Source organism: Xenopus laevis, chromosome 8L, assembly GCF_017654675.1.
Source record: "Xenopus laevis strain J_2021 chromosome 8L, Xenopus_laevis_v10.1, whole genome shotgun sequence".
Classification (NCBI taxonomy): domain Eukaryota; kingdom Metazoa; phylum Chordata; class Amphibia; order Anura; family Pipidae; genus Xenopus; species Xenopus laevis.
In genome coordinates, this window is record NC_054385.1 from 58,090,348 (window position 1) to 58,378,705 (window position 288,358).

The 288,358-nt window shown below is 36.6% G+C and overlaps 2 protein-coding genes across 2 annotated transcripts; one reads left to right on the plus strand and one right to left on the minus strand.

Annotated features, from left to right (window-relative positions):
• The first annotated feature begins 900 nt into the window (after nucleotides 1-900).
• Nucleotides 901-188,175, plus strand: htr2c.L (5-hydroxytryptamine (serotonin) receptor 2C, G protein-coupled L homeolog). The gene is made up of 5 exons (XM_018229986.2): nucleotides 901-1,440; nucleotides 79,360-79,534; nucleotides 140,377-141,016; nucleotides 183,880-184,080; nucleotides 185,575-188,175. The coding sequence occupies exons 3-5, from the start codon at nucleotides 140,623-140,625 to the stop codon at nucleotides 186,408-186,410; spliced, it is 1,431 nt and encodes a 476-aa protein (XP_018085475.1). The 5' UTR covers nucleotides 901-1,440; nucleotides 79,360-79,534; nucleotides 140,377-140,622; the 3' UTR covers nucleotides 186,411-188,175.
• A 40,855-nt stretch (nucleotides 188,176-229,030) lies between these two features.
• Nucleotides 229,031-263,456, minus strand: il13ra2.L (interleukin 13 receptor subunit alpha 2 L homeolog). Its single transcript, NM_001098708.1, is given in 10 exon segments — nucleotides 229,031-229,351; nucleotides 231,364-231,460; nucleotides 233,078-233,225; nucleotides 239,103-239,248; nucleotides 240,899-241,083; nucleotides 241,441-241,561; nucleotides 246,608-246,761; nucleotides 248,654-248,796; nucleotides 253,248-253,408; nucleotides 263,442-263,456. Coding segments are annotated over 9 exon segments (1,194 nt in total). The 5' UTR covers nucleotides 253,372-253,408; nucleotides 263,442-263,456; the 3' UTR covers nucleotides 229,031-229,275.
• Between the last annotated feature and the right edge of the window lie 24,902 nt (nucleotides 263,457-288,358).

The window sequence follows — 288,358 nt, forward strand, 5'->3', positions numbered from 1 at the left end:
CCTTTATATAAGCTTTTAAATCCTGCCTAACAAAAAGACATACCCCTCCTCCTTTTCTATTGCCTATGTCCCTCTGAAACAAAGTATAGCCACTGATATTAACTGCCCAGTCATGCGACTCATTCAGCCATGTTTCGGCCACACCAATCACATCACATCCCTCCCACAGCTCCACCTTTCCCATTTTACCAGTCAGACTCCTTGCATTTGCAAACATACATTTAATACTGGTGCCATATCGAACAAATGATGTGGTAAATTCTTCATAAATGTTTACCCTTCTCTCTAAATTTCAAGTCCAAGAATTAAATCAATACAAAAGAGATGCTCATATAAGAAGACAATTAGCATAAAGAGTAGGTGAATGCTAACTAATGATGCAGACAAATAATAAACACTTTTATTATCTCTTTCAAATAAGTAAAACGTTTACAAGATGAAGGCAGGTATGCTTTAATCTGCAATCATTTTATCTATAAAACAGGGTTTTATGTGGGTTTATTTATTGTATATTCATATGCCTTGCTGTTTTACTATGAACAAAGATTTGTAAAATCAACAGCGGAATAATCATCAAGTACATCTCATTGAAGACCTATCAGAGTACACAAACATGGCGTTTTACAGCTTGGCGTTCTACTAGATATATGAAAAGTTGTGACTAGACCCACTATAGATATATATTCCCATACATTCCTCATAAATCTGTGAAAAAAAGGACATTGTATTTGTATATGTGTTATGCTCTATAATTCTTGAAAAAGGAAGCACAGAGGGCAAAGATTTCACTCTATTTCTTGGCTGTCAGAGCTACTTTTGGAACATTCCCAAACAATTAGATCTGCTTTCATACTAGCCTAGGGATAGAAGCCTGTGATACAGGGGAAAACTGGCATTAATATGTATTAACATTGGCTGAAAAGAGTACAACTGGACACCTCTTCCCCTGGTTGCAACTCTGCACAGTGTTTAGTTTATGGCTGAGAAATGTACCTGTCTAATAACTGCTACGCTGTGCAGCACTTAGTGAGAAATATTCTGCAGAGACACAAGCACATCTATAGAAATTCAGCAGCTGTTATCAGGAGCTGAGAGTTTAGTCAGTGAGTATGAAAGCTGAAGCCCCCTGCAGTTTTTCAGCATGGAAAACAGGTCTGGATTTCCTCTCTTTCCTCTTTTTTTGTTTTACTCCATATTCAGCTCTCTAAAGCACTGAGAATGGTGAAGTCTAGGTGATGAGATGTGGTCAGAACACTGTCTTTCTATGCAGGATCCAGTATAGCTGCCTGGACTGTCCTCTGAGGGATTACATTCTGCACTGTACAGAAATCAGAAGGAAGAAAGGCACTGAATGACTCAAAGCATAGCAAACTGTCTCCCAAACAAGGACTAAGGAGAGGGTGCTATGAGTGGACAGCTCTCTGAATGTCTGCAGTAAAGGTATGTGACAATTGCCTCAAATTGATTTTAGTTTTATTATTAACACATACTATTTGATGCAACCAGTGTGCATAAAAGACTTGCATCTCCATGCGTGGTTTTTATATATGTATTCTAGGCAGGGTAACACTGAATTTGTTTGCAATTCAAGACATCACAAATCATGCAGGTGTCTCTGAGTCTCTTTTGTCTTTGGTGTAGGAAAGTTGCAGAGGGATATTTGAACAGTTTGTAAGCACAATAGAAATGTACTTTCTGGCACTATATTGCTTTCCATCCTTCATGTTACTCCCTCTATTATGTACTAATTATAGCGCTTATTTTTATAATGTGATCACTCATTCACTTTTTTTCCCTTTGCCTCTTCTTCATTCATAGCACCAGCTGTGCTGGGAAATGGTGTAGGCTGGATCATGTAAATCTAACAGACACAGCCGCACAACCCAGTTTGAGCAAATTTGGGATCATTAAATCAGAACATATTATTCTATTTGCAGCTAGTGCCATAGGTGTATTGATAAACTGAGATTATTAGCACTCTTCTCAAGAATCACATAAAATAAATAAATCATTTTTGAGGAGATTTAGGGAAAATAAAAGAACTCTTCTGATGGCATATGCTGATGAAGTATGTGTTTGTTCAAATTGATTGTCCTTGGGTATTAATGGAAGGTGACACTACTGCGTGCTTGATGGGACCACAGTAGGTACCAATATAACCGGCGGTAGCTTATTCAGATGCATGGAAGCAAGTACAGTACTGTCATTAAAGACATGATTAACATCCTGTAGCAAGTAATTATTACCCTTAAGTAAAACAGTATGAAAGATGGCAAACCTGAAGATAAATGTTCTTTGTGTAAAGCATTTTGACAATACTACAGGAAGATTACATTAAATTAACAGGTGATATACTCTATGATTTATGTGGATTTAGAGCAGTGTATTAAAGGAGCACAACTCTGCAAGAAATGTCCTTGTGTTATTACACTTCAGGGAAGCGGTTAGCTGAGGGTCCCATGTTAACAAGTTTCTCATATAACAATGGAAAAATGGCAGAGGATTGTGATTTAGGAATGTTTATCCTGCATCAATGTACAGATCAACCAGCATGCCACTGAGATACATAGTAAACACAGTCATTAGCTTTAATACATATAGGCAAAATCAATGTGTAACAAATAAATACATAAAAATTAATTTGCTTTTATTTTCTGCAGGTAGGGTTGCCACCTGGCTGGTAAAAATGATGGTTGATCCCAATGTTATTAATAGGGAAAAAAAGATAAACTTATAGGAATGCCGGTATTTTTTCCAGAAAAGGTGGCAACCCTATCTGCAGGTCATAATTTAATAGCTGCACAAGTCTTGTTCTGAACCAAAAACTAGTAAGCAACTACTGCTACACATGTACTATACAAATGGAACAAAAAAATCAACAACCTAGCTAAAATCCCAATACAAAGGTGTCTATTAAATGGATCATACATTGAATTAGAGTTCAGTTGATCACTCCACGAGTGATCCCTCTGCATTGGCAAATAATAATTCTCCAAGTGATCTATGCGATGTACCTTTGTGCAAATGCAAGCTTCACACAGTAGAGTCAGCAGAGGGAGTAAGAAGCTTATTGCAGAAGCTGTGCTGCAGTTATTAGCATGGAATGCAGCACTCACGGAATGATGATTTCACCTTTGTCTTAAGAACCGACAGTTTATACAGGAATATCGGCTTTCTGACTTACAGATTTGTCTGCTCTTTGAATCACAAGTGCAACATGAGCTCAGTAAGACACCATTTGCGTAACCCAATAAATATATGGTGTTCTTTATTTTATTTTTAACATACACCCAGAATCTGGTGCTTCTGTCAAAGTACGAATCTACAAATGTCCTTGTAATAGAATTTATAGGAACAGGATGTTTGTTCTAATGTTCTCTTATCCCAAGTCTTCTTTATAGCTTAATGACTTACAGTAGCAGCCCATACTGCATAGATGTCAATATTTAAATTATATTAGAGGGGATTAAGCCCATGCTCCTGCAACAACAAAAACAGCTGCATGGGAAGCCTTTGTGTACTTTGTATGTACAATATATAGGTTGTTATGCACTGGAGATCAATTGCTTTTACTTAGCTAGCAGTAAGTTACAGGTGTTTGTGACCCAACTGTTAGTATTTGCAACAGCCAATATCATTTCTATGCAATCTACCATCTGCCCATTAAACCCATATTGTCACTTTACACAGCAACATATTTTTTGTGGCCACTATTATTTTATATTCTTCACATGTACTCGGTATTTAACACTAAAAAAACGGACATTGAACAATGGGAAAACATATGAACTATGAAATCTTTTCATCTGCCCCATTGCACCATTGCAATAGTTCATTTCAATTAATGCATTTCAATTATGTGACATTTTTCAACCCCGTTGTTTGACAAAAAGGTCATACATTATATAAAAAAAACCAGGGCATATTTCTAGAAGCAGAACCATTTCTTTTATGAAGACTGGCAAAGGTATAAAGCTGGCATACGTGTGTGGAAAACCTATGTAGCAGCCAATCTTCTGTGGTTAATAAAATTGTGTTTAAAAAAAAATTGTATAGCTGTTGTATTTTCCCCAACTAAGCTGGATTCTATGTTTTTATGCTCGCAACTTTTCGTCATCATTGATTTCAACTGACTTCACAAAGTCTAGGGAGGTGTGTCAATTCCAGCATCCACATCTAAATACAACAAAGTTCTATCAATAACCACAGCCCATTATTTTATATTGTGTCAATATCTGCTGCCCCACACTGAACCACCAAATGCAGGTGAGATGAAACCAGTAGCATTCTATCCAAGGTTACATAATAAAGTTGGGTTGAAAAATGACCAAAGCCCATCAAGTATAACCCCTCCAAATGAAAACCAGCTTCCATACACACACCAACGCCTCCATCCACTCACATAAACTGCACATACCAATTTCTATACAGGTATAGGATCCCTTATCCAGAAACTCCAAATTTTGGAATGGCTGTCTCCCATAGACTCCATTTTATCCAATTAATCGAATTTTCAAACATTATTTCCTTTTTCACTGTAATAATAAAACAGTAGCTTGTACTTGATCCCAACTATTGATCATAATTCTTGGAAGCAAAACCAGCCTATTGGGTTTTTTAATGTTTAAATTAATTTCTAGTAGACTTAAGGCATGACCCAAATTACGGAAAGATCCCTTATCCGGAAAACCCCTTGATCCTGTGCATTCTGGATAACCGGTCCCATACCTGTACTAATCTTACACTTTATTTTAACAATAGCCTAAGATAGTAAGCTTGTCCAAGAAAACATTGGTTCACTGTGTGCCGTGGCTTCAGGCACAATAGAAAATAATGGCCTCTGTTAACTCATGCTTTCCCATATAATGGTCAGAGCTTTTTTCAAGTTGATCCTTGTCACTATTTTACCACCTTCTATCTGTTTGACCACTTCTCCCAGGGATCCCTTGCTTTGGCTTGGCTGTGTACATGTGAAGTATAGTAATATGGTGGCTTTTACATATAAAAAAACCCAGGCTACTTCACATTTTTCCAAAGAGGCCAGGAGAACAAACTTGACTATTTTATGGCGAGGTTCCTCCCATACATTTACCCTTAAATATAGTACAACTGATGAAATGTATGCTATTGAATCAAGAGTGATAATACTGTACATCTGTCCGGCTGAACGATTTATGTGTTTATTTACTATAAACCCTTAGACCATTTCACACTGCTTATAAAGTTAAACATGCTCAATATAATTTACATTCATAGGGTTGTATTGCACATTTCTTATAAGTTTGCTCTGCGCTAGACAATTATAGTCGTCATTACTCTCAAACAAACAGTAATGAGCCACTACTAACTTGTTTACAATTCGACCATATATACAGTTGGAGGTAATACTTTTTTGAATCAATAGAATGTATTGATGAAGACACCAGTTTTGATTTCTATGCTTTTATTTATATGTAGGTAAAATTCTGAAAACACATTTTTTTTTTTAAGGGTATTTTTCAGTCAAAACTTGAATTTTCGGGTAATAAAATAACCTACATTTTTTCGAGATTTATCATACCTTGAAGCTGGACAAAGCTTGAATCCGAAAACACACCATCTAAAAAAGTCAATGGCAGAAGTCCCTCAGACCATTTGATGATGTTAATATCCTTCATGATGCTGGAGTTTTTTTGGTAGGTTTAGCTCAAAAACTCTATCAATTCGAGCGAGTTCGAGTTTTTTTTTTCCGCCAAAAACTCTATCAATTAGAGTATTCGAGTTTTTCACCCCAACTACACTGATTCAAGTTTTTTACATTAGAGCTTTTTCTAAAATTAACAAAGCTCTAAAATTCGACCTTTGATAAATAACCCCTTAAGAAATTCATGTTCCTAACAATGTTTGACATTTGCCCGTTGTTGTTTCCACGACTAAATTCACTTTCTCTAAGACCACGGATGTCATGACATTTATTAAAAGATCCAAATAAAAAAGTACAAATGGAAAATAACACAGATTGATCCAAAAATAAAATACTAATACCTTTAAATCCCCAACACTATCACCTTTTACCTGGTGAAGTTTTGCATTAGTGTTTTTCATAGTATCTACATTTAATAGTTCTCAAAGTTTTAAAACTTTAAAAAAAAAATAGGAATACCTATTCAAAATCTAAATTTGATTGTTACTAAATGATCCCCATAGAGTCTATTTTAAGCAAATAATTTTATTTTTTTTAAATTATTTCCTTTTTTTCCTGTAATCATATAACATTACCTTGGACTTGATGGTAACTATGGGGCTGAATTATTAAGATGCAACTTTTCTGGGTCAGGCTTTTTTAAGCCAAGAATCCGAATACAAAAATATTCAGCTAAAACCTGTCAAAACCTGTCAAATATGTAAAAATCAATGGCAGATGTCCCTTTTACAACTGGAAGATCTTTCTCCGATTCAAGGTTTTAGAGGTTTTCTGATATTTTTAACGCTGGCTTTTATGTAACAATATGAATAATTTGCAGTTTTCTCTGCTTTTTTGCAACTTTTTGTGCTTTTTCAGTTAATATTTTTTATTTAATGTCATTACATATGTGTTTTTAGAGAACATGAGTTTAGTTGTGGTTTCAAAAACCTCTAAAACCACTTAAATTCTACCTTTAATAAATAGGCCAGCTTTATTTGCATCTTCATATTGTATATAAAACTTTTAGGTTTTTTTTTTTTGCTTATTCATCTACAAAGAACTAACTAAAGAAATTAAATGGATACACGAACATAGCATTTTTGCAAGTGTTCAATCTCTACACCTTTGTTCAGCACTGGAGGTCTTCTGTTGGGTTACAGGTAATAAATAAAAGTCTCGAAGTGATATTTCACTATAATACACAAAATCCATGAATATCCTGTAAATTATATACTTATAAACAGTGACTAGTGATGTCATCGGTTATAAACGGTGAGTAGTGATGTCATGTTTGTCACATGACTCACTAAAACCAGTGTATTATAATTAAAGTACCCCTTGTTGAAAAATATTAGGATATTAGAAGAAACTTTGGAGTTCCATGACCTGTATATGGTCATGGAACTCCTCGGTGACTTATAATATCCTTATATTTTACAATAGGGGGTACTTTATTTGCTATATTATCTCACAGCACATCAAGATAATATGAAACAACAATTTCTGTTTTTTTCTTTTCCTCTTACAGCACCTAAATGTCCTGGTTATGTATTCCTGTTTTATATTATCATAGTAGAATGGTTACTGCCTTTTATGCACTCACAATTTGTACAGATTATCTCCTGGCACCTGGGCTAACTTCTGAACAACTGGTGTAGGAAAGAGGTTCTGGTACTCATCATGTACCACCACCATTTGGCATTGCAGCCCTTGCAGTCTGCGCATGTAAGCACAGTTTAAACTGACTTGATCTTTTTTTTTTCTTTAAGAATTTGATTCATAATAAAAAGAAATGGATATTATGGGATTTCCAATCATACGGAATATATCAACCAAATGTACCAGTGACAGATGAAAGGAAAGCCCTGGAGCTTTATGCACAGGGGCTGCATGACAAGGGAACTGAATGACCAGCAGCCACATTACACTGGTTTATATTTAGAAATTGGCAGAAGCAAATGCAGCTGTGATTGGGTGAAAAGCAATGAGTTAAGGCAGGGGAAAGCTGGGCTGGGGGCGGAGAAAGAGTTGGATGTGATGCCAATGGAAGAAGCCATCAATTTTCTTATCCTCTGAGCAGGTAGAAGCATCCCACACACACTCCCCCTTTTTTTTTTGCATATTTTATGAAAATGTTGAGTTTTTCTTTGTTTATATATTATCTATTAATAACTGCACCATTATATTATGGTTTCTGTTTCTTTGTGCAGTATAAATATTAGTTTGCATTGTATTCATTCATGTTCAATGAATGTCAAATGCTTGATCCAGGGAATGTTTCCAATAGCCACTAGAGTCAGGAGTTTTTTCCCCTCTTGAGGCATAATTGTCAGTGGCTCCAGGATGGGTTTTTTGCTTTCCTCTGGATCAAAACAGTGGATATTTGATAATATATTTCAAGTTTTATTTGTCACAGCAGCAGTAGGACGTCGCCAGAGTACTGCACAGGAAGTTTTAGAAGAGGGAGAAAGGAGGTTCTCTCCTGTGACTGCATGGTGGGTTGATTGATACTGTCGCTACTACTGATTGTGCTAGGTGACAGCCTGCTTGGATTTCCTATCATCGAGACAATGCAGATTCAGGTCCAGCAGCAGTGCTCCTGAACTTCTCTCATGGAGTGCTCCTGCTGATCATTTAGGGACTGTATAACTTTTATACTTTTATTTACTGTGTTACTGCAGCATGTTTGTAGTTTAAAGCTTGTTTGTGACACCTATGACTTTTTTGTTATACAGCATGTACACACAGTAGAGGATAACATAGTCATTAAAAGGGATAAGGGTCATGCAAGATAATCCAGATAATCGTCTGAGGCCCAATGTAACCACAAACTGTGGATACATCCACCACAAGATGCATTAACCTATACATATTTGTCTCTCTATTAACTAGAAAATAAAATGCATATTACAAGTGATCGTGGATCATGAAAGATCTATGTATGTTACCCTTCTAGTTTATCTTAAAATAACTTATTTTCAGTTGAAAATAAAACTAAAAATCACACCAAATTTTTAACAGTGTAATGTGTGAAAACAAGAAAAGAGTAAAAAATAGAACTGTTTTGAGCAAAGACCCACTATAAGAATATGTGCTTGCATAGATGAAATGCAGCAATTCAAATTATTCAGTGCTCCATCTGTTTACCTGCATTTCAGCACATTGGTTGCTCTTTTTAACAACTCCATGTATTTTATCGAACTTAATCAATAAAGATGACATATTGCAGGATTATAGTTTTGTAAAGCTCACCTCATATTGACCACAATATCTGTTTTTTTTTTTTTAAATTTGAAGATTAATTGAGCCTTATAAGTCTATTTTTGTTTGATATTTTCTTTAGATTAGGTCTACTTTATATAACACCCTCAATTTTATGAGGGTGTAGCATGACTTTACACACATGTCAAAAGTAGACTGTATTCCTAATGTTTACCTGCACTACAATGGCACACCAGAAGCAAAATATTTTAATAAGTCAATGCAGTTTTTCTATTATGAAAATGTTTTGTGGTCATTTATTTTTGGCAACAATGATACCATTTTATATACAAAATATGTAACACATAAAATCTTGTCCAGACAGTGACCTGCTCAGGCCCTGAAATCTTTTTAGTGAGCAGAAAGTGAGCTTGCTCTAAGCAAGCAGCTGCAGCAAACTTCTGACCGATGGTTAATTAATTGACAAATAGTGATGATAGCTAAGGGAATATATTTGTAGGAATAATGTTTAAATCACATAATATTGATGCACCTGAGGAAGTGGTTTTCCCCTGAAAGCTTATGTGGGAATTCCGGGGAAATAAAATGTTTTAAAAGCAAAGCCTGAGTATGGTGTGCTTCATATCCTGTTATTCAAGATAAATCACATTATAAAACTTCCGAAACATAAGATACATTATGGTAAACGAAATGCTGTCTATAGTCCAGTATTTATACTATACTGTTTTTGTGCAGTGGCAATCATTTTACTATTAAATACATCGAGTGGTTACAAGAGAAGAGTGGGCCAAAACTTTTTTTAGGGGATGGTTGCCAGAGGAACAATTGACAAATGAATTGATGTTGCCATTGATAGGTAAACATTCCTTAAGATGCTTGAAATGATGTCAAAATCAGCCGGAGGCAGAGATTCATTAAGTACTCACAAAGTTCAGTAGTCCCTGCTACCATTATCTCTCTGACTTATGGAAATAACGTGAAAAACAAAAAGATATATATATATAATCCGTATAAATTCAAAGACCCATGAATCGTAAAATACCAAATAAAAAAGTAATTTGTTCATTTGTTCATCTGTGAAAGTTGGCAAATATTGGGCCTGATTCAACTTGATGAGAACTCTTCTTGTGTATTGGCTATACCTTTTTGAGAGCTTCATCGTTTTTGAATTTAATATTGGATATATGTATTCTTATTTTAATGCATGGGTTAATAAGACTGGTGGAGCAATATTTACTTTGTTCATTGAAGTCCTTTCATCTACCTATCCTCTTATATAGTGAAGTCCTTCTTAAATTTGCTTTGTGACATTTTCTAGGTTTTGTGACATTTCTAGATTTGAATACAGATGTCCTGGTTAACGAAATATTTTGAGATGAAGAGATAGATTTTTGTTTACTGCCATAATAAAATTTATGATTTCAGTAGCAGGACTTCTCTTACAACAGCATTGCTCTGGAGGCTAGTTCAGTGCATTTACTACTCTACTATATGATAAAAAAAATGTGTCTTTATAGGTTGTAGTATCAGGGTTTATATTAACATCAGGTTGTCTGTACATTACTGTTTCTATTATTCCACAATGATTCTTTTCTTATACATGTATAAAAGTAATGATACGATGGTCGCAACTATGGTTAAGATGCTGAAGGCCTGGGTTCAATCCCATCCAGAGCACCTGCAAGGAGTTTGTATTATCTCCCTGTGCTTGTGTGGGTTTCCTCCAGGTTCTCCACTTTCCCTACAGTCCACAAGCTAAAAACATAATGCCTTCTAGTTAATTTGACCCGTATATACTTCTGGCAGGAAAATTAGATTGTAATCTCTGGTGCGGCAGGGTCTCTGGGGAGTGCTGCAAATTTAATCAAGGTCTATGTATATGTCAAACTGACTACTATTCTATGCTATTTTAATGTCATATTACAGATATATATTGCTTTGCATTAACAAAAGTGATCAGTAACCAATTACGATCACCCCCTAGTAGTGAAAATGTTTAAGATTGAGTTTATAACACATCAGCTTGGGATTCCAATAGGCTGTCCTAATAAACCAATACTGCCAAATTGAGTATGAAATAGAAAGTGCCTTGAAACACAAAGAAATAACCACCAATAGCGCAGCACATTATTGGCTGTATACAGCATAAGGAAGAATGGCCCATGTTCCTCATGGACAGATAAACATGAATGGATCATTAAATATCAGAAAATGTCAATATAGAAGAATCTGGACATGGAACCACTAAATAATTCTGAAGAAAATTGAGTTCTGTGTACTGGTGTCCGATTCTGATCCTTTGACAGTTCACTAAACTGCTGCTGCTTTGACCTACTGAGCCACTGGAGGCTTTTAGAGCTGGTGCTGACCAATTACTCTTGTATCCCTCCCATTGCTTTCTTTCCTCCATCTATAATGGTAAAGCCATGCACTCTTTGTCTTTCAGTTCAGTTGTTTGGTCATTAAAGTTTCCTAGCTTGATCCATACTGCTGTTTTTGAACGCCATAGATTTTCTTCCTTGTTCTCTTCTTGGTTCCTGTGCTCCAGTCCCCTTCTTGACCTATTTCTTTGTTTTGTTTTTGCTATTTTTTTCCTGTATATTAAACCTTTACATTGACCTTATCATGGCTTCCATCTTGATCTACCCCTTTAAGGGTATACTCCAGGTTATCCAGCACATAGGCTCATACCTGTCAGTTACATGTTTGTGACTGAACTTGTTAGAATGACCAAACCTATAAGTTGCCTGCTGGAAACACCTCCATGTTAGATAAAGTGGATGAACTACAATTTTCTATGGCATTTATCTTTCGAGAAGTATAACAATGATAAAGGCAAGTTTTCTAAATTCCCTCTCACATGTAAAAACATTGCTATTGCTCTGCTTTGAGGATCAGAATTATTTATTCTCTTAGAGGGTGATGCTTCATAGTGGACAGAAGGGTGCATTGTTCAAAAGGCCCACTTTTTAGAGGACCAGCTGTGCCTGTCTATGCTGTTACTCCCATCGCTCTGGCTCCAAACCCTGGTGATGCTACTGCTCTGGCTTTGTACCTTATGCTGTTTGACTATGTGATGATTCACCTTCTCATAGCCTTGATATACTCATTTACGGATATAATCCAGGTTATCCATCACACTACCTGCCAGTCACGTGGCCTAAATTGACAAATTGGCCTTTGCATTTGTCATATTTAAATTATTCCACCACTGTGCTATAAGCAAATGAGACAAGCCACACTTTTTAGGACTTGCATAAGGTCTGGATTCTTAGTGGTCACTGACTGGAAGTCAATTATATGAACTAATATTTGGGGTACAGAAAGTGAAAAAAGAGCAATGACAGGTTAGTTTTATTACTTTACATTTTGTAAGAATCAAGGAGAATCAAGGAAAATGAGGAGGAATGTATTGTGCAAACAGTTCCCTTGTTGGTGGACATGCACATCAAAGACCCCACAAAGTTTAAATGTTTTTTGTTTTGTTTTTTAACGCTGGTTTACATTATAACATATACTGTACATTGTCCCATGTTTATTTCAGTAGGTTTCAACAGCCAGTTTGGGATGGGCTATATCTTATTTGTTTAACAATTGTACAATAATATTGAATCAGTAAGAAATAAAAAATGAAATCCCCTAGGAAGTTAGACATTAAACCTGTGTTTTCAGTAGACTGCTATATTATTAGATGCCTCAATCCAAAATCTGTCAAGTTGTTTTTACAGGATGAACTACGACAAAGTTAACCTGAAAAGCATTAAATGTCGTTAATTCAACTACCTCCCATTTATGCTTTCAAAAAAGGCTGTGCTTGCAAGATTGAACAGCGCAGTAACACAAAGTTACATTTCATGCTAAAAACAAATTCCTGTTCCTTTTTAGGAACAAGTTTTTCCTACTCAGATTAATGTGTATTTTAGATCTGTACTAGCAGATTGCAGCATAGGAACTACAACAAGGATAGAAAAAATATTTCAGAGAAGTTAGATAATGATACTAGTTTGTGTTCTTTTGCTTAATATGTTAGAATGCTTTAAGAGGGAACAACTGTTGGAGACGCATGCTACCCTGCTTTGAAGGTTATCTGTAATTCATAAAGGATTGCTCTGCAAAGTAATAAAGCAGTCGCCCTCGCTGCAGCGAAGTTACAAAACACCATATAACTGGCTGAGCATACACAACATAGGTGCTCACCCAGTTTTGTCAGAGACATGGCTTTAATAATAACAATAATACAAAAACATTTTCATAGCTGTGCAATTTAGCAAACAATTGTTATTAGATATTTTGGTATCACAGAAGAATAGATTCAAAAATATGAATATCGAATTGAAGAGCTACAGTAGCAAATAGCTCTCTCATTCTACTTTGCAAAGAATATTCCATTGCATAATTTCTGCTATTAATATTGAACGACTGGTAGGTTTCTTAGATGGATGAAAGGAGTAAGTGCAAGTACACGCTGGGCACTAAATCGGGTTTCGTCAATTAACAGCTTTTCGTATATGAAAAGGAATAAATCCTCTTCCTGAAGATGTACTTTTTCATTACATTTTCTGCACATAACCTGCGCTCTGCAGCCCATTGTCCCCCTGTCATGATGTGGCATTATTTTCAGCTAATGCTATTATCTAGTTAAATGAAGGCAGTAGAAATATTTCGAAGAACCTTGAATTATCAGGAACATTTGGCAAATTTCAACAAGTAGATCAAAGCCAGATGCACTCACATAATTTCTCCATCATGTAACAGATTGTATTTTTTTATTTTCTCTCCCTCTGTGGCCCAGCAAAGTTCTGCAAGAGAATGTTATTAGAAGATTCGGAAATATATAATATTTGCAAATTAATCACATGAAGACCGTAAACATGAAGAGCAGGGTCATTTCTATTATATCGAGGAAATTAGTACATTTCAGAGATTAAAAATAAAGTTGGAGCTTTTTCAGCTTCTGGTATGCTGCATTGTATATTATGCTACATTTAAGAATCTGGCGAGGTCTAGGTTCTATGTCATTTCACTGAGAGCAAACTTTTTTTTACCTGGTAGAGTTTTATAATGAAATTTTTAGTTTCTCCAAGAGTCGGATAAAAAAGAGGGAAAATACACAGCCGGCATCAAAATTGACTTTGCCTGGCATTCCCTATAACAAGATTGACAGTTCTGACATTTTTGTATCAAGATTAACTCTGCGATTCCCTGCCTCAGGACTGACCTTCCTTCATCACGGTGTCAAGATTCACTCCAACTGACAAATGTGCATCAAGATTCACTCATCTAACATGTCCCCATGTCAAGATTGACACAACAGAGGTATTTTGTTGCCATCTGCCACGTCAGTTGGAGGGAGTAGGAAGCCTCAAGGAAGTTGAACTCATCACTATTAACTAACATATTACAGAACCCCCCCCATTCTGGAATTTCCTCACCATCACCACAGGCTGGCAGATTATCCTCAAGGACAATTAGGTTGAATATTTGTTTCATAGATTCATATCCTGAAGACAATACAGACATAGTTTATGTATAAGTTAAACTATTGCATTGGTGCTTCTAATGCGCTAAGTGCTAATGAACCATCACTCCAAATACAGCTACGTTTTACCTCTGCTTAGCACCCTATCTGTCTTTATAATGCTCAACTGTGCGTTTTCGGTATCCATTTGCTTTCAATGGTGCTTTTGAAACGTATTTGCTGGTTAGTAGAGAATCTGAGTGTTGGGATATATTTAGGTACTTTGTGCAACCATATGGAGTACTGTTTTCACATTTCATTTATGTTTATAGATCCTGATTAATTCATTTTTGCACTTATATATTTGTCTCTTTTTAAGATTTTTAATTTTCTATTTAATGACTACAGTATCACATTACTTACAGTAGCTGTTGGACCACAGTATTCATACTTTGGTATGAAGAGATTTTATAGGTATAATTTGCACCCTTGTCCCCATATAGATAAAGTATAATCTATAAATAAATTAGGTGTATTTATTGCAATTCCAATTAAATACATGAGGCTAAATAAAAATAAGTTTTAAGGTAGGCCTTCAGAGGGGGCGTTGGAGGGTTTGTACTGAAGATTTCTTACATGGACTACTGGGGATAATTTATATCCTCAATGTATACATTAGGGTTCCTTTACTAATGAATTGTCCTAGGCAGTGACCCCACTCAAACAGCTACAGACTGCCTACTAAATAGCCCAATTATCTTGTGTTTTAGCCCACTGAATAGGACCAGCATGTTACACTAATACGTTAACACTATAAATGTCTAAGAATACATTTTAGCTCAGCAATTGCGTGTGTTGCCTTTAGCTAATTACATGGTGTAGATTTATTTTACTTCTTCCCTACAGTCTAGCAAAAGTTACACAACATGAGAATAAGGGCAAAAACTGTAGGCATCTCTTTTAGATAGACAGTCAGATAGATATAATAGATTTTAAACCAATAAGCAATAGTTATTTTCTGTAAATATCTTATTTCGTGGTTGGCTTCAAATTCTCATTACCATAATAATAACGTTAATGATCTCTGATTAGTAAGGCATTTACTGAATGTAGTGTTGCATACTGAGCTTTGTTTGGGGAAACACTTGGCATATTTAATCAACTTTCTTCATCACTTTCTAGTGAATTGTCACTTATGTTTCTAAGATTGCATGAATTGATTTGAAAATGAATAATTTATGTTCATTCTTTCTAATCCTAGAGACCATGATAATAATCTAAAGTAGCAATTAGTCTCTGGATTCTTTTCTCATTTTGAGACTGTTAAACTATAATAATGCAGCAAACCGGCTTCCTTGATGTCAAGTTTCCCAAGGTCAATTAGAATAGAGTGTCACCTTAAGAAAAATGGGTAAATCCATTATTGTGATTTAAGACTTCACCGCACTTGCTCTTTATAATTTATTAGTGAAGATATACTTTAAGTGCTACTGTATAACTATCCAACCACGTTGTAAATGTAGCTGCATAAAATTACAATTTGATCGGGTTAAATAGAGCTGTCTTAGTTTTGAACTTATTGTACTTATTTCACTGGTTATGATGATCTGAATTTTGCAGTAGATAGACTGCACTATTGACTCTCATAAAGCATCTGTTTTATTAGGCATTATTATACTATTCTTTCTACAACTAGAGATGTGTGCAAATTGAAATATATCTAGAACAGAAAATGGACATGTACATTATACATTTCAACTAATTTTGGACTGGTACGTTACTACTTAATGCAACATTTTTATTGCAAAATGTATAGAAATCATATTAAAGTTGATTTTTGCTACTTTGGTCAAAGATAAAGGTGAACACTCAGCTTTGGTTGGAACATATTTTCATTAGCAATAACAATAGTGCATCCTCCCTCAGTTTTGCTATATAATCAAGAGTAAAGGTGGCCATATATGGATAGATCCGCTCGTTTGGCGATGTCGCCAAACGAGCGGATCTCCCTCCGATATGCCCACCTTGAGGTGGGCAATATCGGGCAGATCCGATCGTGGGCCCTAGGGCCCAACGATCGGATCCTAGCATTCAGTAAACGGGCGGTCGGATCGCGGGACCGCATCAACGAACAGATGCGGCCGCGATCCGACGGGATTTTCTGTCCTATCCGATCGAGATCTGGCCGACTTCCGGCCAGATCTCGATCGGGGAAGCCCGTCGGGGCCCCCATACACGGGCCAATAAGCTGCCGACACAGTCTGTCGGCAGCTTTTATCGGCCCGTGTATGGCCACCTTAACACAAGTAGCTTGTTTCAAAGGGGTATTTGGAGTGGCAAAGACACCACCACAATTGTTAAAATCGGTTCACTGATATAAATGTAATGTTATATAATAGTACAAGAGCAATACTAAGAGATTCAATCTGGAAATTACTGTACGACATGTAACAGTGTTTGACTGACACAAAGATAATGATAAGCAATGATAATACCCTGAGGAGAAGAAGACATGATTTTTATCTACACTGTTGGAGTAAATTTAGAAATCAACCATCACAAAACTAGAGTTAAGGCCCCTACTGCTTAGAAAACAAACCCATTATCACTAATGTAAAATGAAATAGGGCCAGATTTAATTCAGAAAAATGTTTATCGCATGAAAAGTCATTGACAAGATTAAATTTGAGATGCAATTCATTTCAGAAAAAATGTCTCCCAGTTTATCATCTGAAAACTCTATAGAAGTCTATTGGAAAAAAACTGGAACTGGAGAAAAGTTTTTTTTTTTCTCCTCCAACTGAATCTCGTCCATGAGTTTTCATGTGATAAACTTTTTCTCAGTTAATTGAATCTGACCCATTACGTAATAACTAATGGCTTTACCTCATGCATTCTAGCCAACCTCTTCAAACTGTTTATATCAATCCTGCAGCAACGGCAGCACTATGGTAGTGCATGACCCCCTTCAATTTCATTGTAATTATAGTTCCTCGCAGTCTTTATAAAATGTTTAGATTTTGTTTCCTGAAATCATAGTTTTATACAAAATAATGGCTGTTTCAGTATATGCCAATTGTGCAACAGCTGCTTTTCCAGAATATCAAATCTTCTTATGTCTTTATTACATTTCCTGTTCTCTGTGCTTTTATCACTTTTTCTTCTTGGAAATGAGGCTTTGACTGGCATTTACTAAAGCCATAAATAGGGTATTAAGTTGTGACCTGGTTTTTACTAGAATCATTCCAGTTACTAGTGGAATGGCTTTAACTTTTAAATGTCCTACTTTATCACTGTATCCTTGTGAACTGTGATCTAAGTAGCTATAGCCGCGATTAACAACTTGAAAAAAAAAAAGATTTATGGCCTGTTTGCTTAAATGTCATATTCAAATATATTCAATAATAGCTGTACAAGATACATAAAGTAAGCAATACTATTAGCAATGGCATCAGTATCATGACGGTATCGCTGGAAGTAGGTTTTATCTTTAATGTATTGTAGGTACATATTTACTGCATCAATACATCACAATTGATAGGTTTATTTATTTTGAGGTGTACTCCAGGAGCTGCAGCTTTTTTCCATAAAATAGCACAATGTCAAAGTTGGTACATTTATTGGCTTAATAGAAACATAGAGGAAGATACATCTACCAGCATGTTATGCATGTAGCTGGATGTTTAGTATCACTTAATTCAGCGTATAGATTCTCAGCCTGCTATTTATTGAAGCTAAGTTCAAAAGCACTGCAGCACTGAATGAGCCAAATACAAGTGTTTGTACAGGTATGGGATTGTTTATCCAGAAACCTATTATCTAGAAAGTTCCAAGTTAAGGAAAGACCATCTTGCTTAGACTCCTTTCTCTCTGTAGTAATAAAACAGTACCTTGCACTCCCACCTAAGATATAATTCATTTGTTTTGGAGGCAAAACAATGCTATTGGGTTTGTTTAATGTTTAAACTTTTTTTGTAAATTTAAGGAATGGGGAGCACCAATCTTTCTTTCCTGCAGCTATGGAATATAACTATTGAAAAAGCAATTTTCTCTCCTATGTATGGTATGAATAGAGCTATACAGAGCTATAAAGCATGTTGTAAAATTTAACCAAATCTAACAGGGTGTACTGGAAATATGCGTGTGTTGCTAACTGGAGAGGATAAGAGATGAACAATCTTTTAGCATTTATTGAGTAATGACTTCCGCTAATGAAATTCAAGAATTGTCATTCTGCATATCTGGCTATAAATGACAAATCTGTTGTGTTTATTAATAATTGTAAATGAAATTGGAAAGAAAAGTTGTGGAGTAAACCGAGAATTGCTAGTTCCAATGATTGATTCACTGCAAAAAAACAAAAAACAAAACAAAAGACAGAAATGCTAAAATCTACAAATCATTTCCTTTCTATGAAATTCCTAATTTTCATGTAATCACTTAAGAATTGTTTAATTAAATTTCTTCAAATTCTTAACATACTTTTCAGCCTTCAGTAATATGTTAAAATAATAATAAAAAAACTCCTAAACTAATTATGTGCATTAGTTTGAGTAGGGTTAGTCTGCTGTCCCCCTAAAGTTTTGCCCCCAACCAAGTCCAGGCATTTGTGGATTTTTCACAAATCCAGCCTTTTCAAATATAGATCTAGTCCATCTTCATGCTTGATCTCAACATCTTATCAGTGGGCACAATGCCACACTTTTTGCAGGATTCAATGAAATCCTTGCTTCTCAGTCAGACCTTAATTAAATTCAAAGTTTTTTTCTGGATACCTAAAGGAGACAATGTTCTCAAGATGAAAATGTTTAGGTATATTGCATTTCAAAAATAAGATTCATGTTATGTTTGCCACTTGATTTACCTTTTGCTAAAGATTTGCTATTAAACCAAATCTAAAAATTGTGGATTCACTGCATTATTAGTATTCAAGGAAAAGAAAAATGCAGACTTACTATAGGTTACTGAACTGTGTTACTTTGGTTCCTAAAATAATTATTCCGTGGCACACTGAACTAAGACCCCTCTCCCCATATCTACCAGCATTGTGGGGATCAGAAATAAAATTGTAAATTGCACCTCCGCTTTAACTCTGACTGTCAGGGACAGGGTTCATACTGAAGCAAAACCTAGTGGAATAGGCTTTGTCCATGCCCAGCGGACCATTATAACGTATGATGTAACCAATAAACAATAATCTGGAAGGAAAATGCATAAAAGATGCTAATGGTAATAAAGCTTTATAGTAGTAAACTATTTTCACCCTACTGCAAGGCAATTTACTTGATGCTTGGGAACATGGTAAACCATAGGTTTAGCCCTTTTTAGCCAAGCAATTTATGGATAATAAAAAAATCTGTATTATTTAAAAAAGCTATATCATTTGAAAAAAGTATGTTACAGTACATCAAAATCATTACTTAGAATAAGTGGTCATTTTGGAATTTGGGAGGGGACATCATCCCAAAATGACTTAATCTAGAAACAAAATGGATATTTCACCTGCAAACTAACATGCTTTTTCAAATTATATAGATTTTTACAGGGTTTCCCTGAAATGACCTGGTATAATATAAATTGTTTCTTTTTAACTGATTTATAATTACGCACTTACAAACTTTAAAATACTACCTAACTATACTAAGATACTTCCGTGTCAGTGATTACCCAAGTTCCCTGGGTACTTTTGTAATAATCTATCTGGGGTACTTTTTAACTCTTTAATTTTCTGTACTTATTTTCTGTACTTATTTTCTGTACTTATTTCCCAACTCATTTTGTGTTAATTTTTACTTTTGGGTTGTGTATAAGTTAGTTTAATGTGTTCCTTGTTTGTGTTCATGTGTAATGTTATACCACAATTTTATAGGGAGTTGGTGTCAAATGATTTTCACTATAGACTCATCCATGTGCTCTTGTGATTGGTTACAGCTCCTATAAAGGTGTTATACAGGGGAGTGCTAAGTATGCTATGAGTAAGTGTCCCAGCAGGCACAAATGCATTAGGCTTGGTACTTCTTGTCTTAATAAATGTTTTTGCAGTTTTAACTATTTTTCATTGATTAGATTTTTTTGGGAAGCCCACATTTTGCGTTGGGCATACAGTTTACAAGCTAGGTAGATCCCTCTGTTACAAGAAAACCAGACTAATAGTAACTTTAAATATAATTCTCAATGAAATAATGAAAATATCAGAGGGGAAAAGTAGTAACATACACTGTATTCTGTAAATGCATAGAGATTGTCAGGTAAAATGATAGCTATAGTTAATTGCATGTGCTAAAAACTATCACTGAGACCTGGTTGGGATGAAACGTGACTGGGCTGACAATTTAAATGACTACATCCTTTTTAGGAGGAACAGAAGGATTAAAAAGGGTGGAGTTTGTCTATATGTAAAACCTGAATTAAAGCCGTGCACTAAAAAAAGCTACAATGATTATTATCATTTGTGTATGCTACAAACCACCTCAAATATATGACGAGATTGAGGCCCAACTACTATTACAAATGGAGGCTGCTTCACAACTAGGTCAAGTAATTATTATGGATGACTTCAATTATGTAGACATTGACTGGGGTAATGGGGTTGCCAAGTCAGAAAAAAACTGTTTGTAAATACAGTATGAACTCATCTCTTGCATTTGGTGAGTGAGCATTTATGGAATAGTAATCAAAACATGATCTCCTTTGAGATTATGTTGCAGACACAACTCTAAACTTTAGTTGTGCAAATGTTGCCAGTACTGTATAAGGTCATCTCTGTAACATAGTTACTTGGAAAGGCTTTTCACGAGGTTAAACACAGATGAAAAATGGAATGTCTTTAAAATGCTGCTTTAATAAAGTCAGTATATTTCCATTGTAATCAAGGAACGTGGTTGCAAAACCTTTGTGGTTTGACAGAATTGTTGAGGTTAGTAAGAAAATATCTGCTTTTAAGGCTTTCAAGTTAGTTGGGACAGCTGAAAAGTTTGTCGGGTATAATGAGGCCAATAGATCATTCAAAAAAGCTAAAAATCCATATGGAAAAGGGTATTGCAGCAAGGAGTAAAGTGAACCCAAAATTATTTTTTAAATATGTAAATAGTAAAAAAATTAAGCAGGATGGGATGGGACCATTGTTGTCGGGGGGGGGGGGGGATCAGTACCGAACTGTTATTTTTAATCTGTCTACACAAATGAGAAACCAAGTAATGAAGGTTTCCTTTTAAACAATCCCAATTCTATTAATTCAAAAAATGATGCATGGTTCACGCAAGGGGAAATTCAAAAGACTAGAACATGTAAAGATAAACAAAGGTCCAAGACCAGATGGTATTCATCCCAGGGTACTAAACTAGCTTAGCTCTATGATTGCCAAACCATTTTACTTAATTTCTTGTATTCATTGAGTCTGGAATGGTGTGAAAAACTGGTGAATTGCTAATTCTCAGCCTCAAAACTAAAGGCCGGTAAGTCTCACATCATTCATAGGAAAGCTTTTTGAAGGAGTATTAAGGGATAAAATTCTTGACTTCATTGTAAATCATAATATTATGAGTTTATGCCAGCATGTTATATGCATAACCGATTTTGCCAAACAAACTGAATTGCCTTTTATGAGGAGGTGAGCAGGAACAACTCTGCAATGGCAGTGGATGTAATCTACTTGGACTTTGCTAAAGCATTTCATACAGTATCACAGAAGGTTACTGGTTAAATTAAGGAATGTTGGCCTGGAACATAATATTTGTAACTGGACAGAGAACTGTCTTAAAGATAGATCACAAAGATTGGTGGTAAATGGAACATTTTCTGATTGGACCAGTGTTGTCAGTGGTGTACCGCAGGTGTCTGTACTAGGTCCCTTGCGTTTCAACTTGTTTATTAATAACCTGGAGGTGGGCATTAAAAGTACAGTTTCTATTTTTGCTGATGATACTAAATTGTGTAGAACTATAGGTTCCATGCAGGATGCTGCCACTTTGCACAGTTATTGAAAAACTGGGTAGCAAACTGGAAAATGAGGTTCAATGTTGATAAATGCAAGGTTATGCACTTTGGCAGGAATAATATAAATGCAATTTATACACTAAATTCCAGTGTGTTGGGGGTTTCCTTAATTGAGAAGGATCTAGGGTTTCTTTTTTTCTTGTAGATAAGTTGTCTAATTCCAGGCAAAATCATTATGTGGCTACTAAAGCAAATAAAGTTCTGTCTTGCATACAAAAAGGCATTACCTCAAGGGATGAAAATATCATTTTGTCACTTTGTAGGTTCTTGGTAATGCGTATGCAGTGCAGTTCTGGGCTCCGGTCCTTAATAAGGATATAATGAGCTGGAGGGACTGCAGAGACATGCAACTGAACTGGTTATGGGGATGGAAGATTTAAACCATGAGGGTAGATTGTCACGGTTGGGGTTGTTTTCTCTGGAGAAAAGATGCTTGCCAGTGGACATGATTACTCTTTATAAGTACATTAGAGGGCATTACAGCAGGAGATCTATTTTCCGTAAAATGGATCATCAGACCAGAGGCTATCCTTTTAGACAAAGAACTTTCATTTGAAGTAGCTTAGCGGTTCTTCAAAGTGAGGACAGTGAGATTGTGGAATGCACTGCCAGATGATGTTGTGAGGGCTGATTCTGTTAACTATTTTCAGATATTTTTAGGTATGTGCACTGGGTTTCATTTGGAGGGGTTGAACTTGATGGACTTTGGTCTTTTTTCAACATTACTGCAAAAGTTAAAATACAGTTCATTTCCATATTCTATCAACTTTGTGTATTGTTTTAATAGCATAATATTAAAATTGTTTTCAAGTAAAAAAAAAAAAAGGCTTATGAACAAAAATGGAAGCAATTTAATTTGGATAAGAACCCATGTGTCTGATTTATACTTCTATTTTTTTCTTCCTGAATAATGCAAATTATATTGAAATGTATTTTAAAAAGTAAAGTGGAACTTGAGTTTTATTATTATCATAGTGTCAATTCATTTTAATCTTTTCATTCAGTCTCTCTTAGCAATCATGCTCAAAGTCTACCTTAATCTGTTTCACTGTGAATCTATGGCAGAAGGCTAACCAGGGTAATTGCAAAGCTTTTTTTCATCTTTATAGAAGCCAAAGCTTTAAAGTTGATCACAGTTGATGTTTTATGAAGTTGAGAAACAAAGGGGCATCTTGTGAGGTTTAAGGAAAGGTTTCAAACTGATTTACCTTTCATTTTAAATCAATGCTGAGATTGCACAAGCTGCTGATGTATTGCAGGCAGTAGTGTAGGAACAGAATGGATAAATACATACAACCTCTGAGTTAATTTTAAACCATCAGACACAGCATCCATGTTTTGGGTTTAATTTGTCATTTTTCAATGTATGAAAATTTTTCTACAGCCTTTCTGATCTTTGTCTTCTTGTAAGTGTCTGATATTAGAAAACTTGTTTCCCAGGATGTTTTCTTTACTTTTATGTGAACAGCAAAAACCATAGTGCTCAATATACTATATAGTATATTTATTTATAATACATTGTTATACAAACCTCCAATAAGATAGAAAAAGGTATAATTGTCACCATTGATGCATATAATGTCAGTCCTTCACCTTATAGTTTCCCTCCATTCATCCACCAAGTAATATAATGAAAATCTAAAGGAAAATACAGTATAATACTGCTTTGATAAATGTTAAAATCACTGGAAAACAACTGATCTTGTACTCACAAGGATAGCCCAATTGTAAAGCACGTAGTATCCAAAGAACAGTAAAAGTCTGGACTTCTCTGGGACCAGGAAGGCTTCTCCAGTTGACACTCTAATCCGTAAATAAATCACACCGCTCCAAAATCCGACATGTTTTGCAATCACTGGCTCATGCTACCTTTCAGAATAAAATTCAAATTAATGACCCTGACATTAAAGGCACTTCATAGCTCCTCCCCTCCCTACATCTCTGAGCTCATCTCTATATACTCCACCAACTGTTTACTATGCTCCTCTACTGACCTGCTACTCAACTCTTCTCTCATTACCTCCTCACATGCTCGCATTCAAGACTTTGCAAGGACTACACTCCTCCTCTTGAATTCTCTCAAATGGTCTGTCTGACTTTCTTCCAACCTTTATGCTTTCAAGAAATCTCTTAAAATGCACTTTTTTAGAGAAGGCTACCCTCACTCTGCTTAACTACCAAATTCAATACCCCATGAGGGACCACATCGCCCACCCACTTAATTCTGATCTTGCCCACTCCCATACCTTGTGTATTATTCCCTTCCCTTTAGATTGTAAGCCAGTTTGCACAGGGTCTTCCTCACCGTTTGTACCGGTATTGGTTGTGATGTATGTAAATTCATATGTTCTCTGTATATAATTCATGTGATTTAGCTGTGTAAACATGTTTACTTTACAGTGCTGAAAAATATGTTGGCGCTCCATAAATACATGTTAATAAATACATACTGTCCCATAGTGTTACATGAAGACTGCAATGATTAACCTATGTCATTAACACAGTAAGTGGTTATGTAATAAAAGGCACTAAGTTTGCCCAGGTGCAGTAACCCATAGCAACCAATCAGCAGGTAGAAATTATCGGTTACTTGTTTAAAAGCAAACATCTTTTTGGTTGCCATGAGTTACTGCTACTGGGCAGTAATACAATTCTAGTGCCTTATATTATTTATAATAAATATGGTGGTTAAATATTTTATTTTAAAGTAAAAGCACTTATATCCTTTGAGTACATAAAAACTTGAAAGTTGTTTTAATACATTTCTCTGAATTTACTTAATTTTTTCTCCTGTCCCTTGAAAAAGTAAAACGAGGTTATATCGTATTTAATTTACATGATTGAAAAGATTGCATTTTCTGGCAGGATGTTCTACTTAATGAAGTTTTCATTAGCAAATTTAAAGCTTTAATCTTGTGATGGGTTGGGAATATGATTTTTCATATCTGCATCTGCAGATTCGTAAAAGCACATGCATGCAAAGGGAGCAGATTAGACTTGTCACACTTGGGGGCAGGTTTATTTAATTCATTTTGAATTTATTAAGTGCAAAATCAACTTCAGAAAAAGAATTTCAAAACTTCACAACTGTTACTGTAAAAAAAATTTTTTGAATATCAAGATGCGCAAAAATGCAGGCGTCAAATCGGATGTGACAGAAAATAAAGTGAGCAATACAAATGTTGGATCTTGTCGCAGTGTTCATCCGAACCTACACGACAGCATGCAGTTGCATTGTGTCGGATGAAAACTGCAACACCACCCGACATTGCTATTGCTTAACTTATTCTCCGTCGCATCGGATTTGCTGCCTGTGATTTGGCGCAGCGCGTTGGAATATTGATATACACACCAATAAACAGAGCAAAATATCAGGCAACCGATTTGTTCATTGCTAAATAAGCACATTCCTTTGCATGTTCATTTGCTTATTTCCAAAGTTATTATTTCCAAACACTATTAATATTTGAGCTCACCAACTGCAGCACTATACCAATAGTAAAGTGGCTTATTCTTATAGAAAGCCAGCCACTCTTTATTAGCTTAAAAGCTTATTTGGTTACTTGTCTATTTTTATGCTTACTGTGATCATTATTTCCTGTATATATTTGGGGGATAAAATGTAATAATGTAAGTCCTCTTTGTTGTATATTTTTTTATTATAGTATTATTAAAATATTTGTAATTAACCATTATGAAGTTTATGAGAGTTCTAGTGAGGTGCAGATACCCTTGAAAGTTGATAATTAAAGATCAAATCTAGCCAATGGGTGGCCCTACCCCCACCAACCATCCACTCCACTCCCCCCCCCTTTTTTATTTTCCTTCCAACAATATGATTTGTGTTATTGTTAAATGCAAAAATAAAGGCTATAAAAAAAAAAGATCAAAGTGCAATATTTCTAAAGAAAAAATATATTTCAATAATATTTATAATTCCAATGCATAACAGCGTTTTACTGGCCACAAATGCATTCATGATTATATTTTTTTCATTAATAAATATACCTGATTGTGATTTTCTTATTAGACAATTATTTAGTAGCTCCAGTCATATATAAAATTTCAGTTATGGGATAAATTGTTACACAAACGTTGATCTAAATTCTGAAAATTGCCAGTGTCCTGCAGCAATAAGGTTGAAGAGTTTGTGTTAGATTCTCTTGGGAATAATTTCCCCTTTAACATCTTGGTAATAAAAGATTTAACATTTATAATAAATCATTAAATCAAGAATAAAAAAAAACTTTTTAATTTTCCTGATTTATTTCTTCAAAGTAGAATATAGTGGGAGCAATATTGGTTTGAGGCATAAAAGCCGAAGCAATTACTGGAAGCCCCAAGCAATCCAATGGTCCCTAGATTATCAATTATTATTAAAAAACACTCTTAATAGTTTTCATTACCATTTTATGAACTTGGTTAATGAATAACACCCTCACTACTTTATATCCCTCAATTGAACAAGGGCTAACATAATGCTTCGAAAATATTAGAGATAATATAGAGCATCTCACTAAGTATAGTAAATTATTATGATATTTCTAAAACTGAAAACTAAGTAAGTAAATTTTTATGATATGTCCAAAACTGAAAACATTGCCTAGGATGTGCAGATTTGTAAGCTAACTATAAGTGCTGATTGTAATATAGTATAACCTATGTTTTTCCCCAGGGTGAAATAAGGAATGCTACACAAGCAGACTTCAGCAATTCCCATTTATAATCCTTTCACAAAATTGTCCTCAGTATATTACATAAATAGCCTTACATTGTAATCAATGAATTGGCCTGCTGTTTTCATGTAAATGCTAAAGTGCAACAAAGGCTTGCTAATGTTAAGCTATCTCTTTTCAAGACATCAGGTGCATTTAGAGCACCCACATGGGATTGCTAATAAAGCAAATACTATTATTAAACTTGTTTCATCCAAATCAATAACATTAAAAAGGTTAACGTTAAATGGTTAAGTGGGGAAAATTTATTATAGCCCCAGCTTCCATAAGATGCTATTGCTAAGTATGAAAAATATGAAATGTGTGATAATAGTAAAAGGCCTTTTTTTTGTAAGAATTCCACACCAAGTAAACCTCTTTAGCAATTATTGTTTCTTGTCCTGGTTTAACATTAATATCAAGTTTCTGGTGAAACAAACAAAAAAGGTAAAAAGTAAATACAATCAAATGTTGATTTTATATATTATAGCTTTTTCTGCATTTTACACCATTTTTTGCCACTCCACCAAAATAAGAAAATTCATATTTCTCCTTTATAAATCTTATTTTCAGTGAATTTGTTTTAAATACTAACTAGATGCATATCTTGCCCTAGGGCCTTCTGCAAGTGGGGAATTCCAGTGAGTATTCACTGTTTCCCTGATTTTACAGTTTTTGATTTTAAACAATTTTTTCTGCTCCCCTGAAAAAAAAACAAAATTGGGGTTCTACCCATTTAATAATGATCCAAGCTACAAGGTTTGAAAATAATCTTACTTTGTTTTCTAGAAATTGCCAATTGCTCTATAATGCTACAGACTTCTGATTTCCACTTCCTTCACGGGTGAATTTTGGTATTATATGTGCACTGCATCAGCTAAATTATTTTTAAGGGGTTTGCAGATTTGGAACTTTCTTAGGGGATAAAGTAATCTATACATGGTAACATTGCTGACAATACTAGTTGGGCACAGTTGCTGGTTTGTACCTGTGAAAATGGAACCTATGGTAGGAACCTTAAATCTCAATCAAGAGAAAAGAATGTCTTTGTATTGTGAATACTGAAATGTTTTAGTTGATGTTAGAATGAGATAGGCAACTAATCTGTGAGCCACGGATAGCAGCCAGCCAGGCTTGGAGGAGGGGTGGCCATGACCCTGCACAGCCTCTCGGTGTTTCCTGGGGTTTTATTGTTACTGCCCAGCAAAAAGGGGGAGTTATCAATGTGGGGGGGGTATAGTTATGAGACCACATTTTAGCTGAGGTGAAGAACAGTAGGCCACCATTTTAGGTAACCAGTGGAGTAAGTGACGTCCCACCGCCCTCCCTGAATTTTGAGGGGTATTGGGGCGGCGGAGACTAAGTGCACTAGCACTTCGGTGGCCGAGAAGCAGGTGGGGAGGCATCTTCACAGCTACAGTATTGGTGGGGCCCTTGTCAGTCTGCCAGGGGTTGAGAGTGGGTGCCACAAGAAGAGGTTTTTTGGCTAATGGTTTAACCCCTAAGGTGGGTTGCCTGAGTTGGGGGATTAGTGGCAACCTAGTACAGGAAACGGGTTGGCCCCTTGGGAGTAAGCGCTCAATAGCAGCGGCTATGGGAGTTACCGAGTCAAGGGATGGCAGTTCTTCTCTGAGCCAGGAGTTTGTGGCTAGAGGACATCAGGGGCCAGCGTCATGAAGTACAGGCTGACGGGGCTCTATATTGATACATGTATATTTAAATAACTTGAAGAATGAATTTACACTGTTCTAAAATGTTACATGGTTATAGATGAAAGTTGATGTTGTGCTGTTGATATATATTGTGTTACATTATTGGTAAGCAATAAAGCTGTGGCCAGTAACATTCGAAAAATTGGTGTTAAGCATCCCTTTTTTGGGGGGAAACACGGGGTTTTGATGGCGGCAACAATTTTTGTCATATTCGCGAATTTATTCGCCGACTGCGAAACGGGTAAATTTGCCAAATTCACACCTGGCGAATAAATTCACCCATCACTACTCATATATGCTCCTTACATCTTGTGACTACCTGCAGGGAGTACCACTTCACTCATCCAGTCTCCACTAGTGAATCGCATGCAATTGTACGCAATGAGGCTAGCAAACCCTGCAATTCTGGGGTAAAAAAAACACTGCACTGGGCGGTGAAAAAATGGCAAATTGTGTCTAAAAAGTTTAATATGTCCTGCATTTGGAAATTAGCCCTACTGTGAATGCCGTAACCTTTAAACTAAAAAATCCATATTTTTTAGCCATTATAAAGCTTGCTAATTCAGTTTTTTTCATTAAACTTCCTTCCCCCTCCTCCATAAACAAAACGGTTTTGTCAACTCTTTATCTCCCATTGAACAAACAAGCCCCTCCCTTTCCTAAGCTTCAGCATTTGAGCATGTTATTTTCAGGGGCTTCTTAGGGAATTAGGCAGTTACTTAAATTAGCTCTTCATCTGCTCTTTGGGACTATGAAGTGCCAGGAAGTGATAACGTGAAACTGGTTACTTTTTCTTGTATAAAGCCTAAAATAACAAAAACTGTACATATTTTTTAATTAAAACAATAGGCAAAATGTTGAACACAAGCCCTAATCATTAAGCTCATGTTGAAAAGGAGTGTATATTGTCCTTTAATTTAGCATTTATCATCCTTGGCTTGACTTTCTGACTGAATTGTAGATGTACTATGTGCATCGTACAGGCATGATTAACCATTAGAACCAACTTTGTAACCTGTAAGTCAATATATATTTCTTTGTTACCCTCCACTTTTTTTTTTTTCATGTCGCCTTTGCACAGTGATGAATGGTGTGTCATATCCATTACATTTATCAACCCCAGTCTATTTGTATTAAAATTGCATATCAATAAGAACAAAGAGGCAGAAAAATAAAATGTCAAATATTAAGTTCATATAAGTGGACTTCAGCCAACAAATCTTATAATTTATATGAAATCTTTATTCACGCAAAATCTTTGACTTTTGTTTAAATTTAGAGGTGGATGTAGTTTACAGTATTTCTTCTTCAGATGACATACAGATATGGGCAATGATTTTCCATTCATATCAAGTGTTTTGTTTATAGTTCCTCCCATAAATGCTTAATAGATTTCCACAATTCATGATCATTCTGAATTAAAAAGAGGTCACCCTCAATAAAGTAGAATTTATCAATTACAATCAAATATATTCACCGAAAAGCAATTCATAAACATTTAAAAAATGTTTTGCATAAGAGGCACTCCATAATTAAAATGCCTTCACAGAAAATATTGCTTTTTTTTTTTTTTTTACTGAAATAGGTTTATGGCAATTTTACATTATCAATGTGGAAAACCAATTGTTTTAATGCAAAAATTGATCTTTGCCTGTAATGCTGTCCTTTTTCTATTTTTCAGTGTATATAATGTTTTCCAGTGTTTCTTAATGTTCATTCTATTGAGCACTGAAACACATCAGACTTAGAAGCACAGAGAATTCCCAAACCTTCTTTGTTTACTTCCACAACTTGCTGAACTCCCCAGACTGAAAATAACAAGGACATGCTATACAAAAGCCTTTATGAGAAGTAAAACAAATGTTTTCTGTGCAACATACAGTTTAAGTAGGCAAAAGCAGCTTCTGGATTCTTAGGGATGCTCTTATTACATTATATATAGCCTTTTCAAATGTACAATTTAGCTATGACAAAGATTTCATTTTTTTACATAAATTGTTTTAGCTACATAAAAAAAAAAAAAAAATTCTGCTGCTGCCTGTATGATTGTATAGAAAAAAGAAAATGTGTATCTACGTGCAGTATAAAAAGTGTATGTATATTTCATGTGGTTCAGCTTATCAGCAATACATCGTACATAATGTTTCAGGGAGGCATGTAACCCAATCCATTTCTCAGATGACACCTAAGGAAGGGACTGGGTTACACACCTCTCCAAAACACACACTTTTAATACTGCATGTAGATACAAATGTGCTATTTTCCATGGTTTGTTTACTGTTATGAAGGTGCCAGAACCATCCACTTGTGCTCCAACTCTGTTTTTGGTATGACCTATATCATCCTATGTAGTATATACTGTATATGATTTATACATAAAGGCAAATAAATTATATAAATGACTGTTCATTTATAGGCAATTCCAAATGATTGGGTACACATTTTTGGCAAAGGGAAATAAGAATGATCATTCTACATTAAGGGGCAGATTTACTAAGGGTCGAAGTGAATTTTCAAAGTTAAAAACTTAGAATTTCTAACTATTTTTTTGGGTACTTTGACCATCGAATAGGCCTAAATTCGACTTTGACTTCGATTCGAAGTTAAAAAGTTTGACTTCGAAAATCGAAGTACTGTCTCTTTAAAAAAGTTTGACTTTGACACTTCGCCATCTTAAACCTGCCGAATTGCTATGTTAGCCTACGGGGACCTCCTAGAACCCATTGCCAACATTTGGCTAAGTCTTCAGAAGTCGAAGGAAAATCGTTTGATAGATCGATGAAATCATTCGATTCGAAGGATTTAATCGTACGATTGAACGATTTTAGTTCGACCGAAAAAATGGCCGAATTCGATTAAAAAAAAACTTCGACTTCGACATTCGAAGTAATCCAATTCGTTTTTTCCACTTCTAAATTCGACCCTTAATAAATCTGCCCCTAATTATTTGCTTTCATTGTGCTAAACTTAACCTCTAAATCCCTTTTTGCTTAAATGTCACACTAGTTTATTTCTCATGGAGTTGGCGAATCAAATCGACAATCTGTGTTTGGTTCTTCATAGATAACCTATATATCGCACATCTTTATCATCAATGGCAATGGATTACCATTTTGTAGAAAGGATTTACACAATTCTCAAATGCATGGAGTCACAATTAATTTCTGCATTTCCCCGGCCGCAAATATTGACGCATGTCAAAATTGGAGCTCATACTAATTATTCGGACGCCCATAGACTTTAATGCATTTGGGCAAAGAGTCGCGTGTATAAAAATTGTTGCTCGTGTCAAACATTGTTGTGCATCAAAATTATTTTGACTCTTATTGACTTAAATTTTGCAAATCTTTCAGCGAAACGGGACAGATTCACCCATCACTATTTAGCAGATGTACTTTGTGAGCTTGGCAACATTTTTCTGACCTCAAACCATACAATATCCAGTTCTCTATAAAAAATACTTTACCAGCATAAAGCTACAAAATTATAAATGTTGCTTGATACATGTAAGACTTAGATATTTTCTATCCATGATCTCCAAGTTATAAAGATTTTACTGCTCCGTGGTCAATCTTAAACATACCAAATCTTCCATTTGGTTGGTTTCCCATTTCACCATTCCACAATTCCACTATTGTTGATGATTCCTTAGATTTCCACTTTCTGGAAAATGTAATACATTAATATAAAGTAAAAATGAAAAGCCATCATTTTACATATACAATAACCATAAAAATAGTTTAGATTATTTTACCTTTAAATCCACATGCTTAATACAAAGGCCTTAGTATAATCTAATGATAACATATATATGTATAAATATTTTGAAACTACTTTTATTAATAATATACATCTAAAAACTGACTTCTGGTTTGTGCCTTGAATGAGTCTGTGATACAATTAACATGGCGGACATTTTAATGTGCTGTGAGAACAATAACCCCTTTTATGCCTGTAAATGCATAAAAACTGTTGGCAGATAAGTGTATACTTCTATTCTACAAAAGGAGGTCTTGAATTCTTTGTAGGCCAAAGAAAGGCCATTTTTTTCCATTATACATAAACATGAAATGAAAATCATGCAATGCATAAATAGTTGCTATGATCACTAAAGCCTTTTCAAATAAACACGCCTTGCAGCAGTAATAAACATAACCTTTTTTGTTATGTATACAACTAGCATTATTATAAAGTATGCATACAATGGCTTGACTATAGTTCTTCACAACCAGTTGCAAAGGCTTTCATGTTAAGCTTATTTATGGCTTCAATTTTGATGACATTTGTTTGTCATCTGAAAACAAACAATTTCATTAGAAAAATTTTCTTGTTCATTTTAAAATAACTCTACTTATACTACTAGTAGATATACATTTTGAATAATATATTTTAGCTTTATATAAGTTTTTTTTAAAATAAATCAATGTATAAGTATTTAAAGAATGTATAGTAGATGTATACACACTAAGCCGTAGTTTTCATTATTCTAATTGCACATTGAATTAAAGTTATCTGCTGAGTGTTATCCATGGGCTAATGCGCTGAAAAAAAGCATATTTTTATCCATAAAAACAGCATGAATGAATACATTAAATACTTTGCATACTTAGATAGCCTCTTGTCAAAATTTGTGGAAATTGTAAGCATTAGAGATTAGGTAAACAATTAAGCAATGCAAAAAATGATCTGGCCATTAAAAAAATGTGTATGTATATGTGTGTGGCATAAAAAAGTATTTGCTTAAAACCTAAACAATATAAGAATTGGAATAAAGGAAGACAGGGTTGGAGTGTTTTATATGGCATACAATAAAAGCTAGTGGCTGATCATACAGCTTAGAAAGTATTTTCAGTGATGAAAATGTGGGATATCATGACACATTCTGGATACCTAGTTCTGGAAATCTGTATCTACAACCAGTGACAGAGAAAATCCTCTTTGTTACATGCTGTTCTCTTGCCATTAAATCCCAACCTGTAAGTAGATAAGATAATTACAGGAAATATAAAAGTTAAGTATTTTATGTAATACTTTGCAATTTAGAATTTATAGAAAAAGTTAAGAGACTGTATAGGTCACTAAAATGCAAATTGAAAACAATGTTTCTTAAATAACAACAGATGCAGATAATTAATTAGCTAGGTAAAAAAAGAGAGAATGCTGGTCTAATGTACAGGGAAAATGTAAATGTCTAGAGACTTAATTATTTTGAGCTATTCTACTTCAGTTCAATTCACAATAACAAAGATGGTGTTGTCAAAAGTAACAAAGTAGTGCGGACTGAAGTTATAAATATTACAAATGTGAATTTAAAATAATACTGTTAAGACCTACTTAACATTATTGGTGGAGACAAGGTATATATACAAATATGCATTGAAATACAGGTAGAGATATTGGCCCAAATGTTGACAGTCTCTAGTTTAAGTCATGTTGCAAAGTGTAGATATAATTTAAAGCATTTAACTTTTTGATATACACTGTGCAATAGATTTAATAGGCTGGCTTAATTAAGTAATTGATTGGGCAACTGAGTAGTAGTTTAAGCATAAAGTACCTACAGATAGGGCAAACATCAAATTTCTGATTTTCTTTTTCTAACTGCTACTAGCTAAACAAGCAGATCACTTATTGGTAGCTATGTGTTGCTGTTCTGCTGCAAATAGGTCCAGGGTTGTTAAATTAGCCCCATTTAGCTTCATACCCCCTGCAAAGCAGACATCAGTGCTGAATACAGAAAATCATACGCTTACAGTTTAGTGGGTACAAGCCCATTTACTTAAACAATTTAATACTTGCATAAAGAAAAATAAAAAAAAGGAAAATCCACCCACACTGACATAAAATTTATATTTATGAATTTATATCTGTGCTTCATAAAGCCCTGTGGTTTAAACAGTGCCCCTTCTCCCGGAATTCCTGTGTATAATTTTAAATGCCCAAATGTTCCTGACCACCTCCAAAATCTAATTTTACTTTTAAATAAAGAGTTCAGACATTATTTAACTTTTTGTAATTGTGATTACCAGGGTTGGTACAAAGGGCATTTTGTTTGCCATGATTGTAATTAGAGACTTCTGAAGTTGGGAGGTACACCCCAACTGCCCTTTAATGGTGCTCTTATTTCTTATAATAATGCATGTATTTATTTAAAATGTAATTTAATCTCAGATTTAATTTAATTTCATCTTTCTCTTCTACACAAAAAGCTATAGCTGGGGGAAAATGCAACAAATCTTATATAACCATAGGTAAATACTTCGGACCACCCATTGGAAATGTTATGGCATTGATATAGTATGGAGGCATAAAGTTTTTGTGATCATAACTGTAACAAAATCCTTGCATTTTAGGAAAAGTTAACACAATTTTGTAGGAAACCCTTGTAAACTCAAACATTTTACTGATTCCAGCTGTGATAAATTGTACGGAACTGGTGTTTCCACTATTACTGCTTAGTACCCAAACACAGCCATCTGCATTTTAAACTGGTAATGATGATAAAATGGTAATTAATGATAGCCACCATCTTTAAATAGGAAATCATTATGTGTATTATATGCGGGTTTGAAAATTATTAGATTTTTCTCTTGAATATATCAAAAGTAATAATTTTAATGGAAACTACATCTGAAATTTTCATTCATTAAGAAAATAGCTTGCCTTATGTTAAATCATTTGATTTGTAATCTGTAAAATACCAACTTTTAACACTAATCAAGTCCTTGAGTTATAGATTCAGGTGAGACAATGAATATTTATTAAGGCTCTTCTTATAATGTATTTCGTAACAGTTGTCTTGTTCTTTCCATGCTCCCATGACTTTTTGATATATAATGTTTAACTGAAACTGGCAACATGTCTCACCACTGAACAGTTTAACCTTGAGTATATGAGGAGGTGAAACACCATAAATTTTAGCGCACAAGGATTTGTATAATTCTAATCTGCGTCTTATATATATTGTAGTGATCCCCTTATGGTTGGGTTATGTTTTTTTACACTTCTGTGACTACAAATCAGTTTCCTTTTCTTTAATAACCAAGATGGAATGGTCCAAGATATCTGACCAGGCTTCAAAATATGTCCCTTATTAAAATGACAGCAAAAATACGTTAAATATATGCTTTATTTATTTATCTGATTATATCAGCTATGATTGCAGCTTTGCAAGAGAAAGTGAAACTGGATGCAAGATGAATCACAAAGAATTTACAGATGGGAAAAAAAAACTTCAGGGTATATTGCATCCAATTGTATGGTTTTTATAAAGCCAAACAATTTAACCAAAAGAAAGTGGGCACCGTGCAAAATAGACTTTATATACAGTATGTGTAGAGCAAGACATTGTTGCCTTGAACATTAACGTGTATGTACTGTATGTGTGTATGCATAATGTAAAAAAAATAGCTAATGCAAATGCGGTGAATTCAATGAGAAAACAAAATGACATTGCAAAAGTTCTATGTTGAAGAAACTATGTCTGTGTATGTGAATCTTATGCTAATAAGTGCATTTGCTTCAAACACAAACAAAAAAAAATCACAAATATAGCTTTTAATATTTTTTTATTAATGTGTCATATATGTAGTGGAGTAAAGGTTTTGCCAACCTTAATTTTAGGTGATTCTCCAGGAGTATTTTGGCCAGCTATGAGTTGGGCCGAATTTACATTTGTCAGGGGAAGATGTTTCCCATTCCTAGGTTAGTGTCAGGGTTCCCTAATTTATAAAAGGGGAAGGTACCACATGTTCTTTCTCTTTGGTCTCCACATGTTGGAGGACATGGTGTGCTGAAGGGCATAAGTCTCAGTAGGCAATAGCTCAGTCTAGAAGTAAGAGACAGGATCAAGGTAGCTAGTAGAGAAGGTTTCAATGAGGAGGCCAAGAAGGGTTAGTACCCTGTGGTAACAAGGCCAGATTGTGCGAGTGAAGAGAGCATTTGCAGCCCTAAAAAGCTTAATAACCACATATAGGGGGTTATTTATCAAAGATTGAGTTAATTCTTGCCCAAAACATTTGAGTTTTCGAGGATATTATTCAGTCAAAACTCTATTTTTTTGTTTAAAAAAACTGTTTCGAGATATATGATACCGCAATGCTGGAAATAGTTCAAGTCTGAAAATGCACCAACTAAAACCTGTCAAGGTCATGTAGAAGTCAATGGCAGAGGTCCCTTGAACCATTTGAAGATGTTTATTCACCATTATGCCTACATATATATATATAAATTAGAACATAGTTTGCCTATATGGTTATTAAATGTATTAATTCAATTTCTGTATACAGTGGCTAGTGTTAGCAACATGTAAATGCCATACTGTGTATAACTCAGATTCTGAGTAATCATTTAGATATTTTTTTCTAGAATTCCACTGTATTTGAAAGCAAACCCCAGCACTCTGCAGTTTTGTCATCGGAATATAATGAGTCATGTAGCCATTCACACTGGCGCAGTTAAATTGTTTTGCTAGAATGCATGGCTATGTCTAAGCAGAAAATAACTGTGATATTACTCATTCATATCCTGAAGATATTTCAATTTACTATCATTTCATTTTATTGTGTCATAAAAAATTCTAATAGCTTTTGCTTTGTAAAATATTAAAGCAGCTGATGTTGGTTGCATTTACTATAAGCATTATTATTTTGGCTGGCTCAAACTAGCATGTTAGCGGCAACCGTGGATTGGCCACAATGTTAGTTTAACAGATGGCAATGACCGAAGTCTAGACAACAGAGTTGCTGTGAATACCAGGAATCAATAAAGTCCATCTCTCTTTGTATCAATTGGAACATTTAACTGACTGTGGAGAATCATTGGAAACATCCCTTTAAAAGCTATGCCAATGCATTTTAAGTAGATCTCAATGTGTTATGCATTTATTAACCCAACTGATATACCACAGTTGTAATGTAAAGCCCCACAGGCTCTAGTGTATGCATCCTACAATGCAGAAAAGATACAGTATCACTTGCACAACAATTTTAAATACATTATCCACTATGTTAACCCAACATTTACCTTTTTGGACTTCAATACATAAATAAAGCATGATGTCATTGTGGTTGTATTAGCGTACAAATCAAAGAGCCTTAATTGAAGCACTTCCATCAAGTAGGGATGCACTGAACCCAATTCAGTATTCGGCTGAATCCACAAATCCTCCTATAAGTATATGGCCAAATACTGAACCCTCTGCATGCTTAAAGTATTTCTCTTTATTTAGAGTTCAGATTCAGCTGTTGGGTTTGGCTGAATCTGAATCCTACTAAAAAAGGCTAAGCTGAATACAGGATTCTGTGCATCCCTACCATCAAGTTCTTCCCTCCAAATGACCCCCAGTGCATATATACATATATTATGCTTGCCCAACAAGTCATCGAAGTCTGGACAGCAGAAAAGCATCATGCAAGGCAAATTTCCTGCATTCATGATGCTTTTGTTGTGTCCAAAATGTTGATGGCCTTCTGATTGTCTGAGTTGGGCCATTGTTGGACACCAGAAGATCAGTTCTGCGAGTATCATAAAGAAGATCAGTGCAAAGGATATAAAAATTGAATTAAAACAGCTCAAAAATGTTAATAGAAGTGTAACGCTAATCTGGGCTATCCAAACCACAGATAGTTAAGTGTCCAGCTAGTGATAGGAGCATGGGTTACATTGCGACTCACACATCAGGGCCTTCGCTAAGTGGAACTTTCCCATAAGGGTGTAGTGGAACTAAAAAACTCGGGCTACTGTACATAAAAATAGGAATGATTGGACACCAGGAGGTTGTTAGGGTGAAACAAAAAGGATGATTTATTGTACAAAAACAAAGTCCCCTGGTTTAGTCACATAGATTTGAAGTATTAGTAGATGCATTTTTCAGTCAAACAAGTAAGAGATGACACAGCTGAGGACTCCATTAGGCATTGTAGTCAAGCAGTATGACAATCCCCGGCAGAAATACCTTGCAGTGGTCTGGATCCCACCCAGCGGAGTGGTCAGGGAGAAGCAGTCTAAGCCTGATCCCTATCCACTGTGGTCCCTTCACTTAAAGGCAATCAAGAAGCCTTTGGGAAAGCTGCTCCCTGCTATAGATCCTCATTGGAGCTTTAGCTGCTTTCTATATACACCCTCTGCCTTACTGTCCTAGAGAGTCTATTATAGATCTAACCTGTTGTAGCTAAGCTCATTCACGGGGTTCCTTGGTCCCGGACTTAATGTAAAGGTACAGGTCTGCCAGATGGGAGCAGCATGAACAGTCTGTGTGAGGGGTGTGTGGAGTCCAGTGCAATGCAGGAGGCCTTTCTTGCACAGCACTTGTGGAAGATGTCCTGCAGTGATGGAAGAGCCGATCCAGTGATATTGCCAGCTGACAGTCCGCTGTAGATTTTTCCAGCACTACTGTACCAGACAAAATGAAAACGACAAATGACGCAAAAACTATTTCACATCATATTCTGTGAAGCTGGGACAGAAATATTTAATTGTTAAAATACTTAGTCTACTACTTGGAATTATAGTTAGCTGAACCCTATGCCAACTACTCTGAAAAATGCAGATTTTGTTCTATTAATATGCCAGTATTTAGAATATCAATATACAGGAGCTACTATTGCAGAGGATATTGTAATGAAACAGTTATATTTATCAGAAGGCATCTCTAGACACAAAATAACTGCTTAGCATTATCTGCTGCTTAATACCTGAATGGAGTGGTTCAAAATGTTAATAGGAAAGTTAAATTTAGATAGAACATCACTATAAAAACAGGTCACATTTGAGGTTACATATTACATCTATAAATTTAAAAAAAATGTAATACTATGCCAGTTTTTCTGTAAATAGATTTTTAACCCCCATATGTTATAAAAGGCATCAAGTTTGTCCAGTAGCAGAAACACTTAGCAACCAATAAGATCTTTGCTTATAAACAGGTCACCAGTAAATTCTACCAGCTGATTGGTTGCTATGGGCTACTGAACCTGGGCAAACGTAGTGCCTTTATTATATAACAGGCACGAGGCAGCTTACAGGGTACTATGCAACTTCTATACAATACAATATGTAATACTATACTACTACTGCTGGACAATGTGGTGTGATGCTGGAGGGCCTGGAACAAAGGAAGAATTCAGTAGTAGAAGTGCAAGAATAGTTTTTGCACAGTCCAGGAGCTGAAGGCAGGATCAGTGTAGTTAGTACACTGCAATGTCAATGCTGCCAGTATAGGGACTCAATCAGTTAGGTTCAGGGATAGAGGCATCCTTGGAGTGCAAGACCACTGTGAGATTTGTCTAGTACTGGGGATTGTTCACCAAGTTGGTAATACTACGTCTGGGTGGCACTATGGTGTTTGTGTAAGTAACAACTAAAATGTTTGAAACATTTACTGTTTAAATAATGTATCAGAATCCACCATTTCTAAATTGTATCATCTGCCTTACAAAGAGTTAATTTGTTTTTAAACAACTACTGGTGCCCAATAAATTTGAAGAATCTGTTTTATGGAAGAGATACTGGGGATCATGTATAAACTCTGGGCAAATTTGCACCTGGGCAGTAACCCATGATGATTGCTTTCAGGGTTCAACCTGCAGCTGGCTAAAAAAAAGCTAATTACTGATTGGTTGCTAATGGTTACTGCCCAGGTGCAATTTGCCCAGTGTTTATAATTGAGCCCCTGTGTGATTAACCCTTCCTCCAAGAGTTCAGTGTGGACCCACCTTTGAGAGAATAGTTCCTATGCCTAACGGTTGCAGGGAGTTGCTACTTCCGTAAAGCCAGTCTGTGTAACTCAGGTATAAGTACCAGGTGTCCATAAGTAATCAGTTTCCTAAAACCTATTATTCACTAAATGCCAGTGTCACCTGCTAAATGCAAAACTCAATGCCACGTTTGGTATCCCTATGAAATGACATCAGGCTTTGTCAAGGAGAATTTCTTGCTATTTTCTTCTTATAACACCCAGTTACTGGAAAGAGTTCTAATTCATTCAATCCCCTACAATAAAAGCGTAGAATTCTTCCATACAACCTGTTTATGCATTTTACTAGAAAACTCTTTCTTTGATGCAGACAAAAGGCATGTCAGATTATAATAGTTACTCTGGATTCTTCAACATTCTCTATTCTTTTATATTTGTATTTCGCCTTATTTTTTAAGAAGTTGTCATTTTTAACACAGTTCTTCTATTTGCCATCACATTATTCAATTCATGTTATATTTAGATAGCTGAGAAAAATGAAAACTGAACGAGTAGAAGTGATCAGCACATTTTACGCTATCCGACTTGCTGAACCACTAATCTAACCTCATAATGATTTCTTTCTCTGTTCCGAGCATGCCGTGCTGCCCATTGTTTGTTTATAATTATTGCAGCTTTTAAATTTGACAGTAAAATAATTGGTTCAGCCCAGGGTTTTATGCATGCACCTTGTGTAAGCTACAGTCTCATCTCCATCTATAAACACTGTGTCTTCATTTGAAAAGGCAGCCCAAGTACGAACTATGGAGAGACTTTGTGTTTCTACTCACAAAACATTATTAACACAATAATGTATGTTTTCTGTATGTTTTAAGTCTCTGAGATGTCTGTATAGGCATCCTGGGAGGCTCTTGGGATGGGATGCATTATCCGGAAACCCGTCATCCAGAAAGCTCCAAATTAGGGGAAGGTTAGCTGCCATAGGGGTAGATTTATCAAAGAGTGATGTTAGCGGTCACCACAGTCCTCTAGAGTGAAATTCCGCCACTCGCCTTTAATTTCTATGACATTTTTAAAAGAGTATGTATCAATTGGTGAACGCTAAAATACATCCTTTGATAAATATGACTTTCAAAATGGAGAGTGGCAGAATTTCACTCTAGAGGACTGTGGCGATCTCTAACTTAACTCCTTCATAAATTTACCCCATGTATGGAGGGGTCAGTGTGTGTCTGAATGGATGCTGGGTTTAGGACTTTAAAAAGCAGGGCATTAACTGAATTTGGCTTAAAGCATGGTTTCTTTCACATAATTGCTTTGAAACAGACTGCTAAATATTAGTGTTGCTCCTTGCTTCTCAACTCGGTTTAATTGTATTAACCTGGAATCCCCTTATTTATTTCATTCTATTAAGAACAGTTTTTATCAGCTAGATTTTAGAGCTGTTTTTAGGATTTCATATTCAAATAATGTTTTTTCAAGCTTTTTGCCTGAAAAACCCCAAAAGTTAGATTTTTGGACTAAACCCAGCACAAACCACTATAACTTGAGATTGGCGCCTCTTCCCACAGGACCTCAACAGATCTGAGATGGTGGATTTTTGGATTTGGGCTTTTTGCAGAATCGGGATATAATACATTTGAGATTTTTTTCATGAAGATTTTGAGTTTTTGGCAAAAAAAAAGTTTGATCAGATAAATTCTAGGTTTAGTAAATAACCTAAAACTAGCTTTTTAGCATGGGGTAATGGATATTGTAAATTCTGATACACTGGGAAAACTGCTCTATTTAAGATGCTTTCCTATATTTTTAATTACAAATAATTTAGCAATAGTTCATGCTTGCTTCAGATACTGTATATCCTGCCATGGGGGTTGTTTTTAACACTGAGTGCACTATGTATAACAGTATAAGTTGAGTGTGTATATAGTATTTATATACAGATTGATTATTTATCTGGATTCCACTGGCTCAAACAACATGCTAATTAATTAGTGTTTATTTCAAAGCTGGAAAATACCCACTTTATACATTTTAGAATACTCTAGAATTGAGTATGTGTGTCCTGGTATCAGTTGAAGGGAAAGAAGTCCTTTTTTGAAATGAGCTCATTTAGTTGGGCTTATATAAAAATATGCATAAGCACTATCTGAACAAAAATAAATTAAAATGCATTTTAGCTAAGGGAAAAGGGAAAGTAAATCGATAGGAACCATTTCCCAAGCAGTCCCCTTCATCACCTCCCTTGCCCTGTTCCATCGTGAAGTGATAGGACATGAAAGTCTCCTTGCTTTCCAGAGAATCAGTGCACCACCCACTATAAAAAGCAGAGGGACTTTAAGGGGTCTATTTATCATGCTGTGTAAAAAGTGGAGTGAAACTTTACCGGTGATGTTACTCATAGCAACCAGAGAGAGAGAGATATTTTTTTATATATATTTTACACAGAACACTTTCTTTCAAATGCAAGGACAAGAATCTGCAAGTGTTAAAAAGAGTAGGTTATGTCAGTTATATAAAACTTAATATTGCACATTTATTTATTAAAGGTCAAGTTGATTTTTACCTGAAAAATTTGAATTTTTGAGGGTATTTTTCAGTCAAAACTCAAATTTCAGGTTAAAAAAACACCTTGTTTTGATAAAGAACGTTGCGCTCAAAACATGTTGTGCCAATAAAAAAAATTAAGCAGCTAGACTGCCTATTCCTGCTTCTTTACCTCTGCAATTATCAGTATATTGTCCTTTGCTCCTATTAGGGTTTACTATGCAAATGTTAGGGGTTGACAGGCCATAGGTGGAGAGCCAGTTCACAAACTTGGATCTCTACCAATGTCCTGTGTGTCTTTAGGGCCTCTACTTTAGTCCACTTTTTTGTAGAAAAGCAAACAAACTGCTTGTTTTCCTGTATTTTTTGTGTCTTTGCTCCTTTTGTTGGAGGTAGTTTGCTGAGTACTATTTTCCTTGTCAGGCAAGGATCAACTGACCACTTACATAGTGTGTCTGATAATCAAACAAATAATTTGAAATCATAAAATACCATTTCAAGAATTAGGATCAGAAGATAATTATAAAAGTAAAATTATTGTTATGCTTTCAAGTGATGTAAATATAATGTTGTACATTTACATTATTCTTCATCCGTACAAAACATATGCCATCTTATATAGTTACGTCAATGTCCTTTATAAATCCTATGACAAGAAGCTTTCAGGCAATTTAATTACATTGAGCTATTAAGGAGATCAGTGAATAAAATCAGTGTTACTGCTAAAAACTGGCCTAAAACAATTTTCATTACGTGATACAGACCAGCTGTAAGGGATGAACTTGCTGAAACCAAGACCATTGCCCTAGATTTCTGTGGCAAAAATAAATATTTACTTAAATCAATCATTCAGTTGTATGATATTTAGTGTATGCAATATAGTTATAAACAAATAGGAGGATTGCATGTAAGTAAAAATAAATAAAAACAATTGGTTACAGAAATTGTAAATAAAAAAGATTTTCTTTGTTAGTTTACTTCATTTCTGTATTATTTTAAAAAGCAGTCGCAAATAGTTTGTTGTGATTTTTCTTAAATAAAGTCTTGCTTGAGAACAAAGATATTTTTTGGGATCCCTTAGTCATTTTGGTAACAGCTAAAAGTTATCATTTTGGTTATTTTTTTAAAAATTAATTTGATAGGGTCAGCAGTGTAGCCTCTCTCATTTATGGGAAATTGGTCCAAATAAGCTTTGCATGTGCATTGTAGGCATATTTTCCATCATAGTTTCCTATACTTTAAAATGTGTGACAGTAATATCTGTTTACATTCTTTCATTTTTGAATGACGTAAACTTAACCTGGGGAATGCACTGAACAACTGTTCTCCCAGAGAAAATAGGTGGTGATTAGTGATGAGCAAAAAAATTCACCAAGGTCAGCCGTGAATTTACGACTTTCACCATCTGCTAAGATTTGTGCTTCAAAAAAATCCTGTTAAAAAGAGACTCCCATAAAAAAATTTACGGACGTCAAAAAAATGTGGATTGCGATCTTTTTCTCTAATTTTTTTTATGGTTTTGCGAAGAGAAACATGACAAATTTGCTCATCGCTAGTGATGATGCAACATAGCCAACCCAGAGTTCGAACTGCAGTGAACGTATGGGTTTGTGATAGGCTTGAGTTCATTTGCAAAAAGCTGCTTTAACTTATAAATAAATGTAACGAGTTTCTACATTAGGAGTACCAATATAGAAAGTTAATTGTTCCTTTAGTTACCTTTTAATGTGTCATGTATTGTACACACTCATGATGACAGTGAAAGAATCTTATTTTCTATTTCTAGTTAAAATGTTTTTTTCTTCATTTCAGATAATAGCTCTCATGCTGATGTAACTTCAATTTTGTCTATTTGATACATATACTGATATAAGGGCTATTATCTGAAATGCTGGGAAACTGTTCTATGGAGCATGGCTTAAGGCTACTAAGAAATATAATCTATATCTAAATAAAGAAATAGGATTACTTTGCCATCAGCATGGATTTATGCTAGCTTAGTTCATATCAACTACAAGGTACTGTCGTATTACAGATAAATCAGCTAATAAAGGTTATTGACTCATCACTGTATTTGTTTACCGCTTATTGTATTTCCCATTGCTATTGTGACGAATTTCAAAATATTCTAGATAATGGATTTCTAGATATCTCTGTAAATTCAAGGTACACATTTAGCTGCTAAATTAGTTTTTGCCAATAAGATACCGGTGCTAAGATCATTATAAGCCAAAAACAATCACACGATTTACAGGTAAATGATTGAGCAACACACTCAAACATTATGAAGGCTATAAACATCTTCCAATGGTTCAAGGGACCTTGCCATTGACTCCTACATTACCTCTTCAGGTTTTGAATGGTGTATTTTCAGATTTGAGCTGTTTCCAGGGTTCGGGGTATAATAAATCTTTTAACCCGAAAAATAGATTTTTGACAAATCCTTGAGAACTCAAATTTTCGTGGAAAACCTAACTCTAAATGTTGAAGAAACTTAGCAGAAACATTTAAGTGCACTTTGTCTTTCCTTTTAGCTGGATGACTTTCTGGATATTTGACCTTCCAGGCTGAATGGTTCCAATCACTATGTAGAGATGCAAGTCTATATGCTGGTCAGGGTATCTGAATGTGTCAGTAAATATTGGTGCAATTACATTAATGTGCATGCTGCAATTCAAATATATATCCACCAGTTCAGTAGGAGATGACTACATGTATTCATTGTTTAAACATTTAGGGGCACATTTACTTAGGGTCGAATATCAAGGGTTAATTAACCCTCGATATTCGACTGTCGAAGTTAAATCCTTCGAATATCAAAGTCGAAGGGTTTACCGCAATTCGTTTGATCGATTAACGATTAAATTCTTCGAATCGAACGATTCGAAGGATTTTAATCCATCGATCGAACGAAATTCCTTCGATCAAAAAAAGCTTAGAAAGCCTATAGGTGGTGAAGTAGGGGGTCGAAGTTTTTTTTAAAGAGACAGTACTTCGACTATCGAAGGGTCGAATGGTCGAATAGTCGAATGATTTTTAGTTCGAATCGTTCCATTCAAAGTCGAAGTTTGAAGTAGCCAATTCGATGGTTGAAATAGCCAAAAAAAATTAAAAATTCAAAGTATTTTTTATTCTATTCCTTCACACGAGCTAAGCAAATGTGCCCCTTAATCTGTGAATGATATTATTAGATTTTAACTTTATTGTATAGGGATATCCTTTTCCTAATCCAGTAAAAAGTCTACCAAATAACACAATGGGGCACATTTAAAGTAAATTCAAATTTGAATTTTCAAGTTTCAAAATTGACACATTCAAATTTTAATCCCCCTATCCGAATGTAAATTTGAATATGAGATTTATCAAACCTCAACCATGGAAACAGTCCTAATTTGATTATTCACCACCTAAAACCTGCTGAGTTCCTGTACAAGTCAATGGCTGAGGTCCGTTCAACCATTTAGAGATGTTAATATCCTTCCTGACATTCAAGGTTTTTTTGGAGAAAAACTGGATTCATACGAATCAAATTAGAATAGAATATAATAAAAATTTTTAGGTCGGAACCATTTGATCGAATATTAGATATTCCCATATTAAACTCCTAGTTGAATTGTGAGTATATTCAAATTCAAAAAAATTCACATGAATTTGAAATTCAATCTTTGATAAATGTGCTTCAATATGACCTTTAGCAATAATCTTAAATTAATTTGAAATTGATGTTTAGCCATGTTTAGCAATGTTTATTCTTAAAATTGTTGTATTTTTAAAGCTATAGTTCAATAATTTTCTCACTAATTCCGGATTTTTATATGACTCTACATTGTCCTCATTGTACATGCTGTGTGTATCTATTTCTCTTACACAGCGCATGCAATGTGGATATATTGGATGTCAAAAGCAACTTCATTGTTTGAAGCCCTGCGTTATTTTTTTTATTTTAACAATGTGCTTTATTTCCTAAACTGTCTGGATATGTGCAGCATGGTGGGGTCAACATGAATGCAACAGATAAAATGAATGATGAATGAAGATTATGGGAAATGTATATTTTAATAATAAAGGCTTTTTAGCAATTAACTAGATCCTGTTGGTCCTTTCGAACCTTTAGATGGGAAAAAAACCTCTTTGTTTCTGTATTATGAAAACACCAGCTAATGTGCAGTCTTTGGCTTCAATTATAGAGTTCCGTTTCAAACAGTTCTCTGACAATCAGTGTTAATTTGAATTGTGATGTGTAGCCATTTCTAGTTACTGTTGGGTCCCTTGTGGGCTTGTGCATTAACCTAACCTTTGTATTGTCCATTCAAGGTGTAAAAAGAGATTTCATAGCATGTGGATATATACATATATATTCATATACTTTTCTATTTTTATAGCGCCTACTTATTTACAGAGATTGTTCTTTTTTTATTTAATAATTTATTGTGCTTATTACAATTTTTTTGCAGTTTTGCATTCCTAGTAATACTCTCCCTTCATAAGAAAAGCACTAGAACCAGCTAAATAAATGAAACATGATTTTCTGTATCTGAATGTGAGACCTATTATTTAATAAAGCTTAACACAGAGGGACAATAATATTGACAGACCCAACCATGAGACCTGATGTTTGGATTTATTTGGAGCAGCTGCAGACAGAGCTTTGTTGGGCCTAATTCAGATCTCTTAACAGTCTGTTAGAGATACAGTAGATTACTTCCTAGTTGTAATGGGGGCACTGGAAGGTTTAGAAGCCAAGACTGCTCATTGACTACATGTAACTGCACCAATTCATATAAAGACATATCCACCAGAAATGCATATGTAATGAATAACTTTGCCCATCACTATTCATTTTCAAAGAGGCTGTAAAAGTTTTTTTTTTTACTTAATTTACTTTTTAATTATGGAAGAACATAACGACTATTGATAAATAATGCTCTAAATCTTAATATAAAATATAGTCAACATCCTGTTTATTTTGCCTTACTTTACTTGAATTGTAGGAAAAATGTGATCTCCACTCTTGATAAATAACCCCCCAAGTCTTGAATAATCATGGATAAAAAAGTCACAATTGTTATTTTGATTCAATTAGATTAATGGTGCATTCACTGGCTCAATGGCAGGGGTAGAGATAACCATGTAGGTAAGGATAATGGTAAAAATCCAAATGTATTAGTTCATTTAAAAACACATATGAAAAATCAATAGTGGATGAAGCGAAGCAGGGGAGTGCATGGCTATACGCGTTTCATGACTATAGCGTTCACTTCGTCAGAAGCCATAAGCGCCCCCTGCTGACAACATATTTATACACACATTAAAAACATCAGGTAATTCCAGCAATATAATTAAAAAACATGATAGTCACAATAACATGAATCTATTCATAAGATACATATAAATCTGATTTGCATATTAATTAGTTTTATCAATAGTTTTAATTTGATATTAATTCAATATTTTAATTTAATTTAATCTAATTTAATTCAATTTCATATAATTTATTTCAAACCATTGTTTTTTTGGCCTCTGTTTACTCAAGTTGTAAGCAAAATCATGATATTGACTACTGATAAGTAATGACTTTAATGTTATACTTGGGAGTAGAGTTTGAAGGAAAGTCAAATGTTTTCATGTTATGTCAAATATATGAGCCTGAATATCTTGGGAAAAGGATAAATTGGTGCAGGATTAACCATGGGATGATACCTGTCAAAGTACATATCCACTACATAAGGGCTGAGAGAAAATTTAAATAGTTTAATAATATTCCAGTTTAATAAAAAAAGTAATTCCAATGAAACCTAATTAATTTTAATTTAAAGTTACAGCAGTAAAATAAAAAATAATGTTGGTTAAGCTTTTGCAATTGCTCTTGATATTTTATCACACAGGAGATTACTATACTGGGAACAGTGAATTTGATATAGAAGTGGGTACAGCAAGCTTTGTGGTTCTGTCATTGTTCAACTGAATGAAAAAATCTAATAGTTATCATTATCATTTTATAATTTGTAGTGCTTTAAAATAGTATTTTCATTGTGTGTGTGATAGTAGACTGCAAATGGAGCAGTGCTATTTGGAGACAGTATCCTCATGAAGTGTGCCTTAACACAGCAAATTATATTGTGTAGTAGTGTTGACAGGCTTGTTATACAGATGACCTACCGGCAGATCTAGCTTGACTCTCCAATAAACACATCTCTATTTCTCCATTTAATTACTTTCTAAACAGCTGACCTTTTTAAAGACTGCATAGACTAAATCAAGGAACTCTAAAAAGATAACATTCACTAAAAGTATATAAGCAGGACAATTATGCTTTTTTACTTAGGTGTAATAATGCTTAAGGTTTTAACAGCACTGGGGAATATAGACATATAGTACATGATCAAAATACTCCATTTAAAAATGCAGTTGTAAAGACTAGACAGCTATATGTGATCACCACTTAACTCCCAAACTGCTGGACAATATTTCCTAACACTCTCAGAAATTCCAAACTGATCATTCCAAGGTGGACTTTATTTTTTAATTACAGAGGGATAATGTACTGGCATAGGCTTCACCTTTCCTGGAGCAATGTTATCCTATCTTGGACATTTTCTAGAAGTAATGCCTGTGGTATTTGATGATCAATATTTAAGTGTAAAAGCAGAGGCAGGCTCATTGAACTAAAGCCAGGGGAGACACACCGGCATTGTGTATACTTTAGAATTTCAATATCCAGTATCAGAAGTTCTGTTTTAGGAGAGTGTTGTCAAAGGCATTAAAGTTTAATTGGATCAACCTAAAAGGGTTGGAGACCTTTTTAAATGTTGTATTCAGATCTACTGCTGATTATTGCCTTTGAAGCTGGTTCAATTTTGCTTTTGACCAAATTCTGCTACCTAGCCCCAAAAACTATACAAATAGATAATGTTTGGAATCCCTCTTGAGGAATAGTTCCAATGCAGAAAAAAGGAACTTAGACAGTGTATACAGGATTTGGGTTATTATGCTGCCTTTTGTCCTCTTAGGTACAGTGGTAAAAACTTAAACCACATTTGATGGCTCAATTTGATTTTAAAAGGTGTAGGCATGGGGCAGGGTGCAAAATACCAAAGTATGGTTCTTTGTGCATTGTTGGCACTTTCTCCAAACTACCTTTTCCTTCAATAGTGAAAGGTGCAATGTTTTACACACGAGTTAGAGGAAAGGATAGCATATATTTAATGTAGACTTTTTTTTTATCTAAATGACCGTTAAGATGTGGTAATCACTGCCACAAGAGATTATACTGACTGACTCAGTCAATACCCTGAATAAATATTGGGACATCTCTTTAGACTTGAGAATGCAGGGATGTAATAAATCCAAGCAGTAAATGTTGAAGCCGGAGCAAGCTGATTTTTTTTCTTTCTTTGGGGGTTTTGCCTTCAGAATATATTATGATGCTATAAGAAGGGAATATTTGATTGACATATCTGCATACCTTTATTCAACCTTAATATATATAATTTTTTGTAAATAGCTTACTATTAATACACATAAAAACACAAAGATAATAAAGCAAACATTGTTTCACTCTCTATTTTTTCAATTAGGAGACCCTTTAAAATACCAAAAATTGCAATGTTTAATCAAGTCTCTTGCTTTTAAAAAAAGACAGTTTAGTGATGACAGACAGCTTGTCACTAGAACGATTAGGGTTGAACAAAGCTGCAATAAAGCACAATCTTCATTATGGTAATTATGATTCATTATGGAATGTGAAGTACACTGGCATATCAATGTGTTAAAAATAATAAAGGACAATATGAATGATGCACTTCAAAGACAAAGAATGCTTGCTATTTTCTGGAAAAAGTATGTGGCTAGAAAAAAATACTTAGATTTTTTTTTAAGAATAAAATAATTTGGCTTGCTGTTCTGACAAGGTAGCAATAAGTTAGAAAGTGAAAGATTTCAGTTTTAATCTTGCCCAGTTTAATGCAATAAATATTTCTTATTTCAAACTATAGGCAAGAAAGCTTTATTCACTGAACACATTTTAAACAAGGAGGTATACTGCCCCTTTAATGTGTGATTGTTACATAATTTTTAGAACTCCAACAGTACAACAGAACTAGTAAACTGACTGAACTAGTTTTCAGGTGGGTGTGGTCAAAATGAATTGGTAAAGACAGTTGTGCACTATGCACATAAAATTGATCTTATTGAGACAATGAATCTCTGAACTGTGAGTATATGTCTATGAGTGATAACTAGACTTGAAATGGATGCATTGTCTTGGTGACTTGTTTGTAATGGGATATACTGTTTTTGTTCCATGCACATTTTTTTTCATGTGGATATAACCTATCTACCTATATAAATTGTGTGCTATAATGTTGTACCGTGATATTTGTGAAATAATGTAAAGAATGGTATAAAGCAAACATGCTGAAATGTTAATAAAACTGATGAGTCTATAACAATTAAATTCATAATATAATCTGTGCTTGGGGCAAGAAGGCTTTCTTGACCAAATGTATGTGTCTCCTGGTACTTAGATGATAAGCAGCCATTTATTAATCTTACCTGGTTTGGACTGATCTTGATGTTTGCATTAATTTTCATATTGCTGCTCAATAGAGGAATTGGTGTATAATTACTGCATACAATTTTTTCATAGTCGATACATATGAAAATAACATTTAGACACAGGCCATTCTTTTGAGCTTGAGTTGTATTTTAAAGATTGCATTTTCTTATTTATTGGTGGATAAATAAGTTTGGGCTTTATGATTTTTCATTTTAGCAAAAGCAATAGCTTCCAATTGCTTATTTAAAACTGTATATAATTTATTTATTGAAAACATCTAAGTTTGTCCATTAATTCTAAGTTTTTTTTAATCTGGTTCATAACTGATTTTGTTGTTTGTGATTTTTTTTTTAACAACATGTAAGGTTATGCTTATGAAGCAACCACTCAAGTTGGTCTAATAGGTTCACCAAATTGTGTTGCTTCATAGTCTTGTAATTCATTAAAAAATACTAAATAGTAAAAGTAATTTAATTTGTTTCTACGATTGTTTCATTAAAAGAGGTTTGGAGTCTCTGATGTGGTTAAATGTGCTCCATGCAATCTTTATTAAATAGGGTTTCTCCCAAATGAGCTGATAATGGCACTGGGAATTTCTTTGCATTGTTTTTGACATAAAGGGAGATTTTTGTATTATAGAATAAAGGGGGACTCTAAATAATCAGTCCTAAAATGTGTAAAGTAAACATGTGCGCAGTTTCTAATTTTCTTCTCCAATGGTCAAATAATCTTTAACCAATTGTTACCTAATTAATTTCTATTGGTGTTTTGAGAATATGACTTTGATTTTTATGATCAACTTGATAACTAATGTCTCCTGCAGTAACCAAATTTCCTGACTTAATTTAGCAAGAGTAATACTGAGTTTAATAAAGAAAAATGTATTGGAATTTGGAGTCTAAATATTGATATGTGTTTTAATGCATTTATACCAAACTAATCCGGAATGTTAATTGTTCTTAACTAGTAAGTGGGTAATGAATAATGTCTCTAATATATCTGAATGCATCTCTAGGAACCAAACCAAATCTAGCCCTCAGGCATGTTACAGTCTCATTTTATAGACTCAAGCAGATTTCTGAAACCGACAAGAAAATAATTATTAATAGTATGCAAGCGTATATGTTATATATAGAATATAATTATAATGTATGTTGTAATTATCACAATGCAATAATGAAAAAGCTTGCGAGGACAGAATTGGATGGGTGTGGATCGGGAAGCAGAGTTGATTGATTGTTTCTCTAGCTGATTCATTTTACACTAGAAGAGTGTTCTAGGGTAGGGTTACCAGACGGCTTAAAAATTCAGGACAGGTCTAATAAATGCATGCTGCGTGAATGCACTTAAATGAAATTGCAACTAGTGCAAACCCTTTAGTTGTATTTTATACCCCCGCCGCTGAATTTGGTAATTCCCTACACCAAGCTAAGCTGTTTCAAAGGTATTTATATACGTCACATGCCACTGGGGGGGGGGGGGTTATTTAAATGTGTATCCAGGTTTAGATACACAACTTGCTCCTGTGGTGGCTACCACTTGAAACACACACACAGACACACACTATATATATATATATATCAGACAGGCGTCAAAAACCGGAACAACATGAACAAGGTGAACAAGGCTTATGCAGGAACTGAATACACAGAAGCCAGCTTGGGCAAGAAGGGGAATGGAAGCTTTACGTAGTGCCTGACAAGTCTGGGACCAAATGTTCTTAAGTCCTTTACCAATGACTGTGCAGCAGGAACATCCACTTTAATGAGAGTAGACAGAGGGGCTGGAGGATTTTCACCATAAACACAAAAGGAGAACAGTCAAAAGAATCATGCTTAAGATTGTTGTGAGCAAACTCTGCCCAAGGAAGAAGTTCTGACCAATTGTCCTGATTAAAAGAAATAAAGCAACATAAAAACTGTTTAAGAGACTGACTGGTTCTCTCTGTGATTCCATAGCTTTTGAGGATGATACACAGAGGAAAAATTTAGTTGAACAGTTTGCAGAAAGCTCGCCAAAATTTTGAGACAAACTGAACACCACGGTCTGACACAATAGAGTCATAGAGGGAACAACGTGTAGCTAGAAAATCTCCTTAATAAAAATTCTGGCTAAAACAAATGCAGAGGACAATTTTTTAAAGGAACAAAACGAGCCATCTTAGAAAACCTGTCTACCTCAACGAGAATGGTTGTCATATCTGAAGACTTGGGTAGGTCCACGAGGAAATCCATAGCAATATCAATCCAGGGCTGATTGGAAACAGGAAGAGGTTAAAGAGAAACATAGGGAAGAGCCCAAGGAACTTTCTGCTGGGCACAAATACTGCAAGAAAAACAAACTGGGTAACATTGTGCTTCAAAGATTGCCATCAATAATATCTTGAGACAAGATCAATAGTCTTGTTTACACCAGGATGTCCTGCTATCTTGGAAGAATAGGTCCGCTGCAGAACCTGGGAGACAGTAGAATCTGGAACAAAAGCCTTTCCTGGAGGACATTCAGGAGGAATGGTGGAGACAGGAGCAATACTTTAATCAGGAGGGATAATAGGACTAGGTGGATAATCAATCCACTCTTCAGCAGAAAAAGATCTTGATAAGGCATCAGCTTTAGTGTTCTTGGAGCCAGATCTATAAGAGATTATAAAATTAAACCTTGAAAAGAAGAGGGCCACCGGGCTTGATGGGGGTTAAGTCTTTTGGCAGAAGAGATGTATTCAAGATTCTTATGCCTGTGAGAATGGTAACTGGCTCAGAAGAGCCCTCCAAAAGATGACGCCACTCCTCCAATACTAACTTGACTGCTAAAAGTTCTCTGTCATCAACGTCATAATTCTTCGCAGTGGATGGAAACTTTCGGGAGAAAAAAGGACAAGGGTGAAGTGATCCTTAAAAATTATTAAGATAAGTCAGCTCCGACTCCCACGTCTGAAGAGTCCCTCTAGGATAAAGGGGCGCATAGGATCTGGATGAATGGGGGCAGGAGCAGAGCTGAAGGAATGTTTCAATTTCTTGAAGGCTAGCTGAGCTTCTGAAGACCAAAAAATCTTTACACACTTCCTTGTGAGAGTGGTAATGGGAGTGACTATGGGAAAAATTCTTGATGAATCTACGATAAAATTAAGAAAATCCCAGGAAACGCTGAATGGTCTTTAGATAAGAAGTTGGAGGCCAGTCCAAGGCAGCCGAAACTTTAGCTGGATCCCTCTCGAAGCCTGAAGCAGAGAGAATGTACCCCAAAAAGGCAGTTTTGGACTTGTGAAATTCATACATCTCAATCTTGGCAAAAAGACTAGTTTCTCTTAGATGAAGAAGAATTTGTTGAACATGGCAAATATGAACATTTTCAGGAGGAGAAAAATTGAAAATATCAAAGTAAATGGCAACAAAGAAATGGAGCAGGTCCTGGAAGATATCATTGATAAAGTCTTGAAATACTGCTGGCACATTGCAGAGGCCAAACGACATTACTAAGTACTCATAGTGACCGCCGCAAGTATTGAAAACAGTCTTCCACTCCTCCTCTTGTCTAATGCGACTGAGGTTATACGCTCCACGTAAATGCAAGGTCTTAAAGTGCTATCCTTCTTTTGGATGAAGAAAAAGCCAGCAGTGAAATTAGACTTTCGAATAAAGCCTCTGTCAGAGTTGTTGGGTCTCAGGCAAAGACAAAGGAAATGTTCTTCCTCTAGGAGGGACCATACCAGGCAACAAATCAATACGACAATCATAGGACTTGTGAGGAGGAAGAAGTTTGGCACCTTTCTTTTCAAAGAAATTAACAAAGTCCTTGTAACATTCTGGCAAAGACTCAAGACTAGTTGACCCAGATGAAATAGGAACCACATGACTTTGATCAGTAGAACAGTTTGAGGAGTCGAAAGGATACCATGCAGTGAGTTCTCTGGAAACCCAATTAATGGCTGGATTATGGAGTTGCAGCTAGGGTAACCCCAAGATGACAGGAGCGGAGGGGCATGAAATAACCAGGAAAGAGATCTCGTCGATATGCCAGTCACTGATCAGTAGAGCGAGAAGGGGAGTGGGAGTGATAAGGCCAGGAGCAATGGCTCTACCATCCACGGCTTGAGCAGCAAGAGGGAACTGTAAAGGAAGCAAAGGTAAGCCAAACGCTTTAGCAAAAGTCTGATCTATGAAGTTCCCTGCTGCTCCCGAGTCCACACAAGCTTGACAACAGAAACATTTGACTTGATAAGTGAGGATAATTGGTACAAAGAGTCTGGAGTAAGTTTTTACTTGGGGAGAAGAAACTTGCCCAAGAGAGACTCCCCTCTCAGTCCTAGGCACTGAGAATTGGACTTATTGGGACAAGCCTGGACGGAGTGGCCCCTCAGACCGCAAAATCAACACAAACCGGTGGTTCTTCTGTGGGTCTTTCCTCTGGATACAATTCATTAGCCCCCAATTGCATGGGTTCCTCCCCAACAGAAGGTAATGGAGAAGAGGGTGATGAAGACGCTGCAGTAAAGACCGGTTAAGGAACCATTCTTCAAGGCCGAGGCTTCTGAGACTGCCTTTTCCTAAGTTAGGTTCGATTCATTTCACCAGGGAAACCAAGTGCTCAAAATTAGAGGGAGATCTCTGGCAGCTTATTCATCTTTTAAGGGTTCATTGAGGCCTTTCCAGAAGACAGCAACCAGAGTCTCATTGTTCCATGACACTTCAGCTGCCAGTGTTCGAAAATCTATAGTATATTCAGCCGCAGAAAGAGAACCCTGAGTGATACCATAAGAGGCGGCTGGAAGCATTCTCCTTACACGCAGAAGCATCTAAAATTCCACAGAATGCAGACAAAAAGTGGAGAGGCCCACTTCAGGGTCTTCCCATACAGCAAGGTAATGACATAAGTTACCTTAGCTTTTTCATTAGGAAATTGAGAAAGTTCAAAAGGTGTCGATATCTTGGGTAACTGGCAGAAGCCTCTCCTAAAGACTGTGGATTGATAGGAGGAGGCAAGGACAGGGGAACATGTGGCACAGGAGTTTGCTGGAGAGTCTCTGAGAGATGCATCTGTTGAGCCTCAGGAGTCTCCAAATGCTTTACAAGAGCTTCCAGAATTGATTCCAGGGATGTTGTTGGCCCAGTGGAGTGATCCATCTGGGCCCAAGCTAACTGTAATGCTAGTTAACAAGGAATCTCAGGGAGACCGCTAGTAAGTACCTTTCGGTGAACTAGGTCACCCATGATGAACCTGGTCTTCACCGACGCCCTTTTGGGGCCCCAGACTTTCTGCTGCAGAATCAACAGGGAACCTGAATAAGTCTAGGATACTCCCAGTACAGACAAGGAGAAAGCCGAGAGAAAGTCAAGGTCAAAGTTCGGGACAGGCAGCATGGATTGGAGTTGGTAACCACACAGGAGTCAAAACCAGAATAGTGAACACAAATAAGGCTCAGGCAGGATCAGAGTCAGAAGGCAGGCATGAGTCAAAAACTGGAACAACAACACGAACAAGGCATAGGCAGGAACTGAATACAAAGAAGCCAGCTTGGGCAAGGAGGGAAGGGTGAAGGAGCTATTTAAAGGGCAATGGACCAATGGGAAAAGAGTAAACCAATAAGCAGAGAAGATGCACAATTAGCACCAAAACAGATGCAGGCGAAGTCACTATATGTGGCAGGCGCGCATGCTCCGAACATGAATGCACTGGGTACATATTCGGCAGGCTTCTAGACACCGAGCGTGAATGCCCCGGGGCAGGTTACAGGTTTACTTACAGTACATCTGTACCTAGTCATAGTTGTGGTACTTTTGGAACTTATTTACATGCAGTTTTTTATACAGTATACTTATTAACCTCAGCTTGGCCTCTGTGCCATAAACATGGTCTGAATCATGAGTTTATGAGTTACAAATTGGATATATGCAAACACAATAAGGAAATGCCTGACCTAGAGCACCTAAGATCTGTAAAGGTCTAAACAGGAAAAATTTACCAAAGTCACTTTTTTGGTAATAATATGAAATCTGACGCACTGCTTTGTTTTTTCTGTTTATCATACATCTGTTGCTTTCCTTTTTCTCATTACATTGCACTGCACATATGCTTGTTAGACAGAGTATAACCTTTCTTGATGAATAAAAAAAGGTTTTTTCCTAGACTGAAATGTTATTTGTTCAAAAGTTTCCATTTTGTTAGATCAATAAATCATTCTACAGTAATTCCTGCGAGAGAGAGAGAGAGAGAGAGAGAGAGAGAGAGAGAGAGAGAGAGAGAGAGAATATTTCAATTAATAAACTAAAGCCCATAAAAATTACACAAACAGAATAAATTCAGGTTACCAATTAGGGTCTGTGTCAGACAACCAAACAGTTAGAAGGTCAAATGTTTAAAGAAGTCATGTGTCATTTCAGCATTTAAAGGGGATGTAGTCATCACATTAAGTTAAGGGATTCTGATAGAATCCCTAATAATTAGGAAGTTTCCAATATACATGCATTATTTTTTTTCTTACCGCTGTAAAGATAAATGATCTGGTTCTGCTCTAACAGGGAGCCTCAGCGAGCCCTACTTGAGTTACTCAAGAAACTTAAGCAGTCCCAGGCTGCCCTGTTCTCTCTGTGCAACTGGAGCCCAGCACACAGGAACTATGCTGTAGGAGACCTATCAGATTACAGCGGAATCGAAACACTGGCGGACTGAGGCCTCCTGTTAAAGCTGAATACACTGGATCGCTTATTCTTACAGCCTGTAAGGGAGGGAAGTGTTCCCCATTGGCCCAAGGGTAACTTACCAGGTCCTTTTACCTAGTGCAAAAAATGAGATTGAACATCTGTTTCTGTACGCCACCATAGCAGGATGTGGATCTGCCAGAGGGCCTGACCTGAATATAGGCCTCACTCTGGACTAGTGAGTAAGAGCAGTTCTGTGCCCCACTGAGGAGAAATAGTTTTAGTATTCAGCAATTCTATGTGGTAAAACTCAGAGCAGTGTCTGTTCACTTAGAGCACCATTGCATATTCTATAATTTTGGGGCTACATGTCTGTGTGATTAACCACTGATGCCTATTGTAGCATTATTGCTGAATCTATTGTCTCAGTGATTAAGGAACTGTTTTTTCATTAAGAGCCAATTATGCCCTTAATATTCACTGCCACAGCATCTAACTTGCACTTTTACTACATCACTCATATTCCAGACACTTCCAGTGAGGACATAAATGAAAGAGAAGATCCCAATATAAAAGTGTTTTACCGTTCACCAGCCATGGTACAGAAGGGATTAGATTTGATCTATGCACCTTCTATGTATTCCACAAGTTTCAAAATAATTTATTTAAAAAAAAAAATGTAAAAAAAAAAGTGGCATTATATAATTAAACATTCATATACAAAGATAGAAATGAGAAAGCCAGAAATATATTTACCATTGTTTTTTTTCCTATGCTAGGCACTAGAGTCTCTATATGGGGAAGGATAAAGAAATGAACTGGGAAAGATTTTGTTCAAGACTTATTAGAGTACAGATCCTTTGGCTTAAGTCTATAAGAAACTCATTCTAATGGAATGCTTTGTTAAAAACATTCCAGACAGAATGAATTGTATTTCTAATTAAATATGTCTTTCTTGGGACACATAGCAGACATGAAAACTCAACACGTCAATATCAGTTATATCTTGTTTGTCAATAGCTACAACATTGATACTAATAAATCACATTTAGATATCTTAAGTTTTAAAAGGTGTGCCCAAGCATACAACTGTTAAAAGAAAATAAATAAGATAGATATATTTCTGTTCAAACTGCCAGTTCATTCTGCTTTTTTTCCCTATTTTGTTTTTCTTTTTTGTTTCTCTTGACTGTCTCTTCAAAATTTAGGCTATTCTGTAGATTTAAAGGGTAGATATTGCAACGCATACTGATGCCTGATAGAGGTCATACTGTTTTATTTGTAATAATAAAACCTGACATGAAGCCGAGATGAAATGTAAAAAACAATTTATTGATTCCATGAAGAACTTAAAAGCTGTTAGATCAAAGTTATCCTCATCTGTTTCTATATCTTTTCCCTCTGACAAGTGTGATTCCTGCCCACAAACAAACTACTAAATGAATCCAGAAATGTTATTATTATCATGGTACAGGTACATACCTTCATATATTTTGAGAGAAATAAAAATGTGAAAGTGGTTGTGCTGGAAGTTGGAAAGGAAAGGCATATGAAAGGTCCAGCAAGAGTAACAAATAAAACCTCATCTGTGATCTTTATCTACTGTACGTCTAGTATATTCAAGTGGGCAGTATTCCACCAAAGGAACAATATCCATCATATTTCAGATGTAGAAAATCAAGCATTACATTTACCAGAGGGTTATATTAGTTATTTTCGGTCCACTTTCCCTTGAAATAGTGAACTCTTTGTATTCCTCCCACTCTTCCTTTCTAATTGATTTAGTGACGTAAAAAATGCTTGTTTCCTAGTAAAAAGATTGGAATGTTCTTTGGCATAGGAGTTAAGAGTGCAAGAAGAAATTCAATTTACTTCCAAAGAGATAGAACAACACAGGCAGTTCTGTTCAGGAATAAATCAAAGCATTTTTCAGTGCTTTGGTTAAACAATACAAACCTTACTTTTTAAATATAGATATATTTTTTAGATATAATATGGCATGGATGGTGTTTATGTTAGTCATCCTGCTGTTTAGAACCTGTGATATACTAGCCATGTCAAAAACAGATAATGCTGAACTCTTAAAGAAAAAAACATAATCTGGTACAGTTTCAGCCTAGTCCGGACCTGAACTTGGTTCCAACTAATCCCCTATATTTGCACTGGCCCCTTTCCAGGTGATTGCATGGTTGTTGAGTAAGTGTTTAGCTCATGCTTGGTGCTCTCTATTGACTGCTCGTGTATGCACCAGTTTCTCTTGGATTTCATTATTGTCTTGATACCGTCATCCTATGATCTTCCTGCTCTTCTGATCTTGGCTCGGCTTGTGACCTGACAATACTCCTGCTGATAAATTTGGATTCCAGTTACCAGTTCCGCATTTCTAACACAGAAAACTGCTGGTGTGGCTACTTTGTTTCTATCTTCAGTTCTCCGATGCTTACTAATTTGCTGCCTACAATTCCCAGTAGCCCCAAAGAATCTCACCACTTGCTGCCTACATTTTACATTAGTCTTGAGAATCTCAGTACTTGCAGCCAACAGTTCCCAGCAGCCCTGAGGTTGTAACTACTTGCCTATTTGTACCTTGCCTACTTTCTGCAGCTATTTTTCAGAAAGCCACAAAGTACGATTGATTATTACTATTGAAATTTAAGTCTTGAAACCTTTCAGCTTACCTATTACTGATGCATCAGTTTTTTGGCACTGTACCTGTAAAAGAGTAAGTGATTAATACTAATTAATTTTCTAGTTCAGCTTGCTGGTATTTCTTAATGAGTCTCTTGTGTAGGTTAGCCTGCATTTTCCATGCTGCCAGGATATGTGAAGATAAAGATTATTGTTCTTACCTTGGAACAGAATCTTACTGGTATGACTTTCCAGCATAATGTGCAGAACTCGTTTTACCCATGCATTAGGATTCAGATTTCTTCCTGCAACATACTTATTATTTACATTCTGTATATACCTTAAAGAGATACTAACACCAGAAATTGAACCTTTTTTTTTTACATCTACCACGATATTGGCTTTGCATGCTTCTTATAATTTTGCCATAAATTATTTGCCCAATGCTTTTACATTACCTATCTGACTCCCTGTGATCGCCTATGAGGTCCAAATTTTAGACCCGTGTCGGAAAAGTCGATGGCGTCAAAACCATTGCGCGTCAACATTATTCGGGCGTCCATTGACTTAACACCAGCGTCAGAATTGACGCAGGCGTCAAAATTGACACGGGTGTCAAAATTCTAACTTTGCAAATTTTCGCTGTTTCGCAAATTTTGCAGGAAATTCGTAAATGTTTCTGCGAAACGGGACAGATTCCTCCATCACTGGACAATCAGGTTGGCAAAACAGTCAGGTTTAGGAACTTCAACTAGCAATTACTTACAAAAACAAACATTTCAGCAAAAAACAATTAGCATGACCTATAGGTAACTTTTAATGTACTTTCATATTTTAAAAAGTAGTTTTTTAGTGTCAGTGTCACTTTAAAATCTCCACCAGAATTGTCATTACTGCAAAATTTGAGCCTGACAAGTCATTTACAGTAAAAGCTCGTTTGCAAAAAAAAAATAGAATGACCAAAAGACAAATATTGTTGTGTGAGTAGAAACCGAAACACAAGATCCTTTGGGACACACTAGCTGCCATAACCAGGCAGAAAAATATTAGAGGGAAATGCTTTTAAAGTAGTAAAGTAAAAGAATATACTGTCCTTTTTCAAGTCCATTTTCTCTTTTATTATGAAGACACTAGCTGAGCAGGTGTGATGAGATCCAGTCACAATGAATGTACATTCCCTGTGGCAATAACACCTTGGAGGCTGCAGGTTACCAGCCTGTGGACAAGATTTGTACTTCAAATAATAACAGAAATTATTTCAAACCATTCTTTGAAACCCAAGGCATCCACAATTTTATGTGCTTCTCATTGTGATGCAAACCCATTTCTGCCTTGAGTGTCTGTGTGTAAGGTTAGGTACTTGTCTAGAATCAAACTGAAATCAATGATATCATAAGAAAGCAATTACCTGCTATAAGATATGTGTCATGTGATTGCTCTGAATATGGTATGTAGTTGTCCTCTCTCTCACTGTAGAGGGCACCAGTAAGAGTCTAGAATTCTAGAATTGAATACTCACTCATTTTTGCAGCATATTTTGTAGAGTATTTATGCTTATTTTGATCAGTGGAACTATGAAATGTATCTGAGACCAGTAAATCTAACAGTAATCTTCCCAGACTGGCAGCTTTCCAGAGAAATACTTGCATCAACGTTTTGTACATAGGCATTATTTTGTGTTTTCATGGATTATCAGCCCAATGTGCACCTCTAACCTAAAAGAGTTGATATTTCATACTATTATGTAGCTATATCAGATGTTCTGTATCTATAACAATTAATACAAAGTTAAACCAATTAATATAAAGAGATGAGTTGATATTTTGTTCTCTTGGTGCATTCTTTCATAGTTGTAAGAGGAAGTATGTTATATGTATATGCATATAAGTGGTTGAATGTAATAAATAAGAACAATTGAAACATGCTTGGCACATAAAGATTTAATGGTGGATGACTATATTACAGGAATTGGTAAAATTAGTATAGGAAGACTTAATGAGGTAGCATAACAGGATGTACACTATTTGTACCTTATGAGAAAGTGATGAGCAGAAAATGAGTAAAGGCCTTTTGTTCCTTAGAAGAATCTGTAGCTCCAAGTGTCGTTTTGGTATTATGAATGCCAAAGATCACTGGCTTTTAAAGTAAGGGCTAGAGATGTCGCGAACTGTTCGCCGGCGAACTTGTTCGCGCGAACATCGGGTGTTCGCGCTCGCCGGAAGTTCGCGAACGTCGCGCGACGTTCGCCATTTTGGGTTCGCCATTGTTGGCGCTTTTTTTTGCCCTCTCACCCCAGACCAGCAGGTACATGGCAGCCAATCAGGAAGCTCTCCCCTGGACCACTCCCCTTCCCTATAAAAACCGAAGCCCTGCAGCGTTTTTTCACTCTGCCTGTGTGTGCTGAAGAGATAGTGTAGGGAGAGAGCTGCTGCCTGTTAGTGATTTCAGGGACAGTTGAAAGTTTGCTGGCTAGTAATCGTTTTGATACTGCTCTGTTATTGGAGGGACAGAAGTCTGCAGGGGTTTGAGGGACATTTTAGCTTAGGTAGCTTTGCTGGCTAGTAATCTACCTTCTACTGCAGTGCTCTGTATGTAGCTGCAGTGGGCAGCTGTCCTGCTTCTGATCTCATCTGCTGACTGCTGCAATAACAGTAGTCCTTGTAAGGACTGCTTTTATTTATTTTTTTGTTGTTTTACTACTACTACTACTACTACTACTATAAGAGCCCAGTGCTATTAGTCTAGCAGTGTTGGGGAGTGGGACTGGTGTGCTAATCTGCTGCTCCTAGTAGTTCAGCAGCACCAACTTTAATTTTTTTTTTTTAATATTCATTTTTTTTTTATTTTACTTTTTTTATTTTACTACCGCTGTAGTAGTGTATAAGTTGACCTTTTAGGCATTATTTGCCCTGTAGGCATTATTTGCACACTGTTTTCTTCAACCCGCCATCGAGCTGTGTGACCTTGTTCACATTCTGTCTAAATATCCATAATATTACCGTCTCCAGAAAAAACACCGGAGTCACTTTTTTCAAGCAGCCATAATATATTTTACGTAATCCGTATCCACCGCTGTAGTAGTGTATACGTTGGCCTTGTAGGCATTGTTTGCCCAGTTTTTTTGGCCACAGCCACTGAAGCACAGAGGCCAGAAAAAATATGCCATATAAATGCTGAAAATAGTCATTTTTTGCCATACGTTGACTCAACGTATATGGCAAAAAATGACTATTTTCAGCATTTATGTGGCATATTTTTTCTGGCAACTGTGCTTCAGTGGCTGCAACCAAAAAAACTGGGCAAACAATGTCTACAAGGTCAACGTATGGCGAAAAATTACTATTTTCAGCATTTATATGGCATATTTTTTCTGGCAACTGTGCTTCAGTGGCTGCGTCCAAAAAAACTGGGCAAACAATGTCTACAAGGTCAACGTATGGCGAAAAATGACTATTTTCAGCATTTATATGGCATATTTTTTCTGGCAACTGTGCTTCAGTGGCTGCGTCCAAAAAAACTGGGCAAACAATGCCTACAAGGTCAACGTATGGCAGTTGTTTAAAGAGAACAGTAGATTACTAGCCAGCAAAGCTACCTAAGCTAAAATGTCCCTCAAATCCCTGCAGACTTCTGTCCCTCCAATACAGAGCAGTATCAAGCAGATTACTAGCCAGCAAACTTACTATCATCTGTCCCTGAAATCACTAACAGCTCTCCCCCTACACTATCTCTTCCAAGCACACACAGGCAGATTTTTCAGATACATTTTTGCCCTTGATCCCCCTCTGGCATGCCACTGTCCAGGTCGTTGCACCCTTTAAACAACTTTAAAATCATTTTTCTGGCCAGAAATGTCTTTTCTAGATGTTAAAGTTCGCCTTCCCATTGAAGTCTATGGGGTTCGCGAACCGCTCGCATTTTTGCGCAAGTTCGCGAATATGTTCGCGAACTTTTTTTCCGACGTTCGCTACATCCCTAGTAAGGGCACAATTCCTGCCAATAAAATAGTTAAAGTGTAGGGCATTGTTTTAAAGTACATATGCAAACTTAAGTGTTTGTGATATATAGATACACTTTGGGTGTCTTCCAAGTGTAAAACATTCTGGCTAAATTTAAAACTGAATGTTGTACAATTCCCTTTTTGCACAGTATTTATGTATGACTAGTTCTTAACCTGGATGTCTTCTAAAGTGTGGTGTTTATAGGTTAATGGGAAAGCTGAACAGCATGCAATCCTCATATATATAAACAGCACCAAGTGGTTTTAAATATTTATGTGTATAATAGAATTGTAAATGTTTTATGCGTATGTATATTTTATTGAACTGCATTAATTATATGTATAAAGATTTTTTGAAAAAGTCCTACATTGCCTGAAAACTGTTCGCTGAGACCTGTTGCTTATCAGATGTGGAATTAATGTTTTAGATAAATTGATTCAATTAAAGGACTAGGAAACCAATCAACACAAGTTTCAAGTCTATAATATGATATAAGTATTTATATATATATATATATATATATATATATATATATATCTCTATATATATCTCTATATATATCTCTATATATATATATATACATATATATATATATATATATATATATATATATATATATATATATATATAAATATTTTTATTAGTGCATGGTGCGTCGCCATGCACCATGCACTAATAAAAATATTTTGATATACACTTGAAGGGTCAATGCCGTGAGTGCTTTCACTGGACTGCTATTGATGAATTTGGTTAGCACCCGGCCATTAACTACAGGAATGGTGAGTGCCGATATATATATATATATATATATATATATGGTGGATATATACCTCAATGGTGGATATTTATTCTATCACAGATTGGATAGATTGGCCCAGCACCGTCTTTGTATGTTTTTTTGATTTTTGTTTTGTTACATATTTAATCTGACTATCCCGGTCCACAATGGAGGACTTTGCGGAGCGAGCAGGTTTACTATCTGACTATGCTGAAACATGGCATGTGTCTGAAGCCGATGCAGACCGCGTCCTATGGGCAGGCACACAGTCGGAACTTCCCACTAGTACCAATATCAAAGATGTCGGAAAAGAACTCACGAGGTTGAAACAACGCTGGTTCGACCTAGATCTACATGGCTTGTTTCTTTCCGACTACTATAGAGCCAAAAAAATCCCGCGAGGTTTCCAGATCCGAAACATGCCGACTATCGGTAGATGGAACCCCGACTTCTGTAAAAAATGGACAGGAGTCCTCAACCGGTGCTCGCTAGATTATTGAAGAGGTGTCGGGAGAACTCACCAAGGCACGTAAGTCCCTTTTGTCTTTTGAACATGAACATCAGACTTTATTAATGTCGGATTCCTCTAGAGACATTTTGGCTGTTACAAACGCACAAGTCGATGCTTATAAAACTGACATCTTGCGTTTTAAAAGGGACAAGTTAAACAAAGTCAAAGAAGATTATGCTACCCACAGGGTTTATCGCTGGCTTAGTGGGGATAAATCACAAATGTTTAAATACACATCCCGACGCTTTAAGGATCGCCGTATGTGGCCACGCTCTCTTCAGACGGTGGATTCCAGTTCGGGGGATTCGGAACCCGCTGAAAATCCCGTGCCAATGGGCAGTAACATACGAGGAAATGAGGAAGTGACCAGTCCGGAACAGGCTTCTCAAGGTTTTTTAGACCAAGCAACAGTACAAACACGTCCACCAATTCCCCCATCCATAAACCGAGGAAAAGGTACCCCACGAGGAGGGGTAAGAAGAGGGAGATCAGGCCAGCAGCAATGACATCGGTGTTTAATCTGTCATCACATACCTTTACAGATGCAGAATTATCTCTTTTGCAGAAAGGCTTATCCTATGTGCCTACTACGAAATTTGATAGATTTAAATGGGACATAGACTTTTTTAGATTCATAAGGAAACTTAATTTGCAGGAACATTTTGGAGACTCTAAACTGACTGATACCAAAGCTATTGATACACTGAAACTGAAAAGTACTTTTTGTCCGCCCACACAGAATGTGGCAATCAAACTTTTCAAACAGGGGATGGATCATGAAGTTGATCAATTATGTGTTGGGCAAAGTAAATCTTATAATAATTTAACTAGGGCTGAATCTCTGGCGATTAATACAAGATACATCTATAGTAATTCGCCCCGCGGATAAAGGCGGAGGTATTGTGGTTCTTAACTATAGTGATTATAGAGAGGAACTTTTAAAGCAGCTCTCTGATGATTGGATTTATAAACGCCTAGATTCAGATCCTGTTAAATTGTTTAAGAATATCATTGATAAATTCCTTTTCACTGCCCTTGACAATGGTTGGATTACTCAGTCACTATATGATTTTTTTAAACAGGATTTTCCAATTTGTCCAATTTTGTATGCCCTCCCTAAGGTACATAAAAGTTTGGTGTCGCCTCCGGGGAGGCCCATAGTGTCTGCGAGAAATGGGTTATTACACCCATTAGGCACCTACATTGATCAGGTGTTACAGCCAATTGTCCAATTGACACAATCTTACCTAAGGGATACGCCACATTTTCTTGCATATATCAATACTCTGACTCTTCCAAACGATGAGCCCTTGTTACTGGCCACTATTGATGTGGTTAGTTTGTATACAAGCATACCACATCAAGAGGGTCTGATTGCTGTTGAGAAATCATTAATGGAAGTTGACAATTATATGGGCCCACCAATAAATTTTATCATTGAATTGCTAACCATTTGCCTCAATTACAATTATTTTCGATTTGAAGAAAAAAAAAAATTTTTAAACAGATTTCAGGCATCGCGATGGGGGCCCCAATGGCCCCCGCGTATGCAAATTTATTCATGCATCAATTTGAGGGGGTCCATATTTTGTCTAAATTCCATCAGAGTATTGTTATGTACAAACGTTTTATCGATGATGTCGTGTTGATCTGGAGAGGTAGCGTAGAGAGTTTTAATAATATGGTAAGTGAACTTAATCTATGCTCAGACACTATCAAATTTACTTCCAAATGTGGCAGTGAACTGGAATTTTTGGATTTATTTTTGTCTTTACAGGGGTCCCGTTTGGAATACACGCTGTTTCGCAAAAAAACTGATCGCAACACTTTGCTACATGCGTCAAGTTGCCATGCTCCAGCTCTTAAACGTTCCCTCCCACTATTACAATATTGCAGAGTACTAAGAAACAACTCAGATCCCTCTAATTGTGAGACACAGTTGTCGCAAATGACAGAACGGTTCCAAGAGCGGGGTTATAATAAAAAAGATCTTGACAGAGCCCTTTGTCTAGCTAGACAGAGAACATTGCCAATAGACACTAGGCAATGTGATAAAAATACTCTGATATTATCTACTCAATTCAATGGCCTGTCACCTTCGATTTGTCAAGCAATGCGTTCAAATTGGAAGATTATTAAAGCGGACCCTAAACTAGCTAAAATTAGCCCTGAGCCCCCGATGTTTGGTTATCGTAGGGGGAAAAATTTGAGAGATTTGCTAGTCTTGGGAGATCCAATACAATGTTATTCCACACAAAGCTCTGAACCTACATGGCTTCCTTCTAACAAATTGGTTTGTTTCAAGTGCCCTACGTGTCTGTCTTGCCGATATATGACTCCTGGTAAAAGTTTTGTTCATCCACGGACGGGACGGCGGTACTCGATCCGACACCATATCACATGTACTACTACACATGTGATTTATCTAATAGCTTGCCCTTGTGGATTGTCATATGTCGGCAAGACAGACATGGCACTAAGACTCCGTATGGACGGCCACAGATCGGCCATTAACACGGCGTTTAGGGACAAAAAAACTTCTAAACCTGTAGCCAAACATTATCTTGAGATGGGGCATGGTTTGCCCACCTTCAAGTATATGGCGATCGATCATGTCCCCATGCCACGTAGGGGAGGTGACCGCTCACGGATGTTGCTACAGCGTGAATGTTTTTGGATTAAAACCTTAGATACATTGGCCCCACGAGGGTTAAATGAATACTGCTCATTTAATTGCTTTCTTGAAAAACGCTAGTCTTTGCAACTTTGTAACATTTGTCTTCCAAGATAAGGTATATTATGTATATTATTTTTGTGTGAATTATTACTTTGTTTCTTTTTTGACTTTGTGTATAAGCGTATTTAGTATTTTAATTGTTGCCATTTATGCTGCTCCAATCGTGATTTGCTATGTCAGCAATTGGGCGGGAGTAAGTACGTTTTAAATTTTGTAACTGAAACATAGCCATTTATATGGAAAGGCATCTTGAGAAAGGTTCTAAACCCTGAACCGAAACGTTGATGCAATGCACGTTTAATGATTTTTCCAAAATAAAATCTTGATATAAGCAATGGTGTGTGTGTAACCCTTGGACCTTTGGATTTTACGATCTGTACACAGCACCCGAGTTTGGATTTCTAACGACGAGCGCAGACCTCAATGGTGGATGGATATATATATATATATATATATATATATATATATATATATATATATATATATATATATATATATATATATATATATGTATATATATATGTATATATATGCACTGTACAGCGCTGCAGCTTCTTAACAGCATTTTACAAATAAAGTTATACATACATACATTGTATAATTTTAATATATATTATAAGTATTCCAACTGCTGTACTGAATCGCTGCCTTATTTTTTCACTTTATATTTAGCATGCATTTGCATCTATTTATTTTATAATATATAATGCTCTGACGCAGGTAACATCTTTTCTTTCCTGATGTCACTAAGATGGCCGCTATCGACCCACATACATGGCTTTATAATAGGCGCTACTGTGCAAACACTATGGGGCAGATTTATCAAGGGTCGAAGTGAATTCGAGGGAATTTTCGAAGTAAAAAATTCGAAATTCAAAGTAATTTTTTGGATACTTCGACCATCGAATAGGCTACTACAACTTCGACTTCGAATTTGATTCGAAGTAAAAATACTTTGACTATTCGACCATTCGATAATCGAAGTACTGTCTCTTTAAAAAACTTCTACTTCAAAACTATGCCAAATTAAACCTGCAAAAGTGCTATGTTAGCCTATGGGGAACTTCTAGAGCATTTTTCTAAGTTTTTTATAGTCAAAGTATAATTGTTCCATCGATGGATGAAATCCTTTGAATCGTTCATATCGAAAGATTTCATCGTTCGATCTAACGATTTTACTTCGACCACAAAGAGCCAAATTCAATGTAAAAAAACTTTGACTTCGATATTCGAAGTCGAAGCATTCCAATGGTCGAATTTCGAAGCTTTTTCTACTTCGAAATTCGACCCTTGATAAATCTGCCCCTGTGTTTTATTCTTGATGAGGGGGACTTGCATTATGGAAACCCAGGAGTGCGCTGCCTTTATTCCACTGTGGACTTGCATTATGGCCATTTTTTTAGACTCACTCTGGTTTTTTTCTAAACTTAGGGGTTTAATCAGCTAAACAATTTCAGACAGAAGGGATTGTACAGTACTGCAAAAAACAGTAAAGGAATGCCTGTTCAATGAGTTAATATTTCCAATAATCTAACGATTATAACCAATTTCACTAGGCACAGTTTATATAGTGAATTTTTTGGTAAAGGGTTGAATTCTCCTTTAAGTGTGTGTGTTTTCATCATTTTATTAACCTTGAGTAAAAATATGGTATATATATTGTATAAATACAAGCTACATCTCTACACTCAACTGGTCCAGGCAAAACTTTTTAGTGATACACTGTTGTGGTGAACTTCCTCAGGGGAAAAAATCACTTGCACCCAGGCAAGTTGTGTATCTGTGGAAGAGCAATTCTGTGCTGGTGTGTGCGTCTATACACAGGCTATAGACAATAACCACCCTCCCTTTTTTGTATTTGTTTTCAACACATACATACATACTGTACATCTGTGTAGCCTTGGACCTTTGTGTGGTCACATAACTCTTCTTCTGATGCCATGTAAGTTTATCAAAACGAACCTACTGTATATTATTAAATACAATTCTTACCAAATCTTTACCATTCCCGAAGCTGCCCATTTATGCACAGATAAAGTATACTGAAAGGAGGACTAAACCCTAACAATGAATATGGCTAAAAATGTCATATTTTATATATTGAACTTATTGCACCAGCCTAAAGTTTCAGCTTGTCAATAGCAGCAATGATCCAGGACTTCAAACTTGTCACAGGGGGTCAACATGAGCTCTGCGCAGCTGTTGAGAAGCTAAGCTTATGGGTCGTAGCAAATTATCAAGCAATAAATTAGGTTGGCCTGTTATATAAATTGTAATAGTTTAATAAACATGTCAGACTCACCCCTACTCCTTTAGTTTGGTATCACAGACAGATCAAGAGGATTCAGCGTGCCTACATTTGTACAGAGCTCCTCAAACTGCAGTTATCCAAAACAAAAATGAGAAAAAATGTAAGGCACACTTCCTCATGAACTAAATGAAAAACATTGTTTATTGGTACATTATTGCCACAGCAGCCACCTGTTTTTTAATGTAACAATAAACAGCGGTTTTAAGTTACTTCATGCGGAAGTGTGCCCTATATTTTTTTATTTTTTGTCTTGGCCTTTAATGTAAGTTGATGCTACAAGGCTGATTATTAAATTCTGATGCCAGTTGCACTGCTTTCTCTGCTGCCATGTAGTAAGTATATGTATAAATTACGAATCAGCCTTGTTTAGTGACATTTATTTTCGATGTGTAATGTATATTTTGAGTCAGTCCCAACCTCAGTAAGTGACAGCAGCACAGAGCATGTTCAGTGAATCAGCAGAAAAGATGATGGGGAGCTACTGGGAACATCTTCACAGGAACAGATCTTCACTGCTAAAGGGTTGTGGTTGCCTTGGCTGGTATAGAAGCTCAAAACATAATGTAAAACATTTCTAGTCTACAGTGTACTTTAGCTTAAGCTTTTGTTCTCCTTTATCTATATATATTTAATAACTGTAAATACTCAATAAAGTAATGCATTTTGTGAGTGGTGCTATTTCCAACCTGAAAAGGATTTTTTAAGGTACATTTACAATGAGAATTTATTTCTGGAACATAAAATGTTAGCAATTACGCATTCAGTTTCCACTATTGACTCGAGTTACAGTAATTACCAAGTAGGACTGTCTAAATAAGGGATTTTTCTCTTCAGCATGAAATGTATTTGACCATAAAAAATACACTGTTTTCATGAATAGAGATGAACAAACTTGCTAAATATTCATTTCACCAAAGAACTTTTTGCATGTTAATTTGGCAAAAAAAAATATTTAAATGATTCTTCTAAATTCTTTTTATAATCGATATATTAGTGCGCAGCATTGTATAAGCTTAATTTTGCTCAACAGCATAAGATGAAAAAGATATATTCAGATTATTTACTAGAGACCCGACTATGGCTAGTCTGGTAAAACGAAATAAATGTGAAATAGATGGGTTGGTATCTGCATCACAGCTTCTCATCATCTTTATCCGCATCCTGTAGCATTCACAATGTGTCTTCATCACAGACATCTAAATCATTCCAGGGATTCTCACTGAAAGGAGGCTAAATGTGTCTTGTCATTTCTGTGGTTATGACTTGCAAGAATACTAAGCACTGGATCAACATAGAAGCTGCACAAATTATCCCAATAATCTACTCCAAATTATAGGTGCTAATAAAAAAACAAGAAGTTCCTAAAACCACTAAAACTATCTTGCCAACCATGCGAACATATATTGAACTATTAAAACTCAGTACCTACCATCCATTGCTACTCTTCCATCTCTTAAGGCATTCAACTGATATTATTACTAGCACGGAATAATATACCAAAGGAGGTTTCTCATTATACCATCTGTATCACGAATTGGCACCCAATATCCAGAACCAATGCTAGGCTCCCTGGTCTCGGCTCTTGTTTCCGCCTTTAGCAGCCGCCTTTCACCTCGGGAGGAGACCTCGGCTAATTGGATGCCGCCAGGTCTTAATAAGGGTTCTGGACAAGCAGAGGGGCATGATCGTTAGCAAAGTCTTTTGGGCAAAAGGTCATAATACAAGGAATGCACGAAGATGTAGTCAAACAGGCCAGGTCGGTGCAGGCAGAATGCAAACGGAGTCAGACAGGCAAAAGGTCAAAACCAGGAGATCAATCAGAATAGTCAGGAAGGCACAGGTCAGGTTACAGAAGACATAATAGTCGGTTACCAGGCAGGGGTCAGGATCACAGAAGTCAGAATAATTATTCAGGCAGGGGTCAAACAGGAATCCGATACAAGCAAAATACAAGCTAGCACCCAGGAACTCACAAGAGATTAACCTATAACGGGCAATGAATAGGACACCAAGTCCCCTTTAAATAGTTTTAAATTTGACGCCATTGCGCACTGACATCATTACGCCAGCGACAACGCACCTATAAATACAGGAGATGCGCGCCACGCATGCACTATGGAACTGGCACCGAAGAGGATGGGGGACAGCATGGCGGGCGTCCCCGTCAATGTTGCGACGGGTGTCCCCGCCGGCCCACTAGGGTGAGTTGTTACAATCTGTTTAATATCTCCAGGGGGCAACCCAAAAGTGAAATGTCTAATTATTTGGGGACATTCTTTTAACACTCAATATACTTTTCTTTAATGAAAAAAGCTAGTGATGGGTGAATAAATTTGCCTGGTGTGAATTCATGGCGAATTTCCGCATTTCGCCGCTGGTCAATAAATTCACAAAACTCAGACCAAAAATTGCCTGTGTCAGCAAATTTCGGCCGCGAGTTACTTTCACTAATTTTTATGCAAATTTTGCAAGAAATTCGCCAATATTTCAGCTTAGCCAAATAGGAGAAATTCACCATCACTGAAAAAAAGCCTGTAAATACTAAAAATCAAAACCACTTTAAAGCAGCAAGAGCAATCCTATTGGGGTGATATGTGACATCAGACAGGCTACACATAGGGGCCAATTTAAGAATGCTCGAGCATTTGGATTCTTCATTTGAATACCTTGGATCCCTGACTGATTTTTTCCCCAACAAAAAAAGAAACCAAAAAGCTTTTTTTCCCCACTTAGGGAAAAAAAAAGATCAGCAGAAAACTAAGGTATTCGAATGAAGAAACCACGTGACAGTTTAGTCCCAAAGGCTTAACTCATACATAATCATAATACATAGCAGGCTATTTAAAGGGCAGAAACTTCTATGTATGTAAATATCTGTTACGGGAGGAGGCAAACTTTCTAAACATATTGCTTTCTCTCTCAACACTTCAGTCTCCTTCTCTGTTACTACCTCTTGCCTTTCTATGTCTCTCCCTCCAATCTTTGGCCATCTTCACCTTATTTATACCAGAGATATGCTTTAAACTAACACTAATTTAAAAAGTTAACATTGCATGTAAAAAAATCTTCTATGGAAATTCATTTCAGGCACACAATGCCCATGATAATGGTTGTAAAGATAAGCAGATTTCTATCAGTAAAAATATTTCCCATTAGTGTTCTAACATGTTGGTCTTCTTGTTTACTGTAGACTTTTGAAAGAGGTTACCTTGGACGGGTTCCAAGGGAATAAGAACTGGCAAAATAGATAAATACTGTACATGCAAAATTTCAAACATCACTTTTCCTTTAAATACACCAGGCTATTTTTCAAAAAGAATCACCTTGGTTGTTAATTACATTAGACAGAGAGTGAATAGAGTATTAACTACAGATTAGAAAGATACAATCATAACTAGCACACTAAAATATGGAATTGGATGTCATTATACAGAACATTAACATTAATTTAAATCAAAATATGTAAACCAGTTGGGTAGAAAATCAATAGATCATATAATTTTTTTCATATTAATTGTCCCCCTCTTATACAATCATTTTAATTTTTGATCAGTTGCCCAAAAGCATGACAAACTCATTTCATGAGTGACAACAGTTCCTATTTCTAAATGCTTTCATGGTTGCATCAATATGCATCTTATTAGGAACTATAATTATCATTTTTGACATCCCTGGGAATGAGTGAAAGAAAAATCGATTCATAATTGCAGAAAACTGCTTAGTTCAGGCTTAGTACAGAATTCAAACTAAAGTACATTATTTCTCTGGCAAAAAGTGGTGCAGATCAACTATAAATATTAACACGTTAACAAGTTTCTTTTACCCTTTCTAAATAGTTTACAGTTATTTCAAAGAAAACGTCTGTTTGTAGGGCATGCAGCCAATATGTTTCTATAAATATTAGGAAAGGCATTAAGTACTGTGTGAATACAGTAGAATACTTTATGAACAGAATATTCAGCCTTTCCATTACATATTTGCCATTATATTTAGAAATGGTAGCCTAGGGTGAAGAAGCAAACAAGTGTGATACTTCTTGTCACTTCTGTGGGTTTTTGATCATCATCACACATATAATAATACACTATGGTCAAATCAAAACCAAATAGCCCTGCCATTAAGGGGGTGTCTTGGGACTGTGGTAAGAGTCTGGATACTATATAAAACTTACACAAATTCAGTAATGTCAAACAAAGTACATGCAGATATTGCCATGGCCATGAAACACAATACCACAGCACTTTGAAGGTAGTCACATAAATGAGTCAGCAGCTTATTGGCCCACGTATGGTGCCAGGCTATGGGCCTGAATGATCAACATCTGCCCAAAAGTCAGATATTAATTGGGCAGGTTTGATTTTCTCATTGGATCAAGGACTGCATCTGCACATTCATATGGTCCATGCCTGCATAGTGGCAATTATAATCTGCTTGTTGGCCTTATGGACAAACAATCAGATAAGTCCAAGATTGCCCATCTCATACATTCTAACATCCACCAAATGATATCGGATCTTATAATATATGGCCATCTTATGTATGCTCAGCAATAATAACAAGTGTTTCCTTGTTCCTGACCATAAAATCGAAATGCCGTCTTTTAGTGGGTACTACAAGCAATGGGAAGGCACTAAGAATCTGGACCCGAGTTGCTGAAGTATTTTACTTAGTCTTCACATAAGAATATGTGCTGTATTCCACTTTTATTTCATTACATAACATAATTTCTGCTTATTTTCCCTCATGAAAATAAATGTATTCAAATGTAATTACAACTTCTTTGTTTATATAAGGAATAATACAACCAAACTGTTAGATATGATATAACAACATTATTCTGAAAATATTGAAAAGCTTGAGACTGCATGCTACGTAATGTATATACATGTATCATGCATCATTAACCCTCTATAAATGACAACATGATAGTTACAAATCAGTGAGATTTGACTTATATCAGGGTTAACAACGCAAATGCTCAAATTGATCATGTTTTTGGGCAAAACCCTCTGAAAAAAACTCGACATAATGAAGGCTATTAACATCTTCAAATGGTTCGAGGGACCTCTGCCATTGACTCCTACATGACCACTACAGGTTTTAGATGGTGTATTTTCAGATTCAAGCTATCTCCATAGCTCATTAATCTATCTCACCGTTCAATATCAGCTGCTCCCATATGCATGCCCCTTCACTGGCTCCCAATCTCCTCTAAAATCAAATTCAAATTACTAACACTCACATTCAAGGCCCTTAATAACGAAGCCCCTCCCTATATTTCATCTCTGATCTCGAAATACACTCCTTCACGCAATCTGCGTTCTGCTTCTGATCTTCGCCTTGCTTCTCCTCTCATCGCTTCTGCTCATTCTCGTCTGCAAGACTTCTCTCGGGCTTCTGCTTTTTTGGAACTCTGCCTTGAGCTGTCAGGCTTTCTCCTTCTTTCCAAACTTTCAAGCACTCCTTAAAGACCCACCTGTTTAAAGAAGCGTATTCACTGTACCTTAATTAATCAATCATTGTTGTATCAAAAATCACAAATTGTTTCTAAAATCCTAATGTCTCAATTGTACCCTAATCTTTACTTTGCAAACTCTAATTTGTAGGGCCCTCTAATCTTATTGTACTCTGTAACCCTTGTTTGTTATCCACCATTTATTCCCTGTTTGTTATAACTAAGGTAAAGCACTGCATATCTTGTCAGCGCTATATAAATAAATGATTTCCAGGGTCAGAGTATAATAAATCTCAAAAAACTTGAGTTTAAGTCGAAAAATTGATTTTTGACCAAAAAAAACCCACAAAAAAACTAAAAGCTTCATGGTAAACACCACATTTGATCCTTAACAAATATGCCCTTAAATGTCCTCTTACAATAGGACAAAAAGAACCTCTTACAATAGGAGGCATAGATCCTGCAATATACATTGAATTGTCGTACATAATCAGAAAATTAGTTATCTCACACTCGAGTTGCTGTTTATGTGTACCTTTGGCTAACGGTGCATTCAGAACTAGTGACTTCTCTGATAGCACTGACTGATTAAAGTGAGTTAGTGGTAGCCCCAATAAGTAAATAATGGCCCAATTAAAACCAGAATATGATGAGCATTATAGCAACTCAAGAACCAAGGACTCAACCCCCTCAACCCAAATTACTCAGTATGACATTTACAATTTTGTAACCTTAAAATAAGAGCATAATGTATTGGTGAGATCGCAGATGTTTCCGATGCTCGAGAAATATGTATCTGTTTAATACATCATGTGCCCAGTGGACTTAATTATGCAAAACGTAAAAAAAAAAGATTTCAACCCCATACTGAGCTGTCAGAATAGTTTATGGATACATATGGAGCAATGAAAATTCTACAATGTAATTTGGACCTAGAACTATTTACATTTCACAACCAAATCATCTATACAGGACATTTTATTATACCGTACATTAATGATTTGAACTTTGAAATAAAATATAATTAGTGCATTATATATAATACATACCCTTTTCTAAAGAAATGTGCATACTTTTGTTTAATACTATGTAAGCTATAAAAATAAAAGATGAGTATTGAAGTATATAGCTGATATAAATTGAAAAATATGGTTGAGCATTCTAATCAGTTTTTACCTAACTGCTAAACTAGTTGTGCATCAGTAGGCATCTTAGCAGATAATTTGTCCCATCAGATTGGTTTATCTGAAATGAATACTCAGACTGCCAATGCCTCTTTTCTGATTATGTTTGGGGTGCTAATGGATTTGGAAGTGATGGGGAACACTACCCTACTCCCTCTCACCTCTGATCAGAAGTCACACACTGAAGAAATAAGTAATATATATTTTTCTATCTAGACTGCTTTGATCCAGTATTAGATATGAATACCAGCTCATCCGCTGAGGGTGGCTGTTTTTTTGATGCATGTTTTTTTGAAAGTGCACAATACCCTGCTATTACACATAAGCCCTACATGTACAGTATTCAAGAGCAAATTAATTCTTATAAAAATTGGCTGGGAAAATCCTTAGACATGACAGATGCTTGAAAAAAAAGACTCTAATCAGGGATTATACAATAAATTTAATTTGGGGAAAAACATATTTAACAATACCTGAAACTGATGTTTTTCTTACAAGCTGAGCTTGGAAATACAAATTTATTTTCCATTTTGAACCTAAATAACCATCTGATTATATAAGTCAAGAATTTGTACCATAGGGCTTTAGGTTTCAGAGAGTGAATTGGTTCAAACATAGGTGTTTTGGCTTATGCGGTAACAATGATTTTAAGAACCAAAGTGCTAAAATCACTAGAATTCCCATTTACAATATTTCTGTTAGTAGCAAATATTACATTTTTGTTTCAACTTTATCGAACTGGTATTTTTACATGCAGCAAAGTGTCCATAAGAATCTGTGTAAATTAAAATCATGTTTCAAATATTAGAGATGTCTAAGAAAATTAGGCTGTAAAACCTAAAAATATGTTATATCAGAAAACAAGCCTATATCAAACACAGGGTGAAGATATATTATGTATTTAGGAGTTATATAATAATATATTATTTAAAGCTGCAACATATTTTAATGGTTTTACCAATTTCAAGGAATTTTAAATTGGAATTGTAGCTAGTCAGTTTTGTTTGATATATTATTCATCTAGGTATAATGCTGTCAGAAATGAACATAACACCAAAATCTGACTAATAATTTAAATGAGTTTGCTGTAGCATGCATAAATTAAAAAATCTAAAACATTTATACAGAAAATGCTTGTATGTAATTGATACTTGCTCTTTAAATTGAATAGAAACACACTTGTTATTAATATTATTATTATTTATATAGAGTCTTTGTTTCCTGCAGAAGAGTAAAGGGATACAAATACAAGGCATAAACAGAAAAACATTTCACCAATATAGATGCACAGAAGGGGGGCTGCTCATGAAAGCTTACAATCTAAGCCTATGTGATGTTGTGTCAGCATGCTGCTTAAAACAGAATAAATATGTGCTCCATACAGCTCGTTTTAATTTCTCATGCAGGACTCCTAACCAGTTTTGACTATATGGCTGCTCTGTGTGATCCAAACAATTTACATGAAACACTCTAGTCCTGTATTAATGGGGTTATTTATTATTTATTTTATTTCTTTATTTTTTACACTTTGTTTTCCATGTTTTAATATCTAGGATCCAAGGTGCAAACCAAATCCATATAGAAGAATAACAAAAACATTCATGCTTTAAAGGATATCAGATGGATTGCTGTTTATGAACATGTTTCCTAATGGAATATACAGGAAAAACCCCATGCTGGCGGCCCCAAGAAAAAACTTCCCAACAACATCCGCTGGTATTCAGTAAGGTACTTCTTTCTAAAGGAAAACATACCTAACCCTTGGGAATCAAATATTTATCTGTGTTTTACATCTGAAAAACAGTTTACCTACTTTGTAATTTTTTTTAAGTATCAGTTAATTATGAATGAAATCTACCCAATTTATTTCATGTAGTGTATAAAATATATAGAATGTGAAGCAGACAATACTAAGCCATTTCACTGTGGAATGAAACTGAGCATAGCAAATGATAGAAACGCTAGGCTTTTTTTTTTTTAAAGGGATGAGTTTTATCAATGTTTAATGTTACTACAATTTGTTTTTTTTCACTAAAAATTCACAAATTCCAATTAGCGTTCCAATGTGAATTTTAGGGAACACAAAAACTCAAAATACTTATAAAAATGTGGCATCTAAAAGCTGATGAATTCATGTAGAAGTTAATGGGAGTTCTCCTCTGCAAAATGTAAGGGATTTTTTTATTTTCTAATTTTGTTAAGAGCTGGTAGATCAACTGAAAATGATGAGTAGAATACACTTTTTTTTGCTGTGGTTCAGTTTTTTTCACATTTTTATTCAATAGGTTTTTTTATATTCAAGTTTGTTGATAAATAACAAATCTCCCTGCTTTCTGAATAGAGCTCCTGAGTTAAGGATAGGTGCAACATGGTTTTAGTCACACTGTTTGCTGGAGGACTTGATTTTGAATGCACTACAGACTTGTGTGGTGCTAACATCTCATTGTTTTGTAATCATTTTTTTTAAAAGCAAACCATGAGCTGGCAATCTTTCTCCTTTTTTGTTCATAAATATGCACACATACAATTTGGTAAGCTGGTACGTTTGGTAGGTTTTTGGGTTTATTTGAATTTGAAAAAAATCTTTAAAAACTCAAATGTAGGGTGAACTGATCCCCAAAATTTCCCCCACCACTCATAAAAGTAGCCACTGCTCTAAACCCTTCCTTCTGAAAAGGTTTCAGACTGCAGTCTGGCTAAAACATTCACAAGAAAAACTTTACCATGAGGTTTGGATATAGCACAGGTTGAGGCAAATTAAAAAGTTGGTGAGGTCGTTAGTTAATCTTCACTCATGATGGGCGAATTTGCAATGTTTCGCTTTCACGAATACACGAATTTCCAGCGAAATTCGCAAAACGGCAAGAAATTTGCAAAACGGAGCTGGCATCTCGGTTTTGACGCCGGTGTCCGTTTTTTGAATTTTCACGCCTGTTTCGCGATTCACGAAACGTGCAAATTCGCCACAAATTCGCATCTGGCGAATAAACTCGCTCATCACTACTCCTGATATGTCTGCACTAATGTTGCGTATGGAAAACTGACACCTAATGCATTCCACCCATGTAATTAGTCGAAGTCATTATCTACCATGGGAAATTGTGGTTGGTGACTGTGAACTATTCTGTTGTGGATATCTGCATATTAGTTTAAAATCACTGGAAAACTTGGTAAACTGTTAACTGATTACAATGTCAACATCACTCTGATTGACTTTATTTACTTTCTGAGCTTAGACCATGACACAGCAATGTTTCAGGACTAATGTCTACGAAGACCTGAAATGTTTCTGAAACATTTTCTTGTCATGGCCTGTGCTTGATAATTATGTGAATAAATGTTCTTTTAACCATAAAGGTTGCTGTCAGTTTGGTGAAAGGTGGACTGATTTGGTGTTCCAGAAGTAGATTGCTGCTATGGGATGTACACCCAAGAAGTACTGTAAGTGATTATGTATGAGTGTCGGCTACTATCTGTAATTGGTAAACCATGAATTGCATAATAGTGAATCAGACTTCTGAATTCAGATTAATCATCTATAAATAATGTTCTTTAATTTTGTACTGATGTCAAAGGCCTTCTAAAATAGACTGATTAGCCAAACGAATACCCCTATCATGTCATTATTGTTATTCTTTACTCAGTGCAATTTTTTGAATGTCAAATATGTTACAAATTCATCTTTCTTTTCTTTTTGAATTTCTGCTTATTTTTTTTTTTTTTTTTTGGAAACAGCCGACATAACTCTAAGGGGCAAATTCACTAAGATTCGTAGTTGCACCAGGCGTAACTTCGCTGCACTTTGCCGCACTTCGCCAGGCGTAGTTTCGCTAGCGCTCCGCAAATTCACTAAAATCCGAAGTTGCGCTCAGGTGTAGCATGAAGTTGCGTTAGCATTGATTCGCTAAGCAAAGCGAAGTTACGCTAGCGATGGTTAATTTGCATACGGCGCCAAATTCAAATTTCAATGGAGGAATACATACAATCACTACAAATGCCTGGGAAACCTTCAAAACATTAAATAAATTTTTTTTTTTGCCCTACACATGTGCCCACTGTATAGTTAAGTTGCATGAGTTAGGAAATGTATGGGGGAAGGAGGGGAGCCCCAAAAAATTTTTCGATCTTTTTCAGCCTATCACCCATAATATAGAAAAAACGCCAGCGTTTTTTTGGACTTAGAAAAAATTTGAACTTTTTTTGAAGCAATCCCTATCTACTCTATTGCCCTTCGCCTGGTCTGAGGTGGGGGAAGGAAGTCTAGCGTAAAAGGTAGCGTTCAGTACAATGCGCGCGTTAGTGAATTTGCGTAGTTACGTCCGTTGCGCAAATTCGGCAGGCGTAAGGGTGCGAAGTAACACTAGCGAATTTACGCCAGCGTTCGTTAGTGAATTTGCGAAGTAACGAAAATGACCAACGCCAGCGAATTGACGCTAGCGTTATGCGCTTCGGCGCATAGTGAATTTGCCCCTAAACCTCTCTCTCCTAGTGGATGTGTCAGCCGTAGTTCCACCCTATGTTTTTTCAAGAAACCAAATATTATATGGAACTGAAACACCTGATCAAAAAATAAGGAAAATGGGAAGTGAGAACAGTGACAGTGTTTCAGGTGGTGGGATCAATAAAGTTAGGAGCATTGATTGGTCCCTATCTGGTTTTGCCTGTTCCCCAGTACCACATCCCTTCATAGTCCGTACTTCTTGACTCTAATTGCCTTTCAGCCCTGATACCTGGTCGTTTTCTTATTAACTGGACAGATCTTTTATCTATTCTGCTACACTATTTATCTGTAGGGTGTTTAGGTTTAGCTAGTTACTTGGTGTGCAGCATATAAAATATAAACACATTTGTTATGCACTAATATTCTTTTAGCTCTAGAGAACCACTGCAAACACAAGACAGCAGCCTTCAACAAATACCATATCAAATAAAGTGAGACAATCTGTGCTTTACCCAGAAGCATTAAGGGAAAAAGTACAAAACAAACTTGTGATGAGAAAGTACTTAACTCCCACACAAAACACAGCAGTTTTATGGAACAAAATTAGCCTAAAACCAGAAATGTGAGCTGCTATGAATGAATATGAAAAAATTGTAGAGGGAGTGTACTGAAAGCTGTATATTTCACCCAAACAGCAGAAATCTATTTATCATTTTGCTAAAGTTTATTTCTCTAGAAGTATTTTCATAGTGTATGCAGTTGTTGTACATAGCCACATGAGATGATGATATGCATTGCAAAATACGAATAAAAAAAATTAGGATCGTAAAAATTACACAGAACTCTGAGCTAGAAAATATGAATACCTTGAAAAACTCAAGAAATTAAATTTTTTTGACAAATCGTAGAGATATAAAAATACAAAAACCTTGAAAAGTCTGAATTGATTTAGAGCAGTCCAAAAAGATCAGTGCAGCACCCATTGTCTTCTGAAGGACCTTGACATCTTTTACCTGGCAAAGTCTTGTATTAGTTTTTGTGGGTTTTATACCTAATAAATCTCTAATTTTTAAAGCTTTTTCAAAAAATTTTGAAAACCACATTTTTTTGAGATTTGTGGATATATTTTTTTAAATTAGTTAGATGTTACTAAATGACCCCCAAATAATTATTAGAAACCAGGAAAGGGGTTTGCACATCCCATGATCCAACTTTAGTTTGTTCAGAGTACAATACTAGTACTAAGATGATATGAGAAAATGAATAGAATACACAACTAAATCATATCATTGGGAAATATGGATTAAATAGGAAAATGTGGTTGCTATATAAGGGGATAAAGTAAACAGTGGGGGGGAGGGGGAAACAAAAAGAAGGAATTAACTATTGGAAAAAAGAGTGAAATTATGCCAAGGCTTAAAATACGCCCCCCGGAGAAATGCATCAGACAAAGGAACAGCAATTCACCATTGTGCCCTATGAACATAAACTCTCCATTAAATTAATAAATCATATTTGCTAGAAAACCAGGTTTCTTGTGATATAGAAAGTCATTTGTTATGTAATTGAATTTATATGTAAATGAAACTATAAAATGAATTGATCAATTCATTAATTATATATTTGAATTAATATGGTCATTATGAATTCATCTGAAAAATGGTTGAATACTCCTAAAGCTGATTGCTGCTATCTGGTATATCATTTCTTTCTTATAAACTTCTTGGGAACTGTAATTACATTTTTATTGTTTCTTTAACTTCACAATCAATTAATATTGATCATTTTGTGCATCCTATGTCCACAGCCACAAATTAAACTCTGCTACACTCTTTTTTCCCTCATACTTTGTCGATAACCATAATTAAAAAGAAATCACATTCTTCTTAGTAGACGATACCATCATCCATTATTTAACACTGATTTAGTTCTATCATTTTAATTAAATTTAGATTCAATTTAAATTAGGAAAATACTAAATCATAAATAATAGAAGATTTTTGTATACACTGAGTTATATTTGCTCCTTTATATAGTAATGATTATAATTATGCCAATATTATATATATATATATATATATATATATATATATATATATATATATATATATATATATATATACACCAAATTAGAAAAAGTCTCACTCACAGGGTTTATGAAAATAAAAAAATTATTCCAAATAGAATACGAACGTTTCAGCTGTAACCCCAGCTCCAAGTTACACAGTGCAATAACTATAACCCTTAAATACATAGGGGGTTATTTATCAAAGTCTGAATTTATCTCAATATTTTCTGCTACAAACTACGATCAAATCCGATCGGGTTTTTTTTATGCTTATTTATTATAACATTTTCCTGAAAATTTGCTTTGCGGGAAAAAAAATCAGGTTTTCACTGACTTTTTCATCCGATTTTCAAAATATTTTGTAATTTTCACCCGAAAACTAGGAAAATTTCAGGGTATTGCCCGAAACCCAACGCACAATGGGACTTCTCCCATTGAAACCTTGACAGGCCTGTAGTCAACCCCAAGTGCCCCAATAACTGTTATACTTATATCAAAATTAGAATCATGTGCACTTACCAGTGTATCCATCATCATATGGTGTTCACTCCCATGTCCTGTGTGGGGTAACTCTCAGGTATCGATGCAACCTCAATTTGCAGTAAAAATATATGTTGTACCTAACATGAGAACACGGATGCAGTCTCGAGTGCCTTCATCTTACTGCTACAGAAGGGCCTAGATTATCCCACAGTTCACCTTACCACACTAAATCACAGAAATTACGTCTCTACTTCTGCCCCATGGATACTCCTACAGCAGACCATCCGGAGGAGTTTATGATGTAAAATACATTGTGTACTGCTGAGCCGCATCAGTGCCGGGGCCCCCACCATATGTGACAAATTACATTCTATGTGATATTGTACATGTGTATACACTATATGAAACACCCATGAGTAAATATATTTCTATATGTCATATATTTTACTAATCCACAGTGAGGATCACAGCTATTAAAACTATATGTACAGTGGCATTTACTGATCCAAAGTGAGAATCACCAACCATTTAATCTACATATTGTGCCCTTTACTACTCCACCGTGAAAATCACCAAATCCCTTGGCCTTATTGTTGCATAACACAGTTCTGTTACACATGTATTGCACAGTTCAATTTTACATATCTCAAAACCTCTAAAACTTCATATTTATTCTCTATTAAAAATGTGAATAGATAGACCTAGTATGTGACTATTCATAAAACAACACTTTATCTCACTCCATACAACCATTATCATTTTCCAAAATCAACTTGACCTTATAATGCTAACTGGAATCAATAAATATAAAAAAAGCAACCAATTCAAAGGATGCTACAAAAATGCATTAAGCAATGATCCTAGATTAAAGGTCTACAATAAGATAGGCATAGTTCATTCCCCATCAGTTCATTAAGGTAGATAAAAAGGTGCATAAGAGACCAACTCATTCAGTCCAAGAGAACTTATAGTATTTAATCTATGTATCCAACGAAGTTCTAATTTCAACCATGTTGATTCCCGGTCACCACTTCTTCTTGGTGGAGGTACATAATCGATGATCATGATTCGCATACTCACTGGTGAATGTTTCTGGAGCAAAAAGTGGGAGGCCACCGGAGTATCAGCTTTACCAGTTTCCAATGCCAGCCGAATTCAGCTTCTGTGGTTAGCCATACGTTCAAGAAAAGTCGTGATTGTCTTCCCGACATAAAACAAACTATACACAAGGCATTTGATATAATAAATCAAAAATTCTGATGTACAAGTCAACCTGTGTTTAATCTGAATACATTTTCCAGTATGAGGATGATTAAATATCGGACCAGCGATAAGATGACTTGAAGAAGACAGCCATGTTGTTGGTGTGATCGTTTGATAACAATGTACTGGGTCCATTTTAACCAATAAGTCCTTGTAATGGGCCCGAAGGCGCAGCAGTAAAGTTGAGGACCAAAGAGGAGACCAAACCAGGTTCGAAGTACAAAAAGGGTTTATCCAGAAGAATCGTCAAGGTACAGGCAAAATATCAGTTCAGGCGGCAATCAAACGAAGACAAGAAACAGGCAAAGGTCGGTACATGGATAATCAGAATATATATATAACACACCCAGGAACACAAGTCAATGGAACCTATAATTGGGCAAAGAAGAAAAGGGGAATGGGGTTTAAATAGTCCAAGGCTTGGCGCCAAAATGTTGACGTGCTGTCGTCAGACGCAGACGCCAGCGTCCTCACGCTGACGTCTTGACGCCGGCGCCCGATTCTGACGCCGGCGTCCGTTCCGTCGCCGGCGACCAATCCCAGGGCGAGAAGATGCTGATGTCACAGGAAAGCGCCCAGCAGGAGCCATGCGGTGGAGCAGAGGGTCGCCATCTTGGAAGCCATCTTGAGAAAATGTAACAGTTTCCATTACAGTACCACCTTCCTTAGGGGGGGCCTCAGGACCACCGGGACCAGGACAAGAGGGAAACTGCTTGTGGAACCTGCGGACAAGGATGGGAGCATGAACGTCAGATTTCCTCACCCAGGAGCATTCCTCAGGACCGAAACCCTTCCACTCAATGAGGTATTGGAGAGCACCCCTGGAAAAGCGAGAGTCTAAGATTCTGCTAACTTCGAATTCCAAAAGATCATCGACGACAACAGGAGCTGTGGAAGAAGAAGAGGGAGAGGAGACTGCAGGCTTAAGGAGAGACACATGAAACACATTAGGGATCCTCATCTCAGACGGAAGAAGAAGACGGACCGCCACAGGATTGATGACCTCGATGATGGGGAAGGGACCGATGAACTTGGGACCAAGTTTAGGAGTGGGAATCCTGAGACGAATATTTCGAGTGGACAACCAAACCTTGTCACCAAGAGAGTAAGTAGGAGAAGCAATCCGCTTTTTGTCGGCAAATTTCTTCTGGGAAGAAGCACTCTTTTCCAAATTAGCAGCCGTAGCATGCCAGATGGCCATCATATGGGCAGCCTGATCATTGGCGGCAGGAACGTTGGTGAGTAGGAGGTCTTGAGGAAATGCCAAAGGATTTAAACCAAAAACACAAAAAAAAGGAGATTTCTGGGAAGAGGAATGCATGGAATTGTTGTGGGCAAACTCCGCCCATGGAAGAAGGTCCGACCAGTCATCCTGACACAAGGACACATGACAACGCAGGAACTGCTCCAATGCTTGGTTGACACGTTCGGCGGCCCAATTATACTGTAATGGGCCCGAAGGCGCAGCAGTAAAGTTGAGGACCAAAGAGGAGACCAAACCAGGTTCGAAGTACAAAAAGGGTTTATCCAGAAGAATCGTCAAGGTACAGGCAAAATATCAGTTCAGGCGGCAATCAAACGAAGACAAGAAACAGGCAAAGGTCGGTACACGGATAATCAGAATATATATATAACACACCCAGGAACACAAGTCAATGGAACCTATAATTGGGCAAAGAAGAAAAGGGGAATTGGGTTTAAATAGTCCAAGGCTTGGCGCCAAAATGTTGACGCCAGCGTCCTCACGCTGACGTCTTGACGCCGGCGCCCGATTCTGACGCCGGCGTCCGTTCCGTCGCCGGCGACCAATCCCAGGGCGAGAAGATGCTGATGTCACAGGACAGCGCCCAGCAGGAGCCATGCGGTGGAGCAGAGGGTCGCCATCTTGGAAGCCATCTTGAGAAAATGTAACAGTTTCCATTACAGTCCTGGAAGTTATGCCCTCACTTATATGCGATAGTCGCAGTTGTGAGAGTCAAAAGAAAGAGTATTGTGATATTGTGCACCCGGGATTTCTTTTATAAATGTGCCATTAAATGTTTGGCATGTTTGAGGGGACAATTTGTAGTAGTGTCCAGTAAATGTAATTTTCATTGCCAAAACATCAACTGTGCAAGTGAATTTTATTTAATTTGGAAATATGAGTTATGTATGACAAAGTCATCTGAATAATATTTAGTCTAAAACAACAACATAAGATTTCAATTAGAATATCCATTCTGCATAATGACTTTACAAAAGTGATAGATTTCTGTTTGTGTGTTGATTTATAATGCTTACAGGGTATAGATAATGTATTTTGACATAATACAGCACCCAACTTCACAGTTCTAATATGTTTTCTGTTTGAAGTGCACTAGTTTACAATCATGAAAAAACAAATTTTCCAAGGAAAGCGCGCAATATTTCACATTCTTTGTACATGTCTAGAAAGGATAAATATCTAATTTCTATTTATTTTAACTGGATAAAACATACTGCACCACCAATATTAAATAAATTAATGCTTTGTATAGCACATGTTAGAATTTTATTGATTATAAACAGAAAAATACATCGCTAACAAAATTTAAAGGTCAGGTATATAATTCTGGCAATTTATATATTTTTTCACATCCAAAATAAAGTACTTTGTTTAAAGAGATTTTACTATTGTAGGACAAAATTGTGCATATTATGTCCAAGCACAGATGTGGGTAGGTTAAGCATTTACTGAGGTGGGGAATAGTGATGAGCAAATTTTTGTGCCAGTCATGGATTATTCTCAGTGCTTAGTTTCAGGTCCTTCAGTTATTTAAGGACATCTTTGATCCAGTTCTTGATTGGTGGGAAGGTTCCCTTATCTTGCTGGGATGCATTATTCCATCAATATAAATTCACCATAATATACTGCATGTTCCCCTCCATAAGATATCACATTCAGGCTCATTGTGTAATTTTCATAATTTGTTTTTATTATAATATTTTTTACATGCAACCTTATCTGGGACAATGGTAAGCATTATTGTTGCTTTCCAGAAACTGCACAAATCCGCAACCTGCATGACCAAGTAAGAAAACCGCTTTTTCAAAATTATTTAGCGTTTCAATATATTTTTCTGCATGTCTCCTGGACAGAAATGGAAAATGTTTTTTGTAACACATAACTTGGAGAATTCTGCTAGATGTTTTATTTCTTGAATTTGAATGAAATAATAATAATGAATTTGCCGATCCATGACACTACCAAGTTCCCTCTCTATTGACTTTAAATAAACTTGAAATAACTGGCTAAATATCGCTTGATGCAATTTTAAAATAAATATACATTACTGTTACGGTATTGGTCTATCCAGATTTATTTAATGAACACACAAGTCTTTTGTGTTTCTAATGACTTGAGTGAACTATTTTCCCCAGATACTCTAATTAAGACTAAATGTGATATGAGAAAATATTTTCTACTAGTAGCTGAGAAATAAAATCTAATTATCCTGTAAAAGGACAGTTGCATTATAGTGATACTTTAATGCATCAAAAAACATTTCTGATGAAAAGGGGACAGCTATGTAAATTAGCCAGGGCTTCCAATTAAGGGCCAATAACAACAAATGCAATGTAGAAACACTGCAACTATCTAATCACACACCACACAGATAAAGTTATAAGAAAATGTTTTTGTTTTTTCACTAAAACCCTGTGAGTGTCGCAATCCTTGTAGCTATTAATTTTGTCTACGGAGTGCACCATTCCTTTGGTTATATATATAAAGCTCCTTACCTGGCCTGGCCACCCTTTGGTTATTATGGTAATAAAGTTTAAAATTCAAACTGGTTGCTATACTGTACCTCTCCAAGGCAAACATATCTTTCCTTAAATAATGCCCCAGTTAACAGCTCATATATCAACAACTTTAGGCCATGGGGCTGAGCAAAATAAGATACCCCAGTATATGTACATAACCTGACCATCGTTTCTGACATGCTGCCTCAATGAATATTTTGCTTGTGGTTTTCTGAATTTTCTTTCTGGGACCAACTGCTGTTAACATCTTATCACCCCAACCAGGTGTTTCCCTTCAAACCTGTAGGTGCAGAAACATTTTTTTTTTTAAATATAAAGATTAGATCCTTAACATTTATACCTCAATATACTACTATATTTGTGCAACATACACACAGTAGTTTCAGTGGTACATACTGGGATGGTAATAAGAAAAGACAAGAAACTGAAAAAAAACACTACTCAAACATATATTACTGGTGGATAAGAGCACATGATGGTATAATAACCTAAAAATGATTGATAAAAAATGTATAGAATTCAAAGCTTCTGATATGTCATTAAAGTGAAACTAAACCAAGTTTTTATACAAAATTGAATGATTTGCATGTAAGATGCCTTACAATGGTGGGTGTTAACATACTGTATTCAAGTGAAAGTGCTGCTTTAAAAAGATTTCACTGGGGAAAAGTTTATTCCTGAATGTGTTCCTTTGTGCTTGCTCATTGTAGTGTAAATGTTACAACATTCCTTTAAATTGTCAGATCCTGTACAGTATTTTTCTGGGATCATATCTGCCAGCAACACATTCTATAAAAAAAAAGAAATATGAAATGAGGAAAAAAAATAAAAAGTGAGTAAAATTAATTGGAATCAAGTGGGGGGATATCTCATAAACATACTTTCTGAATAAATAATACAGTATTAGGAAAAATAATACAGCATAAAAAAATCAGGCAAAGAGTACTAAAAAAAATTAAAATAATTGTCACCTCACAAAAATTGCAGCTATAAACAGAAGCAGTATAATTGGGCAGCACCCTCATAAGCATAGGCTAAATTAATACTGTACTTAGTGTCCCAGTGACACAAAACGTGTGACACAAAACGTGTTAGACGAGAGATGCTTATATAAATAAAATTTTCAAGTTTTTACTCATTTTTGGTCTGATCTATGTGTGACAACATTTTTGTTTATTTACGGATTGTCCGCTCCCTTGGCCTGAGGGCCTGGGGCAGGATTACCTGGGCCACCTATGTAATTTGGTGAGCTACTTCATTGGTGACGCTTTTATGCTTAAATATGTATTTAATTTTTCTTGGTACCCAATGATATGTGGGAGATAAGATTTTTCAAAGTTTAGCTTTAAGGTGATGTTCAGAAATTTCATCAAAATTACCAATTTTAGGAAAGCTTGGCGGTTTGATAATATGGAGTAGAAAGACGTGTACCCATTTCGGATTTGGGGGGAATAACTTCCTTGAGTGAAATTACATTTGTGTAGTTTTACCCCACATAAAATGTGATAAATGTGTTTATTTTGCAGTAGCTGGAATGACAGAAATGGTCATAAGGGGTGTCTTCATTTTGGGGTTCCTAAAAAAAAAAACGTAGGTTATCCAGAAAAAAAACTATTTATTGTTTGCCTGGGTAAACTGAAAGTCCCACCCAGGGAAGGGTTACTTGAGGTAGTGTGGCAAAAGGAAAAACTTTTTCACTGGTCTAAAAAAACACCTTAAATCCCCAAGAAAAAGTAAAAGAATAAATTAAAGGTGTATTTTAAAACCAAGTTATTTAGAATGTATACAATTTACTTCATTCAATTTAAAATCTGGCTGGCAAGGAACACAATAAAGAACAGTAAAAATACATAAAAAGTACTTCAGGTAGGGGGTCACTAGTTTAACAAACTTAGTAATACAAATTTTACTCCTAGGTTATAATAGGTGGTTTCCCCAATTTCATAATAGCAGTTACGTGAGGTGAAAAAGCTGTGAGTTATAGTTCTTCATCCAGAAAAGGCCCCAAAACTGAAAGAGCACAAAATGTTCAAAAACTCTCTGGCAATAAAAGTTTGCAAGTGACCAAATCGGCTTGCAGTAAAAGGGTTTATGGTCTGCAATAAATCACACAAAGTAAAATTTTAAATGATGTGTCTTATTTTTTTTTTCTCACAGTACACTAAAATCCATAATTTTGCATTTCCCTAGACAGAAGTTACTTATCCTCAACACCAGTAGATTTATAGTGTTTGATATAAAAATGAAATCTCACATCATCTCCAAAACAAAGCATTGATAATATTTAATTATGTGAAAAGCATTATCTTGTCATAAAAACCATATAATATGGCAGATTTCAAATGCACTAAATAATAAGTACATGCTTATTCTATTAAAGTCTTGCATTTGAATATCCATTATTTTTATTATTATAAAAAGAAAGTTTGTTGTTTTGAATCCCTTTCATGCATTTAATCGCCATTTTCTTTTGTTTCTTATGTATCATTTAATATGATAAGATATGTTTTCGTTAAACCCCATAAGATCATAGACTTGCACATGCAGAGAGCATTCATTTTCTCTGAGGTATACTTTATCAGTAGAACAAAACATTTGTGGCTCTTGATCATTTACAAAGTTGCTGTAAAGTTTAATATTTTAACTTGAGGTGAGTGAGAAGACATTTTTCTCACGTCAAAATATGAAAATATAATGAAGAATGGTATGTTTAGTGCTCACAAAGACCTATGCCATTATACAGTACTTTACTTTCCAATGAAACTAGAAGTACAAAATAGTAGAAAAATAATCCGAAAACCCCCAAGTCTTAATAGTTAAAAAAAAAAAAAACTTCTATAGGACCTTGACTGCTTTTACTTGCCAACGTTTTGTATTAGTATTTATACATAAAATATCTTGAATGTTTACAGTTTTAGAGAAATGAAAAAAAAATAATTATTTGTGAAAAAAAGTAGAAATCCAAATTTTAGTAAACCAGCCCCTTTGTGGTCATGATTGAGAATTGTATTTATCAAAGGGTGAAAGTTAAGAGTTCACCATTTGATAAATGCGATTCTAAAAATTCCATAGAAATGAATTGAAGGTGGGTGATTTTTTTTCAATGGTGAGCACTGATCTCACATTTTGATATATCTGCCCCAAAATCAGGCATAGGTGACCTTCAATAATGTAGGTGTCACAAGACAAGAAATATTTGACATCTAGATACAGGTACTTTATGATACATTTATATTAACATGCAGATTTCAGGTGTTACTGTGTGATGATTTTCCAGATAACTAAAACAGCCCAGTAAATTAAACAGCAGGTGCAATTATGCGCACTACCTTGATAGTCATCTATTACATAACGCAAGACTTTTAGGATCCCAGCATGATCCAGTATATCTATCTATATAGAGTATATATCTATATATGTGATGTAAGCCCCATGGAGTAAAATTTGAACAAACATACCCTTAAAATAACCTCAACCCTGTCAATTCATCACTTTCCCATGTTACATTTAATTTACATTGCACCTGGGCAATAACCCATAGTAACCAATCATTTATTAGATGTTTTAAGCCAGCTGCAGGTAGAATTATGAAGGTAGACATTAGATTGATTACCTTGGGTTACTGCTCAGTTGCAGATTTTCCCTCTGTTGATAAATGAGCCCCGGTCTTTTTGACAGTAAATAAAGGAAAAGAAAATTCTCAAGGTGACTAAATAGGAAGATGTACAAAGGGACTCTCCAAACTGCTTCTTTTATAAATATCCACTCTTACGTTGCTGTACTGATACAATAAGGCCCGTGTTTCCATTTTTTCTTTGAGGACCATGACCTGAAACAATTTGAATTCTTTTAATCGCAACCTTGATCCACTGCAGAGAATGTGCTATTAGTGAAAGAACTATCCAGTCTCTACCCTCAATCCACAAGCCTGTATGATTGCTCTGTCAGAGAAAGCTAATGAAAAAGTGTGAGGATGGAATGCATCACATCGCTCACCTTCTCGGCTTTCAGGGTTTGAAACAATAGGTTTGTAAAACATTTGATTTTCTCAGTATGCTATACCCTTTTCAGACAGATGGACTTACTTGTACTTACTTTGTACATTTTCCCTTTCAAGAATGTATACTGAGGCCTTCTCTTAAAAGGTCACATGAAACAGGGATTTTTACAGTACTTTCACTGTTCTTTTGAAAAAATATTCAATATCCAATAGAAAGATATAAAAGAAATATCTTTAGTAAAACAGTAAAGATTTCTTTCCCCCGCTCTAGGATAAAAGGAATATCAAGGTTATAATGTATAAATGTGGAATATTTTTATTTAATTTAAACAGATACGATAAAGAGCTGTGAGCATCCACCCCCCATGCACACACATAGAAATCAGCTACTGTTACAGTACCTGGTGGTCTAGTGGGGATGCCCACAAACGCGCATGGTCCTTAAGTATGGTGTTGTGGCACCATGACAACATTGAGAAAGGTAAAATACATATATTTAAAGGTGCCATGACCTGTTTTCACTGTCCAACGTAGGTCTGCTTACCTTAAGTTGTTCCTGTGTTTCTGACTTCTGCTTGTTACTGACCATGTTTTCGGATCCTGAATTTGTACCTCTTGGCTTTAGTTCTCGGATTAAGGTGTCTGTGCGAGACAGCTACAGTCTGTTATTATGTCTTACGCTGCCAATGTTGTATCATCTGCTACTTGGATGTTGTATAGAACCCATACAAGCTTCAAGACATTTATGGTTATGTCTGTCACTTCTCGTACACTTTATATTCACACTTACTTACTCTGTTCTATCAACCATTGCGCAACAAATCAAAGTGATTTATCAAGTACTTAAATGTGCACTACATACAACTTGCTGCAGGTTTTGGTGCAGCAATTGGAGAGAACAAGGTGAGTGATTGTTGCTGTTGTGGTATTTCTCACCAGGGCCAGAACTAGGGGTAGGCAGAAGAAGCCTAGGGCACAGTGTTGTGGGGGTGTCAGGCACGTACCTCTTCACCTACCCCTGGTCCGCGTCTTGTCTGGTATGGCTCAGCACTGTTTCTCACCATGAGAAGCCACCTAAGCTAGCAGTAATCTCATCCCTTTGAGCAGTGGGCTCTTACATAAAGCTTTGGCAGGTCTTGGCAAGATGAAAAAAAAATAGTGATAAGCAAATCTGTCCTGCTTTACCAAAAAAAAAAAAAAAAACATGCAAAACAGAACAATATGCTTAACTGAGAGATTTTGTGAAGAGCGTTGGAGTCAATGGGCAGTTTTTGCACAGATGCATTGGGGTCAATGTGCTTTTTTATTTGCACAAATACAATGCAATCAATAGGCTTTTTGTTTTGCACAAATGCATTGGAGACAATGGGCATTTTAATTCAGGCACCAAAATGGCATTGGAGTGAATGCACAATTTTTCGCAGCAAAAATTTTCACAACAAAATTGCCAGGATTTTACAAAAGTAGATTAGCAAAACCATGCCTGGCAAAAAAATGTGTGCATTGTTATTAAAAAAAACTGAAAGACTGACACAGTTTAAAGCTGAATGATTATAATGTGGTTCTATTAATTTTAGGATATTTAGAAAATACATGCACTGGGAGATGAAATCCTTATCTGTTATCGATCTTTTTCTCTCATTAAAGATTGGTTAGCAGATAACAAAGTGATGTTCATTGCAATTCAAATCTTACTGAGGGTGAATAATTCAATAGGATACACTTCTCGAAAAAGTATGTTCCCTAAGGCAGATCATATTGTACATCACTTCTATGTTCAGTTTCACTTACACAAAGGCTAATACAATGCAAATGTCACTATAACATGTACAATGTGCTGCTGAAGCAATACAAATTAATTAATAAGCATGAAATTAATCGCACTTACAGTACATGAAAACTAGAACATTACCTGCTGTTAGAGCGCCAGCTAAAAACCAGGTATAGAGCTCAATTAAACATGCCAATCATTGTCAAACTCATTAAGATGGGTCTCAATCTGGTTTAAATTGGGAAAAACAAGTGTAAAATCTTGATGGATGTAGCTGATCTTTATTCTGCATAATCTTTTCTTTAGTCTTTAGTTCTTTCTCCAGTCTTATCACCTCATTCAATCACTTCAATATAATGAAGAGCATCTGTGACATTGAATTAGAGTTAATAAAAAAGTAAGTGTGAAATTAGATTTCTAACAACACATTCACCTCTCTTTCTTTTTTTTGCTTCTGAAGCCATGATGACAATACTCTCCCAATTCCTTTACTGTTGCTCGAATAGGACATGTATACACAGTAGTGATGGGCAAATAAATTTACCTAGCGTAAAGTCATTGCGAATTTCCACGTTTCACCACCGGTGATAAATTCGCCACACTCCTGCCAAAATTCGCCAGCGTTAAAAAATTTTGGACGCCCTATTGACTTTAATGTGGCGTCAAAATTTTGGCGGGAGTCAATTTTTGAGTTTCACTAATTTTTGCCAAACTTTTTGCCATTTCATGAATTTCACAGGAAATTCGTGAATTTTTTAGGTGAAGCAAGAAATTTGCTCATCACTAATACACAGCCTCACCTATTTCAATAGCATGAAAACAGTGACTAGCAAAAGTATTCAGACCCTTTAGCAAGTGCTTCATTTTACTTAAATCCTGTACAGGTATAAAACCTTGTAAACAGAATGCTCAGGACCTTGGGTTTTCTGGATAAGGGGTCTTTCTGTAATTTTTCTTAAAGTGATACAGACACAAAAAAAATTATTTTCAAATTATTAATCATTTTTCACTGATAGTTCTGCTTTGAAGGAATTGTCGCTTTAAGTTCCTAAACCTGACTGTTTTGCCAACCTGACTGTCCCTTCTTAATCTGTCAATTAGAGTTTCTAATGCTGACGGACTAGTGTTGCACAAATATGGCAGCCCCCTCATACAGGAACAGGGTAGTAAGAAAGGTAATTTAAAAACATCAGGCAAATACTTGTATGGCAAAATTATAAATAGCATTCAAAGACAATGTTATGATGGATATAAAAGGTTATTTTCTGATGTCTATCTCTTTAGTACTACTATAATGGAGTCTATGGGAGATGGCTTTTCTGTAATTCAGAGTTTTCTGAATAACTGGTTTTCAGATAAAGAATCCTATACCTGTGCTGTACTTTGGTTCTCTGCAACACTGAAACTCAAAACGGTTACATTGTTCTATGTTATTAACTGTAATATTCAATTTGCATAAGTATTCTCACACTTTAATAACTCTAAGTACTTAGAATAATGCCTAAGAATTGTCATTGTTAAAGCTTATAAAATGCTCTACCACTATCTAAAATTTTTATAAGGTAAATAAACATTTAATTTCTCCCATGAAAAAAACGGATTTACTAAGGTTGCTGGGTGAATGCTCACTCAGGTCTGGAAACTGAATATAAAAAACACAAGGCACAATGCTACATTCACATGTCTATATACCTACATGATTGCATGAATCTACTCGTATCGCTTAAAGTTTTTCACCTATATGAAGTCGGTTTACTTCTAAGTTTCCACATTTTACAATTTATAGAGGAGAATATATCTTTTACTTTAGAAAGCCTTGGGAATTCTACATCATTGTTTTCTTATGTGATACACCTTTGATGTTTTCTCTTTTCATCTTATCGCAAAAATAATCTTAAAGCAGCTTGCACTGGTACAAACAAAAACTGACAAACTTCTTGTTGGCTTGGTAGTAAAAAGCAACATCAAAGACAGAAAGAGTTGCATGGTGACATTTGGGAATTCATCAAGACTGCACCTGTTGCAGCAGGTTCTATAATACAGCGAAGAAGACTGTTGCTGCCCCAGTTACCAGCATCTCAAAGGAGTAATTTACACATTTTCAAGATGCAACTGCTAGAGCACTAAGGGGTGCAAAATAGTTTCCATTGTCATTCAGGTATTCAGCACTTGCGCCTGGCATTGCTGCATTTTATAACTTATGTTAGATTAAACTCTGAATGCAGGCATTGCTTAATTTATTACGAAAGTACAGATCTTTGTGGTCTATTTAGGCGTGAAGAGTGCTCACTGAGGGAAAGGGAACATGGTGCACAAAACATGGCTGTTTGAGCCAATTTTTGCACTTTTTATCCTGCACTCTCAATTGCAAATTACTCCTGATTTATAGTAAGCCCCCCTTGATTACACAACACAAAGTACCATATTTTTTTTGTATCCACTTTCTCTTTGTCCTGCATTATGCTGTATGTATTTGACAATTTCTGGAGTTTTTGTATTTTAATGATGGAAAAAAGCCATCTATTATGTGTGTAATTTACTTCTAAGGCCCTGAACAAAATACATTTTATGTTTTGTTATAGATAATGTCAAAATAAGTGTCCTCCTGTAAGGAAGTGCTTAATGATGCCAAGCATGAAAAAAAGCCATCTATTATGTGTGTAATTTACTGCTAAGGCCATGAACAAAATACATTTTATGCATACAACCAAATTGTTTTTGGTTGATAAAGCTTGATAAAGGGCCATTGTTTGGCTTGAAACGTTGTAACTATCTATATCATAAAGCCGAAAAGTAGCAAATAACAGAAATCCTTGATGGTGATGTCTGCTACAGTTTGTTTGGATTTAAGGTTTTGGAGGTATGCTGACCCTTTTCCTTGATCTATACTTAACACAAAAGACTGCAGCCTTAAGTGAATTATTTTGCAATATCCATGAGAAATACTGTAGATAGCTTATATTGAAGTAGTAACATGTGCTGGTACCAACATAAAATGTTCTTTAGACTTCAGATAATTTCAGTAGTACCAACAATAAAAATACAGATGCTATGATGGAACACAGGATAACACAACAATTGGTATGACAGTGACTTTTAACATCACTATCAGGGATGCTGGAGGAGATCTGAATGACTTAAATGAATTTCAGCCAATCAGAAGAACCAGCTTTCAAGCTCCTGGTAGGCTAAATACCTATTTATTTGAATAGGTGGAGTTGCATCCTGTAGAGAAAACTATGACAAACTTTTGTCAGATTAAATTTTTTGTCCTCTTGGGGAGAATGAATAAAATAACTTTCTTTTACAGGTGACTATTACTGCTGCTATATAACTGAGGTTGCTACACCCTCAAATTATACTGCATACATTTGCTTAATATAGGGGACTACAGAATGTTCCATAAAAGTCTGACTTCAAGATAATTTTCTCCAAGATATTACGTGTGCCACAAGTAACATTAAGAAGACAGCGGGATCTTATGGGAGATTAATGCATTGCTGAGAGACTGGTGCAGGGAGGAGGGTTTTGAGTTTTTGAAGAAATGGGCTGATTTCTCAATCGGCTACAGGCTCTTTGCTAGGGATGGACTGCACCTCAATGATGATGGCGCAGCTGTGTTGGGGGAGAAGATGGCTAGAGGGTAAAATGTGAGAGCTGGAGGTGCTGGTGCTAAAGGGAAAATGTGATGTGATTGGTGTGACCAAAACATGGCTGAATAAGTTGCATGACTGCCAATTCATGTCAGTGGCTATACTTTAATTGAGAGGGACAGAGGCAACAGAAAAGGAGGAGGGGCTATGTCTGTTTGTTAGCCAGGATTTAAAAGCTAATATAAAGGAGGAGGTGATGTTAGAAAATTAGGGTGTGAAAGTCTTATGGGCGAAGCAAATTAATTGTAGGAGTATGCTATAGACCCCCTAATGTAAGTGAGGAGGAGGAGGCTAAGCTCCTGATGCAAATAGAAAAGGCTGCCAGTTTGGGCACAGTAATGATAATTGGGGATTTTAATTAGCCAGATATTGTCTGGAAAGGATCAGCACAGCTCCCATTCACTTCTGTAGGACCTCAACAACTTTTACCTAGTAAAGTTTTATATTAGTGTATTTTCTTGGTTTTTACACTAAATAAATCTCAAATTTTTGGAGCTTTTTAAAAGAGAAAACCACAAATTATTAGAGATTTTTGGGGAAAAAAATAAAAATTTGATCATTAGTAAATGGGCCCCTGAATGGATGATTTTAAAGAAGTTATTTACTGTAAAAACCAGTTGCCAACCCATTGTGTGGAGCTTCTCACATACTACTTTTTTGTTATTACATTTTTCCAAATTCTTGGTCCACCCTTTTTCTAAGGGTTTTTGACGTCATTAAAAGCCTTGTGGTTCTAGATACAGAGAGGCAAATTCACTAAGCGCCGAAAATGCGATAGCGACGCCTTTGCCGCACTTAGCCAGGCGAAGTTTTGCCAGGGCGTGCTAATTCACTAAAATCAGAAGTTGCGTTTAGGGAGGCGAAAGGTAGCGAAGTTGTGCTAGCGTTAATTCATCAAGCAAAGCAAAGTGGCGCTTTTTTGCATACAGAGCCAAGTTAAAGTATAATGGAAGTATATGTAGCAGCAAATACATTACACTACACAAGCCTGGGAAAGCTACATAAGATAAAATAGAGTTTTTATTTTGCCCTATACATGTGCCCACTGTATAGTTTATGTGCCATATGTTAGGAAATGTAGGGGGGAAGGAAGGTACCCCAAAAAAAGTTTCAGCCTATCACCCTTAAAAAAGTAAGACGTCACCGTTAGTAAATCGGCGAAGTAACAAAATGACGTCGCACTGGCAAATTTTCGCTAGCATTAGCCACTTTGCCATTTAGTAAATTTGCCCCTGAATATCTCTTCAATTCTGAGAGGTCAATTTTCCGTCTTAATATTGTTCTAGACTCAATATGTGGTTTGGTGAATCTAGGAAATCCCAGTCACCAATGATAATTGCCTGGAGGGCAAGAGTTAATATGACAGGTCTTGCTATGTTGAGTTAAAGGAGAACGAAACCCTAACAATGAATAGGTCTAAAAATGCCATATTTAATATACTTCACTTATTGCACCAGTCTAAAGTTTCAGCTTCTCAATAGCAGCAATGATCATACAGAAGACCAAAACATAACGTACAACATTTCTAGCCTACTTCTTTAGTTATGCTTTAGTTCTTCGTTAAAGGGTGTTACTTGCCCTAGGAACACAGACAAATATAGATTACACCATTATAGATACAAATTAAACATATGTTAAAATTTAAAATATGTATGCCTAGTGGCAATTTTTGAATTCTAACCCCTGTAATTAGGCTGGCAAGTAGGGACTGAGGGACATATTCAGCTTACCTTCTCTTTCTTCCTAATACAGATATGATTCACTAGAATAAGCAAGAGGGTGCTCTTAGGTAGGGATTCAGTCACAATCTTTTATTTACTTAGAAACCTTTTTCTTACAGAAAACAAAGGTATTGATTGAAAACAAGTAACTTCAAATGAAGGGCTGATGCTAAAGTCTGGAGGTGCTTTAAAGTGTTTAGAGCTTGTGGCAAAAAAAAAAAAAAAAAATGAATACACTTTTAAAGCTTCCAAGACTTTGGGAGACAAAAACCCCAAAAAAGAATTGTATGTATGCGACTGCATTTTAGTCATCTTAGCAGAACTGGCAGTTTTTTTGTATATTTGAACTGATTACACTGTGATTTTATTAAAGCTTGTTCTGAAGTTTGATTTACTGACTTCCTTTCTCTAGTTTATATAAATGTCTCTTAATTCTGACTGGCTCCTAAATCTGGTTGCTTCCTTTCCCTAACAGCCTGCAGTGAAGCAAATTATTCTCTCATTGCTTGGGGATGCTAACGTATCTAATGGCATTAGTACTGCCCAGGACTGAGTACATAAAACTGCAGAAATGGCTAATAGGCATGATTCAGTGAAGCAGTTAAAGCTAATCTTCTCAGAGAAAAGGCTTCTTGATCATTTCTGTGGTGAATGATGTTACTTGTGGCTTCTGAATCCTTCCTCAGTGGGTTAAAATAATAGTGTCCCAGGTGATTGGGAATATGTAATATTCCATGTATCGGTTTTAATGGGATATTAAACAAGCATATGGTTGAAACACATCATCAGACTGTATTGTGCTTCTCACTTGCCTTATGCAAACGTTCCCACAATTATCTTTGATTCCACCTGGTATCTATGGGATATCTTTTAAGTTAATGATATCAGTCCACAGAGTTCTGCCAACACGTGTAATTGAAATTCAGTTCTTAAGGTATTAACCCAGAGGTCCTGCTTAGATTAAATGGCTCAAGATAACCTGAATCCTGCAATAATCCACAATTATAAAACCAGTTAGTTACAAATGCAGTTGCTTTTGTAATGCAGAAAATATGCAGTGTCTAGTAGAGCTAAGTCTAAAGCTGGCCATAGACGTTAGGATTTCTAAAAGATCTTTTAGTTATCGTAAGACCAAACTTATCTTGAAATGATGGTTTAAATATACAATTTGTACATCAACTAAAAAGACCATTTCAAGCAATGTTGTCTATTTGAAGCTAGGGGCCTAAAAAATGTTTTTCCCTTCCCACCCCTAATTTTCATATGTAAATTAGGATTCAGATTTGGTTGGGTATTTGGCCAAATCTTTTGCGAAGGATTCAGGGTTTCGGCCGAATCCAAAATAGTGGACTCGGTGCATCCCTAAAATTTTCTAACCTGGCCAATAAATTTTCATCATTAGATGCACAATCGTTCGATTCCCACTAACCTCACGATAATTTGACGGATTTGTCAGATCACACAAGAATTGGTCGTTTGGGAGAGAAAAATCTTACTGTCTATGGCCAGCTAAAAGCAACTGGGCTCTCGGAGAAAGTTTTGTTTCTTTAGACTTATCTTTACAAGATGCTGTGTATCGTGACCTGGATGAACAAAAATCTTCATAGATAAATATAAACAATATTACTGATGGACTATTTAGCATGACAATAGTATACATCAATGGTACATCTTAAATCCAATCTATAGGATTCAGGGCTGATTAACAGCAAATTGTAATGAAACCTAGTAATTTACCATTTTCCACCTTGGGAATAAAAAAATCTGCTCCTCTGTAATGAAATATTTCAAGAGCATCTATATAAAAACATGTCTGCATAGACTAAAATCAGCATCATTGTCTATATGCATAATCTAAGGTAAATTTCTGCTCCTGTATTTTAAACCCATAAGTAAAATATGATAACGGCCTATGTGCACTGCATACAAACAGCAAAGAGCTTAGCAACAATCCCAAGCAGTCCTGCCACAGAACATTTGCAGACTTCGATGCCAAAGGTCATGAACATAACAATACAGACAGGAGAGCAGGATACTGTGGTGGTGCTCAGCAGAAAGCTAAAATGTGAAAGATTTGGCAGGATTTTAAATCTGATCATTTATTCACAGTTAAAGGAAAATGGACAGAGGTAAAGAAAAAATAGTTTTTCAAAAAAGAGCAGTTTTACAGCTTACAATTCTCCCTTACAGGCCACTGGAAATAAAGGTTTATACAAGCCAAATGTTTGGAGGTTTGTACATCTGTATGGAAATGTTGGGTTTTAATATAAGGTATTAACTAAGAGTTTCTCTTTCATCATCTTATTAGTGGGATCATCTTATTAGTGCACTTTGTTATGTTAGTTACAACATACAGAACAATTCCCATTTTGGCTAAAACAGCAGGATTAGATTGTGAGTTAGACAACAATGCCTTCCTTCATGCTCAATCATTCCCAGACCTGCAGATCCTGACCAGCAGGGAGTTGCAGGGGCTCATAGATCCCAGCCAGCAAGGAGGGCAGTGGCCCTGGGTAGATGGGGCCCAACTGTTTTTTTTGGTCACCTAGCAGCCTTCCTGCATTTTTAGCAGAAGCAGATCATCTTATACCAGTTTAAAAAATGGATTTGGTAAGGTCTCTCCAACCCCCACTTATGAGCTGTATGTTAGACTCTTACCTCTGGTATTTGTCTAATGTAAAGTTAATGTAATTAGATGCCCTTTCATCGTATCTGTCCATTAATTCCTTGGGGTAGATTTATCAAAGAGTTAAGTCAGAGATCTCCACAATCTGCAGAGGGAAATACCGCCTCTCTTCATTAATTTCTATGGGATTTTTATACTGTATTTGTATTTATCAAATGGTGAACTTTCACTAACACCGTTTAGTAAATACGCCTTTAAAAATCCCATAGAAATGAATGGAGAGAGGAAGTATTTCACTTTCACTATGGTAGGTTTATAGTTTCTATTACTAGAGATAAGCAATATATAATCACTATAATTATCAATTGGATGCAAGTCAAATTCTGAGTCAAGCATGGTTTTAGCTATGTTCCAATAAAGAGAGAAGTTTTATGACACCATGGTGCTCTGGTGAGCGTGCATTTATCTGGACATTCAAATTCTTAGACCAACAAATTGCAGACATCTGGTGCTGATATGTAATTTACGATAAACAGATTAACGTGCCTTTAATGTTAACCTTGTTGTATAACCTTTAACATTGTGTGTGTGTGTATTCACCAATAATCCTAAATTTGGATCATAACTGTTCCTGAGCCACCGCAACCAGAATCCCAAACCACTTCCTTGCAGTAGGAGTTCAACAACAGATCTAGATTCCACAGGCTAGATATTTCATTAAAAATACACTGTGACATGCCACTGGCCTGCACATGCACTTTTATGGGGGAATTAGTGTTTGGTAGGCAGGTAGCGTCGGATTTGGAGCTTACAGACAGGGACACCAAGGCTTCAGACAAAAACACAGGTTTATTAAGCACTGGGCATTCCCAACAAAAGGCAACAGAAACGTGTTCAGGGTACAGTTAAACAACTTCAATGTAGAACATGCGAGGTGCAACAACTTCAAAACAAAACATTCAGGGTTCTCCCCCCCCCGGTTCTTACCATCAAGGGAAACTCTCACCGTCTAGAACTTCAGAGCATTTGGACTTCTCATTCAGCCCTGCTGGCTTCCACTCCTGGGACTCAGATTCACTAGCCTATGCCAGTCCCTTCTCTCCTCCAGGGATTAGGCTCACCAGCCTCTGCCACACACTTGCTGGCAGCAAGACCCCCTCTGCCAGGCACTGTCTCTCCCAGCAGCACCACACTTCCCCCACTCTAGGAGGTGTCTCGAGAGCCCTGAGGTTAGGTAACACAGCCCTTTTACCTTTCCTAGGCAGCACCTCTCTCATCTTCCACTTAATTACATTGCTGAGAGGGAATATTAACCCTACCTGAGCTGAGTATTCCTTTGCCACGCATATAATGCAGTTCAAATGCACTCTTTTCAATGCATTTTCCTCTAAGACAGTGGAGTTTCCCAAACACCCTGTCACAATCACAACACATTCAGTATTAGGTTATTCATCAGTTATTCCAGCCATGTAACCACTGTTTTTAAAGAGGGAACTGGCAAGTACATAAATGGCACCAACTGCTAACATTTTCGGATGTCTAGGTATGTCCAGGCTGATATTTTTTCCAACATGGTTTGTTAGAGTACATGTCTAGATTACTTATAATGCCACACTCAAAGTTCCAGTTAATCTGATGCTATGCTTTACATTGTAGATGACACTATACCATTTCAGTAAATAAAAATAAGAGTACATGAATGCTGTTTTGTGCAAAATGACATTATAAAATAATAGCTGCCTTACATACTTAGTGTGCTTATCTTTCATTTATTTTTGTGTATTCAGTGAAAGCAAGTTTAGGCAGCTAACAAGAACTGCCAAGACAAGGATTGTGTTATTGTAACTGACACATTTTATCATTAAAAATGGAAGATCTGAAAATGTTTTACCCCGCTGAATGTCATGTTGATTTATATAATCTTTGCGTCACATTTCAGATTGATGAAATTGCTCTACTGGTTCTGGAAAGATAACCAGGCACCGTCATTTTTCTTGCAGAGAGCACAGACTGTTATATAAAATGCTTTGTTAAGCCAGTGACACTCGCCTCCAAGATATGCAGTGCAATATATGATAATGACATAGCAAAAGTGAAACCAGAAGAATGCAACTAAAACATTTTTGGATTTTTTTTTTACAGTGAATGCTGTTAAACCTCGGCTTGTTTTTGATGCAGGTAATGATATTTCAAGAAGTGAAATATTTTTTTCCCACTGGCTTTCATTTTACGATGCCAAAGACAGTATGATAAGAAAATGTAGGCACATATTTTCAGATAAATAGCGGTCAGTATTTGTCGGATTAATGGTTGGTAAAAGTTTTGTCACAGAATTCTTTATTTTTCTCATTTATAATTTAATAGGATTGATTTAAGTAGCATGGCAATTCAATAACCCAAGTTGATTTTGTTTGAAAAATATCAATTAGTATTGATAGCTATCATTGTCCAAGGCTTCAGAATTGATTAAAATGATCTAAAATTAAGTAACATAGTAAGATAGTAAGTTAGGTTGAAAAAAGACACATGTCCATTAAGTTCAACCTTTTAACTCTATTTTAACCTGCCTAACCGCTAGTTAAAGGCAAAAACCCCCATCTGAAGCCTCTCCACTTTGTCTCAGAGAGGGAAAAATGTCCTTCCTGACTCCAAAATGGCAATTGGACTAGTCTCTGGATCACTTGTACTATGCGCTATCTTCCATAACCCTATATTCCCTCCTTTGCTAAAAAGCCACCCAACCAGACTAAAGAAAATAGTTTTCTAAAAGAAAAAGTATAAAAAGGGTTTTAAAATGCAAAATCAATATGTTAACCTGAAGTGCAAGACAGGAAAAATCCGTATTGACTGACGCTTAATTGTTTAATCAAACACATCAACTTCTCTGGTAGCAGTGCCTAGGAAAAGCCATCTTATTAACATTTGCTATAATAAGAAGCATTAGAGGCTCTTAAAGAAGATCATCATATATATATATATATATATATATATATATATATATATATATATATATATATAGATATATATATCTATATATATATATATATATATATATAGATAGATACTGTATATGTATATATATATATATATATATATATATATATATATATATATATATATATATATATATATATATATATATATATATATATATATATATATATATATATATACACAAAAAGTCCAACATGTATATTGCATGAAAAATAGTAATTAATAGTAATTAAGCTGTACTGGGTGCATTATCTCAAAATGTGGTGAGTCACTCCACTAAAAATATGTATATTCTCCAACGCAAAAGCGCCGTACCGGCGTAAATTCCCCCACCATGGACATTTCAACAATGGACACCATTTTGTAAATGGCCGAAATATGTACAACATTATTGTTTCAATACACACAGATAGAAGAATAGACAAAATACATACATAGATAATATTGGCAAGATTGTGAACATCTTTGAAGGAATAGAAATAGTTTACACAAAATGCTTGAAAAAATGCATGAAAAAACAAATGCCATAGATAATATTGGCAAGATTTTTAACATCTTTGAAGGAATAGAAATAGTTTACACAAAATGCATGAAAAAATAAATGCCATGAGTATCTCAGAGGGATTAAACTAATTGATGAATAAATGAAGGTCAAAATCCTTATTCAAGCCCAATGGGCTAAGGGTTTTTATCCATTGAACTTCTGTCTTTTTCAATAAGAGTACCCTGTCACTTCCCCAACAAGGCTGGGGCACTTGCTGAATAACCCTAAATTTTAGATCCTCCGCCGTGTGTTCCTTTTCTATACAATGTTTAGAGACTGGCAGAACACTGTTTTGACCGTGGATCTATGTTGTGAAAATCTATCCCTTACTTTTTGAGTGGTTTCGCCCACATATACAAGATTACAAGGGCAGACTAACATATACACTGCAAAACTAGTGTCACAGCTATAATGACTGATAATTTGCCTCTCATGTTATCTAGATCCTGTTCCAATGGGGCTGGCTCAATTGTAATCCAATATACCCTAGTAAATTGACTAGTGGGGATGGATTTCTTCACCGCTGCTGGATGAAAACTTTTGTACGATAACTGATTACGATCTGTTAGTTTAGTGAATATTTTAGTTGCAAAGCTATCTTGCGTCCGTATCACTGTGACATCTAAAAAAGCAATTTCCTGGAGACTAGCATTCATGTTAAATTTTATATTGTCATGGGCTTCATTAATTGCATCCCGGAAGGCATGCAAGGAAGCCAAGTCGTCATAGGAGGAACACGTCAATGATGTACCACCACCAAGCCAAACAATGGCTGGCAAACAGTTGGTATAGATGTGTCCCTCCTCAAACCCAACTCATAAATGAGTTGGCATATGCCGGGGCCACGTTGGATCCCATGGCTTTCCCCTGGAGTTGCAAGTATAATTGTTCCCGAAATCTGAAATCATTTCTATGTAAAATAAGCTTAATATTTCCAGGAAAAAGGAAATCTCTTTGGGGCTATATAGGTTACTTTGTTGAATAAAAAATTTCCATAGCATGTAAACCTTGGGTGTGGGGTATGGACGTGTATAAGCTTGCAACATCTAGTGTGGCAAGCCACACTTGTCCATCAACCACACCCAATGTTTTAAGTTTGAGTAAGAAATCAGAAGTATCCCTTACATAGGATTTTGTTGTTTAAATCAAGGGGCTAAGAATTTTGTCTAACATTTCAGCAGCTTTGCTGGTTAATGACCCAATACCAGCTACGATTGGCCTGCCCGGTGGATTAATGGGATCTTTGTGAATCTTAGGTAGGACATATATGAGGGGGGTGATGGGATATTCAACCCACATATATGTACTAGTAGATTCTGTAATAGCACCTTTTTCGTGGGCTTGTTTTAACATCAAATGAAATTCACCCTTAAACTCCCAGTAGGATCTTTCTGTAAGCGTATATACACGTCTGTCAGCCAATTGTCGCTCAATCTCTCCTATGTATTTTGCCGTGTCCATTAACACAATCGCACCCCCCTTGTCGGAGGGCTTGATTGTGATATTGGACATTGCATGTAAATCACCCAAGGCATCACATTCTAGTTTAGTGAGATTATACTGTTCCTTATGTGAGTCATTAGTGATACAGCTTTCAATTTCTGATTTAACCTTATGTATGTATGTCTCAACCGCCAGATAGGTAGTAGGTGGAATATACCGTCCTTTGGTTTTAAGACCACTATTGTTAACATCAAATCCCGCTTTGTGAATAGAGGTAGGGAACACCTCATGGGCACTGGAAAAATGGACCTTAAGTCTTAAAGTCCTGAAAAAATGATATAGATCAACCTGTAACTTAAAATCATACAATTTTGCAGTAGGACAAAAATTATGTCCTTTAGATAACACTTTTAATTGTAAGGTAGAAAGTTGCACGGATGAAAGATTGAAGACTATTTGTCAATCAGCGTGGTGGTTGCTTTCGATTCTGGGGTTTTATTTTGCTGTGTCCCCTCTCTTCACCTTCTGAGACCTCTCCTTGTTTTGGTCCCTGTGCACCTTCTTCCACGTCTAAAAAAGCTGGAGAAGATGAAGTTGTGTTGTCACTTATTATGTTTGTTTCAGGTACACGGTCACGTGATTGATACGAATTCCATCTGTATCGTTCCCTGATTTGTGTCATGGAGGACCACTTATATACAGAACCCCGCACGTAATCCATCGCATCACGGTCAAATTTCTGCTTCTTAGTGACAGTGATTTCACCCTTGAAGCGTTCAAGGGTATGTTCCATTTTATCCAGTATTTGTTGATATTCTTCAACAGACAGCGTGGTTTTTAGAGTATTCTGAACAGAATTTGAACAAAAGCCTATGATGTCATTTAGAAAGGGTTGTAATATAGGTACCCAAAGGTGGGTATGTTTCGATGTAGGAGATGTGCACAATGCCGGGTTGTTCTAACTGGAGCTACCTTTACTAATCCAACAACGAACAGGGAATATAAAATTTGGGGTCATTATAGCTGTGACACTAGTTTTGCAGTGTATATGTTAGTCTGCCCTCAAACCACTCAAAAAGTAATGCATAGATTTTCACAACATAGATCCATGGTCAATACTTGTAACAGTGTTCTGCCAGTCTCTAAACATTGTATAGAAAAGGGACACACAGCGGAGGATCTAAAATTTAGGGTTATTCAGCAAGTGCCCCAGCCTCATAGGGGAGGTGACAGGGTACTCTTTTTGAAAAAGACAGAAGTTCAATGGATACATAGGTTAAAAACTCTTAGCCCATTGGGCTTGAATAAGGATTTTGACCTTCATTTATTCATCAATTAGTTTCATCCCTCTGAGATACTCAGCATTTATTTTTTCATGTATTTTGTGTAAACTATTTCTATTCATTCAAAGATGTTAAAAATCTTGCCAATATTATCTATGTATGTATTTTGGCTATTCTTTTATCTGTGTGTATTGAAACAATAATGTTGTACATATTTTGCCCATTTACAAAATGGTGTCCGTCCATTATTGAAATGTCCATGGTGGGGGAATTTACGCCGGCGTGACCTCTTTGGGTGATGGTCCTGGGAAGCAGGTGTTCAGAGTGAGGCCTATTTATACATTCACTTGCCCACCTTAGCTCAGTTCAGCTGGGTGGTCAGCATAGCAGGTGGCCCATTTGCTCCAGTGGAGTAGGCAAACAATCCTGGGAAGTATTGATCGTTTAGATTGTTGTTTATGCAACAGTTAGAAAATTGGCAGTTTGATTACTATTGCTATAAAGCTGTGAGCTTTCACATCTATCCTGGAGTGTCATGTGTACTTTCTTTGCGTGGACAGGGTAATGGTAAGTTGCAGCTGTTCAGTAGGGAGTTTGATGACCACATGCTTTAATACTGCCCTGGTCAAGTGATTTTCATTCTTACTACTGTTAATGTTGTTAAGTACTGTTAGTGAACATTGTGATTATTATAATTTCTAGCAGAAAATTTATGTGGTACTCTGCATGAAAAGGCTACAGCAAAACTTTATAAATATACAGCTATTTACACCAACCTTTACATTGTCAAAGTATTAACCCATTTTTTAGTTTATTAAGGCCATTGCATTTGAATGAATTGTAACATTGATAAAAATTGTATAGGCAAAAGGTAGTACTGGGAAGTCATCTCATATGCAAAAATATTAAAAGCTCTTCTGCAATCCAAGGGCAAACAAGCAATTCATTTTTATTTCAAAGAGCATTTTTTATTTCATAATGTTGTTGCAAGACATTATGGTAAAGTAATGCATATTAGTCAGTTTAAGCATGTCACTTACTGAATATATGAGCTGCTGAATGTTTTATTAATAAACCTTTAGAGAAAGCTTTACAATGAGTTTGTATATTTCCATTAGGAGTAGCTGGGATAACTGTCAGTATCCAAATTCAGTATTCACCTCTTTTACATGTGACCCAATAAATTGACATTATGTTAAAAATGTCCCTTGCTGAAGGCTTCAGTTTCCAATCAATGCCTCTATATGCTTCAGGTAGCATAATTAGGAGGAGAAAAGAATTTTGTTCTCTTGATGGGTAGGACCATAATGGGAAGACAGTTGGAAAATAGTTCCAAACTGTACTGATGATTGTTGAACTGCAATATATTTGAATACGACACAAAATAAAATAAGCCTCTAAAAGAACTAAAAATAAAGGATATGTTTGTATTCACATACCCAAGGTAATGAATGTATCAAAAATGAAGGGATAAAAATAAATATCCAGTGTCACTATCTACTCTCCTAGGAATAGATAATGTGGGTTATGATCCACAAGGGATAGTCTCCATCAGAATCTTAGTCCTAAAAAGGTGCCGGAATATTTATAAATTGAAAGAGAAGCAAAATTGCTGTCACACATGGTACATGAATGTGATTTTTATTTAACATCGATACTTACATGATTGACAAAAACCTCTTCTGACAGAGGACTGCTAACCAAACAGCACAGATAGCAACAAGAGCAGTAGGGAAAAGGACTGAGTAACAGTGGGGGCACCCAATGCATTTTGGATCTTACATTATATAGGACTGAGTTATAATAAGCACTAATTCAGTAGGATAAATTTACCAACTCACCTATACACTGGCTACCTGGAGCCAACAAAGCCACAGCCAGTTTATTGGATCTACCATTAACAGTACATATATATGGAGAGTAGTGGAACGTTTGGTCCATGTTTAGTAACTCACCAGAAATTACTAATTAATGCTACCTGCTCATGTGTTTATTTAAACTAAGGCAAATATTTTATTAATCAATTCTCCATGCACTGTATTTCCCTGAGTAATTCAGTTTAACATATTAACATAACAATTAAGGGGGCATCGCTGACTGCCAAACATGGCAGATGCATGAGAACAGAGAACTGCAGCACAATGCTTGGTGTACCAGCTTAAGTGGTCATACAACATGGGCAAACATGGGAGAAACAAAGAATCTGGAGTGGATGGCAGACCTGTAAAAACTGGAGACTCACAATGTAATTTAAAGCAGTTCTTCGCTCTGTTGGAGGGCGAGCAGGCCCAACACAGCTTGAAAATGGTGCTGCGATGAGCTAAAAGTCCCACAGATGACTCTGATAGGAGTAGGAGAAATAATTTATGTAAAAGAAGCCTACCCTACTGCTTGATGAAAGCAATCTCCCTGACACAGTCAGGCAAATACTGGAAAATTCACCCACATACCCTACTGATATCGAAAAAGCACACAAAGCCATTAAACCTAGACGAGCTCCCAATGACAAGCTGAGAGACATTATTTAACTAATTCGATATGGGGCAAAAGAAATAGATTCTTCTTAAATCAAGGAAATTAAGATCTATCCTGTTTATGAATACAGACGACCTCTTTTAATTTCTTTTAAATTATAAAGGACTACTATTCCGATGGATAATTACTTTGACAAAAATGTATTGCGTCCTCTGGGTTTGTCAAGTGTGTGGGATTGAGGAATCTGACCTAACGCTATAGAAAAAATGTACACAAACCGCACACATCACGAAACTTCCAATTAGGGGATACTGGAATAAGGTATCTACCTCTGAAAGCAAAAGAAAGACAAATAAGGCAACACAGGATAAAATTCATAAACCAGAAGTATGATCACACACTTTTTTTCTTAACTTTTTCTCTTTTTCCCTACAAACTCTCAGGCTAAAATAATACAATACGACCACATCACTTTGTTTACTTTATTTAAAACTATTTGCTCCATAATAAGCACTTGGTTTATTAAAAATTCTTTGTATACAGCACTATATATGTGAAGGAGAGCCACTGCCAGCAGGCACACCTCCCCTCCAGGGGTCCACCAATCTCAAGCCTCTTCCTCAGGAAGGCCTAACTTGAAGTTAAACATTTCTATTGTTTTTTGCAAATAGAAATATAAAGCTGTTTAATGTTTTACTAACAAAAATGCACAAGTAGTAAACCTTAATTACAAATGGGTTCAGTGGAAAGCTAACACACTACAAAATTATTTGTACCTAAATATCCATGTACGGTAGGAATGTCATGTCATTGGACAACAATGGGTTAAATATACCTGAAAAAAAAAATAGACTGATTAGAAAAATGAATAGAAATATAAATTAGATATTGATGCTACAAGAAACACTTCTAAATGGAACAGATGAGTCACTCAAAAGATTTACAGACTACTCCCAACTACTTTAGCCAATGGAGTAGCCAGAGGTATACATAGAATTATGGATTTTCAACAGACAGGTGTATTTAAAGATGACGAAGTAGGATATAATTTTGTAAAGGGCATTCTATAACGTGTACTATAGGAAACACATACTTACCAAATCAAAACCAAGATAAAAGCTTTACCAAAATTATAAACAAATTTGCAGAAGGCCTAATAATTAGGTAGGTGACCTTAATATGAGCCTCAGCCCTCTGCTATACTTTTCCAAAGGAATTGCTCTTTTTTCTTTTTTCCTGTTAATGTGAAAAATGTCCTTCATAGAGCAAGACTGCTAGATCTATGGAGATAAAACGTTTAAAATACCTTCTATAAGTTATAGATTTAGGAAAATTCTCCAATAACTGCCATCCTGTTGGTGTAGAACTCCAGTTGGTTTAAAAAAATTGGACTCATGGATAATGATCTCTGCTGGAGATGTGAATGACACCAAGGCTCACTAAAACATATAAAGTACTGAATGAATGTAGTTCCAGGCATGTTAACCAAATCTATGTTCAACCATTATTTAATGTGTTATTAACTACATATCTCAGTTTAAATAATAACAGTAGAAATGTATGTACAGATGTTCAACGTGCATGCTGTAAGAAAACTGTTAAGTAGCTGAAATATTCACAAGCATTTTTTAATCTGTTCAATAAATTTGGAATACACAAAAAACCAACAATTAATAGCCATGGTAAAAATGTTCTTTTCTGGAATTAACTCTGGGAGAAAATATAGAGGTGTCACATATTACTAATGTATTCAGCAACAGAAGATGTTTAGATTTTCCTATTAGATTAAGGTAAGTGAAGGTTTAGTTAACTAAGACAAAGTAAATTTGAATTTCAGACAAAACCCAATATCTTTTCAAGGTAAAGATAAGCAAAATAGTCACAATCAATTATTTGTAAAGCAAAACAATTTGTCTGCTCAAGGAGATATCTCTGAAGGGCATTAGCTGAGGCATTGTTCCTTATGACATACAAAAAATATAACAATGATATAATAATGATAGTCAATAAATATTCCACAGGTAGTCATTATAAATAACATATTTGGTTTATATAAAATGAGCACCATATGTTATGTCGTATTCTACCTACTTATTATCTTACGTAATTTCTAAAATGAAGGAGAAGGCAAGGTAAAGCTATGAATATCTTTCTCATATTCTGACTGGAACTGTGAAAGAGGATGTTTCATTTCAGAAAAGTTCTACTATGACAAAATAAACAAATGAAGCAAAAGGAGCAGTTATACAATTTTCTCGATCAAGCCATTCTTCTAATAGGGCAGGGTACTGATACAGAGTTCTGCAGCATGATGTCAGGAGTACTCAAATTAGCATGGCTTCAAGAGTTACCACATATGCAATGTCTCTCTTTCACTCCTCTCTTATAGTATTAATGGTACTGGCAACTGACAGTATAAATATTTTCAGATTTACAATTTTCCTTCCCAAAGCAATAGTTCATAACAGAAGTGACTGTACATATCTTAGATAGTGAAAGTCTGCAGTGATGTTATGACAATAGTCAGTTGGTTAATAAACCAGTGCTTTCATGTTTACATTACACGTTCCTATAATGCATTATGGGAATTAATTACAAAAGTTCATTACAGTAAAATTACAAATTGCGAGGTCATTACAGTCTCACAGGAGGAAATGTAAAGCAGGGCTACTTTGTATTCATTATGAGTCCTAAAACATTGCTGTAACATATTCTAATTTGTTTGATGATTAATTCTGTACTTACATGTTTTCCAGTTCTATTCTCAAGGGCAATCTGGAAAGCTATCCTGTAAAACAACTGTGTATGCCTAATACAATGGCAGTGAAGCCTAAAACCAGGGTGACATTGTGAATATTATTAGAAAACATCTTTATAATGTAATGAAATGTAATTGTTTTACAAACAATTCATCACTTAAATGATAAGACAAGAAAATTAAATACCTCATAATCATAAATAGAGACTGTTTCATAATTTGCATCTACTACAATGCTTGCGGCATTCCACTCAAAATCCCCCCCAAATTTCTACCGTCCTTGTGTTTGCAAGCTATGCTAACTTGATCTGGGTTTATCTGGATACTAGCAAGTCATGCAAAAAAAAAAAAAGCCATACTTGGGGTAGATTTCTCAAAATGTGAGTTTAGAGCTTATTAAATATCTCATCCACATTCTAATCATTCCTATGGGATTTGTAGAATTGTATTTATCAATGGGTAATAAATACAGTCAAAAAAGCCCATAAGAATGAATAGAAGGTGGGTGAGTTTATTTATAAAACTCTAAACTCACATTTTGAGAAATCTGCCCCTTAAGCTCAGCTCAGGTGGGAACTCTCAGACTAAATATACAGGAATAGAATTTATCATCCCGAATGCTTTAGAGCTGTATTTTCTAGATATGGTATATTATTTACTACACTAAGGGGGTTTATCAAAGGTCGATTTGCATTCTCCTGAAAAATTCAAGTTTTCCAAGGGTTCTTTTTCAGTCAAAAACTCTAATTCAAAAAACACGAATTATTCTGTTTACTGTAAAAAAGACTTGAATTTTTCTAGATTTAAGTATACCCCAAAGTTGGAAATAGCTTGAATACAAAAATACTCCAGCTAAATCCTGTCGAGGTCATGTAGAAGTCAATGGCAGAGGTCCCTTGAACCATTTGAAGATGTTAATAGCCTTCATGATGTTTGGGTTTTTTGGTGAGTTTTGCTTCAAAACTTGTTTAATTCAAGCAGTTTGAATTTTTTCCAGTGGAAAATTCAATTAATTTGAGTTTTCTGGTTGTTCACTCCGAATTCACTGATTCTAGTTATTTCTTAAATCAGAAAACATTCAAGTTTGAGTTTGTTCGAGGTATAAAAAAAACTCACAAACCTCTAAAACTTGACATTTGATAAATAATCCCCTTAATAGTTTAGCAGCCTGGTACAGAACTAAACCACCATAGACAGAATGATGCAGTTAAATAGGGTATATATTTATGTAAAATACACCTCAAAAAGGACAAGCCTTATGCATTCCATGCCTAAAAGGGCACTTAATTAAGGCCAAAGAATGTGTCCATTTGTCCATTAAGTAACACTAAAAAAATTTAAATTCTGATTAGTTAGTTTTTATATTTCCTGATTTTTTTATTATGTGCTTTAAAATGGAAATTACAGTAAAGTGACAGGGGTTCGGAGATCTTAAGCAAGTAACTTATTTAAAGTAAGTAGAGATGAAAAACAAAGATACCAGTTACTGATGTAGGCTGTGTTATACAAGTTAGGGTACCTCTTCTGCTACTCAAGCTATTTATGTCATGCAAAATATACCCTTAACTTTCATTAACTATGTAACTGAGCAGTGGTAGATGCTAAACCTGACATACTTTATAGTGCTTACTCTTTATATGTTTTTATATTTTGTTACCAAATATTAATTCAATCAACAGAGAATATACTAATTCAGGTGTCACTAGATCCGCAGACTGGATTTTGTATTATATTTTATTTTCTTGACGTTATTTTCTTTATCACTTTATATTAAATGTGTTTTCTGAATTATCTGGACTTAAATGTAGTGAGAGACTGTACAGGGCTATTCATCTTTCAGTATCTCCAGTTACAAAACAGTCTTTGAAGACATATTTAACAGCATGTGCATAATAGATTGGTAGTCTCACTAGTTTATCTCTGCCTCCAGACTTGCCATGCTTTATCAAAGCTTATAAAACTTCTAAATTGTCCTGAAGGAGCTGACAGAAAAATATTCACCTCTCCTTGGTTTTTATTCTTGTTGAAATTAAATGAACTTTCAGCAGCATATGTGACTCGAATGTATAACATAAGCTGTAACAGATATACACATGTCTGTATAGTACAGGTATGAGACTGTATCCAGAATGCTTGGGTTCTGCGGTTTTCTGGATAAGGGATATTTCCATTATTTGGATCTCCATACAGTACCTTATGTTAATAAGGATTAATTACCTTAGTTGGGATAAAGTACAACGTACTATTTTATTTTTACAGAGAAAAAGGAAATCATTTGTAAAAATGCTAATTACTGTAATTGAATAAAATGGAGTCTATCGTAGATGGCTTTCCCGTAATTCAGATCTTTCTGGATAATGGATGTCATACCTATATATGATAAACAATAAATCCAAATCCAAAAAATGAATGTACCCATTCTATCACATTCTCAACATTATAATACATAAACGTATCTAACATTCTGTATGCATGCTTCATACAATGGCTTCAATAAACATTCAAGTTACTATACCAAATCAGTACCCAGTTTTTAACAGTATACTGCCTGTAGATTATAAAATCTATCTAACTTGCACTCAAAGAGCTGCCAGTGCCAGAAATTCTTCTGGGTTCTATGGGGATTGGGCATTGCTAGGGAATGGAATCTCATATATAGGAAAATGCCAGCATAACTGACACTGAAATACTAAAGTAGTGTTGATCATGGATATATTTATGTAAATGTATTTCCTGGCTATAAGGGTTCTTCAATAAAAGAGATATTTTAACCAAAAAATACATTTATTAACAAAAGCTATTCCTACACATATCTACAGATAAAACAAATATGTAAAATAACAAATACCAAACAATACTAAAACTACATAGACTATATAAACAATATTTACAAAGATAATGACAAATATGGATATTACATCTAACAGTGGCGTAACTAATCGCCGACGGGCCCTGGTACAGGGTGGGCACCCGGGCCCCCCTGTTGGGCCCTCCCCCCCTATAAATCGAGTGCTGCTGGTGTACACACTGTAAAATCTCACCCTGCCAAGCCACCCGTGATCACTGTTATTGTGGCTCCGGCGGGTCAGGGGTGAGTGGGCACCCACCCACCCTTGATAGTTACACCACTGACATCTAAATCCATTGCTTCTCTGATACTCATCCTTTCATTAGGTCTGGCATTCTGACTAAAACTTAACCCATTCTATTAAACCAGAGACTGACCATAGGTACATATGTTGAGTTCTGATGATGGTCAGTGACAATTAAGTTCATTTTAGGGAGTATGTCATGGATACCTGAGGCCAGCGTCTGAACTGTCGCCAGCGTCGATTCAGTCTCCGGCTTCAAAAACCTTTGACCTTTTCGCCGGAGAATTTTCTCAGCATATTTGCAAATTTATTCGCCGGCGACAAAACGTGGAAAATCGCTGCAAATTCTAGCCTGGCGAATACATTCTCCCATCACTACAGTATATCTATTCAGTCCATAACAATAATACTTACATGTTTTATTGTACTTGTTCTGTTAGGCTAGAAACAAAGATTTGATCATCTGGCCCCAGACCTATTGTTCAGATTAAGCCAGCTGCATGGCTGAATGATGAAAAAAATAATTACACAAAGGAAAGAAATGAAGAAAAAACATTTAATATGGGTAAAAATTACTTTTTGGTATGTTGTAAACATTAGTGAAAAGCTCTACTATAACTCTACTCTTCCTTTCTAGAGGCATATTTATAAAAGTGACATCCAGAATTAAAGCCTTAAATACCAAGATACTGTAAAATAGGTCAGCAATTTATATTTTCTAGTCACATATTGAAAAATAACTCCAAGCTTCCCTTTTTCAAACAATCCTATATGTAACAACTCTAGTTTGCCTAAGGCAGAATATTTTACACCACTCTTACTTGGCTTAACATATTCCATTGGAATCAATGGGACAAATGAATAAATGTGGGTCAAAAGTGCAAAAAGTAATACACTTTTTACATTTTACATGAGGTTTTTAATGATGCAGTTTGTTTAACTCAGGTTTTTATGCTCAATTTCACCATTGCAGAAAATATTTACAGAACTTACTTTTTGTATGTGGCCAGTGTAAAAGTGAGAGTATAGTGTAAATTGTATTTGTATCACTGATGTAATTTAATGCAGACAGATGTTTTCGTATAACCCTTAGCATCCTCTTTGCCTGAAATGATCAATTACTTTAATTTTCTGTTGTCACCTCCTGCCTATGAAAGCTCAAATATATGTGCATTAATGCACTGTAAGGTCATAGACTTGAAGGCAGCAAATGGACGTGTCCTTTATTGGTCACTTACAACCAGATTTACTGAATAGAATTTGGACATCACTTCAATGCATTTATCCAGATAAAAATATGATTATAGAGCAATATAATGGGTCAGACCACAGCAGTGACATATGTCAAGCCTGCAGACACTGTAAATCAGCAGAGTATCCCTTTCTATGAACAATTTTTATAGCCTGATCTTGACTTTTCTGTACACATTTTCCTTGATAAAGTCTTTGCCATAGAGTTCAATGGTTACACATCTTATACCATTGGGAAATGTTTTCAAGTTGACCTCTGTAGCATCTCTAACATAAGCTTTTGAAAACCACCTGTGACGTTAGGTATCCTAAACCCAGAACAGACCTCCAAGGTCTCGGTCATGGCTCACTGTTCTGCCTTTAACAAACAACCGCCTTTCACTTCAGGAGGAGCCCTCCTCTACTCGGATGCCTCCTGGTCTTAATGTGAGAGGACCTAGGAGAGTTCTGGGCGAGCAAGGAAACCGTACGTGCAAACCGGAATTTAGAATAGGAGCGTGGTCAGGGACAGGTCAATACCAATTCAAGTGCAGTACAAAGTCAAGAGGCAGAGGCGTAGTCAAGGTCACAGGCCGTTTTGGTACACAATAAGCAGTAATAAACAGGATCCGAGAGAATGGTCAAAATTCAGGCAAAAGTCAGGGCAGGAAGCAAACAGGACAAGATAAGGGACAGGCAAGGTCAAACACGAATGAACACACAGAAAATCACACCCAGGAACTAGCAAAGTAGACCTACGTTGGGCAATGAGAATTTCAACGTGAGCTTTTTAAATATTTGAATTTTGCACCAATGCATGATGACATCATGCACATTGGCGTTAGAAAACTAGGAAGCGGCGCCCGCCAAATAAAGAATGATTCGCGTGCCGACTAAGGCAGGACATATGCATCCTCAGTGCCCGGAAACCAGAAGGTGTCTTCGCCTTGGGTGCAGAGGACCTCCCACAATCCACCCCCACTGGACCACCACTGGTGTTCCTTACACCACCTCTGCCTCACCAAGTATAGATTCTATTCTTGCTTTAGTAAATACTATACTATTATTTTGATGTGCCAATTGATAAATACAGGGGGAGATGTGTAAGCAATTGAACAGGGGATCTAGGGCAATTCCATATAGTACAATTTGCTTCCAGTTTATCAGTACATTCTCAGGAAAATAACACCTGTCTGTTTTGTCAAATTGTTAACACTTTTCTGACTGTCACAAATGTTTAAAAAAAATGGAAAAGTAACCCCTTCAATTCATAGTACAAAGTTTATGATATTTGTCCTAAATAGTTTGATCTTTTTATCCCTGCTATTAATATACATTTTCTATGAGTACTATGCAGGTTACAGGGTCATATATTCTAGATAATATAGTGGTACATACCTAGAGCCACAACTGATCCTGTCAAGTTTCTGGAGGTTTTGGGAGCACAGTCTATGTACCTAAAAAGTCAGTCATTCTGGAATCTGGTTGTTCAGTTGATATACAGTGCTTAAATTGAACCAAGGTATCAGGTCAACCATGTTCTAACAACACCTGGGAAACCTCAAGCATAATTAGTCTGGACTAGTGATGGGCGAATTTGCGCCGTTTCGCTGCGCCGGAAAATTTGCGAATTTCGCGCGAAATTCGCGAAACGGCGAAAAAATTTGCGAAATCGCGCTGGCGTCTCGTTTTTGGCGCCGGCGCCTGTTTTTTCTGAAAAAATTTTTTAACGCCAGCGAATTTATTCGCTGGCGGCGAATCGCGCAAATTCGCCGCGAATTTGCGCCTGGCGAATAAATTCGCCCATCACTAGTCTGGACATCAGCAAAAAGATGAACAGACCCTTGAAGACAAATTTATTTCTTTTGCAGTGTATTTGCCAAAACTCACTTTAAAATATTTTTATAGAAAATTTAAAATTTCAATCAATGTTATTTTCTAACAAGAATGAGATTTGTGTATTCATTTGGTTACATTTATCCTTTTGTTTTATTTTGTTTCAAGCTTGGAATAATTTATTCCTCTGATTATTTGTAAGAATTTATCCCTATCAACTTTGATATATTCATACTTTTGCCCATTCTGTGTACTCTGTTGGCCAAGCCAGACAATACAGACATTTACATTGCTAAATAGCATTTCTAATTTTTTCTATAAGCAGAATATATTGTGTGTAGCAGACTGTACTAAATGCATTAATCAATTAAACTACATATAAATTAATAGCAATGTGTGTACATATGTGTCTGAAAGGATGTGTACATACAGCTTGAGGATGCAGTTGTTATACAAAATTAACATCAAGTTTCACTTACTGTATATCAAATGAGAGAATACAAAATTGTTTTTAATATTTTAATAAAAGCTATTTTCCCAATTACCATTGAATAAATGTATTCATTTATATTAACAGTTTCTGTATTTGCCTTCACAGTATGCTATAGACTCTATATTCATTTTACATCAATGGCATTGGTATTTAGGTCCAGGTGGATTAGTCACTCAGAGCAAAGGCTTTATACTGCTCTGGTATTGAGTCCACAACATTTAGAAGCAAAGCAGCAGTAGGGGTTTGCTGATGAGCACAAGACTCGACTTGTGTCTCTTGGAGAACTATAGAGGCACAATAAAATTGAAGGCTTCGTAGTAGTGATGAGCGGATCTGCCCATTTCGCTTTGCCGAAATATTCACGAAACTGCAAAAAAATTTGCAAAACAACGAAAATTTCACAAAACGCATTGAAGTCAATGGGCGTTTTACAGGTGTTCATTTTTATGCGAGCAACAATTTTTGCATTTTTTCCAAATGCATTAAGGTCAATGGGTATTTTTTTCTTATGGTGACTTTGTAGTCCAAATGCATTTGTCAATGGGTGTTTTTTCTTATGGGTATTTTTTCTCAACAAATTTTTTCCACAGTTTCGAGAAAAAAATTTGCGGAATTTCGATGTGAATTCATGGCTGGTGAATAACTTTGCTCATCACTACTTAGTAGTGCACTGCCTTTTCAAACAAACTTTGCATAATTCTATAACAACCACAAGACACTCATAGGTGATAGCACTTGTGCAGGTGCTATACTGTGCTTGCATTGCCACCCAATAACATAGGGGAGAGTGCACACACAATATGGCAGTCTGTACTATATCTTTGCTCCCACCCTTGTGTAGCAGTTAACAGTTATATGGGGAATGTAATAAAAGTGGCAAAGAGAAAAACAATTTGCATGAATAAAAGAATAAAATTTAGCATTTTGCAATTTTGTATTCTTCCTTAAACTGTTATTGCATTGAGAATTTTAATTGTGCATTGTGAATTTTAATTTCCCACTTTTAGTAAGTGCTTGAAGGTGTCGTAATCTTTTGGAGCAAGCATAACAACTTTATCAGTAAGAAGTTTTATTACATTCACTGCACACTCATGTAAACTGTAAAATTCACAACCCTTCTTCCCTAGTGATGGGCGAATTTGCGCCGTTTCGCTTCGCCGAAAAATTCGCGAATTTCGGGCGAAATTCGCGAAACGGCGAAAATTTCGCGAAACGGCGCCGGCGTCTCGTTTTTGACGCCGGCGCCCGTTTTTGACGCCGGCGCCCGTTTTTGACGCCGGCGCCCGTTTTTCCGACGCCGGCGCCCATTTTTGGCGCCGGCGCCCGTTTTTGGCGCCGGCGTCCGTTTTTTCGAAAAAACATTTTTTGACGCCGGCGAATTTTTGCCGCGAATTTTCGCGGCCGTTTCGCGAATTTATTCGCTCGCGGCGAAACGCGCGAATTCGCCGCGAATCCGCGCCTGGCGAATAAATTCGCCCATCACTGTTCTTCCCCTGTCGGAGGTGGTCACTAAACCGTTTCTGGGTTCGCAAAAGCGATATTATATTTGTGCAAAGGGAGATTTTTTCACACTAATTTGCTTTAATGGACTTAGTTTAGAATATATGTCTAGAATATAATTAAAAAAAATAAAGATATGTGAACAAAAGCACCACTCAGTCATGCTTAGGAAGTCAGAGGTGAACAAAATGTACCAGAATTTTCATAATTTGTCTACTTTTATTATCTTAACAAGTGTTGTCAGTAGGGCAGAATCTCATATTCATAAAATTAACAGACAAAATGTAAAACTTAAAATCTCAAAAATACACAAGAATGGCAAATAAAGCTAAAGCCTTTTCTACTGTATGCCCTATGTACACAAAGAGAAGAAGTACGTACTAGACAATATTCTTATATTTCTTATTCTATTATATAGTATGTTACTTATATTTAGCAGGATAAGCTAGAGTTGTCGTCCAGGGCAGGTGCAGTTCGGGTGAAACTGGAGCTTTCAAGCTTTATAACATCCATTAATGTCTCTCAGGGATTTGCTTAAATTTTGTTGAAATGTTAAACTGCATAAAGTCAGAAATGAAAACTCCACACACAAGTAAATCAAGGCTCTGCAAACACATTTTTTCAACCTTAAGGTCCCCCAGGTTTAGTTCATCTTGACATTTATGAAGTTAGAGTCAGATTGCAAAGCACACAATAAAGGCCTAGCCTGAAGGCCAAAAAACACCTTTACCCGCACATAATGTGAAAATATTATATACTATTCATAGAAATAACACACTATGGTCAACAGTTCAATTCAATACATGATATCACACTTTACTATCATTATGTACAGACCAACTGGTAATTTAAGTGCTTTCATTTTATACAATTAAAACATGTATGGGGAAAATAACAACCAAAGCAATTAGCAATGCATTAGGGATGCTTAGAATCCCTGATTTCTTTTGGATTCAGCTGAATCCAATTTTTTTTTAAGTGCAACTGCACTGTGGACACAGGCCACTGTGGAAACCATGGAGCTACTGCCTGGTTTGAAGGTAGCAGTAAAATTTACATAGATTTAGATCATTGTAGCCATACTGCACACTGAAAGGCAGATTTATCAATTGAAAATTTGAATTTTCAAATTCAAACTTCGAGTTTATTTTAGTGTAATTCAACTAGGGAATAGTCCAAATTCGATTTGAGTTTAAAAAAAATTGAAAATTCGAATTCCGAAATTTATCATGTACTGTCCATTTAAGAATTCAAATTCGACTATTCGCCATCTAAAACCTGCCGAAGTTGTGTTTTAGCCTATGGGGAACCTCCTACAATCAATTTAGAGTCATTTGGTGGACTTTTGAAAAATAAAATTTTTTGGAGAAAAAACTGGAATCGAAATTGATCTAATATAATTCGAGTTTGCAGGTCAATCCTTTTCACCAAAATTTAAATTTTTTAAATGTTTTAATAAATTTGGACATTTTATTTGATTTTCAAATTTATGGGAGTTTTTAGAAACTCCCATAAACTAGAAATTCGACCCGTGTTTTTGGTCTAAAATTGGCCACAATGTAATACATTTGTTGAGAAATGCTATTGCAGTGACTGCAAAAACAGATTTTGAAGAGCAGTTGTTTTCTGGTTGGCAGACTGTAGCTATGCTTGTTATGTCTAAACTAATTGTTTTCTTTTATAAACATTTATAGAATTGCTTAAAATTTTTTAATCAACACAGAAATGGATTTGCAAGCCTTAAACTAAAATATGGGAAGTGCATAAAAACAGAAACTATTACATGTTAACAATAGCTAAATATAAAATTGTTGTGTAAATTGTGCAACCAGTGTTAAAAACATATTGAAATATTTTATGATGTTGTGATTGGATGATTTAATAGTTTGTAATATTTGAACAACAGCATTTACTACTGGATTTCTGTTACTTCTTAAAGAAAACAATAAAGAAAAGCGATACAAAAATCCACCTTATAAACCTGAGCAGCTGTAATATAACTCCTAGTAGAATGTTGTTGAAGAGCTCTGCTATTATGCTATGCTTACTCTAACTCAATTCAGAGCACATATTTTACTGCAATGTAATCAAAGTATCACTTCCTGGATAAATTGCTCTACAAATCCCAATGGAAGCTGTTCTCTTCAGATAGTGTGCCAAGTTTATGATTAACCTAATGCAGTTTTACCCTGCATGGCACCTAAAAAATTGCTATGCCACATCTCTAACTCATTGGATGCTACAGCTTTAGCAATAATTATCTAAGAAAATTGCCTATAATATACAACCTTAAAACTTTAAAGGTGATGCCAGCTAGAAAAATGAAATTTCCTATCATACTTACCGTAAATTTCTTTTCCTGGCCACTTATCATGTCAGCAATACTATGGGTATTCGCCCCGCCCCCATATCCCAGTTAGCATTGTCCCTCCCCCAAAGAAAACGATAAAGGACCCAACCCCTCCTCACTTACTTGTCTCATAATTTAGTCAACAGAGGGTGGGTTTGCTGACATGATAAGTGGCCAGGAAAAGAAATTTACGGTAAGTATGATAGGAAATTTCATTTTTCCTGGCCACTTCATGTCAGCAATACTATGGGTTATACCCAAGCAATGACAACCAAACCAGAGGGAGGGCATAAACAGCTTTTAATTAACAGAAAAAGACCGCAGAACTGCGGAAGCAAAATTATGTTGAGAAGGTTTCTTAACATTCAAACGATAGAATTTAAAGAAGGTTCGAGCAGATGACCAAACTGCTGTCTCACAAATTGCCGATTCTGAAACCTCCGCTTCTGCTGCCCAGGAGGTAGCCACAGCCCTAGTTGAATGAGCTTTTAGCCCTGCTGGTGCCTGCTTGCCTTGAAGATTGTAAGATTTTTGTATCAAGATCACAATCCATCTAGCAATTGTAGACTTCGCTGGTTGTTCCCCTTTTCGAGGACCTGCCGGTATCACAAACAGACTTCCAGACTTTCTCAAAGACTGAGTCATAGCCAAATAATGTTTCAGCATCCTCACCGGATCTAGCTTCTGGAGCTTTGAGGAAAGGTTGGGCTCCTCCGGTATGATAGGGATTATTATGTCCTGTGCAAGGTGAAATGTGGAAACCACCTTGGGTAGAAATGAGTCTGGAGGCTTTAAAATTACTTTATCCGGCCAAAAGGAAATGTTTTGCTCTTCTACAGACAGAGCATGTAGGAGACTGACTCTCGCTGCAGAAACTATTGCCACCAAGAATAAAGTCTTTAGGGTCACCAACCATAAGGACGCCTCTTGCAAAGGCTCGAATGGATGTTCACAAAGGGCTTTTAGCACCATTGGTAGATCCCAAGCAGGAGATAAAGTCCTTTTTGGAGGACAAATCTTTAATGTGGCTGAGAAGAAACGCTTTACTAACGGATCTTCTGCCCATCTTATCCCAGTCATAGCTGAAAGTGCTGCTACATGAACTTTTAGAGTTCTGTATTGCAAACCTTTGCTCAATCCTTCCTGCAGGAATTCTAAAACCTGAGGTAAAGGTGGTGGAAAACAGGAATTAGCCTTCTCCAATTGCCATAGGAGAAATCTTTCCCAAATCTTATAATATGTGGTAGACGTATTACTTTTTCTTGCCCTAAGCAATGTAGCCACCACTGCTTCAGAGAGCCCCAAGGCTACAAGCCTTTTGCGCTCAATCTCCATGCCATCAATGAGAGCGAGTGTGGGTCTGGATGTGCCACTGGTCCCTGGGTCAGTAGATTCTCCCTCACAGGAATCGGCCACGGGTCTGCTACTGCCAGTCTTCTGAGCAGAGGAAACCATGGGCGACGAGGCCAATAAGGGGCCACGAGGATGAGCTCCGCTTCCTCCTGAATCACCTTCAGTAGGACTTGAAGGAGGAGAGGGATTGGTGGGAACACATAGGCTAGACGGAACGACCAGGGCTGAAGGAGTGCATCTGTCCCCTGAGCTCGAGGGCTGAAATATCTTGCATAGAATATCGGCAGTTGAGCATTGTCCGGAGAGGCCATGAGGTCCACTTCCGGAAGACCCCACTTCTCTACTAGCCGGTGGAAAATGTCTGGATGCAGCTTCCACTCGTGTTTTGACAAAGACATACGACTGAGAAAGTCCGCTTTCTGATTGAGAATCCCTGGAACATGAACTGCTGTCAGATTCTCCAGATTCTGCTCCGCCCAGCTCAGGATTGGACATACTGCTTTCCATAGTAGCAAACTTTTTGTTCCTCCTTGTTTCCTTATATAGGACACTGCTGAGGAATTGTCTCCCTTGACCTTTACCGCCATTCCTTTTATATCTGGAGCAAAGGCCTGCAGTGCTTGAAACACTGCTCTTAGCTCTAACACATTTGCGTGCACTTTCAATGGAGACTTCCAGATTCCTTGAGCCACACTGCTCTCCAGGAGAGCTCCCCAACCTTGGGAGGAGGCATCTGTTGTTATTATCCTCCAATTTATTGGAGCAAGGGGAAAACCCCTGGACAAATTTGAAGGGTTCATCCACCATTGAAGGCTGACCTTGAGTTCGGGAGAAAGAGGAATTAACTGATTCCAATTGATTTCCCATCGATTCCAATGGGTCAGGAAATAACGTTGTGCCTCCCTCATATGGAATCTGGCCCATTTGGTCATTGGAATGGAGGCTGCCATCAAGCCTAGGAGAGACATAAATCGTCTCGCTGAGACCTCCCCTTGGAGACAGAAATCTTCCATCTCTTTCACCATGCGCTCTATCTTCTGTTGTGGCAATTGAACCACATTGTCTGCTGTGTTGAATAGAGCCCCCAGGTAAATTAGGGATTGAGATGGCTGCAACTGACTTTTTTCCCAGTTGATTAGCCACCCGTGAGATTGAAGAAAAGAAATTGCAATCTCTCTGTGTAACAAAAGGACTTCTGGAGACCTTGCGGATAGGAGGATATCGTCCAAGTAATGCCAGACCGTCAGACCCTGTTTCCTTAGCTCTGCGACCAGGGTGATGAGTACCTTGGAAAACGTTCTTGGAGATGTTGAGAGACCAAAGGGAAGGGCCCGAAACTGAAAATGCCTGTGTCCAACCGCAAAGCGTAGAAAACGCTGATGCTGATCTGCTATCGGAAGATGAAGGTATGCATCTTTCAAATCGATCGACAAGAGCCAGTCTCCTGCCTGGACTGCCGCAATAATGGTGTTTATCGACTCCATTTTGAATTTTTGAAGATGCACCAAGGAATTCAGTTTCTTCAAATCCAGCACAGGCCTCCACCCTCCCGAAGCCTTCTTCACTAGAAAAAGTAGGGAATAAATGCCTTTTTCCCTTTCCTCCTGAGGCACTGGCACCACCACCTCCTGGTCCAACAAGATTTGGACATACTCTTCGAGGGCTTTTTTCTTTTCTTGACCTCGAGGCATAGGGGAAACCAAAAAAAAATTCAGAGTTGGAACCGACAAAAATTCTATGCGGTAACCTCTTTTCAATAAGTCCAGTACCCACTGGTCTGAAATTGACTGCTTCCAGACCTCGTAAAACCTTGAAAGTCTTGCCCCTACTCGAGCATCCATTACTCCATGATCGTCAGGAGGATTTTTTAGAAGTTGGGGACAGTTTGATTCTGTTCCCCCTGATAACTGCGGAGTGACCCCCTCTCCAAGACGACTGTCTTGAACTGCCTCTGCCAAAGTATCTATAGTTACTGGCATAACCTCTAGCTCTTCCTGAGCCTCGAGAAAAAAAAACCTTTAAAGGGTTGAGCCTTCAATTTTTTCCTTTCTTGCGGCAGGAAAGTACTCTTCCCACCTGTCGCTTTTTCTATGACCTCTTGTAATTTAGGACCAAAAAGATTTTCCCCAACATAAGGTAGGTTACAGAGACTTAGCTTAGAAGCCGCATCTGCACCCCAAGATCTGAGCCACAATGCTCTTCTTGCCGACACTGACACAGCCATCGACCTGGAAGCCAACCGCGTCAAATCCACTGCTGCTTCCGACATAAATGCCACTGCCATCTTTAATTCTGATAATCCAGCACTAATGTCAGCTGTATCCGTACCTTCAGCAATCGCTTTATCCAAACTGTCGATCCACAAGGAGACTGCCTTTGCCACTGAAACCAGAGCTACTGCCGGCTTACATGAGGCTCCTGCCACTTGATATGCCTTACGAAGCTCCGTCTCCACTCTTTTATCCATGGGATCTCTTAGTACTGACGAATCATCAATTGGCAAAATTGTCTACTTTGCCAAATGAATCACAGGTGAATCCACTGCTGGGGCTGTATCCCAGTTCTTGGTATCCTGTTCTTTAAATGGATATAATTTTGCAAATCTCGTAGTCATAGACGCAAAAGAGACCTTTTTAGCTGCTTTTCCCCATTCTGCCGAGATTAATTCTGCCACTTCCGGAAAAGAGGAAAAAATTGTTTTGGCTTTGAAGAAGATGGGAGCACCTTAGACTTCTGGGCGTCCGCTTCCTCTTCTACTCCCAAGATTAATTTTATTGCTTTAATCAACGGAGGGATTAAGGTCAAATCAAAGGATGAAGATTCTGTCTCCTCTTCTTCCTCCTCAGAAAACAATTCCGACATTGGTTCTAGACTTTCCTCTCCTGAGAAATCAGAGGAGTCGGACTCCTCCCTGGACACTGAAGCCCCTTGGCCTGAAGGGATTTCACTAACAGGCGTATCCTGTAGTAGAAGGCCAAAACATGATTTACAAAATTTCTTCCCCGGCAAAGGAGCGTCAAAGCAGCTTGCACAAACTTGAGAAGAAGAGCCAAGCTTCCTTCTTTTCCTCTGCAAGGACTCCATAAGGCAAGCTGAAGAGACAACAACAACAAAAAAAAAAAACCAATTGAAAATGAAAGTGTTAAAAAAAAAACACTGCTAAGAGAAAACTAAGAGGGACATACCAAGCAACAAGCGCAGCTGTAACTGAGGCTGTGAGATCACCAGTACACTTCAGTCCCTCCTGGTGTGCTACAAGCAATACAGGAGAAAAAACAATGAGAATTGAGTTTTTACAAACCCGACCTTTCTGTAAGACAGGCATCTAATTACCTGACTGGAACAGAAAAACTGAAGTATCCACTTCCAAATGTATGCACTTCTTTTAAAAAGCTGAAAAATGTGCGCCAGAAAAAATGTGCGCGCGACAAAACGCGCGCGCGACAAAACGTGCGCGCGACAATACGCACGCGCGCGAAAAAACGTGCACTCGAAAAACATGCACCTTAGGAAGTATGTTTGGTAAAAAAAAACCACCTGGGATCCCACACACCAGTAGCGACTTTTCAAATCACTAACCTGGAGCAGCCTGCAATAAGGAATTGGATTCCTGCTGAGGGGGCTTCATGCGACAGTTTCACTGAATGAATAGCCCTCAGAAATCGCCAACCTTTCTGAAGAGTTGGATCTGATCAAAAACTGCCGCCAAGATGTCCCATGCTAACTAGAATGAAGACTAAGCAAAAAAGACAAGTAAGTGAGGAGGGGTTGGGTCCTTTATCGTTTTCTTTGGGGGAGGGACAATGCTAACTGGGATATGGGGGCGGGGCGAATACCCATAGTATTGCTGACATGAAGTGGCCAGGAAAAAGCTTTTCCAGTTTACTCTTAATCCTTTCTATATAACTTAGCTTGTTTGAAGTATCTCACGCCAGATGTTTATTCATGTGCAAGTCAAATCAAGGAAACCATAAATGGAATTTGGTAATATCTCAATATATTTTATGCTTAAGGGAGGATTGTGCATTGAACTCAAACTAAATAATTTGAAGCTTTATGCAGTGAAGATGCTTTAATGCGATCATATAGAACATATTCTGTATATTATGTTCTACAAATTACATTTTTATTTTACCAACCTCTAAAATAATTTAGCAGATTAAAGGGGAATAAAACTAAAAAAAAATGTAGTTTGATGTAGGCAGCAGTATTCTTAAACAGTTTGCATTTTGTCTTCATTTTATTATTTGAGATTTTTTATATACTGTAAGATATGTGTGCAAAGGGCGCAATATTGTGTGTATTTCACCAGCATTAGGCTGGTGAAGTGAAAACTCCAGGGAAAAGTCGTTGTGGCTGCAGCAGGTATTGCTGTTTAGAGGTATATTGTGCCTTCAAGCAGAGTCTAAATGAATTGTTGCAGAGAAATATAGTCAATCCACAAACACTGTGGATTGAGAGTAGCAAATAAAGAAAGTAATGATTTTTCCTGGTACGTGAAATGCAAAGACTCGTGGAAACGTGTGGCCATATTCACTAGATGGGATTGAATGTCTGGATTCACCTGCCATTGCTTTGTATTAAAAGATGTAATGCAGAGTGTTGCATTGAATTGCTGAGCCAATCAGATTGCAGTGTTGAGCCTCACTGTGGTTTTTTTTTAATATTCAAAAGATGAACTGGTAAACATCAACTGATACAATGGGCATCCCTGACTTAAAATTATCCCCCCCCATATGTTATAAAACATAACTATTGCCAAGATGCATAAGCCCATAGTAATTAAAAATATATATTTGCCTTTACCTGCTGAATAGTTACTATATGTGATCTGTAGCAAATTTTGCAACAACTATTAGCAAATTTTGCTTTTCATAATCCCTAATATTACTTTTTTGTGGGAGTGATTTTTGATATTTTTTCTGGCTTAATTTTGGCTTAATTTCGAAGGAAAAATACTTGTTGTTTTTGTTGTCCACACTGCTTTCTTAAAATTAACTTTATTATAGAATGGCCTGTTCTTAGCAACATTTCCTTATTTTTTCAGATGTTTAGCTTGCCAATGGGTGTTGCAAGACTGCAATTTTGCCAACGTTTTTATTATTTTATTACTTATTATTTTATTACTTATATACCTGTTCAGTCTCTACACTCTAAATTTTCCTGTCTTTCATTCAAACTACTGCCTGGTTGCTAGATTAAATTAAACCCTAGTAACCAGATAATACCAGACTGGTATCAAAAATGCCAAACTGGTATTTCAGTGACTAATTTAGCTATAAGCATGGAAAAGCTAAGACATGTTAGTTGAGGCAGATCCACAGTCATTCATCTTTCAACTAAATGAAATCTGTAGCTCTTATGTGGCTCAACTAAGGCAACATTATAGTTCATTTTTCAAAAAAGAAAAAAAAACTGTAAAAAGTAATTATATGATTTCAGATTCCTTACAAATGATAACAATTCCATTCAAGAATCACTCTTCTGTGTGTAATTATTTGTGAATGTTTAATTGTTTGTGTGATGGAAGCAGACTGCAGTGTGTTTAAATAAAACCGCTATTGTTGATGTTTAAATTATTCAGATTATACAAAATGCAGTTACAGTACAGTTGCTGTGTTGATTGTTCTTGTCAGATATAAAAGAAGTTTAAGAATTGTCAGCATTTTCCTCTTGCCATGAAAAGAAAATAGCTGCTCCAAGCAATGCATGAATAGATGAATTTTCTGTGAGATTCGTGATGTGCATCACATAAAAGCAAATGCTGTGTCCATAGAATATCTGCAATACACTGCTATTGGAATTTGCTTTTCAAACAATTAACATTATACTGCTATAATTGTTATTATTTAAAAGCAATGATGAGGTCTATTTTACATCTAGAATAATGAAGCATCTAAAAAACAAAACATAATTGCGTAATATGGAATAGTGCTTTAGATGGGCATGCATTTTGCATTCAAATATTTTCATATTTAAAATGTTCTTATAAAGAAAAAGGTGAGGAAATGGCTTCAAATACACCAATATTTTAATGCATGTTACTGTAATCTTTTTTCCTAAACCTGGTATTTTGAGGGGGCTTCCATAGTCCAAATAAGAAATTATGCAAAATGCATTCTTCACATTTGATGTAATTTCCTAATCAAAAATGAATTATGCTGCTTAGTTACTCTATTATATCTTCTGCTCCCCAATCCTCTTGAATCTCTTTACTCTTTGTCTGCCATTAAAGTGGACCTGTCATCCAGACACAAAAATCTGTATAATAAAAGTCCTTTTCAAATTAAACATGAAATCCAATTTCTATTTTTTATTAAAGCATTCATAGCTGTTGTAAGCTCATTTAAAAATCTCAGCTGTCAATCAAATATTGTCTGCCCCTCCTCTATGCCAGTGGCATAGAGGCGGGGCAGACAATTACTTTCACTTTCCATTCAGCACTTCCTAGATGTCACTGCTCTCCACACCTTCCCCCGTTCTCTTTACTGTTTAATTGTGTAGCCAGCGCAAGGAAATGGACATCAGTTCCCCCATTCTGGTGCACAAACAAGATTCTGAGATGATGCAAGACTTGCCTTAATAAAACTGTCCACAAAATGGCTGCTTCCTGCTTGTTATAATTATGAATTCCCAGACTGAAGGAAACAAGATTCAAACAATTTATATAGTGTAATTAAAGTTCATTTTACTTGACTAATGAGATAAAATAGGATTTGGAATGGTTTTTTTTGGTGACGGGTCCACTTTAATCAGATTTGGTGAGCTTGACATGGGCAGAGACAAACTGGCCTAGGAATAACCAACTCACTCACCATACATTTATTTTGAGTCTTTTTGGCCACAGCTTTATTGCACAAAACATAATTTAACAATAGACACATATATCAATATCAATTTATATTAGCAACATTGTAAACATACAAATATGAACAGTGATGTACCATTTACTTCTAATCCTCTGCAAGGCCCCTGGCAATGGACCCAATTAGGTGCATGTAATCGTACCAGCCACCAGCTGCATGTGCCTTCTAGCATGATGGGTACGCTGGATTGCATGCTACCACCAATACAACATACCCTCCCAAAGACCACCACTCTTAGAGAGGAACACCACCAACCAAGTTCCATTAACCAACTTGGGACTTGGTAAAAAAATCCAGCTTCTCAAATAACTCTCCCCATTGCCAGGGACCCACCGCCCGGCTGTGACAATGTGCTATTCCCTCTCATCACCTCTTGGTTAGTCAGCCCAATACTCACCATTCCACATCAACTTAACCCGTGCCCCACTAAACCAAGCCACAATTGTGACAACTAGCACAAAGGGTTAATACAAGGGAGGGAGGGTGGGACTCCTTTTTTTTTCTTCCAAAATGGATGCCCTCATTAGCAGTTAGTGCTATACATCCCCTTAAAACTCCACCCCCCAACTACGTCACTAAACCCATTACTAATCCCCTGACAGGCAGCTTTGTCCTGCCCCTGTCATGTACCCTTTTGCCAGCATGCTCTGTCCCGGGTTTCACTTTCTGAACACATTGTTCTCAGGTTTAGATACATTTTATTACATTGTGAATTTTAATTTAACACATACATTTTAATGCCTGTTTGAGCGGGCATGATTTTATTGTGCAAAATAACTTTTTTGTGCACATTGTTTTGATCTACTACACACTAGAATAAATCTCAAAATCTGCACAAAGCATGAAAAAAAATGCCATTGATTTCAATGCATTTGACATGAAAAACAATACCCATTAACTCCAATGCATTTGTTGCAAGAAAAAACTCATTAACTTCAATGTATTTAGCATGAGAATACTTATTGACTCTAATGCATTTGGCAAAAGCAAAAAAAAACCCATGGACTCTAATTTATTTGGCACAGGAAAACAGTGGCAGAAAATACCCACTGACTTCAATGACCATCTGACCATTTTGTGAATTTTTTTGTGGTTTTGCAAATTTTTGAGGGAAGCAAAAACCAAACATGAGAATGGCTTTTATCCAACTCTTACAACATTTTCTGCAGAAGCATACAAAAGACTCCTTTATGTATATGTGGCCAAATTATTTGGAAAGTTAAAAAGACAAAGTAATTTGCATCTGATTGTACATTGTGCTTTAATTCTTTTAAGAGCTATTATGTATTTATTTAACAGGACAACCAAATACGCCCAATAAAAATGTACCCTGTAGAACTGAAGCATATGCAAGGCTATTAAGTACATTTTGTAGTAGGAATGTTTCCAATTCACACCTAACCCTAATTACTATTTCCTAAGACATGGACACCCTACTCCCAAACTCCCTCAGGTTTGGCCCAACCTGCCCACTTATGAGGTGGCATCTTTAAGATGGTCTACTCAATTTACCCAAGCATTATATAGAACTTCCATCTGCTGATTTTTCTATTATGTGTCTTTCAAGCTTTGTCTGCTTCTTAGGTACAGTGAATGACTAACTACTTTAACTGTGGAAACAATAAAAGGTTATGCAGGGGTATATTCAGATTATATTTGCTCTGCACAATGAATTTTAGTAAGAGAGGACCCAGCCATAGTCATCCTTTTAAAACTGAACAAACAAACATTAAAAATTATGAAGGCATAAACTGCATGAAAATAAGTTGAATTTCAAATATATTTAGCAAGGTGCAGTAAGGTGAGGCTAAAACCATGACTATCTTTTATATTACCAATAGAATGTAACATTTTTGAGCTATGAGTGATTTATTAGTATGCAACCCATCTAAAACCTGCAGAATTCATTAAGTCAATGGCAGAGGTCCGTTGACCCATTTGAAGATGTTAATAGCCTTCCTGACATTTGAGTTTTTTTCTGAGAAAAACTTGAATCAAACTTCATTCAAATGCGATTCAAATTCAATTTGAGTTTTCAGGTCAGTAACAATAGTTCGAATTTTTGACGTTGAGTATTTTTTTAAATAAAACAACATTTGAGTAAAACAAATTCACATAGATTAAAATTTTGTTAATGGACAATCATAAGCCCTAGAATACGAATGTATTTTTTTTTGTATCTTTTGGCTCATTAAATATATGTTGGCACTTACATTTCTGTTTGGTTATGTTTGTTGATGCAACAGCACCTACAGTACCACTTTAGAGAAATATCCATACAGTGGAATAGAAACTAACTTCTCATTTCATATTTAATGCCACCTCCAGGCATGCAGACATTTTAAAGCATACAATGCCTTCAGCAAAATGTAAGTAGACTACTCATAAATGGGAAAACCAAGAAAATAAAGTTTAGAAAGGGATTACGCAATCCATAACTATTTGATCTGTATTCTTTGGCATTTATTATATAGTACTGATATAATGCAATTAGGACCATATATATATATATATATATATATATATATATATATATATATATATATATCTGTACACAAATTACTTTAAAGTAGGATTTGACATGGTCACCTTGACACTGCAATGCAGTCTGGGTTATCTAATGAATCACTTATTAATCCCAAATGGTTTCATGAAAATTAGAATAAATCATTATAATTGATCACTTTGCAACACCTTTTCCAGTCTTTCTTGATAGTACATGCGTTACAGAAACAGCCACGTACTGTTTAAGCACTACACACAATAGAAGGTGTAATGTATCTGTGAAATTGAAAACTTGAATCTAGAAAGCATTTAGATACAGCATTTCCACCTCCCATACTATCCTATTTAAATAAATAATTCTTTATTTTTGATTGATTTTGATTTAATTTAGTATTAATGAGACAAGACTTGGTACTTGATAGTAACTATGCTAGCATGACTCAATGTTAATGGATCTTTTGCTTTTTGCTAGTGTTTGAATATATATTTTTATATTTTTATTTTTGAGATTGTGCTCTATATTACAGAAAATGCTGTGGTTAGTTGTTCAGTACAGTTGTTGTTTCTGTAAAAAAAAATGTCTTCTTATAATGGAAGTTGTAATTAAAGTAATTAAACTCCATTGTCTATTGTTCTGTTGTATGGCAAAATGCATAAGTTGCAGTCTAATTCATTGTACCAATAAAAAAAGGATTAACAAAGTAGTATATTTTCAATTTATATAAATGAATAAATATGAAAAAGGATTTTGTTTTTTGCAAAAACATTTTTTTAGTCAGCAATCTGACAAAGGTAATACTTCATTCGTAATTACCGTATATACTCGAGTATAAGCCGAGTTTTTCAGCATCCAAAATGTGCTGAAAAAGTCTACCTCGGCTTATACTCAAGTCAGTGGGCAGTAGCTGAGATTGCAGTCACTTTTAATCATTCCTATACCAACAGTTCGCTTGGGGAGAGACTGCAATATCACACAGCCCTCTGTTGGTTATATGAAAGAATAACAGTGCATCCTCTGTTGGTTATATGAAAGAATAACATTGACTGCAATATCACACAGCGCCCTCTGTTGGTTATATGAAAGAATAACAGTGACTGCAATATCACACAGGGCCCTCTGTTGGTTATATGAAAGAATAACAGTGACTGCAATATCACACAGCGCCCTCTGTTGGTTATATAAAAGAATAACAGTGACTGCAATATCACACAGCGCCCTCTGTTGGTTATATGAAAGAATAACAGTGATGGCAATATCACACAGCACCCTCTGTTGGTTATATGAAGGATTACCAGTGATGGCAATATCACACAGCACCCTCTGTTGGTTATACGAAAGATTAACAGTGATGGCAATATCACACAGCACACTCTGCACTTGGTAGTGGGACAGTGGGACAATGCACACAGTAATCCATTTGGCAATTCTCTGTCACCATCAACTTTGCAAAGAAGTCCGGTTGATCGCTGGGGGGGGTCGCTTTCTATGGATTTAAATATATTGTACTATTGCCCTTCACTTGTATAAACTGTTTGTTTGTGTTAGAGTTTGGAATGGAGTTTATACTAGGGATGCACCGAAACCACTATTTTGGATTTCGGCGAATCCCCAACCAAATCTGAATCCTAATTTACATATGCAAATTAGGGGAAGGGAAGGAAAAATTGGAAAAATTGGTTTACTTCCTTGTTTTGTAACAAAAAGTCACGTGAAATCCCGCCCTCCACATAATTTACATATGCAAATTAGGATTCGGATTCAGTTCAGCCAGGCACGAGGATTCGGCCGAATCCGAATCCTGTTGAAAAAGACGAATCTTGGCTGAATCCCGAACCGAATCCTGGATTCGGTGCATCCCTAGTTTATACAGATAAGCTGCTTTGCAGCAATGGTGGTAGCTATTCGAGTTGAAATAGTTCTGTAGTGCACATATTAAATTAGCACATAACCGATAAATTGTGTGAATACAGTTGTATTCAGAGATAAACAGTGGTTTAATGTTTTTTATTTGTTTCTAAAAATAGTACTGTACAGTATTTATAGGAGCTGCCTATAATGATACAAACTGTATCTATGCAATCTATCCACTAAGTAAAACAAGATTATTATCCTTTGGGGGGCAAAGACTATACCTGCTTTTATCTCTTCATCTGACATGAGCTCTTTCATACATGGATTTTTAAAAACAACAGCAAAAAATGGTACATTTTAATGGGTATCAATGGTCTTTTGGTGTTTCTGTCTGCACTACATAAAGTCCTGTAAGTGTGGTCTTTTGGCGATTTCGATATTTATCTGTTGTTGACCAGCACCAAGGCAGTGACAGATTTATATATATATATATATATATATATATATATATATATATATAGGTAAAATATTGTAGAAGCTTCTGGTCTGTATAATTAAATAGATCATAGCTTGGTAGCACCTTTTATAAAATGTATTGACCTTGCTTCAGATTCATTCAATAGAAATGGCCTGATTGTTAATTAAGAGTATTCAAGCCACTTGACTGCTGTAGCTGGCCAGAACTGGCATCTTGTTTAACCTCTTATGTGCTTCGTTGATTCAGTATATTATATTTGAACATACTTGTACTTAGAGGGTTATTTATCAAAGGTCGAGTTTGTGAAGTTTGTGAGATTTTTTTCTACCTCAAATAAACTCACAACTGGAATATTTGTTTACTTATGAAAAAATCTGAATGTAAAAAACTGGACTGAATGCAATCGGGGGAAAAAAATGGAATGCCTTGAATCTATCAAGTTATAAGCTTTTTGAGTGCAAACCACCATTCAAGAAATGAAAATCATGAAGGCAAAAAACATCTTCAAATGGGTAAAGGGACCTCTGCCATTGACTTCTACATGACCTTGAACAGGTTTGAGACGGAGTATTTTCATATTGGGCTTTTAGCAGCTTTGGGGCATAATAAATATTGAAAAGTTATTTTTATCGCGAAAAATTTGTTTTTAGTAAAGATACCCTCAAAAAAAATTTTCACGAAAAAACAACACAACCTTTAATAAATAACTCCCTTACTGTAGATATAAAGACATTCGCACTCTCTTCATAAAAGCAGACTTTCTTGGCAAGCCATCTGCATTAAATACAAGTACTAACTCTGGAGAGTTCTAGAACTTAAGCTGAATATCAGCACTTTCAGTTATTTCCTTTAAAATAACAGGTAATAGGGATGTTATATTACATTAAAGCTCACTTTTAACCTATAGTTATATTAATTAACATTAAAGGACTGATTTATTTGTGCATCCACATTTTGCTGCGATTTGCATAAATTGATGGAAAAAACTTCACTTTAATTTTTTGCTGCATTCACATTTTTTTCACAATCACATGTTTTTCTTAATCATTAATAGAATCTCCAAAACGAAAAAACTTACCACCTAAAACCTGTCCAGATGCAGTTTCCAGAAACTTTAGCGCAAAAACGCGGGTGTGGAAAATTATTGTGAAAACTTTTTTTGTGTGATTTATGTGAATTGTGGTAAATGGCAAACATGAAAATGACTAAATTCGCCTAAAAGGAAGTTTATTTATAAAGTTAAAGGGGAGGTTCACTATTGAGTTAAATGTTAGTATGATGTAGAGAGTGATTTTTTCACAAAATCTGCAATTGGTTTTTCATTTTATTATTAATTGTGGTTTTTGAGTTATTTAGTTTTTCAGCAGCTCTCCAGTTTGATATTTTGTCTGGTTGCTGGGGTCCACATTACCCTAGCAACCATGCACTGACTTGAATGAGACTGGAAAATAAATAGGAAGGGCCTGAATAAAAAGATGTGTAATAAAAAATGTCAATAACAATTAATTTGCAGCCTTACAGATCATTTGTTTTGTATTGAAGATAATGAAGACCAATTGAAGAGATGCTTAGAATTGGCCATTTCATAACATACTAAAAGTTACATACAACATTTGCAGGCTTAGAAATGATTATTAGTATAACTATTGGTAAAACATTAGACCCTTTAGTTCTACAATTTGCTTTACAGATTTCTCTTTTCTTTACAGTATGTCTGAAGAGAGAATGAAGTGGAGTTTAGAAAAACTTTTGTCATTTTGGGTCACAGACTGGATATCAACTAGTCCCATGTTAAATGCCTCTCAGAAGACCATTGCAATATGACTCAAAGCATCATGGAAATCCAAACCATTGCTTGGCTTTGGAGAAAAAGACTGCTCTTTGTATTTCTCCTTGGCATGTTTGATTTGAAGTTTTATGTTTCCCTAAAGCACAATAGGAAGTAATCCCTTTTGATGATGAGCACTTTCAGTGGCACTGGGATGTTGATCAGCCTGACAACAGTATCCATCATTCGGTCTCTAGATATTAATTTCCACAATGGACTGATGGCGTGGCACATAAACAACAACGTGACTCTTAATCAGAGCATGCCAACATCTGCCCCTCCAAATGCATCTGAAGAGGAAACTGTCTCCCATGAATCACTCGTCAACAAAAATTGGTCTGCCCTGTTGACCTTGATTATTATTATTTTGACTATTGGAGGTAATATACTTGTTATCATGGCGGTTTCGCTTGAGAAGAAGCTTCAAAATGCGACCAATTTCTTCTTGATGTCTCTGGCTGTGGCCGATATGCTGGTAGGAATCTTGGTGATGCCGGTATCTCTTGTTACCATACTGTATGGTAAGTAGCATGTAGTTCTAGTTAAACTATGAAAGACAGAATTAACCAATAGCCAAGTGCCTAGTGTTAACCTTTTTAATACATAATGCAGCAAATATGCATGTGGTCTTGCCTCTGCTTATTGTTCATTTTACTTGATCTTCAGTACACATCTACTTGTTTTTTTCACGCATATTCAAATCCCAAGTCAATTCCAAACCAAAAGTTTCAACTATAATAGTTTACAAACATCAGTGTGCTTCTTTCCTATAAGTGAGTATCGATGTTGTTCCACATATGTAGCTGATTTTTTAAAAAAAAGGCAGAGGAATTCCAGATGGCAGCTGTAGTCTGAGTGGCTGCTATTTGAGAGGAAAAGCTCAGGCTGTCCTTGTTTCTTGATGTTATTTTATTTTGTCACTACACTACTGTATATTGTACAGTATGTGCACACAGTCATTTACAGGTATGGGACCTGATATCCAGAATATTTGGGACCATAGAGCAACAAACCGAACTTTTAACAAAAAAGAGAGCTATTTTGTTCTACTGCGCATTAGTATGCCCAGGGAAATTTGTAAAAAGAAGAAGCAAGAAAAGTATCACTCCGTGGTGTTCACTGGAAGACCTAACTATTCGCAATCCCCGAATAAAAAGGACTTCTCCTTTAAGTATAATAAAAAATATTCTGAAAACCTGAGTATTATGAATAAAAGGTCCCATACCTGTAAAAGCTACTGTTTTATCATATCAGAAAAAAAGGAAATCATTTTTATTTTCAATATAAATTCAAATTAATGATTAAATGGAGTCTATGGGAGATGGCCTTCCAATAATTCAGAGCTTTCTGGATAATGGGTTTACGGATAAGAGATCTCATTATATTGCAGAATTATAATGTCAGTAGGCATAAACCACTGGATCACTAAATTATATGTAGATCCCATCACAAAATTGATGTATGGTATTATACTGTGCATTTCTACACTTGGAGTTAATATGAACATGGCCTTGTGAAACATGCACCTGAAACAGAGCATTGCCTACATATATCTTTATATAAAAGCAGCATAATAAGAAACTGAAAATGGATGTTTCATAGTTTATATAAAGCACAAACTTTAATAGTTCTAAAAAGCAAAACAGATTTCTAGCATTTTCTTACATGGTTAAATTAGCAGAAGCAACATTAATACTGCTCTGTCATTAAAATCCACAAATGCTGTGTTTAAAGACAAGGGAGGTTATTTGGAATGTATTATGACTAGGCTCATATGATAATCCTTTCTGCGATCCATTTATTTAGAGGCAAACCCAATTTATTACCCTTAAACAAAGCTTGCCAAGATGACATTTTCCATTGGTAAGACAGATTAATGCTGTATTTAGTTACTCTGTATTGTGTGAGACTATGTTATGTACTGTATAATGCAGCTTAGTGGAAAACAATGGCATAATAAAGCACAGAATACCTATGCATGTGTTATTAGTGATATCAGTACTGCTTCATTACTCTTAATAACATTATGTTCTGTTTTTTACATGCATGGTGTTGGCTTTAAAGGGGTTGTTCACCTTTAAATTAACTTTTAGTATGATGCAGAGAGTGATAATCTGAGACAATTTGCAATTGGTTTTACTTTTTTATTATTTGTGGTTTTTGAGTAATTTAGCTTTTTATTTAGCAGCTCTCCAGTTTGCAATTTCAGAAGTCTAGTGGTTAGGGTCCAAATTACTCTAGCAACCATGCATTGATTTGAATAAGAGGCTGGAATATGAATAGGAGAGGCCTGAATATAAAAATGAGTTATAAAAAGTAGAAATAAATGTGTAGCCTTACAGAGCCTTTGTTTTATTAGAATTAGCTATTGTACATACTAACATACTAAAAGTTAACGCAAAGGTGAACCACCCCTTGAAATATTAATTTGAAATAGTGCAATTAAAATACATTTGCTATCAGCCTCTTTACACAAAGCATAGACCACAAACAAGTCAACTAAGCACAATTTCAGCATTCCTTGTACATTCCTTGTACTAAGTGAATCTAATTGAATGCAAATTGGTTAGGAGAATTGCTCCATTAGCTACATTGTAAACTCAGTAGAATATTAGTGTAGTTTCCATATATCAGTCATAGTAAACTGAGTTTGTTTGCCACCTGTAAAGCGTTTTAAATGTGGTGATCCTCATTCTTCTATATTACAAGGTATTTTTGGCTCCTTTGCTATCCCTGGGAGTTCTAAACACCCTTCAGTGATAAACTGACTTTGCTCTTAATGGTATTATCATGCATTTTGTGCTTTAGCCTACTGACACACCATTGCAGCAGTTTTTAGGGTAATGTAATAACAGCTGCATACTCTGCTCCAATTATACTAACCAGCAGGTAGCATTTGCGTGTCTGCCATTGCAAAACAGGAATTGTTTTGTATATGCGACTTGCATGTTATCAAGTGAAATTGGCTCATCATTGCCTTGCCCCACTTAAGTGCAATAACTTAACAGTGTATTCACCTAAAATGTGACATTGATAACATTATATTTATTTTGTCATATTTTTATGGTTTAGTTTTTAATTACTAAATTATACTGTGTACATTGCAAAAAAATTATACTCTCATTTTAATTTGTATTCTTGATCCAATAACTGTTTTTTTTGTTGTAAAAGTTGTGTAGATGCAGCCATCATAGGTCATAGCCCACTTTACAATGGAACTGCTTTCAGATAAGCTATTGTTTCTTCTACTCAATGTACTGGAAGTTTCATGACTAGAGCCATTTTTGTGTTTTACATTTTTTTTTATGCAGGTGTCAGCAAACTGTTATCTTGTTACCTTTCCATTGTTCTGTTGATAGACTGCTGGGGTGGAAAAGGGGGTGGTGATCTCACTCCAACTTACAGTGCAGCATAGTAATCAGAGCACAAGTCACAGGGCACCTTGGAAACTAAGAACATGCCTAGCACCACATCAGATTCCAAAATGAAATATAAAAAATACTGTTTTATCTTATTAAAAATGGAGTTCAATGCAGAGTTAAGCATTTTGTAAAAATCATGTTTTCCCACGACAGAATCCATTCAAAACATGATTACACTTATTGTCATACTTTTTTTATACAGCACCAACATATACCACAGAACTGTTCACCATTCACATTAGTCCCTGTCCTGTGGAGCTTACAATCTAAGTTGCCTATCATATTTACACACACGTTATGGTCAAATTAATCAAATCAGTTTAGCCTTCTGTATGTAATACTATAATGAGACAATAATGTAATACTATAATGAGACAACCTTTGCGTAAAGGGGAAAATGCAATAAGCCTCATAATTTTTGTAAAGGACCTGCCATAATGTGGCTCAGATTCCTAGACAGAATGTCAATAGACTGAAACATTGCTCACCACTGGTCAAATTGTAATGAAAATGGTGTCATGTTTGCTAGTTTCTATTGCCAATCATAATATTTGAACCAGGCACCTCCAATACACTAAAGAACCTATTCCCCTCCCCTTTTTATTTTGTATAACTAATAAAGTAAGTTAGATATTTCTAAAACTGAAGTTAGAGAGATAGAACGGCCTAAAACTGCCTAAAACTAAAGTAGAACATAGTATTCACAAAAGCCTAACTATACTTTTGAGTTTTTGTACCTTTTAACTATTGTCTATTCATGTCCAACTTTTATGGATTTATTTCCTTGCCTTAATAACATCACGAAAAACAAAGTGTTGCTGTTGAAATAAATAACATATTTTGGCGAAGCTGGCATAAACGAAAATCTGAAACAACTTTTAAAATATGAGTGAATTTTCCATTAGGCAATTTTCAGGTGTAAATAAACTTTACTCCACTTTAAAGGATATTTTAACTTAAAACTCTTTATTTTTGCTACCTAGTTCCACTCTCATTTTATCTGCTGCCCATAGACTCATATTTTAACTGGGAGACAGTTCACAGCTGTCATCTTGGATTTTTTCCCCATTTATTCAGTGACATGCCCCTTGACCTGATGCATCATTGCTAACTACATCTTTTCAACTGGGAGAATAATCAGTCCTGAAGCCCTGAAAACTGTGTATGCTGTACACTCAGCATTCAAGAAGTTATGTCAGAAATGCACACACATTCTCTAGAATCAGCCATATCAACCATATTAATAAAAACTATAAGGGAAAAGTCTGTGCTCTGCTTGATTTTTATTCCCCTTTTGAACTCTCCAATTTCAGCCCAGTGGCATTTTTTAAATCCTCCCCATGGTGAAAGATCCCCAAAGTAATGATTTATTGAAAAAGTATGATCTACATCTGCTATTTAAAAATAGACCAGGAAAGCTGGCCAATTCATAGGACAATTTGCAATAAGCTTAACTAATGTGGTCTTAAAAAAGAAAAATGTATTTATTAATGGATAAATTCCTTTATATAAAATTCGTGAGAATGAGTAATTGAATATTTTATTTTCAGCTTTAACTGTTCTAGTTTTAGAAAATAAATGATGGCAGTACGTATTTAAAGTAGATGAGATTCTGTGAATTATTATGATTAATCACTTCTGAACTAAACACGTAGTTAAATCCAATCTATTAAAGCTAAATTCTCTTTTAACCCTTTTAAGATTAATACAAGCCAGATGACTTCATTAAGATTAGTCTCTGTAAGGAAAAGTAATATAAGATATCTTCTTTATTACATCAAGATGTAACAAAATGAATGAAAAAATACTAGAAAATATTTTGCGTTCTGTTTGTTTAGGGTATAGAAGAAAATATCCTCATTACAAAGAAATGGTGAGGAATTATTCTCTTTGCAAGAAAGCCAAAAATCAAAAAGTTACATCGATGCTAAAACATTCATAGGCTCATGGTTATGACAGTTAGAAAAATAAATAGGGAATGGCATTAAAGTTTTAAATAGGAAAAATGCATAAATAAAAGTAAAATTTTCACAGTTCAAGTTGGAATAATCAATATTATTTATTACAATGAAAGTTGCTTTTGTTATGACCTACTTAAAACTGGTGTATTTTTTGTGTAAAAAATAACTTGTTCAGAAAAACTTTTTCTATATACATTGTGCTAACCAAAAGATCTTTTTTCTGCTGATAGATGTGAGCTCCAGTTTGCAAAACCTGTATTACATATATGTAAAGGAAAAATTATTTGCACTAACTTTTCACGTTGCCTATAATTTCCCAGTTACACTCCTATATTTGCCTAAAAGTTCAAATCTTGCCAACTTAGGGAAAAATGTATAAATAACTAGGCTCTTGGGTCCGTTTACTAAAGCGCCGTTATTCGCACAAAATATAGACAAATTTGTCGCCAAATATCTTTTCACCAGTTTACTAACCTGTGGTAAATATAAATTTGCAAATTTTCTTGCGCAAAAATAGCGCAAAAAAGTTTTGCAACAGCAGCAGTTTCAGCTCAGAGTCGTATTATTGGCAGCGGCATCACAGTCCAAGGATTCATCAGCCTCTACGCTTTTTTGGTTTCATTGTGATTGGCTACATTCTGGGCATTTGTATGAAGCAAAGAGATTGACTGGTATCATTTCTTGTTCCTTTGATTCTATTGGCAGAAGGGTTTATATGATGCATAAATGTTTGATTGGTGTTACTCTGGTAATGTTGTTGGATGGTATAATCATCAGTCAATAAAGTTTGAGTTTTGAAGATGCATTTTTGGCCATAAATGTCACAGTAAAAATTGCCATAATAACCGCCATAAAACAAGACTAATTTATAGCATAAATATTCGCAAAAACTTAATTTGTCGCCAGAAAATTCGCAACTCTCTAAAATTACCGCTAATATAAGCTGGTTCATTAACGTAGTTACCGCAAGTGATTGCAATGACTTCTGAGCGCATCGCTGTTTAGTAAACTTAGTCACTGCAAATATTCTGGCGGAAAAATATTTTTCCTTCGATCGTTCGAGCAAAGTATTTGCAGTAAATCCTTCGACTTCGATATGCGATGTCGAAGGATTTTACTTTGATGGTTAATTAATTAACCCTCGATATTCGACCCTTAGTAAATGTGCCCCTTAAAGTCTGATTTACCGTACTTTAGTAAACTTTCCCCTTAATCAGGAAGTTTTGCCTGTAAATTCCATCTCAATTTCAGTCAGCCTCTTGTGACCTTAAATAATTAATTTAAGCTGTGGGCTTTTGACCTTTATACATGTGTAGAAGTTTCAGAGTTCACACTGCACCTGTGACTTAATAGACTGCTCCAAGACTTGAGTGATTGGATCAGTACAATTTAGAAATTCATAATAATGGTCAGACTGCACATGACACAGTCATTCAGCCAGAGCAATCAGATTATACAGTGATTGGTGCATGCATGACTAGCGCAATGAACCAAATTTAGAAAGTAGCCACAAATTTTACACTGTATACAGTGGAACAGATCGATTTTAAATTGTATGCAAGTAATCAAGTTCATATTTCAAGAATATATTTAAATTAAAAAATAGGAAAGAGTGTTTTTCACTCTTTTTCTTTTTTAACTTCAAAAATTCATAAATCAAAATTTGTTATACATTGGAAGAGGAAAAGAGTGACTGTTCTAGAATATGCACAAAGCATAAGCCTAAAGTATAACAAATTCTCAACTAGAAATTACATAAATAAGACAAGCTACGCTATTATGGAATAATTTGTATTTTTCTTTATCATATATTAATACATTTTACTTTATCCAGACATGCAAATTGCAAAAAAACTATAAAAAGTGATGTTCCTTCATTCACATTTGAACTTGCTAGTATAGGTATCGGATCCATTATCCAGAAAGTTGTTATCCAAAAAGCTCTGATTTACAGTAAGTCCATTTCGTATAGACTTCATTTTGATGAAATCATTACATTTTTTAAAAATGATTTCCTTCACTTGATTCCAACTAAGATATAATTAAATCTATTGGAGGCAAACAATCCCATTGGTGTTGGTATTGGTCAGTTATAACAGACAGGCACCATTGCACTTATTAATACTTACCCTGTTTAGAAAGAAAGATACGGGCATAATTCTACAAATGAATAAACATTAGACCAGACTTCGAAAACATATTGAAACCCAGCTATAAAACAGATAAAGTAGATGAAAATGCTAAAGGACAGAACCAAATTCATCAAAGAAATTGTTTTAAGATTCACAAAATGCTTGATGACCTAAGAAGAGACCTCTACAGGATTATGACCAGTGCAAGTCATTTATGTATGTATAAAAGGTACAAAAATGTTTCATCACTTCTACAGGGGAAACAAAGGCCACCATTTCTACTGGAAGAATCTTCCATTCTCAGTGCAGGGAATGTCTCTTTCCAGTAAGACACTCTTTCTGGACATCATTGGTTCAATTTAACATTATTATGTTTGTGTCTGTCTTAAATATCTGTGTAATTTAGAAAATAGCATTTTTTCCTTTAAAAAATTAGGTACATACTGTATAAGCAAGAGAAGTCACATTTTAAGATATGGCTAGCTCTTTATAATTCTCTCTGAATCTCTGCTTGCTATCTGCTTATTTGTAAAACTAATGATGCATTCTCTCACAATATATATATAATGATATTTACCTTGTAAGTTATTTTTGGGTTCTCTGACTTTAAAAAGTCAATGACATGAAATTACAGGATTAATTTCACAGTAGCTTATACTTTTAACATCAGGAAGTATTTGCAACCAGCCAAAATAAGAGATGCTGGAAGCAGGTACCCATAGAATAATAATAAAGTAGTGCTCTATGCCTTCTGAAGCTTGTAATGAGATCATATAAAATGCTGCATCATTACACTGACCTTCAGAGTGTAAATGTACTTTCCTGAATGAAATAATTCACTGAAAAGAAGTCTTATCTTAAAAAAAGCAAAAATGTTCACAAATTTATATGCTAGACACCATACTAATAAAGCAAAAGCACCCTGATTTGTTTGAAACATTTTTAAAAATGAAAATGAGATTTTATTTTCAACAAAGCCCATGTCCTGTGAGTTGCCTTTACCGCCAACTGCTAAACAACTGCTTAGTACAAAAGTTTGTACTGTATATGAGGAAAAAACACTATAGTAAGAAAGGGCAGCACAAAGAAAAAAGCATAGGGGGGTAATGCATTCAATAAGCAAGGGTAAAGAGGGTTAAAAAGTTTTATGGATAGGAAAGCATGCAAGATACAGAACAAGATAAATGAGCAAAAACATAATATATAGAGATCTGAAACATTTGAAAAGCGATATTTCTCAACTGTAGATCCAAGCATGGGGAAAGATACTGTACTTCTGCTTTCCATTGCTGTCTCCCATACCTATTTATGGTAATCAATATATGAGGGAGTTTAGGCATGATAACTCAGTTATACAGGACTTGATTTGTACTCAATGCTCCCCACTTTACATTTTTCATACTGCTGGCACAAGAATAAGAAGATACTTGTTTTATATTACTTAATAATTCCTTCGACTTTAACCCTCTTCTCACTCAAACTTCTAGGTGAAAAGAACTTTAGTCTAGGACTAGGTTAAGAAATTTGAAACAGATGAATATCTAATATTTGCTACTTTTATAATTTAAATTCAAATTTCATTTAAATTTTCATATTCACATTGTCATCACTAGTAATGTTAAAACTAAGGCATACAGTTCACAGCCAGACTATCTATTTTGAAAACATACCTAGTAATTATTTCTCATGGAATATAGTTTGATATCTGGTGATTTTACATTATTACATTATTACATTATTATTTACCTGTTACTTGTTTTTACTATTTCTATAATTTAATGGGACACACTGTGAAAATCCTGTAAATTATATCCTTATAAACGGTGCTTAGTGATGTCATCATTATAATTGGAACTTAGTGATGTCATTTCTGTCCCATGACTTATTGACACTTGTGTATTATAATAGATAATGTACCCCTTGTTACAAAATATGAGGATGTTAAAAGTCACCTTGGAGTTCCATGACCTGTATAAAAACACTCAGCATTTGGCCTTGTGTTTTTATATGGTCGTGGAACTCCTTGGTAACTTAAAATATCCTTATATTTTACATAAGGGGGTTATTTACTATATATATACTACAAAAATCAATATTTTCTGCAGTTTAAGGGTCTGATCTAATCAACCCACTGGCTTGCCAAAACTATTTAAAACTTTGTGGGGTCCCCTAGTTAGCCAAAGATAAGTTAGATTACAAGGGACCTCTCCACCTACCTAATTTTAATTTTCTTACTTCTCTCATGAAATCTGAGCATTTGGACTATTTTTTAATTGGATGAATTTGATAATACAACTTTTGGCACTTTAGCACTCTATTAATTAATTTTTTAACTGTTTAACTAATTTACTTATTTCTAAATGCCATTAAGCACTGGCAATAAATTCTTAGGGGCACATTTACTAAGCTCGAGTGAAGGATTCGAAGTAAAAAAAACTTTGAATTTCAAAGTATTTTTTTGGGTACTTCGACCATCGAATAGGTTACTACGACCTTCGACTATGACTTCGACTTCGATTCAAACTAAAAATTGTTAGGCTATTCGACCATTCGATAGTCAAAGTACTGTCTCTTTAAAAAAAACTTTGACTGCATACTTTGGTAGTTTAAACCTACCAAGGTACAATGTTAGCCTAAGGGGACCTTCCCCATTACTTTTCTAAGGTTTTTTTTGATCGAAGGAAAATCCTTTGATAGATCAATTGAAATCCTTTGAATCGTTCAATTCGAAGGATTTCATCGTTTGATCGTAGGATGTGCGGTACATCCTTCGAATTTGATATTCAAAATCGTAGGATTTTACTTTGAGGGTTTATTAATCCTCGATATTCGACCCTTAGTAAATGTGCCCCTCAATGCATTATATATAATTATTTCTAAATCTGTTTATGAGCGAAGCACTAACTCAGCACAGAGTCACTTTATTAATTTTATGTATCTTCCATTCATTTAAGCCTCAACAGAGGTTAACTAACCAATTTGCAATGGTACATTATATTTGTATATAACTAGTTATTTGGTGGGAATAAGGAACGCTAAAGGAGCAAATTGGTTTAAGTGTTTAACATAAGACATGAATATTATGAGGGGATAACTATCACCCTCTGTTTTGTAATAAGTCATTTTATAAAAATGTGGGTTATTTGGGACTCATCCTTTGTCCTTTGGCATATGAAGGGAAAAGAAAAACGGGTAGTTACCATAATTACAATAGAGTTTGTTCTAGTAAAAAACAGAGTGGTTCTTATAGTTCCTTGCTTTATAAAGTCCCCATCGGAGGATAAAGGGATATCTGTCATTATTGCTTTAAAATATGATACCCTCAAATTTCTCCACTTCCAAGCTAATATGACTATGCAGGTAAATGTATTACAGGTATGGGACCTGTTATACAGAATGCTCGGGACCTGGGGTTTTCTTGATAACGGATCTTTCTGTAATTTCGATCTTTATACAGTACCTTAAGGGGCATATATGTAATGCTGTGTAAAAACTGGCGGGATAATACACCACACCGCCAGACTTCGACATGGAAAAAAACGGTGGAAAAAACAGTGAAAAATGTTTACGCTTTTTTCTTAGTGTGACTTCCGCCGGAAGCAATGTAAAATAACGGTGGCAAATCTTGCATTCTTCAAGATCTTTGTCTGATTTGATTAATTTTGCCTGTGTGTCTACAGTAGATGAGATTTGCTTTTAAATGATGTAACTATGCCTCTAAGATTCTTGGTGTTTCCAGGACCTTTGTTGGTGAGACTAGGCTACAGAATTTTACAAGAAATCCACAAATTCAAATCCATTTTTGCAAAAATGGCCAAAACAGCATTAATTAGAAATAGCATTTTAAGGAATCAGATACACTTAAGTGACCCTTTTTAGAATAATATATACTGTGCTTTTTGTACTTTCCCCCTTTTAAAATATATTTATTTAATTTAATCATAATACCTTTTGAAGACTAGGATGTTGTTCCACTGAGAATAGAATTTCAACAGGCAAAGTAATCTTCGATAGTTTTTTTTCTTGTTATACTATCAAATTATCTTGTTAAGTGCAGTTTTGGGGCTGCAAAATAATTCAAATGCTACTTAATTTCAGCAGGAAATAATGAAGCGTAAAAGTCCAGTACATATTTATAACTGATGCCGCACATATTGTTAAACTCTTCAAGGCTTTAATGGTCAGCAGTAAATTGCTCAAAAAGAGAATTTCTCTTCTCCAGAAGAGACTGGGGATGAAAAAGCTACAAGACAAAATTATTCCACAGGGTGTCTTCAGGAAGCTCAGAGGACCTGAGCATTTTAATAGCTATGTGTGTTTGTAACACATTAAGTAGTAAACTAAGAATTAAGTTGTATACTAAGAATACTGAATGAAGAAAATTGTAATACTGATGCAACAATTTTTTTTTTTTAAACTAAAGCACAAAATTACATTATACAAATTTAGGGGCAGATTTAGTCATCTTTAATATCTGTTTTTCAGCAATCAGCTTGCTGTCTGACGTTTCAAAAAAACAAAACAAAAAAAAAGTTTTTTATATATTTTTATTATTTAGGAGCAAGCTAGAGCACTCAGTTGCTTAAAAACGGTGTGAGTACAGAAACTCACTTATTTTTCATCAGTGAGTTGCCCCACTGATGATTGGGCAAAGATTAATAAACATCTATATCCTAGAGGGGCCTACCAGTTACAGTGAGATTTGGGGGGGGGGTTATTTGCTCTATTATATACTCCTGAAAGCCCAGCACGAGATTAAGTTAGTGTAAGAAATTTCTAACCAAATTTTGGTGATCAAAGTGGGGCTTGATTAAAATGTCTAAAGACATCTTCTCTAGAGAAATAGATTCTCATAAATCATATTGCCACAATAGCAAAGATTGCAAAAATCATTGAGCTCAAGGACAGCTCATTTTAATGTTCTTAAGCCATTTGGAATACAAACGTTATTTCTTTAAATAGTTTGTACTGTTCATAGTTTTTATTTTGAATGTAATTCATGTAAAAAAATAGGTATATGCAAAACAAAATTAGGAAAGGGAATTAGTTTAAATTACAGATGCTACTAGCAGGTCATGGAGCAATAGTGCATGAATACAATTTTGCATCTATGATTTATAAATTGGTTATGAACATGAATTTGCCTGTTATAGAAAGGTTAAAATTGCAACTTATTTCTAGAAAGCAATTTGCCTACACAAAATGCTTGTCTTTTGATATTTAACAAACCAAAATTAAAATAAAGCCTGATCTGGTGAATAGTGAATAGTTTGTGTAGCTCTGCAATATATTGGGGCAGCCAAAATCTCTCCAGAGTTTCCAACAATTAACTGTTCTTGGTCGGTGTTATGGACTGAAGCTTAGCATGACAAAGGCAACCAAACTGTTCTATGTTTGCTGGTAAGTATACTTTCAGAACATAAACATGTACAGTATGTGTACAGTATTTCTCAAATAGTTAACTCAATGCCATATAAATTAATAAAAAGTGGGTGATTTTTAGTTTAAGGTTATTTGCTGGTGCCCAACTGAAAGGTCCTGCTGCTTAACGTTTAATCATCTTGTATGATTCGACCACACTGACTTATTCCTATTAAAAGCAGAACAGAAGACAATTGGAAAAGTCCACTATTTATTATCTTTAAACACTAGTTTATACCATGATTTTAATTTTTTTGTATTGATATTCATTAATCTGAATAATGGTTGTAAAAAATTTTCAATATTTATTAAGCAAAAAAAAAAACTCATGTTAAACTGTGGCATCTGAAAGCTTGTGAGGTCATGTAGAGGTCAATAACTGCTTTCCTAGGCAAAATATAAACTATTTATTCAGATTTTTTATTTTTTTTAGCTTGTCAACCCTTTTAAAAATTATGAATTTTATGATGACTAAAATAAGAATTTGAGGTATTTTTCATCGTTTTAGTCTATTGTTTTTATTTGAAGTAGAAAAAATATTTTGATAAATAGGGGCAGATTAATCAAAATTTGAGTTTAGATTTTAATAAATAAAAACTCACCCACGTTGCAAATATCCCATAGAAATGAATAGAATGCCCACATTTCCGAAGCTGTAAATAGCTTGAATCTGAAAATACTCCAGTTAAAACAAATGAGGTTGTGTAGATGTCAATGGCAGAGGTCCCTTGAACCATTTGAAGATGTTTGTAGCCTTCATAATGTTGTTTTGCTTGAAAACATGATTAATTTGATTGAGTTTTTTTTGCCAAAAACTCAATCAATTCGAGTATTCCAGTTTTTCAACCCGACTACACTGGCTCGAGTTTTTTTACATTCAAGGTTTTTCAGAAATTAGGAAACATTTGAGTTCATTCAAGGTCTAATTACATTTCAGAAATCTCTAAAACTGGACCTTTGATACCCCCCATGTCCCAATTTATGTACTCAAGTACTTACTGTATCTTAAATTGCTAGAATTAACTTTCCTGAAATTCAGAGTCTTTGTTGCTCTGTGTATATTTGCTTTGCAACTAACATTTTTTTGTTATCAATACAATTTTATTCCACTAGGGACCAAAATGAATGTACGTTTTATTTGCTGGTGTTTGTATAGACCGTTTTTCTGCATACACAATCATGTAAACAACTGTCGTTGATTGGAGTTCTGCTTTTTCTGAGCTTTTATTTCTGTTTCCTCAACCTTCTAATATCAACCCCCACCTCAGTGTTTTATTTGCAACCCCAAACTTTTTCTTTTTGTTTATTTATTTTTTTTGTATATTGTATGTATATGTGTGAATATATGTGTGTAGATACCCTGCTGAGCAGAGACCCTACATCTCTTTTCTGCTGTCAAAGGCAAGCTGTCAATGCTGACTGACACATTTAAATGCTGCTGAGGAATACTTTTCTCATCACAGAAAAAATGCTTCTTTCTGAAAACCACAGGGAACAGACAGATGTTTTGATACATCTAAATTCCAGCTCTGCAGGTTCTATATTAGCTGAGCAAATTCAGAACCATTTGCATTGTTTCTCTTTAACAAGTTAATTTACTCATTGCCTTAAGTTAAAGGAAAATATTCTATACTAAATCTTGTTTTGGTGTTAGGTGGCCCTACTGCTTCATTACAACAGTGAACCATAAATTACGTTTTTGTTTGACCATGAGTTGTTTCAAAAAACACTTTGAGTAATGGGGAATGCTTTAAGAAGGATTGTTTTTAATACCTAGTTGGGTGGTAAAAGATTATAGTATTTTTGAAGGCATAGATATTATCTAGGTGAAAATTTAAGTGACACAGGTCTTCCACTACAATCCAAAAGCATCGATCTGCTCTGTCATAGGAACTGTTAAGACCCCGGTTCTAATGCTTAAGACTATGAAACACAATTTGAAACTTTGTTGAAACTTACATTCAAAAATAGTTAGATGTCTCCCTTCTTTCTACTGCTTTACCGCTACATGCTATGGCCACACTATCAACATGTATACATTTTTTTTACTTCAGAAAGGCAAACTGCATTGGTTATTGAACAGCTGCAACATAACACATATGTTGGCTTGAGATATGAATGCAGCAATGTCTCAGAGCTGCTGGTAGCTGTAGAAGTGGCCTAATTCAGGTTTAAGTCTATTTGCTTACCAGCGATGCGGCCATAAGTCTTAGCTCCCACAAGGCACTGTGCTGGGTCCCATGTTAGGAGGATGGTGGCTCAAAAGGGGTCAAATGTGACACTGAAAATGGTCTTGCATAAATACAGCAAACAAACAGCAGAGGGAGTTCACCACAAGTGAGCGATGAAATAACAATTTGGTGAAAGCTTAAGCCCATGTTAGTTACAAACTATATATTATTCAGCAGCATTCAAGTTTTGGTATATTTGTTTTACCTTTCTCTGTCTGCCCTTTGTTTTTATTTTTTCTCTGTTTCTTCTCAACCTTTGACTTACAGTGCAATATCTACCTGACAATGGCTTAAATGACTTAAGGAGGCCATAGACCTAACAATTACGATCTTTTCTCGAAAAGATCTTTTCAAGACAGATTGTTCGTTCTAATACATGTGTAGAGCTGAATCATCAGATATACAGATAGAAACTATAGGATTCTACCTGTATCTGATAATTCAGCACTAACAGTAGTCGGTGTTCGGGTGCTTTCAAAGACACCTGATCAATATTTTCTGCCTGGGCAGATTGACAAGCCCATCGATATCCAAACCTTCTGCTGATATTGGTTGGCTTGTCTCCCACCATACATGCTCCGAATATCGTGCGAAAATTTGTTTTGCATAATAATATCAGTCTCATACCATTATATTAACATGAATAATCGACAATTGTTTATGTTGGCTTGTACCTATCACTTCAACTTTTGTTGAGCTCTGTAGGATTAAGGGGCAGATTTCAAAACTCACATTTTAGGTTTAAAAAAACCTCAAATTTTTCTAACTGGAAATAGTTTGAATCCGGAAATCTAAAACCTTACAAGGTCTTGCAAGAGTCAATGGCAGAGGTCCCTTGAACCATTTGAAGATGTAAATAGCCTTCATGATGTTCAAGTTTTTTTTTGGAGGTTTTTCAGGTTTAGCAACTCAAACTTGAGAAACAAGTTTTTTCCATTCGAGTTTCTTAAATAAGATACCACTCAAGTTGTGAGTTCATTCGAGGCATGGTCAGACTGGGCCCTCAGTGGCTCATGGCACTTGTGGGCCCCGTCGACCCAGACCTCTGCCCCGAATCTCCTCCTCCTGCCCTGGTTGCACTTGGTTAAAGGGGTGGTTCACCTTTAAGGTAACTTTTAGTATGTTATAGAATGGCCAAATCTAACCAACTTTTCAATTGGTCTTCATTGTTTATTTTTAACAGTTTTATCATTATTTGCCTTTTTCTTCTGACTCTTTCCAGCTTTCAAATGGGCGTCGCTGACCCCATCTAAAAAACAAATACTCTGTAAGGCTACAAATGTATTGTTATTGTTACTTTTTATTCATCATCTTTCTGATCCAACCTCTCCTATTCATATTCCAGTCTCTTATTCAAATCAATGCATGGTTTCTAGGATAATTTGGACCCTAGCAACCAGATTGCTGAAATTACAAATTGGAGAGCTGCTGAATAAAAAGCTAAAAAAACTCAAAAAACACAAATAATAAAAAATGAAAACCTATTGCAAATTGTCTCAGAATATCACTCTCTACATCATACTAATAGTTATTAGTACAAGCGTGCGCGGGGGGAGGCGGGTACAAGCGTGCGCGGGGGGCAGGTAGGTACAAGCTTTGCAGTATGGGCAGGGGGAGTTGGAGAGGGCCCTTGAGACAGCAGCGCCCAGTCAGACCCTGATTTGAGGTATAAAAAACTCAATAACTTAAAACTTCGATAAATAACCCCACTAACAATACAAATTGTGCCTGTATTGCTTGCTCTTTTTATAAGAAAGTAAAAAAATAAAAGTTACAAAAAGACAATATCGGTAAACCTATATTTTCTCACTTGCTTAAAAGCTATCTAACCCCTTCTTGGAGATACCTAAATCTGCTATATCTCCTCTCTTTGTGATCCTTTAGCCAGTTCTTTAGCTACTGTATATACAAATAGCACCCTCAATATCAATAGAGCTTAGTGAGCAAATATTAATGTGCAGTGCTTTATCAAAGCCTTGGCAAAATGTAAGTATCACTATCCAGCTAACTTCTTTGTTTGTTCTATGTTTGACCCAATCTGTCATTTGAATTGCCCATACAACAGCTTCTTGCTGTTATACCATACCCCATGCCATATTGAATGGTATATCTTTACAAAACGCTTTATAACTTCCCAACTTTATTATCAAACTTTCAGTTCTTTAATTGACAGTTTATCTGAAAGCCATTTCTGAATATTGCATTAATCAGTTATCAGTTTATCAGTTATCTTCCTATCCACATATATAAAAAAATTGTGTAAATGAATAATGCATATGAATGCAGCACAGATGTGAAAAACTATGCATCTACTGTTCAATCCTTAATAATTGTGCTTCATTGGCAGAGGTAAAACAATTTTTCAAGACGTTTATAATGTGTTTAAATTAAAAAATTACTATTAATTTGTAAAAAGACCACTACGCTGAGGGGCTTTGTTTCAGACTCTAATTGAACATCTCAACATTTTGACATTAATTAAACCATTTAAATGTCCTATCCCAAACATGTCTCCTTTGGCGGAGGCAAGGTTGGCTAAGGAAAAAGGATTTTTAATTAAATATTCATTATTACATTCTAGAACAAATTATGTTCCATAATTAGTTGCATATTTGAATACTTTTTTTGTTAGTCATGGGAGTGTCCTTAATATTATTTGACAAGCATTTATCAATTTTTACTGCTCCGCTGCTCTCCTGAAACAAACTGGTTTTGTGTTAACTTTCCAGCAAGGAGAATTTTGGAAAAAGTTTCTTTTTCCTTCCTTTCTGACACTTACTCATGTGCCACTATTGCATTATTTACTGTAAGTAAATATAATATTAAAGATAAATAATTAGGGGTGTAAGGGAATTACACAGTAGTTAATGTGGTCATAGTAACATAGTAACATAGTAGGTAAGGTTGAACTTACTGCTAGCTGATCCAGAGGAAGGCCAAAAAAAAAAAAAAACATTTGAAGCCTCTCCAATTTGCCTCATAGGGGGAACAAATTCCTTCCTTATTCCAAAATGGCAATTGGACTAGTCCCTGGATCAACTTGTACTATGAGCTATTTTCCATAACCCTGTATTCCCTCACTTGCTAAAAAGCCATCCAACCCCTTCTTAAAGCTATCTAATGTATCAGCTTGTACAACTGATTCAAGGAGAGAATTCCACATCTTCACAGCTCTCACTGTAAAAAACACCTTCTGAATATTTAGGCGGAACCTCTTTTCTTCTAATCAGAATGGATGACCTTGTGTCAGGTGGAAAGACCTACTGGTAAATAAAGCATTAGAGAGATTGTTATATGATCCCCTTATATATTTATACATAGTTATCATATTGCCCCTATTCTCCAGCATGAACAGCCCCAATGTGGCCAGTCTTTCCTCATAGCTAAGATTTTCAATACCTTTTACCAGCTTAGTTGCCCTTCTCTGTACCCTCTCTAATACAATAATGTCCTGTTTGAGCACTGGAGACCAAAACTGTACGGCATATTCTAGATGAGGCGTCATTTTTTATTTATTTTAATTTACGTGACTTCTGTATCAATAATATATGTGTGTGTATTTTGAAGTTTGCTTTGATTACAGTCAGTAATGTAAATCACTGAGCTAGTAATAGTGATCTAAAAATGTTGCAAATATCTTGTTTCTGTAAACAATTTTATGTTTTGAATTGTATAGGTATACCTTTTCTTATCCATCAAGTTACATGACTGCTCTTTGTTCAGCCTGGGCATTCAAGACATCCATAGCTTTTATTTTTTTCCTTTACATATTTACTTGGCTCCAAGGGTTTGTGAACTGAATAAACAGTACAATAAAATGAAAATATTTAACTGCTGTAACGTCACTCGTCCAAACGGTGCCGTCTCGGGGGGTTTAGGTAGATTGCAGGGATCGGATTGGTCTCAGAAAACCACAGTTCACACTCAGCATTGAGTTTTAGGCTGACCGCAATCAGCTTTATTCACATATAACCGGCACACAGGAGCATATTGGAAAACAAAACATAAAAAGAAATCCTAGCCTGTCCGGCTCTAACTAACATACAGTCGCTCCCTCTCTATACAATAGAGAGGATCTAGCATCCAACTCTACAAAAAACAGTTGTTTGTTTGGTTACTCACTGTGTCCGGCTCTCCCCTTACTGCATGCAGGCAGTTCCCCAGGAAGAGAGAGAGAGAGTAACTTTGAGACACACTGTTTAAAGGGGTTTCCCCTGAATACATGTGACCCCTACCGTCTCAGGCCCATACTGAGGCGTTTCAATCAACAAAGATTTCATCAGGGTAACCTGGCTACCAGAATCTAATAATGCATTTACTAGCTTTCCTTCCACAACAACATCACACAGGTACTTATCCTTCCCTGTCTTTGGAAGGGCAGTACATAAAACCTGAGCATACATTGACATACGTCTCTTTGTTAAGGCAGTATCACACTGCATAGGCTCATCAGTTAGGCTGCAGTCGGCAGCAAAGTGTATATAAGAGAGAAATCTGGGAGAAATATAAACACCTTCCACCTCTAATCCAGCATTTCTCTCACACACCCTCCCCCTCTGTTTCGACGTAGGGGTCGGAACACAATTAGCCTCAAGACAGTGTACCCGGGATAAGGCATCTGCATTTCCCAGCTGGGACCCCGGTCTATGCTCCACTGTGAACTTGTAGTTCTGAAGGGCCAGGAACCATCTTGTCACCCTTCTATTCTTTTCACGATTTTCACACATCCATTTAAGGGGGGCGTGGTCAGTAATTAATGTAAACTGGCGGCCTAACAGATAGTATCTAAGCTCCTCCAGAGCCCACTTCACTGCTAAGCATTCCTTCTCTACTGTAGCATAGTTTCTCTCATGGATGTTCAACTTTTTACTCAGGAAAACTATAGGATGCTCTGCACCTTCTCTGATTTGGGATAGTACTGCTCCGACCCCCACATCGGATGCATCAGTCTGTACAATAAATGTCTGTGTGAAGTCTGGGGTTATCAGTACTGGTTGGCTACATAAGGCTTTTTTCAGGGTCTGAAAGGCCTGCTCTGCCTCAGAGTTCCACTTGATCATTATGGACTTGGTCCCTTTTGTAAGGTCAGTCAGAGGGACAGCTATAGTAGCAAAGTTAGCTATGAACCGTCTATAGTAACCAGTGATCCCCAAAAAAGCTCGAACCTGTTTTTTTGTGACTGGCCTAGGCCATTCTTGAATGGCCTGCACCTTGTTAAGCTGAGGCTTAACTAGCCCTCTACCAATGTTATACCCCAAATACTTGGCTTCTTCCAGGCCTATGCTACATTTTTTTTGGGTTAGCCGTCAAACCGGCCATTCGTATGGAATCAAGCACGGCCTGTACCCTAGGTAGATGGGATTGCCAATCCGAGCTATGGATAACGACGTCATCAAGGTACGCTGCTGCGTAGTGCCTATGGGGCCTTAAGATTTGGTCCATGGTACGTTGGAAGGTTGCCGGGGCTCCATGTAACCCAAACGGCAACACTACATACTGGAACAGACCTTCAGGAGTACTAAAAGCAGTTTTCTCTTTGGCTTGATCCATCAGGGGAATCTGCCAATAGCCCTTGGTCAAATCTAAGGTTGTCAGGTATCTAGCCGTCCCTAATCTCTCAATTAACTCGTCCACACGAGGCATAGGGTAGGCATCAAATTTGGAGACCGTATTTAATTTTCGAAAGTCATTACAGAAGCGCCAGCTCCCATCCGGTTTAGGTATTAAAACAATGGGACTGGACCACTCGCTATGCGACTCCTCAATGACTCCCAACTCTAACATCTTTTTAACTTCCTGAGATATGGCTTCTCGTCTAGCTTCAGGCACCCTATAAGGTTTTACGTTAACCTTTACCCCAGGTTCAGTTATAATGTCATGCTTTACCAAAGAGGTTCGTCCAGGTTTCTCAGAAAAAACATCCCTATTCTGGGTTACAAAGGTCTGTACTTCTTTCCTCTGAGTGTCTGACAAGGAGTCTGATACGTTAACCTCTGGCACTAAGGGTTCTGCCCTTAGAGATGAAGTAGGTTTGGTGAACAATGACATTCTTTCTTTCCAGGGTTTTATAAGATTGACATGGTAAATTTGCTCGGGTTTTCTTTTACCTGGTTGGCGAACCTTATAATTTACTTCACCAATCTTTTCAAGGATCTCAAAGGGTCCTTGCCACTTTGCCAAAAATTTGCTTTCTACCGTGGGTATTAACACAAGTACACGATCACCAGGGGAAAAATTGCGTACTCTGGCACCCCTATTATACACCCTCTGTTGAGCTTCTTGCGCCTGCTCCATGTGCTCTCTTATTATGGGCATCACCGCGGTGATCCTGTCCTGCATTTGGCATACATACTCAATGACACTTTTAAAGGGGGTGGGTTGTCCCTCCCAAGTCTCCTTTGCTATGTCCAACAAGCCCCTAGGGTGCCTACCATATAGCAACTCAAACGGTGAGTATCCCGTAGAGGATTGAGGGACCTCCCTTATGGCAAACATCAAATAGGGTAACAGGTAATCCCAATTTTTCCCATCCTTGTCTACCACCTTCTTAAGCATATTTTTGAGCGTTTTATTGAACCTTTCCACTAATCCATCAGTCTGGGGGTGGTATACTGAAGTGCGAAGTTGGACTACTTTAAACAGCTTGCACAGATCCTTCATGACCCGGGACATAAACGGGGTGCCTTGGTCAGTGAGTATTTCCTTTGGGATTCCTACCCTGCTAAAGACATGTACCAACTCTCTAGCAATGGATTTAGAGGAGGTATTACGTAGAGGAATGGCCTCGGGGTATCGGGTAGCATAATCCATTATTACTAATATATGTTGGTGTCCCCGTGCAGACTTTACTATTGGGCCCACCAAATCCATGGCTATCCTCTCAAATGGTGTCTCTATCACAGGGAGAGGGACCAAAGGGCTCCGAAAATGCGGCTTAGGAGCCGAATACTGACAGTCTGGACAGGAACTACAGTATTGCTCGACTTCACCATGTATTCCTGGCCAGAAAAACCGTTGCAAAATTCGCTCTTTGGTCTTCTCTACACCTAAATGTCCGCCCATCACATGTTTATGTGCGAGGTCAAGTACCATACGCCGGTATGGTTTTGGGACAAGCAGCTGCTCTACCCGGTCATTTCCCTTTTCTACTACCTGATATAGTAGGTCATTTTGGAGGGCTAAGTAGGGACAAGAGGGTCTAGAGTCAGAATCTATAGATTTCCCATCTATCATTTTTACATTGGCCCTTGCTCTAGACAGTGTGGGATCCTTTAACTGCTCTGAAGCAAAATTATCCCTCCTAATCTCCAAGTCAGGCATGTCATTGTCTTCCTCCAATGGGTCTACCTCATCAGATTCCCCTGCTAATACAGAAAAGGGAAAATCTGTAGTAACCTCACCCTCCGGTACACCCTCAGACACTTTATTACCGGAATCAGGGCGGCTTCCCTTTGAGTAGGATTGGTCCATAACCTTGTCAGTTTCCCACAATTTCCAGAAATGTGGGAAGTTCCTCCCCAAAATTATGTCATGTGGTAAAGTGGGAACCAACCCTACGGGGTACCTCTCTACCATTTCCACAAGCTGGTCTGCAGTTGTTGGGTCTGCATGGCTTACCCATTTGCGCAAAGGTGAAGGCAGAGACCTAAGGTACCGGTCCATCACTATCCGCTCCACGATCTGTGGCCCTGTTAGGGTCTCTGGCTGCAACCACTTTTTAGTTAGATGAATTAGGTCATGCATCTGGGAGCGTGGAGGCTTTTCTGCCATAAACATCCACTGATGAACCCGCTGGGCACGGACCGAGAGGGTGACCCCCAGCCGGGCCAAAATCTCAGCTTTTAGTTTGTCATAATCTTTAGCGGCAACATGATCCAGATCAAAATAGGCTTTTTGTGGTTCCCCAGAGAGAAAGGGTGCCACCAGGCCTGCCCACTGCTCTTTAGGCCAGTCCTCTCGCTCTGCTGTCCTCTCAAATGTGGAAAGGTAAGCTTCAACATCATCACTTGTTGTCAGCTTTTGCAGATAGTAGCTAGCCCGTATAGCAGTTGGTTTAGCAGTTTCTGTAGGGGGTGCTGCAGCACTCCTTGCAGCTAGCTGCTGCACTACCTCTTTGAGGAGCTCCCGGTCTTGTCGCTGCTCCTCTCGGTTTGCGATCAGCTGTTGCTGCTGGACTCTGGTGGCCTCTTGCTGAGCAGCTGTAGCCTGTATCAGGGCCTTGAGAACGTCGTCCATAATGCCTTGCAGCAAAACACTTTATAATGCACAGCTGGAACTGGGTTTCTGGCCCTTTAAATCTTCCACAAAAAAAAACCAAACAAAAAAAAAAATTTTTTATTTTTTTTTTAATTGCCAAAGCCTCCTCCACCATATGTAACGTCACTCGTCCAAACGGTGCCGTCTCGGGGGGTTTAGGTAGATTGCAGGGATCGGATTGGTCTCAGAAAACCACAGTTCACACTCAGCATTGAGTTTTAGGCTGACCGCAATCAGCTTTATTCACATATAACCGGCACACAGGAGCATATTGGAAAACAAAACATAAAAAGAAATCCTAGCCTGTCCGGCTCTAACTAACATACAGTCGCTCCCTCTCTATACAATAGAGAGGATCTAGCATCCAACTCTACAAAAAACAGTTGTTTGTTTGGTTACTCACTGTGTCCGGCTCTCCCCTTACTGCATGCAGGCAGTTCCCCAGGAAGAGAGAGAGAGAGTAACTTTGAGACACACTGTTTAAAGGGGTTTCCCCTGAATACATGTGACCCCTACCGTCTCAGGCCCATACTGAGGCGTTTCAATCAACAAAGATTTCATCAGGGTAACCTGGCTACCAGAATCTAATAATGCATTTACTAGCTTTCCTTCCACAACAACATCACACAGGTACTTATCCTTCCCTGTCTTTGGAAGGGCAGTACATAAAACCTGAGCATACATTGACATACGTCTCTTTGTTAAGGCAGTATCACACTGCATAGGCTCATCAGTTAGGCTGCAGTCGGCAGCAAAGTGTATATAAGAGAGAAATCTGGGAGAAATATAAACACCTTCCACCTCTAATCCAGCATTTCTCTCACACTGCACATAAATTGTGGCTTGTAGACATGCAAACTAGTCTGCCAATTTTATTGGATTCTGGGTCCTATCTAATAAGAAAAATTCTTCCTTCAAAGGACAAGTATTTTAAAAATACAAATAAAGCAAACAACATTCTAGGGGTTTGTGAAAGATATATATTGTAAATATAAAATAATATATTTAACCCCACATTAAACAATTCACCAACAACTAACTGTTTTTCTATTGGCCTGGTTGCGAAATGACACAGCATAAGACAGAAATTGCAAATATATTTGCAAAAATGATTCAGTCAGAAGAGAGAACAAATAACAAATGCACAATATAAAGTGATTCCTGTAAAAACCATATGGTCAGAGGGTCATTAAAGTGACAGTTTGACAGATAGCTATCATATATGCTTGTCAATGTGATGGATTGAAAGATAGATCCCAACATAGGGCATGCAGAAGGGTTTACTAACATGCACTTGTCTATATATCACTGTATAAAAAAACCAATGATCAATGATAATAAATGTCAGGTCAAAAATGGGAATAACATTTTTATAGATTGCAAGGAACTCTGATTAATTTTAACCTAAGCTGAATTTAAAAAAATCATATGCTATTTAGTCTGCATTGAAAATATTGAAGGCGATACCCAAAAATTAAAAAATATAGCTATTGTATACTCAGAGCAGGCGTAATTAGGTGATACATAAACATTGATAGAGATTCCAATCTAATTAATTACAACCTAGGATTCATGAATGTGACATGATTATTAGATTCAAATATCACAAATAATTAACTCAGTTACTGACAATGTTATGCAAAAACCCTTTAATAACTCAATCATACAGCAGTCATTTAAACTGAAAGGAAATGTTGAAAAGAAATTTAGATGACACCATTCCCCAAATATGTTTATTCTTTCTACACCTGTATAATTGTACGTGCACTGAGCCCTTGAAGGCATCATCTATCCGTACTACAGAATCTCCTTTTATAACTGGCATGTGCCCAAGACCTGTCATTATACATTTTTGCTGCTAATTACAATATTATCCGCACTATGCACTTTAATGCGCACCATGGAAACTTATGTGGACAGCATCACTTACAAGCAATTATTCCCACACTGCTATTTCCTAATTATTGCCATTTTCGTTTAAAAGCCCAAAAGTATTTCCATTCACAGTAGTGTGTGCCTTTGGGAATAACTAAGTAGTTCTCTTCTATTTACTACATATGCTTTGTGATGAAAATGAACATACCAATGTATTATAAATGTTAACATTGTTATATCCAACAAAATCCATTTCCTGCTCTCTGAATGAACTAAAAATCAAAGCCATTCGTTGAATTTAAGGATTAATTCCTCTTCAAAGTTTAAACAAAATCTGGTTTCTTGCTATAAATGATTCCAGTATTGTTATGCTTTTAGAAAATAAATGACCCTGATCTTTCAGAAATCATGCCATTTACAGCATTCACCTATTACTATGTGATCAGCATATTTATAAATCATATACAGTTAAAACATTATTAATACAGTTATATAGGAGCACAACCAACCATTTGTGCTTGTAACAGAACATTATTACTTATTTATTTTCTTTTTGGCACTCTGTTTAATGCATGTAACTTGTAGCACTTCATTTCACGCCTGTCCATAAATGAATGTTGGCCTCTTACGACTGGTTGTCCTTTTCCCAAATATTAATTTGGCAGCACATTAGGAGGAAATCAGTGCTTAAAATATAATGCTGTATTCCAATATACCATTATTATAATAATTAACATAGTACTTTATAACATTTTGCAACAAAGAAAAGGATAGAAGTAGGCAAAACAATAAGAGGCCCTTCTTCGTTGATATAGATCGCTCAACACATTAGGGGTTAGAAAAGTTATTTCTGGGTAGCGGTTTCTGTTTTGATCCATGTAGTATATGCTTGTGATTTGGTGTTTTCCTGATAAAGAATTTTTCAATAATTTGGATCTTCATACCTTAAGTCTACTAAAAAATCATTTAAACATTGATTAAACCCTGTAGGATTGCTTTGCCAGCTATAGGGATTAAGTATTTTAGTTGGGATTGAATACAGTGTACTGTTTTATTATTACAGAGAAAAGGAAATTATTGAAACATTTTAAAGGGGACCTGTCACTCGAAAAAATTATAACAAATCCTATTTTATCACGTTAGTCAAGCAAAATAAACTTTAATTAAACTCTATAAATTATTTGAACCTTGTTTCTTTTGGTTTGGGAATTCATAATTCTAGCAGTCAGCAGCCATTTTGTGAACACTGTTATTTAGGCTAATCTTGCATCATCTCAAAATCTTGTTTTTTCGCCCAATGCACTGGCTACACAATTAAATGGCGAAGAGGGAGGGGAATGTGGGTGGGGGTTCAGTGACATCTAATAAGTGCTGAATGGAAAGTGAAAGTAATTGCTTGCTCCGTCTCTATACCTAAGGCATAGAGGAGGGGCAGACAATATTTGATTCACAGCTGAGATTTTTAAATGACAGCTATGAATGCTTTAACAAAAAAAACAATTTTAATGTTTAATTAGAAAATGTGTTTTATTATACAGCTTTTTAAGTCTGGGTGACAGGTCCATTTTAATTATTTTATTAAAATTAATCTATTTGAGATGGACTTTCCATATTTCAGAAATTTCTGGATAAAGGTTTTCCGGATAATGGATCCTATACCTGTATATCCGTGTACTGTATACAGGGAGCCCAGAGATGATGACATTTCTCAAATTAGTTTTGAGAGCATACTGCAAATGATAAAACATTTTTATATATGATTCCACCACTAAACCCTTTTATCAATAAAGTGAATATGCATGCATTCCCAGATTTCCCTTGAGTTTTGGAGTGAATTTAACAAGATTTCACTTGAAAGGACAAGAATTAAAAATGCATTACTTGAATTGTCCCTGAGCTTATATGTAAATTGTAAAAATTGGAATGATTGCACCCCATTCACGTTGAGCTACCCATCACCAATAGTGTACCAATAGTTGCAAGGTGCGAATTTGCGGCGAATTTCTGCGTTTCTGTGATGTGCGATTTTTTGATGGGTGAATTTTGACGCCAGCGACAATTCCGTTGCTGGCAACAATTCTAGGCGCCCAATGACTTTAATGGGCGTCAGAATTGTCGCCAGCGTCAGAATTGTCGCTGACGTCAAAATACGCCCATTACTAATCACCAATAGACAAGTATTTTAAAATTTCTGGCCATTTTGGTAAGTATGCTGCTAAATTGTATAGCTTTATCATAAAATGGTCTGGATTGTTATAGAACTGAGAGACAGATAAGCATCAATAACTGCCAAGGCATTTATTTGCCAGGGAACTTAATATTTAGACCAGACATCCAACATCTTTTTCATTTTAGAGCAGCAGAAGACTATTCTCTATAGGAAGAAGCAAGAATCATCCCTATATATTTCATGGCCTTAGTAAAGCTAGCACCTTAAAAATGTAGAGCTATAAAGTAAGTTTGTGTGGAAATGGCATATACATTTTCAAAATATATTCAACATTTATATGCAAAACCCTGTTTTTAACCTAATTTATTATTTCTTGATTTTGGTTATGAATAATTAAAATTTGGAAATTAACACATTTAGAAATCTCTTTTCAATCTGCACAACTTTGTAACATTTGCATTCATATACATTATTTGAATATCCAGGGTGCTTACAATCAGTTTTTCATTTAGCTGGTAAATTGAAATTGTAAGTAGTGTAAACCTAAGCAGCTTTCTAAATCTACAGAATCAACGCATGTTTCTATACAGGGATCAGTTCAATTAAGCTTCAAGGATTCTGCATTTTGTAATTTATAGGTTAAACCTGTTAATGCTTTAATTTTCTGATGCATAATCCTTAGTTCTATGGATTGAACATCACAACATGACAAAGACAAATGCATAGCACAGAACTAATAGGAACATTAAAAACCACAAAATACATTGTTCATATTAACATCAATATATACTTCTTAAACACGTTCTACTATATTTCATCAAAGGAAAATGTTAAAGAAGATGTACTGCCATTCAGTCCTGTCATTTTAGAACTATGATATAAAGAGATATTTAATCTGCATTATGCATGGGACATTACTGTAAATTAAAGAGGTAGCTAACCTTCATATTATCTTTTCATATGATGCCAACAGTGATATGCAGAGGCACTTTGGAATTGGTCTTCATTTTATTATATACATATATATATATATATATATATATATATATATATATATATATATATATATATATATATATATATATATAGACCAAAAATACTGTACAAAAACCGCACTCACAGGACTTTATACAGGTGCAAAAAAGATCTATTTATTTTTTACGACGTTTCGGCTTCTATTACTGAAGCCTTTCTCAAGTGGTGTGCACAGTGCAAACAACAAACAGTATTTAAACACAGAAATGGCGCCAAGACCCATCCCGTGACGTCATAGCCTCATGTGGGCGTCACTAGGTGAAGGTGTATAAACATAGCATAATGAAAACTCTTTCCCCCTATGAGGGAGTGCTTATAGTGTCTAGGAAAAAACAGTTCAGTGGTTTTATACACGATTGCCTCCAAATGTGCTGAGGATCGTGTGCAACATAGTGCTGAAGGAAATCTTCTCCGTGACCCTGGTGCACTAAGAACTGATCATCACTTACCCCAGAGACCCGTGAGTAGCAGAAGAAATCCGCCCTGTGTCGCCTTACTTGCGAGGAGGCGCCATCCACAGAGTAAGTAAGGCGACACAGGGCGGATTTCTTCTGCTACTCACGGATCTTTATGTTACCCTTACTTTATCCTTTTGTCCTTTCTATAACATTGTAGGTCGAACGATCTCTTTTAAAGGGGTTATTCCCTTCAAATGAACTTTTAGTATGATGTAGAGCAATATTCTGAGACAATTTGCAATTGGGTTTCATTTTTTATTATTTGAGGTTTCTAAGTTATTTCCCTTTTTATTCAGCAGGTCCCCAGTTTGCATTTTTAGAAATCACTTATTTGAATAAGATACTGGAATATGAATAGGAAAGGTCGGAATAGAAACATGAGTGATAAAAAGTAACCATAACAATACATGTGTTGCCTTACACAGCATTTGTTTTTAGATGGGGTCAGTGGCCCCCATTTGAAAGCTGGAAAGAGTCAGAAGAAGGAAAATAATTCAGAAACTATAAAATAAGAAATAAATGAAGACCAATTGAAAATTGCTTAGAATTAGCCATTCTAAAACATACTTAAAGTTAACTTAAAGGTGAACCACCCCTTTAACCACTTATGAGTAATGGCAAACTAAGAAAACAGAAAAGCATATCTAAAAAAATCATATTTCATAAACTCTTTTACCATGATCTTGTTATACTGTGCATTTGAATATAATTAAATCTCCCCTTTAAGATTATCTGCTCATACAAAAAAAATACATCATTTTTATAATATACCTTCACAGGCAGCCTAGACAACAGACAACATTAATTGCTTTGCTAGTTTAATTATAAAATTGACCCAATTCATTTTATTAGTGTTACAGTATATTGAACTGTCTGCATTGCTGATTTCAGTAGTTTGCAGAAGAGTCTGTTTCATAAGTGAGTGTACTGTAATGATTAGTCAGGTAGTTCGAATATAAAGATTAATTGGCAGTAAAATAAATTTATTCCTGCTCATCATGTTTTTACTTTTACATATAAAATGTTGATAGCTCATCTATTCTCTATTGATTAAGCAATGTTCCGGAAACAGCTATTATTACAGAAATAGTGGTTGTTTTGTATAAACTGTCATAAATGCAGAGTATGTATCTGCTATATTCCATTGAATATATATAAACCGCTGAATGCCGGCACAACTTATATGGAGGTAAACAAATGCCTGGGTGCAAAAAAGTTTAAACAAATCTAGATAAGCACAACAAAAGCTTGCACTTGCAGGCCTTATGAATTACATATTTATTGTCCAAATGCTTTCCTACTATAGGGGGAATATGTGGTGTTCATGCAAATGGCCTGTAGATGTCACTGTGCTCATACTTATACTGTGCATACTTCCTAGTAGCTTGAAAGTTACTGTTGTGTAATGCCTGCATGACTCTGCTAATAAAGCACTGTTATACTCTACTCATTCTCGGCTACCCAAAACATAACAGTAGTGATGAGTGAATTTTTCCGCCAGCCATGGATTTGAGCCGAAATTTCATATTTCGGCACCTGTAAATATTTTTTGCAAAACTGGTACAAAAATTGCCTCAACAACAATGTCGCAGAGACAAAAAGGTTGTCATGAGAAAAAACCGGCCATTGACTCTAATGCATTTGGAGCGAGAAGAAATGTCTCACACATAATAAAATGTTGCGCCTAAAAAAATTTGGACGTCCATTGACGTCAATGCATTTAGCTCATCACTATTAAGGAGGCCAAGGCTCTGCAAGGGCTGTAGTGCCATTGGGTAAGGTGGGGTATAACAGAAAATGATTCATGTAGGGAGAGTCAACACATTATAATGATTTCAGCAGAAATCAAAGTACAAAATAACAAATGCCAATATCCCAAGGATGATAAATGTAGCATGTAAGAATCTGATTTCATAGTACATAGTTATTGCACAAGTTCACTGCCTTCCAAATAGATTTAATGGACTAAGGAAGAATAGATTATCCTGACCTGTCATGTGTTTAGTGAAATGTATTTAATTATTCTAGCAAAGTAGTGCTGTTCCATTTAATGTTGCATGTTTACAGCTGCACTTAATATTATTAGCAACAGATTTTTTTTTTTTAATATGCTGATTTATAGAACATTGTCATTTGCCATGTGTTCCATAATGTAAATATGCATGTCATTTCAAAAAGCATATGATAAATGGGAAAGGCAGTCCTATAAAATATACCCTAGACAGATGATGATTTCAGTTTTGGTGTTGAAAGTTAAGGGTAATGCATTGGGGTTTCCAATTCTTCCACTTAATTATACAGTGTGAACTACATAAAAGGACCTTTGGGCAGTGATTCAGAGCTACACATATTTCTGCCACACTCGCTGATTTATGTTTAATGTTTAAGGGTTTCAATGCCCTTGTTATGTGCTAGGACACAAATGACCAGTTGGAGAATTTGTAAGGAGACGCTGAGCAGAATTATGTGTCTGATTCACAGCCATCTTAAATGAATGACTTTAAATATTAACGGTGTAAAAGCATTTCTGTAGAAAGTTTGATAGCACCTTTCAATTGATAGGACAATGCACAATTTGCCACAGCCACCAGTCTACTATCAATAATACTGCAGAAGTTATATTTTAAATAGCAATAACTTATTATTTGCATCTACAGTCCAACACTCAACTTGTGGTATCCAGTACCTGTAAACATTGTTTTGCTTTTAGTTTATTTATATGTATCTGCTTTCCAGATACAATTACGTGTTACTTACATAGAGAAAATATTAAACTCCGGAATTATGGGAAATGTTTGTATGTGGCCATACAAGAGTAGAGACAAAAAAAGAAACAATATTGTAATTAATGAAAAGAAACTGGTTTCTTTTACTACAACCTTTTTAGGAACATTACCAGCATCAATATGATGACTGTATAGAGTTACATAAAAATATTTCCATCCAAACTTGCATTAATGAGAGAGTGCACATTATATATATATATATATATATATATATATATATATATATATATATATATATATATATATATATATATATATATATATATATATATATATATATATATATATATATATATATATATATATATACACACACACACACACACAAGTCCAGAAGGTATCCGCACTCTTGCTCCAATATTCGTTTGTGGGTGCTGGGTCAATGTTAATTGTATAATACTTATAGAGGGACCTGCACGCCGTAATCTTGTGTCAACGAATTTTAATATTAATCCATCACTCGTGCATCCAACATTTCGGCCCTCGTTGGGGCCTTTATCAAGGATAAAGTGCTAGTGATACCAAAAACAGTTTAAATACTCTTTCCATTTAAAAAAGAGGTGCCAAAATGACGTCATAACCATGGTCCTGTTGTGATAGGTGCTTACATCTTTCAATAAGTTAATTAAGTGAAAACATATTAATTGCCACCACTAGGTGTCATAAGAATACTTGTAAAAGTCCATATTTTGAGTCCATTCATAAGTCCATAGAAAAAGAAAAAAAGGAAAAATCGCTTACTTAGTCTCTTGAACCGGCAGATACACTTTATTGTTGCAACGTATGTTACATTTTTATGAAACTAGGATAGTTGAAACTAGTCTAAATAGGCAGAAAATTAAGGTGGGAATTTTGTATCTATTACTTATCCTAGTTTCATAAAAAAATTAAACATACGTTGCAACATAGTAAACAGGTTTTTTTTTCTTCAGATGGTGATAAAGTGTATCTGCGATTTTTCCTTTTTTTCTTTTTCTATGGACTTACAAATGAATGGACTCAAAATATGGACTTTTACAAGTATTCTTATGACACCTAGTGGTGGCAATTAATATGTTTTCACTTAATTAACTTATTGAAAGATGTAAGCACCTATCACAACAGGACCATGGTTATGACGTCATTTTGGCACCTCTTTTGTAAATGGAAAGGAGTATTTAAACTGTTGTTGGTATTACTAGCACTTTATCCTTGATAAAGGCCCCAACAAGAGCCGAAACTTTGGATGCACGAGTGATGGATTAATAATAAAAATTCTTTGACACAAGATTGCGGAGTGCAGGTCCCTATATATATATATAGATATATAGATATATAGATATATAGATATATAGATATATATAGATATAGATATAGATATAGATAGATAGATATCTATTAATTAACCCTTGATATTCGAACCATAGTAAATGTGCCCCCTAATGTCAAAACCACTTTTTCAGTCCAAAAGCCATCACTGTGATACTCCCAGGTAGTAGTGCACCCCTTACCCATGGCTACTGCCGGTGGTGGTGGAGCAATATTCAATAATCGTGAGAAAAAAATCATTGTCGGCAAGTTTATAAGTCTCATTGACTAGCTGCCATCACTGGGGTGATTGTTCGATCATAAATAGCCATTATATTAGATAAAGTTAATATTCCTACCATATTACATACAGGAATAGCAAATTGGTGAACTTACCGGTGCTGATGCTTCAGAGGGGGCAGTTCTCTTGTCCAAGTGTGATCATCCGAAGGCAACCATAACCCACCTGTCAGGAGAAAATTTCCTCACGTGGGCTCCCATTAGTCTCATGGGTGCGCCGCTTTCACCATGCAACTGGGTATACCTTGTGCAATTAGTGCAGCGAAGGCTCAATCCCAAATGAACGAGGCCTAAAAGTGCAAGTAATTGGATATTAGATGTGTAGGTATATATATATATATATATATATATATATATATATATATATATATATATATATATATATATATATATATATATACACATATATATACATTTTTTTTACTCAGATACCTGTATACAATTAATCATCTTGATTTACTTTAAAGGGCTGCTATTTGGTGTTGTTTCCTGTACTAAATATACAGCTATCATTCTCCAGTTTCTGTTTGGCTCTTAATCTATCTAATGGCACTGAAGTTTACTTCCTTTTTGACTTTTATTATTATTATTATTATTATTATTATTATTATTATGAACCTTATCAATCTTCCATCACAAGTCAGAACCAGTGTCTTTCCAATTCTTTGCCTTACATGCATTCTCAGTCTTACACAATGGAAAAGTGTTCAATTTGAAATGTTCTTGATCAACCTTTTTGTACATTATTCTTGCTATGCTAAAGACCTTAGTTTGCTTCTCATGAATGCAGTGCTGTTTTTAAAGGGCAAACCCAGGTTCTGGAGCACTCTGGCATCGCCAAAGTTTGACTCCACTCATTTCTTGAATGTTTTGTTAAAGAGTGCAAAATTGTGCAATATTATTGGAAATGTATGAAGTTCTGTAGATGTGGCCAAGCTATTTTTGATAAAATTGGGCACTGACTTTCCAATGTTTTGATCTAGTAATTCATAAGTAATAGGCTCATCATTATAAATGTAATAAAATATAATTACCAATATTTTCTTGACCTGTGGCATTTTTTATTTTGTCTAAAGACAAAATAACGGCCCTATAAACTTTTAATATAGTAATTACATATTTTAAAGAACCTCTTAATGTTACGTTAAGGTAAACAGATGATTTTGCACATCTACTATTATACAAGAAGAAAATTATAAAGCCAAATGAAGTCTGAACCTGGGTGAATGAACAATATTATTTGTGCCATTGAGTACAGGAAAATATGCCTGCCTTCTATAGCATAAGAGTAATTTAGTAGATAGTTACGCATTACCAATCTTGCATGTAGTTTTAATAAAAGAAATTCCTGGCAAAGTGTCACCTTGCTTTCTGCCTAAATTTTAATCCTCAGTTATGAATAAACATAAAAGCAAATAATATTTTCCATGAGAAAATGTTTGTTAACATGATGAATGTTCCATCGGTTACTTTCTGAATTTCATTTGTATTTCACTGTTTTCTACCCATATCTGCTGTCAATAATTTATCTGTAAAGTTTCTGATCTTGTATATTAGATTATCGGTGAATGTTTGAAGGCCCCAATTCCAAGGGAAACTTCTGCTTAAAAGATTCCAATCTTTTTTCAAACGTTTTGCAAGTTGACAACATCAACTTAGGGTTCCCTTGTCATGATCTTGTTTATTTTACTCAAGTTCCACCAAAAGTCCCCTTTGATCCTTTAACAAATCACTGGGTTATTGTCTAGTCTTAAATAGATGTTCCATTTAATCCGTCATCTTGTCTACAAGTTGCTCAATTTAATGTAACAAGATGAAAGTACATATTGCAAACCTCTTTTATTTTCATACAGTAACAGATTAAAGCCTGCATACTGAAAGCTTTATCTGTATGTGTGATAGATAACAAATTGGCTTATTGTCTCCAGAGAATCTGAAAACATTTTAACAAAATCCATGGCAATATTAATTACATAAACAAAAATAATGAAAACTTATGGGGTTTTAAAAGTTCATTTATTATTATAGGGCAGGATGCAAAGTGTGTTAATTTTTTGAACGTTTTACCTATCACATATGACAAGCTCATTTTGCACCTAAATGTAATTGCAAAATTGGGCACAAATATTGAACTTTCCTGCATACAAAAAACTGCCAATGTATCCTTAGGATACATTTATTTGGGGAGGAGATAGACATGAATGCAAGCTAAGGATACCATTTGGAAAAAGGAAAGGAAAAAGGCATAAAAAAGCCCTGTATTTACTGCCTGCCAAACCCATTTGCTTCCCTGAGCACTATTGAAATTGTGACTGGGGTAATAGTAAGTGAGCCCCCTAATATCATAAAAAAGGCCAACGAGCACATATCAATTTAAAATGATTGATAAAACAAAATAATAAAATGCAGCATAACTATCTGGCAAATGGTACTGCTATACATATAATTCTATTTCTGCTTTTTCTATTTTATTATACCACATATACAAGCACAGCATTTGCTGCTATTAAAAAAAGCTACTTGGTCATGTATTTTTAATGGGAAAAGTAAGGTTGTGACCTCTTTGAAAGTCAGTTTTGACATTTCTAATCAAGCAAGGTTGCTATGTGTCACTAAGGTCAAGACTTGCAGCCCTCCTTCCGATTTGTTCTGCTGGTAAACCACACCTTGTGCTGAAATCAACCTTCAATTCCTATTAAGTAAGAAAGAATATGTTTAGGTATCTATTTGCTATAATGTTGACATTGTAATTTGCTCATGAATGATATAATCTGTATCTATAGGTTTCTAAAATATTGCATGTGATTAACCTAACTTAGTAAAGCACACCTTCATATACAATCTATAAGTTGATGATACCCAGCATATTAGAAAAAAATATTGTGCAACTGTTTGGTTAATTAAGCCATATTAACTAGTCTAAATTCCATTATTAATTATTTGGTCATGGAACTCCTCGGTAACTTATATTATCCTTATATTTTACAAAAGGAGGTAATTTATTCACTGTATAAAGTACTATATATATTTAATTTTTTTTTCATAAAGTTAGAGAGACCATCAATATTTTACATGCTACTGAAATAATGAGATCAATGACATTGTGCTACTTCAAAGGCATTTCCATTATTTCTAACTCAAAATTCCTCTAACTTCAGTGGAATTTTTGTTGATGCTTTTGTTGAAGCTTTTGTTGAAGTAATTTCAACATGGAATAAAATAAGCAAGTGAGTTGAACAATTTCTGTAAAATTTATGTTGCAACTTTTTATTAATAAACCAAATATTTTGAGAGACTGTGATCTCTACGTAACATACGAGAGTTTTCATGCACTGTGATAAATTGAAAATGATAATTCCTGTAAAATACATTCTTTGCATATTTCTATGTTCAATTTCCTTAAACCTGAACCCTAAATACTTCCATTGTAATAATGAAATAAATTATAATTTAACATAAGAATATTGTAGTATACTTAAAGTAATTTTAAATATAACTAATTCATTTATATCTCACCTTATTGTTTAACTTGTTTATCTCTGAACATCCTTTGTGTAATTAAGGTGATACATTAATTACAGCGTCTATTGTTCTATAAAACTGCTGGAGGTGGTTAATCAGTTATATCAGCATGAAATTTATAGCAGAGTAACAAATTAATTTTTTATTTCATACTTTAAAAATGCAGATCCCCTCTAATCAGCAAAAGATGGATGGAATTTGCTCAGAAGGATTTATTTTGGCATTAATAATAAATGTATTGCAACACTGACATCATAGATGATAAATATAGTTTTTAGCTCTGAAGCAAGAATAAATGGGGTGATATAATGCTAAAGAATTTTTATACTCACAACCTTTTGGGTTTTGATTGAAGTATTAAAAATTTTCATGAAATCACTGAACCATTATGTGCTGGGGTGTACCACATCAGGATACCACACTGATCCACACTGTTACTAAAACAGACTAAGCTCCAGATATTACCCTTTTGAAATGAGTTTGCTCTTATTTTTTTTGTGAAAAATATGGGCAAACACATTTCTCAATATATACCTTACATACAGAATTTAAAGCTTCCCCTTAACACAATTAACATCTCCAGAGCACGTAAAAGTCTGACAATGTAAGTGCATTCCATTCTGAAGATTCAAAATCTCTCCTGGAGAAATAAACAGGTACCGTTTTCACTTCACAAAACACAGCATTACATGTATTTGTCATCCCCAGACCCTTATAAAATGAAGAATTGATTTCCTGCTTCTCATGATGAATAACACAACATTGCACCCATAAACAAAAAGCCAAACATCATAATATATCACTTTAGGAAAAAAGTATTGCAATCACAAGCAAAGCAGGTCATAAGATGCCTAAACTTCTAAATGCCTACATTAGAGGACATGTAAAGCCTACATTTTTCTACCATTTATAAAAGTTGGGCATATCTTCCCCATCCAAGCCACATCATTTGTCCTGCATATACCCCCTCCATTTGCCAGAGGCATCACATTTACCTAAAACAAATAGCAGCTTTCATCCGGCAGCCATTTTCCCTCTGGCACATCATCAGTAACACTGACATGTGCAAACAGGACATGTATGCTGTAAAGTTCATGCAATGCAGAATGCAGGGTTACACAGGCACAACATACTTTGATAAAAAGTTCTGCTTGGGTTGAGCACTGTAATGCTTAAGCACAGCTCAGGAAAGGTAGTTAGGAGAAAATTAGGATCAGACAGCTAGAGTTTCTATGGGAACCAGCAATGCTATCACTTCATTGGCTGTTAGACTGGAGAGTGTGTTTAGTCATCTGAGCTGAGAAGAACTGAGCATGCTCATGAGCCAACAGCCAAAGCAAATTCCTGAGGGAGGGGGGCAGAGTGGGTTACAGGAGTAGAAGGATTTCTAAGTGATTAAGGGGATGCTGCAGCCTTACTGTTAACCTTTTAACAACCAGAGTTGCAGTTATCTAAAGATTTCAAAGAGGCTGTTCGCTGATTACATTTTTGTGTGGAGGTTTACATGTCATTAAATACACATGCTAAATCACAGCCCGTCTTCATCTATGTTCTAGTGTAAGTAGAAATAAGCAAGTGGATTCACATACATTTTGATTAGTCATTAATATAGGATTATTCATAGTAAACTATACCTTGATTTGCACTAAATATTTATTATTTGTATGATTTGACATTACTCATGACATCATAGAGATTTAAAGGTAATAACTGGAAAAAAGAGGCTACCAACTTACAATCTTAACACATCGTTCATATGACTGATTTCTGCTATGCCTTCTACATGCACTTTTCCATCCCCTATCAGTATATATAACAAATAAGCTGTTGGTCTGGATTGACTGTCTACAAAAAAATAATATTATGCTGCAATTAAAATTTGTATGAATGTGACATCTGTGGGGGATTAAACTATAGCTTAATCCATTGAGTTTTAATATTAACAAATCTGAATTTAAGTATTACTAAGTACACACTGGCCCAGGTTATTCTGATAATGATAAAATGAAGACATTTGTGAAGGCCTTTAGTTCAGCAAAACTAGCAGAAGTTTATTTTCAGTGATAGTACTACTAATATATACCTACTGTATGTGTGTGTGTATATATATACATGCACAAAATGAATACACTTTGATTTGATACACAAATATCCTGGTGTTGCTGGTCTTCTTGAAGTATTTGAATTATTTACCGTGCACCTAGGGAACACGATATCAGCAGGGTGCTGCCCCTGTGAAGATATAGTATATATACTATGAGCTAAATTTTATATAACAATATACTGTATAAAATAGTCCAAAGGGTGTATGCCATATGCAGCATAAAAAACTGGGTGCTAGTAAAAAAATACACAGGACCTAGGACAAAACTCCTAAAATGCAGTGAAAAACACTGATGAAAACACAGATGAAGATTTTTGTGTGAGACCAAAAAATCAAGTAATAAAGCTTTCCATAGATACCGTATAAACTCGAGTATAAACCGAGTTTTCAGCACTCAAAATGTGCTGAAAAAGTCTACCTCGGCTTATACTCAGTACTTTAATAACTTTAATAACTTAATTTCACTAAAAGCTGCTCTCCTTCTGCAGCTCCCCCCTCCTAGACAAGCAAGTGGAAAGAAAGCTCCGAAACAAGCTCCCCCCCTGCAAGCAGCCTTGGTGACTTTTTTGTCTCAGTGACTTTTTTATCTTGGTGACTATTTTGTCCAAATACATTAAAGTCAATGGGCATTTTTTTGGTGACTTTTTTGTTGTGGTGAAATTATTCGAAGTGCGTAATTTTGCCGCGATTCCATGCGTGCTGAAAAAATGTGCTCATCTCTAGATGTCACTTTATTTTGGAAAAGCATTTTAGCTGGGACAGTCTAAATCTTTGAAATCTCATTACATTAAAAAAAGGACTAGTTAGCAAATGTACAGGTTAGCATCCAAACAATCAGGGAATGCTAATTCAAATCTTATGCAGTATGTAATTCTTTGTGTGCAATATCAATAATGATCTAAAATATATGCTTTATTTTATTAAATAAAGCTGAGATTCTGTAAGGGTGGCAACCTTAAATTAATCTTTGTATGATTGATTGGAATTTTGAAGGACTTCTCTAGAGTTTCTCTTCCATCATCGCAGGGTTGAATTAGGTGGCTTTCTGGGACCACAACTATGATTATATTATCATGTTACCATAAAGATCAGTGATCACAGAAAAGGGTGGCAGCTTTTCAAATAATGTACCAACGAAAACTCCCATGATTACCAGTTTTTCTGTCTCATAGTTTTGTCTCAGATATTCTGCTCTGACATAAATATTTGTGAAACAAGATAAAGGGAGGGAGTAGCCAAAATCAGCTGTTTAAAAAAACTTCACAAAAAAGTTATTCTGAAATAACTGCAGGCACAGACAAATTTACTAGAAAGTGGGTTTAAATTAAAGTAGCAAAGAAAAAAACAAAAGAAGTTGAACTGAGAGCAAAATCGGAGCAAATATAACTTTTTGCCACAGGGTTTACAGCTCAATTCTAGTGATGGGCAAATGTATTCGCCAGGAGCGTATTCGCGGCAAATTTGCCCAAAAAATTGGATGCCGGCGTCCTTTTTTTAAAAAGGACAAAAATGAGACTCGGGCGCCAATTCGCGAATTTTTCGCCATTTTGCAAAATTCGCAAATTTTCCGGCGAAGCAAAACGGCGCAAATTCGCCCATCACTACTCAATGCCAGATGAACTGCAGTTATAAAATCATAGAAACATGAAGCTATAGAGTTGTAGATGTGTCTCTTCATTCTCATTTTCCAATACATGCGATGTGGTAAGTTGTGGAATTTGAAATATTCTTGCATTTTTATATGAAGATAATTATGCAAGGCTGATTTATTCTTCAATATAATCAAGGGTTCACACAATCTTAAATGTTAAATATATGACTTTGACACAGCACAACTGTAAACTGTTAAACTTCTAACTAACCTTATATGATCAGGTATAGTGCTAAAAAAATCTGGCGACAAAAAAAATTTGCTGCAACATAAAAAGTTGTGCATGTAAAAATTGTCGCACGTCAAAATAATTTTGATACCCATTGACCTTAATTTTTACCTCATCCAAACTAAGATATAGTAACATAGTAAAAAATGAAAAAAGACACACGTCCATCAAGTTTAACCTTTGAACTTTTTTGACCTGCCAGTTGATCCAGAGGATGGCAAAAAACTCCATCTGAAGCCTCTCCAATTTCTCTCAGAGGGGGAAAATCCTTCCTGACTCCAAAATCGGACCTGTACCTGGATCAACTTGTACTATGAGCTATCTTCCATAACCCTGTATTCCCTCACTTGCTAAAAAGCCATCCAAGCCCTTTTTAAAGCTATCTAATGTATCAGCCAGTACAACTGATTCAGAGAGAAAGAATTCCACATCTTCACAGCTCTCACTGTAAAAAATCCCTTCCGAATGTTTAGGTGGAACCTCTTTTCTTCTAATCAGAATGGGTCACCTTGTGTCAGCTGGAAAGACCTACTGGTAAATAAAGCATTAGAGAGATTATTATATGATCCCCTTATATATTTATACATAGTTATCATATCACCCCTTAAACGTCTCTTTTCCAGTGTGAACATCCCCAATTTGGCCAGTCTTTCTTCATAGCTAAGATTTTCCATACCTTTTACCAGCTTAGTTGCCCTTCTCTGTACCTTCTCTAATACAATAATGCCCTGTTTGGGTGATGGAGACCAAAACTGTACGGCATATTCTAGATGGGGCCTTACCAGTGCTCTATTAAGTGGAAGAATGACCGTTTCCTGCTGTGAATCAATGCCCCTTTTAAAAAGAAGCTCAAAACCTTATTTGCTTGCTACAGCCAAGTTTATCATCTATAAGGACTTCAAGGTTCTTTTCCATAATGGATTTGCCTAATACAGTCCCATATAAGTGGCTTGGATATTTTTACATCCCAGGTGCATGACTTTATATTTATCAACATTGACTCTCATTTGCCACCTAGCTGCCCAGATTGCAAGCATGCCACATCCTGGATGGAATTTATTGGGCTGGATAGTTTTGTGTCATCTGCAAACACTGATACATTACTTACAATACCCTCCCCTAAGTCATTAATAAACAAGTTAAATAAAAGTGGACCCAATACCGAGCCCTGAGGAACCTTTCTCCAAGTAGAGAATGTACCACTAACAATCACCCTCTATACCCGATCGACCCGAAACTTCATTAAGCCCAACAGACCTTAGTTTAGAAAGCAGACGTTTGTGGGGTACGGTATCAAACGCTTTGACAAAATCCAAATAGATCACATCTACTGCCCCCACTGTCCACCATCTTACTTAAGAAAGAATCCCAAGGCACACAGGATAATTGCAAGCAAGCTGTTCAAGCTGTTAATGTTTACATTTTAGTAGAGTCAAGGTATGGAGAACCAAATTAAATAAATATTATATATCCAGAAAACCCCAGGTCCTAAACATTCTGAATAATAGGTCCCATACCTGTAGTAATAAGTAAAATCTAAATTACCCAAATGCCACTAATTACAATGATATTAGCACTACTATATATCTCGCTGCTTGCGTTATTTTTTCTGTGAGCAGGTTTGTTAATGGGTATTTCCCCACTCCCAATACTAAACATTTTATGAAAATATAATAGTTTGTTAGCTGTAAGTTGGACACATATGTGCTAAGTGTGAGAGGGCATTTATGGTACTGTAGGTTCTCTTACCTAGGTTCGGGCATGTCTGCCTGCTATAATAGCAGAAGGGTAAATCTGTTTAAATTTCATTCTGAAGGCAATGTCTCATTCACATATCCACTTGATTATTTATTTATTCAATATGACCCAAAGATCAAATAGAAAAAGCCAAACAGAAGTCAATATAAAAAAGAATAAATAATTTTTAGTGGATTTTCTTTCTGTTTCCTATAGTGTAAAAAAGTTTTTTTCATCTCACAATAAATTTCAGCCCTTGGTTATACATAAAAATGTCCCTTTTTGTATACTATACTCTCTGGATGATTTACCCTTCATTTTACTAAAGTGCACATAGAAAAGTCTGTCTTGGCACCCTTTGCAACGGTTGGATTTCATCCAGGGTTGAAAGGATTTAGCTTTGGCATATTTTAATAAAACATCTTTCACAACTGGAAAGCTAGCTCTTAATCCGTCTTTATTCATTCCAATAATGTTGTGGAACGTAACATCTCCAGCACTAGAGGGGACAGTATTATTCAAAATATGCCACATGACCATGTTCAGCCTGGAGGATTTACTGATTAGACCATGTAATTTTAAATCTTTAATCTCAGCTTTATGAATCAAGTAACATATATAACTATATTTGTGAAATTTCCACGTATATTTTTGTTCTCATAATGTAGTTTAAACTTGGCTACATCTTTATAGAAATGTGTATTTTTTATGTAAAAAGGTGATTGCCATAGTGTCTTTATACTTTATTATTTATGCATTTTTTGACTTAGTACCTAGATGAAGTTGCATTTCTTCCATTTTTTTTAGATTATGCTTGGCCATTGCCACGGAAACTCTGCCCTATATGGATTTCATTGGATGTCCTCTTCTCTACTGCTTCTATCATGCATCTGTGTGCAATCTCTCTTGATCGTTACGTGGCAATCCGTAACCCAATAGAACACAGTCGTTTTAATTCAAGGACTAAAGCTATGATGAAAATTGCTGCCGTCTGGACTATTTCAATAGGTAATCTATGTATTATATCAGCTATAGGCCAGTGCTGCATTAGAGACATACATTCATTTAGCCTTACATTTATATGTTGAATGCGTTCAAACAAGTCTGCATAAAATGGCCTAATCACTAAATCAAATGGAAAACATACGGTGTTAATTTATGAACTTTCAATCTTTTGTACAAGTGGCAATGACATAAAAAACAAGAATGAGTTGTTAATATTTAGAAATACATGCTAACAAGTTCTAATGCAATAATAATTCAGTGCCTTAATAAATGTGCCAGTTTTTTAAACACTGTCACAATTTAGCAAATCTATCCATTATTTACTCAAATCTAAACTTCAAAGTCTTTAATACATCAATTGTCATTTACCCACCTCTTGGAGTGCATCACAAATATTAGGGTGGCCATAAAAGAAACTTTCAGCAAGATGTTATTTAGAATATCAACTCTTTCTGAATTTCATGACCAAACCTACTTGCCATTATTTAGTAGAAAGGTACCGAATCCATTTTGCAATATGTGGAAATATACAAACTATATACAAGCCATACTATCTTTATTAAAATTAGAGCCAGACTGAAACAAAGCATGATGAAATAATGGGATAGTGGCTGTGATCTGATTTATTTTTGTTAGTGAATAGGCATATCATTTTCATTTATATAGTTTAAATTTGCACTTGAAATATTTCTCTGTTGACAGAGGAAAATAGTTAACCTACCTCTGTAAACCTTTTCTGTTTATTTTAACATCATTTCCTTCTCCGGTTTATTTACAATTTTGTAAATAAATAACTGTACTGACCAAGGATGTCTACTGTCTTATCTGTTTTATCTAAATCCCTAACCAGCTTGGTCAGTGACAGCACTTGAAGCCCTTTCCTTGCAGATAGAAGTAGCATTTGTTTTAAATGATCTTGGAGGGGAATTACTACTCCTATAAGTTTTATGTAACTAAAATATCTAAAATAGCATTTTACTGGCTGACTAAAAGTGATGTGCTTTTTCAGCATGTCCAACCATCAAAACTTTTCATTTCTTAGTCCTTTTTCAGAAGGGCCAAGATTGATTAGTTTAGCCTAAATGTAAAAATTAAATATCAAATTTAGATATTTTTTTATTTTCTAACGCAACTCCCAATTAATAAAACCCTAAATGTACTAAGTTCTATTTCATATACAGTTTGCAGCACAGTTTGTGCTATATATAAAGGAGATAGCTATGGATACTAGCATGTAGAGGAAAGACATACAATCCAACATAATTTATATAACAGGGCCCAAGATGAACATATAAAGATACATTTATATGCTGCCAAAATATCTGTAAAATAAATCTAAACTGATGGTCTACACTGTTCTTAAGAATATCAAAATGGATAGACAAAATATTTCATAAAGCATTTTCAAGAAAATATTTAAAGTGATGCAATTTTAATGTGGATAATTACATATAAGAAAGAGAAAGAGGTAACCCATTGTTTTATTTTTACTTCCAGGTATTTCAATGCCAATTCCTGTGATTGGCCTACAGGATGACTCCAGCGTTTTTGTGAATAGTAGCTGTGTTTTGAATAATGAAAATTTTGTACTTCTGGGATCATTTGTGGCATTTTTTATTCCTCTCATCATAATGGTGTTCACATATTGCCTGACCATAAAGGTACTTCAAAAGCAAGCTACAGTATTCATGTATGAAGAGGTTCCAAAGCAGAGGAGGAGCAGTGTTAACTGTCTGAAAAAAGAAAATAACACCGAAAATATTTCAATGATTCAGAATCATGAGGCAGCATCTCATTTAAACTCTCCTATAAACAAAGAAGGAGCTCTTTTCCGCAAAGGAACAATGCAGGCAATTAACAATGAGCGAAGAGCTTCCAAGGTTCTTGGCATAGTCTTCTTCTTGTTTTTGATTATGTGGTGTCCTTTCTTTATCACAAATATCATGTCTGTACTTTGCAAAGAGGCATGTGATTATGAACTAATGGTTGAGCTTCTGAATGTATTTGTGTGGGTCGGTTATGTTTCTTCAGGAATTAACCCACTGGTCTACACGCTTTTTAATAGAACATATCGTAGAGCATTTGCCAGTTATATCCGGTGTCAGTATTATAATAGTAAAAAGACAATGTTGCAGCAAAACCAATGTCAACACAATGCTACATCAATAGCAATGTATGGCAAGGACCTTAATTTGAATAGTTACAGAAATGGCAATGATCTAACAAATGTGGACATGGACCAAACCGAGGAAGCAATAGAAATGCAACCTGGCATTTCAGAACTTTCCATAAACAGTTCTAATGTTGTAAGTGAAAGAGTTAGTTGTGTGTGAGGGAAGTTCTGACAAAAAAATATAAAAATCTTATTTGTCAAAATTATATTTCAACATATATAATGCAAAAATGTAAATATTTCTTCAGAGCAGACATTTTTTATTACATTTCTGCAATCTTTTTTGTTGATTAAGCCGCAGTACTAATATATTTCCCATTGTAATAGATAAAGTAGCAGTTATTTTGATTAAATAATGGATATAATGTTAACTTTCTTTCCAAATGCATGAAAAATGGCTAAGAGTACATTTTAACATTCCGGTGTCCTTCAAACACTGAGATGTAGACATTCATAAATTATATAGATAAATGTAAGTTTCATAAAACTTTGAAGTGATGCCATCTTGTATGCACGAGTTTCACTATGGGGTAAGGAAATTCTACATTTTTCAAGATACTTATTTTATATAAGACAGGGAAAAGATGGTGACCAGCCTACAACAAAATGGAATGATTTGATTCTACGGATTTATTCGATGTAAGAAGTGTTTGTGAGACAATATAGCCTATTTTTTCCAGGTAATGATATCATGTACAACTTTATTCAGTGTTTCATGTTATACACTGCAATAACAGTGAAAGTAATGTCAATGTTCTACTGTATGTATAATATTCACAAATAATATTCTAATGTAATTGGTTGACTTTACGTTAAATCCGCCTAAATTATGTATAAATAGCAGTTTAAGGGACATACACAAAAAGCACTGACACTAACTTTGCAAGACCCCTCCCAATATAATTTGACATTTACCAATATGAAATCTAATGTTAAAAAGTCTATTGTTTTATTCTTAATTATAATTTGTCTCACTATTGTGTATTTTTACCAATATTTATCTGTCAGCCCAAAGATGCCATAAATTGGAGACACTTTCTGCCAGCTAAGCCACTCTGCACTGTGAATTGGCCAAAGCAACAGACTCCATAACCAATGTCTGATTGGGGTTTATTAAAATATTAGTTGAGAACTAGTCATGGAAAGACTACATTTTACACAAAGTGCATATTGACATCATCTTTGGCCTGGGGTTGCAATCAGGTCTACTAAATTTGACCACCATCTGGATGACCATATCTGTAAGAGACCAGGTTTTACCATACCCACCAAATGACCAGATCTTTCTACCTAAGGATACTATTGAAAAGTAAATAACACATGTTTTAAAAGTCTTACTTCAAAATGCTTTTCAACTGTTCAGGTTTGAACCAGAAATAATCCACATAAACTGATTGTTGTGATTTATATGTGATATTGAACTTGGGCCACACATGTAACAATTATTGCACATATTTAGCTTATATCCTATTTTATTTACCTTGGCGTAAGGTAGTTGACAGGTGCAGTCTATTTGGAGATCCTACAAGGCAGACTTGCCATAATCCAATAAGATAAACTAAATATATTATATTTTAATTTATTATAAACCCTCTCTCTAAATGTAGGTAACCTTAAGCTGAACAAGCGACAAAACACAAGTACTACTGCTATGTCTATCTTCACTAGTTTGCTTGAACACTTGTCACTTCTATACCTGGTGTCTGCTTAAACTAAATCTGAAATAGCAGTTAATAAACTGTTCTATATTTTCATATTTTTATTTGATGCCAACATTTTGATGGTAGCTTGGTAAGTCATGTCATGGTACACTGGTAATGAGTCAGACATTGCTGATCTCTCCTTTGTGGCTACTGTTTGCATAGTACATTAAAAAAATCTCACCACCCTCAAACTGTTAAAGAGGAGGTGCTTCTTCTTTGAAACAAAAAGTTGTCATTACTTTGAGTGGGTGGAATATGTTTAAACAATTAAAATAAATGATGGGATAAGGTTTATAGTGGCCATTTTATAAGACAATTTAGGGGCATTAATAGGGTCTATGCACCTTTAAGGTAATGATCCAGATATTTTGAACAATGTATTTTGCCATCATTTTATTTGTAAGCTGTCAAATGACAACAGAATTTTGCCTGATTTCTCAAAAAAATGAGAGGAAGCTGTAGACAGTAAGTAATTTGATTTTTAAAAGAAGCAGTGGATTATATAATGTGACATTGCCTTTATGTTTCCAAAGTGTAAAAATGCACATGTTCATACTGGCCAAGAATGGATATTGTCTTCAATATTACCACAATTGTACCTCAAATTTGCCACTATCTGTGGAAAATATTGTGTCTAAACCTTTTATCCAATCACGGTTACAAAGTGTTCTTAAAGAGTACTGCATACTGGAATTGGTAAGCAGGTAAGACTGAGCACACTTAGGGCAGGTTTATTCAATCAATTCAAGCAAATCAATTAAAGCAATTCAAGTTTTTTCACGCTGAAAACTCGATCAATTCAAGTTTTTGGGTTGTTAACCCCGAATTCGCTTATTTGAGTTTTTCCCATTCAAGTTTTTTTTCTAAATTAGAAACCATTCAAGTTGTGAGTTCATTTGCATTCATTCGAGGTATATAAAACAATAAAATTCGACCTTTGAAAAAGAACCCCCTTAATTTATATTACACATATCAAAGAACATAAACTAGAATAAATACTATTTGACACCCACATTGTTAGCCAAATATCAGTGTTTCTTTTCTTTTTTGACCAATGCTATCTATTACAATCTCAAGAACATTTTTTTGAAAAAAAATAAACCGTTTTCTGTTTCCTGAGGCACCCATAGATACACCAGGGCCCGCAGTACAACAGTAATGTTGCTGGGAAATGCAATGAGAAGGAAGTGGGATACAGTAAAAATTTTGCATCAAAACTCACAGAAGAAAATCCATCAACATTGTGTGTAAAACAGTCTATTATTATTTACTACTTTAAAGGAGAAATACAGCCTTGTAGTATCAGTTTATGTAACAAGTTAGCCTCATTTTCTGCTTGACTATTTTCAAGAACCCCTAAGCTTAGTTTCTCAACAGCTGCTCAGAGCCCACTGAGCATGTGAGTGTCGCAGACACTTTCCAATATGGTGGCCCTGGATCCTGGATCATTGCTGCGATTGAGAAGGCTTGAGCAATAAGTTCATTATATAAAATACAGCTTTGTTAGCCTTATTCATTTTTGGGTTTAGTTCTTCTTTAAGATTCAAAGTATATTGGCAAAATAAAGATAATAAAAATAAAAGAATAATGTGATGTGAACTTTCAGCAGAATTCCTACTTTTATTTGCAGACAGTTTTTGAACATTTGGTGCTCTCTCACTTTAGAAGCTATTTTGGGAGGGTGACTTTATCTTATCAAGGAATGTAGGTACATTTTTTTTTAATTTTCAAGACAACCTGAGCTTTCTAAATATGAACTTTTGTGTAATTTCACTTCTGTAACCTGTTAAAAAGTATATTTTCATAATATAGGAATACATATATATCAGAAAGACTTTATTCTTTTCACAAAAATACAGATTTTTAGAAGGGGGCCTTCTGAAGTCTTGGTAAAAGGTCTCACAAACATAGCAATACCAAATATGCATAGTTCTGTAGAGATCTCTGGATTGCATAGATCATAAACTTCCAGCAACACCCTACCAAATACACCCTACCAAATTTCAAAGCCCCATTCCAGAAATACTTTACGTTTCAAGGCCAACAATACTATAACAGTAAATTTATCTCCGAAAACCATATATTCTTGGAAAGACCACATTCAGATAAATCCAAAATGGGTAAATGTGTCTTTCTACTAAAACTGCCAAACTCCGATTCTTTGCTAAAGTTAGCAGTTTCTATAAAGATGTATTAAAATTTGAAAAATCACCTCCAATCTCTCCGTTTGTAGCATCTATTTCCCTTATATTATTGGGCAGCAATATAAAACACCATAAATATGAATGCCAGAGGTCTTCTGAACAGTCTGATGCCTACTATGTATAGGATTACCAAAGTCTGTACCATGTAAAGACCACTACTAATAAAAATGTACATACAAATGGTAATGATATTGCATTTTATGTATCATAGAGTCACACAAAAAATATTTTGTTTACCCCAACAACAATATATTTATGGAAACTGCACATTATGCTGAATCCAAAATCGGTAAGCCTGTTGTATGCCAAACTACCAAGCCATAAAGCTTTGCAAACTGTAATCATTTTGATGCAATTGCTTAAAATTGACACAAAGCTTGCATTTTACATCATTTTGTCTCCCACATATTATTACATACCAAGATAAATCACTAAGTATGAATACCAGGGACCTACTGAACAGTTTGATGCATATAGGATTCTGGCATACAGAGACCATAAATTAAAATAGTGCATACAAATTGTCATGGCGGTCACTTCAGCTACTGCAAAGTATAAACATTTTCTGCATTTGATGTGGGGAGGAGCCACAAACATATGTTTGCCAAGTTACAAAACAATTCTTAATGCGTTTTGACAAAATATCTGAAAATGCCTCAAAGCATACATTTTACAACATATTTTCTTCCATGTGTCATTAGGTGCCAGCATATGACACCATAGAAGTAAATGCCAGGGGTCCACTAAACAGCTTGATACTCAGTATGCAGACACTGAAGGGTTGATAGAAAAATTTAAACACATTGACCATGAAATTATATGTAAGTAACAATTCTAACTCTTCCTCTCTGTATGGACCAAACATATCTACTGTATACAAGTAATGCTATCTATAAATGGTATAATTTAGCACAGATATATGCCTCTACCATACAAGGGAAGATGGTCATTTTGCATGCAATTTGTCACACACAGATTACATGGGGCAAGTAGGGGTTCCAGATGGTAGAAATCATTATCCTTTATTTGTTTTTGTGATAGACTTTATTATAATATGTAATTATGATCCAATGCCAAAAATTATGGATTAAACTAGTCTGCTCTATAAGCCGCAACAGAAAAGTATATTTATAATAAAATGTAAACAGATGTACAGCCTGTTGATGCATAAAATCTCCGTGGCATATGGACATGTATTGTCAAAGTTGGAGATTCAATAATGGTTTCATTCTGTTTATTCCTATACATACATAATATGTTGAGATATATATATATATATATATATATATATATATATATATATATATATATATATATATATATAGATAGATATATATATATATACTTTACTTTACTTTACTTTACTTTACCCATACTGTTTATAGCACTCTGCTTCTCATTTAGCCCCCAGGTCCAGATTGTAGTACTGTCTGCAGAATATAAAGTGCATTTGCAGAACAGTAATCATGAGGGGTGGGTTTGGGGTGGCACATAAGTCTGGCCTATCCCACCTCCTAACTTGTGTGACATTCAGGTGTGCAAGAGAAGTAAGGTGCAGCTGAGTCCTGTACTTACTGGCTAATATCACCGGGAAATGAAAGTTCGCTAAAAGCATTCACATTGTGAGGAGAGTATCTGGTGGTCCAGTGGTTCGGCAGGAATGCCCACAGCGCTCCTTACAGGATGCCCGCGGTCTTCCTCTTCTGTGCATGTCCCTTCTGGGTCTGGTGCGAGAACGCCAGCACACGTCTTTTTGGCTTCAGTGTGCAGCTCGGGACTTCATCATAGGTGCAAAATTCAAATATTTAAAGCGCCCGCAGTCAGTTACGTGTTGCCCAACGTAGGTCTATTTTGGTAGTTCCTGAGTGCGATTTCTAGTTATCTTTTCTGTGTCTGACCTTGCCTGTTTCTGTCTTGTTGCAGCCTGTCCAGGCTCCTGCCTGTACTGTGACCATTCTCCCGGATCCTGATTTGAACACGCTAAATTGATTTGAACCCGCTAAATTGTTATTCCGACGCGGCCTGTGACCTCAACTATGCTCCTGTCTCTCGGTTCTGCTGTACTGTGCGCCTGATTTTGTATTCTGACTCGGCCTGTGACCTCGCTCTCGCCTCTCTGTTTTGTACTATGCTGTCTGATTTGGTTTTGACTCAGCCTGTTCTTTGACCATGCTCCTATTCTCTGTTCCTGTTTGCACCTACTGTTCCCTTGTTCGCCCAGAACCTTTTCCTTGGTCCTCTTACATTAAGACCTGGTCGCATCCGAGTAGCAGAGGGCTCCTCTCAAAGAGAAAGGCAGTTGTTATAGGCAGAACAGTGAGCTGTGACCTTGGGATTTGTTCTGGGTTTGGGATACCTCATGTCACACACATGCCATTTTTATTTAGTGAAGACTCTAAATCATTTTGAGAAAGCAAAACCTGGTTTCTGGTAGGTCTTTGTTAAGACAACAACAATGAAACCTGACAGAACACAGAAGATTTATATAGTTGTAAAATCAACATGCTTCCTTAAAAAATAAAAGGGGTCACTTATGACCACAAGAGCAATTGTGCATAGCCTCAGTGAATGGCATGAAAAATCACATTAATCATTCACAGTACTCGCACGACAAATACAATATACTTTCCCCCTGCCTCCCATTTAGAATGTTGTGCGGTTGCACCTATTGATGCTGCTGGACAACCAGTGGAGAAACTAGTGTTAGGTAGGGTAGGGACGTGCCTAGGGTGGCAGGGGGGCTCAGATCCAATCGTTGAGCAAAGCTCTGGCTGAAAGATGGAGAGAGTGTTAACAACAGCAGGTGCAGGGAGTTTTGTTAGTGCTTAAAGGGGTTGTTCACCTTCATATAACATTCAAAAATATAACAGTTCATGTAAAAATAACAAGCTTTGCCATACAAATGTTTAACAAAAAATATGCAGTTGATGAGATATTCACCTCAGATGGATCCCTTTGCAGATGTGGCCCTTTCATCATGGGCCCCCTGTTGGGGGGTCACTGGCTCCCAAAAATGCTACAGTGACTGTTGTACCTTATTTTACATCATACACGCTCCTGGCAGAAGCAGGAAGTGCACACATGCAGCAGTTTCTGAAGCTTAACTGTGATTGGCTGATTCTCCTGTCAGTCTCCTTCTCATCCCTAGTTAGTGTGGTTAATTTGTATACACACTGCTTTGTAGGGCGGGGCTGGACCAGCGTGTGAGGAGAGGAGAACTTTTCTGGTGGGATTTGGTGTGGCAGTATGTCTGCACATAGAAGTTTCTTATGTGAAGGGCTGACTTGAAGGAGGTGAATGTTAAGCTCTGTGTATGTGTTGGGAGAACAGTGTGTCATATTCACAGGGGGAAAAGGAGGGTGTGGGGGGCACAGGCTTGTGTGGGGTTGAAGGAGGGAGGAGGGAGCTGCTGTGTGAAGGGACAAGTGATCTGTGACTGATCCACACAGAGGGAGGAGGGATAAATGGAGTGCTGGGTGGAAGGTCTGTCACTTGTGGGGACATGTGAGGAGGGAGAACCTGTCTTTTGTGTGTGTGGAGGGTGGCTGTGTTATAATAGGGTTTGTGAGGAGTAATTTTTGTACTTGGGGAGTGCTGGTGAATAGTCTCATGTGGAGGGAGAGCTCAGTCACTTTCAGGCAGGGCTCAGCTGACATTTCTCAGTGTTTGGGGTTAAGTTATAAGTGGACAGACTCCATTTTCTAGAGGGGAATACGTTTTGAGAGTCTTGAGTAAATGTTCTGCACAATAAGCTGTATAAATAAATGAGCAATACAAGCACATCACCGTAGCAGAGTGTTCTTATTTTGTCTGTATTCTATACTCAAATGACTGTGCACTTTAACTTTGCAAACACAACTCTGCCTGTGTCACATGCATTACATTTTAGCAGTATTTGCTGAAGTAAGAGGATTTATTTTATTAATTACTCTATAATTAGGGATGTAGCGAACTGTTCGCCCGCGAACTAGTTCGCGCGAACTTCGACCGTTCGCGTCCGCCGAATGTTCGCGAACGTTTGGGAACGTTCGCAGTTTGAGTTCGCGTTCGATCGTTCGACCATTCGACCATTCGAATTCCTTCGACCGCTAAAAAGCGAACGATTTCCATTCGTTCGAACGATTGTAAGCATTGGATCCAATGAAAAGCATTCGATCGAATGGCTTCGATCGTTCGATTCGAATGAAAATCCTTCGATCGAACGATTAAAATCCTTCGATCGTTCGAATCGAACGATTTTAGCGGTGTTCGAAGTTCGCGAACTGTTCGCGAACGTTCGCATTTTTTGCCGGTGTTCGCGAACACCAAATCGGCAGTTCGCTACATCCCTATCTATAATCATTACACCAGACAGCCCTGGGATTTATTATTAACCTTCAACTCCTGTGTACCTGTGGTAATAAAGGAAAATATATATATATTTGATTGATTAAAGAATTGGAAAGGACTTTGCAGTGGTATTTTTCACTTTTCACATACAGTAAGGGATTTCTGATAATTGTGCAAATATGAGGATATAAAGTAATAATATTAAAAGGCAATAGCAGAAGAACTGACTGTTGGACAATCGTGAATTTTACGTGTTTGTCAGATTTAATAGACCGATAAAGCCCTGTGTGCATCAATGATTGTCCAAGGGGAATAGAGTAGACCCTGTGGTGCAGCATGTAAGCACTGGTTTATGGTATGGTAGTCTTTGGTTCAAATCCTGTGTGGGACACATTTATATGGATGCAATGCTGAGCCATTCGTTCCCTTTGTATTTAAGGTTTCAAAGAGACATTCGACTGGATGGCGCCGTGATCCTTCCATAGGCTGGTTACGAATGAAAACAGGAATTCAGCCTATGGAAGTATCGCGCCGAGCATCACTGAAGCAACCGGGAAGATCTGGTAGTAGTGTTAGTAGTTCGGCAGCACACAGGTTTGTGGTGCTTTTCGGGGAATGATTACGGGTGCAGCATTTACTTTATACTGACACGTTCCTATGATTTTTATAAGAACGTGTCAGTATTGCTTTAAGGTTTTTATTTGCCCACAAAAGCCAAGTGCAGGACATTTTCAGTCAGCACAAAAGAAAAGTAATTTTACAGAGATTTTATATATACAGAATTCTATTACTGCTCCAACAAGCAGTTTAAATTTGTAATGTTTCATTCAAGTGAGCAATGCTGCTACATGCCCCAAACAGAAATAATGTTTAGTCATCAGAAAGTCTTGTGGTTTTCTATCTTTTGCTTTAATCCTTTTTTTTTAGATTATTTTATTCCAGCTTGATACATGCTTCTGGTATATAAGAAATGCATTATTAAATGTGAATATTAGAGTTTTTTTAATATTAAAATAAAAAAGCAATTTCTTTTTCAAACTCTTAGTCATGTAAATAATTAGGGATGCACCGAATCCAGGATTTGGTTCGGATTCGGCCAGGATTCAGCCTTTTTCAGCAGGATTCAGATTCGGCTGAATCCTTCTGCCCGGCCGAACCGAATCCGAATTGTAATTTGCATATGCAAATTAGGGGCAGGGAGGGAAATCAAATGACTTTTAGTCACAAAACAAGGAAGTTAAAAATGTTTTCCCTTTCCAACCCCTAATTTGCATATGCAAATTAGGATTCAGATTCGGTATGCGGCCGAATGTTTCGCAAAGGATTCGGGGGTTCAGCCGAATCCAAAATTACTATTCTTTTGTGCTGACTGAAAATGTCCTGCACTTGGCTTCTGTGGGCAAATAAAAACCTTAAAGCAATACTGACACGTTCTTATAAAAATCATAGGAACGTGTCCATATAAAGTAAATGCTGAACCCACAATCATTCCCCAAAAAGCCCCCCCCCCCCTGCAAAGCCGCCCCCAGCCCCGCGAACCTGTGTGCTGCCAAACCACTGACACTACTACCAGATCTTCCCGGTTGCTTCAGTGATGCTCGACTGGGGGCGGAGCGATCCTTCCATAGGCTGAATTCCTGTTTTCATTCGTAATCAGCCTATGGAAGGATCACGGCGCTCACAGCCCAGCGTAACTGAAACGGCTGAGAAGGTCTTTTAGCAGTGTCGGAGGGTCTGCTGAGTGCCGGTTTAAGGGGGGGATTTGACGATTACAGATGCAGCATTTACTTAATACTAACACGTTCCTATGATTTTTATAGGAATGTTTCAGTATTTCTTTAATTTTTAGCATTGATTTCACCACTCCTAAGGCTCCACCTGTGTCTTCTCTGTGTGTGTGTTATATATAATGTGTGCTCATAATATAATGTGCAGTAAATGTGTTCATTAACAACGTGACTTTTATTTTTTTATTTTTTATTACAACAGAATTCACTATGACTTCTCCGAAATACCTGTAAATGAACAACCTAGGTGTAATGTATGTGTTTTCTGACATAGATATCCAGCCTGGGTTTGACAAGTATTATTATATGTTACATCCAGTTTTGGAGCAGATAAAGCATTGTCATTATGGCTAGTCTAATAATGCTATTGATTCAGGCATAAAATCATTATACACCAAACATGCTTTGTATAATGCTACACTCTGTATACCTTCAACCTGGATCCATATCAGCCATCCTTTACATCTGTTTTGCTAACTGCTTTACTAGTCAGGTAGTAACCATGCTCTAGGTGTCTCTGATCTGGAGTTATCACAGCCTGGAAGTGTAGCATCTATACTTTACGGCTCTCTAAAAGGGATATGGTGATGACTTGCTACATGATAGTGAAGCATAAATAATTCCAAATAACATTATTTAACAGCCACATTTCTTTAATGGCTGATTACAGTATCCACTGTGGAAACACTACAAACACAAGGGTCTTGTCAAAGGGTATCTTAAATGTCAGTGTGTTCAGCATCTTAGCAGTGAAACTCCACAGTTCCATCCAGTCCATCCAACCGAATGTCTCTTTCAAACCTTAAAAACAAAGGGAACCAATGGCTCAGCATTGCATCCATATAAATGTGTCCAACACAGGATTTGAACCCAGGACTCCCAGACCACACACCAATGACCTTACATAGGGTCTACTCTTTATGGAGTTGCCTCCAGATGACCATTACAACCAAATGTCTCTTTAAAACCTTAAATACAAAGGCAACCAAAGGCTCAGAAAAGAAGGATCTAAAGCATGCATTCAGGCAGATGGGTCCAACACAGGATTTGAACCCAGGACTCCCAGACCAAAAAACAGTCACCTTATGTGCTGCACCACAGGATTTTTTAATTATGGATCTCCCTCCAGATGACCATTACAACCGAATTTCTCTTTGAAACCTTAAATACAAAGGGAACCAATGGCTCAGCAAAAAGGAAATAAAGCAAGCATTTGTGTGAATGTGTCTCACCCAGGATTTGAACCCAGAACTCCCAGTACATAAAGCACTCAGCTTACTTGCTGCACCACAGTGGCTAATCTATAGAAAGTTGATGACCCATCCATACAATGAGTTCCATCCTGGTGTCAATACAGTCCAATTCGTACCCCATGCGATGGATGGGTACCCCCATTTTTTTATGGTTTTGAAAATTAGGGTTTTACATATCAGCCAAAAGCAGAATTCCCAGAGTACTGGCACACATGGAGATTTGTTGTGATACAGGTACGGGACCTGTTATGCTGAGTGCTCAGGATCTGGGGTTTTCCAGAGAGCAGATCTTTCCAGAATTTGTATCTTTATTAGCGATGGGCCAAAAATTTCACCCGAAAAAATTCGCCGGCGTCAAAAAAAATGGATGCTGGCGTCAAAAACGGGCGGCGTCAAAAAAACAGGCCGGCGAGACGCTGGCGCTGTTTCACAAATTTTTTCGCCGTTTCACGAATTTCGCTGGAAATTCGAGAATTTTCCAGCGAATCGAAACAGCGCAAATTCGCCCATCTCTAATCTTTATACCTTAAATCTACTAGAAAATAATGTAAACCTTGAATAAACCCAAATACATGCTACTATTTTATTACTACAGAGTAAAAGAAAATAATTTTTAAAAATTTGGATTAAATGGAGTCAATGGGAGACTACCTTTCCGTGAATCAGATCTTTCTGGATAATGGGTTTCTGGATTATGCATCCCATACCTGTAGTTCATATTCACTGTGGGCAAGAAATGTCATGAAAATACTTTCTCCTTGCCAAAACATCATAGTGGTGATCCAGCTTAATATCAGGAAAAGAAGGCAATGTTACTGTGATTCATTTGGATTACTGCATGATATATTTTAGGCAAGACTTGTCACCAGTGGCAGGATAGATTTACCACAGGCAACAAATCTCTGTGTGTTTGGGCTATACTATAATACTGTATATACCAAACCAAAGGTATGACTTCTCAGATTCTCTAATTAGAGAAAATCCACTCCTAGGGTTCATAGACAGGGGTATTATTTTATGCATTTGATGTGCAGGTTTGAGTTTTTCATCAAGATGCCACATGCTGCATTTTCTTTCGCTTGACACACGTTCAGATATCAATAAAATAGAGGGTTGCATTTGTAACTGGCATAAACATACTTAGGGCTCTTTGTTACAAGTGCTTAAACCTGTGTTCAGCCACAGGGGAGTGCAGGAAGAAACTCACAGTATTAATTTAAAGGGGCCCATACTGACACAGACACATGTAAGCTCTGAATGCAGGTGGAATACAACATTCTGTGTTTGCCGCTTACATTGACCTGTGTCAGTACGGGAGCCATTTAAAAGAGTGTTTGTTTTTTCCTGTGCTCCACAAACGCTCTTGTGTAAAAGCCATTAGTTGCTTTTAAAAATGCATATAAATGGCCAAAATGCATTTTTGCAGTTGGAAATCACACAAAATGCCCACACGTAAGAGCCCGAAGGGACCTTTTTGGGGAGTGTAAGTTAAATCACCCCAAATATATCAAATTACCTTCCAGAGATTGTGGTATATGAGCAAATGTTAGCAGCATCATTTGCTTGTACATCTCAACGATTTAATTATCTAAAGATATTCAAGTTATTCTACTATAACTTCCAACCTGCTATGTATAGCCTGCGGGCAAGGAGTTCTTGTAAGTAAATCAGACTGAAAAACCCCAATAAGCATGCACATCCACATGCATCTGATCCACTTGCTGTTTTGATTACCCTCTGATAGGATAAAATGTGCACACATATGCTTCACCCATTACATATACTGGCCTATAGCCCAAGGTTACTGTGTAATGATAGGTACTACACCACCATTCTCATTCTTCCTCCCAAGTGTTCCCTGTTCTAGTCTGGTGCATTTGCATTACATACATTGCAGAAGCATTATGTACTGTGCATGCAAAAAACATGGTAGATCACTGTGCTTTGCATTTGCATCCTTCTCTGCACTAAAAATTGCAGCAAATGTTTGCACTCCAAAGCAAAGTGCAAAGATCTGTTCCCCCCAAAGAATACTGTACTACCTGCTTTGCAGTTCTCAATTGAGCCCTTTACTTTAACACTTTGTTTGCACACACACTGTATATGCTGGCAGGCAAGGGCTCTATCTGCCAAGAACCTACTAGGGACGTTATTGAGCAGATTTGCTCTGCATTGGTGGCTTCTGCTGCCTCTGCATAGAGTTATAAGCAATGACAGCCTGGGCAATGAGACTGGGTGGCTGTCATATTGGTCCTGCAATGTGATTGTTGCAGGACAGACCTCTAAGTAGCAGATGTGACTGGATTGCGCAGCTGCTGTCCACTTACCTTCTCACCCCAGTTCCTCACGCTCACTTCCTGATGCACACCTGCAGAATGCCTCCAGTGATGCCAGTGTACCTCTTGCTCCAGAAACGGTAAGTGGCCTTTGTGTACACACACACTTATGTACATTTACACACACACACACATTTTGTAAAGATTGCTTTTTTTATGTTGCACTTATATACACACACTGCCTCAACTTTTAGAAGTGTTTTCACCAACATCACTTTTTCTTAAACTTGTTTTTCCCATAAAAACTGCATATTTTGGCAGCATAACCATGGGATGACTATTTTCATAACTAATTATGCAATTTTATCCCTGTATTATTGTTCCTTATGTGTTTTTAGCATAGCATTGCAGTTTGGAACTTTGGTAAAGAATTTTACATGCACTATTTTAATTTGGGGTCCATATATAAGCACATACTTTTGTATATCTATGCATATTGTGCATCAAATTGTAGACTCCTGGTGTCCAGAACATTTTTCAAGAACTGGTTACTTTAGGAAAGCATATCAACTGAAAATTCTCCCCCTGGGAAAGGCACATAAATTGAAATAGCAAAAAATGTTTAAAAACCGTCTGGCAATAAAAGTACCAAATCGGCTGGCAGTGAAAAGGTTAATGTCAACTACCCCTTTAAAGGAAAGTTTTAAAGGGGTGGTTCACCTTTAAGCTAACTTTTAGTATGTTTATAAAATGGCTAATTCTAAGCAACTTTATTGGTCTGCATTTTTCTTAATATAGTTTTTTACTTCTATGCCTTCTTCTTCTGACTCTTTGCAGCTTTCCAACTAAAAAACAGATATTCTGTAAGGCTACACATTTATTGTTGCCACCTTATTACTCATCTTTCTATTCAAGCCCTCTTCTATTCATATTCCAGTTTCTTAGTCAAAACAATGCATGGTTGCTAGGGTAATTTGGACCCTAGCAACCAAATGGCTGAAATTGCAAAGTTGAAAAAAATACTGGCCTTCCTATGTTTCTATTTCTGCTCTTTTTATAACATTGACAACATGCATCATTTTTACTGGCTAGTGTGTAAAATACCAGCCAGGTGAAACTCCTGTGCATGGCTGTGTGGTTATTTGTCACAAGGCAGGGATGTTTATGTCTGGGGACAGACTCCCAAATGGGGCCAAAAACAAATAAGATGTGCTTAAAGGACATGTAACCTCCCCATAAAAATGTAATAAGTGAACAGCCTCTTTAGATACCTGCCACTCTGGTTGTTAAAGGGTTAACAGTAAGTCTGCAGCATCTTTAGAAATTGTTATACTCCTATAACCTACAAGGCCCCCTCCCTCAGGAATTTGCTTTGACTTTTGATATATGAGCATGCTCAGTTCTTCTCAGCTCAGATAACTAAACACACCCTCCAGTCTAACAGCCAATGAAGTGATAGCCCTTCTGGTTCCCATAGAAACTCTGCTCTAGCTGTCTCATCCTACTTTTTTACACACACGCACACATATATATATGAGTGGGATTATGCATATGAGTGAGTGGGATTATGAGTATGAGTGGGATTATGCATATGAGTATTAGCGGGATCATAAATGTGAATGGGATTACATGTGTGAGTGGGATTATGCATAAGAGTGAGTGGGTATATGAGAATGAGTGGGATTATGAGTGAGTGATATGCATATGAGGGAGTGGGAGTATGAGTGGGATTATGCATATGAGTGAGTGGTATGCATATGAGGGAGTGAGATTATGAGTATGAGTTAGTGGGATTACATGTGTGAGCAGGATTATGCATATGAGTGATAGGGATGTAGCGAACGTCGGAAAAAAAGTTCGCGAACATATTCGCGAACTTGCGCAAAAACGCGAGCGGTTCGCGAACGGTTCGCGAACCCCATAGACTTCAATGGGAAGGCGAACTTTAACATCTAGAAAAGACATTTCTGGCCAGAAAAATGATTTTAAAGTTGTTTAAAGGGTGCAACGACCTGGACAGTGGCATGCCAGAGGGGGATCAAGGGCAAAAATGTATCTGAAAAATCTGCCTGTGTGTGCTTGGAAGAGATAGTGTAGGGGGAGAGCTGTTAGTGATTTCAGGGACAGATGATAGTAAGTTTGCTGGCTAGTAATCTGCTTGATACTGCTCTGTATTGGAGGGACAGAAGTCTGCAGGGATTTGAGGGACATTTTAGCTTAGGTAGCTTTGCTGGCTAGTAATCTACTGTTCTCTTTAAACAACTGCCATACGTTGACCTTGTAGGCATTGTTTGCCCAGTTTTTTTGGACGCAGCCACTGAAGCACAGTTGCCATAAAAAATATGCCATATAAATGCTGAAAATAGTCATTTTTCGCCATACGTTGACCTTGTAGACATTGTTTGCCCAGTTTTTTTGGTTGCAGCCACTGAAGCACAGTTGCCAGAAAAAATATGCCATATAAATGCTGAAAATAGTCATTTTTTGCCATACGTTGACCTTGTAGGCATTGTTTGCCCAGTTTTTTTGGTCGCAGCCACTGAAGCACAGTTGCCAGAAAAAATATGCCATATAAATGCTGAAAATAGTCATTTTTTGCCATATACGTTGAGTCAACGTATGGCAAAAAATGACTATTTTCAGCATTTATATGGCATATTTTTTCTGGCCTCTGTGCTTCAGTGGCTGCGGCCAAAAAAACTGGGCAAACAATGCCTACAAGGTCAACGTCGTTGACCTTGTAGGCATTGTTTGCCCAGTTTTTTTGGCCGCAGCCACTGAAGCACAGAGGCCAGAAAAAATATGCCATATAAATGCTGAAAATAGTCATTTTTTTGGTCGCAGCCACTGAAGCACAGTTGCCAGAAAAATTATGCCATATAAATGCTGAAAATATAAATTTTTTTGGTTGCAGCCACTGAAGCACAGAGGCCAGAAAAATTATGCCATATAAATGCAGAACATATGCATTTTTTGGTTGCAGCCACTGAAGCACAGAGGCCAGAAAAATTATGCCATATAAATGCAGAAAATATGCATTTTTTTGGATGCAGCCACTGAAGCACAGTTGCCAGAAAAAATATGCCATATAAATGCTGAAAATAGTCATTTTTGCCATACGTTGACCTTGTAGACATTGTTTGCCCAGTTTTTTTGGTTGCAGCCACTGAAGCACAGAGGCCAGAAAAAATTAAACCAGTAGGGTTTGCACCCTAGTTTTGTAACGGTGGCGGAGGGAGGAGGAGGACGCTAAAGGACAGCTGTGTGTGGAGTCATGAGGCTTGAAGAGAAGGACAGCTGCATAGAAGTCAGAACAAGTCTTCCGGCGTGCAGTAACCCTCCGAGATCCACCCCTCATTCATTTTAATAAAGGTCAGGTAATCGACACTTTTGTGACCTAGGCGAGTTCTCTTCTCAGTTACAATCCCTCCTGCTGCACTGAAGGTCCTTTCTGAGAGCACACTTGAGGCTGGGCAAGACAAGAGGTTCATGGCAAATTGTGACAGCTCTGGCCACAGATCAAGCCTGCGCACCCAGTAGTCCAGGGGTTCATCGCTCCTCAGAGTGTCGATATCTGCAGTTAATGCCAGGTAGTCCGCTACCTGCCGGTCGAGGCGTTCTTTGAGGGTGGATCCAGAAGGGTTGTGGCGCTGCCTTGGACAGAAAAACATTTGCATGTCTGACGTTACAGACTGGCCAAAGGGCTTTGTCCTTGCAGGTGTGCTCGTGGCAGGATTACTGGCACCTCTGCCCCTGGAATGTTGATGAGTTCCTGAAGTGACATCACCCTTAAAAGCATTGTACAACATGTTTTGCAGGCTGGTTTGTAAATGCCGCATCTTTTCGGACTTGTGGTATGTTGGTAACATTTCTGACACTTTATGCTTGTACCGAGGGTCTAGTAGCGTTGCGACCCAGTACAGGTCCTTCTCCTTAAGCCTCTTGATACGGGGGTCCTTCAACAGGCATGACAGCATGAAAGACCCCATTCTCACAAGGTTGGATGCAGAGCTATCCATCTCCGCTTCCTCATTATCAAGGACTGCATCATCCACGGTCTCCTCCCCCCAGCCACGTACAAGACCAGGGGTCCCCAAAAGGTCACCACTAGCCCCCTGGGAAGCCTGCTCCTGTTGGTCCTCCTCCTCCTCCTCCACAAAGCCACCTTCCTCCTCTGACTCCACTTCTGGCACCTCTCCCTGCGTTGCAGCAGGTGCCTGGGTTCGTTCTGGTGATTCCGACCAGAAATCGTGCGCTTCCAGCTCCTCGTCACGCTGGTCTACAGCCTCATCTGTCACTCGTCGCACGGCACGCTCCAGGAAGAAAGCGAAGGGTATTAGGTCGCTGATGGTGCCTTCGGTGCGACTGACCATATTTGTCACCTCTTCAAAAGGTCGCATGAGCCTGCAGGCATCGCGCATAAGCACCCAGTAACGGGGGAAAAAAATCCCCAGCTGTGCAGATCCAGTCCTACCACCCAGTTCAAAAAGGTACTCGTTGACGGCCCTTTGTTGTTGCAGCAGACGTTCCAACATAAGGAGCGTTGAATTCCAGCGAGTCTGGCTGTCAGAAATCAAACGCCTGACTGGCATGTTGTAGCGCTGCTGAATGTCAGCAAGGCGTGCCATGGCTGTGTAGGAACGTCTGAAATGGGCCGACACCTTTCTGGACTGGGTGAGAACGTCCTGGAATCCTGGGTACTTGGAGACAAAACGTTGGACTATTAAATTTAACACATGTGCCATGCAGGGCACATGTGTTAAATTGCCTAGTCTCAACGCTGCCAACAGATTGCTTCCATTGTCACACACCACTTTTCCGATCTGCAGTTGGTGTGGGGTCAGCCACCGATCGGCCTGTGACTGCAGAGATGACAGGAGTACAGATCCGGTATGGTTTTTGCTTTCCAGGCACGTCATCCCCAAGACAGCGTGACAACGGCGTACCTGGCACATCGAATAGCCTAGGGGGAGCTGGGGGTGCACAGGTGTGGAGGAGGAGAAGGAGGACCCAGCAGCAGAGTAAGAAGAAGAAGAAGACGAGGTAGAGAGCGATGGAGGAGTAGAGGTGGTGGCAGAACCGCGTGCAATCCGTGGCGGTGACACCAACTCCACTGTTGTTGTTGAGCTACCCATTCCCTGCTTCCCAGCCATTACCAAGTTCACCCAGTGGGCAGTGTAGGTGACATACCTGCCCTGACCATGCTTGGAGGACCATGCGTCAGTAGTCATATGGACCTTTGGCCCAACACTAAGTGACAGAGATGCGGTAACTTGGCTCTGCACATGTTGGTACAGGTGTGGTATTCCCTTTTTAGAAAAAAAATTGCGGCTGGGTACCTTCCACTGCGGTGTCCCAATTGCTACAAATTTGCGGAAGGCCTCAGAGTCCACCAGCTGGTATGGTAAAAGCTGGCGGGCTAAGAGTGCAGACAAGCCAGCTGTCAGACGCCGGGCAAGGGGGTGACAGTCAGACATTGGCTTCTTACGCTCAAACATGGCCTTCACAGAAACTTGGCTGGTGGCAGATGACTGGGAATGGGAACAGGTGGTCAAGGTGGAAGGCGGAGTGGAGGGTGGTTCAGACGGGTCAAGGAGAGCAGAGGTAGAGCAGTAAGATGCTGGACCAGAAGGAGTGTGGCTTTTAGTTTGCCTGTTGCCTTTGAGGTGTTGCTCCCAAAGTGCTTTGTGCTTGCCGCTCATGTGCCTTCGCATAGAAGTTGTACCTATGTGGCTGTTGGGCTTACCAAGGCTCAGTTTCTGACTGCACTCATTGCAAATTACAATGCTTTTGTCAGAGGCACACACATTAAAAAAATCCCACACTGCTGACTTTTTGGAAGTGTGCGATCTGGCGGTAACAGTAGAAGTTGGCGGAGTTGGCGGTATTGGCGGCAATGGCGGGTGCGTTGGCCGGCTGAACACAGGTGCCGATACATGTTGTTGCCCTGCTGATCCCTGCGGGCTGTCCTCCCTGCTTCTTCTAAGTCTTATTCTCCTACTGCCTCTCTGACTCTCCGTCTCTCCATCTGAACTACCCTCCTCTTGCTCTCTTCTACTAGGCACCCACAAAACATCAATCTCCTCATCATCATTCTCCTCAGATGCATCAATTTCTTCTGACACATCACAGAAGGAAGCAGCAGCGGGGACCTCCTCCTCATCACTCATTATGTCCATCTCTATCGTGTTCTCTGCCAGAATTAAATCTGGTGTAAGGTCCTCATCTCCTTCATCTTCTTCTGGCAATAATGGTTGCGCATTACTCAGTTCAAGAAACTCATTGGAAAATAACTCCTCTGACCCCAGTGAAGAAGGGGCACCGGTGGTGGAGGAAGTGTTACGTGGGGTGGCCATAGCAGTGGAGGATGAGGAGGATGTTGTGGTAAAGTTAGAAACGGTAGAGGATGGGGTGTGCTGTGTAAGCCAGTCAACTACCTCTTCAGCATTTTGGGAGTTCAGGGTCATTGGCTTTTTAAAACTGGGCAATTTGCTAGGGCCACAGGATTGCATAGCAGCACGGCCCCTAGCACGGCCTCTGCGTGGCGGCCTGCCTTTGCCTGGCATTATTTTTAAAAAAACAACAACAACAACAAAAACTCAGTTGGTTTTTCTGGAAACGATAATACACACAGCTAGATGGCGGGTTGAAGAAAACACTGTGCAAATAATGCCTAGACGATAGACGATAATATTATCAATATTATCAATATTTAGACAAAATGTGAACAAGGTCACACAGCTCGATGGCGGGTTGAAGAAAACAGTGTGCAAATAATGCCTACAAGGTCAACGTATACACTACTACAGCGGTGGATACGGATTACGTAAAATATATGAATGCTGCTTGAAAAAAAGTAACTCAAGTGGTTTTTCTAGAGACGATAATATTATCAATATTTAGACAAAATGTGAACAAGCTCACACAGCTCGATGGCGGGTTGAAGAAAACACTGTGCAAATAATGCCTACAAGGCCAACGTATACACTACTACAGCGGTGGATACGGATTACGTAAAATATATGAATGCTGCTTGAAAAAAGTGACTCCGGTGTTTTTTCTGGAGACGGTAATATTATGGATATTTAGACAGAATGGGAACAAGGTCACACAGCTCGATGGCGGGTTGAAGAAAACAGTGTGCAAATAATGCCTACAAGGCCAACGTATACACTACTACAGCGGTGGATACGGATTACGTAAAATATATGAATGCTGCTTGAAAAAAGTGACTCCGGTGTTTTTTCTGGAGACGGTAATATTATGGATATTTAGACAGAATGGGAACAAGGTCACACAGCTCGATGGCGGGTTGAAGAAAACAGTGTGCAAATAATGCCTACAAGGTCAACGTATACACTACTACAGCGGTGGATACGGATTACGTAAAATATATGAATGCTGCTTGAAAAAAAGTAACTCAAGTGGTTTTTCTAGAGACGATAATATTATCAATATTTAGACAAAATGTGAACAAGGTCACACAGCTCGATGGCGGGTTGAAGAAAACAGTGTGCAAATAATGCCTACAAGGTCAACGTATACACTACTACAGCGGTGGATACGGATTACGTAAAATATATGAATGCTGCTTGAAAAAAAGTAACTCAAGTGGTTTTTCTAGAGACGATAATATTATCAATATTTAGACAAAATGTGAACAAGCTCACACAGCTCGATGGCGGGTTGAAGAAAACACTGTGCAAATAATGCCTACAAGGCCAACGTATACACTACTACAGCGGTGGATACGGATTACGTAAAATATATGAATGCTGCTTGAAAAAAGTGACTCCGGTGTTTTTTCTGGAGACGGTAATATTATGGATATTTAGAAAGAATGGGAACAAGGTCACACAGCTCGATGGCGGGTTGAAGAAAACAGTGTGCAAATAATGCCTACAAGGCCAACGTATACACTACTACAGCGGTGGATACGGATTACGTAAAATATATGAATGCTGCTTGAAAAAAGTGACTCCGGTGTTTTTTCTGGAGACGGTAATATTATGGATATTTAGACAGAATGGGAACAAGGTCACACAGCTCGATGGCGGGTTGAAGAAAACAGTGTGCAAATAATGCCTACAAGGCCAACGTATACACTACTACAGCGGTGGATACGGATTACGTAAAATATATGAATGCTGCTTGAAAAAAGTGACTCCGGTGTTTTTTCTGGAGACGGTAATATTATGGATATTTAGACAGAATGGGAACAAGGTCACACAGCTCGATGGCGGGTTGAAGAAAACAGTGTGCAAATAATGCCTACAAGGCCAACGTATACACTACTACAGCGGTGGATACGGATTACGTAAAATATATTATGGCTGCTTGAAAAAAGTGACTCCGGTGTTTTTTCTGGAGACGGTAATATTATGGATATTTAGACAGAATGTGAACAAGGTCACACAGCTCGATGGCGGGTTGAAGAAAACAGTGTGCAAATAATGCCTACAGGGCAAATAATGCCTAAAAGGTCAACTTATACACTACTACAGCGGTAGTAAAATAAAAAAAAGTAAAATAAAAAAAAATGAATATTAAAAAAAAAAAATTAAAGTTGGTGCTGCTGAACTACTAGGAGCAGCAGATTAGCACACCAGTCCCACTCCCCAACACTGCTAGACTAATAGCACTGGGCTCTTATAGTAGTAGTAGTAGTAGTAGTAGTAAAACAACAAAAAAATAAATAAAAGCAGTCCTTACAAGGACTACTGTTATTGCAGCAGTCAGCAGATGAGATCAGAAGCAGGACAGCTGCCCACTGCAGCTACATACAGAGCACTGCAGTAGAAGGTAGATTACTAGCCAGCAAAGCTACCTAAGCTTAAATGTCCCTCAAACCCCTGCAGACTTCTGTCCCTCCAATAACAGAGCAGTATCAAAACGATTACTAGCCAGCAAACTTTCAACTGTCCCTGAAATCACTAACAGGCAGCAGCTCTCTCCCTACACTATCTCTTCAGCACACACAGGCAGAGTGAAAAAACGCTGCAGGGCTTCGGTTTTTATAGGGAAGGGGAGTGGTCCAGGGGAGAGCTTCCTGATTGGCTGCCATGTACCTGCTGGTCTGGGGTGAGAGGGCAAAAAAAAGCGCCAACAATGGCGAACCCAAAATGGCGAACGTCGCGCGACGTTCGCGAACTTCCGGCGAGCGCGAACACCCGATGTTCGCGCGAACAAGTTCGCCGGCGAACAGTTCGCGACATCTCTAATGAGTGAGTGGGATTATGAGGGATTCCATATGTGAGCGGGATTATGCATATGTGTGAGTGGGATTATGAGTATGAATTTGCATAGTAGAAATGTGTTCGATTTGGGATATGCTGGGTCTTTTTACCTATGTGAGACTCTCAAGTAATGTGCACAAGATAGCGGAGAAATTAACAAACTGGGTAGTTTGTTTAGGAGAAATTAACCAATGGGCTTTGAATTTATGTGACTGCTTACAAGTGCACAAACAACCAATGAATTACAAGGGGAGGACAGTATCAATGGCCAATAGGAAACAAGTAAGGGCAAAGCCTGGGAGTGATGATGTAATCAAATAGGAAGTGCAGGTTTAAAACAGACCACTCCCATCCTTCAGAAAACTGATCAGAGAAACAGGAGAAGGACAGATTTAAATTTTTACTTAATAGTGCTGCTCCAGCAGAATTCTGCACTGAAATCCATTTCTCAAAAGAGCAAATAGATTTTTTTATATTCAATTTTGAAATCTGACATGGGGCTAGATAGTCTGTCAATTTCCCAGCTGCCCCTGGTCATGTGACTTGTGCCTGCACTTTAGGAGAGAAATGCTTTCTGGCAGGCTGCTGTTTTTCCTTCTCAATGTAACTGAATGTGTCTCAGTGGGTTTTTACTATTGAGCGTTGTTCTTAGATCTACCAGGCAGCTGTTATCTTGTGTTAGGGAGCTGCTATCTGGTTACCTTCCAATTGTTCTTTTGTTTGGCTACTGGGGGGAAAGGGAGGGGGATGATATCACTCCAACTTGCAGTACAGCAGTAAAGAGTGATTGAAGTTTATCAGAGCACAAGTCACATGACTGTGGCAGCTGGGAAATTGACAATATGTCTAGCCCCATGTCAGATTTCAAAATTGAATATAAAAAAATCTGTTTGCTCTTTTGAGAAATGGATTTCAGTACAGAATTCTGCTGGATCAGCACTATTAACTGATGCATTTTGAAAAAAAAAAGTTTTCCCATGACATGACAGGTTGATCAAAACTGAGCACAGTACACTTATGTCAGACATATCCCCCTGTAGACTGTAATTTATTTGAAATTGCACTATACCCAAAAAAATGTTTGTTTGTCACCAATAAAGGGGCCACAAGTTAGGTTTAGTACAGCCCAGTCACTGCAGCTTTTGTCATCCTCACAATTTTAAACAATTTGTAATTTTGCAACTAAAATGTATTTTGAAATGAAGACACAATGTTAGTTTATATGCTACATCTTTATGAAAAGGTATTCTATTTCAGACCTTCAGCACTGCATAAAGTAGGGACAGGAGTTGCATGGCATTTGAGTGACTCCTTGAATGTTCTTAGCTTGTACATTGTTCAGAACATGAAATCTTGGGAGGAATGAGGATACCGGGCACTAGGAATCCCTGTAGCTATTGCTAGCAGAGCAAGCTTAGCTGCCTCTCCAGACTAAGCACTACAATGTGGTCTTGTCTTGACTCACGGTTGTGTTGAGATGTCTATAACTGCAGTCTTAGGTAGATTGGCGGACAGTGACTCGATCCAATGACACCTTGAAGATCGTGAAGAAGTTTATTTAAAACTGTGTAGATCAAATATCGATGAACAAATGGATAGGTCAAAAAATCATAGTGTGAACAGCTAAGAGAGCATGTAACTGAATGCAGGTTGAAGCTGGAATGAGCTAGAGTGAGAAGTAGGGGAGGAGACAAGAGATGAGAGGAGGCTAAGGGAAGAGAGATGAGACACACATAAGAAAAAGGCAAACAATGCATGTGTAACATGACAATAACACAGCATGATAGGTACAATCAGGGTCGGACTGGCCTGTTGAGACACAGGGGAAATACCGATCGGCCCTGGCCCTAGTGGGCCCTACCATAACTGGACTGCTGGGTGGACTTTGCACTTTTAATTACATCCTTTTCGTTATAGTACTCATGCTCATGTGCGCACAGACTTCTCAAGCTACCTCCACACATCTATCTGCTTCCTAATAGGACAGTAGTTTGCTTGTGTCCAAAATGTAATCCATCATCCAGTGCTTTTGCATTCAATAATGTCAGTATGGTCATAAGCATCTGTTAATTCTCCTCCTCCTCCTTCAGCACCTAATTACTTGTCAAAATACAAAAGGGCACTATGATTTCTGGATATTTATTCATTGACAGACAAATAGATTGAAGTTGCTGGAAAAACAGGTATCTTAAAATCATATCAACAGCAGGAATATGTGAATACATACTACAAATGCCAAGGATATGTGAATGTTTAGCAAGGAAACAGAAAGTGCATGAGTGAGGTGTGATGTTCTGTCTGTGTCCTACCATATAGCCAGGTGTACAATAAAAGGGCAAGAAGACCCTAGCAGCTGGGGAAGTAGGCACAGCATAGCGTAGTATACAAATAGAGTTTACAGTCCAAAACCGCCCATACACATGGTGACAGGTGGATGTCATTCCAGTCAATTGCAGACTGCACAGATGGTTTCAGTAATTCAGTACATTTAATAAAAAGGAGTTCTTGTCTTTTATTCATTATTTGAAGAACACATAGGTGAAATAATAACGGTAAGTTGTTGAAAAATTTACTCTGTCATAACATTTATCTCAAGCCATCTGCTGGGTCATGCTTTTTCCCCCAATGTTATTTCCTTCATTGCATTTCTGATTTAAAAATCCATTAACAGGTCTGCGATGATTGATATTCCTACGAGGACATCAAGAAGGCTTGTCATTTTGATTGACTCACATATGATAAGCATGGGCAAGCCTGTTAGGTCAACATGTTCTCGACAACCGATTGAAACCCTAAAATCTGTGTAGATATGTATGGAATAACCAAGAGAATTATATGCTGTCCTAAATAAACCTTTATAAAATGCAATCACATGATTAAAGCATAAACTGACTTAAATTCAAAGTTAGCCAACATAAATTGAAATTTTAAATATTTATATTTAATATATTGCTGAAATGAATGGTTCATGCAAAATGTAGTTTAAGATTAAGAACAAAAAAGATAAAAGTTGGCATGGTTAAAAATTGATTGTAAATGAAATTGTATATGTGGGCCTTTTTGGCATCTGGGTTTATTTAAGGATCCAGTCTAGGCTTAACACCATAATGACATCTAAAAGTGCAAAAAGTACACACACACAATGAATTAAGCCCTTGTACCGAACTTAATTAAAACTGTGATGGCAAACCTAAAGTCTAAGGGGTCTGTTTATTAAAGGTCGAATTTTGTTTTCTCTAAAAATTTGAGTTTTTTCACTAAGGGGCAGATTTATTACCGGTCGAATTTCAAGTTTATGGAAGTTTCTAAAAACTAAATATTTTTTTGGAGAAAAAATAGAATTTTTTTGAGATTTATTATGCCCCAAAGCATCAAAAAATCTGAATCTGAAAAAAATCCCAGCTAAAATATGTCGAATTCATGTAAAAGTTAATGGCAGAGGTCCCTTAACTATCTGAATATGTTTTTTGCCTTCATAATTTATGGGGTGTTTTGATGCTGGTTTTCGCTCGTAAATTTGATAAATTTGTGTTTATAGGTCTATAAACTTGCAAAATTTAAGGTATTCATAAAAACTCAAATTTTTAGAGGTTTTATTTTTTTTTCAGATTTTTTCAAGTTTATTAGTAAATTAGCCAAATTCATGGATGGGAGTTAGGTTGAGTTTGTTTCTGGTTAAATATGAGGAAAAAAACAAGTTTTAGTAAATAACCCCCTAAATGTAATAGAGAAATTAATCCAATTAATATACAATATACTACTCAATTCATTTGGAGCCATTTACATATTACAGGGAGCATAAACTGACTTAAATTCAAAGTTAGCCAACATAAATTGAAATTTTAAATATTTATATTTAATATATTGCTGAAATGAATGGTTCATGCAAAATGTAGTTTAAGATTAAGAACAAAAAAGATAAAAGTGGGCATGGTTACGAATTGATTGTACATGAAATTGTATATGTGGGCCTTTTTGGCATCTTGGTTTATTTAAGAGAAAAACCTCTCTTAAATAAATTTGTGTTTATAGGTCTATAAACTTGCAAAATTTAAGGTATTCATAAAAACTCAAATTTTTAGAGGTTTTATTTTTTTTTCAGATTTTTTCAAGTTTATTAGTAAATTAGCCAAATTCATGGATGGGAGTTAGGTTGAGTTTGTTTCTGGTTAAATATGAGGAAAAAAACAAGTTTTAGTAAATAACCCCCTAAATGTAATAGAGAAATTAATCCAATTAATATACAATATACTACTCAATTCATTTGGAGCCATTTACATATTACAGGGAGCCACTTTCTGTATGTACAATAACAAGAGGAAGGTAATTCTTGCTGACCTTTCTAAAGAGGGGACTGTTTTTTTTACACACTATTAATAGATTCAACTCAGTTAAACAACATGAACATTTTCAAAAAATGTTATAACATCTGAAAAAATTAGGGATGCACAGAATTTTTGGATTTGGACAAATATGAAATCGTTACCGATTGCTATTGAAAACCAAACCCTAATTCACATATTAAAACCGCCAAAAACGGTATTATGTCAATTTCAGCCCTGGAATTGTTTATTTAAAATGCATGGCATAGGGTGCAATATGCAAAAAAACTGGCACAAAGCAGAATGTTTTTGCATTTTACACTTTTACTCTACCCTTTAATATCATAGACCCAGATCTTTGTGCAATGCAAAAATAAGTGCCTCTCAAATGCATACAGCAGTACCTGCATTCAGTAGTGCTGCATTCATGAGGGGTAGGTTGGGGGCTAGAACGCCCCTCTAGTAGACAATCAATCTAGGAAGTGCTACTGGGCACAAGGTGCAGGTGTCCCATACTTACCACCTGTCTATGGCCAGGCACGTTTCAGCCCCTGGTAACTGGCCACTCCGTGCCACCAGAGGCAGGATTCTAACCATGCCTCATGGCCAGAGCGACCCTGCCTATGGCACATATTATGGACAGGGCTTAATTGTACCCATAGGGTTTCACTCTGCACCATGTGCTAAATTCAGCACAAAGTTCAACATGTATGCAACATGGAGCATAAAGTGTAGGCTGCACTGAAATCAGATTGTGAAATGTGAAACTCATATAACCTAGGAACCTATTAATCAAAGGTCAGATTTTTGTGGTTTTTAGAGTTAACTACTTAACTCACAAACTGTAAAACTTCAAATGTCATCCTTAGTATCTCGTCAGTTTAGCGTCCACCTGGAATATAAATGTTCTCTACACTACTCAGGAACCTCACTCAGAATCTTTTTTTGCATTTTTATTATATTTTATTATGCAGTATAGTGCACTGAGCTGGAAATCATCCTGATATCATACTGTGAAAATATATAACTTGTGTGCTAATGATCCTTTATGACAGTGCCATGAATATTGTTTATTAAAAACTTCACCAAAAATTTGAAATGGCCTAAAAGAGAAAATCACTGTATCACTAATGGTATATATGTAACAGTCACAACATACATTTTTATAAATATATAGAATGTGTTAACAGCCTTTAGTTTGCATTAGCCAGTGTTTTAATATCTATTGATTCATGTAGATTATATATCAGTGGTTTGAACTATTCTTCGTGTATAAACGACCCTGTTTAGAGTATAGTTTACAACACGTCTTTTTTCTGACTCCTTTCAGGAAAAAATACCAAATGCAGAAAACAGATTTCAGAGAAACACAAGTATGAAACACAACTCACACTCAGAAGGGATGTACAAGTGATAAATGCATAGTAAAGTCATACACAGTGTTTGAACTCTATTGGAAAACACCAACTGCCCCGTACATGCACACACACACATATTTGTACACTCACAATATGGTACTGCAGGCTGGTGGGTCATTTTTATTGTCTCAGCAGTTTCAGAAGTCACCTGGGTAAGTGAAGACCTGTACTGTACGTTACATTTATTTGATACTGTTATCATTGTAAATAATGAATGTTTCTAAAGTAAACATGCTATTTCTTTCATTACCATTTCTGTAACTTGTAAGTGATTGCATTACTTTTCCTCTAAAAAAGGATAGCACAGCAGTTTCACCCCAAACACACAAAATAGCTGCAAGAGGGGAATGCAATTATGTATCAGGGAATCACACAGTATGTGGGATCAGCTTTTTAAATTGGATCAATGAATGGATGAAAAACCTGAGATTGGGTGCATAGTTTTTCACTTCAGCATTCCTTTCATTAAAATGAAAGTAATTCCAATGAGTCTACTACATTGGAGTTGGGAAGGACTCTCCTCCCAGGCAGATTGGAAAAGCTTAAAGGAATTGCTTAGTGTAATAATACAAACTGTGTTAATAGGTTGTGCAAAATAAAAAATGTTTCTAATATAGTTAGTTAGGCAAAAATGTAATGTAGAAAGGCTGAAGTGACTGGATGTCAGAACACTACTTCTGCTCTCTTGGTTTCCACTGATTGGTTACCAGGCAGTAACCAATCAGTGACTTGAGGGGGGCACATGGGCCATAACTGTTGCTTTTGAATCTGAGCTGAATGATGAGGATCAATTGCAAACTCACTGGACAGTTATGTACTATGTGGCCCCTACTTATAGTCGCTGACTAACTCAGAGTTAGACAATTGAAAAGCAGGAAGTAGTGTTCTGTTCTGTTATGTTGGACATCTGCTCCCTCCACCCTCTATACATTATATTTTTGGCTAACTAACTATATGAGAAACATTTTTTATTCTGCATCGCCTATCTATTTACCCAGTTTTTATTTTACACTAAACTGCTCCTTTAAGATGGGGGTTTGCATTCCTCTGGATTAACTAATATAATTTAGTCATACAAGGTTGAACTCGATGGATGGATGTAAATTTTCAACCTCAGGTACTATGTTATTATAAGGCCAGTTACTGTAAATTAGGGCTTTGCAAAGCAAATCAAGTGGCAAAAGGAATTCATTGGTGGTCCTACAAAAATGTAGAGGAAAAGTAGTTCACTGGCACAACTGGGGTAATGCTGGCAGGGAAAACCCTTGCTAGTTTATCGCTAGTTAATTTCCCCAAAATAAACTAACAAGGGCTTTCCATGCCAGCATTACTCAAGTTGTGCCGGTGAATTACTTTTCCTCTATACTGACTATTAGGTCACCGATTCCTCTCTCACTGGGCACCAGGGATTTGAATCGATCGGATTGCCAGGGTGTGCGAGGGTAATCCTTTTTTTACAATTTTGTTGCCATTAGATGGTCAAAAAGGATTTTCCTTACCCTGAGCTAGGTATAAAAAGCATTTTGGCATGTGCTAATTGTGTTAATTTGGGATAAAGCTTTTGTGGCTTTTTGGTTACATATACGTCTTAATCAAGTATTAATGTTTACAATCCAGTCAAATTTATTTCCACTTCACATAGCTATAAACATAATGGTCCTTAACATGATAACAAAGCCACTAGAATTCAAATGCTCATTTCACGTTTTCATATTTCACATTTTTGCTGTCTTTTTTTTTTTAAGAAATAAAGAACTTTCCCCGTTTCCTCTGCTTCTTCTTTTCTATTTTCTTACACATATATATGTTAGGACAAGAATCCAATTACATGGAAACAAGAAAACTCGCTATCAGCAATGAACTTTTTCACTGCACCACTGCAGCTTAAGCCTCAGCATATAATCATACGTTGCCATCTAGCGGTAACAATGTGCATTGCAGTGCTCAACAAAATTCATAAAGATATCAACAGTATTCATGCAAAGCTCACAAAAATGTATAGATTTTATTCACATGCCTACAGGAACCCCATTCAGTCAAGCATGTATAATGCCACCAGCTCAATGATAGGAACTAAGATCAGAAAAATATTGAGATACAAGGATGACCATCCGAGGCATGGATCCTTACTACGAGGCATCTACAGTAAAATCAATTAATACAGTATACATTTTTTAACCTAATTTAGATTCTAGATGTTGTATCTTTTTAATTCTGCAAATCTCCAGCCAACCACAGGGAAGGTTCTGTGTTAAGCTGGCCATAGATGTTCAGATTTTTAAAAGATCAGATCCTGATCGTGAGACCACGATCTTTTCAGAACGATCGTACGAATTGACCATCAACTAAAAAGACCAATTTGCCAGGAAAACAAAGGGGAGCTGCCTGCTTGGCCCTGCAAATATAGATAGATTGCACTGGGACTGACAAAGATTTTTTGACCTGGCCGATCAATTTCCTGACAGATGTCGGCCGAAAAATCGTAAGATGTATGATCGTTCGAATCCCACTAACCGCACGATAATTTCGAAGAATTGGTCGGACTTCCCTTAAATCAGTCATTCGGCAAGAAGAATCGTCACGTCTATGGGGAGCTTTAAGCTGTGTCTAATTTTTCATACTAGTGATGAGTGAAATCTTTAGGCAGATATGGATTCATGGTAAAATTCAGGGTTCCGCTATTGGCAAATTTTTCTGGGAAACTGCAGCAATTACCGGTCAGAGTTCAATTCCAGCATGCACACAGCCAGGTTCCATATAGAGCACAAGAAGGCATTGCCCATAAGTAGCCACGAAACACGTAAAGGGGGCGGCTCTGGGCATGCCTTTACCTTTTTAATCATTCTTCAATAAATCTGTAACGAACGAATAATTGGCTCTTTCGGTGCTCCATTATTCTTGTGCTCAACAAGTTGTGCAAGGACTCCCTGGATCTCCAAAAACAGTATTAAGTTAAGACACTTACAAAAGGGACGTAAGTAGTAGTGGGCGAATTTATTCACCAGGCGCAAATTCACGGCGAATTTGCGCGATTCGCTGCCAGCGAATAAATTTGCGAAACACCCGTGAAAATTCGTCAAAAACAGGCGCCGGCGTCAAAAACGAGACGCTGGCATCAAAAACGAGACGCCGGCGCCGTTTCATGAATTTTTCGCCGTTTCGTGAAATTCGGCCCATCACTAGACGTAAGTGCTAGTTTTTTGAAAATTTTTCAGCTTTTATTTATTGTACTGTATATATATATATGTATATATATATATATATATATGTGTATATATATATATATATATATATATATATATATATATATATATATTAATACTGTGTGCTGTGAGCTTCTTCTATTAAATTCCAATTAATAATTCCACTGGCTTGGCTGATGAAAAAGTACCTACAATTTTATCCTTTTTGGTGTTTGCATAGTAACTTTGCTTACACTGTTAGTTTGTAGTTGGGCCCTAGGCTGTCTGGAACCTCTGAGACCTACAGGTTTATAGGAGCTGGATGGGGCAAGACTGATAGGATTTGGGGTGTGTGAGTGGGCATATTAATCACCAGGTAGTCACATGCTACCCAAGAGCTGTGGCACTTTCTAAAGTTTTGGGAGATCCAGTGAAGCATCATCCGTGGGGTCAGAGGAACCGGGTGCATTCAGGCTGGTCTTGAGTTGTGCCTGTGGCAGAGGTGTAGGCCTCTTTGGTTAGCCAAGGAGTATTGGTTTTTTTTTTATAGTCTCCTTTTTATTTTTTCCACTAAGTACACCTTGTGGATGGAACTACCCCCCAGTTTCATCACAATGGGGCGTTTGCCCAGAAACTACAGAAATGAGGAAGGTTAGGGATTTAAAGTCATAGGAGCATATCAACCCTATGGGTCCCTATATATCTATTACATTTGTAGATAAACATCATCGGTGATGTTGCCCATAACAAACAATCATATAGTTGCTTACATTTTCTAATTTGTAGGTGACTTTTGAACTCTAATTGTTAATTGGTTGTTATGGGCAATATCATGGGTGATGTTTGTTTCCAATGTTAATAAATATGTCCCTTACTGTTTTGTCTGTTGTATTGTTCTACCACTGTACACTCAACAGATATTTCTTCATTCCCACTTTAAACATAATCGTAAAAAATCAGTACCAAGCATTTACTGGAAAGGAACAAGTGGAAGCCAAAACAATTCAATGATTTATCGTAACTCTGACTCAAATGTGAGTCAAATCATTTCGTTGATAATATGGTTCTATGGAATAAAGTTTGAATGACATCAGATAAGAAATCTTCAAATAAGAAAACCGCTCATTAGTAGAGTATCCTATAAGTTAAAGAGAAAATGAAAAACAGATAAAAAGACTGTACAAAATATTCTTTATAAATATGGATGAAAACAATGTTCTTAGAGCTGCCTCTAATGTACAAGCAAAATGTTAAATCAGTGAGCAGAATCCATAACATAAATTTGTAAAAATGTATATTGTGACTTACTCCACTTACATGTACACCATTATTGTATATATGTATCATCACAGACCTGTAAGTCAGTGAATAAATTAAAGCAGGGAAGACACTATTGTGTAAAAATTGATAAAATAAATGTGTAGCAGAGTATAAAACTGCACCACTTTTTCAGAATTTTAAACTCAGCTGCATAATTGCCAGAATGTATTCTAACACCAATGTTTGCACACCTTTATAAATATGTACTTTATATTGCTCAAATGCAAGGTTTAAAATAATTTTTGGGCCAATATTAGCAAACGCGTTGATAAGATAACGACATTTCAGACAGATAGTATTTAATTCCCTTAGTACCATTGCATTTTGATGAAACATCAAATGTGATATTACTACAGATTTAAACGAAATTACTACATTTGCATCAAGCAACAAATACCCTTATACCATAGAAATGGAAGACACGTGATTCACCTATTTTGAAGAAATGTATTTGACTGTTTGAAGACAAGAGGATAGAGGAAATAATGGCAATAGTACATAATAAGAGGAATGAAATTGGGAAACGGTCACCATAATAACATTTCACAAGACGTGGTAGCGACTAATAGAGTTACATGATTAAGAAGGTAACAGACCACTTAAATAGCAGCAAATATTGATATATATATATTGTGACATGCCACTGGCCTGCACATGCACTTTTATGGGGGATTTAGCATTTGGTAGGCAGGTAGCGTAGGATTTGGAGCTTAGAGACAGGTACACCAAGGCTTCGGGCAAAAACACAGGTTTATTAACCACTGGGCATTCCCAACAAAAGGAAACAGAACCCCAGTTCAGCAACTTCAATGTAGCTCACTGTGATGCATAGCATCACGTAGAATTTAACTCTTTCCTAGATGTTATAAACTAACTTAACCAACTGACTATGCAACAAACTATCAAGGATCTACTTTGTAACAAATTGAATACTGTGTAAAGGATGTAACATAATGTGTGGCTCCTCTTGATACTTTGTTGCATAGTCAGTTGGTTAAGCCAGTTTATAACATCTAGGAAAGAGTTAAATTCTACGTGGCGCTATGCATCAGCGTGAGGTTGCATATTGATTGAGGACTTGTATACAAATGGCAAGGATTAGCACCTGGGTCTGATACATGTCTCTGCGTGGGAGTGCTTAAACCTTTGGAATTTGTGTATATATATATATATATATATATATATATATATATATATATATATATATATATATATATATATATATATATATATATATATATATAATTTCCAAAGAACCCGCACTCCAATCTCAGTGAAATATTCAATTTTTATTCAATCTTGGGCATCCAACATTTTGGCCCTCATTTGGGCCTTTATCAAGCATAAAAAGTATTTAAGTGACTATTTATGTACAAAGCCCTTCCCATTTCAAAAAATGGCGCCAAAGATGACGTCATGCATGTCAGATCAAATTACATTATTTCAATTGATCATCCAAAACATCTAAAAAAAAACTCAAAAAAGTTTGTGTGCTCCCCACCCGGTGTCACTGTTGAGTGAAGAAAGTGTCCATTAAAAAAGTCCATTTGAAATAATTAATTTCATGCCCACCCTGAAGATTTATACAAAGTATACATTTTTTGTTACTACAAGGGATATATGCACGTGTTATACACTGTTACATTAATGTTAATCAACAAAAGATACTGTTGCAATCAATGTACCTATTTTTCATTATCAATGCAACAAATGTAGTTAAGTTAAAAAGCAACTTAACACTAATTGGCCGTTTAACCCCTTTGATGCCACACAGCCTAATTAGTGGATCCAATAGGCTTCCCTTTGTAGTAAAGCCTTATCAAAATCCCCACCATGGGCTTTAACCGGAACATTCAATCGGCACGCATCTAAATGTTGCTGGACTGTGCTTGGCTTCAGCCCAATGCCTCGCCACTAACTGCTGTGCAATGTCCTATTTCCTGTTCTTCTCCTGTCTCCTGTCTTCTCTCTCTGGGTCCAGTGCTGCCCTAAATACTGGCTCTGTGCATTCCAATTCACTCCTTGAGCTGTCGTATAGTTTTCCCACAATATATGAGGCCACAGGGACACTTGATTAAATAGACAGCCATAGTGGTGGTTCATGTAATTCGCTGCTTAAGCTTATATTTTTTGCCTGTACGTGGGTGTGTGAAATTGGAGCCTAAAATCAGGCTGCTGCACATTACACAACTATACAAGAAGGTCCGCACTCTCAGGACTTATAAAAATAATAATATTTATTATAAATGACTAATGTTGAGAAAGGCTAGGAACCTCGCCAAAACATCAGTCATTTATAATAAATATTATTATTTTTATAAGTCCTGAGAGTGCAGACCTTCTTGTAATAGTTATGGATAATTTATTGGCACTGCACCCAGGCAAATTCAAGCAACTTTATCGAGAGTGTTGGCAACCCTTGGACTATATATATATATATATATATATATATATATATATATATATATATATATATTCTTGCTATTTATGCCCGCTTCACTTTTGTTTGACCATGCTGTTGTCCTCTATTCAAAACTGATCAAATAAACAAAGTATTAACTAGACAAAGAATACAATTACAAATGAGTTATCTTCCTTATAACTTATAACAAAATTTTAAAGCATGCTAAACGATGTCTGAGCAGAAAAACAGAACAAATTATCACAGCACATAACTATTGAATAGATAGGCATAAAATAATAAAAAGTTTTTTTGTTATTTCCAAGTAATTCAGACCTTTCTCGATAATAACATGCATGCATCCAACATGGTAGACAGGCTGCACATATTCATCTAACCAAATAAACTAGATACCTTTGTTTGTACAAGTTTAAGGTTTGGTATCTGTTCTCAAATACAGAGTAAACTTGTCAATATTATGACCACAATATACCCTGTTAAATATTATGTTACTTTGTTAACTTTATTATTAAGAAGAAATAACACACTTTTGGTTAAGTATAGACTTGATAGTTATCTTACAATACAATTGTCCTAGTTTTGTACCATTTTTACTATTTTTTATGATCTGTTAGGGGGCAAACATCTGTATCATATCTATACCACATTTTCTGTGTTCTTTGTTCCTTGTATATTTATACAACAATTATTCTGTCCATTACATGATTTAAAATACTGGGAACACATTGTCACATGTTATTTATTATCAGCAAGATCAATATAATTCTTCTATACTTGGTATTCATATGATACCAACATTTAATATTTTTTGACTCAATGTTAAAGGCCTGAACTCACCCTTTAAAAAGCTGTTCAAGACCAACGTTCCTTGGTCTCAGATCAATTAAGCTACTGCACAGTGTGTCAAACTTTTCCATGAATTTATATTCCCCCACATTTCTTGATTTCAAGTTCCGTATTAGTAGAGTGACCCTGGGGTCACTATTATTGCGTTTGGCACTGTTGATATGTCCTCCTACTGGACATTCTGTTTCCTGAAGAGCTTCATGTGCAATTATAATATATAACCCCCAGGTGCATGTATCCAATTGATTCCACCCACCATGAGAACCATGGATATTTCAAAGAGCCTGACAGCATCAAATTGCCACAACACATGTCCCTACTTAACACTGAAACTGCACATTTGGTATCCATGTGATGTGATTAGGACAATCATGAGATCCTTATTTTAACCTTATTCAGTTTTCTATCTACTTTTTATTTTGCATGTCAATGTCAGATTCCTACTTTGATGTAAACCGCATCCTATGTAGTTTCTGTGTATATATATATATATATCTTCAGTTACTGTTTCAGAAATTGTAACATCATGGAATTCCTGATAAAGAGATGTAATTTCTATCTTTTTATTTCTTGAAAGGTTGCATTCTTACATATATCAGTTAGCCAATAAAAAGTATCATGTTACAATAAAACATTTCTTCTTATTGTAAATAAGCAACAGCTCCATACGCAGATTCACTGGCATTGCAGAAAACATACATTTTTACAGCTCAAACTCAAAGGACAGTATTGACTGGGGACTGATAGATTTGACTGCCACTGACATGGTAGAACTGGCCCACTAGGATCCTGGGAAACATTTCTGGCTGCCCTGCTTCAGCCTCTTAGGTTATTGTGGGACCCAACACTACACATCCTCCAAAAGCTGTAGCCAGACCCAGGTGTTGTTTCTCTAGTGGAAGGTATAGTAGATAGTGATGGGCGAATTTGTCCCATTTCGATTTGCCACGAATTTCGTAAATTTCCTGAGAAATTCGAGAAATGGGCGAAGAATTTGCGAAACGCCGAAATTCACCGGCATCAAAATGGGAGCAGGAGTCAAAGGTCAAAGTTGACGCCTGCTCCCATTGAAGTCAATGGGCGCCTGTTAATCGTCGCTGGTGAATTTTCGTGGCAAATTTGCGAATTATTTGCCTATGGCGTAACACAGAAATTCGCCGCAAAAATCTCCTTTGTCTCAAGAGCCCTCTTCAAAGACTAAGCCACCAAAGATCCATGATCAGTAATGACATCAGAAGGACAGGTCAGTGTGGGTTCCAAAACAATCTAAATCTGTATATCACTACTGCTTACTACATTCCCGCTGACAGAAAATATGAAAAAACAGCAAATTTAAAAAACAAATTGCACTCAGTTATATAACAAACATACATAACAAAATGCATTTTTATGTTCTTTTTTAATGTTAAAATAAGACTTAAGTAGGGTAAAAATGCTGCACATTGTGTTTTAGTGTTTGTACCAGGCCAAGGCAACCACAGCCTTTTAGCAGTGAAGATCTGTGTCTCTGAATATGTCCTCAGTAGCTCCCCATGTTTTTTTCTGCTGATTCATTGCACATGTTTTGGGCTGCTGTGTGTCACTTGATGACAGGGTCAGACCTAGCTGCAGTCACAGAAAAAGCTCAGAGGGGGAACTGCGGCTTGTTGATAATGAGCTAGCCCCTCAGAGAAAGAAAAGTTGCCCTACCACAGATGGGGGGGCATCCCTGCACCTCAGTAGGGCCACTGAATAAATGGCTGGTGACCAATAGGTGCAGCATTTGGCTCTCAGCCACACCAGACAGACAAGGTGGTGGCCCAAGGTGAGGGCATTTTTTGACCAGTTGGCCATGATGTGCAATCTATGCGCTGCAAATAATCTGTAGCTGGCAGCTAGGGTCTCATATAGAAACTACAGAGTTGCACCAGAGCAGCACCAACAAAGCAGGGTATTGGGCATTCATGCCTCCTGTCCTATTCCTTCCCCTATTCCTCATGCAAGTGGTGCCAGCTCCTCATTCCTTAAAGCAAGGGAAGATGTCTTACATGCTCACAGCTGGAGGAGGCTCTATCTTTCCACAAAGTTTTACTCCTCTACTGCCAGATTTCGCAACCCCGTTCCTTGGCCACAAGGTTCACCTGTCCTCCAGCCACCCCTATGTGCACAGGTTCAAAGGTCACCTAGCAAAGCAGTGAGCATTTGTTCTATTGATACAGACCTCTTCTGCTAGCTGCATTTCATCTCAGCCGCTATTACATTCCCAGAATGGCTGCCCCAGCCCTTCAAATTGCACCAAACCTTTTTGGACTGCTTGATGATAATGAGCCCATTTATTGCTGTGATTGCTTTGATAAAGGCTTATTATTGCAACAGCGTGAGTAGCAACACTTCCAAATTAATGAAATTCACTTTGAGCAATGCAGGGACACAAGAATGATTTAGTGGGAAAAGGCATTTCCTTTAAACAGACTGACTCACTCAGTGAAACATCTTTTGTTGGAAAGCAATCTTAGGGTTGTTTGTGCTTGCCTGATTCCATGTCAATGCTAATTTTAGCCTAAGATATCATAACATATAAATTCTATGTTTGTTCAATGTGCTATATCCAATTTACTTATTGCATGTTAAAGATCCTGTTAATATAACAGAAAGTTTCAATGTCCTGCCAAAAAGCAAGTTCTTAGGAAACATGACACATAACTTCAACTTCTCCGTAGCTCATACTAATGCTTCATGTTTAGCAATGCAGTATTTTTGCATTAGTGATTAATAAATGACTTGTTAGGTCTGTATTTAATATTTCTTCTACAGCTAACCCTGAGAATGAACTCTGCACACCAGCAACACTTATAAACTTTTTTACTTGAGATATTATTGGCCAATCTCAGTTTTCATGAAAGTCTGTTTTTCATTCCAACTTTTAAACTGATTACCATTTCCCCTTCAATAAAAGGAAAGGTCTGAAATTACGTTTTTGTTTTTTGAAGTTTGAGGGGGTAAGTTATTACAGGTGCCTGGAATACTCCCATAAAGACACGTCAGGCCACCAGTGAGAAAATAATGGTGTTATCTTACCACATGGAAACATTCAGATGGCACTGGCAGCTGGTCTACGTTAGGCATGAATACAATAGTTAGCTGAAGTTGGTCATAGAGCATTTTAATGAAGTACTGCATTTACCACTAATTCCTTAACATTGCTCACTGTTTGGAGGAGAAACACTGCCCTTAGTTTTAAAACAGTAGGATTCTGTGTCTGCCAATAAGATTGGTTGCTATGGGTTACTGCTCCTGGGCAAACAGTGCATTTTATGACATAACACCCTGGATCTCTTTTGTCCGCTATGATTTGCATTTGCTGTACATATTTTGCATGTGGGTTATGTAATAAAAGACACTGGGGCTCATTTATGAACACTAGGCATCACGTTTGCCCAGTAACATGCACAGATCAAATCAGTGACACACAATCATGTAATGGCACACAAGCAGTGACACATATGAAAACACACAAGGGATCAAACTGCAAGCAAGGTGCAAAGTGCAAAAAAGCAACTTACCATGCAAGCAGTGTTCAGGCGGAGCAGGTCTTTAGAACGGAATGCAAAATGTAGTCAATGCTCCAGATGCAAATCCTCTGTGCATAAGCATTAAAGGGTGTAATTTTGTGCTCTCTAGTACTCTTGTAATAATAAAAGAGGCCAACCTAGTGATTGCAAATACTCTTTATTAAGGGACACTGAATGGACAGCTGAAGTAGCCTTACTGTCTTCACCAACACCCATTTGGGGATCCTGATGTGCACCATCATGTGGGGACGCAGAGTATGAGGGCCGTTTGCAGTTGACATCAGGAGTAGAAAAATGTCTTTCATCAAATGGAGCTTCTCCAAAGTCATATCTAACAGGAGCAAGACAACTTGCATTCCATATGCGTCCATCAGACAGTTCATATGTGTATGGTCCTCGCTGGCATCTCACTTCAAGTGGTGTAGTAAATTTAGATTGTCCTTGTTTCAGTATTCCTGGTTTCTTAATTCTGACTAAAGATTCAGGCTGAAAGTGTACTTCTCTGGCACCACGTTTTCTGTCAGTAGAAGCCTTGCATTTGGCTTGTTGATGTTTCACAATGTCAGCAGTAGATGATTTTGTAGGCACAGTATTTTGTGGGAGTTTGATGTCTGCAACATGTAACTAAGTGTGCATCTGCTGAAGACTGTATAAATGTTATTACTGTAGCTGATGTTATATGAGAAACAAATGCAATTTCAGGCCATTTACTGTAATTGTCTATCAAGGTTATAGCAAATCTACAATCTATAGGAGCATCTGTAAAAGGACCGACAATATCAATAGCAAGATTTTCCCATGCTGAATCAGGAAATTGTACTGGTTTTACATCTGGTCTCAACTTAACTTTGTGTACAAAGTTCTTTGCACAGCCCAGCGAAGTGTTGCTTTGTGGTGAAATTTTAGACACTGGCTGTGTGGCAGGCACTGGTGCTGTAGTAATGAGACCATCAACTATTTGTAGGTTTAATGCAGCAAAGAGATCCCTTCCAAGAATAGCAGTACCCTTATTCACAATGTAAAAGTCACATTTTGCAGTAAAGGGCTCAGCCCTGAATGAGTGTGAATGCGTAGGGTGGATGAAGATGCAGATTTATATATACTTTTAACTTTGTATAAATAAAATATTATTTTAATTGAATTCCTCTGGTCCTGTGGATCCGTTGAGTGCCAGTTGGCCCTATTTTCTTTCTTTTCCTTATCCCTTGAATACCTCACCTCTATTTAAAAAGTATTCCTTTCATTTCTTCAATGTCAGCTTCTTCCTAGGTCCAGAATTCTGTGACAGAAGACTCCACATTGTTCAATGAACAATTTAATAAACAACTAAATTATTTTTTCCAGTATTACTGTGTGTTGCACAGGGTTTTGGGGTTCAAGGTTCAAGTTTACATGACTAAAAGAGTATTTTTACATTATCATATTACCACTTTTAGTTCAAATGCTCTGTTAAGTGCATTTAGGTGTAGCCTAAAATTCTAATCAGGGAACATAAACCTAAGTGACTTGATGAATGAGTTCTAATATTTTCTTCAGAGACAATCATTTATTTTATAAACTGGGTACAGCTCGGTATTGAGCAAAAGCAGCGAAATCCTGAGTTCTGTGTAAGTAACTACCCGAAATGAGGGAGAACTAGCAGATACAATGTGTGAGTATGTGACAGAAGAAGATATTTGTGTTTACCAGAACAGATATGGAGACTAAAGGTGGCCATACATATGTAGATCTGCTTGTTTGGAGAGGTCACCAAAAAATCGGATCTTGCCCTTATACTGTATGTCCACCTTGTTTGGGCGATATTGTGCTGATCTGATTGGAGGCCCAAGGGTGTATGGCCGACATAAGGGGGTCAAATACCTGCAAATTATGCCCAGTATTATAATTCTTCAGTTTATGATATAATTAGCAAAGTGACGGGAACTGTCTGCTGATTTGGTTTTTGATTTGGTTCTTGCCCTGCAGTATTTAGGTTCCCTGTTAGTTCCACAGCAGAAAATTTTGGAGCATGAAAAAGAGCAGTACTGGCAGGGGTCATACCTGTTTTACAAAAGAGTAAGACCACAGCCGTTGTCTCCCAGGGTTCCTGATAAACAGAATCTTAAATAGTCATTGCAATTAAGAGTATTGGAGTGAGGTTTGTTTAAGTGAGAATCTTGTGCTCGGTATTAAAATAATGTCTGTGCATGACTCTAGGCACAAGTCTGTTGTGCTGTGCAATTCATTGGTAATGGATGAACAGATACAAAGCACTTATAGGGGAATGTAATAAAATTCAGTATTGGAAAAACTATTAGCAATGCGAAAAGTTATGCATTTGTGCGAACAAATTTTGATTTGCGCAAATTTAATACAGCTTTGCGAACCCGGAAACTGTTTAGCGACCTTCCGACAGTGGAAGACAATTTGCGAATTTTAGAGTTTGTGCCAATGCGCAGTAAATGTAATAAAACCTCTTACTGAAAAAGTCGTTATGTTTGCTCCAAAAGATTACAACACCCTCAAGCACTTCTTAAGAGTGCACAATTACAATTCACAATGCGCAATTAAAATTCGCAATGCAATAACAGTTTAAGGAACAATATTACATTGCGAGTTGTGCATTTCTATTCTTATTGGTACGAATTGTTTTTCTCTTTGCGACTATGCGACTATACAGAAGTGCAAGTAAGCTTAATGAATGAATAGCATTAATACGTGTAAAGATTGTGTCCATTTTTACGCAACTGCACTTGTGGCAGTTTTTTTAAATGAGCCATATTATATTAAATATTTTTCTAAAATGTAGAACTTCTTAAAATGTGTTGCAAGCTAATGGGCCATCTTGAGATTGGCACAAAAATTCATTATACTGAAAGTTCGAGTGTCACAAGGAGAAATTCATAGATATATACTTATAGGATTACAAAAAAATTGCAGAAATTCATTTAATTAAACAACAATATTTATTACTTTAAGAATACATCTAGAAAAATAATACAGTAGAATTTTATATGGAATATGTAACACTTTCCTTAAAATACATTTATTAAATAATCTGCTATATCTGACAATAGCTGCACTGCAGAAATTAACATTAATGTAACCAATGTTCCAAAATGACTCTTTTCTCAAGCTGTATACTGACTTATTGACTATATATGTCAAAAAGAAAGATTCCATGTAATGAAAGTCTATCAGTTCAGCCTCGTAGATCCATCCATGTCCAATACGAATTCTTTGGCCTTATGCTGCAGCTTCTTTGAAAAATGTCTGCAATGAAGCAAATTTTCTATTTTCAGTTCAATGTTTTGTTTTTGAAAAACCACAAAAATGCATAATTTATCATCAAATATGCAATGTTTTTGTTTTTACAAATAAAAGGCAGGATTGTAGGGTTTTTTCCATAAACACAAGTCATATTAATTTAAAATGTGGCGGATGTGGAAATGTAATGAACTTTGGTAAAGAATATGCATAATCCAACAATTTTTCTTTCATGCAAAGAATTTTTCCTTTGCGCGTATTTAAGAAACCTCTGCCCTCATTACACAACTTCTAACTGTAAATGATAAGGTCATATAGTACAATAGAAAAGGTAAGAATTGTGGCAGCTTAATAAATATACATTTGTGAAATGCACATTTTTGTTCTCATTTATGCATTTTCCCAAGTGTTTTATTATACATTTTATTATTATTTTATCATTGTGAGAGGCACTACCAAAAACATAAGAGAAACATAAAAGGTAATTTTTCTGACCCATTCCCTCCTATAGCTCTACCTCCAGATTAAAATGTCTTAAATAAGAGTTTAATCGACCATCACAATTTGCTGATCCAACAGCCTGTAGCAATGAATTGGCAAATGTGAAGGAGGGGTGTTCTTGTTCTGGAAATTACTCAAAAGTTGACACAGAGTGCAAAACTAAAACATACAGAATGGTGATTGTGTAGCACTGCATGAAAGGGATTTAAAATGCAAATGATTTCAAAAGGTTCTGGAAGAAAAATCAGCTGGAGGCAGTGTTTGGCATAGATAGATAAAGAAAGTAGAAATAAGTTAGTTAGTTATTCATGTACTCTGTATTAGTCCGAGACTATCAAAATTCTGTTACAGGAAAACATGTTTTTTTACAAGTTGCATTAGTAAATAATGCTCCTTCAGCAGAATACTGCATTAAAATCAATTTTTTAAAAGAGCAAACTGATTTTTTACATGTAATTTTGAAATCTGATATAGGGCTAGACATGTTCTTAGTCTCTCAGGTGACCTCAGTCATGTGACTTAAGCCCTGATGAACTTCAGACACTCTTTACTGCTGCGCTGCAAGTTGGAGTGATATCACACTCTCCTCCCCCCAGCAACCTATCAGCAGAGCAATGGGAAGGTAAAAAGATTAACAGTAACCTGACACTTGCATTGCTTAAAGTGCTGCCATGCTCCTAGTGGTAGATATGAGAATGGCACTTAATATTAAAACACCCAAGTATTACTCTGACTCCTCCAGTTACACTGAGCAGGAAAAACAATAGCTTATCTTAAAGCAGTTTCATTTTGTAATGCAGGCTCTTTCTGAAAGCACAGAATCAGGCACAATATTATAACTTTAAAACTTGACTTTAAAAAATACATTTATTGGTTCAAGAATAACATTTGAAATGGTAGAATGGATTATTTGCAATGTACACAGTGTAATTTAACTACAGCATAAAAATCATTCCTTTAGACAGAATCCCTTTAATTGACTAATTTACTCTTGTCATTTCCTTGAGTTTAGATTAGTTTCTTTGGCACTCCCTATCATGAGGCTTATTTACCAGACCATGAGGCTTGTTTACGGATCATTGCATACTAAAAGCTTTAAGAGAATTTCTGCAGGAACACTAAGGACTCATTAATGTTTTAGACATGATTGCATGGCTATGATCCAGTTCAGCTGGCATTTGTTCTACATGGCTGGTATTAGAGTTCTGCAAAGAACATTCATTTATTAGTCCACCATGTCAGAGAATTCCACATTGGAACGTGTGAAACATCTTTTTATGATATTTAATCATTCCCTCTTTTTTTGTATTTATTAGAATGCAATAATATGAATAATTATGTGTTATGCTAGCCTGACCATATCCATAAACCAAAGTAATATATAATGAGCAATTGAGAAATGTAGAACGATTTTAGGACCAGATGATATTTTTCTGCTAAATATCAACAGAGAAAGTCTACCAGCAGAAAATAACATAGTTCAACATAATTAAAGGCCTAACAAGGCAATTATTTACCTTTTATTCCTAACCGCCAATGCTGCGGCAATGGCACAAGCTGTCAGTACTGCGATGCAGCCTCCAAATATATAGAGCCCTTGCTTTGCAAATGTTGCTGAAAAATACAATCATGTTATGTTTTATTTCCTACAGTTTCTTATAAGCATTTGTTTGAAATTTGAGTAAAACACACACAATTTAAATTTTGTTAACGTGTTTTCTAATTCATTTTTACATGCAGAATTTTTACAATGTCTTATGTTATTTTTACTGGGGATAGACTAAATATATATAAAATATAAAATACAGAGTTATCAAGTGTTATGTGACACTTCATGTTGTGCATGATTTGTTTTTTATTGTTGCAAAGGCTGGGAATTGTGTTCAGATCTGTCTGCTGGGTGCATCTTCCTATCTGTCAAAGCATTCAACCTCTGCAACAATGGAAATCCCCCCCCCCAAAGCAATATTTCAAACCACAAATAACAATTTGCATAGAAATACAGGTATGTATCTGTTATCCAGAAAGCTTCAAATTACAGGAAGGCCATCTCCCATAGACTCAATTTTATCCAAATCATTAAAAATCTAAAAATTGATTTGCTTTTTCTCTAGGTAAGCTTTATCAGAAAGGTTTATATAAATACACCAGTAAACCCTCAAAGTAATGCTGCTCTGAGTCCTCTGTCAAAAGAAACACAGCATTTCTTTTCTTTTATTGTGTACATATGGACTTCTGTATCAGACTTCCTGTTTTCAGCTTAACCCTCCAGGGCTAGGGCTTGAGCATGCTCAGTTTGCTCCTCTCTCTCTCTCTCCCCCCTCCATTTTCTCCCCTCCCTGCTGTAATCTGAGCCCAGAGCTATGAGTGAGCAGGGAGAAACTCAGGCAGGAAGTGATGTCACACCAAGCTAATATGGCAGCTGCTATCCTTAAGAAACAGAGAGAGCTTCTTGAGATGTTTATTCCGGGTATGGTAAAGTATTCTGCAGAATAAATATAGTCTTATAGCTTGCATTATTGTGGCTAATCTATTGGCAATAAACTGCCTCGGTAGCTTTAATAATAAAACAGTTTCTTGTACTTGATCCAAAATAAGATATAATGAATCCTTATTGGAGGCAAAACTGGCGTATTCGGTTTATTTAATGTTTAAATTATTATTTGTACCCTTAACGTAATGAATTATTAAAAGATCCGTTATCAGTTATCCCCAGGTCAAGAGTATTCTGGATAACAGGCACCTTACCTGTATATAAGATTTACAATAAGCTTCAAATAACAATGTTAAAACTAACTACACTCGATGAGAATTTTTATATTTGCAATTTAATGCTACCATTACTTTAAGAGTGTGAGTATCACTTTAACTGAGTGAATTAGTTGAGATCCTGATTAAAAGTAATCTGGGTTTAACGAATAAATATAGTATACACCACATGATTTGTGGAATGCAAGAATGGTGTACAGGGGACCTCTGTTTATTGCCCCCTTACCCCACAACACACAGAGAAAGAGGGGTGGGGCAATGCATGATCCATGGTTTTAGGCAGATTATTTGTAAACATGAACAAAGTATAGTAAAAATTATAGCAATTTGCCTATATGATTAATTTTATTCCCCCAGAATGTTTTGATGTTAAATGCAGCCACCAGTCACTTGACATTCTCTCATGTATTATTCAAGTTTTTTTCCAGAAAACAAACAAAAAAATATATGCAGATTGTGTACCTTTCCAGCAGATTTCAGGGCTCCAGTCACTCCAAAAGCCATCAGCCGCGCAAAAGATGTTAACTTTTCCTCTAACACGTGCACAAAATAGATTGCTGGCATTTGATTTATAGATGACACTCTCTGTTTCTCTTTGCTCGGGCTCGGTCTGCAGTGGAAATACATTTTTAAACAAATTACATAATTATAATGCTGCTAATTTCATTCCGGAAGCCCCACAGTATGAATTTCACGTGCAGAATATAGAAATAGAGAGATAAAAAAGGCACATCTAAGGAAAACCATGTTATTGCTTGTTTTATTGCAATTTGGGATTGATGTTTTCTTGCCCCCTGGCTTTTTCAAATTATTTACGGCTCCTACTAAAAGTAGATTGATCTAAATATTTGGCACAGTACTACAAAGGAAACAAAGCGATGTGAAATTCTTCTCTAGAAGTTCAACAGAACAATGTCAAATGCATTGGAACTAAATATATTTTCTACTATAATGAGTTCACAATTTGATAAATGTGTTTCCAATCATCCCACAGGAATGAATAAAAAGTGGGTGAGTTTTTCTGTGTTAAGCTCTAATTTCCCACTTTGATGAATCTGCCCCCCCCCAGCCACTATCACATAGCTCTTTTGCAAGAGAAACTGGTTTGATAAATATAGATTTGCCTAAAGCTATTGATTCTGCTACCGCTAAGGGACTAGCACTGGGACTTGGGAATGGGTTTGTTCCTAGGTAGTAAAATAGCTGTGTGATAAAGACAGAGAGGGTTGCCTATAATTAGAGACTAGTTCCATTTGGCCAAAGCATTAAAATCACCACAGTATTAGTAACATGATGACAGTTTAATAGGCCTAATTTGCGATTGGTCGGTATACTGTAGTTGTTGTTGCAAAAAGGAGAGCATAATTTTGCCCATTAAAATGCTATATACAACATGCTTGAGCATACTCTGGTGCATAGGTGCTGTGTACTACAAGAAAACCCTGTCATAACCAAGTGTTCATGCCCAATGGCACTCCCATCTCTGGCGGTGGCGCATCCAAGATGGTGGCGCCCATGACCCACATGTGTTGGCGCAGAAATTTGAAATAAGAAGACGCCGAGGTCCGGGGTTCAATGCCCGATTATAGGATTTGTTTGTTGCATTCCTGGGTGTTCCTATATTCTTGTATCCTGATTCCTGGACTTTTTGACCCTGCTTGAACCTTGATGTCTTTCTGGTTACCGCAAACTTGAACTTTGCCCTGAAGCTTCCTCCTTGGTCCAGACTTCTCTGCTATTAGCCAATAGGCCCCTGACACTTTGTGAGCTGCACCAATAGTAATCAATGTTGTTAAACTTCAATCACACACAACTGAATTCCCATATTCATCAAATGTAGCTCATCTTTCTGTGGAGGCACAAAAATGATATTGTCCCCCAACTGCCTAATGAAGAGGCCCACCACCCGCAACGTTGTATTGTTTGGCTTGACACGAGTAAACACAGGGCTTTGCTGGAGTTTTTTGTGTTCCCAGTTGCGCCTATGCAGTTCTTTCTTCCTAGTATCTGTTGCAAAATTAGTGGTGCAATTATTTTAAAATTCTGGGAAAATATGTTGTAAGAGTAAAAATGCACTTGCTTCCTGTTCTTTGGAATCAAATGAAATACGCCAGTATTAAGAAATAAAAAGTTTCGGTTCTATTTGTAGTACTCTTTTATTTCAACATTCTTCAGAACTACTTCACATTATCCAATAGTCTTTTAAATATGAAGTTCTTTGTTAATTCTTCCTGCATCCTGCCCATTATTTATCAGCCATCTGTTAAGATATGAACATCTTAACATTGAAAACATTCCTATTTGCTGCTCATTAACTCTGTAAAACTACTTTTGACAAAATAATGAATGTATTTCCCTTATCCTTCCCCCAAAAATAAATGTAATCAACATTTCAGTTGAGTGTGAAGGCAAACAAAACTTGGGACTTCTGTATGTAACATGCCGACAACTATTACATTATTCTGATGAAAAGATAAAGTATGTTTCAAGATGAAAAAAGCTTTCTAGACATTTGCAGATGTTGCCTTTTTTTATCTCTAGAGTTTTTCAATAATGAGTTTGAATAATCCCAAATGTCTAACATTGTTATTATACATATCATAGGAAATGAGACAAAACAGAATTCACACACATAAACAAACTGGTTTAGGAAATGGAACTGTGAGCCAAAACACAGACAGTAGTTCTTGCCAATCACATTTTAGCTTTTCGTTGCGGTTTAAACAGCTGTTGTAATCACTTTTTTTATGTGTGTTATACAAGTTTAATGCAGCCATGGCTAGAAAATGTGCAGAGTAATAATACATATAAATAAAACTATTGGGCAATCAGAGCTTTAGATTGTTCCTCTGAACCTTAATTTTTTTAAATGTTGTGGCCGTTTGTATATCATTTCTGGTCCAAAAATTGATTGCAGAATGAGTCAGTGATTTGGAATGCCCAACTGCGAAACAGTATGACTCACTTGTTTTTAGCAGCAGACAAAATAGAGAGATTTCAGGTAAACTTGAGATTGCTAAATAACAAAATTATCATTGGTAAACAGCCCAGCTTCTATTACAACTGGAATAAGTTTCAAAAATAGGCTAGTTGGTAGTTACGGGAAATTCTAATTATTCAGCCCCGGGCCAGTGCAGTTTTCTACTGATAGGAGCACTGGCCCAGGGTGTTAGGGAAATAAATACAATCACTCTGGGTTGCTTAACATTTGGCACCCCCATGTGGAAAATGACTTTCTTCTCTTTTAAAAATATGTTCTTTTGGATCTTTTAATCACTAATCATGGGCATAACTACAGAGGAAGCAGACCCTGCGGCTGCAGGGGGGCAGTAGGTATAGGGGCCCCATGAGGCCCTAATTCATATACAATTTTAATAAATATTGGTAAAACAAGTCAACTTCTGGACATTTTGGGGGCCTAAAAAATAATTTGCTATGGGGCCCAGTAATATCTAGTTACCCACTGTCTCTAATAATACTAAATTTATCTTCAGCAGTAGTGTGAGTAAGCATTTAATTAATGTTGATCATAATGCAGTCTCCTTTGTGATTGTGGGCTAGATGTTAGTTTGTCATCTATGGTGGAAAAGATTTTGGAGGGATCCGTAAGGTATACATGCAAATCACTGTACTATATACTTGTGACAGCATGATGTTATGCAGAATAGACCTTGCCAGGCACACTTCATTTCCTTGAAGAAGAAAGGCTGAGCAGACACCTAGAGGCTGTAGTGGATTAATAATTAATCATATATAATTAAATTATATGAATTTTCATAAGCAGTAGATACACTACTGTACATAAAGTTGCTGACTAAATTAAAGAATTTTGTCCTTTAATGTTGTGTGTGTATATATATATATATATATATATATATATATATATATATATATATATATATATATATAATTTTTTTTTTTTATTAATTTTAAAATTTTTTTATTAGGGATGCACAAAATCCACTATTTTGGATTTGGCCGAACCCCCGAATCCTATGCTAAAGATTCAGCCGAATACCGAACCGTAGCCGAACCCAAATATGCATATGCAAATTAGGGGTGGGAATGTGAAACCATTTTTTACTGCCTTGTTTTCTGACAAAAAGTCACACGATTTCCCTCCCCATCCCTAATTTGCATGTGCAAATTAGAGTTTGGATTTGGTTCGGCTGGGCAGAAGGATTCGGCCGAATCCTGCTGAAAAAGGCCGAATACTGGCCGAATCCCGAACCGAATCCTGGATTCAGTGCATCCCTAATTTTTATACATTTAGCATAGACTACGACAGACATATAATTAAATGTATTGCTTATTCACGTTGCAGTACATCACTTAAAGGAATTGTTCAGTATAAAAATAAAAACTGGGTAAATAAAAAAAATTTTCAATGTACTTAGCCAAAAATGTAATGTATAAAGGCTGGAGTGACTGGATGTCTAACATAATGGCCACAACACTACTTCCTGCTTAGCAGCTCTCTTGGTTTCCACTGATTGGTTACCACGCAGTAACCAATCAGTGACTTGAGGGGGGGCACATGGGTCTGAGCTGCATGCTAAGGATCAATTGCAAACTCACTGAATAGTTATGTCCCATGTTGCTCCCCTTAAAGTCGCTGACTAACTCAGAGTTACAAAGCTGAAAAGCAGGAAGTAGAGTTTTGTTCTGTTATGTTAGACATCTGCTTACTACAGCCATTATACATTACATTTTTGGCTGGTTACCAGGCAGTAACTAATCAGTGACTTGAGGGGGGGGGCACATGGGTCTGAGCTGCATGCTAAGGATCAATTGCAAACTCACTGAACAGTTATGTCCCATGTTGCTCCCCTTAAAGTCGCTGACTAACTCAGAGTTAGAAAGCTGTAAGCAGGAAGTAGAGTTTTTTTCTGTTATGTTAGACATCTGCTTACTACAGCCTTTATACATTACATTTTTGGCTAACTAACCATATTAGAAACATTTTTTATTTTGCACAGCCTGTCTATTTACCCAGTTTTTCTTTTTACACTGAACTGTTCGTTTAAGAATAATGTTGCCCTATGAACTAAAATAGGAAATAAACCAAAACCAGCTGCATAGTAACAGTACAGTATATGCTATCAATATAGCTGTGTTTGCACAGTACAATAATGCTGCTCCAACATGTAATTAGAGAATGTTGCTCAAACACAACAGCATATTTAAATAATGTGGTAAGAGTTGGATTGTGTTGTGTTTTGTTACTGGCTGGGTTCAGAAAACTTAGTTACTTAAAGTAAAGTAAAATGAAACAATTTAAAGTAAAATGAAACAATTTAAGTTAAAATTATTTTGCCCATGTACAGTAAATACTGGGGCTCATTTATAAACTTTGCGCAGAGCAGAATGATTCGCACAGTGAAAATATTTGCCCTGCGCATGTACTTAATGTGCAAACAGAATTTCGATTTATTTTTTCATTTGCAATACAAATGTCCATAAGAGCTTTTTAAAAATGGCAAACATGCAAATTGAGAATATTTATGCAAATACTGACGCCACAACGTTGGTGGTGGAGAAAAAATTCACAACAGTTTCATAAATTGCAGATTTAATTTTCGTGCACAGTGGTACTCACTCAACCACCTGTCATTTGCGAGCTATTTGCTTAAATTTGTGCACAATGCGAATTCGCAAAAAAAAAAAATGGAAATATGGGCACAACAATGCAATATTTTAGGGGGTTATTTATCAAGGTCTGAATTTGTCTAAGTATTTCTAACATAAAGATCCGATCAACTCAGACTGCCTGAATAGACCTTATTTATCATTAAATAATCATCATCGAATTTTTTATACTTTCTGCATAACTAAAATTTTTTGGGAGTTTTCAGACTCTTTGGTCCAAAATCCCCGAAATTATTGGATATCAGTACGGACAGCAGCACAGACACTGGGACCTTCCCCATTGACTTATACAGGACCTTGAGAGCCTTGAGATGCCTGATTTTCGTAGTCGTACTTGTAAGACATCAGGCTTTAATAAATTCTGAAAAATTCATTGTTTTTTTTAGTCCGAAAACCAAGAATATATTTGAATTTTGGATATTTGGAGCATAATAAATAACCCCCTTAGCGTTCAGGAAAAACATGGGCAATACAACCATTTGTGAATAAATACTGTATGCGCTGTACAAACTTTATAAATAACCCTGACTATCTTCTAGTTGTTGAAAATAAAAATTATTTAAAGGGATACTGTCGTCACATGACTTGGGGCAGCTGGGAAACTGACAAAATGTCTAGCCCCATGTCAGATTTTAAAATTAAATATAAAAAAATCTGTTTGCTCTTTTGAGAAATGGATTTCAGTGCAGAATTCTGCTGGAACAGCACTATTAACTGAATTATTTTGAAAAAAATGATTTTTCCCATGACAGTATCCCTTTAACAATGTTAATTTTTCCAAAACAGTACATATTCTATTGAATTCTTATATTCGTAAGAATAATAAACAAAGTCAAACCTTCCATATATTATTTTCTTCTTTGTACTGAATCTCAAATATCAAACATCTCAAAGGTACTGTTCCCTCAGGAAGTTTCCATTCTAGGAGCATCTCATTCAACTCAGTCTTAAAGACAGATAGCTCTTCAGGGGCTGCAGGTTTAACTGTCGGAGAAATTAAAAACTGTCCTTAATGCCATAGCATTCACATACTAATTAGGAACTATGTTCTTCTGCCAGTATTTCATTTCAGGAAATATATTTTCATAATTGTATAAAGAAGTGAATTAAGCCCCTTTAATACAGTCCCCCTCCTGACTCCCCTGACAGCCCCCCCCCCCATCCTTGCAAAAAAATTTGGCTCTACACCAGTCCCCGGGCCAAAAACAGTTAGGGACTGCTGATGTAGAGAGTGATATTATGAGACAATTTGCAATTGGTTTTCATGTTTTATTGTTTGTGGTTTTTGAGTCATTTAGCTTTGTATTCAGCAGCTCTCTTTGCCATCTGGTTGCTTGGGTCCAGATTACCCTAGCAACAAGGCACTGATTTGAATGAGAGATTGGAATATGAATAGGAGAGGGCCTGAATAGAAAGATGAGTAATAAATAACAATAAATCTGTATCCTTACTGAGCATTTGTTTTTAAATTGGCTCAGTGACCCATTCTGGTAGTTGGAAAGAGGCAAGGGAGCATGGCAAATAAAAACTATAAAATATAAATAAAAAGGACCAATTGCAAAGTTTCTAGGTATTGGACATTCAATAAAATACTAAAAGTTACCTAGAAGGCAAACCACTCCTTTAAAGGAACAGTAGCACCAAATAAAGTATTTAATTTATTATATACTGTTGCCCTGTACTGGTAAACAGTACAGTTGCTGGTTTCAGAAACACTACTATAGTTTATATAAAGAAGCTGTTCAGGCTCAGATTTACATAGCAGATAACAGATAAGTGCTGTAGAATAAAGTGGGAACTTTTCAGTTATCTACTTTTTAACATGTGCCTTTTTCAAACTGAATGGCTGCCCCCATGGCTGCACAGCAGCTTATTTCTATAAGCTATAGTAGTGTTTCTGAAGCAAGCTCGTCAGTTTTACTAGTGCAGGGCAACAGTACATCTTATTTTAATTATATTAAAAAATTTCAGTTTTTGGTGTTACTGTTCCTTTAATTACTTGCATAACGGCATTGAAAGTAGTGTACAGTATCTGTGTTTGCAGATGGCACTAATCTATGCAGGCCAATTAAATCCATCTGGCACTGTCATTCTTGAAGTGGGATCTAGACAAACTGGCAATCTAGGCAGCTAAGTGGCAGATGAGATTCAATGTTAACAAGTGTAAGGTTATGTTTTTAGGGTTTAAATAAATTAAATAATAGATTATATAGAATATGATGGGTTTTTTTGTAAAGGTCCCATGAATTCATTCATTTTAAACATGTTATCCAGAATGCTCAGGACCTAGGGTTTTCCAGAGAAGAGATCATCCTGTAATTTGGATCTACATACCTTGTCTACTTGAAAATTATGTCAGCATGAAATAAACCCAATAAGATGGTTTTGCCTCCAATAAGGATTAATTAAATCTTAATTTGGATCAAGTATAAGGTACTGTTTTATTATTACAATGAAAAAAAAGAATCATTTTAAAAATGTTGGATTATTTCAATAAAATGAAAAAGATGGCCTTTCTGCTTTCTGGATAATGAGTCTCATACCTTTATTGTTAAAATAAGTAATGTGTAAAAAAGAAGTAACCTCAATAACAAAGACAACTTTGCATTAAAAATAGATTTATTTGAATAGTACCTATGTCTTGGAGCTGAAATACAAAGTATGATGGCCTTATCGGAATTGACCCAGCAGATCCAGTAACTAAAACAAAAAAGTCCGTATAATGTTCCAGTTGGTCACTTTGAAAAACACATCCATTATTGATCCCATGGGAGCTCAGGTAAGAGTCACAGACCATTTTGTGTCGTAATCCTTTATGCCTAGAAAACAAAAGGTAAATCTGTATGTGTAAATATTATATAGTAACTAATACCTCCCTATTGTAAAATATCACCGAAGAGTTCCATGAGCAAATAAAAGCACAAGCCAAAGGCTGAAGGAATGTGTAATACTCCTCACTTTAGCATAATTGCACATTTTAATGTCATTTCAGGCATCTAGGGAGTTAAACACCATGTGAAAACATTTTGTGAGAGTGTGAGCGTGCCAAAAGGTGGAAACCAGACATAGAAAATATCCTGGAAATACACTGTTGGTGAAGTCTGGGTTGAACTGAATTCCTCTTCAAGCATACCAGTGAGTCATTACCAGCAAATCATAGAGACAGAGATAATTACCAGTACTGCAGTTCATAATTACTGTTAAGGTCATCCAGTTTCCCTGGACTCCACATACATTTCAGCATCTCCCAGTTATAGTAAATGCACTGAAAATGTCCAATTTTTGATTCAGGGGTTCCTAGAAGCAATAATACATTGCATTATTAACACATCTCTGTATTGTATACATTAAGAGGCCCATTTATCAAAGGTTGAATTTGAAATTCATGTGAATTTTTTTTTATTCAATCAAATGGTTCGGACCCGAGAATTTGAATTCTATTCGATTCGTATTCGAATCATATTCGATTCGTACGAATTAAATTTTCCTCCAGAAAAGAAACTTGAATGTCAGGAAGGCTATTAACATCTCCAAACGGCTCACTGAACCTCTGGCATCAATTGTAAATCAACTCAACAGGTTTTAGGTGCCAAATATTCGGATTAGGACTGTTACCATAGTCAAGGTGTCATAAATCTCACATTCGAATTTACATTTGAATATCGGGATTATAATTTGAGTGTGTGAATTTTGACACTTGAAAATTCGAATTCGAATTTACTATTCGACCCTTGATAAATCTGCCCCTAAATGTTGTTACCTTCAGTTATTAAAATAGACAAAACAATCAGTAATAACTTTTTATTATTTTTATTCCAAATATTTTTTTATAGGATCCTAATGTTGATCAGTTTCTCTGGCCACTTACAGGAAAAACAAACCCCTTATTAAAAAAAAAACCCTACCCCACATAGAACCCCCCTCCCCCCCCCAGTCTAGCTGCTACCCCGGGCAAATGCCCCTAGTTTTTTACTTACCCCTCTATGCAGATTCAGGGATCAGAGTTTACAGCAGCCATCTTCCGGGTCTTTGTATCTTCTGCAATTTCATAAATTTCGGCGCATGCGCAGTTGTTGCGAGCCGGGATACACCAGTCTCATTCTCAGATTACCGAAGACCCAGATGATGGCTGCTGTGAACTCTAAACCCTTAATCTGCACCGAGGGGTAAAAAGTTAGGGGCATTTGCCCGGGGAAGCAGCTAGGCTGGGGGGAGTAGGGAGGGGGAGGTCTATCTGGGGTAGGGTTTTTTTAATAATGGGTTTGTTTCTCCTTTAATCGAAAACAGTATGAAGGATTGTTGAGAGGTATCATGAGAAGTTCCTGTGAAGTGTAGAGCTATGGCCACACATTCAACTAAATGTATGGAATAAAATATAGTGCATAAATGCACCTTAAATCAGCAGCATTATCCTCAATATAGCCCCTTTCTTGATTCTGTAAAGCTGATTTGCAGCTTCACTGTACACCTGTATCATTCAACCCAACTACAGTAGGATATTAACTGTACCTATCTTACCCTAACCCTGTGTTCATAGATAAACCTGCTACCATCTACAACTTCCCTCCAAACACATGCCCATACACGCAGTAACTTAAATATGTAGACAGACACACATTCTAACACTGATATACATGACTACTGTATCCTAACAGCAGTGACATATAGCCCATCCATTGTATGACTTTGTGGCAACAATTAAATTAATAAAAATAATTTAATACATAAATACTAGGAAATGTATTATACAGTTGGAATGGAATCCCTGCCCTAAAGAGCTTACAGTAGTTGAAATACAGCTCCCCGCACCCAAAAAACAACAGTCCTCTAAGCTCAACACTTGAATAGACATATCTGCCTGCCCATTAAATCTTAACACCTCATTGCATTGCCTCTCCTCATTCTATGAAATTTTTTGTCTTTTCCAAAATGTAGGATTGAATAGGGTTAAATGTAGAATAACTATTGGAAGTTGCTTATGTTTCATGAGTTCAAGTAAGGATGTATAAAACTGTTGTATTTATGCAGTCAACCAGTAATGATTTAGTAATAAGAACTCTTGGGAGAGAGCCAATATCTTGTCATATTAGTGGGTGTCTTACAATTTATTGTTGTTATTGTTAATATATTACAATAATCAAACTTCTATATAACTGCCATATTTCACAGCATGTCACAAATGTTATACGTTTCTTATCTGTCACTGGAGCTTACAATCTAAGGTCCTAACACAAGCACATTCTATTCAATTTGATCAAGAGCCAGCAAAACTTCCTATATGATTATAGAGAGTGGGGGAAAAAAGAGAACATACAAAATCCTTGCAGATTGTCATGAATGGAATTGAGCCTAGAATCCCAGTGCTTCAAGCCAGCAATGCTAGCTCCCGAGTCGGCCATGTGTTGAGAGCTTATTCTTCCAAACTGATATTTGTAATTATAATCATCACAATATCAAAATCGCGGGGCATGTAAGGATGTAAAATTAACAAATTTATTTTATTAATGTACATAGTTATCAATATGTAGGTTTAGCCAGTGGTTGGCGCTAATTTCACCTGTGAGCCTATAAAAGACAGTACCTTGCTTAGGCACTTCCTCTTTTGGCCTAGAAAGATCAAGAGGCAACATAGATAATTGTGATCAGACCTATGGGGAAGTGGATCCAGGTTGCCCCACCAAAGGAGTGAGTAGCTGGGGTTAGAGCCAGGAAAACGGATATGAGTGTTGAGGTGTAGGTTTAGAGTAGAGACCCACAGTGGAAGCTTGGGCATTGTGCGTATGGTCACAAAAGAGAAGGGGTGTAGTGAGAGCCCCTGGAACAGTTAACGGCACTCTGCCTATGTATCCAGCATGACAGGGGCCCCTAGAGGCTTTGATGAGACATGATTTATGACATGACATGACTAAACTCACAAACTCTAAAACTACGAATGTCAAAGGAATGTTCAGTGTGAAAATAAAAACTGGGTAAATAGATAGGCTGTACAAAATAAAAAATGTTTCCAATATAGTTAGTTAGCCAAAAATGTAATATATCAAGGCTGGAGTGAACAGATGTCTAATAAAACAGCCAGAATCCAACTTCCTGCTTTTCAGCTCTATAAGTCTGAGCTAGTCAGCGACTTGAAGGGGGGCCACATGGTACATTTCTGTTCAGTGAGTTTGTAATTAATCCTCAGCATTCAGCTCAGATTCAAAAGCAACAGATATGACCCATGTGGCCCCCCCTCAAGTCTCTGATTGGTTACTGCCTGGTAGCCAGGGTAACCAGTCAGAGTAAACCAAGAGAGCTGAAAAGCAGGAAGTAGTGTTCTGACTGACTTGTTATACATCAAATCACTCCAGCCTTTATACATTACATTTTTGGCTAACTAACTATATTGGAAACATGTTTTATTTTGCACAGCCTGCCTATTTACCCAGTTTTTATTTTTAACTGAACAATTCCTTTAAAAGATCCAGATAAAAAAACTATGAATGGAAAATAGCACGCTAAAAAATAGAAAGACCTCGAAATCCTCTAAGAATTCCAGTTTTTTGGACAATGCCTAGTGAAACAAAAATCAGAAAATCTCTGAATTGATTTAAAATGGTCCAATATAATAAGCCTTGGTCCCATTGACTTCTATACGGCTTGACAAATTTTGCACATAAATGCAAATAGTAAATCAAATGTTGACCGTGCCTAATCTCTAGTCCGGGTGCGTAAAAACCCCCAAGCTTCTTACTTTAGGCAGCAATAACTTTAAAATGTGGCTCACCCGATGCAGAAATTGACCTGAGTGTGTAAACAACTTTTTTGACAACTTTTACCTGGCAACAGTTATAATTAGGGGCCGATTCACTAAGCTCGAGTGAAGGATTCGAATGAAAAAAATTCGAATTTCGAAGTATTTTTTGGGTACTTCGACCATCGAATTGGTTAAATTCGTTCGAATACGAACGAAATTGAACGAATCGAACGAAAAATCGTTCGACTATTCGACCATTCGATAGTCGAAGTACTTTCCCTTTAAAAAAAACTTCGACCCCCTACTTCGGCAGATAAAACCTACCGAAGTCAATGTTAGCCTATGGGGAAGGTCCCCATAGGTTTGCTAACCTTTTTTTGATCGAAGGATTTTCCTTCGATTGTTGGATTAAAATCGTTCGAATCGTTCGATTCTAAGGATTTAATCGTTCGATCGAACGAAAAATCCTTCGATCGATCGAACGAACGTTTAGCGCTAAATCCTTCGACTTCGATATTCGAAGTCGAAGGATTTCAATTCGAGGGTCGAATTTCGAAGTATTTTTAACTTCGAAATTCGACCCTTAGTGAATCTGCCCCTTAGTGTTTTTTGGGTGTTTTGTACATATTAAATCTCTATTAAAAAAATAGTAAAAAACACACATTTTTACAGATTTGCAGAAAAAATTTAATTTGATTGTTAGTTAGGGGCAGATTTATCAAGGGTCGAATTTCGAAGTAAAAAATACTTCGAAATTCGACCATTGAATTAAAATACTTCGACTTCAAATATCGAAGTCGAAGTATTTTTCACCATCGAACGATCTAAGTAAAATCGCTCAATTTTAGCGTACGATCAAATTATTTTACTTCGATGTGTAAAGACTTAGAAAAATGGTCTAGAAGTACCACTGGCTAACATAGCACTTCGGCAGGTTTAATTTGGCGAAGTATTGAAGTCAAAGTTTTTTGAATATTCGAACGATTTTACTTCAAATCAAATTCGAAGTCAAAGTCGTAGTATCCTATTAGATGGTCGAAGTATTCAAAAAAATTACTTCGAATTTCGAATTTATTTACTTTGAAAATTCCCTCGAATTCACTTCGACCCTTGATAAATCTGGCCCTTAGAGTTTTTTTTTGCGATTCAAGTTTTTTGTGGCAAAAATCGTGAATTTGAGTTTCAAAAACTCAGATTATTGAAATTTATTTATGGCAGTTGTAATTTTTCAATTTCAGAATGAAGCGGATATTTGCCAGACTTTTTTAAAAAACGTATAAAATAACATTTTTTTTTGTACTTAGTTGTAGTATTAACTAATATTTTTTAACTTTGCACAGTCTAAAAAAGTGGATCAGGATGCATTTCACTGCATGTTGTACTTGTATATAAAAAATAAAGAATCTCATGTTATCTTGAAAGATTGTTTTCAACCAATCTTGCATTAATAATTATTAATTCCAACCAATCTGTGTTAATAATTAAAAGCATTGAAATGATTATTGAACTTGAAGTGGACTGTACACCAGATGCATCAATATATCCAGTAACACTGCACAGTGGAATGAGCACAAGTAATGCATTCTCAGAGGAATACAGAAGTGTATTACCTGTTATCGGGACAGAATAATTTGCTTCCGTCCAATCGCTCCAGATCTGAGATTCGTTTGTACAGGGTCCTTTTAGTTGGGTCCTGATTTTGACTATAATTTCGTTGCTGAGATTAAATGCTGCTCTGTGCTTAAGATGTTTTGTTCTAATAGACTTTGAAAAAAAAGTAGAAGAAAGTATTGTTTGTATTACTAAACACTCTGCACAACGTTGTAACTTATAACACAGTCCACCCCCCACATATTTTTCTCTTTATTATTTTCAAACTCTGATTTTTTTCTTGATTCATTCCTCTTGATCTCTTGATCCTTATTTACTTGTACGTGAATAATTGCTTTTTCCTGCTATCTCTGTTTCTTGCAGAATTCCATACCCCCCCCCAAAAATGTCCCAAACATATGCACAAGCACATGTGCCCTTTGTCCTGCTGCTGTTGTTTTATGCTGTTTACCACTGGCATATGCTTTCATTCCCCACGGAGACTTTTTATTCTAGTAATGACTGGAAACATTCTGTGCTATATCTTTGGCATGCTATCTTGTGACCAGTGATTCTTCCTTTGTGGATTTTTTCATTCTTCCTCTTAAAGGGGCAGTATGCTGCTAGTTGAACTGAGTTCAATGAGTAGGGCTTGTGTTGAATATACTTTCAGCCTTCAGTTTTAATCATAAAAAAATATGTTTTTTTAATATTATTTGAGCTGAGCAGGGCAACAGGAAAATTGGCTCTACTTCATGTTTGGCAAGGTAGATAATTAGATTGCTAGTAAATAGATACTCCCTGTTTATGTTGTGGACTGGGAAGACAGATTGTTTGGAAGAGGTGTGAATGGGTCAATTATGCCACACTTGGACAACTGTCCCTGAATAGAGGAGGAGGCCAGTGAAAAACATAAAATGACACTTTAGCATCATTACCCTGGCGGTTTTGCAACAACTCACTTTTTCAGTCATGTGATGTAAAAAATATTCACATGCCTCAGCGACATTCAAGCTACCAGTGTGCTTAGATCACTTTCACACCTCTGTGACTATTCAGCTAACACCTATTGAAGAAATTCATTGGAACCACTGTGATTGGACTTTGGTGACGGTGTTACCCTTAAATGTTTAAATTGCTGAATTTTGTAGCTCTTAAAGCGATACTGACACGTTCCTATAAAAATCATAGGAACGTCTCAGTATCAAGTATGTGCAGCACCCACAATAGTTCCCCTCAAAGCCGCCCCCAGCTCTGCAAACCTTGGTGTATCAGAGCGGCTGACACTACAGGTCTTCCGTATTGCTTCAATGGCGCTGGGCTGGAGCGATCCTTCCATAGGTGGAAGTCATGTTTTCATTTGTAATTAGCCTATGGAAGGATCGCGCCTCCCCCAGCCCAGCGTCACTTAAACAACTCCGAAGATCTTTTAGCAGTGTCCGAGGGTCAGGTTCATGCAGGTTTGCGGGGCGGCTTTAAGGGGAACTATTGCGGGTGCAGCACATACTTGATACTGACACGTTCCTATGATTTTTATAGGAACGTGTCTGTATCACTAAAAATGAACCAGTTAAATGAACTGAAAAAGCTGCTTAGATAAGCTGATTTTCAAAATTTCTAGTGGCTTTAAACTTCTCACTGCATAATTATATCATGACTTGGATGAATGAAAGCCATCACAGACACCTAACATGTGATTGCATCTGCTATTCAAGCAAATTGCAATTCAAACCAAAAGGGAGTGACTACTGATAATTGATAACGGACTGAATTGTGGCCTTCTATTACATGTTGTAAAATATTAATCTCACCATCAAATCCAATCAGAATGCCAAGAGTTACATTTAGCAAGAACGAAGTATAGTTTTAAGTAAATATATCCCCCCCATTAAGTAATGCATTCTGTCTGTGCTTAGGCCACTATTTGTATCTGCAATCATAAGCAAAGCCTTTCTATATTAATCCTTACATAATAAAACATCACTATAGAAAAAAAGTTTGTGGTCTACCCACACAAGCAAGAAACAATATCTTTATATATAATACTATAATAATAGTTGCATTACTTTCCATCTATTTCCAGCTCCATTCTGGTAATGTAATTCATAAGTAACTGTGCAGTCGCCTTTTTTCTCTGTAGCATGCCAGGAAATATCCAACATTCCCAAATATCCAGGATCATATATTTCCAGGTTGGAAGGTGGGTCAACTGAAAAATACATTAAAAAACAGTGTGAGAAAACCACCCAAGGGTCATACTTAACAACCTCACAAAAGAACAGCTTTGTGCAGTTTAAAGGATTAATACTTACTGCTTTGCTATAAATCAGTATTCCCTCAGTTGCAACGGCAATATTAATTGATGAGATTGATCCCACTTTTTTGGTAATTTAATCCCTTTAGGGTTTTTTCATTCTTCAGAAAAAATGTACTGGTCCAGATGCTTTTCTATAGCAACATTATACAGCCAAGGCTTACCTTGTCCCTTAACCCAGCAGGCTAAAGGGGTTATTTAGGCAATTCTTCATTCCCTGTCTCTAAAACAGACACTATAATAAGGTTGTTTGAGGGGTTTAATTCTTCAGTTTTTCAAGTATATTTCGCATTAAAGGAGTGTATTCCTGTTCTTTGGTATCTTTTTAGTTGAAAAAAGTTGGCACAGACACCTCAAAGCTCCTGTAAGTTTGTGCTGACTTTAGGTCAAGACTGATCCGAGGATCTGATCTTAGGATAATTGTCTTGGGCATAATCTGACGGTGGAGCTCTTTGCATGACATTCCTAGGGAAACCAACCTGGTTAGGGTGAGATGGGCTAAATGGAGCAAAGAAGTGCTTTGCATGCAAGACATGCAGTGTAAAGCCTTCTGAAATCAGAAGGTACATGCCCCATGCTATACAGATAGCACTGCCTTAATACACAAAATCAGATTTTAACTCCCACATTATGGGCGGAGACATGCAAATCACTCCTTTATGTCCCTGTGTACAGATAAAGCCTAATAGTTCAGAGCCATATATCCAAACTTGCAGACAGACTGTTTCGATCCTGTTAGATCTCATCAGCGCAAGATATTGCAACATGGCTTCCAAGTAGATAGGACTATTAGGCTGTATCTAATACCCACACCGGTCCAATCCACACCCGCCCATCCGTCCGCCCCTTGCTTCCCTACTTCATTTATAAAACCAGAAGTCAGAAGCCTGCATGTCTACAGTCAAGGACGAGGAGAGCAGGCAGCAGAGCTCAACCCCAACCCGCCCGCGACCGGCAAACAGTGCAGTGAGGTCAACCCGAACCCGCGCACACAGGCATATCACTCTTGCACAACTCTAGCCTGCTAAGAGCAATATTCATCGAATTAATAGTGTACTTTCTAAAGTATTGTCACAAAATGTGTATATAATTCCATAAGGGTAAAGCATATAACAGCACCCTAGTATCTTGGTAACATAACCTTAACCATATAGAATTAATAACAATGTTCTCAGTATATACAGTATATATGCACATTTACATCTGTAATAGGAGTTTTTGAAACATACAAATATGAAAAATATAAAATAGAGTATTTTGGTTTCACAAAATTACCAATATTGTTTTTTAAATTAATTTTAAAAAAATGATTAATATTTCAGTGGGGTGATAATTAGGCCCAGATTTGACAGCCAGGTACCCCCAGGCCAAGTCCCCCTTTGACATTCCACCTGCCCCCACAATCCTGCTCTCCTCTGCTCCCCCCCCCACTCATTTTTACAAAAATTCATTTAAAAATGTAGACGCGGCTGGGCGGCATGCCACCCCTAAATGTGTGATGTCCTTGACCTGGACCTTTGTCACCTTCTTTTACTAAGTTATAAAACAGTATGAATCCAAGGTCTGACTTTTTCTTTCTTTTTTGAACCAAATATTATCATAAACTTGAATTGCCAGATGATGAGGTGAATCCCACATGTATTCTTTTATTTATTGTGTGAAGGTACCAGATGGGACCTGTAATGCTCGGGACCTGGGGTTTTCCAGATAAAGGGTGTTTCTGTAATTTGGATTTCCATACCCGTAGTCATTTAAAAATGAATCAAAGCCATTAGGATTATTTAGCCTGCAATAAGGATTAAAGGGGTTGTTCACCTTAAATTAACTTTTAGGGGCCCATTTGTTTACTAGTCAAATTTTTGTGGGAAAAAACCCTCTAATTTTTAAATATTTATCATACCCTAAAACTGCTAAAAATCCAAATGTGAAAATCCACCATCTCAAACCTGTCGAGGTCATGTAGAATTCAATGGCAGATGTCCCTGATCGTGATCTGCGCTGGATAAACTGGGGTTTTCATTGAGTTTTCGCATTAAAATTCGATGAAATCAATTTTTTGGAGCGTCAATCATGCGCTACGGATTGACGCTTGATACTGTTGTGACGTTTTGTTGAGAAAAAATATTCATAAACGAGTTCCATTCATGGAAGGCCAGTTAGGTCTGCTTTGTTTTTAGAAAAAAATTCGATAAATTAAAATTTTAGTAAATCAGCCCCTTAGTATAATGATCATCTATAATTCCCATGATAAGGCTATTTCTTCTTAAAAATGTTGCCGCTGCTGATAACAATATCTGTGTGCCATCAAGTAATAAACCATTAAAGAGAGTTATCAAGCAGCATACAGCCGTAATTTCAAACTGCAAAGTGGGTTTATTGAAGCAGTGGTTACACACGTAGTATGATGTAGAGTGAGATTCTGAGACAATTCGCTATTGGGTTTTTGTTTGCATTTTTTGTTAGTTAGCTTTTAATTCAGCAGCTCTCCACTTTGCAGTTTCAGCAATCTGGTTGCTAGGGTCCAAAGAAGAGTCAGAAGAATATGGCAAATAGTTTAAAGACTATACGGAAAAAATAATGAAGACCACTTGAAAAGTTGATTAGAATTGGCCATTCTATAGCACAGTAAAGCTAACTTAAAAGTGAACCACCCATTTTATTATTTAATTAAAATAGACTCTATGGAAGATGGCAGTCTTGTAATTTGGAGCTTTGTGGATAACAGGTTTCTGGATTACGAATCTCATACCTGTACCTAGAAATGTGTAATACCATTGTCTACTGTGTATGTATTTTAAATGTGCATAAGTCAAAGGTGCACGTGCCGTTTGTTGGAGGTTGAAACAAAGAACTTCCAACAGCAATGTTTTGTTCTGTGCTTTTAAATTTATGTAGTTCCTTGGAAAAAATGTGTTTCTCTATTAGGGATAGAGGGCAGTTGCTCTTTGGTCCACTATGGGCAGTTTCAAACAGACCTGCTGCACCATTTGTGTGTCAATCACTATTTATTAAAGAAGCATATTGAACTGAACCACTATTACACTGTGGGACAGATTTATTAAGGGTCAAATTTCGAGGTACAAAAAAATTCGAAATTCGACCACTGAATTAAAAAACTTTGAATTCGAATATCGAATTCGAAGTTTTTTTAGCAAATTTGGGAATCCTGCGATCTAATAAAAATCTAACGATTCGAAGGATTTCAGCGATCGATCTAAGGATTTTTATTCAATGTGTAAAGACTTAGAAAATGGTTGTAGAAGGTCCCCATGGGCTAACATAGCACTTCGGCAGGTTTAATTTGGCGAAGTATTAAAGTCAAAGTATTTTTAAAGAGACAGTACTTTGACTATTGAATGGTCGAATATTCAAACGATTTTTTTACTTCGAATCAAAGTCGTAGTATCCTATTCGGTGGTCGAAGTATCCAAAAAATTACTTCGAATTTCGATTTTTTTTTACTTCGAAAATTCCCTCGAATTCACTTCGACCCTTGAGAAATCTGCCCCTGTGTGTTTTTTAAATAAATGTTGATTGTTGAACCATGGGCAGAGATTAAGATCTACATGTATTCACTATATATATCTTGAAAATAAAATGCTTTCCTTGTGTTCTTTTTTAAAATATGGCCCCAGACTGAGGGGTGGCTTGGGCTCCCCTTCAGGATACAATCAGAATTAAAAACATTCTACAGCGCTCATTTAGGAAGCAGTGTTTGTTTTCCCAGAATTCAAGTATAATAACTGACCCCTGCTAAGAAGCCTCCGGCACCACCTAGTGAATGAGATGTGAATTACAGGCACAGATAATTGCCAGCTCTTTTGTGAATCACTTACAAGTTGCAGTAATTGCTTTTACAATAGGGAAAAAGTCATTTCCGGGACACTGTGTCAGCAGTGGCATTAGTGTCTGATACGCCTGCCAGATTTTGTTGACAGTAGACAAATCACTTAAAAAGTATTTTACAACTGTTGGCATAGGCACATCTGATTCATATCTGATTCACTCTTTTATGGTAAGTGTAAGACTAGACTAGTGTTTACCTTCAGCATAGTGTATCTAACTAGTTGGATCCAGGAATGCACCTATGAATGGCCATATAAGGAAAACAGCCAATTACCTATTACCTCAAATCACACACCTAACAAAAGGCACAAGGGACATCACATAACTTTGCAAGCACCTACAAAGTTCACTTTGTCACAAAGTCCTTAAATACAGTCCTAATAGCTACAATTCTGTCCAGAAAAGTTTCTCTATAGACGCTTGAAACTTGGTCTGGAGAAACAAATGCATAATCATATATTTTTCTACGGAACAAATACACAGGTCAAACTAATATTTACCTGTCACGTGGGCTTCAGTGCAACACTTCACAAGCAGCGTGGCATGTAAAATAATCCTGTAGATCCACTGAAACGTCTCAAAATTCACCAGGCCAGTACTTTGAGAATATTTTAAATTCTGCATTTTGTTTAGAAGAGGTAGGTTTTTTTTCTTTACCTAGCTGGAAAATATATAAAAAATATCTGTTAGACTGGTAACAATACTAGAACATTCTTAATATTAAAGAGTGGCAACAATTCATTTATGTCATTTAAACCGTTTTTTTTCCCTGTTCATGAAGTGGGTTAACTGATCACCGGCTGATTTGGTGAGTCAGGAGTGAGTGGCTTGGATTCACTATACACAACTGACAATGAAATAAAAACAACAAAATCCATTCCACAAACAACTGCATTTGCTCTCCAGTGGATTATTGTTATTTTTATGTTAATGGACCAGTAACACCAAAAAATGAATGACAATATAATGTTCAGTTGCCCTGCACCGGTAAAACTGGTGTGTTTGCTTTAGAAACACAACTATAGTTTATATAAACAAGCTGTTGTGTAGCCATGGGGGCAGCCATTCAAGTACAGGAAATAAAGTCGATAACAGATACAGTAAGCTCTGAAGAATCCCATTTTATTCTACAGAGCTTATCTGGTATCTGCTCAGTAGCCTGTGCCTTTTCCAGCTTGAATAGCTGCCCCCATGGCTACACAGATGCCTGTTACTATAGTGGTCTTTCTGAAGCAAGTACGCCAATTTTACCAGAGCAACTCAACACTGCATTGGATTTTCAATACTTCAAAACACTTTAATTTTTTGGTGTTACTGTTCCTTTAACCTGTTGGACAAGGCAAATCCACATCTTAGCGCTAAGTACTGTTTCTGCTTTAAAAACAAACAATGATCTAGTCTAACTGATACATTTACAAAAAAGGGTGCAAGCCCGTGTCCTGCAAACATGACACCCCTTAAGATGTGGGAGGTCCCACTAATCCACAATATACATACATGTGCTAGCACCCTGGGTCCTGCCCTACATACAGTACATACATGCAGTGTAAATACATATATACATAGTGAATTTGTCTTTTTATGTATATTTGTTTCCTTCTTCCTTACCAAACTGGGTAATGGTACTGGCAGACAAGGAGATTTGTCACTGTGTGGTAAATCTGCGCTACTGTGGGCATTAAATCAGAAAATTCCCAGTGTTTCATAAATGACCCTCTCTCGCTAGGGTTGTCACCTTTTCCAGAAAAAAATACCAGCCTTCCCATATATTTATCATATTTCCCTATTAATAACATTGAGACCGGCCAGGTGGCAACCCTATCTGTCACCTACCCCATGTCCGGTCCTCTCTCTCTCTCTGGCTGTATGTTCTATTTGTCATGCGAGCGGTACTTTGCAAATGCGTGCAACCAGCCAGCGCCGATACCGCCCAGGTTGCCTAGGGCGCCTGGTCAGCCTGGCCCGGCTCTGGTGTTCTCTACTTTTAAGTGCACAAACGGGGGAATGTAATTAAAGTCACAAAGCGCAAAACAATTATCGACGATAAGACTAAAAAGCCACATCTCGCAATGTAATATTGTTCCTTAAACTGTTGCATTGAGAATTGTAATTGCGCATTGCGAATTGTAATTGCGCACTCTTAAGAAGTGATTGAAGGTGTCGTAATCTTTTGGAGCAAACATAGCACTTTTTCAGTAAGAAGTTTTATTACATTGACTGCGCATTGTCGCAAACTATAAAATTCGCAAATGGTCTTCCGCTGTCGGAAGTGGTCGCTTAACAGTTTCTGCGTTTGCAAAAGCTATATTAAATTCGCGCAAAGCAAAATTTGTTCCAGCAAAGGCATAACTTTTCGCATTGCGAATAGTTTTTCCATTAGTGACTTATATTACATTCCCCCCTATGAGAGTAAACGAGAAACAACTAGGGGCCGATTCACTAACTTCGAGTGAAGGATTTGAAGTACTTCGACCTTCAACTACGACTTCGAATCGAAGGATTCGAACTAAAAATCGTTCGACTATTCGACCATTCGATAGTCGAAGTACTGTCTCTTTAAGAAAAAACTTCGACCCCCCAAGTTCACCATCTAAAAGCTACTGAACTCAATGTTAGCCTATGGGGAAGGTCCCCATAGGCTTTCCTACGTTTTTTTGATCGAAGGATATTCCTTCGATCGTTGGATTTAAATCATTCGAATCGGTCGATTCGAAGGATTTAATTGTTCGATCGAAGGAATAATCCTTCGATCGTACGATCGAACTATTTGCGCTAAAATCCTTCGACTTCGATATTCGAGGTCGAAGGATTTTAATAACCAGTTAATTAACCCTCGATATTCGACCCTTGGTGAATCGGCCCCCTAGTGTTGCAATGAGCAGGAGTATATCCTTTCATTACAGTAGAACATAGATTTTCTTTACATATTTAGGTCAAATTCCCTACTTTTCTGTAACTGTTAAGCCTTCCTGTGCTTATTCTAAAGCCTTCACCCAGGGGACACCCAACAGTTTGGCAAACATTGGCCTAAGGTATCAAGTAAATGCCAATGTTTGCCTTTAGATATGTCCTGAGTCCTGACCATAAACAAAACATTATTGATAAGCATAAGACTGCAAGGAATGAGACATATTGTGAAGCATATTATTGTGATAGGTCATGCTATAGCTCAGTTTTATCATATATCTTGCTAATGAAAGGCAGGCTGAAATAATTTATTTACTATGAGTAGATGGAGACAAAAATACAATCACACACAGACAGGGAAACCTTGCTGCTTAAGGAATGCCTGTAGGGAGACCAGGATCTAGTGCAGTCAGAAAGAATGGCCGTTAGCCAAGAATGTGCTTTAAGACAGAAGTAGCTGAGTTCATTATTGTATCACAGTGAGGCAAGTCTCATCAGATTCTACAAAAAATGTAATGCACAGTACCTCTAAAGCCAATATTGACAGCAATAAAATGCATAAAAATGTGTGAAGGGAATACATTTTTTCGATGCTCATAGACAGGAAAAGAAAAAACTCAAGTTGAAAAAAACAAGAGTAGCATAAACATTAGCAGTGCCCTCAGGTGTTAAATACAAGGCAAAACACAGGCTACACAGATCTTGATGATCTAGCAATTGTGCCCATGGGATTAAAAAAATTGACCCAGTGCATTGCAGAAAATGAAAATGAGGTACATTGCATGAGTCTCATATGTCATATAAATAAAGAATTTAAACAGTGTATTCTTAATATTACAGTGGGGTGATGGCCAGGCCCAAATTTGCCAGCCAGGCACCCCAAGGCCAAGTCCCCATTGGACATTCCACCTCCTCCATTCTCCTCTGCTCCCCCCCCCAACCATTTCTATAAAATTAATTAATTAATTAAAAAACGTAGAAGCGGCTGGGCGGCATGTCGCCCCTTAATTTGTGCTGTCCTTGGCTTGGACCTTTGTCACTTTCTTTTACTAAGTTATAAAAGAGTATGAATCCAAGGTCTCACTTTAATATATTACCATAAACTTGAATTCACAGATTTGTTTTCTCTGTAAAATGTAAAACCTCTTCAGTAGCCAGAATGTTCATGTCTGAGACAATGAGATGTGTTCTTTTATTTATTGTGTGAAGGTACAATTATCCAAAATGCTTGGGACCTGGGGTTTTCCAGATAAGGGGTGTTTCTGTAATTTGGATATCCATACCTGTAGTCTATTAAAAAATTATTTCAAAATGAATCAAACCCAATAGGATTGTTTAGCCTGCAATAAGGATTAAAGGGGTTTGGTCGCCTTTAAATTAACTTTAAGGGGGCCATTTATTAAACCTTAAACCTCAATTATTGATATATTAGTTCAATTCATAAATGGCAGTTAGGTCTACTTCTTTTTAGAAAAAAATTAGATAAATTCAGGTTTTAGTAAATCAGCCCCTTAGTATGATGTAGAGCGGGAGATTCTGAGACAATTTGCAATTGGTTTTTATTTTTTATTTGCATTTTTGAGTTATTTAGCTTTTAATTCAGCAGCTCTCCACTTTGCAATTTCAGTTGGTTGCTAGGGTCCAAATAACCCTACCAATCATGCATTGATTTGAATAAGAGACTGGAATATGATTAGAGAAGGGCCTAAATAGAAAGAACAGTAATAAAAAGTAGTAATAACAATAAATGTGTAGCCCTACAGGGCATTTGTTTTTTTAGATGGGGTCAGAGACCCCCATTTGAAAGCTGGAAAGAGTCAGAAGAAGAAGGCAAATAATTCAAAAACTATATGGAAAAAATAATGAAGACCACTTGAAAAGTTGATTAGAATTGGCCATTCTATAGCACAGTAAAAGCTAACTTAAAAGTGAACCACCCATTTAATTACCGTATGTTAGTTAGGATCAAGTTCTAGGTACTGTTTTATTATTATTATGTTTTCTTATCAAGTATTTGATTAAAATAGAATCTATGGAAGATGGCAGTCCTGTAATTTGGAGCTTTCTGGATAACAGGTTTCTGGATTACGAATCTCATACCTGTACCTAGAAATGTGTACAGATATGGGACCTGTTATCCAGAATGCTCATGACCTGGGGTTTTCTGGATAACGGATCTTTGCGTCATTTGGGTCTTCATGCCTTAAGTCTACTAGAAATTAATTTAAACATTAAACAAACCCAATAGGCTGGTTTTGCTTCCAATAAGGATTAATTATATTTTAGCTGGGATCAAGTACAAGCTACTGTTTTATTTTTACAGAAAAAAAGGAAATCATTTTTAAAATTTTGGATTATTTGGATAAAATATGGGAGACAGCCATTCCGTAATTTCTGGATATCGGGTTTCTGGATAAGGGATCCTATAACTGTAATACTATTGTCTACTGTGTATGCATTTTAAATGTGTATAGGTGCACGTGCCGTTTGTTGGAGGTTGAAACAGAGAACTTCCACCAGCAATGTTTTGTTTTGTGCTTTTAAATTTATGTAGTTCCTTGGAATAAATGTGTTTCTCTATTAGGGATAGAGGGCACTTGCCCTTTGGTCCACTATGGGCAGTTTCAAACAGACCTGCTGCACCATTTGTGTGTCAATCACTGAACATCTATTAAAGAAGCGTATTGAACTGAATCACTATTGCGCTGGCGTCCGTTTTTTTTGGACAATTTTTTTTTGACGGCGGCGAACTTTCGGCAGCAAATTTTATTAGCGAATCGCGCTAATGAATTCACCCATCACTACTGGTTGATCGTTGAGCCATTGTTGAGCCATGGGCAGAGTGCTACTGGTCGAAGGTGGCTGTGTTCTGTTTGTGATCCAGACTTACTGTTTCTGTAAGTGGATAGAACCTCAGAGGCAGTTTGTTACTAATTTTCTTACAAAAAAAACAGTGTTTCTGGTTACGTCACCTGAGGGCAGAGACAGAGATTCTGGGAGATTAGTCACCCGGTAACAAATTGCCTCCCCACAGACTAGAATCTAAATCACTGGTAGGATGGCACTTGGAGCGATTAGTTTTCCAAAGTCGCCCTTAGTTTCCTCGTGAGGCAACTTCGGAAAATGAAGCGCCCCGGGTGCCACCCCGCCGGGGATATAGATTCTGGCCGAGGGGGAGGCAGTTCGGGGAGATTAGTCACCCAAAATAGAGTCGATTTGTCGCTGGGCGACTAAATCGCCCCGAAACTTCTCATCTGTCTCTGCCCTAAGGGAGAGGTTACATGGCTGCTACTCATTGGTATAATCTTAATATACAGGTATAGATCTGAAGTTTAAAGGGAAGACCATCATAGGCTGTTGTTAATTATAGGGCACATGCATCTACATTGTGGAACTGTGCTGCTGCAGGGCACATTTCTTACCAGTGAGTAAGTGACACCTTACATCTCAAATTAAATTGCTGTGTCATCAATAAGATGTACATATGTTACCAGCATTTCCATAAAAATATCACTTCAGGAGTTTTTGGTTATCCTGTTAGACAAGAGCTACAGAAGAGAAACTAGAGATGCCCAGGGGTGGATGACTAAGAAATGACATATACCTGAGTTCTGCAAATGTATATTATTCTACATAGTGAATCAGTGATTTTGTACATCTCGCACACAGTAATTGTGAACGTGGCAGTGCAATTATATTATATATATAAATATCATTAGCTGTTGCCATAGATAACTGGTTTAAAGCAAACTAATATTTCCATGAGTTTTTGTGATACATGAAAGCAGTCACAGAAGTTCATGTCAGCAATAACAATTACAGAAAGGCAATCTTCCATAGACTTCATTTTAATTAAATAATTACAGTTTTTAAAAATGATTTCCTTTTTCTCTGTAAAAATAAAACAGTACCTTGTACTTGATCCCAACTAAGATATAATTAATCTTTATTGGAGGCAAAGCATCCTTATTGGGTTTAATTAATGTTTAAATGATTTTATAGTAGACTTAGGGGGTTATTTACTAAACTCCGAATGCCTAAAACCCCCAAAATTCATGTTTTTTTTTTAGTATAAAATCCAAATTTTTTTTATTATCCCCCGAGAATGGAAAAAGTCAGAATCCAAAAATGCGTCATCTCAAACCTGCTAAGGTTGCATATAAGACAATGGGAGAAGTCCCAAAGATTTTTTTGATCCGAGACAGGTTTCGTGCAAGAACCCAAAGATTTTGGGGTTTTTGGGAAAAATCAGGAAAAAAATTAGTTTTCGGGTGGAAAAGCTGAAAAATTCGTATTTTTCACGATTTTTTAGTTTTTTTTTCCACCAAAATTTTTTTTTCAGAAAAGTAAATTAATAAATAAGGCAAAACCCCGTGCTGATTTGTTTTTCAGAAAAAATTCAGACTTTTATAAATAACTCCCTAGATGTATGAAGATCCAAATTATGGAAATAGCTCTTATCCAGAAAACCCCATGTCCCAAGCATTCTGGATAACAGGTCCCATTTCCCCAAGTAACACTGGCTAGTGATGGGCGAATTTATTCGGCAGGCACGAATTCGCAGCAAATTGTCGCCGGCGACCAAAAAACGGACGCCGGCGTAAAAGATGGACGCCTGGCGCCGTTTCGTGAATTTTTCGCCGTTTCGCTTTGTCGGCAAAGCGAAACGGCGAAAAATTCACGAAACGGCGCCAGGCGTCCATCTTTTACGCCGGCGTCCGTTTTTTGGTCGCCGGCGACAATTTGCTGCGAATTCGTGCCTGCCGAATAAATTCGCCCATCACTAGCCAGTGTTACTTGGGGAAATGGGACCTGTTATCCAGAATGCTTGGGACATGGGGTTTTCTGGATAAGAGCTATTTCCATAATTTGGATCTTCATACATCTAGGGAGTTATTTATAAAAGTCTGAATTTTTTCTGAAAAACAAATCAGCACGGGGTTTTGCCTTATTTATTAATTTACTTTTCTGAAAAAAAAATTTGCAAAATTTGCAAATTTGCCCCTCACTAACACTGGCTTTTGACAGATTAAAAGAGCATACATTTCCATAATTTCCATCTGTAGGCTGCTGGATCCTCACAGAGAGAAAGTACAAAACATTATTGTGAACCAATATGTATGTGTGTTAACCCTTTCATTATAACCAGTTACTACAGCAACTACAGCAACTTGAAAAACAATTTAGACATTTGCTAACAGGCACTTTTAATATCTGTAATCCATATTCTCTAGACACCGGGACGTTATGGACACATACTGTATAGGCAACCATCATCATCATCATCATCATCATTTATTTATATAGCGCTGTCAAGATACGCAGTGCTTTAACCAATAAAATGTATGGATTATTTTAAACTACACTAGAGAGATAAATATTAATATGCGATATTGTAGATCTCGGGCATTGCGGGTGTTTGAAAATAATCTGTATTCTAAAATCACGAACTAAAGTTAGTGACTGGGAATCTATTTATGACTTGGTAAATCGGTTGCTATTAATGGCAATTCTGCCCCTTACTCATCAAAATAAAGTTGGAGGACTAGGTTATTTAAATCTTTGTTGGGAATGCCTGAGCTGACTTGGTTGCAGGTCTTTTTCTGTATACTAACACTATAGACGAAAGAAGAAGAAGGAACTACAATTATTTTGATGCAAATTGGCATATTTTTTACCTACAATGCAGACTTTTCCCATAGGAATACCATATTAATGTATGTAGCATAGTGATAATTAAGCCACTACATATACATTTTGTAAATTTGATTCAAATGACCATCTATTTAGTCTGATGAATGAGCATGGTCTAGGAAAACACTTAGCAGCTATTTTATGTCACCATCTGTCATTTTTTTTTTTTTAAATGATGTGGGCCCTAATCTAAATTATAAATAAAACATTGTAATTTCAGTTATCTAAGATTATTTTGCTTTTCTCCAGAATTGAGATAAGCCAGTTTAATTAGCATTGTTCCCTTTCTTGTCTGACAAGCATATAAATAAGGGATGATTCATGATTGCATCTGACCCTTGAATGCTGGCTGCCTGAAGTCTGACCACAGGTTATTCATTCTTGGATGATACACGTGGAAGAATGAACTCACTTCAGTTTTGCAGGGCTTGAACAACATATGTATGTAATAGGTGATTTAAGCTAAATTGTTTTATTAGATCATAGTTCTAGAATAGTATAGTCTGCCTATTGGGGCACTTACTCATAGACTGAGCTTTTCAGTAAGGAACCCAATAGGCGCAAAACGCATTAGGCCATTCCTATGACCTAATAAAATAATTACATTTTTATAATACTGCTTTTGACTTTTTGAGAGACTCACAATACTTTTCTTATTGCAGGATTCATTATCATATACCCTTGCACTGGGCCACTTGTTAGACACTCTCCTTATACTTAGCCATTTGGCTACTCTAAATTCTGCGCAAAGGCAGTGCAGGTATAAGAACTGTTAGGGTCAGGGCACACGCTCAGATTCGGGGAGATTAGTCGCCCGGCGACAAATCTTCTCTTCTTTGGATCCACTAATTTCCCCAAAACTGTCTCCCGCCGGCTAGAATGTAAATTGCCGGCAGGATGGCACTCAGAGCATTCCCTTTTCCGAAGTCGCCCGAAGTATCCTCGTGATGCAACTACAGGCAACTTCGGAAAACGAAGTGGTCTGAGTGCCATCCCGCCATCGATTTACATTCTAGCCAGCGAGAGGCAGTTTAGGGAGAACTGAAGAAGAAGAGGAGATTTGTCGCCGGGTGACTAATCTCCCCGAATCTGATCGTGTGCCCTGACCCTTATCAGGAAACCCATTAACCATATAGATCCAAATTACAGAGAGGCCATCTCCCATAGACTCCACTCATTATATACACAAATGTAAAGATACAGAAGGCTATATGCTTTAACCACTTGAAAAAATTACGCTTACAATAGACCTGGATCACAATAAAGATTCAGTAGAATTCAACAGATACATTTAAAGCCAATCTCCACCCAAAACAGAATTTGAAAGAATTTAAAAAATTCAATTCTAAGCTATTTTTTAATATAATTAAAAATTTTGAGCGGTTTAACAGTTACTTGTAAATGGAACTCCGCCTGAAAGCAGTGTGTATTTATGACTTTTTTTTCTCTGGCTCTGACTCTCAAAACAAAGTAGCACAAGACAGTTCTTCTCCAAGACTGTTATTCAGCTTCTTCTGCTACATGGTTACAGGAGTCAGAACCAGTAGTGCAATGAATATTAAAAGCCAGACAATTTTTTTTTTAAAATCACAATTACATATATTATAAATGCATTAAAGCTGAATTTATGTCAAGTTGCTCATAGTTATACTCATTATGGAAAAGGCTGTTTTAGTTTGGAGCTCCCTTCCCTATAATTTATAAACAAGCTCCAGTAAACAGAGTAAATAAAGTGCACTGACTGCACTGGAGGTGTTCATAATATAATACACTAAATAAGACATCATTACAGGGACTATAAAATACTGTAGAACTATGATTCCTATGAAGCTTCTATACTGAAGCAAACTTTATAATGAAAGGTATGAAATAAAACATTTCTGTTCACAAACTAGTTAAGTCAAAACAAGACTAATATAAAAGAATATCAGCTATACTAGTTAACTAGAAACACAGAGAGAAAATATGAAAATTGTGTAACTATGTTCAGACCTGTACAGAAACATAAATGTACAATATTTGAATAAAGTATCCAACTAAAGGCAGATGTAACATCTTCTATCCATGCACACAGTAATCACAACGCTACTTACACCCTTGCATGTGCAGATATCCCCTGAGTGTTATAACAGCAGCACTGAGCTTCATTTATAAAGTCTAAAGAGTAGGTGTGTCTTGCAGTATCTGCCGTATCATACGGGACTAAGTTTCAAAAGTCCAGGCTTGCAATTTGAATGCTAGAATGTCTTTCTAATGTTAGAATTTTTTTTTTTGCTATTGTAATAGTTCATAGTTCATAAATTTGCACCTTCACCCGCTACAGTTTCTACTCTGAGTTTTAATGCCTATCAAATTAATCATATTTCTTTAGGCAAAGGAATGAGAAAAGGTGTCAGGGACACTTCTTCTTTTCATGGCATGCTCGGGATGCAAAAGCAGGTGTTGTATTACTCATAGAAATGTCTCCTATTTTACTTTTTTAACATAAGCATTTAACCCTATAAGTGCAGCATGTGTTTGAAATTGGCATGTCAGAGAAACACACAGCGTGGCATAGATTAAGAGAAACACAGGGTAGGGGAGATCAATTAAATATTTTCATTTAGAACAGATAAGCTGTGGAATAAAATAGCTCCTTAATTTAGAAACCATAAATAAACTCAAGCAACCAACTACCATAATATTAATGTAAGTATTCATTTATAAAGCACTAAATTAGGGAAAAGGGACAGGAGCGCTCCAACCCCCCGCCGTATGTTTAATTCAATATATTGGAATCCTTTTCTGTCTAGCGGTTATTTTTACGTTCATAAAGACTTGCTCACAGCTGTTCTAAAGTGGTTCGGGTGCACTTGCCCAAAACCCTCCGCTTTAAACTTTCCAATACAATAAGTTGTGGGTCACTCACAGCTCCAATTCGGTGGCCCGGGTGCTGCGCCCCGAACCCTCAGCATGGGGGAGACATCAAGACTTGGAAATCGGCAGTTTGGCACGCACTCAACAGGACTCCAGACAGTGGTAAAATATCTCTTTACTTTATTGCACAAACATCTATCGTCGACGATAGATGTTTGTGCAATAAAGTAAAGAGATATTTTACCGCTGTCTGGAGTCCTGTTGAGTGCATGCCAAATTGCCGATTTCCAATTCTTCATCTATAAAGCACCAACATATTCCACAGTATTTGACAAGAGCTGACAACCCAAGTAGTGATGTAATGGCCGGTCTGAAACCCACAGGTCAGGTGGATCCAGGCCGACGGGTCGAATTTGCCACCAGCCTGTCCACTTCCTGACCTCTCTGTGACATTTAAAGGAGAAGGAAAGTCTGTTTGCACTTGAGGGTGCCAAATGTTAGGCACCCAACCTGATTGTATTGACTTACCTGAAACCCCGGGTCGGTGCTCCTATCAGTAGAGAACTGCACAGGCCCGGGGGTTTTCTAGCGAGCACCACAGAAAGATCTTCTTCCGGCTTCTTCTTTCTTCAAATTTCCCTGGGGCAAACGCATGAGCAGTAGAACGAAATAGCTGACTTTTTAGTTAAAAAAAGAAGAAAGCAGGAAGAAGATCTCTCCATGGTGCTCGCTGGTATAACCCTGGGCCGGTGCAGTTTTCTGCCGATAGGAGCACTGGCCCGGGGTTTCAGGTAAGTCAATACAATCACTTGGGGTGCCTAACGTTTGGCACCCCCAAGTGCAAACAGACTTTCCTTCTCCTTTAATGCCCCACAAGAGACAGAGCATCCCTTGTTCATATACTCACACTCACCCCTGATGACACCAGAGAAAGGTCAGGGAACGGGTATTTCAGGTGCAGGTTTGGGTCTCTTGGGTTGAGTGTGGGCCAAATATTTTTCTATCCGCACATTACTAAAAACCATGAAAGCAGTTAATTAGGACTGCAAGGACTTACAGTTTAAAAGGAGAGGGGATAGCTGAGACTTTAACTATGCAATAGCATAGAGGAGATTAATGATGGAGAAATAGCTGAATAGTCAAAAAATTCACAGCAGAATCAATGAGATAATAAAACTAACCGTAGCGCTGGATATTATGCCAAGAGGCAACCTCTGGAAGACATTAGGGGAATTTCCCATGGCAATATTACCAGGCTTAGGCTGTCCCTTTATCTTATTTTAATCACATGACCCCCAAAAAATCCCATCAAATCAAATCAAACCACATAGATTGCTCTGGGCAATACTGCATTCTTTCCTCTGTTTATTCAGTCAAAATAGTAGACTTACAGTATGAAGATCCAAATTAGAGAATTGCCTGTTATCTGGAAAACCCCGGATCTCCAGAATTCTAGATAACAGATCCCATTCCAATCTTTGTGTGTGTATGAAATGTGTATGTCTATAGATATGTGTGCATTAGTATGCATTTGTATGTTTTGTGTGCATACATGTTTTCCAAAAGGATCCATAATTAGTGTTGGCGAATTTGTCCCGTTTCGCAAAAAAAATTTGCGAATTTCTCATAAAATTTGCGAAATAGCGAAAAATCCCCGGCATCTTATTTTGGACGCCGCAAATTCGTGCCTGGCGAATAAATTTGCCCATCACTATCCATAATAAGTCAGCCTTATATCTGTCCAGCATCTGTAAATACACCAGGAAACCAAATATCCAGAAAGCTTTGAATTATGGAAAGACCATCTCCAATAGAGTCCATTTTAAACATATAATGATATATTGTTTTCCATTTCCTTTTTCCCTTAGATGTGTGCTGTTCCAGTACACATTTTTAAATGTTAGCTTTACCAACGTTGGCTTAAATGGGGTTGTTCACCTTCTCATTAACTTTTAGTATGATGTAGAGTGTGATATTCTGAGACAATTTGCAGTTGGTTTTTATTAATTGTGTTTTTTGAGTTATTTAGCTTTTCACTCAGCAGCTCTCTAGCTTTTCATTTTAGCAATCTGGTTGCTGGGGTCCATGTTACCCTAGCAACCATGCAATGATTTGAATAGGGCACTGGGATATAAATAGGAAAGGGCATGAATAGAAAGATGAGTAATATAAAGTAGCAATAATAATACACCTGTAGCATTACAGAGGATTTGTTTTAATATGGGGTCAGTGACCCCCATCTAAGAGTTGGAAAGAGTCAAAAGAAAAAGACAAATAATTAAAAAGCTATAAAAAATAATTAATGAAGGCTGTTTGAAATGTTGCTTAGAATTGGCCATTTCATAACTTACTAAAAGTTTACTTTAAGGTGACAGAGACAATTATGGCCCTGTTAAAAGAAATGTAAGATCAACTTACTGACACTTAAAGCAGGCGCTACTATGTAATTTTGTATTGGGTAATATTTGTGTCAAATATAGACCTCGTGAGACTAGGTGGAGGTCCTGATTGATCCAAAGAGAAAGCATGTTGTTGTAATTACAGAACCTTTATACTGGATACTATAAAACAGAATTCTAAATATGGGTTTAGTTTGCTCCAAACCTCAGAACGTTTTGCACACATGTTCTGAATCTATGCATCAGGCAGTGGCATTCTCTGTTCAACTGCATATAAAGTTTTTATTTCCTTAGAATTTCCTAGCCACCATAGCTTTCCTGAGAATGGGTGTGTCTTTCAATGCAATGTTTATATTCATGGATATCAAGCACCACAGTATAATCAAGCTCAGTACAAGGATTAGATGGTTATGAATATAACTGACATACAAGGACTTGTTCAGCTTCAGAGATTTAGTGGATTCAGAAGGGAATATGCCCACAAGCCTGTGAATTAAAAAGAACGATTTGTGTTATAGTCTCCAAGCTGTCAGTTTATTTTTAGTTTATTTTTGGAATGGTTTGCTAAAAGAAAATTAAAGGGGAACGATTATTAAAATAATTTCAATATATGCTGCAGTTAAGGTAATGTTTATCAATTCCTTAATTACATTAAATTGAAAATTCTGCCATTTGATTAAATTGTGGACTTTGCAGATTTTTGCCATAGCATGGAGAACTAAAGCTCAACTAAAGAAGTAGAAAGAAATGTCGTACATTATGTTTTGGGCTTCAGTACCAGCCCAAGGCAACCACAACCCTTTAGCAGGGAAGATCTGTGTCTCCAAAGATGCCCCAGTAGCTCCCCATCTTCTTTTCTGCTGATTCACTGCAGATGCTCTGGACTGCTGCCATTTACTGAGCTTAGGGATCCACTCACAATATACTGAATATAAATATACTATAAATGTTACAATACAAAGCAGATTAGTGAATAATTCAGATTATTGGTACATGGCAGCTCAGAAACCAGCACAATTAGCACCAGAATGTAATATTCAGCCCTGTAGCACCAGCTTATATGAAAGGCAAACCTCATTATCTGCTTGATAATTTGCAACAACCCCTAAGAGCTGCTTAAAGAAGAAGGAAAGTCATTAACCACTTGGGGGTGCCAAATGTATTTACTTACCTGAAACGCCGGGCTTGTGCTCCTATTCCTGCGAGCACCCAATGGGGGCACTCCTCTTCCGGCTTCTTCTTTTTCGTTAAAGTTCGGCTTTTCGCTCTACTGAACAGCTGCAAGAAGAAAGAAAGAGCTTTTACATTACATGTCTGATGCCCATGTTCCTGTATGAGGGGGCTGCTATATTCGTGCAGCAGGGGTCCATTAGCATTGTGTAAGGAACTGGGTGGGGATAAGTTGGCAGCGGGAGGTGGAATTTAAAACTGGGCTCTTGGGGTGGTAGTCCTGGTGTGCCCCGGACACCCCAGTCTGAGAAGAGTGCATGTAGGTGGGATGCACAGAATCCTAGATTCAACCGAATCCAAGACTTTTTTTTTTTTGGGCAGAACTTGAATTAATCCAAAACCGAGTGCCTGCCCAAACTGAATCCAGACTCTTAGGGGGTTATTTATCAAAGGTAGAGTTGTTTTTTCCGAAAATTCACCTTTTTAGGGGTATTTTTTATAACCCAAAGCTGGAAATAGCTCAAATCCAAAAATATACCATGTAAAAACTGTCAAGGTCATGTAGAAGTCAATGGCAGAAGTCCCTTGAACCATTTGAAGATGTCTGTAGCCTTCATGATGTTTTTTTTGTGGGTTTCGCTTGAAAACTTGAACAATTTGCGTATTGAAGGTTTTCACTAGTGATGGGTGAATTTATTCGCCAGGCGCGAATTCGCGGCAAATTTGTGCGTTTCGCCGCCAGCGAATAAATTTGCAAAACGCTCGCGAAAATTCGCGTCAAAAATTGCCGGCGTCAAAATTTTTTTTTCCGAAAAAACGGACGCTGGCGTCGAAAAAACGGGCGCCGGCGTCAAAAACGAGACGCCGACGCCATTTCGCAAATTTTTCGCCGTTTCGCGAATTTTGCGCGAAATTCGCAAATTTTTCGGCGAAGCGAAATGGCGTAAATTCGCCCATCACTAGTTTTCACCCTGACTACAGTGATCTGAGTTTTCTTACATTTGCATTTTTTCTTAAATTAGAAACCATTCAAGTTGTGAGTTGATTCGAGGTATAAAAAAGCTCACAAAGCTCTATAATTCGATCTTTGATAAATAACCCCCCAAAAATCATGTGATTTAAGACTACTTGACAACACTAGATGCTGATTTTTTTTCTCTCCGTTTTTTCCAGGATTTTGTTAATTTACATATGCAAACAAGGCTTTGGATTCGGTTTGGAATTCAGCCAAATTCTGCTGTCGAATAAAAAAATAAAGGGAACTCAGTGCATCTGTAGTATGTAGTTGTATGATAAATGTCATATGGTTTCTGTTACTATAGCACAATTGATAAGCCAAATATGAATGTCCCAAGGAATCCGTCCAACCCACTAAATCATCTATGGCGCTCTATAGTCAGCATGTTTAATTCATTAATTTTCCATATGCAAAACAGTTATTTTTAGAAATGCTATATTTGCTATTTCATCTTTAAGATTCTGTAACGCAATCATTTTTTCATGTTCAAGATGTGTACAATGAGCAAACCTGAAATATCAGGGGGGGGTTCTTATTGTCTTGTCTCTTTACCTGGTCCAATGTTAAATGCTCTGCTACAAAGCTGGTTTGTTGAAAAAAAAAGTGAGATTCTTCTATGTATTGCCATTCTACACTGTACATGATGTTTGCTCAGGTTCCTATATATTTATTAGTGCCCTCTACTGGACTTTTACTTGACTTCACTTGTCCTGCAGAACCTTCACGGTACAATACAAAATGCCTGGCATAAATAAGATAAACTAACACTGATCTGGTATGTTGCCCTAAATATTTGAAGTCTTTTCTGATTTATTCGATTTCAGGTTCATCTTCAAATCTGCACTTTGTGTGCCGTCTCTCTGTGCTGATGTATGTTTTGATTTCTTCCTGTGTTCCAACGTTTCATCCTTTCTCAAGAAATCCTATTTTTCTATGACAGGAAGGCCCCCTGCTTGTGCCTTACATGTTGTCTCTTGCAGTGGGAATACCTTTGCTCTGTTATTCCTGTAATAACCACAAACGTTGTTGGAAAACAATCACAAAAAAATCATATATGAAAGGCTGCAGGAAGAGCCACGCTAATTCAGACTTAGAATAAATGTAACTTGTGCAGTAAACAGTTTCTAAAAGCTTATCCCACATGAGAGAGCATCTTGGGACATTCACACATATGAGGGTAATGCTGCTGGCTCCTGACTCACTTATTTAAATATGCAAATGCTGTTATACAATGGGAACATTTCATACTTACTGTGTACTCACTAATTAACTCAAAAGTTACAACATTGCTTGCATACATATTTGTGATTTAGAACACTCATCATCTGAACACAGCTTAGTATAATATTACTGGGCAATTATCAGCTCAATATTCATTGGCAATTTTCGGCAGTTTAATTGTACAAGTTCTAACTCATAACAGATGGGTGGCTGTGTCCTGTGGATCTGGCACCCCTAGTTTACACATGGAGTCTGTTGTATGCATTTTTCTTTTAATATTTAACATCCTCCATGGCAATGTTTTCAGTTACTCGGGTCATATTTCTGCCTTTAAAGTTGCGTGAAATATATTTGTATGGGCTATATGGCACATTTATACTGGTTAAAGTAATAAACGTCATACTGGTTGTTTCTATATAGGAAAACATACTCCCTTAAGCCTTTTTTTTTTTCATTTTCAATGACATTTTTAAGGAAAAGGATTCAGAAGGCAAAAAGGTAAGGGGAAGGGTGGGAAAAAAACCAAAATTCTTAAAGATTAATAAACATATGGCATTTTAAAACAGCATAATTTGATCCTCATCAATTAAACAGAGAAAACTCTTTTTATCTATTTCTCAAATATCTCTTTTGTTACTTGATCAAAGTTGTATCATCAAACATAATATTCCTGACTCACTACAATAATACTATAAAAGACTATGTTTTTTGTTAAGAAATGATAACCAAGGTTCTGAAATTTTCCAATATACTTTGCTTGTATTGTATAGTATATGTGTCATCTCTTCCATTTTCCTTGTTTCTTCTACTAAGTGTTTCTACTCATTAAATGGCGGAGGGAGTGTGACTTCTGCTATAACTTGCATTATCTGGACCCAGTATTCTCTCAAAACCTCACATTTGTACCATATATGGGCTTGTGTACCTATATCTTTATCACTTCTCCAGCATCTATCTGAACTGTTTGGAAATATTTTTTTAAGTTTAGCTGGGGTGTGACGCCATCTAGTAGCTAATTTGTAATTCATCTCCATTATTCTTGCTGCTCTAGATGAGTTGTGGCTAAAATCTTATCCCATATTACGTGTGTGATTGTAATATTAAGATCTCTTTCCCATTCTTTATGTGCTGTACTTTTGGGGATAGAACTGTTACATAATAATATTTTATATATTGTTGAAATTGCTTTATCTATATTTTATTTTCGATCTAATAGTTCATCCCACTTTGTTAATGATCTATTCCAGTCTGCTGCCTTATTTTTGTATATAAAGTGATGTAACTGATGATAATTCCACACATCCCTTGGATGGCATCCCCATTTCCTTTGTATATCTTCTAAAGAAATTACTTAATTGTTAACGATAGTCACTTATTCTTGTTGGTCTTCCTTCTGGATCTAGATCCTTCTAGGATTAAACAACAGATTATCCAAAAGTGGTTGTAATATAAAAGGAGAGTTTGCCAAATTAATTTTTTCTCTATTACTATACCAAACCTTATAGGTAGGTCCAACTAAAGGATGTTCTTAGGCTGTCCTTAGTAAAAACTTTGGTTCAGCCCGTAGACAATTAATCATAGGTTTATCTATACATGTTTGTTCCAGCTCTACCCAATCCTTCTTAATATCCCTTAATGACCATAGTTTTATACATGCTGGATGTATTGAGATATAGTATAGCTGTGCATCTGGCAGGTTACTTGTGCCATATTTCTGCCTTTAAAGTTGCGTAAAATATATTTGTATGGGCTATATAGCATATTTATACTGATTAAAGTAATAAACGTCATACTGGTTGTTTCTATATAGGAAAACATACTCCCTTAAGCCTGTAAAGTCAAAAAGCATAATCCAACAACAAATTTGTTTTATCTGGCATTACCAAGTAAAGATACATGTCTGGGACATGGGGTTTCCGGATAAGGGGTCTTTCCGTAATTTGGATCTTCATACCTTAAGTCTACTAGAAAATCATATAAACATTAAATAAAGCCAATAGGCTGGTTTTGCTTCCAATAAGGATTAATTATATCTTAGTTGGGATCAAGTACAAGCTACTGTTTTATTATTACACCGGAAAAAGATATCATTTTTAAAAATTTGAATTATTGGATTATAATGGCTACTATGGGAGATGACACTTGTACTTTCCAGAAATATATTATTATTTTTTTTGGGGGGGTCCATGTATTATTTTGTGTATTTACCTCATAAAAAAGGTAAAATATTTTTCTGGTATAGATCCCTATATCATGAAAAATATAACTTTTTCATTTTTTGGTATTTAGAGCTCTAAATCTTGTTCCAGAAGTGGAACACTTAAAAAAAGGTATCGTTTTCCTAGGTAAATTACCGCCCCTCCCCCCCCCCCGGGAGAGCGCACAAAATGTTCAAAAAACGTACCTGCCCTCATCACTGCTCTGCCTGTCACTTAGGGCTGCCACCTCACCCTTTTAAAACCAAACACATATGAAATCCACAGGCTGCATGGCTAATTAGCAATTCATTTAGATGCATGATACATGGCTGCACAGAAATCAGTTCAGTCTGCAGCATCTAAATGAGTTGATAATTAGCCATGCAGGCTGTGGATTTCATATGTGTTTGGTTTTAAAATGGTGAGGTGGCAACTGGCAACCCTACTGTCCCTGCTAGATGTGTAAGTTACATACGTTTCTAAGCAAGTTAGTGCTGGTTTTGTTGCAATTTTGTAAATAACTGACATTATGCTTAATGCCAAAGGTTGCCAAACAATGTTGCTCCTTCCTTTTCTGCAGTATTTGGCTGTGTGATTGTTTGTTACAAGGCAGGTTTGTTTATATGCCGCGTCTGTTAACCTCTGCCATTACAACTGAGTAATCAACCAATGATCATTCAAATTATGTGACCGGTTACAGTTCACAAGCACCCAATAAATTACTAGGAGGAGGGCAGTATCAACATCCAATAGGAAACAAGTAAGGGCAAAGCCTGGGCATGATGATGTCATCATATAGGAAGTTCTTGGTGTGTCAGGTTCAAAATAGGCCACTCCCATCACTTCAGAAAACAGGTCTGAGAGACAGGAGAAGGGCTGAGTTAATAGGTATAGAAATTAGCTTTTACAATGGCATTTTTACTTTTTGTTATGGAAAATGGTTTTTCTAACACATTGAGAGCATTGTTAGTGGTTTCATAAGATTTGTACATTGAAGGTGAACAACCCCTTTAAGTCCACTAGAAAATCATGTAAACATTCAATAAACCCAATAGGCTGGTTTTGCTTCCAATAAGGATGAATTATATCTTAGTTTGGATCAAGTACAAGCTACTGTTTTATTATTATTACAGAGTAAAGGGAAATAATTTTTAAAAATTTGGATTATTTGGATAAAATGGAGTCTATGGGAGACTGTACTAAAAATAGCTAAACATTATCCAATAGGATTGTTTTGTCTCCAGTAAGGATTTATTATATTATGGAGTCTATGGGAGATGGCTTTCCTTTAATTCTGGATAACGGGTTTCTGGATATTGGATCCCATACCTGTACTTTTCAGCAAATAAATCAGAGGGTGGTCTAACTGGCAAGAAATATCATGCATATTTAGTCTAATGTTAATGGGTAGCCATTCTAACAGCTGCTCTAAACTAAAGTAAGCATTACATGGCTTGATCAAACCAATCCATACTGTTGCAGAATGTTATATAAGCAAAGCCATGTATGTATTGTAAAGCTACAAATGCACAGAAATCATTTAAAACAGACGCATGAACACTGAAAGTGTCAAAACATAGAGGGGTTATAAAGTCCATGCAGTGTGTCAGCTTCCTTCCTCCAAGTAATTGTGCGGTGAGGCCAGAAATAACATCTTCTGGCAGACTAACATGATAAGCTCAATGTTTTTCAGTCAATCTGTGGCTCTATGTTCCATTTATTCTTTATCCTGAAAACATTTTCTAAAAATGTGGGGGTGGCAGTGTACAATGCAGCAACAAAACAATGTTGATTTATATGCACACAGCCAGGCCCAGACCTGCAATCCTAAAACTCTCTACCTTATATCCAAATAATCAGAATTATATACAGATGAAGCCACTTGGATTTGTGAGTTAAATGCGTCATGACTCAGGGGTAATTGAAGAAACTGTGTTATCTTAAGTCATCTTAACTCATTTAATGCATTTAACCTTTTCATTAGCATACCAAAGCTCCATTGTTCACAATGGTGAATGCTTTAATTAGATGGGTTGTTGTGACACAGTTTTCTGTGTTAAATGAGATAAATGGGATATCTGTGTTTAGTTATTCTGTGTCAAACAGACAAACCAAAGTGGCTGCATCTGTAAATCATTTCCTTTTTTCTGTAATAATAAAACAGTACTTGTAATTGATTCAAACTAAGATATAATTAATCGTTTTTAGAATCAAAACCAGCCAGCTTCGGACTGGAGTGTCTGAGGTTCCCTGGGACTTCCATCCCAGGGGCCCCTACCACCCCTCTGGGCCCCCCATACCCACACACTCCAGTCCAACCCTGTTGGGTATATTTAATGTTTATATGATTCTCTACTAGACTTAGGGGTAATGTAATAAAAGTCATTAACGGAAAAAATTTACTCAATGCAAAAAGTTATGCCTTTGTGCGAACAAATTTGCCTTTGTGTGAACTTAATATAGCTTTTGGGAACCCGAAACTGTTTAGCGACCACAGTGGTTGAGAAGAAGGTTTGCGAATTTTATAATTACACCAGTGCGCAGTGAATGTAATAAAAATTCTTACCGAAAAAGTTGTTATGTTTGCTCCAAAAGATTAAGACACCTTCAAGCACTTCTTAAAAGTCGACAATGCACAATAAAAATTCGCAATGTAAAAACAGTTTAAGGAAGAGTATTATATTGCGAAATGAGACTTTTTATTCTTATTTGTGCTAATTGTTTTGCTCTTTGCGACTTTTATTACATTCCCCCTTTAAGGTATTAAGAACCAAATTATAGAAAGATACATAACCGGTCCCATACCTGTACTTGCTGAAATTACTTGGTTTATGAATTTTTCAAGTGTTAAATCTTTGTGGTTCCAATTATCTTGGAAAATAAGTTTTATTGAACTTTTTCATGTGCAATTAACTAGTTTCACCTTCCATTGACTTCTATGTATGTTGGCTAAATTTCACAAACTTTTCCATTTTTTCAAATTTGTTAATCGCTGATTTTCTACCATTTTGCACTTTTGCACTTTAAAGCTGATATAGTTCTTGTGGTTAGATCATGGTTACTTAATTTCTACTTATCTAGGCATAGCGTGCCCTCCATAACTCCACCACAGAAAGCTCCGTTGCTAAATATTTGATAGCTAGTGATGGTTTTTGTTTACTGAAAGTGCTGAGGAAACATGTGAAGATCAATTGACACAAAGGGGGTTATTTATCAAAGTTGAAGTTGTTTTTTTCCATGACAAAATTGGGTTTTCAAGGGTATTTTTTAGTCAAAAATCTATTTTTCAGTTTAAAAAAAACTTGAACAATTCGAGTTTTTTTTTTTTTAAAAAAAAAACTAACATTTTTGAGATTCATTATACCCCCAAGATGGAAATAGCTCAAAATCTGTTAAAAACTATGTTGGCTTAAACCAATGGCATTGTGATTTGCAATGTATTCAAGTATCTTGCCCATTATTGGCTCAAAATATGGAAACGGAGTATCCTATTGATATATATGGGGAAATTATTATTTTAGATCACAAAGAAAAGTAATATTATTATTAAATATAATTAGTATTAATTACCTAAAATTGACTCTATGGGAGATGGCCTTCCCTTAATTTGGAGCTTTTTGAATGTCATTTTTCTATCCACTTCTATACTAACCTCTTATGCCCTCTATATTTAGAAAGGTGTGCAAAGAAACTATGTTGGAATATACCAAACAGCACCACATTAAAATAATCACCAAACACAGCCACATTACACCATTTAAAACCAAAGTTTGCCCTTTGTGTAACAGTTTTTAAAACGTATAAAGTCAGTTTACGCCTCTTTTATGTTACATTAATGTAATATATTAATAATATATTAAATAACTGCTCTTGCACAAATTAAAGTTAAAAACTCACTTTATTACTGTACATATTCATTAAACTCTTTGCTGACCCCCCTCCCAATTAGCCTATTGTGTTTAGTGAATATTATCACTTTAATTTGAAAGAGCAGTAAATGAATATCTAATTACCCATTTTGCTTTTATGCACAAATACAATTATCTCAATAATTTTCTGGCCTTTTTGTCAGCAATCAAGAAGTAGGATGCTAATTTACACATCCAAGGGCAACAATGGACTTCTATAAATATTTTGTTTGTTTTAACCAATATGTTTATGAATCATTGTTCACACCTTTGCAAATTTGTCATTATGGGGCTGATTCACTAAGGGTCGAATATCGAGGGTTAATTAACCCTCGATATTCGACTGGGAATTGAAATCCTTCGACTTCGAATTCGATTTAGCGCAGATAGTACGATTGTACGATCGAAGGATTATTCCTTCGATCAAACGATTAAATCCTTCGAATCGAACGATTCGAAGGATTTTAATCCAACGATCGAAGGAATATCCTTCGATCAAAAAAAGTTAGGCAAGCCTATGGGGACCTTCCCCATAGGCTAACATTGAGTTCGGTAGCTTTTAGATGGCGAACTAGGGGGTCAAAGTTTTTTTTAAAGAGACAGTACTTCGACTATCGAATGGTCGAGTAGTCGAACGATTTTTAGTTCGAATCCTTCGATTCGAAGTTGTAGTCGTAGTCGAAGGTCGAAGTAGCCCATTCGATGGTCGAAGTAGCCCAAAAAAAACTTCGAAATTCGAAGTTTTTTACCTTCGAATCCTTCACTCGAAGTTAGTGAATCGGCCCCCTAGTGTATGGTTCTGATTTAGGTGTGCCTGCAGTGAACATTTGCCTACTGTGGCCCATGGCCAGGGCTGGTGTCTCACTCAGTAAATACAAGACAGCAGGGCCGCCATCGGGGGGGGCAGGGGGCACAAGTGTCCCGGGCCCAGGCATGAAGGGGGGCCCGGCAGTGCTGCAGTTTAGAAAGAGCCGGGCCCTCCTTGCCAGCACTGAAGACCTGCGTCCAGCCGATATTGCAGAAGTGCAGAAAAGCCGAATTCCCGAAGCGGCAAAAAGTCCCGAAGCCACAAAAATAGCCGAAATCCCAAAGCACCTAAAAGACCCAAAGTCACGAAAACAGCCGGAATTGGAGTCCTGAAGCGAGAAAGGACCCAAAGTCACAAAAGGAGGCGAAGTTGAAGCCACGAGTTAAATTCTACTGAACACCAATTTGTGGTTTTTTTTTAATCCCCTGGCCACAAATGTATTATTTTAATATTCCATAGGCCCCTGCCACCAATTTTTTTTTTTTATAACTTGTAAGGGGGACCCTGGTGCCAATGTTTTTTTTAAAAGAAATTTTTGGGGCCCCAAATTTTTTAAAAATAAATTTTTTAAAAATAAATTTTTTTGGGGTCCCAATTTTTTTACTTGTAAGGGGGGGCCCTGGCACCAATGCTTTTTCAAAAAAACTTTTATGGGTGGCCCTGGCACCAATGTTTTTTTTTTAAACTTATAAGGGGGCCCTGACCATTTTAACTGTGATGTGGAGTGGTGGGGCTTGGGCACCAGGGTTGGTGGGTGGGGCCCAGGGGGCACTGAAAATGTTGTTGTACAGGGCCCCGTGATTTCTAATGGTGGCCCTGCAAGACAGTCAAGGGGTAAGCCAGGTATATGGAATGGGTACATAAATACAGGCATGGGACCTGTTATCCAGAACGCTTGGGACTTTGGATTTCCATTTTTTAAAATGTTTTAAAAATCTTTAAACATTAATTAAATACAATAGTATTGGTTTGCCTTCAATAAAGATTAATTATATCTCAAGGACAAGGTACTGCTTTATTATTACAGTGAAAACTAAATTATTTTTACAAATTTGACTTATTTGATTAAAACTGAGTCTATGGAAGATGGCCTTCCAATAATGCGGTGCTTCTGGAGGACGGGTTTCCAGATAACATATGCCACACCTGTAATTTAGCCTTCGTCAAGGCTTCAATATAATTGAACATATTATGTACAATTGTGATGGAAAAAAGCGGTGATGAAAATGGTTTTGTTTCTATTACTGTCTTCCCACAGTGCCCGCAGCACAACAAAATCCACAGATCATTTTTCCAAGGGGGATATTAGTTTCCAGCATACAAGTTTTGTTCGCACATCTGTCCTTGAGGTATTGAGATTCATTTTCAAGTAATATGCTTCTTTGCAATGAACTGAAGCAGAACTTTTTGTCCAACAATTAGTTCTTTGTTTGAAAGATATTATTTTCTGCAGAGAGTACAAACTCTTATATTTGTGCCAGTGCATGATAATAATCCTTTGTCCTAGTTAAAGAAGAGATGAAATACATTAACCTATCTGTCTTTTTTTCAGAGACTGTAACGATCTGCTTACACACAGTTTGATGTTGCATATTTTCAATGCCGCGGGTTTCATCAATAAAACTTCCATCCTTATATCTAATTATGTAGCAGTTTATCCTGCAATACAAAGGGGTAATTTACAAAACACGAGGAAGAGTATGAAAGGAGGATGTAAGACGCTATGTTTTTCATACTTTGCATCCAGTCTCGTGCTCTCAAGTGCAGGTTTTTTTGCCCTGATAAATGTTGCACTGCTGGCATTAGGCAGTGTTGCATTTATGAGGGGGGGCATTCAGATGTTTGTGAATTAGTTAGGGAGTGCTGGCAGGTGTTTGACACTGCTGGGCCTTGTATTTACCCCCTGCCCTATGGATTCAGCACAAGTTTCAAGGCTAACACAAATGCCAGACGGCTGAAAATCGCCCTGCTGAAATATGCAGGCTGAGAATCTGCATCCGCAACAATTGAGTCAACCCGGGTGCGGAAGCATGTGGCTGATTTCAGCAAAGAAACGCAGGCAGGACACTATGGTAATGCAGTGTAGTTGCCGATTCTCATTTTCAACCCAGCCTGGCATTAGTCTTATACTCAATTTCTCCAAGGCATGCTAGTAAGTAAAAAAATATACTTTATTTACATCAATAGTTAAAAAACATGAGAAATATCCCCTCTAACGCCTGACGCGTTTCATGCTTACCCAGCACTTAGTCATAGGCAGAATCCTGGGAATGGTATTCTGCCTATGACTAAGTGGTGGGTAAGCATGAAACGCGTCAGGCGTTAGAGGGGATATTTCTCATGTTTTTTAACTATTGATGTAAATATAGTATTTTTTTTACTTACTAGCATGCCTTGGAGAAATTATTGAGTATTTGGTTATACCTCTGTTTGGTCACTAGAGTTCTCCGGCATGCATACCAGTAATGTTTACTGATTCTACTCCCAATTTGACTCTAATGGCATTAGTCTTAGGCTGCCAAAATTGCTTGCTGGAAGGGGGCATGGGATTTAGTAAATGACCACTAAATTTACATCTGCAAAAACTGTAAAGTTTTGTCCTGATACCTAGTACTACATGTTGTCTGCAGGTCTTCAGCACCATAGAAAAAAATGCAGGTCATCTGTAACATAATCAGGTCACTCACAAAACATGCAAATCCTGGGACACCAATGCACTGGCTTCATTATTTATTAATACAGTGCAAATATCAATAGCAACTCACCTGCAATTAGTTTGATTTATTTATTGCAATAAAAAGAAGCAAATACAAGTAAGGGGCCTGTTACACCGAATGCTTGTGACCTGGGGTTTTCTGGATCAGGGATTTTTTTTCGCAATTTAGATCTCCATGACTCAAATCGACACAAACATAATGTAAACATTAATTAAACCCAAAATGATTCTTTTGCCTCCAATAAGGATTCATTTTATCTTAGTTGGGATCAGCTACTGTTTTATTATTACAGAGAAAAATGAAATAATTGTTAAAAATATTAATTATTTGATTAAAATGGAATCTATGAGAAATGACCTCTAAATAATGCATCCCATAACTGTATGTATCCAATTTGTAAATGTACTGCTTGGCTTTAGCAAAGTACTTTAAAAATATAAAGAAACTAATTTAATGGTTGTCAAAGGAAAACCAACCTTTCCTGGCAAGAGAGCAATGGCTTCCAGGCATTGCCTGATGATTCTATTATTCGTCTTCAGGAGGTTCCCCTTTGAATACTGGTAGAGCAGTGGTATTTTGTGCCACACATTGTTTTCAAGAAGTTCAAACAAACTGCAAATGTTTTAACATGCCCTTGAAATAAAAATAAGTTTCAGTGTTCATTCTTATATCTTACTATCTGCAAATGTGTGCCATGAACATATTGTTCAGTTGGTGAGCATTTAGGTCTTAGCTGACGCAGCTTATTTAAGAACATGTTTGAACATTTATACTTATTATCTGTGGATTTTGTTGTGCTGCGGGCACTGTTGAAAGACAGTAATAGAAACAAAACCATTTTCATCACCGTTTTTTTCCATCACAATATGTTCAATTATATTAAAGCCTTGATGAAGGCTAAATTACAGGTGTGGCATATGTTATCTGGAAACCCGTCATCCAGAAGCTCCGAATTATTGGAAGGCCATCTTCCATAGACTCAATTTTAATCAAATAATTCAAATCTGTAAAAAATAATTTAGTTTTCACATAAAACAGTACCTTGTCCTTTATCCCAACTGAGATATAATTAATCTTTATTGAAGGCAAACCAATACTATTGTATTTAAATAATGTTTAAAGATTTGATGATCGCCTTTACAGCACTTTTGTTTTGTTTCATATCAAACGTATTTGTAATAAACACTCACCCTGTTGGTTAATGGGCCTGCGGGGACACCCGTGTCCTCCTTGCCTGCTGCTGTGAAAATGCCTTAGGGCGCGCACAACTGGATTTTCTAAACCAACTTCTCTGATATCTGTATTCCGACCCGTGCCTGTTTGACCAATCTTGATTGATCTCCCGGCTTTGACCTCTGCCTGTTTGACTCCGCTTGTATTCTGCCTGCACCGACCTGGCCTGGTTTGACTACGCTTTCTGTCTGTTCCTTGAACTGTGACCTTCTGCCCAAAAGACTTTGCTAACGATTGTGCCCCTCTGCTCGTCCAGAAACCTTAGCTTGGCTCCTCTCTTAATAAGACCTGGCGGCATCCAATTAGCCGAGGGCTCCTCCCGAGGGGAAAGGCGGCTGTTAAAGGCAGAAGCAAGACCTGACACTAGGGAGCCTAGCATTGGTTATGGATTTTGGGTGCAGATCGTGACAGTTTTACGCTATTAATTTTCAACTGGCTAACACGGTACAAAACCTTTACTTAGAAATAATATACCAACACACAGATACAGCTGCGTGAACTTTATATAAGTAACAGAATATGCCATCTAATCCAACAAAATAATAATGAAGCAGGCTAGCTAGACTAGCACAGACTAGCTGACTCTTTGTTGGATTCAGGAGACATCAACCATTTCCTGGGTATTTCTCTCCTGTTGGGTGGAGGTTTTGTTCACCGTCAGTCCTCCTCGTCCAGTCGGTTTCTGACTGCAGTGTTTATGTGACTTGAAAAGTAATGAGAGAATTTAACAATACTCAAGACACCACAATGAATCAACAGGGTTTATGAGAAGTCCATCAGTAGTAACAGTAAACAAGGGAGTGAGGCCAGTTTTAGTTGGAAAACATATTACATGGTTAGGAATCCTGCCCCCTCCAAAGAAATAGTTATACTGTGAATAAGGAGAGTAGAGAAATACTGCAAACAGGCAAGTCATTGCAGTGGCTCCTTATTAAGTGACTGGGAATCTAACATAGAATGCAAACTGAAGCACACACATGGGGTGGGGGAGGATTCACAAAAGTGGAGATAGCTCATTTTTGGAGTAAAAGTGGTGGTATACTGGAGTAAAATCCTTTCTCCATATTCACAAACAGAAATCCGCCTATATTCTGACTCAACAGCCTCTTTTCATATTTTAGTGAAAGAAAGACAGTTTACAGACACTTTTATGTATTTGTCTTTCAAACGACATAAAAATGGTGCAAAAAAAATTTTTTTTAAACAACATTTTATCCCGACATTTTAAAAATGTAAAGATCAGTATAACGCTTCCCCATTTGCTCTGTTTTGGTTCACCCAATCTTTATTTCACACCTCTTGTAGGTGCCCCATAGGGGAAGAATTAACATATTAATAGGGATTAGCATTTTATAGTCAGGGCAGATGTTTCTGTCTAATCCTATAGGTGTAAAAGCCTCATATACAAAACAAGTAAAACACTGATTAAACAAAAAAAAAGTGTATTTTATACAATATGATTTGTAAAACATTTTTAACTCATACTTTCATTATCTTACTAGTTTTATCTTAACGAATGAGGCAATATTAGCAGTTTGGAAACGTACAGCCTCTCAGCCATTTTTGTTTTAGTAGCTAAAGACAAATTGAGAAAAAATTTTGTGCAAAAGACAAAATCTGAAAGCTGTCTGTTTAAAAGACAAATTCACAAGAGTGGAGATAGAGGTTTGTGAATTTGGTGGGAAATTCGACATTTTTATCTCCACTTTTATTTTGTCTCATATCAACACTTTTGTGAATTCCCCCCATAGAGTAGTATTGTCTTAATTAATAAGGATAAGTAATAAAGCACATAGAGCCATGAAGTACTGTACCTCTCTTTCACTTTATTTGTTTGTCACATGTAATACACCAACAGACTTGATAAAGGGCCCAGCAGAGGCTCGAACTGTTGCCGCTTTGTTTTGTGAGCTAAATAAACACTGATCACTGAATCAATTACATCAGCTGTGCCACAGGTCTCTTGTTTTGCTATTTACCAAGACTTGTGTGATTAACACATCCACCCTGAGGAAGCATTCAATGGAGACTGAGAAACGCGTCGGATATTAGAGCAGCGTGATTTATTTACCTATCACAGACTCAAGAAAATCGGTTGTTTTACGTGATTTTAACATTTATTAAAGCAACATTATACTATATTTTCCTTTATATTTTCATTATTTTTCTTGGTGGATGACTGGAGGGAAACTATAAGGTGAAGGACTGACATTATTATATGCATCAAAATTTCAAGAAATCTCATGAGTGTATACCTGAAAGGGGAAATCTTGAAAAGTATCACAGTGGTGGATCTTCTGCAATAGTGCTCTCCAGACACAATTTTTAAACATTTTAATAATTTACCTTCTTCTTCTGACTCTTTCCAGCTTTCAAATTGGGGTCACTGACTAAATGCTCTGTAAGGCTACACATTTATTGTTATTGCTACTTTTTATTACACATCTTTCTATTCAAACCCACTCCTATTCATACTCCTGTCTCTTATTCAAGTCAATGCATGGTTGCTAGGTTAAGACCCTAGCAACCAGATCACTGGCAATGCAAACTGGAGAGCTGCTGAATAAAATAACTCAAAAACCACAAATAATAAAAAATGAAAATCAATTGCAAATTGTCTCATAATATCCCTCTCTACATCATACTAAAAGTTTGTTTAAAGGTGAACAACCCCTTTAATTAAGACAATACTACTCTATGGGGCAAATTCACTAACCTCTGAATATTCGCCAGTGACGGCTTTGATCACAGCGCAACACTCCGCCAGGCATAGATTCGCCATGACAATGCTAATTCACTAAAATCCGAAGTTGCGTCCAGAGCGCCAAACACTGGTGAAGTTGCGCTAGCATTACTGTGCCTACCGAAGCGAAGTTACGCAAGTGTTGCCTAATTTGCATACAGCGTGAAGTTAAAGTTCAATGGACGTATATGTTGCAGCAAATACATTACATTACACAAGCCCAGGGAACCTTAATAAAATAAAATAAAGTTGTTATATTGCCCTACACATGAGCCCAGTGTATAGTTTATGTGCCATATGTTAGGAAATGTAGGGGGAAGCCGGGTACCCCCCAAATAAATTACGCTCTTTTGCAGCCTATCACCCTGAAAAAGGAAGTCGCCAAAGTTTTTTCAAATATTTTTTTGAGGAACGCCTATCTACTCCATTGCACTTCGCCTGGTCTGAGGTGGTGAAGGCAAGTCTGGCGCAGTAAAATACGCATCTTAGTGAATTTGCGTAGTTACGTCCATTCCCCAGAGCCAAGCGCCAGGCATTAGGGAGTGAAGTATCACTAGAGTCTATCTCCTTCGCTAGCGAAGTTACGCCAGTGCCCATTAGTAAATTGGTGAAGTACCAAAATGACGTCACGCTGGTGAATTTTGTGTCACTTCGCCCTTTAGTAAATTTGCCCCTATGTCTTTTAGGTTTAATATCCAGTTTTTTTGCAAATCAAGAGGCAACATTCCATACCTTGTTGAATTGAAGGGCTTCAGTCACGAGGAACAACCTTGGGCTGATGCTAAAGGTCTGGAATCTTCTCATATTGTCAAATGTTTCCCCACTAGGCATTTTCTTTTGTTTTCGATATCAACATTTCTGTACATTTCTTAATAGGTTATTGGAGTTATGAGAAGTCATTCAATCTAATGACACAAGTTCATAGTGACTGGGTTAAAAGTTCAGTGGGGTTCCTAGGAAAGCAAGTTTGAAAGTTCTGTTTTAGGTAATAGATATGCAGGAAATGTATATTGTTTTAAACAAAACTCTTATTAGCAGTGTTTTAGACACCTCCTTGCCTTTATTCTGGAACAAATCCTGATGTGTTTTCTGTTACATGATGCTTTTTCATAAACGGAAATAAAAGTAAAGGGAACAGTTTGTAATCCACAGATCAGAAGAACACAGGGCTACACATTTTATTTTCATAAAGGAACATTAGTGAATGTCTCAAGTTAAATATAGAGTACTTTTTTAACTGAAGACCCAGTACGCCTTATTAACTATTTGCAGTTAGGGTACAAAGTTCAAAATGTTTTGCACTTTTCATCTTATATCTACTGTATAGGAGCAGGTTTTTGCACTCCAGATTTTATCTGCTCCTCCCATGAACACAGTCCTGTCTGTGCTGTATGCATAAGGGATGGGCAGGGCAGTATGTAGAAGCAAATTATCCAAAGGCACACAGAGTTGATGCAAGCAATGAACACCTTGCACGTTTAATGCGGAAGTGCAATGCAGTGCAGGTCAATATGTAGTCATACGTTTGGTAATCTCCAATGGCATCAGTTGGCCTATGGCAGGTCTTATGTACAAGAATGTGTTGTAGTTATAGCACTGCCTGGGCCACCTTGCACCTTATTTAGTGTAATGTGCTACTTAGTGCTTCAGAAAATTGGCCATGTGCAGTGCACTCCATCTAATCCAGATGAAAATATAAAGTGAGTTCTAAGTGAATTATAGAAGCCCTACATTTGAGATTACTTGGATAATTTGGATTGCTCTTAATTTCACACAGTAGATTTTTTTCATGACATAACTATTCAGGCACCTACAGTGTGCCAGGAAAAACTCCAGAATCCAGAACCATTATTGTTTAGCTCATAGACTAAACAACCCGGTTGATATGTCTGCAGATACTTAGTACTCATATAGCAACAATCCAAAAGGGTGGGGGTTGTTATCATTATAGCGTGGGCTGAATTATATGCATCTTTTACATTATGTATTAATACGTGGGATGCCATTTAGATGATGCTTTCCTTCTTCTCAATGGCAGATTAAAACATATCACTTAAATAAGAGATATATATATATATATATTTTTTTTAAAGTGCTCTATTAATGGATAAAAGAGTTATTTGAAATGCCATTCTAACAGATGCTTTTCTAAATTCTATACAGCAAAGTGTTTTTGACAGTTTAGATTTAAAAATTCCGATTTTTTTTAAAATGTTCTGTTAAGTCCAAAATAACCATAAAATACTTGAAAAGTTGCAGGACACAGACTTCTACACACTGCTACTGCAGGACACATGGAAAAGTGCAACATCAGCATGCAGTGCTGCATCAAGTGCTAGATACAGCTGATACTGCCTGCAGCAACAAATGGTTCAGAATTCAGCTGAATTTGTGTCATGGCATTGGGCAACTAATCAATTGTGCAGGCACTTTAACAAAAGAGGCTCTTAGGGGTAAATTTACTAAGCGGCGAACTTTCACCAGTGACGGCTTCACAGCCATCACAACACATCGCCAGATGAAAATTCGCTCAGACAACGCTAATTTACTAAAATGCGAAGTTGCCTGCAGGGGCGCCGAATGCTGGTGAGTTTTTGGTATCGTTACTTCGACAATCAAATTGAAGACGGACTAGCGTTCAATTATGCCTAGCGCAACTTTGTTAGAGGTCTTCACACAGGCTAATTTGGTGGGAAATTATAAAGTTGAATGGACGTATATGTTGCAGCAAATACATGATATTACACAAGTCCAGGGAACCTTAATAAAGAAAATAAAGTTGTTATAATGCCCTACACATGAGCCAACTGTATATTTTATGTGCCATATGTTAGAAAATGTATGGGGGAACCCGGTTACAAAAAAAAAATGCAAAGACTTTTGCAGGCTTTCACTATGAAAGAAGATGCCAGCGTTTTTTGGGACTTTTTCCACTAAAAATATGATCCAAGTAACAGAATATTGAGGAAGATCTATGCACTCCAATGCACTTCGCCTTGTGTGAGCTGGCGAAGGCAAGTCTGGCGAAAGAGGTAACGTCCAGTAAAATCCGCAGAGTAATGTTCATTCACCAGAGCGATAATTCTCCTAGCGATTGAGTGCTAATGACCAATAGCGTCTGTCTCTTTCGCTAGCGAAGTTACGCCTGCACCCATTAGTAAATCAGCAAAGTGCTTGAATGGATGTATATGTTGCAGCAAATACATTGCACTAGTCCAGAGAACCTTAATAAATAAAATAGAGTTGTTATAATGCCCTACATATGAGCCCACTGTATAGTTAATGTTCCATATGTTAGAAAATGTATGGGGGAACCCGGTTACCCAAAAATAATTTTAAGGACTTTTGCAGGCTATCACTCTGAAAAAAAGAAAAGACACCAGCGTTTTTTGGGACTTAGAAACTTTTTCCACTAAAAATATGATCTAAGTAACAGAAGATTGAGGAAGATCTATGCACTCCAATGCACTTCGTCTGGTCTGAGCTGGCGAAGACAAGTCTGGCGAAAGAGGTAACGTTCAGTAAAATCCGCAGAGTAACGTCCATTCGCCAGGGCAAAAATTTGCCTAGCGATAGAGTGTGAATGACCGTTAGCGTCTGTCTCTTTTGCTAGCGACGTTACACCTGTGCACGCTAGTAAAGCGAAGTGCCTGAAAGCGGCCCTTTAGTAAATCTGCCCCTTAGTGTTTTGTACAGAGTAAGCAAAGCAAATAGCTTGACAGGTGGGCAGAAATAAGACATAGCATTATATTAGTGGTCAGTGGTGACAACAGGTAGAACATAAAGAAGACATTGTTGATATAAGGCTATCAGAATTTTATTGGATTCATTTTAATTATCCAATGGAATGGCCAATAGGCCTGGTTCTCTAAACCCTAGTGAGAAGCTTAGGATACTTCTACTAGGATCCTTCTGCTTTTTACTAATAGCTCCTCCACTGTTGGAGTAATGTTCATTGTGTGTCCAGCATTATGCTTTTCTTATTATTACAGTATGTAGTATTCTACAACAATTGTGGTGGTTATACGTGGAGAATCACTGCCAGCTTCTTCTCTCTGGGGTTAAAGGAACTCTATAAATATGACACGCCTGTGTGATTGCTGCCTGAAATCTTAGAAATGTAGACAGATATACTCAAAGGGGAATATTCTACAAATAATTCACTTTCCTGGCAGAATCTTGTGCTGTTATGTTTGTTTTTGTAATCCAAAAACTGATGGATTTGATCTCAGACAACAATTAGACAGATGCTCCATGCTTACAGCTTTTCTTTTTCCTGCAGTGGGATGTGTTTGGTGACATTTACCAACATAATTGTTGCTCAGTCACTGCATTAGCTCAATGACTGAGCCAGTGATTATTGAGAATTTATTTTAATGGACAGCTGATAAGTATTGGGACCCATAGCAAAAAAAAAAACTTTGCCCAAAATATGTAAGCTCTCGTGCCACATTATATGTGAGTCATACACTGCTTATTAACATATGTCCATAGTGCATGTAAAATCATTAATCCCCCAGCAAACAGTGTAATAAGACTGAGTAGTAAGACCTTGTTGTACTCACCCTTAACTCGGACACTCTAGTGAGAGAGCAGGGAGATGTAAAGCCCAGGCAATTGCTTTTGTTTCTTGGTTCATCCAAATGCACAAGTGTGCACTGACTAGAAACACAGGAGTTCATTTATTAACAATGAGCATATTTGGCAACCAGTCACATTTTTGCTTTTCATTATCCTAC

Excerpts from the sequence above, each read along its gene's own strand:
- htr2c.L (XM_018229986.2), top strand. The coding sequence starts at position 140,623 with ATGATGAGCACTTTCAGTGGCACTGGGATGTTGATCAGCCTGACAACA. Across the intron at positions 141,017-183,879 it reads TCTTGTTACCATACTGTATG|ATTATGCTTGGCCATTGCCA; the intron begins GTAAGTAGCATG and ends CATTTTTTTTAG. Across the intron at positions 184,081-185,574 it reads CGTCTGGACTATTTCAATAG|GTATTTCAATGCCAATTCCT; the intron begins GTAATCTATGTA and ends TTTTACTTCCAG.